Source organism: Balaenoptera ricei, chromosome 18 (assembly GCF_028023285.1).
Source record: "Balaenoptera ricei isolate mBalRic1 chromosome 18, mBalRic1.hap2, whole genome shotgun sequence".
Taxonomy (NCBI): Eukaryota; Metazoa; Chordata; class Mammalia; order Artiodactyla; family Balaenopteridae; genus Balaenoptera; species Balaenoptera ricei.
Window position 1 is genome coordinate 69,249,737 of NC_082656.1, and position 266,582 is coordinate 69,516,318.

General features: G+C 42.2%; 1 protein-coding gene, 1 non-coding gene and 1 pseudogene across 2 annotated transcripts; 1 reads left to right on the forward strand and 2 right to left on the reverse strand.

The window, feature by feature from the left end:
• Positions 1 to 19,038: 19,038 nt before the first annotated feature.
• Positions 19,039 to 19,477, reverse strand: LOC132352589 (large ribosomal subunit protein uL22m-like; annotated as a pseudogene).
• A 67,590-nt stretch (positions 19,478 to 87,067) lies between these two features.
• Positions 87,068 to 214,776, forward strand: LOC132352444 (ATP-binding cassette sub-family C member 4-like). Its single transcript, XM_059902907.1, is given in 29 exon segments — positions 87,068 to 87,109; positions 89,276 to 89,335; positions 89,869 to 89,970; positions 94,056 to 94,090; positions 94,092 to 94,239; positions 102,067 to 102,161; positions 102,389 to 102,489; positions 108,985 to 109,067; positions 112,674 to 112,697; positions 112,699 to 112,884; positions 114,229 to 114,369; positions 115,169 to 115,206; positions 115,496 to 115,590; positions 117,488 to 117,634; positions 132,018 to 132,041; positions 132,044 to 132,096; positions 146,354 to 146,516; positions 150,862 to 150,969; positions 151,300 to 151,329; positions 152,493 to 152,603; positions 153,521 to 153,621; positions 155,619 to 155,813; positions 161,825 to 161,974; positions 176,172 to 176,261; positions 179,690 to 179,862; positions 180,300 to 180,316; positions 180,319 to 180,404; positions 190,906 to 191,040; positions 214,283 to 214,776. Coding segments are annotated over 29 exon segments (2,754 nt in total). The 3' UTR covers positions 214,304 to 214,776.
• Positions 208,815 to 208,939, reverse strand: LOC132352805 (U6atac minor spliceosomal RNA). Its single transcript, XR_009498886.1, has one exon. It is a non-coding gene; the product is annotated as a U6atac minor spliceosomal RNA (small nuclear RNA).
• Positions 214,777 to 266,582: the final 51,806 nt, after the last annotated feature.

The window sequence follows — 266,582 nt, forward strand, 5'->3', positions numbered from 1 at the left end:
GCATTAATTTTGTATCCTGCAACTTTACCAAATTCATTGATTAGCTCTAGTAGTTTTCTGGTGGAATCTTTAGGATTCTCTATGTATAGTATCATGTCATCTGCAAACAGTGACAGTTCTACTTCTTCTTTTCCAATTTATATTCTTTTTATTTCTTTTTCTTTGATTGCAGTGGCTAGGACTTCCAAAACTGTGTTGCATAATAGTGACGAGAGTGGACATCCTTGTCTTGTTCCTGATCTTAGAGGAAATGCTTTCAGTTTTTCACCATTCAGAATGATGTTTGCTGTGGGTTTGTCATAGATGGCCTTTATTATGTTGAGGTAGGTTCCCTCTATGCCCACTTTCTGGAGAGTTTTTATTGTAAATTGGTGTTGAATTTTGTCAAAAGCTTTTTCTGAATCTATTGAGATGGTCATATGGTTTTTATACTTCAATTTGTTAATATGGTGTATCATACTGATTGATTTGCATATACTGAAGAATCCTTGCATCCCTGGGATAAATCCCACTTGATCATGGTGTATGATCCTTTTAATGTGTTGTTGGATTCTGTTTGCTAGTATTTTGTTGACGATTTTTGCATCTATATTCATCAGTGATATTGGTCTGTAATTTTCTTTTTTGTGGTATCTTTGTCTGGTTTTGGTATCAGGGCGATGGTGGCCTCATAGAATGAGTTTGAGAGTGTTCCTTCCTCTGCAATTTTTTGGAAGAGTTTGAGAAGGATGGGTGTTAGCTCTTCTCTAAATGTTTGATAGAATTCACCTGTGAAGCCATCTGGTCCTGGACTTTTGTTTGTTGGAAGATTTTTAATCACGGTTTCAATTTCATTACTTGTGATTGGTCTGTTCATATTTTCTGTTTCTTCCTGGTACAGTCTTGGAAGGCTATACCTTTCTAAGAATTTGTCCATTTCTTCCAGGTTGTCCATTTTATTGGCATACAGTTGCTTGTAGTAGTCTCTTAGGATGCTTTGTATTTCTGCAATGTCTGTTGTAACTTCTCCTTTTTCATGTCTAATTTTATTGATTTCTGTCCTCCCTCTCCCTCTTTTTCTTGATGAGTCTGGCTAAAGGTTTATCAAGTTTGTTTATCTTCTCAAAGAACGAGCTTTTAGTTTTATAGATCTTTGCTATTGTTTTCTTTGTTTCTGTTTCATTTATTTCTGCTCTGATCTTTATGATTTCTTTCCTTCTACTAACTATGGATTTTGTTTGTTCTTCTTTCTCTAGTTCCTTTATGTGCAAGGTTAGATTGTTTATTTGAGATTTTTCTTGTTTCTTGAGGTAAGATTGTATTGCTATAAACTTCCCTCTTAGAACTGCTTTTGCTGCATCCCATAGGTTTTGGATCATCGTGTTTTTGTTGTCATCTGTCTCTGGGTATTTTTTGATTTCCTCTTTGATTTCTTCAGTGATCTCTTGGTTGTTTAGTAACGTATTGTTTAGCCTCCATGTGTTTGTGGTTTTTACATTTTTTTCCCCTGTAATTGATTTCTAATCCCATAGTGTTGTGGTCAGAAAAGATGTTTGATATGATTCAATTTTCTTAAATTTACCGAGGCTTGATTTGTGACCCAAGATGTGATCTATCCTGGAGAACGTTCCATGTGCACTTGAGAAGAAAGTGTAATCTGCTGTTTTTGGATGGAATGTCCTATAAATATCAATTAAATCTGTCTGGTCTATTGTGTCATTTAAAGCTTGTGTTTCCTTGTTAATTTTCTGTTTGGATGATATGTCCATTGGTGTAAGTGAGATGTTAAAGTCCGCCACTAGTATTATGTTACTGTTGATTTCCTCTTTTATAGCTGTTAGCAGTTGCCTTATGTATTGAGGTGCTCCTATGTTGGGTGCATATATATTTATAATTATTATATTTTCTTCTTGGATTGACCTCTTGATCATTATGTAGTGTCCTTCATTGTCTCTTGTAACATTCTTTATTTTAAAGTCTATTTTATCTGATATGAGTATTGCTACTCCAGCTTTCTTTTGATTTCCATTTGCATGGAATATCTTTGTCCATCCCCTCACTTTCAGTCTGTATGTGTCCCTAGGTCTGAAGTGGGTCTCTTGTAGACAGCATATATATGGGTCTTGTTTTTGTATCCATTCAGTGAGCCTGTGTCTTTTGGTTGGAGCATTTAATCCATTCATGTTTAAGGTAATTATCGATATGTATGTTCCTATGACCATTTTCTTAATTGTCATGGGTTTGTTTTTGTAGGTCCTTTTCTTCTCTTGTGTTTCCCACTTAGAGACGTTCCTTTAGCATTTGTTGTAGAGCTGGTTTGGTGGTGCTGAATTCTCTTAGCTTTTGTTTGTCTGGAAAGCTTTTGCTTTTTTCGTCGAATCTGAATGAGATCCTTGCTGGCTAGAGTAATCTTGGTTGTAGCTTCTTCCCTTTTATCACTTTAAATATATCATGCCGGGGGCTTCCCTGGTGGCGCAGTGGTTGGGAGTCTGCCTGCCAATGCAGGGGACACGGGTTCAAGCCCTGGTCTGGGAGGATCCCACATGCCACGGAGCAACTGGGTCCGTGAGCCACAACTACTGAGCCTGCGCGTCTGGAGCCTGTGCTCCGCAACAAGAGAGGCCGCGGTAGTGAGAGGCCCGCGCACCGCGATGAAGAGTGGCCCCCGCTCGCCGCAACTAGAGAAAGCCCTGGCACAGAAACGAAGACCCAACACAGCCATAAATAAATAAATAAATAAATAAATTTTAAAAACCCATTTAAATATATCATGCCACTCCCTTCTGGCTTGTAGAGTTTCTGTTGAGAAATCAGCTGTTAACCTCATGGGAGTTCCCTTGTGTGTTATTTGTCGCCTTTCCCTTGTTGCTTTCAATAATTTTTCTTTGTGTTTAATTTTTGTGAATTTGATTACTGTGTGTCTTGGTGTGTTTCTCCTTGGGTTTATCCTGCCTGGGACTCTCTGCACTTCCTGGACTTGGGTGGCTATTTTCTTTTCCATGTTAGGGAATTTTTCAACTGTAATCTCTTCAAATATTTTCTCTGGTCCTTTCTCTCTCTCTTCTCCTTCTGGGACCCCTATAATGCGAATGTTGTTGCGTTTAATGTTGTCTCAGAGGTCTCTTAGGCTGTTTTCATTTCTTTTTATTCTTTTTTCTTTATTCTGTTCTGTGGCAGTGAATTCCACCATTCTCTTTTCCAGGTCACTTATCCGTTCTTCTGCCTCAGTTATTCTCCTATTGATTCCTTCTAGTGTATTTTTCATTTCAGTTATTTTACTGTTCATCTCTGTTTTTTCTTTAATTCTTCTAGGTGTTTGTTCTTTAATTCTTCTATGTTTTTGTTAAACATTTCTTGCATCTTCTCGATCTTTGCCTCCATTCTTTTTCCGAGGTCCTGGATCATCTTCACTATCATTATTCTGAATTCTTTTTCTGGAAGGTTGCCTATCTCCACTTCATTTAGTTGTTTTTCTGGGGGTTTATCTTGTTCCTTCGTCTGGTACAAAGTCCTCTGCCTTTTCATCTTGTCTATCTTTCTGTGAATGTGGTTTTTGTTCCACAGGCTGCAGGATTGTAGTTCTTGTTGCTTCTGCTGTCTACCCTCTGGTGGATGAGGCTATCTAAGAGGCTTGTGGAAGTTTCCTGATGGGAGGGACTGGTGGTGGGTAGAGCTGGGCATTGCTCTGGTGGGCAGAGCTCAGTAAAACTTTAATCTGCTTGTCTGCTGATGGGTGGGGCTGGGTTCCCTCCCTGTTGGTTGTTGGCCTGAGGCAACCCAACACTGGAGCCTACCGGGCTCTCTGGTGGGGCTAATGGTAGACTCTGGGAGGGCTAACACCAAGGAGTCCTTCCCGGAACTTCTGCTGCCAGTGTCCTTGTTCTCCCCGCCTCTGCAGGAGACCCTCCAACACTAGCAGGTGGGTCTGGCTCAGTCTCCTGTGGGGTCACTACTCCTTCCCCTGGGTCCCAATGCACACACTACTTTGTGTGTGCCCTCCAAGAGTGGAGTCTCTGTTTCCCCCAGTCCTGTCGAAGTCCTGTAATCAAATCCCACTAGCCTTCAAAGTCTGATTTTCTAGGAATTCCTCCTCCTGTTGCCAGATCCCCAGGTTGGGAAGCCTGACGTGGGGCTCAGAACCTTCACTCCAGTGGGTGGACTTCTGTGGTATAAGTGTTCTCCAGTCCATGAGTCACGCACCCAGCAGTTATGTGATTTGATTTTATTGTGATTGCGCCCCTCCTACCGTCTCATTGTGGCTTCTCCTTCGTCTTTGGATGTGGGGTATCTTTTTTGGTGATGTCCAGTGTCTTCCTGTCGATGATTGTTGAGCAGTTAGTTGTGATTCTGGTGCTCTCGCAAGAGGGAGTGAGCGCACATTCTTCTACTCCGCCATCTTGAACCAATCTCCTCTAGTGAATTCTTGAGGGATTCTCTCTGTGCAGCTCTGTAACCACCTTGGTCTCCCTGGTCCCTTGGCTCAATCTTCTTGACTCAGAGCCTCCTGTGGGCTCTGCCCAGGTGCCCACTTCCTGCACCCTGGCCTGGAAACTATTTCAGGACAGTAAGCTGAATCAGGTGTTGGCTCACCTCGTTGTTTTTCTGTGTCTCAGGGGTCACTGCCCTTCATTGTTTGATGCCCAGTGTCTTAAAGTTACACATATTTTTCTGATTTATTGTTGTTCTTCTTCTTTCAAGTGGAAGAATAAATCTAGTCCCTCTTATTTCATCTTGACTGGAAGCAGAAGTCTGTCAAAGTTATATTTTTGAAAGTTAAATTTCATTCAAAGGTAATTATAGGCAAAAATTAGATGAATCTTCCCCTGAACACTTTTCTTTTAAAGAACATTATTCACCAACACCCCTTTGTCTAATTTTAAAGTAATTTCTAGGATTGCTAGGATCTGGATAGAAATAGTTAAGCCAAAAGGTAAATTATATAGACATTTTCCCCAACTATGCATCTTTCTTATCATTTAGCAATGATTCCTAATCAAATATAAGGCTGCTCTTGGGGGCTCATTCTCCCTCTCCTAGAGTTTCAGAAGCAGAAAACCTTCCCCACTCCCACCCACCAGCCCCAGCCAGAAAGCACATGTGGTTGCATTTATTTATCAAAATATTCCAATCAGTCCAGGTAACATCACACAGAAATTGTGGGCAGAAGGAACCTTGACCAGGTCACCTGATGTTTCTCTTTTCATTTTCTCCCATCTCTAGCTACAAACACAAATCTGCTCAGTTGCGTTGCTTTGAGAATAAAATGTACAGGGATTTGAACTTAAAATATGTGTTCTTCCCCCAAATAATTAAATCATTACTCTGTAGTTTTTAAATGAATTGACACTGATCCCCTACCCGCTCACCTCAAAAGTTAATATTTAACATTTTTGTTGCTTCTGCCATTACAGGAGTTGTTATGGAAATTACCTGTGTATTGGTTTAGCAAATAGAAACCAGGTACATGAGGACCAACTGTGCAGTATTCATTGGAAACTAAATATAAAAGTAGGTGAGAATTGAGACTTGACTTTTCAAACAAAACACCTTGACTGGTTTGGTTTTAGTAATTCATTTAAGACTTGCTTTCTGCTAATTATTTACTATTTTGTGACTTCTTTTACTTAATTCGTTTTAATCTATAATTTCAGTTCTCTGAGATCAAAGGGATGACTAACAGGGTGAATGAATTCACCTCTTCCTGGTGCCTCGGGCATCACTGTGCTTTAAGGTTACAAGTCTAGGGAAGGAAATATTCCTGGTTGTTGTCATCAGAGCTTGAAATCCCATTGGGGTGACAGGATACGTTCATAGACAGATAAACATATATCAAGCACCAAAGGCTGGAAGAGACAGAAAGAGCAGGAGTAATTTACATGAAGGAGCCATCACCATGGCCTCCAGTTTAAGAAACAGATCATATAAGCCCTTCAGTATGATCTTCTTCATCCAGTCCAAGTACAAGCACAGTCACCCAAGTTTCATTTTTCCAACAAAACGCTTGAGTACCCACGTGCCTTATTCACAAAAAGTTCAGTGTTTCCTTCTCTCCTTGGATCATCTTCATATATGCTCCCCCACCCACTGTGTTTAAGAAACCTGGGTCTCACTCAGTCTTCCTCAGTGCAGATGGATGGTTTTGGAAATACATAGAGTCATGTTTTTCTGGACCAGATACTGACTGTTGCACTATTTGTTACCAGGAATGGATCACAAAAAAACAGACCCTCAAGATGGGAATCTGAGATTGGTCATCAAATTGATTGGGCTGGAATATAGTGACAACCCTATGGCCAATGAAAAATAGGACCCGGGTAGGGTATGGCATCAGTGGCAAAAGAGGTGTTTGAATTATGGTCTGTGACTGCCTTGGATGAAGTACTTCTCAAAGGCAAGGCTTTGGGACACTGAGTGGCTACTGCATTTAACGTTTCGTTGGGAATGATGGTGCAAGGATCGTGAGGTTGGATGACTACTCCTTACTGTACCAAAGAGCCTTAAATAAAGAAAATGACAAACTCAGGACTTTAAATACTCAATTTAAGGCCATCAGAGAACCCAAGAACTTCTATGATAGCCCTAGAATAATCACTGATCTCTTGTAGCCACAGAACTGATAGAGACCTACAGTTGGATGATTTGGTCTGAGGAATTACAAGAGAAACTGACTTAGCAGCCTCTCCAGTTTTCTGACATAAACCTTAGGGCATTAATTGAGAACTGGGACTCTGAGAACTGAAATGGGGACATTTGTGTGGATTTGAACAAATAAAATGATTTTGAAACACCAAAGGTCCCTAAGTCACCATTACAAGTGGATTCACTCTCTTCTCCGTGTCCAAGGAGACGAGACTCCTTTTCATGGTTGAAAACACCCTGTTAGGTTGGAGTGCTATTTTACAGGATAAGGTACATGCTTTGGGTCAGAAATTAATATTTCTCCCACAGTCAGACACTGGTCCAGGATATAACTGGTAGAAGTTGGAATAGCGCCTCTCAGTCTCACACCTGAAATTTGCTTCCCATTCCTGCATTTTTAATGTCTGAAGATTTAGTGGACTTTCTTTACTTCTGCGAGGAGAATGCGTCCACCGGGAGACACATCAGTGGTTCCAGGTAAACTGCTTCTCTTGCCACTGAATCAATATGCAGAGAAGCAGGTAAATTACTGACTGGAGTAATTGATTACAATTATAAGAGGATGTAGGGTTGCTACTACACGGTGGGGCAGGTAAGACTTAGTCAAACCAGGGACTCTCTGGAATGCCTCTTAATACCCTCAAGTCCAGTAATTAAGGTTAAAAGAATGACTGTATTCACCCAGCTAAGGATTCTGATCCTTCAGGAATGAAGATTTAGGTCACAATACCACATAAAGAATCCCAACCAGCTGACTTCCTGGCTGAAGTGAAAGGGAAGATGGAATGGGTAATAGGAAAAAATTATAAATATCAACTAAAGGCTCAGGGTCAGCTATAGAAATGAGGGCTACAGCAGCTAGGCATGTTTTCTACTTTGTTGTTATGTACATGTTATTTATGATGAACCTCGAGAACGTTATACTAAGTGAAATAAGCCAGTCACAAAAGGACAAATACCATATGATTACACTTATATGAGTTACCTAGAGGAGTCAAATTCAGAGAGAAAAAAAGTAGTTGCCAGGGGCTGGGGGAGCAGCGAATGGAGAGATATTGTTTAATGGGTACAGAGTTTCAGTCTGTGAAGATAAAGAAGTTCTGGAGATGGATGGTAGTGATGGTAGCACAACATTGTGAAAGTACTTAACTGCCATTGAAGTGTACCTTAAAAATGATTAAAATGGCAAATGTTACATTGTGTATATTTTACCATAGTTTCTTTAAAAAGCACAAGACTATTAGAGTTGTCAGATATAGGCTCAAATACGGGTAGAAGGGCATGTATGGAGTAGTCAAAGGGGGCAGAGCAAAATGAGCTTGGTCAACTTGTCTCCTACCCCTAAGTCCATCCTTCTTCTTCTTCTTCTTTTTTTTTTTTTTTTTAAGAAAAAAAAAATCCATGTTCTTTAATGTACAAAAAAGTATGAGTAGAACCAAAAGCAAATTAAACATTCTCACGTTTGTTTATACCACAATCTAGTTCTTTATATTACCTTTACTATTCAAACAACAGAAAGTAGGTGGCGATTTAGGGATTGGGAAAGAGGTAAAACCCCAAACAACATTTCTACTGTGTTTACTCTATGCTGTGTATACAGCCATCCTTTAATAGGCTCCTCTAGAGAGCTGGGGCTAGGATTCTGGAGACCACTTTTCCCAGAGTCCCTTGCTGGTTGGTTCCTGTTAGATTCTGTCAGCAGGAGGCACCAGAGGGAGACCTGAGGCCCGGGGAGGGAAAGGAGACTTCCTATGTTGCTTTCTGCCAGCATTCCTCCAGCTTCTGGCACCGTCTCCAGCAACAGCCCAAGCCCCCTCTCAGCGAGACTAGAAGCAGTGGCAGTTGGAGCCCCAGTGGAGCTGAGCTCCTTGGTGCCCCGTCCACACCTCCTGGTTTCCCAGAACTTGTCTCCTCGTGGTCTGAGCCCCTGTGGAGTCGGGCCTCTTCCTCAGGGGTCCACACAGCTGCTGAGGCCTTGCCTGAGCACCGGTTGAGTGGACATTCCCCTCAGGAGTCTGAACAGCACCTGTAGTGCCCTTCTCTCAAGCTTTAGTTCTGGTCACCCCACCTCTTCTCTTTTGTTTCCTCAACCCAAGGGATTTTATCTGCTTCCTGCAGTTGTTTGTTTCAGGGTTACCTCGGTATCTCCATTGTGCTCTCAGATTTCCAATACCTAGGTAGCCAGTTTTTTGTATTAAATCCTTTCTGTTTAAAGTACTAGTGTGGTTTCTCTTTTCCTGATTGGATCCTGATTTATACAAATCAAAACTAAGGGATTAGCAGAAGAAAGAGGGGAGAGAGAGGGAGGCAGGGAGGGAGAGAGAGGTTTAATAGAACCGTTGACCCTCCCCTATACCTGGCAGAAGCAACTTTAAAACCACCAGATAGAAAAACTCACAAACCATGTCACATGGAACTCCCACAGAGAAGATAATCTCCTTTGAAGGCCATTACAGTTTGAAGAATCTCAATTACCAGATTAAACAGCAGTTTAGAAATAGCTGAAAAGTGACTTAGTAAATTGGAAGAGAAATCTGAAACTATCCAGATTGTAGCACAGGGAAATGAAGAGATGAAATATATGAAAGCATGATTAAGAGAAACGAAAGTTGGGATGTATGAAACTAGAGGAGAACTGAGGCAGAACAGGTAAAAACGTCATTTTTGAAGAGAAAATTGTCCAGAATTGAAGAAAAAGTAGGAGCCTCCATCTCAAACAGGGCTTTAAAATGACAATAAAATATGTGTAGTGTTTTTTATTTATCCTATATATAACGTATGTATTATTTTATTACACTCATCAGTCATAAAAGAGATTTTCAGATTGGACAAGAAACACCATCTATGGGGAAGTTCCCTGGTGGTCCAGTGGTTAGGACTCTGAGCTCTTACTGCCAAGGGCCTGGGTTCGATTCCTGGTCTGGGAACTAAGATCCTGCAAGCCACATGGCATGGCAAAAAAAAGAAAAAAGAAAAAAAGAAATACCATCTATGCCATTTATAAGAAATCCACCTAAAACATAATGAAATCAGAGGTTTAAAGTGAAGGAAAATGATATACGAAGAAAACATTTCCCCCAACAAAGTTGCTATAACAATATTAAATGTTATGGACTGAATGTGTGTGTCCTTCCAACCCCAATTCATATGTCGAAGCCCTAAACCCCTGTGTGACTGTGTTTAGAGGTAGGGCCTTTAGGGAGGTAATCAAGGTTAGATGAGGTCATAAGGGTAGGGCCTTGATCCAGTAGGACTAGTAAGAAGAGAGAGAGAGTCCAGAGTTCTCTTGCTCTATTGCGCTCTCTCTCTCTCTCTCTCTCTGCAAGCACACACTAAGGAAATACCATGTGTGTACATAGCGAGAAGGCAGCCCTCTGAAAGCCAGAAAGAATATTCACTAGAAACCAACCATGCTGGCACCCTGATTTAGAACTTCCAGGCTCCAGGACCGTGAGAAAATTAATTTCTTATTTTTTAGCCACCCAATTTGTGTTTTGTTATGGCAGCCTGACCGGAGTAATACATTAATAGTAGATAAAATAGATCCTGTGGCAAACAAACAAACAAAAAACAAAAGAAAGAAAAGAAAAAAGACAAAATATTATTATGGATAAAGAGGATCAATATTATAGGATTTTAAAAAAATCACAGAAAGTCAGGAGGGGGAATTGGATGAAGGCAGTCGAAAGGTACAAACTTCCAGTTATAAGATACAGAAGTACTAAAGGTGTGATGTACGACATGATAAATATAATGAACACTGCTGTATGTTACATATGAAAGTTGTTAGGAGAGTAGGTCCTAAGAGTCTCATCACAAGGAAAAGATATCTTTTTCTTTTTCTTTAATTTTGTATTTATATGAGATGATGGCTATTCACTAAACTTATTGTGACAATCATTTCATGTAAATCAAATCATTATGCTGTACACCTTAAACTTATACAGTACTATATGTCAATTATATCTCAATAAAACTGAAAAATGAAACAAAATTACAGAAATTTAAAACAATCCTGAGTTTGTACACTGATGATTTAGCATCAATATATAAATCAAAAGTACATAGAATCAAAAGATCATTTGATAGGGACTTCCTTGGTGGTCCAGTGGTAAAGAATCCGCCTTACAGTACAGGGGACATGGGTTCAATCCCAGATCGGGTAACCAAGATCCCACATGCCGCGGGGCAACTAATCCCGCGTGTCACAACTACTGAGGTCGCGTGCCTCAACGTGAGAGCCCGTGTGCCGCAAACGATAGAGCCCACGCACCCTGGAGCCTGGACACCACAACTAGAGAGAGAAAACCCGGACGCCACAACTAGAGAGAAGCCTGCGCGCCGCAACAAAGAGCCCACATACCTCAACGAAGATCCCACGCGCCACAACTAAGACCCGATGCAGCCAAAATAAATTAAATAAATAAATAAATAAATAAATAATTTTTTTAAAAAAGATCATTTGATAAATCCACACATATAGAGATTTTCATACATGCTGCTTAGAAACTCCAGATCAAATACAAAATTAATATAAATGTAAAATTAGTAAGCTTGATCTCAAAGATGTATAGAACTCTGTCTAACAAATAGAGAATTATTAAGTATATATGAAATATTTTTATAAATGTATTAGGCCACAAAAGAATTAAAAGAATTGATATCATAGAGAAAACGCTTGTTGACCGTGATGCAGTAAAATTAAAAATAAATTGGAAAAAATTAACCCCAAAGAATATTTATTTTATATATTGGGAAACCAAAGCCGGTTGTTTGAAAAGGATAATAGCATAGGTAAAGGTCTGGCAAGGTTAGTCAAGGGAAAAAGCTGAGAAAGAGAAGGAAAAGAAATTTTAATTTAAGATTGAAAAAGGGTGTGTAAAAAAGTCAGAATACTATAAAGCAATTTAATGCAAATGAAAACCCATAATATATTTTAATAATACTTAATAAGTTCACTTCAACAATCCAAAGATAGTGTAATACCAGAAAATAATGTAATTTATCATATAACAGATATAGATAGAAAACCTACATGATATCAATAGATTATAAAATCATTTTATAACATTCAATATCAATGCACAATTAAGTCTCCCCACTCCACCCAGAAATGTAAACTACAATTAGAAGGGAAATCCCTTAGCCTAAAGGGAACCTAGAAGAAATCTATATCAAATACCATATTTTAGTGGTTAGAAATTAGAAAATGTCTCTTCAAAATCAGGAACCAGATAAGGATGCTCATTATCACAACTTCTATTGAGTATCTCTGTCTTTCTCCTGAATAGCACAAAGGCTTTAAAATTCTTTCATTCAGAGAGGGCATACCATTCCCTGAATACACTTATAAATATACTTTGAAAAGAAAAAAATGGATCCACAAGGAAAGTGTGGGATCCAAGAAGCAACAAAGATCCATCAAGTTATCCAACACTTTAGAAATGTCAGTGGGGACACAATTATATTGCGATTTTAAAGTTTAGGGAATTTATTCCACTCATTCTTTTTTATTCAGCAAACATTTGTTCATATCCTATCGTGGGAAGTAGGTGTTTAAACATTTTATTATGGAAATTTTCAAACATATCCAAAAGCAGAATAGTACAATGAACTTCAACAATTATTAATAATGAAACAAGCTTCAACAATTATTAACATGTTGTCCGTCTTTTCTCATTAAACTCTCCACTTTTGCTGCTTGCCTCCAGTATTTATCCCAACTCCCAGATGCATTTAATTTCACTGATAGATACTCCCATACACATCTCTAAGAGATAAAGACTTGAGAAAGATAAACACAATACCCTTATCCCATTTAATAATCACCTTAACATCATGTAATATGTATATGCTCAGTACTATGTGTCAAGAACATGTTGAGAGGACTTCCCTGGTGGTGCAGTGGTTAAGAATCCGCCTGCCAATGCAGGGGACCCGGGTTCGAGCCCTGGTCTGGAAAGATCCCACATGCCGTGGAGCAACTAAGCCCGTGTGCCACAACTGCTGAGCTTGTGCTCTAGAGCCCACGAGCCACAACTACTGGGCCCTCGTGCCACAACTACTGAAGCCCGCGCACCTACAGCCCATGCTCTGCAACAAGAGAAGCCACGGCAATGAGAAGCCCGTGCACAACAATGAAGAGTAGCCCCCCCTCGCTGCAACTAGAGGAAGCCCGCGAGCAACAACGAAGACCCAACGCAGCCATAAATAAATAAAAAATAAATTTATAAAAAAAAAAAAAGAACATGTTGAGAAACGTAGATGCCTGCTGAAACCTTTATACAGGATCTTGCTAGTTTTCTTTGGATCTGTCAGTCTTTATAAGCATATGCATTTAATTTGGCATTACATTCCTATATTTATTGAACCCAAGAGGTCATTCCAATGATCACTGCTTCCTTTTCTAAATCGCCACAAGCCATCGGTTTAATAATTCATTTTGGAATTTTACTTGACAGCAGTTTCTGGAATGATTCATTTCTTCCCTTTGAAATGCTGGATAAATAGCTTCAGTCTTCTTTTTTTTTGGAATAAAAATTTTTATTAGTATAGTTGCTGTGCAGTATTATAAGTTACAGGTATGCAATATAGTGATGCACAATTTTTAAAGGTTATACTCCATTTATAGTTTTTATAAAATATTGGCTATATTCTGTTGTACAGTATATCCTTATAGCTTTTTTTTTGAATTTTATTTTATTTATTTTTTTATACAGCACGTTCTTGTTAGTCATCCATTTTATACACATCAGTGTATACATGTCAATCCCAGTCTCCCAATTCATCCCACCACCACCCCGCCACGTCCCCCCCTTGGTGTCCACACGTTGGTTCTCTACATCTGTGTCTCTAATTAGCTCCAGTCTTATCTTGCTACCAGTCCTTTTCTTTTGTCGTTATTATGCAATAACCTAATCAGATAGCCTGCCACCTAACACCTGAGTCAGAAATTTAAAATGCTCTTGAGGAGAGGTCGGAACATACATGGAGAGGTGGGAGGGGCTGCAGCATGGAGGTCAGGGGCCCGCAAAGGTAACTTTTCCCCCCGTCACAGTGATGGGGGACCTGAGTCTGGCGAAAATGCTATGGTGTTTGCCTTTGCTGCATGTTACGTGCCCCACACCCTGGTTTAAAAGATGAGAGAAGAAGCCAATCAATACCTCAGACCCTCATGCCTTTTCCAGCCTCACCCCTCCCCTCCTTGTCCTTGTGTGTCAAGCCACTCAAATATCAAGGGCTAAGCTTTTAAACAACAGAGAAGTTAGCTTAAAGATTTCAGCTCTGAGACAGAACTCTGGGGAGACCCGGATGGATGCGAGGGCAAGTCCAAGGGCAGATACAAGGGCAGAGGGGAATAGAAGGGCGGAGATGGCGGGGGCAGGGCAGGGGGCGGAGCGGCCGAGGGGTCGGAGGACACTCATTCGTCTCATCCTCTTCCCCACCTCTCAGTCACGGGCTCACTCAGCAGTCAGGGGGCCGGTTACGGAGACACGACAAGCCTTCTCTCGGCCTCAGCCCTGCTCTTCTGGGGAAGGTGAGTGAAGTATGCGCTACATCTCCGTTTAAAAAGCATGGCCATAAGTGCGTGCGCAGCGATGCACCCCCTGAGGTTAGACACAGCCCCTGGCGAGGTCTGTAGGGAGACTCTCCTTTCTGCACTCTAGGTCTGGGAGGCATCTGCCGGCCTTGTCCTGACAGGTTCCCCTGTGAACTCTAGGCCAAGTTCTTAATTCATTTGATCCACTTCCCCAGGGAGCGCCCCTGTGTGGCTTTTTGTCTAATCTGAGTTTTCCAAGTGATGTCCCTATACCTTGCCAAACTTCCCAGAGCCAACTTGGACAAAGGCCAAAGAGGACTTCAATTAATCCCATCCTTTTCATGTCTGGGTTTATCGTTGAGATCAAGGCCTCTTTTCCATAGGGAAATTGGAAGCTCTCTTACTATGAATGAAAACAGAAGCGGCTGGTTAACAGCACCAGTTCTTAATTACCTGTTTGTCTCCTCTTGGCAAGCTTTCCTGACCTGAAAGAGGAAAAAAAAAAAAAAAAAGCTAGTGCTCTTAATAGCTTCTTTGAAATACATTTGTTGTTCTGTGCTGGTCTTCCTGGGCTTAGAGTCTGGCTTTGTGGGTCTCCTAGCCTCGAACTGGATAAACTCAGGACCAGGAGCTACCGGGACACAGAGGTGATTTGAGTGGACAGTCTGTAACTTGTTTTCTTCCTGCTATTTGGCATTTTCTCTGTCATGTATAAATCATCTGATCCAGGCTTTCTGGAGTGCCTCCAGAGATTTCTTTTCTTTTTAGGTATGGTAAAATTACATAAGATTTACCATCGAAACCATTTCTAAGTGTACAGTTCAGTTGTGTCAAGTACATTCACGTTGTTGTACGATCAGTCTCCAGAATGCTTTTCGTTTTGCAAAACTGAAACTCTGTACCCGTTAAAAAACAGCTTCTCATCCCTCTCCCCCCAGCCCCTGGTGACCACCGTTCTCTCTGTCTCAATGAATTTGACTACTCTACGTGCCTTGTGGAAGTGGAGTCACACACTAGTTGTCCTTTTGTGTCTGGCTTATTTCACTGAGCATAACGTCCTCAAGGTTCACTCATGTCGTAGCATGAGCTCCACAGATTTTCACATCATCCATCTGACTTTTTTTTTTTTAACATCTTTATTGGAGTATAATTGCTTTACAATGGTGTGTTAGTTTCTGCTTTATAACAAAGTGAATCAGTTATACATATACATATGTTCCCATATCTCTTCCCTCTTGCATCTCCCTCCCTCCCACCCTCCCTATCCCACCCCTCTAGGTGGTCACAAAGCACAGAGCTGATCTCCCTGTGCTATGCGGCTGCTTCCCACTAGCTATCTATTTTACGTTTGGTCCATGCCACTCTCTCACTTTGTCCCAGCTTATCCTTCCCCCTCCCCATATCCTCAAGTCCATTCTCTAGTAGGCCTGTGTCTTTATTCCCGTCTTACCCCTAGGTTCTTCATGACCTTTTTTTTTTTTTTTTCTTAGATTCCATATATATGTATTAGCATACGGTATTTGTTTTTCTCTTTCTGACTTACTTCACTCTGTATGACAGACTCTAGGTCCATCCACCTCACTACAAATAACTCCATTTCGTTTCTTTTTATGGCAGAGTAATATTCCATTGTATATATGTGCCACATCTTCTTTATCCAGTCATCCGATGATGGACATTTAGGTTGCTTCCATGTCCTGGCTATTGTAAATAGAGCTGCAATGAACATTTTGGTACATGACTCTTTTTGAATTATGGTTTTCTCAGGGTATATGCCCAGTAGTGGGATTGCTGGGTCATATGGTAGTTCTAACTTTAGTTTTTTAAGGAACCTCCATACTGTTCTCCATAGTGGCTGTATCAATTTACATTCCCACCAACAGTGCAAGAGTGTTCCCTTTTCTCCACACCCTCTCCAGCATTTATTGTTTCTAGATTTTTTTGATGATGGCCATTCTGACCGGTGTGAGATGATATCTCATTGTAGTTTTGATTTGCATTTCTCTAACGATTAATGATGTTGAGCATTCTTTCATGTGTTTGTTGGCAATCTGTATATCTTCTTTGGAGAAATGTGTATTTAGGTCTTCTGCCCATTTTTGGATTGGGTTGTTTGTTTTTTTGTTATTGAGCTGCATGATCTGCTTGTAAATCCATCCATCTGACTTTTTCTGAGCTTTTTCCTTTCCTCCACTTTCATACGACTGAGCTAACAACAGATAAATCTGTTCATTAAAAAAATTATTCTTTCAGGACTTCCCTGGTGGTCCAGTGGTTAAGACTCTGCGCTTCCATTGCAGGGGACACAGGTTTGATCCGTCAGGGAACTAAGAATCTGCCTGCCACATGGTGCAGCCAAAAAAAAAAAAATTATTCTTTTCAAGGAGGGAAGCAAGAGAATTGAAGATAAAAAGGTGTATTTGAAAGAGGAGAAGAAGAAGGCAGGTAGAGATGCTTTGAAAGCACTGCTGCAACAGCAGCATGGGAAGGAGTAGAAGCAGCAAAGCAGTAGAATTGGGGATGACAGGAGGGGACACTGGCCATCATGTGCCCAAGAAAACTCTGATGGGGAGTCTTCCTCATCACCTGCCCTGCCTCCAAGCACCTTGAAGAGTGGAATCCCTACCCCTTGATGCCACCGTGCCTCTAGGAAAATCTTTTGAACAACTGGATGAGAAATCAGTCAGGACTCAAATCCTGCAGTCACTCAGGCACAGCAGGACATGCCAGTGTCGTCTCCAAACTGCCCAGTACGTCCTCTGATGTGATCCAGTTCCTCATGCTCATTGCTCCAAATGTCCATTGAGTTCCCCGGGAACACCTGCTCTGTATCAGAGCAGGAACGCTCTGCAATCCCACCTCATCTCCCACCGAGCTCCCGCCTCCTGTCACTAACAGGCGCTTCCTCCGTAATCTTTTGCAGATTCCCTTTATTTTCACACACACCACTCATCTCAGATCCCAAGGTGGGTCCTGTACCCATTTTCCCCAGCCTTCCAGACCTTTCTCCTTTTCCTTCTTGCCAAATGATACCAACTCCCCTGATGCCCAGACCATGAGACCACCCCACCCTCTCCCCACCCGCCTTCTGCTTTCAAGCAACTTCCTACTCACTGCCCCCCAGTCACTTAAGGGGAACTCTTTCCACTCCACCTTCGACCAGCATTTACACTCTGGCCTCTTCTTTCCTGAACCGTCTCATCCGCAGGAACCTCTCCTCCACTCCATCCATCTCAGCCACCTGATCCCAATACCAAACCCTGCATCTTGTCATCACCAGAAAGTGCGCCGCCCCTGAAATCTCAGATGTAGACACCCGCTTCTCCAAATCCATCCCCTACCCTTCCCGCATATTAGCTGCAGGATGCCCAAGGGAACAACTCTTCAGCCTCAGGGAGACCCCTCCCCACGGATGCCATCCCCTCAGGTCCCAGCGTCCAGCCAGGATTCCACCGCCCAGAATTAAAATCACTCCCTGGGAAACACCTGCAACTTCCTCTCCTTCCCTCAGCTGTATCATCTGGAAACACCCAGTCCTAGAGAGTGGGAGCCCCACCTGCTGCAAGCCTGCCGCTGGGCATTCCCAAGGAATCACCCACCTGGGCAGACTGAACTTATTAGAGATGTAATCGCAAAGTTTAAATGGACTTTAAGGAGCAAGAATTTGTACTAATGGGGTCACTTTCCCACTCCCTAAAATAGCTACCTCAGGCCTTTTCTTCTCCCTTCAAGCCCTCAAACACACACACACACACACACACACACCCGCCTCCCCAGTCACGGTGTCTGCAATTCATTTTTTTTTTAAATAAATTTATTTATTTTTGGCTGTGTTGGGTCTTCGTTGCTGTGCACGGGCTTTCTCTAGTTGCGGCGGGCGGGGGCTACTCTTCGTTGAGGTGCATGGGCTTCTCATTGCGGTGGCTTCTCTTGTTGCGGAGCACGGGCTCTAGGCGAGTGGGCTTCAGTAGTTGTGTCACACGGGCTCAGTAGTTGTGGCTTACGGGCTTAGTTGCTCCACGGCATGTGGGATCTTCCCGGACCAGGGCTCGAACCCATGTCCCCTGCATTGGCAGGCGATTCTTAACCACTGCGCCACCAGGGAAGCCCTGTAATTCATTTTTTAAAACTTCAGTGTAATTAGTGTGCTCTTAGTTGTGTGCCTGTCAGTTTCAGCTTTCGTTCTAAGTACGGTTAGTAACACGTCATCTCGCCAGGTGGGCATGGGGAGCCCTGTGGGGTGAGGCGGACAGAGGGACGCATGCAGATACACAAGCATGTGGTCCGCTGGGAGGGGGCACAGCCTCAGGACCTCAAAGCCCCGCCAGAGCCATCACACCTGCCTTGCCCTGCTGATGTTTATGGTAGATCCACCCATCACCTGGGGGATTTTCACCCTTGGGCCTCCCCATCCTCTCTCTCTTCTCTCTCCTCTCTCCATGCATCCCTCTGTGTGGTCTTCCTACTGGTCAAAAGGTTTAGGAGAACCACAGAGGGCAGAGACTAAAGTCTTCACAGATAAATGACAGTGGCATCAGTTTCCTAGGCCTGCTTGACAATGTACGGAAAACTTGGATGGCTAGAGACAACAGAGATTTAGTTCCTCACAGTTGTGGAGGCTGCAAGTCTACAATCAAGGTGGCAGCAGGGCCCTGCTCCCCCTGAAGCCTCGTGGGGAGGCTCTCCCATTGCCTTGTCTAGTCTCTGGCAGCTCCGCCTTCCGTGGCTTGTAGACGCATCGTTCCGGTCCCTGCCTCCACTTCTTCCTGTGTGTCTTTTTTTTTTCAATGACAAATCATAAAAAGCATCTGTCTTTAATTTTTGTTGGTTTTAGGAAATAAATGGGAAAATATATACACTGTGGAGTCTTAATACGCCCATCATAGAGTGTGAATGATGGTCTGGTTGCGAAGCTTCTGGATATACTCTTTGGCGTGGGCAGCTGCTGTCTTCGGTGCCTCATCTGGAGGTAGAGGGCCTTCCACCAACTTCACAAAATAATAGCAAAAAACCTTTTCCATAATCCCAAAGCACCCTCTGTCGGGGTATCAGATGCGTTTCAGGTACTGGCCTCGCCCTGAGGTGGACTCAGCTATATATAAATTGGATCTGAATTCCACATTGTGGTTTCTCACTACCATATCTTGTGCTTCTAAGAGAACCTCTTTAATTATCTGGGCCCCTTTTTTGTCACTGAATTCCAGCTGAGCCAGAGCCTGGTCAATGGACATTCCTCGTATCAATTTTGCCAAATACCACATCTTGTCTTTGCTGTACTTTATTTGTCTTCGACAATGGTAGATTTCCCCAAAGCCAGCTTCCCCCTCAGATTCTGCATCCATAAGGCACCCAAATGATCCAGTATTGCCGCTGCCATCTTTCTCCCTCCTCTCCTTCCTGTGTGTCTTTACGTCGCCTTCCCTCTGTGCTTCTGTGTGTCCAAATTTCTCTTATAAGGACACCAGTCATTTTGGATGAGGCCCTCCACTCCAATTCCAATATGACCTCATCTTACCTTAACTAATTACATCTGCAACTACCTTGTTTCCCAACACCCGTCTCAGGTCACATTCTGAGGGTGTTTGGACTTGAACAATCTTTTTAGGAAACAAATTCAATCCATTACAAAGGTTGACATGCATTGCTCAGTGCCAGTGCTGTGTATTTGCTTATTCAGCTAAAGCCATGGAAAGCTACCAGAATGAATCCGACATTATCTTGAACGGGGTGGAGCTCAGTGTGAATCAAAAGAGCAGGATTTGGCAAAACTTCCCAGTAACTCTCTAGAGATCTGGACAATCTCTGTGGGGTTTCTTCTCATATCTACCACTTGGCTCAAACGTTCCTCACAGTTATGAGTGTGAAACCCAGGGGGAGAGTTACAGATCCATTGATCATCCAGATAAAGTAGGTAACAACATTATGGAACAATTAGACTCTGTGTCTTTTAGCAATTACTTGAGGACACCCCATAATGTAATTTGTGGAAGACATTCCATTGGGGTGTTATTATATGTTATCACGGAACTCCAGAAGAGTGGGATGAAAATGAGCTTCTCTTTCTTGAATCATGCCAGGCAAATCCACGTAGGAACTAGTCCTGTGAGCTGTACAGCTGGAGCAGGGTCCGCGGAGGCTCTGACTCCCCCAGGATGCCACCTGCACGTCCTCCCGCTAAGACTAGGGTCCCAGCCCAGCCCATACAAAGGCATCCACCCTGCTCATAGAGGATGCCACTTGCATGTCCTCCCGCTAAGACTAGGGTCCCAGCCCGTAGAGGATGCCAAAACCTCCAACTAATGGACATGGGCTTCTTTTCAAGGCATAAGCCTTCTTTAATGTCAGCTCATTAGAAAATGCTACCTTGTTTAGGGCAGTGGAAAGAAGACTGACATCGAAATATTTTGATTTTAAAAATGATGGATGTAAAGCCTCAGCTGTGACAGGCCGTCCTCTGAATGAAACTGATAAAGAGCTTAGCACATCCTAGATTTGTACTTTTTGGACACTTGTGAATACATATTTTTTAAGAAAGAAATTATCTTTTAAAAATAGTCTGTATCAACCTATACTAATCTGCAGTATTGTCAATTACTACCTGTGTTATACAACAGAAACCTTCTGTTTTTGTGTTTGGATAAAGGGTTACAGAACTCAAAACAAAAAGGCCCAGTCCAGGGGGTCCAGCATTCTATTAGAGAGGGCCATACTCCTAGGGTGGCCACTACAAGTCTTTTTTTTTTTTTTTTTTTTTTTTTTAATTAATTAATTTATTTTTTGGCTGCGTTGGGTCTTTGTTGCTGTGCGCAGGCTTTCCCTGGTTGCCGTGAGCGGGGACCACTCTGTTGCGGTGCGTGGGCTTCTCACTGCGGTGGCCTCTCCCGTTGCGGGGCACGGGCTCTAGGCATGCGGGCTTCAGTAGCTGTGGCACGGGGGCTCAGTAGTTGTGGCTCATGGGCTCTAGAGTGCAGGCTCAGTAGTTGTGGCGCACGGGCTTAGTTGCTCCGCGGCATGTGGGATCTTCCCAGGCCAGGGCTCGAACCCGTGTCCCCTACATTGGCAGGCGGATTTTTAACCACTGCGCCACCAGGGAAGCCCCACTACAAGTCTTGATATTGTCTCTTAGTCCAGAATTGACCATTTATTAATGTATCAGATGCCACAAATGGGTTTTTTTTTTTTTAATTTATTTTTGGCTTTGTTGGGTCTTCGTTGCTGCGTGCGGGCTTTCTCTAGTTGCGACAAGCAGGGGCCAGTCTTCGTTGCTGTGCACAGGCGTCCCACCGCAGTGGCCTCTCCCACTGCAGAGCATGGGCTCCAGGCACGTGGGCCTCAGCAGTTGTAGCACGTGGGCTCAGTAGTTGTGGCTTGCGGGCTCCAGAGCGCAGGCTCAGCAGCCGTGGCACACAGGCCCAGCTGCTCCGTGGCATGTGGGATCTTCCCAGACCAGGGCTCGAACCCGCGTCCCCTGCATTGGCAGGTGGACTCTCGACCACTGCGCCACCAGGGAAGCCCCACAAATGGGTTTTTATTTGCAAAACTATTGGCCTGTTAGGTTGAGTGATGGATGTTAGAAAGGGCCATTTCTCAGGGACATTAAAAGTATTTGATATGTGTGGACAAGGTAAAATAGCTTGAAAATACCACCCTCTCCACCACCTCAGACACCTATCCGCCTTACATGAGCATGGAAAATTATCCACTGAAGCCTCCAGCTTGCACCTCTTACAGATGGGGCTCGTGGCTTCCTGGGTCCAGGAAAATGGTTTAGGGAAATTTCTGACCACACGATATCAGAAAGAGGGCGCAGAATGTTGCTTTGGGAAAGTTGTCCAAGTGAATCCTTTATAGAGTGGGAAAAGTAGGTTGGAATTCCTGTGTATCAGTCAGCCTTAGCTGGCTTGTGTTTTGGTAACAAACAGTGCCCCGATTCTCAGGGGCTTCCAGCAACCAAAGCTGTTGGCATGTTGGCTGCGGGTCAGCTGAGGTCCTGCTCTGCATCTCCTTCATCCCACGAGCCTGAGGGAGGAACCCCTCTGTAGGATATACTGGTCTCAAGGCACAGGGCAGGGAACGATGGTGAGACCAAAGAAAGGATCTTAAAACCTCTACTTGGAAGTGACACACATCACTTCCACTCACCTTTCATTGGCCAAAGCAAACCACATGGCCAAGCCCGAGGTTGCTGGGTCGGTGGCAGGGAACATGGACACAAGCACAACCTACTAACCCACCAAGGCTGGAGAGCTGGGAGTGGGTCGGGCTTGCAGAACTGGTTGCATGAATGGTGTTGTGCCTTCTGTGCTGATAACTGTTGGCCTAATAAATATCTCTGGCTGAAGCTGGTTTTACTCTAACTTTGTAGTGGGGCTGTGGGGGGAGTGGATTCTTTGACAGCTCCCCTTATCTGGCAAAAGAGCCCAAGTTGTGCACAGCCCTCCCCCGACCCCCTGACAAAGGCACATGGCTCTCATTCCCTGTAGCCTTTTCAAAGCTTGGCTTCTGCAGTTTCCCCCAATCTCTCTGATGCATCATCAAATTCTTCCTTTTTACTGAATCATTCCCATCAGCACATAAACATGCAGACGTTTTTCTCATCTTCAAAACAAAAACATGGACCTTGAGGGCATTATGCTAAGTGAAAGAAGTCAGACAGAGAAAGACAAATATCATATGATTTCACTTATATGTGAATCTAAAAATCAAACAAACAGAAAAAAACAAGCTCATAGATGCTGAGAACAGGTTGGTGGTGCCTGAGGCGGGGATGGGGAGTGGGACTTGGGGGAAAGGAGTGAAGGTGGTCAAAAGGCACAGAGTTCCAGTTACAAGATAAGTAAGTCCTGGATGTAATGTACAGCATGTGACTATAGTTAACAATACTCTACTGTATACTTGAAAATTGTTAAGAGATTTGGTCTTGAAAGTTCTCATTATAAGAAAAAAAAATTGAAACTGTGTAGTGATGGATGTTATTTAACTAGGCTTACTGTGGTGATCATTTTGTAATATATACATACAGCAAATCATTATGTTGTATACCTTAAACTAATACAATGTTATATGTCAACTGTATTTCAACAAAAAGCAAAACAAACAAACAAAAAAACCCAAATTCTTTTAAACCCTCAGCCCCCTTCGGTTACTGCCTTTTGCCTGTTTCTTTTCCAAGAAAAACATCTTTAAAAAATTGTCTCCACTACTCTTTCTACTCCTTCAGTATTGAATCATTCACTAACCCGCCTCGGTCCGCCTGCACCTCCAGGATGCCACAAAACCCTTTGCAGAGATCACCAGGAACCTCCCTGTTCTGCGTCCAGTGGACATTTCCAGTTTGCATGCGTTGGCCTCTCCATGGCATCGGATGCCGCTGCCTGCAGGGTCCACTGAAACACTCTCTTCTCCTCACTTCCTCGACAGGACCCTCTCCCGGTTTCCCTTGTGTCTCTGCTCAGTCTCTCCTGAAGGGAGCCCTGAGGTCTCTTCTGAGCTCCACACACTGGTGCCCAGCTGATCATCTGACTGAGACGTGGCGCGGGCATTTTAGGCTTCTAAGGTCCACACCTGAGCTCTTGATCTCCCCTCCAAAACTCGCGCTCTGCCTTTTTCCTCATATCAGTAAGGGCGCTGCCACGCGGCCAGACGTGCGTTCCCAAACACTCTAATTGTTATGAGCTGCCTTCTCTCTCTCCCATCTCCTCCAGCCCGTTTCCAAGTCCAAACGTTTCTACCTACAATTTCGTGACTGTCTGTCTGCTGCCACCGTGCAACCTAGGCTGCCACCACCTTCTGCTTACGGAGTGACAGAAGCTTCTCAAGACAGGCTTGCTTCACTACCAGTGAGAGAGGATTTTGAAAACCCCAAGAGATTTGTTTTGGCCAGAATTTAAAGAGCTTACAGTAATATCATTATTTGGAATTTGTGATTTGAAGGAAGGAAGGATTAAATACAGTTGTGCTTTATTCAAGGATTCCCAGTTAAGCGCCTTTAAAAACATATTTTGAGCACATACACACACAGAGACACAGAGACACAGCTGGCTGTTACAGGTGTGGTTTTCATTGAACCAGCTCTGTAAGAGGGAGAATTCTGGGTGTGCTGGATTGGAAGGAGAGGAAGTAGTTCTGGGCTTTCCCAGGTGATCTGGGGGGTGCCCACACCTCCTCCAGCAGGGACCTTGGGGTTCTGGCTCCAGGTGGCCCTCAGGCCGCAGGGCAGACTCGAGAATGGAGGGCTTGTCATGCACCTGTGCCCTGACCTCCAGATGATTCTTGGACAAAACCCAGAGCACCCTCGGAGATGATAGCAAAGTGTGGGAGGAGATTTATTTTTCTTCCCATATAAATTAGTGTAATTTGATACCACTCTTCTACTGCCACCACCAGACGGACTAGAAAGTGTCTGGTACCCTAGTTGGCACTGTGGTATTTCTAATTGAATAAATAAGCATCTTTTTTTTTTTTTTTTACAGTATTTAATTTTTTAATTTTGTTATTTTTTAAAATTTTATTATTTTTTTTATACAGCAGGTTCTTATTAGTTACCTATTTTATACATATTAGTGTATACATGTCAATCCCAACCTCCCAATTCATCCCACCACTACCCACCTCCCGGCCGCTTTCCCCCCTTGACGTCCATACTTTTGTTCTCTACATCTGTGTCTCTATTTCTGCCCTGCAAACCGGTTCCTCTGTACCATTTTTTCTAGGTTCCACATATATGCGTTAATATACAGTATTTGTTTTTCTCTTTCTGACTTACTTCACTCTGTATGACAGTGTCTGGATCCATCCATGGCTCTACAAATAACCCAATTTTGTTCCTTTTTATGGCTGAGTAATATTCCATTGTATATATGTACCACATCGTCTTTATCCATTCGTCTGTTGATGGGCATTTAGGTTGCTTCCATGACCTGGCTATTGTAAACAGTGCTGCAATGAACATTGGGGTGCATGTGTCTTTTTGAATTATGGTTTTCTCAGGGTATATGCCCAGTAGTGGGATTGCTGGATCATATGGTAATTCTATTTTTAGTTTTTTAAGGAACCTCCATACTGTCCTCCATAGTGGCTGTATTAGTTTACATTCCCACCAACAGTGCAAGAGGGTTCCCTTTTCTCCACACCCTCTCCAGCATTTGTTGTCTGTAAATTTTCTGATGATGCCCATTCTAACTGGTGTGAGGTGATACCTCATTGTAGTTTTGATTTGCATTTCTCTAATAATTAGGGATGTTGAGCATAAATAAGCATCTTGAAATATAAACTTTGTTACCTTTTTATTTTTGAAGGAACCAAAAGTCTTTCCTAAACCACAGCTTTCATTCAAAATGAGTAACATAGCAGAATGTCAACCATTAGTTTTTCTTAGAAATCTCTATTTCTGCTCAATTATTCAATTGTTAATGGTGCACTAAAGTATTTAAAAATGAATTTTAAGGCGGGAAAGGGATCTATTAATGATCCATGCTATGAAAGCAATTGCGTCTTTGCTTTTATATATATATAGAAAGAAAAGGAAAAAAATCATTGTCATGCCAGGTATGACTCATGAACTTTCTTTTCATAGTTCCTTTCCTTCCTCTTCTTCAAAACAAATAAATCACTAAACCGATAACCCAAAACAACCCCCCTCGACAACTTATTCCTTTTAATAAAAGATTAATCAGTGGCATGTCGTTTGGGAAGAGGGGAGCAAAACCCAGTCTTCAGCAACCGTGGACTGTTCCTGGGGAATAAGCACCTCACCCTGGCGAGACTTTCCCAGCTGTGTTGCTGACAGATGGAACGAGAGAGAGAGGAGGGAGGCGAGGGGATACATTTCAGGGGCTTTATGAACGAGCTGAGCATAAATCTGTTCAATAGATTAGGCTTTCGTTTCCCCTTGCTGCAATATGAGAAATATTAGAGGTAACTGAGATAGAAGTCCTTTGTGTATGCGAAGTCTCATTGACGGTGTCGCCTCAACAAACATAATACAGTCTTGAATTTATACATGTTCCAGCCCCAGATGAGTGCTGTGTGCTTAGTGAGTTCCAGGTGCTGTGCTTGGTGGTCCACAGCATTATTCCATTTTTTTCCACCGAATGACCTCCCCTGAGCAGGGCCTCTCCCTTTCTCAATGAGAATCTAAAGCGAAGGTGCCACGGGGGAGCTGGGACTGGGAAGCAAGCTATTTGATCCTAAAGTCTACATTCCCCGCCTCTGCTCTGCACTGCCAACACGTCCTCGGCCTTCGCTCGCTTCCTCGGGTTCAGGCCCCCTCCGTGGGCCCCAACCCTGCAGAGCTGCGGGCACAGCGGCAACCATAGTGTCCTAATGGTGCATGGCGCCATCTGGTGGCCAAACTAGGCAACTGTAGGGATCCACACTACATCCACTGTATTTGGGAAGCATGACTGCTTTATTTGGGGTGACAGCAGAGCTCTCTAGCTGTTCTTTTCTTTTCTCTTTTTTTTCCCTTTTCTAACAGAATAACATTAACTCATATGCTCAAAGAAATTCATGTTCCCATTTTAACTGACTCATGGCAGGAACAGGAAGTGTTTATGTGGACAGAAATGGAAAAGGGGAGGATCGCAGGAGCAAAAATGGGTTACAAGGAGCATTTTATTTTATTTTTATTTTTTAATTTAATTAAATTAATTAATTTATTTATTTTTGGCTGCACTGGGTCTTCGTTGCTGCACATGGGCATTCTCTATTTGCGGCGAGTGGGGGCTACTCTTCGTTGCGGTGCACAGGCTTCTCATTGCGGTGGATTCTCTTGTTGTGGAGCACGGGCTCTAGGATCGTGGGTGTCAGTAGTTGCAGCACGCAGGCTCAGTAGTTGTGGCTCGCGGGCTCCAGAGTGCAGGCTCAGTAGCTGTGGCGCACGGGCTTAGTTGCTCCGCGGCATGTGGGATCTTCCCAGACCAGGGCTCGAACCCGGGTCCCCTGCATTGGCAGGTGAATTCTTAACCACTGCGCCACCAGGGAAGTCCCGGAGCATTTTATTATTAATGTAGTACTGACGCCTCTTTTTCTGGCATGATTCAAAGACAGAAGTACAAATGTGCAGAGGTATTGTGGTAGTAGCACTTTCAGAAGTATGTACCATACATCTACATATACAGACTTCTCTTTTACATTATACAATATATATATTCTCTCTTATGTATATACAATATATATATTCCCCACTTCCATAAATGTGAAATGTAAGCAGGACTAACAAAGCCCGTTACATGTTTACTCATCCTTACTTGTACATCTGCTAGTGTTCCCTGACTCCTCTGGAGAAGTTATGACCGATTTCCCTGCCTGGGTTCATTTTAGGACAATAAGAAGGTGATTTGTTTTGTCCAAACCTGTGCTACGTGACTGTGAATGTTGGGAATTTCTTTGACAGAGACCAAAGCCTGTCTCTCAAGTACTATACTATGCCTTTTCTATATTCTTTGGCAGTAGTCAGTTCTGCCTAGGAGACAAGAAATACAGGCAGAATGGATGAAACTCCTAAGTGTTACGTATAGATAGTAGGTAAGCAAGTAGCTTATGAAACATAAGCAAACCTAATAGGATATATTAGAGATAGCTAATAAGTAAGTTGATCATCTGAAAGCCATGCTAAAAATAAGCAGAATAAAAGGAATATACAATGGGACAAGCATTATTCTTCATAGATAGAAAGATGGAGAGACCAAGTCACCGTGCTTGCCCTAAGCTGGCAGCTGGTCATGCCCACGTCAACCACACATTGGCAATGCCCAGTATATGCCATCTGGTCCTGTATGTGCTCTGCCCGAGAAAAGTGAAGTAGAACGTTGAGCTGCTCAGGAGGCTAACTGGCAAGCTCCAGCTGTGGCCAGGTGTGCACACCTGAGTCTCTGATAGAGCAGGTGGTGTGTTGGCCCCCACGCCTGCTGTCTTTTGGGTCCGCTTGCTCAACACGCAATACTGGTCCTCACACCCATACTGCTAGGAGGAGATGCAGCCCAAAGAGGGAGGGAGAGAGCGAGAGAGAGAGAGAAGAGAGACAGGACATATGAAATTTGCATGATCTGGGATTCAGGCAGTGCGGTCCTTGTGTCCCCCTTACACCCCATCCTAAGCCTGTGCACCTTTTGGACCGTGAGTCTTCCTGATCCATGACCCCTGGGGTACCTCACCTCAGTGGTGCCCTTGGAGGCTAACATCGCATCCAGGTAATGCCTACATAACAAGTACAGGTAAGGGCTAAGCTGTTGAGAACCCAGAATTTCTATGTAGGAGGGGCTAAGGGACAACAATTTGTTGGAACAGAGGCCGGGGACTGTCTTAAAGTTGTATTTACATAGCAAACACTATTTAGAGTGATGGAGGTAAGTGGGGACACTTTAAACCATCAGTCACTGAGTGTAAAAACGTTTATCCTTGGGAGGCACACACAGACTGAAATCCACAGTGACCTCAAATGACGGCAGGTCCCCTGCTGAGAGCAGCTTGAGGTTGCGGGGGAAGGAGAGAAGCGAGGGGTGCTGATGATGGAGAAGCCACCAACGAGGAAGGGACGGGTAAGGAAAAGGTGGCCACAGCTGGGTGAGAAGCCCGGGCAAAGGCACCCAGCTGCCTATGTCACAACCTGGACTCCTAGGTGTGGGTCATGATACACATCTGGCAAGTTTTATAAAAGAAAGATGTTCTGAGCTTCCCAATTAGCCATTTAAAGTCTACATCTTCTTGGGGGGTGAGGTGGGATGAATTGGGAGACAGGGATTGACATATATACACTGTTGATACTATGTAGAAAATACATAACTAATGAGAACCTACTGTATGGCACAGGGAACTCTACTCAGTGCTCTGTGGTGACCTAAATGGGAAGGAAATCCAAAAAAGAGGGGATATATGTATAGGTATAGCTGATTCACTTTGCTGTACAGCAGAAACTAACACAATATTGTAAAGCAACTATACGCCAATAAAAATTTTTTAGAAATCTACATCTTCTCCCAGGTTAGTAAAAAATATGTTTCTCATCCCAAGGAGACATAGACGTCACTTGTGACACCCCTGCTACATAGCACATTCCGCAAGTTCCTGGGGGGCGCCTGCAGCGCTCACCCCGGACTCCACCGAGAGCCAGGTGCCCAGCATGCCATGAGCACCCCACGGGCACCTCCTGCCCTGCTCCTCTGGTTTCTACTGGAGAGGCCAAACATATTTTCCTGCAAGTGAGAGTTGATCCACACCGGTTAAAAATCCAGCCCTCCTGGCTCAGTCGTCAGTTGTGAAAAGTCCAGGGCACCAGAAAGCTGTTAGGCATTGTTTGCAGGAGAGAGGAACGTGCCGGGGAGCACGAGGAAGCCCTTTCAGGCCTTGGGGAAGGTGGGCTCACAGACCAGGCATCTGTTCTTGCCTGCCCGCACAGGTGCAGCTGGTCTGCACCTCAGACGTTTATCAGAGGAGAGGTTGCCTGGATTGCTCTGTGCTCCTCAGACCCTGGTGGCATCTCTGATCTACGAGCCAGATAGGGTCCCATTTGAAGAAGGTAGACATGAGGCTGCTTATACGATAGGACTGATTGGGGGTAGGTTGGGGAGGGGAGTTCGCAAACAGTGAGCAGTTATTGGGTATCAATTATGTGCCAAGCACCATGCTTGCTTTTCACATGCATTGATTAATGACACTCTAGGAGGGATCTTATCTGTCTTGTTCATAGCACACTGCACAAAGTAAGTACTCCATAAATATCTGCGGAATGAATAAATGAATCATCTCGACAACGGTGGAAAGTTTGTATTTTAATCCCCATTTTACAGAGTATTAATAGATTTGAAAACAAAACTAATCTGTGTTGTTGAAAGTTGGGAGACTGGTGGTTAATGATGTAGAAACCAGGGGAACGTGGTAGGAGTGCTCCTGTGTCCTGGTCACGTGGTGCTCAGTTTGTGAAAACTCAAACAGTACACTTAGGTTCACTTTCTAATAGTATATTATACTTTAATAAAAAGCTAAAAATTTCCTCCAAAAATTAAACAGGCATGGAATTACCATATGATCCAGCAATTCCACTTCTAGGAATATGCACCAAAGAACTGAAAGCAGGGACTCCAGCGGATATTTGTACACCCATGCTTATAGCAGCATTATTCACAGTGGCCAAAATATGAAAGCAACCCAAGTGTCCATCGACAGATGGGTGGATAAACAAAATGTGGTATATACATACAACACAATAGTTATTCAGCCTTAAAAAGGAAGGAAACTCGGACACAGGCTGCAACATGGATGAACCTTGAGGACATTATGTTGAGTGAAATAAGCCAGTCACAAAAGAACAACTATTGTATATTTCACTTAAATGAGGTCCTAGAGTAGTCTGATTCGAGGCAGAAAGTAGAAGGGTGGTGGCCAGGGGCTGAGGATGCGGGAGTTCTTGTTTAATGGGTGCAGAGTATCAGTTTGGGGAAGATGAAGAAATTCTGGAGATGGATGGTGGTGATGATTGCACCACAATGTGGAAGTACTCAATGACACAGATGGTGCGTTTAAAAATGTTCAAACGGGAAATTTTATGTTACCTATATTTTACCACGATTTTCTTCGAAAGCTAAAAATAAATAAACTTGCCTTAGATCACATCTGCTAGTAAGTGGGAGGCCAACCCAGCTTCACCTGGTTCCAAAGCCCTGCCCGTTCCTCACCACCACAAGACCCTGCACCTTAAAGTTAATGTCTGTCTCAGGCACCATTAATAGGAACAGAGGTTGACAAGGTCTAATCTGTCATTTCCTCCTCTTCACCCCAGCATGCCTGAGCCTCTTGCTCAGAGTCTGTTGCTGGACTTGGTTTGACAATGGGACCAGCCTCAAATGCCAACCCATCTCCAAATAAAATGGAATTATGTTTTTAAACTCTAGGTTGGGGACTTCTCTGGTGGCGCAGTGGTTAAGAATCCACCTGCCAATGCAGGGGACACGGGTTCGAGCCCTGGTCCGGGAAGAGTCCACATGCCGCGGAGCAACTAAGCCCGTGCGCCACAGCTACTGAGCCTGCACTCTGGAGCCCGCGAGCCACAACTACTGAGCCCGTGTGCCTAGAGCCCATGCTCCACAACAAAGAGAAGCCACCGCACTGAGAGGCCTGTGCACCGCGACGAAGAGTAGCCCCCGCTCGCCGCAACTAGAGAAAAGCCTGCGCACAGCAACGAAGACCCAACGCAGCCATAAATAACAAAAACAAAAACTCTACGTTGAGTTTGAATCACTACAAAATAATCAAGAAAAGGCAGTTCCAGCACCAAATGATGGTATGGTTATGAAATTATCATCAGAAATCCTGTCCAGAATTTACCGAAATCCAATTAATTCAGAAGGATTTGTGGAGAGAGGATGAGGTTTGACAAGTAATTTGGAGATGAGGGTTCATCTTGGAAGGAGCTGTCCAGCGGTACAAAATATTGAACTAGCGTAAACATTTGCCTTTAAGGATCTTTATCTTCCTAAAGAACTCAGAAAGTTTCTCAAGGGCAGTTAGGGAGGTTTTCTGTGAGGTAGCAAGCCGGCACCAGTGCAGGCCATAACTCACATTGTTTCTCCATCTGTCCCAGGAGGTGTAGACACGACAGAGGTTCTGGAGTAATCTCTCTAGGCTTCCATCCTATTGGGGTGAGTTGGGGAGTCTGCCTGAAGTTAGTAAGGCCCAGTGGCCATAAAGGAGGAAAGAGGTGTGGCCTATGCTTAAAAAAAATAGAAAAAGTTAATCACAGGCCCATGTAAAGAAACAAAGAATCAGACTGGGCCAGATAACTGACATCCATAAAGAAGAAGAATTTGGAAACAGATTTGGAGTTAGAAAGCAAATGCTCAGTACAAATGGGCAGGCCACTGATGGGATTAGAGCGAAGTTAGTCCCTGTTGGGGCCGCTTGGGATTCTCCCAGTGAGCACGTTATCCGTTCACAATAGCACGGTATGTTGTGTTTTAGACACTCTCCTGAATATGTGTTGTATTTCATAATAAAGAAACAGTGCAGGGACTTCCCTGGTGGCGCAGTGGTTAAGAATCTGCCTGCCAATGCAGGGGACACGGGTTCGAGCCCTGGTCTGGGAAGATCCCACATGCCGCGGAGCAACTAAGCCTGTGAGCCACAACTACTGAGCCTGCGCGTCTGGAGCCTGTGCTCCGCAACAAGAGAGGCCGCGATAGTGAGAGGCCCGCGCACCGCGATGAAGAGTGGCCCCCGCTTGCCACAACTAGAGAAAGCCCTCGCACAGAAACGAAGACCCAACACAGCCAAAAATAAATATAAATAAATAAATAAATTTATTAAAAAAAAAAAAAAAGAAACAGTGCATTGTATGAGCATAAGGATGGGGGTTGGGAGTGTTTAGGATTGTTTTGTGTAATCCTCCCTGCTGTGTTTGATCTTCTGCCGTTCAGTTAGGGGCTGAAGATGAGGCTGGCTACTGGTGTACTGTTCTGCCTCCTCTTAAGTTGCAGGGTGATTATGTTAATGATGTGGTTTGGGGATGGAAGATTGAGTGTCAGCTCAGCTCCGGGCACCCACCCACCCTCCCAGGATTCACAGGAGGAACGTACATAAAGGGTCTCCATCCTTTGCCTCCAGGGCAGGTTTGAGCAACATCAAACATCAAGAGAACCAGTGCAACTCACACTTGTCTGGACCTAGTAAAGGTACTTCCCTGACTTTATGGCAAACAAGAGTGCTGGGAACACGTGCTCCTATCTGTTTATTCGTCTTTTAGTAGAGAGTCATGAGTCTTTCCATCCTGGTAAAAGCCAAATCAAGCAATTTGATTTGCTGCTTGTGGTGGCAACTGACCAACTTCAAAGTAGGAAGAGCTGGGTGAAGACAATGTCTTTCTAGAAAATTCAGTTGAAATCTATAAATCTGAACTTTCTGGTTCTTCCTATGTGTGTAGTACCCTGCATCAGGTTATTTGTTGAATGAAATTGATGAATCATTCAACAGCACTTTTTTTTTGACCACCACAATCCTGGGTTGGGTTGCTGTGTTAATTTATCCCAGCAGTGATTGCTTTAGCAGACCTCTATTCAATTTACCACCTGTAATGAGTCCATTGTATTTGCTTTGAAAGCCACTGAAAAATGAGTGAGCTAAAGTGAAAACACATTTGGCAAGGGGATACATTTTATAATTTCCTACAGTAAAACTATAATCTTGTTTTGGGATTATATTAGTATAGCATCAGAAAAATAGAAAAATAGATGTGGGACAGCGCTACCTCCTGATTTACATGATTTTCAGTGACAAGTGTGCTTCTACTGCAGGGGCCGTGGGTTCGATCCCTGGTTGGGGAACTAAGATCCCGCATGCCGTGAGGAATGGCCAAAAAAATAGAAAAAACAAATAGAGTTATTGTTAATGACGAGTTTCTCTAAGGGAGACGTAGGAACATGGAAAACACCTCTTTACCTCCCCTTATCTGCCCTGTGTCAACATCTCACTATTTCTCACTCAGACTCCCTCACTCAAGATAGCTGATGGCTGTGAAATCCTGTGTAAAGGGTATAAGAGATCAATTTTTTCCTAAGTCCAAGCATAATCAAGAGAGTAACTTTTTTCTGGTAATTCAAGACCTAAAAATGAAAGCTTATGTCTAGAGGTTTACTTTCTTTCCTTGTGCCTGGTCCCCTTTATCTTACTGATGCCTAAAAACACTAAAATTTTATTACACTGTGATGTTGTGAAGAATTGATAAACTTACCCTAAAATGTATGTAGGAAGATAAAGTTCCACTCAGGGAGGACTCAAGGTTTATGTAGTTTTGAGGGCTCTCTTGAAGAAATTCAAAATTAGGTGTGAAAGTGAATATTTAGAATGAGAAAAGAAAGCACAGCAAAATACTGGAGTCATGGATACTTGGGTCCCTTTCTTGTAAGATCTTTTACCAGATGTGCTTACTTAGAAATGCTGGCTGATTGCAATCTGCCTTTCTTTCCCCACCTAGAACATTCTTTTTTTTTTTTTTTTTTTTTAATAAATTTATTTATTTTATTTTATTTTTGGCTGTGTTGTGTCTTCGTTGCTGCACGCGGGCTTTTCTCTGGATGCGGCGAGCAGGGGCTACTTTACATTGTGGTGCACAGGCTTCTCATTGCGGTGGCTTCTCTTGTTGCAGAGCACGGGCTCTAGCCGCGTGGGCTTCAGTCGTTGTGGCACACAGGCTCAGTAGTTGTGGCTCGCGGGCTCTAGAGCGCAGGCTCAGTAGTTGTGGCGCACGGGCTTAGTTGCTCCGTGGCATGTGGGATCTTCCCAGACCAGGGCTCGAACCTGTGTCTCCTGCATTGGCAGGCGGATTCTTACCAGCAGGGAAGCCCTCCCCAGCTAGAACATTCTGCAACCCCCAGCTACTCTCAGGAACCCCAGGGTGTGGGCAGATGAGGGGCTTTGATGCTTAAGCTTCCTTCTCTTCATGCCACATCCACCTCTGATCCATGAGTAGCAACATCAGCCTTTCAGAAGGAGGACAGGGACATGGGCCTGGGCCACCAAGGGGCCCTGTGGGGTTCAGAACTTGAGTTTCTTCACGGTGAAGACCTGGGAGCTGCACACCTGGGGAGAGTCCTGGTCCACACAGCCCTGGTTCTGCCCAGGTCCCGGAGAGCAACCCTGAGCTGGGGGGAGACAGACCCAGAAACACTGGAGAAGGAGCCCAGGACTTCAGCCTTTGAGGAAACAAATCTGCACAGGACTCTGCTCACCTCAGGAAAGCAGGGGGCTGCCCCACGTGGTCACGAAATGCAGTCGCCACTCCTGCCCTGGGGGACTGCCTGATGCTTCTGAGGACGTGGAAGCCTCTTTACACACAGTTCTCACTGTGCATTGTTCATGTTGCTATGATTTCCGATTTCTTCTCCCCCAACATTTTATTTTGAAATTTTCAACCAGAGAAGTTGAACATATAGTGCAAAGAACACGCAGGCACCTCACCCAGGGTCATCAGTTATCCACAACGTCTTGCCACCTTTGCTTTGTATATACATATTTTTCTGAACCATTTGATAGTAAGTTGCCTGCATTTTGACACTGTGACATTAGGTTAGAATCATTAGCTGTGCTCCGAGCAACACAGAAGAGTCCTAAAAGTACAGTGTCGACAAAAAGCAACGGAGTGAGATACAGTAACAGAACAATATATTTTATACACTACATGTTTATAAATCAATAAAACCTGCACATCAAACAGCCATGTACCTTTTTAAAAGAATACAGAACAAAAGAAGGCACAGTAAACACCAGAGGACAGCGGTTTGTTTATGGAAGAGAGGAAAATGGAAATGGAGACGAGGGACAAAAGGAATCAAACAAGAGAGCAGCTTCCCACAGTGCAAAGAGGCTGTTACGTTATAAACCGAGGTGTGTGATGAACCAGACCATCTGCACCTAAAATCAGAAATGAAAGCAAGAAAGAAACGGAAAAAACAGACAAGAAGATGGAAGGGAGAAGAGAGCGGGAAGGAGGGAGATAATAAATGAATTTATCCCAAATGAGGGGAATTCTGGAATTTCAGATTTCTGCAAATTCTTTTGTTTTACCTGCTCTCAATTCATATTTAGCTTCATTTGGAAAGTAGTTGTATGTGTTTAGGGGAAAGAACTCTCCTGAAAAAAAAAAAAGAATGATAAACCCCTTTCTTAGTACACTATATTTTTCTTCATCAAACTATGAGTCGAATTCTCAGAAAAGATATGCTTGGTTCTACATTTAAGATGGAAACCCAGGGAATTCCCTGGCGGTCCAGTGGTTAGGACTCCACACTCTCACTGCCACAGGTTGGAGTTCAATCCTTAGTCGGGGAACTGAAATCCCACAAGCCTTGCGGTGAGGCCAAGAAAACCCAGCAATTTAAAATGAAAAACCACTTATTTTCTTATATCATTCAAATCAAATTTTAAACTAGATTTTTTAAAACTTAAAGACATTAATATCTACCTCTTTTGGTCAATATCTTGATTTCAGGGTTTAATTAGAGCCCTGTCAAACATTCTTCCAAACATTTAATAACTAGCAATAAAAATTAAGTAAACAATTCTGTCTATAAGTAATTATTACTATCTTAGTTTGCCTGCCAGAATTTTATGCACTTTGATTTTTTTTCAGATGTAAATACAGGTTAAAGTCTCCTTTCTGACATAAAGATTCAGAGGATTAGAACATGAGAAAGAAAACCGAGAGAAACACCACCTGGGTGAGTCTGCAAATGTTTTGGGCATAAGCAGGTTCCTAGCTCACCTCCCCCCGGAAGGGAAACAAGAGGTGACTTCTCTGCAAGAATTCAGCTGAACTTTGATCACTATCTATTGTCAAAATTACTAAGAGATGCCAAATTTTATTGTTTTTGAGCTTTTGCAAAGCTTCCTGGAATTCAAAAGGCAAATGCAGATGAGGGTGGAGGGAAGAATCCATTGTAATTAATCATAGAAAAAAGGGGAAGAATTAAGTCTGCAAAGACTGAAACATTAGAAATAGCCAGTTTAAATCATGGAACACTCGCCTAGAAGGATGGCAGTGGGGTGCTGTGAGTGGAGCTGTAATTCCAGGTTTTCTTTGAAGGGGGGCGGAAATCTGTGAACCCTTCCAGGCTCATAAATTTTATTATATCACAAATACCTCCCTCCTAAGTGAGTGTGAAGATTATAACATAATACATGTAGAGCACAGTGAAAGTGCTAAATAAATGTCAGCTATTGTTATTATTATTCCCAGAAAGATGAGGATACTGAGATCAGGGTGACCAACCCTTTCCGTTTGCCCAGATAGTCTAGGTTTTAGCACTGAATGTCCTGTGTTCTGTGAATCCCCTCACCCCCAGGACACAAGTAGTTCCAGGTTTTCAGCTTCTGTTGGGGTCGAGGAGGGTGGAGGAAAGTGACTGAATTCCTGTTTTCCACAATCAAATGATAATCTCCTGTCAGAAGCCCAGTATTTCCTGTTTCTACCCTATCTTTCCCTCACACTGCCACCTGCCTGCAAAAAAGAAGGAACTTCTTGTCCTGGGAGACAAGTCAGCACATTGTCCTGAGGAGGGCGGCCTGAGACTCCATCTGGACTTGGTGTTCTCGGCATCACTCAGCAGCTGCCAGCAGAGGGCACACTCCAACCTACCCTGCTCACTGTATTCCCCTCCCCTGACCCACCTAGAGTTTCTGCCTCCTATGAAGTCTTAGTACATTGCTCTTCCAAGCTTAGATGTGTGCGTCCCTTTTCCTCTCCCTTTTTTCCCTCCCTTCCTTTCTTTCTCCTTTCTTCCTTCCTTCCCTACCTTCCTCTCTCCTTACTTCCTCTCTCCCTCCCTCCCTTCGTTTCCGTGAGTAAAGTTGCAAGGAACACAAGCTCACAATCACAAGTCACGAAGTGCACATTTTAACAAACCACTATGAATGACAGATTCAATAGGAAAAAATATAATCAATCCAACCTGCAAAAACTACAGCTATGAAGATAATCAGACACAGAATATAAAATAAGTATCTTTAATACTTAATAAAATAGAGCATTTGAATTATGACTAAAGAACAAGACATTAGAAAAAAAAGAAACAGAAAAATTTGAAAAAAATAAAATGGAACTTCTAGAGATTAAAAAAAAAAGGCATTTAGAAATTAGAGACTCTGGATGGGTTAACAGCAGATTATACATAGCTGAAGAAAAAAATTAATGTATCAGAACATACAGCTGAAAAAATCCCCAGAATGCAGCATGGAGAAATAAAGAGATAAAAAATGTTAAAGAGAGTTTGAGCCATAGGACAAACTAAAAAATAGTTCTTACCAGAGTTACGAAGGAGATATAGAAAGGATAGGGACAGAGGGTAATATCTTGAGAGGAAAGGAACTAATAGTTTTCCAAAACTGATAGAAGATATGAATTATCGGTTTCAAAAGTTTAGTAAATCCCAAAAAAGACTTAAAAAGAAATCTACATTTAGAAAATCAAAGTGAAACTGCCAAAACCAAAAACAATCTTAAAACCAGCCAAAGAGAAAACACAGATTAATTTACAAAGAAATGACAAATCAGACTCTTGATTTCTCAACAGCAATGATGGAAGCCAAATCAAAATGGAATTATACTTCAAAGTACTAAGTCAAAATAACTGTCTACTTATAAATACCCAGCAAAATTATCTACCAAAAGCAAGCATAGAGTAAGTATATTATCTGACACAAAAACTGAGAGAGGTAACTACCAACGGTCCCTCACTTCTGTTTCTAGAGAAACTTCTCAAGAATAGACTTTAAATGCAAGAAGGAAGAGATATGGGGATATATGTATATGTATAGCTGATTCACTTTGTTATACAGCAGAAACTAACACACCATTGTAAAGCAATTATACTCCAATAAAGATGTTAAAATAAAAAAAAGAACAGACTTTAGGAAGAAGAAAATAAACTCACAGGGAATGCTTGAGAAGCACAATGGAATAACAAGCACACACAAAAAAAGGTAAACAATGACAGCACACAGTAATAATAATACTTAGTGTGGAGTTAAGATTTGTGGAGATAAAAATCCAATTTGTGGGGCTAAAAACCAAACAACATAGAAATAAAGTAATAACATAGACCAGAAGAGGGGTTATTAATGTTAAACATTTTAAGGTCCTGTGTTATTCAGAAGGAGAGTAAAGACAATAATTTTATATATTAAATTAGATATGTATTAATATTTCTAGAGCAACCATTAAACAATACAAATAGTGTATAACTTCCAGTTTAATAGAATGGAAAAATTGAGGTGTGGAAAAAAACTCAACTCAAAAAATGCAAGAAAGAAGGAAAACTATATGTATATACAAGAAAAAATAAGAAATCATACGTTAGGGACTTCCCTGGTGGCGCAGTGATTAAGAATCCGCCTGACAGTGCAGGGGACACGGGTTCGATCCCTGGTCCGGGAAGATCCCACATGCCGCGGAGCAACTAAGCCTGTGTGCCACAACTACTGAGCCTGTGCTCTAGAGCCCGCGAGCCACAACTACTGAGCCCACGTGCCACAACTACTGCAGCCCGTGCGCCTAGAGCCCGTGCTCCACAACAAGAGAAGCCACCGCAATGAGAAGCCTGCGCACCACAACGAAGAGTAGCCCCCGCTCGCCGCAACTAGAGAAAAGCCCGCACGCAGCGACAAAAACCCAAGGCAGCCAAAAATTAAAAAAATAAATAAAAAATTTTTTAAAAAAAGAAATCATATGTTAGAGAAAATAGATGTTAGAATGAGTCCTAAGTTTAAGAATAAATCTGGCAAAAAAATGTAACAAGGCCTTTATGAATTAGAGTGTATAACTGAAAGACATTAAAGATGGGTTAAATGAAGAGACATATGATATTCATTGACAAGAAGACTCAATTTTATAACGTTCTCCACTTTCCTCTAACAAACATCCTAATAAGTATGTATGTGTGTAACTCCACTTATTCTAAAATATATAAGGCACAGCAAAAAGCTAAAAACAAAAAAGTCCAAGACATTCTTGAAAAAGAAGAGCAAGGTAAGTTCAGTAAAGATAGAAAAAATGAGTTTCCGTTTTTAAGAAATGAAATATAATAGATGGCAAACCATAAAACACACACAAAAAATCAATTCTGGATGATTTAAGAACTTAAATGTGAAGGCTAAAACTTTGAATCGGAGGGAATTCCCTGGCGCTCCAGTGGTTAGGACTTGGTGCTTTCAGTGCTAAGGGCGAGGTCATCAAGATCTCAAAAACACAAATCATTTAGGGGAAACTTGATAAATGTGACTACATTGAAATTAAGACTCTTTATCAAATGGCCCATAAAGACAAACCACAAACTAGAGGAAGCTACTTCCAACATAAATAACCAACAAAAGATTACTCTCCAGAATATTATAGAACTAAAGATAAATTTATTAAAAAATCAAGCATCTCAATGGATAAAAATGGGCAAAAACTACAAATGTCTTTGTAGACAAAAACACGAAGAGTCCATAAACACAAAAAGATGCTCAACCTCATTGATAATCAGAAAGTACAAAGCAGTAATCATAATGTGGTACCTTTACACCTATCAGACTGGATAAAAGAAAAAAAACAATTCTGAGAACACCACAATACCAAGTGTCATGAAATAGCGTGGTGGAGACACAGCCTCTGGCAGCGGGACTGTGTACTGGTGTGACTGCATACTCAGTAGAGCAATTAACATCATCTATAAAATAGAAGATGGGTATTTCCTACTTCCTAGCAATTCTCTTTCCAGGATTTACCTTGGAAAAGCACTTGCACCTATACTCAAGGAGAAACGTGTGAGAATGTTTATAGCTGCTGCAATTAGTGATACTAAGGGGTAGAGGGTGAGGGGGAAGCAACATACATATTCATCTCCAGGAAGACAGATAAATAAATTGTAGCATATTTAATAAAATACTATATTCAGCTATAGTGATTGATGAACAATAGCTATATTCCTGAACACAGATAAATCTCACAAACATAATGTGTGAAAAAATAGGTTACAGAAGGAAACCTAAACTATGATTCCACTTATATAAAGATTCAGAAGTACACAAGCGTAAAGCAATAGGTCGAGTAAACCTTAACCGTTACTATATAATTTGCACTTTGTAATATCTGGTCCCTGCATGGTTCATTAAGCTTCAGGCTAACAGAAAATTTAGCATTAACTGTGTGTCAGGAAAAAAATCTGCGAACTCAAAACCTTTAGAATCCGTCTACAAACTTTTAGTAAATATCCGGGTAGGAAGTTAGAAAGATCATCTTAGGCTACCTTTAAAATGCCATCGGTAAATCAGACTTTATCCTAAATTCTGGTCCTTCCTCAGGCCACCCGAGCATGAAGTACTGTCACCTACCCACATTAACTTGCTGCAACACTGGTCCAAGCGGGTTGTGTCAGCTGCATGCCTAGACCACCACAGCGATCTGTCTGGACAGTGTCCCTGGAGACGCCTGAGCAACATGTTCAGGGCACAGATCTCGGCTCTGGTGTTTGGCGTCGGGGGCTTTGGCGCTCTCGTCGCTGCCACCGCGTCCAATGAGTGGAAAGTAACTACCCGAGCATCCTCAGTGATAACGGCCACTTGGGTTTACCAGGGTCTGTGGATGAACTGCGCAGGTACCGCGTTGGGTTCTTTCCATGGCCGACCGCACTTTACTATCTTCAAAGTAGAAGGTAAATATAATAGCTTTGTTTGGGGTGGAAGTAAAATGTTGCTTTTCCCCTTACTGTGCTGAAGTGGCTGTGTACAGTTGGCTGTTAACTGAGTGCTTAATCCAAGTGCTAAGATTGGCCTAGGATGGATGGGGTCTTTTACATGGCAAAGGAAAGTTAGGAATAACTTTATGGATATTTTAGAAAAATACCTAATGCGAACAATAGACTCCAAAGGAAAGTGACTGGCTTCTTTTACAAACTAGTTTCAATTTGCCTTGCATCATGGAGGAATTATATACTATATTTGTACATATATTACATATACTTAACATATTTATACACACATGCTGTCAGCAGATCACACATTATTCTAAATTCCTGTATTTCTCAGGCCATCTGAGCATAAAATCCATACACACACATATGTGTATTCATATATATATATATATTCACAGTGATAGAAGCATGTGAGAAGATGGATAGTGTTGAGAGAGGAAGGAATTCTGCTTTTAGAGGAGTTTCCATATTTTTTTTAAAAAATCATATTTAGTGATAAAATAGCAGAGCAAGAAAATTTTAAAAAATATTTAGGTGAAAGAAAATGCCCATGATCTTTCCCTTTTTGTTACTTGGTTTTATTAAAAATATATATGTAGACAAGCTTTCAATGCTTTGCATGTTAGGAACTATTACAAGCATATGTATGTTAAAGAGGGAAAACATTTTAAAGGCATTTTCAGGGAATTCCCTGGCGGTCCAGTGGTTTGGACTCCGTGCTTTCACTGCTGAGGGCCCAGGTTCGATCCCTGGTTGGGGAACTAATATCCCACAAGAAAGGAAGGAAGGAAGGAGGGAAGGAGGAAAGAAAGACATTTTCAGTATAATCTATAAGAATATTGAATCATTATGTTGTACACCTGAAGCTAATATAATACTGTAAATCACCTATACTTCAAAAAAAAAAAAAGGGCATTTTCATACCTCAGCATACCTCCAGGGACACAATTATTGGCTATTGGCTTGTATGTCATTATAAGAATCACTATCTGTATCTGCTTTCTGCCTATTTGATTATTTTTACAAATCTGCCACAAGTTGTGGGTTTTAATACATTAAAAATTGCCCCTGGTATTTTATAATATATAGACTTTTCACAATCAAATTGCAAAACTGTACTTTGGCCCTAGTAAAGAAAATGAAATAAAATTTTAACTAGGAAGTTACTAAAGCATCATATTTTATGGGATTTTGTGTCAAGTATTCACGTTATTAGTCCACAGTGCATGCCAAAGGATGAAGAGAGGATATTTAGTTAAATCCAGGAGAGTCTAATGACAATCAAGGGAAGTGTTCAAGCTTGGACACCTCAGTTAGGCCTCCAAGTAACATGGACTTTCCTGAGCACCCATTAGAGGAATCAGTGCTAGTCTCTCTTTAGTCCCAGCTTCTAAACTTATTTTAGGATATTTCAAAATTCTCCTTCTACTACAGAAGGTTTCCCTAGGTGCAGGGAAAACTGTAAAAGGAGAAGAGTATTATGGGGACACGGTTGTCATTCCACAGACCTCTTGGCCCATTCCCACCTTGAGGCAGCAGGTAGAAGTTATGTCATGTGGCTAAGTGTATTTCTTTGTTCTCTACTGGGTTCATCCTTTAAAATATATATATATTTTTTCTTATTATCCTTCATTCTGTATTCCTTAATGAAGCCCAGGTATTGTGAAAAATAGGTGTTCGACCTTAGCTCCAAAGTAGATTTCTGTTAGGATTTCAACAGCTGCTTCCAAATACATCTTAGGAAACATGGAGTTAGAAATTTTGCTTCTAAATAGTGTTGGTGGTGGTCCAAATAATCTTCCACCCTTAAAACTTGACCCTTTTGATTTTGCTTCTCAACAGTAAAAATAACGTATTCTTTGTCTGCTGTGTACCCTGCACACGAGAGGTAATTTGGAAAACCTTGTTCACTGACAATGCTTCAATTAGAATTTGTAAAATTCATTTAACATAATCTCTCCACTTTCTTCATCCTGAATCCAAATCTTTATCAAAGATACAAGTTACTACAGAAATCTATATTCAACATCAGGAACACGGATTCATATTTCCAAAGGAAATGGACACTCACCAGTTTGTATGTCCTCATTCACACGGAGTCATTGCTGACGAGGCTGGTTGCTTTTCCTTTATTCCTGTTTGAAAACACAACAATGGGGTGTTGGGAAGCTTTCTATGCCAATAGGCTCTCAAACGTCACAATGATTCCAAATTGAGAAAAGAACTCACAAGCCAAAGAGGAACGAAAATGGTTATATCGCATTTTAAAATAATAAACGATTTAAGCCGACATTGTCAATTTGAGACACATCTTCTAGGTTTGGGCCAGATTAAGCCTCCTCTAAGAAAGAAAAACAGAAAACCTTTTTAAGCTGCCAGATTTTTTTTTCCTTGCTGGTTACATAACTTATTGTCAAAGTCATACTTTCTTGCTGCTAACCCTCTTAGACGCCCCAGTATAGCCATGGGTTTTTAGGAACTCATTTATATTAATAGAGACTACATCCTTTAATGATTTTATACAATCCACACCTCTTTGGACAAGGAGCATTTATGGCTATTGTGAAAAATACAGGCCCCCTTCAACTACAGTTCTGTGGAATAAATTTCAGAAGAACACCATAGGGACACTTGGAATTCAGTCCTCATTGTGGCCCGAAAGCTTCCTGACTCAATTTCAAAAGCACTTCACTGTCTTTAGATGCAATATCCACTCTAGGCTGTGTCTCTTGTTTTGTTGTGTTTTGTTTTTCTCTCTTCTCGATGTTAGTAGAGATGTTTTAACTGTGAAAGCAAAGCATCTCTCACAGGGAGAGCAGCAGTAATTTCTGACGGGAAAGGCTGGATCCAGAAGCATTGCTCCAAGGAGAGAGTAAAGCTGAATCATGGTCACTTTGAGGGCAGGGACCTGGTCTGTGATGTTCTCCTTGTGCTCCTGGTACACAGCAGGCTCTGGATACATATTTGCAAAATGACTGAATGAACAAAATAATGAGGAGACAGTTTGTGATGAGGACAAAATTGTATTCCTGGAGGAAGGCTGGGGTGTTGAGGAATGATTTAGGATGGGTACTCAGGCAGGAAAAAGGAAGATCGCTGGACTGCAATTCAGCAGACGGAGCTTCAAGTTCTGACTCTTTTATTAGCTAGTCTCAAGATCTTGACCTTGGTAATTAAACTCTCTGTGCCTCATTCATAAATTTCCTCCTCCATGAATTGGGATAGCTGGATGCCAGGAGTCCCTTAAGGTATGTTTCTACTTGAAGTTCTCTCAAGAGCTTTACAATCCTTGACCACCTCGAAGTAGAAGTTCACTACAGAATGATGGCTAAGGGACCTCCCCAGTGGTCCAGTGGTTAAGAATCTGCGCTTCCACTGCAGGGGGTGCAGGTTTGATCCCTGGTCAGGGCAAGTAAGATCCCAAGATCCCGCATCCGCATGCCATTCCGTGCGGCCAAAAAAAAAAAAAAAAAAAGATGGCCGTAAAAGGCTCCTCTAACATAATTGCTCCTGAGAATAGTCCTTTTTTCCCCTCCCGTTATCTATTATGTTGGCTGGCTTCCTGGTTCCTGACAGTATAGAATCTTCTCTGCATCTGAGTGGAGATAGGTCTGAATGATCTCAAACGACCTTATGACACTAGTAAAGGTTCAGGGTTTCAGTGGAATGAAGGTAAATACTACTCTGGAAGCTGGTGGTCACAGGATGCCAGCTGCCTGGAGGAGTGTGGACCTCTCCTCACCTGCCTATCGTTCACCTCTCTCCCCATCCCCTACCAGCCAGGCCATAAAGATAGGGGAAAGGAATGGCATTTGCTAAAGAAAAGGGGTTTCTGTGGGTGTTTATTCTCACATAGGGGATAGTTTGGAGCCATCTGATGTTATAACTTTAGATTTCTTCCTGGTTGAAATGTGTGCCTTAGTCCACAATTAAATAACAGTGAAAATTGGCTTGAGTAATTTAGATGCTTCAAAAATATTTTCAGAATAACACATTTGATAGATCTGTGTACGCTTGGAAGGCATTTACCTTTAATCTCAGGACAGGTGTCCATTTGCTAAGATTCTGAGTGCTTTCTGAGGCTTAATTTCATTAAATAAGCCTAAGGTTAATTTTAATTTAGTTTTATTTTCTTGCTGTGTTCCAAATGCATATAAAGTTATCTAAAAGCATGTAGAAAAACTCAAGTTCTGTCTTTGGCAGTTCTCACTCCAAAAGAAGTGTGAGAAACATTCAGTGTGTTCTTATCCCAACAAAAAAAATGGCATCGTTTTATGTTTACTGACACAATCAATGACTCAAGGTAGGTGAATTGTATTTTCGCAGTAGACTCTGGACAGGAGGAGCCACCAGAAAACTGTCTCTGTGCCAAGAGAACTGGACCCACGTGCTGAAACATGCCCACACCTTGTGGCGGTGAGGATGGTGCCAGAGCCAAGGCAGCCCACAAGTGGACTTGGTCCTAAGTCAGTCTGCTGCAGGGTGTTCAGAGGTCTTCAGGACAGCCTGTGTCCATCAATAGCTCCTCTCTTAGAGGCCAGGACCTTATCTTACTTATCCTGCTATCCTCAGCACCCACCATTACAGCTGGCTCCTAGCAGGCTCTCAATAAAGGTTTGTGGATTGAACAAATCAAAGAAGAAATCATGCACTGAGTTAAATCAGAGCATTTAATAGATGCATAGGGACTCTCCTCTCATGTCACCAAGCTCTGGCAAAAGGAGAAGCTCTAGGGAGGTGCTTAGGAGAAGAGCCATGAGTGTTTTGATTTTTTTTAAATAATTTATTTATTTATTTTTATTTTTGGCTGCATTGGGTCTTTGTTGCTGTGCGTGGGCTTTTCTCTAGTTGAGGCGAGCGGGGGCTACTCTTCTTTGTGGTGCGTGGGCTTCTCATTGCAGTGGCTTCTCTTGTTGCAGAGCACAGGCTCTAGGCGTGCAGGCTTCAGTAGTTGTGGCACTCGGGCTCAGTAGTTGTGGCATATGGACTTAGTTGCTCCGTGGCATGTGGGATCTTCCCGGACCAGGGATCGAACCCGTGTCCCCTGCATTGGCAGGCAGATTCTTAACCACTGTGCCACCAGGGAAGTCCACCATGAGCATTTTTTTATGATGAGATTCAAAAAGCACTTTTTGAAGAAGCAGGACGATTTAGAGCTTTGCTTCTTGAAGTGTGGTCCTCAGACCAGCAGCGTCTATATCACTTGGGAGCTTGCTAGACATGCAGACTCTCAGGCCCCACCACAGACCCATAGAGTCGGAATCTGCACTTTAACAACATCTCCAGGTGTCTCCCATGCACGTTAAAAGGTGAGAAATTCTGTTTAAAGCTTGGACTTCGAGTCTGATGGACTCACCATTTACTAAGGGTCTTAATCTCCCTGTGCTTCAATTTTCTTACCTGTGAAATGGTGATGAAATGAGATAACATAGGCAAAGTGCCTTATACAATGCCAGACACAGAGACGTGCACCATAAAGGGCAGCAGTCATTCCTGTGAATACAGATTTCAATGCCTGCAGAGCTCACATCTCAACAGTAGGAAGGTGACCGTTACGTCTGCTCCATCTATTTGTTTCCAGCCAGGACTGCAGTAGCTGCTTCCTGGAATCCAAAACCTAATAGAAGGATGACTCTGATGCCTTGCTGCCTGTCTTATGTCATATTTATAACAAAGCAAAGGCTATTGTGCTCATTGGACTACAGTTTGTGCTTACCCTACAGGTAAGGATTTGCTGTACCTCATAAGGCAAGACCACACTTTGTTTAGAAGTCAGTTTCTCACCACAGATGTGGGACCGTTCCTTGTGTCAATCACATGTTGCATCTGCTGAAATGGGGAGAAAAGGCCCCCTCTGGGCTCCATGGTAGGGGATAGAGCTTCACCTGACCTAGGACGTGTTCGTGTTCTGGACAGTCAAAAAAGGACAAAGGGGCTTCCCTGGTGGCGCAGTGGTTGAGAATCTGCCTGCCAATGCAGGGGACACGGTTCGAGCCCTGGTCTGGGAAGATCCCACATGCCGCAGAGCAACTAGGCCCGTGAGCCACAAGTACTGAGCCTGCGCGTCTGGAGCCTGTGCTCCGCAACAAGAGAGGCCGTGACAGTGAGAGGCCCGCGCACCGCGATGAAAAGTGGCCCCTGCTTGCCGCAACTAGAGAAAGCCCTCACACAGAAACGAAGACCCAACACAGCCAAAAATTAATTAATTAATTAATAATTTTAAAAAAATGTTAATATTAAAAAAAAAAAAAAAAAAGGGACAAAGGTTTCCAGGAGTATTCCTGGCCCTGAGAACTGGGAAAAACTTTGTGACAAACAGTTTAATATATTGATTTGAATCACATTTGCATTTTACAAAGTGCTTTCACATATATTATCATATTTATCCAAAAGATGGTATTCTGTAGTCCCCATTTTACAGACAAATTAACTGAGGCTCACAAGATAACATATTTATAACTTTGTATGGTCATCTATAGAACTTTTGGGGAAATGTTCAGCCTTTAGTACTAGCCCAAAACCTGTGTTTAAATCCCAGCTTGGCCATTGATTTTTCGTGTGACCTGGGATAAGTCACTTAAATTCATTTTGTTTCCCTTCCTTCCTTCCTTCCGTCTTTCCTTCCTTCCTTCCTTCCTTCCTTCCTTCCTCCCTCCCTCCCTCCCTCTTTCTCTCTTTCTCTCTTTCTCTCTTTCTTTCTCCCTGCAGCGTGGCTTGCAGGATCTTAAGTTCCCCGACCCTGGGTTGGAACCCCTGCCCCCTGCAGTGGAAGCGCAGAGTCCTAACCACTGGACCGCCAGGGAATTCCCTCCCTTTCTTATCTATAAGATGATAATGATGGTATCTAGTTACATACCAAAAGTCTGTAGGAAGATCAAGAAAAAGAATCCTATTACATGAAGTAGACTAGTATATGTTTTTAAATGTACCTGGACTTTGTTTTAATCAAGGATGGTAAGACACACAGACGTGAAACGCTGTCATGAAGGAAGAAGTTTTTACACTCACAGATCCCTAGAAGTAGGAGGCCTGGTTCCCCACACAGGACCCTGCTGGGAAGCACCAGAGTTGGTCAGAAGGCAGAAGGAGTGAGAGGAAAGCACCGGCGAGAGCCTTTATTGAGTTGTCTGGTACCCGGCCCTGGGTTGATTAAGGTGGAGGAATGTTGGTTTGAGGTGCCAAAGCTTGACAAAGGACGTCACTGGGGTGTGTGCTTTGGATTAGCTGATTTGCCTCTGCAAGCTGCACTTGTATGTCATTTCTAAGAATCTGCTGGCCCCGGGAGGGCCTTCTTCCCCTCTGCTCACCTGCCACACCCGAGGCCCTAGATGCCAGAGCATGGAGAATGCAGAAGATAAGAAAAGGCAGTGAGCGCAGTACAAATACGAGATCCTTTGGTGGTGTTTGCGTAGGGAGGTCAGGAAGGCTATCCCACCTCCCCTTTATGGCTTCTCACGCTTATCTGATTGTCAGTATTTGTCTTCTGGTGGTGAATATTTTGTGTAGAAAAGGCTCAGGCGTGTTTCTCACTGGGTCCACATGCGGCAAGCTGGCACTCCTGAGTCTCCTCTGCTGATTCCCTTACAGACTAACTCGCATCCTCAAGGCGATGAGCTGAAAGGACACCTGAGCAAAGAGCATACTGGGATCGGTAGTTTTTTTTTTTTTTTTAACATCTTTATTGGAGTATAATTGCTTTACAATGGTGTGTTAGTTTCTGCTTTATAACAAAGTGAATCAGTTATACATATACATATGTTCCCATATTCTTCCCTCTTGCATCTCCCTCCCTCCCACCCTCCCTATCCCACCCCTCTAGGTGGTCACAAAGCACAGAGCTGATCTCCCTGTGCTATGTGGTTGCTTCCCACTAGCTATCTATTTTACATTTGGTAGTGTATATATGTCCATGCCACTCTCTCACTTTGTCACAGCTTACCCTTCCCCCTCCCCATATCCTCAAGTCCATTCTCTAGTAGGTCTGTGTCTTTATTCCCGTCTTGCCACTAGCTTTTTCATGACCTTATTTTTTTTTTCTCCTTAGATTCCATATATATGTGTTAGCATACTGTATTTCTTTTTCTCTTTATGACTTACTTCACTCTGTATGACACACTCTAACTCCATCCACCTCACTACAAGTAACTCAATTTCGTTTCTTTTTATGGCTGAGTAATATTGCATTGTACATATGTGCCACATCTTCTTTATCCATTCATCCGATGATGGACACTTAGGTTGCTTCCATGTCCTGGCTATTGTAAATAGAGCTGCAATGAACATTTTGGTACATGACTCTTTTTGAATTATGGTTTTCTCAGGGTATATGCCCAGTAGTGGGATTGCTGGGTCGTATGGTAGTTCTATTTTTAGTTTTTTAAGGAACCTCCATACTGTTCTCCATAGTGGCTGTATCAATTTACATTCCCACCAACAGTGCAAGAGTGTTCCCTTTTCTCCACACCCTCTCCAGCACTTATTGTTTCTAGATTTTTTGATGATGGCCATTCTGACTGGTGTGAGATGATATCTCATTGTAGTTTTGATTTGCATTTCTCTAATGATTAATGATGTTGAGCATTCTTTCATGTGTTTGTTGGCAATCTGTATATCTTCTTTGGAGAAATGTCTATTTAGGTCTTCTGCCCATTTTTGGATTGGGTTGTTTGTTTTTTTGTTATTGAGCTGCATGAGCTACTTGTAAATTTTGGAGATTAATCCTTTGTCAGTTGCTTCATTTGCAAATATTTTCTCCCATTCTGAGGGTTGTCTTTTGGTCTTGTTTATGGTTTCCTTTGCCGTGCAAAAGCTTTTAAGTTTCATTAGGTCCCATTTGTTTATTTTTGTTTTTATTTCCATTTCTCTAGGGGCTGGGTCAAAAAGGATCTTGCTGTGATTTATGTCATAGAGTGTTCTGCCTATGTTTTCCTCTAAGAGTTTGATAGTGTCTGGCCTTACATTTAGGTCTTTAATCCATTTTGAGTTTATTTTTGTGTATGGTGTTAGGGAGTGTTCTAATTTCATACTTTTACAAATAGATGGAGAGATATACCATATTCTTGGATTGGAAGAATCAACATTGTGAAAATGACTCTACTACCCAAAGCAATCTACAGATTCAATGCAATCCCTATCAAACTACCACTGGCATTTTTCACAGAACTAGAACAAAAAATTTCACAATTTGTATGGAAACACAAAAGACCCCGAATAGCCAAAGCAATCTTGAGAACGAAAAATGGAGCTGGAGGAATCAGGCTGCCTGACTTCAGACTATACTACAAAGCTACAGTAATCAAGACAGTATGGTACTGGCACAAAAACAGAAATATAGATCAATGGAACAGGATAGAAAGCCCAGAGATAAACTCACGCACATATGGTCACCTTATCTTTGATAAAGGAGGCAAGCATATACAGTGGAGAAAAGACAGCCTCTTCAATAAGTGGTGCTGGGAAAGCTGGGATTGGTAGTTTTAAAACTTACTGCCGCTGTGCGTTTTTAAGTAATTCCAGAGTACTTCAGAAAGCAGTATTGCTCTTAGATAAAGCCAGGATAACTGATCTGATTTTCAGGAGAAAATTAAGAATTTTTTAATTCTTTAATTCTTTAATTCTTTCTTAAGAAAATTAAGAATTGATCTACAATTAAGCTTTGGCCAGATTTTTGTACTCATTACAGGAAAAACTGATGGCCCAAAATTAACAATTTGGTAAATGGCTATGATGCCATATTACAACTACAGAAGGAACCCTGTAAGTAGTTAATTCACTTATTCATTAATGAGTTCCTTTCATCAAAGCATTCATTAGATTCCCGACACAGAATATAGGTTCTGGGGGCTCAGTGAGGAAAGGACAGGGGCCTATCTCCGTGGATGTGCTGCTTAAGAGGGAGATGATCATTTAGCAAACGATTAGCCCAGAACGATAAGTGCTGTCTGAGGTTAAGTTCAGGGCATAGGCAGACTTCCCAGAAAAGCCAGTGCTTGAACTGTCTTGAAAGATGGGTAGAAGTTCAGCCAGGAGAAAGAAAGGGAGGGCGTTTCAGGTCACGGGACTCATCCTGCTCTACAACTTATTAACTGCGTGACTCCAAGCAAAATACTTAACATATGAGCTCCCCCATCTGTAAAATGGGAGTAATATTATCTACTTCAGAGGGTGGTGGTGAGGATGAAGTGAGTTAATTTGTGTAGAGCATTCAGAGCAGAGCCTGGCACATACGAGCAAAGACCTCAAAGCAGGAAGGAGCCAAGCGCCTCAGGGACCAGCGAGCACATTGGAAAGGCTGACACGTGGATGTGCAGGAGGTTAAGATGGGGGGCAGGTGCACATAGAGGGGAGCTTGCAAAGGGACCTGAAAACTCTATGAGGGGATTTTGACTTTGTCTTAGAGGAGCTGGAAAGCCATTGAAACATTTTGAGCAGAGAATACCTGATGGGACTTGCATTTCAGAAAGATCCTGCAGTATTTCATGTGAGAACCTGAACCTCATGTGAGGGCAACAGTGGGAACAGACAAGGAAGGTACTTAGAGGAAGAACTGATAAGACCGAGTAAGTCGGTGACTCATGAGGGATGCAGGGGTCACGGGTGCTCCGAGGTTCCTGTCCAGAGACTTGTGGGCAGTGGAAGGGGAAGCTGGCTACAGAGCAGGTCCCACCCTAAGTTCCATCCCTTCTCCCAGGACAGTATTTTCCAATACATACCAAGATCTCAAGCAGTCAGATTCTCGACTTAATGTTTGGCTTTAAAAATCAATTGGATAGAATGAAAGAGAATAGTTTGACTGAATTTAATTTAAAAAAAAACAAACTGTGCTTCTTAGATGTTTAGTAAAAAACAACAGGAAAAGGTAGCAGCCTTAAAGATTAAATGCAATCAGTGCCATTAATAGCATAAGAATGTCCAAATTAGGAGAGTAATAACCCCTCACTCCCGTATATTCCATAGTCAAATTGCATAGTGCTGGTCTTGGGCACCATATTTTAAGGAACGTGAATACAAACCACATTCACTGATGTGAGAGGAGGGTAACTAGGAAGATGGGAGGTCTTGAAATAAATGTACACGGGCAATTGTTTCACCTGGAAAAAAGGAAAAGAATATGGTGGGTAAGGGTGTGAGAGGGATGGAGGAATGGGAAGAAGATGAGTAGGACCACTGGGTAGATGTTACTAGGGAATCAGATTTAGAGGCTCTCTGAAGAAGAAATTCATATCAGAGTTGCCCAACAATGGAACAGGCTGTCCCACAAAGAACTGGTTGGAAATATCCAGAGGAGGCTGATGATCCTCTGCTAAAAGAGTGGTAGAAATAATTCCTGCACTGGCCAGGAAGACAGACTACGTAATCTCTAAAGTCACTTCCAGTTTGAGATCTGAGATTCTGTGAACATGTAAAAATAAAAAGAAATATTTAAACATCAATATTCCTGATTTGCATATCGACAGATAGTTTTGGACAACTTGTGGGCTCTGTGCTGATCACTTGGGAACAAAGCAGTAAAAAGACCTGTCTCTGCCCTGGAGATGTTCTCGGCCCAGAAGAGGACATTAGGATAATAATATCTTCTTTATGAAAAAGATTAAATGTGCTAATATATAAGTTCCCTATTATATTGTTGTTTTCTCCAACCCACAATTCTAGCCTTCAAGACTGTTTTGAATCCTGATTTGGTTATCTCTGTATTCACCAACCTCCCAGTTAACATCACGTAAAAGCCTTCAGCACACTCCCTGTGACCTCTGTGGAATTCCTCCTATAGAGGTAAAGACATCTTCCACCCAGTCGCACACTTGCCCCCAGATTCCCAAATCCAAGAGGATGCAGCACACATTTCTCCTCCTTGCTTTTCCCAAACTGCTGATCCCACACCTTGCCAGCTGCCAAATCCTGCAGAATTGCCTGCCCACCCTCCCATTCTCCGTGCGGGGAGGTCTGCCTTTTCTGTGGCTCAGCCTGTGGTTTACCTGGGCTCAGCCTCCCAGCTCTCCCTGCTGCACTAGATAGAGATCAAATATTAGAAAGACATTTTCTGCTCTTTGATTTGTTCTAATGAAAGCTATCCAGCACTGCCAGATCACACTTGCAAAACAGAGCTTCCTCCAGTTTAATTCTGGGCTTTTTAAATTTTTTTGGCTGCGCCGTGTCTTAGTTGTGCCACGTGTCTTAGTTGTGCCACGTGGGATCTTCGATCTTCGTTGCAGCCTGTGGGATCTTTAGTTGCGGCATGCGGGCTTCTTAGCTGTGGCATGCAAACTCTTAGTTGCGGCATGTGGGACCTAGTTCCCTAACCAGGGATCGAACCCGAGCCCCCTGCATTGGGAGTGTGGAGTCTTAGCCATTGGACCACCAGGGAAGTCCCTGATTCTGGGCTTTATTCAGCCCATTTAGAGAGCACTCCCTCCGAGCCAGGCACCACTTGACACATAATCTCGCCTACTCCCCAGAGTGGCCCTCTGCGTGGGTCGCTGTAACCAGGCCTGTTCTACAGGTGAAGTAACCAGCGCTTGGGGAAGTTTCATAACTTGCTCAATTTCTTGGCGAAGGTGGTGGCCATGGCAAGATTCATGCCAGACGGTGTGACTCCTGAATCCAAACACCTGATCGAAGGACTCCGCGGCCGCTTTCCAGCGAGAGGAATGCATCACAACAGTCCTGACTTGCCTTTCTCATCCCCCTGCTTCGATCAACCTGGACTTTGTGCTTAACCTTTTCCCTAGTCTGTGCCTCTGCTCACACCGTGTGGGGCAAATGCCTTTCTTCATCACCCTCATCTCTCTCCTCCTTCCAACTCCACCTCCACTGCCATGTCCCATGCAAAGCCTTTTCAACCTTCTAACCAGATAGGACCTTTGTCTCCATTGATCCCCCCCATAGTGCTTTGTACTTTTCTTTTTGTGATTTTGCTTTTTCTGGCTTGGATTGTGGTTACTTGTGTACTTGTCCTTTCCCACCACTAGGTTATAAGCCCTGTGAGGACAAGGATTGAACAATTTCTTCCTATCTCTTTCCCAGAAGATAAAATCCATAAAGTCCATGCTCTATAAGGCATACGTTGAATTAGTGAATTCTCTGTTGAGGTGAATGAATGGAAGCAAGGACGGGACCATAGGGCCTGGTTCACCATCCTTGGTGCCATCACTGAGTCTGTCTGGATGGTGACCAGGCCCGTGTTTCTCCTTCTTGTCCAGCAGCACAGCACGATCAAAGTTTCGAAGCATCCTAGTAAACTCATCAAAAGAGAAATTGTCTTATATGATGTTTCTTGCTCTTAGGGAATCATGCTGCCTCCTATTGGGAGCTTCTTGCTTTACTAAGAGCTATAAAACCATCCCTTTAATTATCCATTCTAGAATTTATCTGGAGTTTGCTATCAAGCATACCATTGGCAATTTCTGAAATGTACCCTTTTGAAATTTGGGGCATTTCCTTGACCCCTTCCCTTCTCTCTGGTCATTGCTTTCATTCTAAGATCACATCTGGTCCCTTCATTCAGATGTTAACATTATGAAAAATCTTAGGCACCATTTACAACGTTCCCTTTGGGCCTTAGAAAACAGGTTGTATTTGAAAGAGGCAACGGAGAAATCAGAATGTGATAAAAATGGCTCTGATTGTTCGGATTACTCTAACAGACTCCCTCTCTGAGGACTTTCTATCCTCTGCGTGGTTCTGGACTGAGTCCTTCTCTTGGTAATTAATGACTCTGAGATACAGATGTAGCTGTTGGTCTTGTCCATGAATCATCCAGCCATGCGTGGCCACAGCCAGCAGAAAAAGAGCTCTGCGTCTCCTCTTCCAATAGACTCTGAAGAGGAGCTGGATGGCATGGCCATTTCTGTGAGGGTTTACTTTCTGCATGTTATAAGCAACTGGGTAAAAAGGGCAGGGTGAACATAAAGTGCCATTCACTGCAAACAGACCGAATTACAAGCCATAACCTTCTCAAGATAACTTGGTACCACTCAGGTTATCTGTGTTACAAAACATGTCTGAGGATGATTGCTTTGATTAGTTGTTCTTTCACGGGTCTTACTTTATTTTAACTCAAATAGTTGAGATGAGGAGTGGAAATCATTTTCCAACAGTAAGTTATTTCCTTCCTGAATTTTTTTCCTGTCAGGATTTTCTCTTTGTTCCCTGTTCCCTGACCACACACACCCGACAACTCAACTGTGCTTCATTAGCTTCTTAAAATATTTGTTGCTATCTTTGATTGTTAACTTAATTGACAGATCTTTTCTTCCTATTTACAAATCTTGATTCTTCCCTTAATCAGCATGAATTTTTTTTAACCTTTCACCGTCTTATATCTTATACTTTTCATTTTATTCTTTTCTATGTGTGAAAGTTATGCTCTACACTACATCAGTCTATGGGAACAAATGCTATATCTTTACATTTCTGCCCCAGTTCAAATGGAATCCAGGCAGAAACTCCAGGCTTTTCCACGGGCCCCTGCCCTAAATATCTCCGAGCTTCCTGGCAATGCTTGTAATGATCTCATTTTGTACTTGCTATTGTCTCAGGGGAGAACTCAGGTTCTTCTCAATAGGGCTCAAGTCCCACCACCACCAGCACCACCACTGCTCCACCTCAAACTCCATCAGCCTTTCCTCTAAGTAAACACACAAGGAGAGTAAAAGCTATGCACGCTATGCAAACATATCTTCTAGAAAAGACTCCTAGGCATACCTCTCCCAACACCACCACTGTGCACAAGCTCCTCCCACCTAGAAACCCAGGGCCCTCATTTCTCCTCAAGGTCATATTCCACCACTGCTGGCCTCTGCGTCCACCCTGTCTCTTTCTCCCTCCCTCCCTATGTCAACTGCAGAGAGACACGTCCTAAGGGTCCCAAGACAGTGACAATTTCAATTCACCTTTGGGTAGGTGTTTCCCACAAATATACCCACAGTCAGGATGGCCAAGTCAGGATACGTTTTGGTGTTGGTGCCACATTGGACCAAGACCCTTGTCTTCCTCTCCAACAATTTACAAGTTTTTATTTATTTATTTATTTATTTATCATTTATTTATTTTTGGCTGCGTTGGGTCTTCGTTGCTGCGCACGGGCTTTCTCTAGTTGTGGCAAGCGGGGGCTACTCTTCATTGCGGTGCGTGGGCTTCTCATTGCAGTGGCTTCTCTTGTTGTGGAGCATGGGCTCTAGGCACACGGGCTTCAGTAGTTGTGACACATGGGCTCAGTAGTTGTGGCTCGTGGGCTCTAAAGCGCAGGCTCAGTAGTTGTGGCGCATGGGCTTAGTTGTTCCGTGGCATGTGGGATCTTCCTGGACCTGGGCTCGAGCCCGTGTCCCCTGCATTGGCCGGCGGATTCTTAACCACTGCGCCACAAGGAAAGCCCTCTCCAACAATTTAAAGAAGATTGATGTAGAGACCACATCACTGTTCAGGCTCCTCTCCCTCTCTCCCCACCCTTTTATGGGGTTGATGGTAAGGTGGGAAGGGAAGTGCTGTCCTTTCTACACTGTGACCTCATCTTAGAGGTTCAGTGGAGATGGTAGTAGAGCAGGTAGTGTGTGAGGATAATAGGATGGAAGGGGGTCTGGGGGACGATGTGAGGGTCGTAGTGCCTTTCAGAAAACTTGACTCTGTCGACTGAAAAAAATACACAACCTAAGAACTGAGAATTATATTTTATTTGGCGGACAAAACTGAGGACTTGGGAATTTCCTGGTGGTCCAGTAGTTAGGACTCCAAGCTTTCACTGCTGAGGGTGCGGGTTCAATCCCTGGTAAGGGAACTAAGATCCTGTAAGCCGTGCAGCACGGCCAAAACACTGAGGAATTAAGCCCAGGACACAGCCTCTCAGATAACTCTGGGAGACTGCTCTGAAGAGGTAACAGAGGAGCCAGGATATATAGGAGTTTTTGCAACAAAGAACAGGTAGTTGGAACATCAAAAGATTACTGTTAATAAAGAAAACCAGACATCTCAAGTATGTATGGGAAGATCAAGAGTCTGGGCTGACTGAAATCATTCCTTTGATATGCACCTCAGTTATCTGGGGCCAGTGTCCTGTGCTTTCTCTTCCTGAGAGTCCTCAGGATGCATCATTGGGGGCGGCTGCAGAGCTGACTCATTCATTCACCCTACAGATACTAATGGAGTCCCTCCATGTACTATTCATTGTTCAGCACTGGAGACAAAATAGAAAACAAGGCAAACAAAGTCCTTGCCTTCATGGAGCTTAGGTTTTAGTGGGAACAGGAGGAAATGAGGGGCTTTCAATGGACTGAATGTCTCCCCCAAATTCATACTTTGAAATTCTAACCCTCAATGTGATGGTTTTAGGAGATGGGGCCTTTGGGCAGTGATTAGTGCCTTTATAAAAGGGACCCCAGAGAGCTCTCTCCCTCTCTTTCCACCACGTGGGGACACAATGGGGGTTTGACAGTCTGCGAACCAGAAGAGGGTTCTCACCAGAACCTGACCATGCTGGCACCCTTTTCTCAGACTTCCAGCCTTCAGAACTGTGAGAAATACACTTCTGTTGTCTATAAGCTTCCCGCCCTGCCGAAGTCTGTGGTACTTTGTTACAGCAGCCCAAACTAGCTAAGACATAGGGGCTTGGGGAATAGCCCTCAAATGCCATACATGTCATAACTATCCTTTCTGGATGAATGTTCATCAGCCTCATCTCCCTAAACCTTTTCAGTAACACTCTATTATGGCATTTCTGTTGCTTTCCATACCTTCTTTCATTGAATTTTGAAGAACTACAGTTTGACCAACAAGGAGCCAAGGTTGGGGCATAGATGGATTAAATGGAAATTTTCTCAGTGTGTTTCAAAACTATAAGAATATTTGGTCCTACTTGTCAAGTAGTTTATTTATTTATTTATTTATTTGGCCTCATTGGGTCTTCGTTGCTGTGTGCGGGCTTTCTCTAGCTGCAGTGAGCGGGGACTACTCTTCGTTGCGGCGTGCGGGCTTCTCATTGCGGTGACTTCTCTTGTTGCGGAGCACGGGCTCTAGGTGTGGGGGCTTCAGTAGTTGTGGCTCTTGGGCTCTAGAGCACAGGGTCAGTAGTTGTGGCGCATGGGCTTAGTTGCTCTGTGGCATGTGCAATCTTCCCGGACCAGGGCTCGAACCCGTGTCCCCTGCCTTGGCAGGTGGATTCTTAACCACTGTGCCACCAGGGAAGTCCCTGTCAATTAGTTTTTGCTAAAGGTCATTCCTTCTAAAGCTACATAGACTCATGGCAATGCTCAAAGCAAAAACTGTGCCTGATATACTGTACTGAGGATTATTTTCTATAGCCAGTAAAATAGATTTTAAAAATTCTCTTCCTGTAGCCTACTGGCTAGGGGCCCTGGGATTCAATCCAACCAAAACACACACATCCTATCCAGTGGTGCAGTGTGATTTCGTTAGCCTTTTCCCTCACAGAATGTTCAAAGAAATTGTTCATGGTTATTTCTTTGTGAAGTTTTTGATTGGATTAAAAAACCAATATAAATTGAATTTAAACTGTCCAATGGCAATTTTTTTTTTTATTAAAAATAAAACAAATCCTAAACTCCTGGGGAACAGAACCAGTAGCTTATATTTCTCTCTCTATTGCACAGCACTTACCTAGCTCAGTGCCTGGTACAAATAAGAGCTCTGTAAGTTCATTTGTTGGATGAATGAATTTACTTATTCATGAATAAATTCTTTATTCATGAATGAACTTATTTATTCACTCATTACTTTTCTTCCTTTCCTTGCATTTTATCTGCAATTTTCTTTATTCTTTGGACTCAGTAATACTTTTCATATCATTTTCAATAAGAGAGCTGAATAAATGCATATTGACCTGACTTGAAAAGAGTAATGGAAACAGACAGAAAATCTTTAGCAATTGGACCCAAAACCTCCCAGTGAGTTGCAAATTAATCCAGTGAAATATTCTGGATGTTTTGGATGAGGGAATTCTATCCCAGACAGGTCACACTCTCTTACTAACCTTGGGTCTGGTTGAAGGAAGATTCCTCTAATCCAAAACATCCTGCGATTTTAATTTAATTACAAAACAACATGTTGTGCAAGTGAAGTTGGACTTCAAGATGACGTAGCAGAAAGTTCCTGCTTTGATAATGAAAACAGATGCCATCTAGAGCAATAAAAATGACTGCACCAGGCCAAGCGGTCAGAGACAGGTCCAAACAAGCTGGAATGGCTTTTATTTAACGTGATGTTAGGAGCAATATAATTCTGTGTCATTTGGGGTTAAACTTTAATTTCACAGTTTTTAAATATAAAACTACATTTGCTGTTTGCATACCAAGTAGACCGTCTAGCCATCTTTACTCTTTTTCCTTTCTTCTCGAAACATAACTTATTTTTATGTTCTGCCAACTCTTCTTTCTGACCTCTTACATCTGTCTGTTTGTTGTCCCCATAAAGATTCCAACTCTTTCCAACCTCTGCTCTCCTGTCCTGTCCCACTTTGCTCTAAGGAACTCCAAGAAGCAAAGGCAAAGCCCCTGCTCAAGAACATTGGAATATCCATCCACCCATCCATTCAACATCCATTAAGCATCTTCTGTGTGTAAGGCATTTTGCTTGGTTTGTGAGGGCAGATCAAAGAAAACCAAGTTATTGTTTCCATTCTTCAAGAGAGATTTAAACTTGAAGGGAAGATTGAAGCAGAAGGGGGAACAGGAGAAAGATGGAGCTGATACACATAAATACAAGACACGTAGAGGCCCTACCAGGTCGTAAATAGGTCCCAAACCAAACTCATCATGTTCCCCCACAAACCACTTCCTTTTCCAGCCCTCCTCGTGTGGTCATGGCTTCACAGTTGCTCCTCTGTCTTCAGGTAGCATTTTATTGTACCCATCTCACGTCCACCTCTATTGTTGTCATTGATGCATTTGCCCACTTCTCGAGGAGGACTCTACCTTAAACCTGGAATCTGATGGCAGATCCGATTCCTAGTCACCTCCTCATCTCTGGAGATGACTCCATTTTCCAGAGGGAAGGACACTTCTCAAGGCCTTGACTTATGCTAAAAACCACTTTACTTTTTTCCTTCACCATTGATCCCCATTTATTCTCATCTCCAAATTATTTGGCTTTTCTTGTTGTGGGGTTGAATCTCCAGAATTCTACCTAAGTGTTCCTTCCACTCTCCCACACTGTGCCTCAGTACCATCAGCATGACTGTTTTCCTGACCTAGTATAGCAATGGCTTATGAAGCCCAGAGTTCCCTTGGGGGATCTGCATTATTCTAGGGAAAAAAGAACTTTGAAATGAAACAACTTAAGCTTCCTAAACCAAATTCCTGAAGGCTACTCTGCTTTTTAAATCAAAACTAACTATTCCTACCTATCACAATGCAAATGCTTGAACTCTGTGTGCTCCTGTGAGATACAGAACAGCAGAAACTGCTCTTTAAAGAGCACTTTGCATGCAGTATTTAAGCTCTATTACTAGGTCAGCCTTTTTTATTTCCTCTCCACATCCTTGTAAAATGTTTACAAGCTTCCCAACATTTTCACACAGTCCAGAATACACCCAGACACCATGTATCCAAGCCTAGGATTCCTTGTGAGTTGGGGGAGGAAGCAAGGGATAGGGATGAAGGTAAAATGGAGAGATGTTAATAAAATGATCACCACTGACGGGAAAAGCTGTGAAAGATGTTGGAAGGGCAAGAGAGGATGTAGAATATCTCTTCAGTGGAATGCTGGATTATTATCTTTGCAGGGTTGTTTTATCCTATAGAGTTGAGCACCTTTGTTTTTCACTAGGCTATTTTACAACTCTGTTAAGGTAAAAGTTAACTTGTAGAAAACTAATAGTGATACAAATGATTCCTGTTCACAGCAGTGCAAACGATCCTGTTCATGGCAACTGAAAGGAATTTTGTCAGGGAGAGACTATAAAAACCAGTTGTAAAAGAGGCATGTACCACAATGTTCATTGCAGCTCTATTTACAATAGCCAGGACATGGAAGCAACCTAAGTGTCCATCGACAGATGAATGGATAAAGAAGATGTGGCACATATATACAATGGAATATTACTCAGCCATAAAAAGAAACAAAACTGAGTTATTTGTAGTGAGGTGGATGGACCTAGAGTCTGTCATACAGAGTGAAGTAAGTCAGAAGGAGAAAAACAAATACCGTATGCTAACACATATGTATGGAATCTTAAAAAAAAAAAAAATGGTCATGAAGAACCTAGGGGCAGGACGGGAATAAAGACGCAGACCTACTAGAGAATGGACTTGAGGACACAGGGAGGGGGAAGGGTAAGCTGTGACAAAGTGAGAGAGTGGCATGGACATATATACACTACCAAATGTAAAACCGATAGCTAGTAGGAAGCAGCTGCATAGCACAGGGATATCAGCTCAGTGCTTTGTGACCACCTAGAGGGGTGGGATAAGGAGGGTGAGAGGGAGGGAGATGCAAGAGGGAAGAGATTTGGGGATATATGTATATGTATAGCTGATTCACTTTGTTATAAAGCAGAAACTAACACACCATTGTAAAGCAATTATACTCCAATAAAGATACTAAAAGAAACAAAAAACAAAAACCAGTTGTAATATCTTACTGATTCCATCGTGAATTAATAATAGTTAATAATAAATAACTCACAGATTAATGATGACCATTTATTATTTGCATGAGAGTCATGATTTTACCTTTTTAAAAATTACCCTCTTAAAAAAAAATTACCCTCTAATGCTGCATCACTGGGTTGCTTTCAGATTACAATCCTTATTGTCACTTCTGCTTATTTTATTCATTCAGCCTGTAAGGAGAAGTGTCTAAGTTTATTAACACCGTAATTGATTTTCTTTGATCATTCTTTGAATATTTTTCAGAAGTAAATAACTTTCATAAAGGCAAAGGCTTTGGTGTCAAAGGAAACTAAGAGGCCCAGAATGAGTAGTCGGTAGCACCGAGGGCTGGAGATGGTTCTATCACATGCTCCCCTTTTGCACAGATGGTTGGGAGACACTCAGGGGATGGAAGGAAGGGAAAAGGAATCAGGGCCCGGTGACTGCTTGACAGAGGAGGGCGCTTTTAGGCCAGAACACACTACAGTGTTTGAGGCATTAAGTGCTCAGAAAAGCAGATGAAAAAGTTAAATGGTGGTCAAGTACCACTTTATTCTAAATAGAAGCTAAGTGTTAGCTAGAAAAAAAGAGGGGAAGAATTTATGAAGGGATGGGATATGGAAGCAACCAGAAATGGGGAAAAGATAAGCAACTCTAAGGATTCTGTGATGCTACAGTTCAGAGCTTTTAGCAGTTCAGTTCCTGCCAAGTATTTATCTGATTGGAAGGAAAAAGACCATCTATGGGTTCAGAGATACAAAAGAGAAGTACCTAATTTATGCTTGTTCCACTGATCAGAGATTATAAGCTGCTTGCGCAGGACTGAGGCCTCCACAACCTGTTTGTTTGGCTGGTTGGCGTTTCTGAAATGTTTTGAAAGTAAATACTTTTGGACAGGGTGTGCCCTCTGATGACAGGCCCCCTTCTCTCTGCAAGAGACCATAAGGCCTCCCTCAGTTGTTTTACCCACGGAAACATTTGAATTTGCACCCTCAACTAATAATTACATCTTTAAGCAGTTTTTGAAACCATTTACACAGATTTAATGATGTGACATTATTTATAGCATTTAGCCAGAGCCAAAGTAAGTTCAAGCTCTGCCCCTATATGAACAAAATCACCCTTTGGCAAGTTCCCAAAATATAGGCAGAGGACTTGCCCTGCAAAATCCTCTTTTTTGGCAACACCTGGCCAGTGCTGTCTTTTCTTCGTGTCATTTATGTGTTTACTTTAAATGCACAACTGCTAAAGTTGTCCAAATAAATTTCATTCTATGCCCAGTTATTCTTCAGTTTTCCAGGTTATTCAAGCAGCAAGTCTAGTCCTTAAACAAGAATATTAGTCCCTTTAACTTGTGATTATGAAGTCCTCTAGCCTGACATCAATCTATCTAAGAGGCAGACATAACAGTCCCAAGACAGACCCATGATTTACACCGCCTTGGATGTTGTTCATCATGATGAATACTTCCATGGCCCAGGCACTAAATACTTCATAGGTATTATTTTTTTAAAATTCTCATCTTATGGTGTTAGAATCCTAATTTCAGATATGAATAAAAGCTAAAAGAATTCTGAGGCTTAAAATTTAAATCACTGAGCTACTATAACACAGCTACTGTTAAATCTAAGTCTAAAGCACTTGCCCTAAATCTCCAAGCCATTCAAAGGCCCTTTAATTATGGTACCCACAAAAATACTCATGCCCATCTAGCAGGTGAATAATTATGCCTGTAGCAAAGAAGGAATACACACACCTACACTTTAAAAGTTTACACTATGTACTCCTCTTAGATCTTAGATAAATCATTTACGCTGTCATTGTTCATGATCAAGGTAGATTCAAGAAGACTCTTTCCAGGGACTTCCCTGGTGGTCCAGTGGTTAAGAATCTGCCTTCCAATGTAGGGGATGGAAGTTCAATCCCTGGCCGGGGAACTAAGATCCCACATGCTGCGGGGCAACTAAGCCTGCACGCTGCAGCTACTGAGCCTGTGTGCCACAACTACTGAGCCCGAGTGCGGCAACTAGAGAGAAGCCCAAACGCCGCAACGAAGATCCCACTGCCACAACTATGATCCTATGCAGCCGAAAAAAACAAAACAAAAACAAAAAAAGAAGACTTTTTCCAATAGATTCAAGAGAACATTTTTTCCCCAGTAGCACCCTTTAAATTTACTTTCTAGCCCTCAGTTGTTTCTTCACTATTGTTTGTCATCTGCTATGTTTAGAGACTTTCCAGAACAGGTGTTCTCAACCAGGGGTCCATGAACTTGGATTTTGTTGACTGCTTTTCCCACACCTACTGAGACTGATCATGTGATCATCCTTGTGTCCCTGAGATAAATCCCATTTAGTCATGTGTATAATTCTTTTTATTATTTTACTATTTTTTATTGTGGTAAAATATATATCACATAAAATTTGCCATGTTTAAGTGTATTATTCTTTTTACATGTTGCTGGATTTGATTTGCTTGTATTTTGTTGAGAAATTTTGTGTACATTGAATGCGAATATTGGTCTGTAGTTTTCTTTCTTGTGTGATGTCTTTGTCTGGTTTTGATATCAGAGCAATATTGACCTCATAAAATGGGTTTTTATTTTATTTTATTTTTTTAATATCTTTATTGGCGTATAATTGCTTTACAATGTTGTGTTAGTGGGTTTTTAAAAATTTTATTGAAGTATAGTTGATTTACAATGTGTTAATTTCTGCTTTACAGCAAAGTGACTCAGTTATACACATATATATTCTTTTTCATATTCTTTTCCATTATGGTTTATCACAGGATACTGAATATAGTTTCCTGTGCTATACAGTAAGGCCTTGTAGTTTATCTATTCTATATATAATAGTTTGCATCTGCTAATCCCAAACTCCTAATACTTCCCCCCACCCCCTCCCCTTGGCAACCACAAGTCTGTTCTCATGTCTGTGAGTCTGTTTCTGTTTTGTAGATATGTTCATTTGTGTCATATTTTAGATTCCACATGTAAGTGATATCATATGGTATTTGTCTTTTTCTTTCTGACTTACTTCACTTTATATGATAATCTCTAGGTCCATCCATGGTGCTGCAAGTGGCATTATAAAATGGGTTCTAAAGTGTTTCCTCTCTGGGAATTCCATGGCGGTCCAGTGGTTAGGGCTCTGTGCTTCCACGGCAGGGGGCACAGGTTCGATCCCTGGTTGGGGATAAAAGATCCCACACGCTGCCGTGTGGCAAAAAAAAAAAAGTATAGAAGTGTTTCCTCTCTTCTGTACTTTGGAAGAGTTTGTCTGACATGTAGGATGGAGTTTGATTATGGTGGGGTTTGTTTGTCAAAGTAGGGGGCACCTGCATTTTATCACAATGTGATGAGGAAATATTGACTCATATATAGAAAATGCATTTCAATAAAATTTAAAAAATCACTACAAGTAAATATGACAAAATAAACGAGTGCCCTCCTCATGAGATAGAGGAAGGAGTTAAAAATCATATAGTTTAGGAGGCAAATGAAAATATATTTGCAACAGACAAAAAAGGAATAGGTTTTGATTGGTGCCTTAAAAATATGTCAATGGAAAAGTAAGCATTTGAAAAAAACATGTACTTGTAAAAAATTTATAATGGAAATAATATATAAAAGTAGAGAAAATAGTATAATCAACCACCATGTTCTTATCTTCTATTCTTCAACAATTACCAACACATGACAACTTTTGTTTTTTTCTATACCCACTCTACTCCTCACCCTTACTCCTACCTCTGCTGAATTATTATTGTTTTTAATTCTTTTTAAAAAAATTAATTAATTAATTTATTTTTATTTTTGGCTGTGTTGGGTCTTCATTTCTGTGCGAGGGCTTTCTCTAGTTGCGGCAAGTGGGGGCCACTCTTCTTCGCGGTGCGCGGGCCTCTCACTGTCGCAGCCTCTCTTGTTGCAGAGCACAGGCTCCAGACGCGCAGGATCAGTAGTTGTGGCTCACGGGCCCAGTTGTTCCACGGCATGTGGGATCTTCCCAGACCAGGGCTCGAACCCGTGTCCCCTGCATTGGCAGGCAGACTCTCAACCACTGCGCCACCAGGGAAGCCCTATATGAATATTTTCTGTTATATTCGTTTGGTCCCCTGAAACTAAGCTCTAGGACAAGAATTTGAATGCAGTAGATTATTTTGGAAGTCGTCCCAGGAAACGCTGGTAATGGAGGGGGGAAGTGAGACAAGAAAGGGAATGAAGGCAGCAAAGGATTTATTATCAAGCATTTCCCCAGGATGGGCTACTGGAGCATAATCCTGCTGGGTAAGTAACTTTAGGAGACAGTGTGGAACACAAGCCTCACGGTTAACTTCTCTGAGGAGTGAGTGAGTTGGGGTATTTATACTCCTGTCTGTCTGTTGACTGAAGGCTGCTGGGGGAGGAGAGCAGAGAGAGACATTAAATTCCCTGGCACTCTGGGCCTGCCTTGAACTTGAGCAGAGCTGACTGTGGTGGCAGACAAAGCCCTCAGGCAGAGTTGCAGGAAGTCAGGCTGGTGTGAAATGGAAGGGGGCAGGGCTTATGGGCAGGCACTGGCAACTCTCACCCATGTCATTAAACACTGGCTATAGAACAGTCCACAGTGTGGAGGAGTGCCTTCTCAAGGGGTGTACTCCTGCACTTATTTCTTTTTCCATTTTCTGTTCCTCCTCACAGCAAAATTTCTCACAGGAGTTGTGCATAACCGCTGTCTCCACACCTTCACGCACTGTCCTCTGCTCAACACAGTTTTATAGGATTTCTCTGTCTCTGTCTGTCTTTAAAATACTGCTTTTTCTAAGTCAAAAACCTCCACTTTGCCAAATCCAGTTGTTACTCTTCTGTCTTCAGAAGCATAGGTTCCAGCTTTTCCTGCACTTCTGTGACTGCACATTTTCTCCCACCTCAGTCTCCTTGGGTGGGTCTCTACCTGTAAATGTTGGAGGGCCTCAGGGCTCCATCTCTGGTTTCTCTCTCCCTCTCTCTCTTTTTGGTTTGTTCCTATACATCTTATTTCTTTAATGAAAATTCGTAAATAACTCTAGGAAAATGTCAACACTTTATATAGTCTGTTTTGGATATATGTACATTTGAAAAATAAAATTGGGGGTATTTTTAACATTCTTGAAATATTTCATATTAAAAGAAGAAGGGAAATTTACTAATCATTTAGGAACACTTATAAAGCCATTAGCAAACCAAAACACCTTCTGATAACATTCACTTCTCCAGCTGTCATTCTTCAGGCAATTTCAGTCTCACAGAAGACAACTGAGACCAAGAGGCATCTAAGTTGCCAAAACTGTGTGTCCAGACTCATCATTATTATTCCTAGCAGAGACCCTCAGATCCTTACTTTAAAGCCTATTAAATCTTACTTAACAAGCCAATTTAAAAATAGTAAAAAGTAAAATATTATTAGAAAAGGAAAGAGAAGAAAAATATATAAAAAACAGACATGAAAGTTTTAAAAGATAAATGGTTGCTATTAAATGTATATAAGTAAATCCATAAACCCCTATACCTGTGTTTCATTAGGCCCTAAGGGTATTGTACCAAATGGCACAATACTACTTGCTGGTAATGATACCAAATAATTAATAATGTTTGTCATCATATTCTGCATACTCTAAGAATGGAGGGACATCAACAACACATTTTAGAAAAATGCCCATCAAAAAAGTCAATATTTTTTGTTTTAATACTGAAACATAACGGACTTCATTTCTATTGTCCATATTATAATAGAAGCCTTCACTCAAAGGTGTGACTCTAAGGATGGGAATTGCACACACAGTATAAGTTGTAAGCTCTGTGAGGGTAGGAAACATACATTTCATTTAGATGCAATTTGCTAATTTTATACCCATAGCTTCCCTAAGAGTGCAGTTGAAAATAGACTGTCTAGGGCTTCCCTGGTGGCGCAGTGGTTGAGAATCTGCCTGCCAATGCAGGAGACACGGGTTCGAGCCCTGGTCTGGGAGGATCCCACATGCCGCGGAGCAACTAGGCCTGTGAGCCACAACTACTGAGCCTGCGCGTCTGGAGCCTGTGCTCCGCAACAAGAGAGGCCGCGATAGTGAGAGGCCCGCGCACCGTGTTGAAGAGTGGCCCCCACTTGCCGCAACTAGAGGAAGCCCTCGCACAGAAACAAAGACCCAACACAGCCATAAAATAAAAATAAATAAATAAATAAAAACTAAAAAAAAAAATATATATATATATATAACAAAGTATGTACAATATCTATATGAAGAAAAAACTATAAAACTCTGATGAAAGAAATCAAAGAACTAAATAAATGGAAAGATATTTAAAAAAAAAAAGAAAATAGACTGTCTAGAAGGAGTGAAGGGAAGTCCCTTTTCAGAAAACAAAAAAGAATTCCAGAGTTCTTTATGTTCGGGAAGAGCATTTCAGCTTTTTAACCCCTGAATGTGATATAATATATCTATGATTATCCAAAACAGAGATTTAACATTAATATAATGCAATGCAAATTAATTTTATACATGTATTTCTTACCTCAAATTCTATTTCTCTTAGTTTAACTGAAGTCCCATTTAATAAACAGAAAAAAATTTTAAAGAAGAAAAAATGGACCCGCTGATGGTAATTTGCAAGGGATGGAAAGGAGGTTAATGGTGATCACTTTGGTAGTGTGTTATACATTATTTTTTAAAAATTGACAGGAGATAGGCTAAGTCTGGCCTTCTAATTTTCCTGACTGAGTTGGAGAAAGCTGTATCTCTATTGGATGATGTATAAGCCTGTGAAATTCTCTAAGGGATCAATGGGACAATTTATTAATATGAATCTCAGTCTCTAACTTAAAAAAAATCTCTTTATGTCCTCTCTTATAACACTTCACCTTTTGGATATATAATCTTCATCAATATCTTATTAGTATTTCATAGATTTTTCTTTTTCTTTTTTTTTGTAGTGGCAAGTACGGAGATTTCCCGTATCTGCCCTGTCCCCGCACTCCATAGCCTCCTCACTACCAGCATTCCTCCGCCAGAGTGATGCTTCTGCTACAACTGATGAATCCACACTGACACATCATAGCCACCTGAAGTCCATAGGTATTTTTTTTTAAATATTTTATTTATTTATTTATTTATTGGCTGCATCAGGTCTTAGTTGCGGCATGTGGGATCTTTCCTTGTGGTGCGTGCATTCTTGTTGCGGCATGCGGGCTTCTCTCTAGTTGTGGCACGTGGACTCAAGGGTGCACGGGCTCTGTAGTTTGTGGCACATGGACTCTTTCGTTGAGGCGCACGAGCTCAGTAGTAGTGGCGTGCGGGCTTAGTTGTCCCACAGCATGCGGCATCTTAGTTCCCCAACCAGTGATCAAACCCTCGTCCCCTGCATTGCAAGGTGGATTCTTTACCACTGGACCACCAGGGAGGTCCCCCGGAGTCCATAGTTTACGTTAGCGTTCACTCTTGGTGTTGTGCATTCTATGGTTCTGGACAAATGTATAATGACATTTCCATCACTATGGTATATCGTACAGAGTATTTTCATTGTCCTAAAAATCCTCTGTGCTCCACCAGTTCATCCCTCACTCCCACCTCCACCCTCTGGCAGCCACTGATCTTTTTATTGTCTCCATAGTTTTGCCTTTCTGTCATATAGTTAGAATGATAAAGTACGTAGCCTTTTCAGACTGGCTTCTTTCACTTAGTTATAAGCATTTAAGTCTCCTTCATGTTGTTTCATGTCTTGGTAGCTCATTTCTTTTTAGTGCTGAATAATACTCCACTGTCTGGATGAACCAGTTTATTTATCCATTCACCTACTGAAGGACGTCTTGGTTACTTCCAGGTTTTGGCAGTTATGAATAAAGCTTCCATAGATTCAAAAAAATTCCTTTCCTTCAAAATTAAGCATATAATCAACGAGTTTACTTCCAATATGCATCCAAACCAGACTGAAGAGTTACCTCCTTTGTTCTACTTCATACTCTCTCCATCTTTGCAGTAATTGCATTATTACTATTAGCATACTAATTTTTCCATCTTCTATTCATTTATTTTAAAGAATGTAGGAAAATGTAATAAAACACCAAAATGGATCTACAAACAAGTGCCATTATAATACAGACATGGTTGTTTTATGGAAACTGAACCAGTTGACTGATAGGCAGAGATGGATGGCAATGCTTGATAGTCAGTTGCTGGATGAAAGTCTAAATTTGAAATAAGAAAAGCGGTTTGAAGGGCAGCAGAGTAAAGGTTGCAGTCCTATAGGACACACAGATGTGTGCTAGAAATAGCCTGCCTGGCTATTTTGATTAATGAGTAAAGACTTAAGTTGACTGACTATTGAAAAATGATAAATGACACATACATACACACTAGTTGGTGAAAGGTGTGGAAACTTTGGTCTCAATTTAGAGAGAGTGGCATCTCTGACAGGATACAGGCAAGCTATACTACATAGTTTGATTCTGAACTTTGCATGGACACTTGACACGGCATTAAATGTATCCTTACAGATCAGCTCATTTTGAAGAGCTGGCACCTCAGGCTTTCTGACCGAAACTACTAGATTTGGGTCAAAGGCCAGTTGCTCTTTCCCAATTGCTTCTTATCCAAAGCTACTGCCTTATTGTGGGTCCTCCATCGGTAGACTGTGGTCAGTAGTAAAATACTGTCACCACACAAAATCCAAAGAAACCCACTGCAGGCAGTAAAGAAGCTACCACCTTATCTTGGTTCCTCTGTGTGGTAGACAGTGGTCAGTAGTAAAATGCCATCACCAGGCAGAATCCAGCAAAACCCACTGCAAAGTAAAAAAAGAATAATATCCTTAGCTACCAAAGCTCAGGAATAGTCAAATGTTAGGAATCCAGAAAGAACCTACAGTTGAGTCAATAAAAGGTATTAACCATCAGTGCAGTAAACATGGTTCAATGCACAAGTCAAGAAGCTGGCTGATCCTCAGTCCACAGGTGAGGTGACGTACAACATGTGGTTGCCATGAAAGAGAAATGAAGGAATGGGAATGGCAGGCAGAGTCTAACAGCCTGTTTGCTAAAATCCTCACAACTTCTCTGTTGCTTTTGTCACTACACTCTCAGGATACAGCTTTTGAAAGTTCTTCCATTCTGGCCACTGTCCAAAGCTTTCAATACCGTTTTATCTGTTCCTCTTGCAGAACTATTCCCTTCATCCTTCTTTGATGCTCTTCCTTACTTTATGTAGGTCTTTGTTTCTGACATTATTTTCCTTCTCAATGAAGAACTGCTTTTAACATTTTTTGCAAAGCAAGTCTACCGGCAACAAAGTCCCTCAATTTTTGTTTGTCTGAAAAAAATATTTCTCCTTCAGTTTTGAAAGATCATTTCACAAGGTACAGAATTCTAGGTTGGTGATTTTTTTTTTCTCTCAACACTTAAAAATTTTCACTCCACTCTCTTCTTGTTTGCATGATTTCTGAAGAGAAGTTGAATGCAATTCTTATCTTTATTCCTTCATAGCCAAAGTGTTTTTCTTTAATTTGAAAATAGTATACCTAGTTGTAGGGGTTGTTGTTTTTTTTGTTGTTTTTTTTTTAAATTTATTATTTATTTTTGGCTGTGTTGGGTCTTCGTTGCTGCATGCGGGCTTTCTCTAGTTGTGGCAAGCGGGAGCCACTCTTCATCACGGTGTGCGGGCCTCTCTTGTTGCGGAGCACAGGCTCCAGATGCGCAGGCTCAGTAGTTGTGGCTGATGGGCCCAGTCGCTCCGCGGCATGTGGGATCCCCCCAGACCAGGGCTCGAACCCGTGTCCCCTGCATTGGCAGGCAGACTCTCAACCACTGCGCCACCAGGGAAGCCCCTGTTTTTTTTTTTTTTGACATTAATTCTGCTTGGTGTTCTCTGAGCTTCCTGGACCTGTGGTTTGGCGTTTGACATTAATTGGGGGAAATTTTCAGTCATTATTGTTTTAAACATTTCTTTTATCCCTTTCTCTCTTTCTTCTCCTTCTGGAATTCTCATTACGCAGATGTGGAATCTTTTGTATTTGCTCCTCAGTCCCTGGATATTCTGGTTTTTCTAGCCTTCGTTCTCTTTGCTTTTTGGTTTTTGTGGATTCTATTGATATATCCTGTAGCTCAGCAACTCCTCCCTCATCTGTGGCCAGTCTGCTAATAAGCCCATCAGAGGCATTCTTCATTTCGGTTACAGCGCTTTTTATCTCTAGCGTTTCTGTTTGGTTCTTTCTAAGGATTTCCATCTCTCTGCTTACACTGCTCATCCGTTTTTGCATGCTGTCTACTTTATCCATTAGAGCCCTTGGTTTGTTAATCATAGTTGCATTTAAATTCCTGGTCTGATAATCCCAACATCCCTGCTGCATCTGGTTCTGATGCATGCTCTGTCTCTTCAAAAAAAAGTGGTTTTTTTTGGCTTTTGGTGTGCCTTGTAACTTTTGTTCGATATGCAGACACAATGTCCTGGGTTAATAAAGGAACTGCTGTAACAAAGCCTTAGTAATGAGGTGGTGAGGTGTGAGGGCAGGCATTTCCCACCATTAAGTCTCAATCCCCCAGTGAGCTTCTGCCTCTGGACCATGAACTTCACAAGTGTTTCTCATTTTTTTCTCCCCCCACCCCTTCCCTTATGTGGGACAGGACGGCTAGAGACAGCTGGAGCTGGGTATTTCTCTTCCCCCAGGTCAGTTAGGCTCAGCTAACAGCCCAGCAGGTTAGACTCTGGTTAACTAGTTTCCCCCAAGGGCAAGCCTTGTTAAGAGGACCGAGTCTTCTGGTCTATTTCAAATTGGCTACTTTCCCCTCCCCCAGCAGGAAGGCTGAGGGATTCTTCTCTGGTATTTTCTGTAGGATCCTGGTGGAGCTCCCGGAGGAAAATCGGAGGAAAATCTCACCGTGTTGTGAGTCCTCGCATGACGGGGTCCCCCTGGAGCTTCTAGCTCTCAGATGGTCACACTGAGCCTCCAGCAATTGTCACTTATAGCTGTGGTTTTCCTCCCCAGGCACAGGTCCCCCTGGTGCTTTTGCTCTGAGTCTCTGGTCCGGGAAGCCTCCATTTCCTCTATTCACTGGGGGGGCCTCCCCAGTCTCGGGGGTGGCAGTTTGCCTAGTGTCCTCCCATCTCTTCCAGATGCAACAGGTCTCTCTTGCCTTTAAAAAAAATCTACACTCACCCAAGTTATCTTATCCAATGCCATGGGTTTTTTTGTTTTCACTTTTTGGGGCATCTTTTTTTCTCCCAGATTTGGACAAGGCTGGCTCCTTCTTGGTTTCCCATTTCAGCTCAAGTTTCTTGACTGCCCAATTTAAATCGGGGCTTGCTGGCCATCTCCAACTACTCTCTTTTATTTCCTCTTGAGGAGATAAAACTTACATGCCTTTTTTTACCATTGATCCCCAGTTCTTAGAAGGGTGTCTGATGTATGATGGATGTTCAAAAAACACTTGTTTAAAAATGACTTATTTAATCATTCTGCTCTTGCTGAACTTAGAAGTTAGAATGTTTATAAATTCTATTATAATATTATAATAAGCACTGCTCTGATAAACATATGTGTACATAAATAAATTTGTACATATATGTGTCTATAATGACTCTTTCCCTTCATATTCTTATAGGTGGAAATCCTCTTGGGTCAAAGAGGATAAACATTTTTAAGGCTCTTAATAAATACTGCCAAATTGTTTTCTGAAAAGGCTATTCTAATTTGTATTTTACCAATAGTATATCACAGTGCCTATCACACTTTACCTTCTTTAGCATGGGGTATTCTGTTTTTAAACAAGCTTTATTTATTTTATTCTTTATAATATTTTTCTGTAATTTCCTGTTTACCTATTCTTTTTCTAGATTGTTAAGCCTAATGAAAGCAGGGATTTCATCTTATTAGGTATATCCTTTTCTGAGGACATCTTTATCAACTCTTAGCAGTTTCTGGACAACTCATCTCAATAATGGACTAGTTTTCCAAAAGACTGAAAACAACTCAAGCTTCCAGTATTATTATCATATCTTAAGGGATGACCAATAGACTATACTGACCCAAACTGGCTTTTTTGAGCAGTTTTGCTTAATTTTTTACACCAGCGGTTCTCTACAAAAGTGTCATCATGCAAATATGACTGAGGTCCGGTGGAAAGTGACACAAGTAATTCATTACTAATAACAAAGTTCTGAAATTTGAGGATGACTTCTATCCATGAATTAGATCACATTCAAGGTTATTTGTATAATAACATGAACCTTATTCATTTGCTTTCTTGAGTGGGAGAGACATTTTTGGTGCTAGAGCCTGTCCATTGGTTACAGCTGTGTTGTCCATAGAAATATAAAGTAAACCACATCTGTAATTTTAAATTTGTAGTAACCATGTTAAAAAGTAAAAAGAAACAAGTGAAATTAATGTTAGTAAGATATTTTAACACCAGTGTGTCTAAAATATTATCAACATGTAATCAACGTGGAAAATCATTAGTGAGACAAAAAAAGTTTTATACTGTCTTTGAAATCCATTGTGTATTTACACTTACAACATCTCAATTTGGACCAGACACATTTCAAGTCCCCAAAATCCTCACGTGGATAGTGCTACTGTGTTGCACAACCCAGGGTTCATAGTATTAGTTAGGACTTTCATGAATGCAAGGGAGTGAATATATTTTTCAGTAATTGGAAGGATGTTCCTGGTAGGTGTCTTAGTTTGGGGTCCCTGGTAGCAGACCCTGAGACAAGGATTTGAGTGGGAGTAGTTTATTTTGGAAGTGACCCCAAGAAAACACTTGTAGGGAGTGGAGAAGTGAGACAGAGAAAGGAAGGAAGCCAATAACAGTGTGTTAGCAAGCAAGTTACTGCTTAGGCAACTGGGCTCCTTCCTGCTGGGTAACCCTGGGAGACAATTATTCCAACTGATCGGGAAGGGGACTGGGGAACTTATCTACCAACTCCCCATCCATCTTTGGTTAGGGCTTGAATCCTGGGGTTTTGGCTTTTCTCACATATGGCCCCAGTGTGCTCCCACAGCCAGAAAACAGCCTTTAAGCAGAGAGTTGCAGATAAGCAGTGAGCTGCCTTAGACCTGGAAAAGTGTCTGGAGAATACGAGCTGGAAAGTGACAACTTCTGCTATAGCAGGTCACACAATCCAAGTAGGGATTCTATTAGCTTCGGGAACCCCAGAGAATTGATGCCACTAAGATGCTGCTTTGCACCACTCACCCTGTTCACTTGTGCATCCCTAACTCCTGGAACAGTTCTTGGCACACAGTAGGTGTTTAACTAAATAGTTGTTGATGTGATGACTTTCCTTTGGGTACCCGCTTTATTCTTTTAGGCCTCTCCACATAAATGGAACACATGACTACCAGCAGTTATGAGTTATATCCATGTAACTCCCTTCTCAGAAAGGAAACTGAGGTTTTTCCCTTTCTAGCTCCAGCCAAAACAAAAACAAAAACAAACATTCTCAAGGAAGAAAACCAGTTGGTCTGGTGTGGGCCATGAGGTTATCTCCGGGCCATACCCTTTTGATAGGGACATGGCATATTATGATTGGCTAGATTTGAGTTGGGTGCTGACTCCTGAGGTTACAGAGGTGGATATATTACTATAAGGTGAAGTGACAGAAATGGTCACCATATTCAGAACTGTGGATACCCACTGGAGTACGTTTAAATTGTGAATTCCATTTGTCCTGTGTCTTGGTAGAAAATGCTTGAGGTCCAGAACTGTCTTAGCTAAACCACATTTTGGTATTACTCTTAAACATACTGCAGATTTAACACTTGATGCTTTGACTATTTGACAGAGATACTGTAGATCATTTAATAATTTATAGTTTGCACAGCTGCACATTTGCATCATGTGTCCCTGAGGTTTGTCTGGGAATGAATCATCAAGCCCAACAAGATTGAATCTCTCCTAAGATGCTGTCTCATCATCCTGACTAGAGTCAATGGCTGGCTTCATTAACTCAACATAATATTTTCAATGTTCATCCATGTTGTAGAATGTGTCAGTATATCTATCTTGCCAAATACTATTCCATTGCAAGGAATACCACATTTTATTTATCCCGTCATCAGCTGATGTACACTTGGTTCCCCCTGCCCCCAACACACTTTTTGGCTTTTATGAATAGTGCTGCTATGACATTTGTATCTAGGTTTTCACATCGCCATATGTTTTCATTTATCTTGCATGGATAACTAGGAGTAGAATTGCTGGGTTATATGGTAACTTTGCGGCTGTACCATCTTACATTCCCGCCAGCAATGTATGAGGGTTCTAATTTCTCTACATACCCTCCAACACTTGTTACTGTCTTTTTAGTTACAGCAGTTTTTTTAAATTTTTGTTTATTTATTTTTGGCTGCATTGGGTCTTCATTGCTGCGCGCGGGCTTTCTCTAGTTGCGGCGAGCCGGGGCTGCTCTTCATTGTGGTGCACGGGCTTCTCATTGCCGTGGCTTCTTTTGTTGAGAAGGAGGGGCTCTGGGCGTGCGGGCTTCAGTAGTTGTGGTACGTGGGCTCAGTAGTTGTGGCACGTGGGCTCAGTAGTTGTGGCTTGCGGGCTCTAGAGCGCAGGCTCAGTAGTTGTGGCGCTGGAGCTTAGTTGCTCTGCGGCATGTGGGATCTTCCCAGACCAGGCTTCGATCCCGCATCCCCTGCATTGGCAGGCGGATTCTTAATCACTGGTGCCACCAGGGAAGTCCCCCAGGGGACATTTTTGAGTAGCAAAGGTGGGCAGAGCCTGAGCCTCCTCCCTGCACCTTCTGGGTGGGTGCGTGGGCTCAGGGCAAGCACTTTTGGCAGAGTTTGCAGCCAGGTAAGTGGGTGCCTGCGCGCTGGACCCGGTGTGCTGTGCGGTCCGCCTACCCGCCTCCATCAACTGCGCCTGCGCCCTTGCCGCACACCTGCCTGTGGCTCCTGGCAGCGTTTGCTCGGCCCCGCTTCATCCGGCAGCCCCGCACCTTGCGCGCAGGCTTCATCTCTGAGGCCTCAGACAGCTGCGCGTAGAGGGCGCTCCTCCCCTCCCCGCCCCCGCCCCTACGCGTTCCCGGAAGGCGGCGTGGCGGGGGGTAGACGCGGACGGAGGGGCCGCTGGCGCTCCACTCCAGGTTCCTGCGGAGCGGAGGCGCCCGGGGCCCCAGACGCCCCGCCAGCGCCGGCAAGATGCTGCCGGTGTACCCGGAGGTGCCGCCCAGCCCGCTGCAGGACGCGAACCCCTGGTCCCGCCTGTTCTTCTGGTGAGCGCCCCGCATGAGCTGCGACATCCCGCCGCCGGCGCCCTTTAGCGGGCAGAGCGTTGGGGCGCGGGAGCGCTCTTCGCCGCCGCTGGAGCCTCCCCACGCCGGCGGCGTGTTCCCCTCTGCGCCCGGGCGCGCGGGGCGGGCGGGAGCAGGCCCGGGGAGGGAGACCCCGCGACCTGGTGGCTGGGGCACAGGGTCTTCCTCCCCTGCCGCTAGTCGCCCCGCCAGCCTCCAGTGCCAGAGAGCAGGAGGAGGAGCGGGAGCAGGAGGCGGGGAGGCCGAGGCCCGAGGCGGCCCAGGGGGGTCACCACCCAGCGGGAGGAGGGACTGGAGTCCCCGCGCTCCACCGTTAGCCGGCGTCCCCCGTGCCGCGCAGGAATTCGCAGTTTTGAACTAAAGCTGTAGCCTGTTTACCCCAAAGCAATCAGCTTATTAGCCACCTCCTGTATCTAGTTAGCGCCCTGGACCGATGCCGTCTTCCAGTAATATCACCACCTCTTCCCATGTATCTTATGTGACAGCGCGTTCCAACTGTACCCGGCTCCCTCTGTCCTTGTGTCTATGACCATGTCTCTCTCTCCCTCCCTCTCTCCCTGTGTGTCTTTCACTGTATGTCCTGGTACCTAATCATGGCAAATTTCATGTTGGTGAAAAACACTTATTTTTTATTTAAGGATTAAAAAACACTTATTTTTTATTTAATATTTATTTTATTCTTGAAAACGTTTTGATTGGGACACACAGCCACTACTGGAGTGTGTATTTGACCAGCCCCTTTCCCTAGTTCGAATATTTCCACTTCCACCTTTGAGGACCACTCTGGGGATGGGGTCCCTGAAGCCTGTGGGGTCTTATCCATATCTTTAGCCTTTGGAGAAGCAGTGCATGGTCTTGATGCAGGTTGTCTGCCTAGGAATCATTTGGTCCTGAAACCACTGAAGGTTCCTTGAACTGGGGGGAAACACACAGATAAAAAACGGCTCAGAGAGGTGAAGCTCTTAACTAAAGTTTTCCATCTAGTAGCTGGGACTACTAACAAGATGGGCCTGAAACTTGGGGCTTTTTTTTTTTTTTTTTTTTGGTTATTTATTTGGCTGCATTGGGTCTTAGTTGCGGCACACGGGATCTTTCGTTGCAACGCGTGGGCTTCTCTCTAGGTGTGGTGTGTGGGCTCCAGAGCGCGTGGGCTCAGTAGTTGCAACGCACAGGCTTAGTTGTCCCGTGGCACGTGGGACCTTAGTTCCGCGACCAGGGATCGAACCCGCGTCCCCTGCATTGGAAGGCGGATTTTCTTTTTTTTTTTTGACTGCGTTAGGTCTTCATTGCTGTGCACGGGCTTTTCTCTCTAGTTGCAGCGAGCGGGGGCTACTCTTTGTTCTGGCTTCTGTTGTTGCAGAGCACAGGCTCTAGGCACGTGGGCTTCAGTAGTTGCAGCACTCGGGCTCAGTAGTTGCAGCATGTGGGCTCTAGAGCGCAGGCTCAGTAGTTGTGGTGCACGGGCTTAGTTGCTCCGCGGCATGTGGGATCTTCCCAGACCAGGCCTCGAGCCCGTGTCCCCTGCATTGGCAGGTGGATTCTTAACCACTGCGCCACCAGGGAAGTCCGAACCTTGGGGCTTTAATCACACTTGGGTGATTATTAGATCTTTTGTTTCTGGACCCTAACCCATTCATCTTTCCCACAAATTCTGATATTTTCTTTTTCTATGGGATGGGAGCTCCTATGCTTATTTTGATTGTGGTGTATTCAGTGTGTGTAGCCACATCTCTTGGCTATTTGATGGCCCTTAAGGCAAGAGGGGCCTAGAAGAAGGTGTATGGGTGTAGTTAATGTAAATAATAACAAAGTAGACACGTCTCCTTAACTTCAGGCAGGGCATGGAACTCTCCAAACACCTTCTGTTTGTGCATTTTCAAAATGTATGTGGATGGAAATGGGAAGGTTAAGACTTCTCATCGATTTTGGTAGGCACTCATTTCCAGTTTTCCTGCTGGAAGGAAAGGAGCTATTACCTCTTATTTTACACCTGAAGGCACTGAAGCAGAGAAGTTGAGTAAGTTGCCTACCATCACACAGCTAGTGAGTGGTGGAGTAGGATCCCAAATCAGGCAGTCTCGTTCTGGAATCTATGTTCCTTGTGTAGGTAACTGCTGTACTTGTCACCGAATTGGTCGCCTGGACTCATGCCGGGGTCCTAGCCCAGGCTAAGAATGCTTATCTTGGCTGGGACGGTTGTTTTTCCATTCGGATTCCCACAGCCAATAATTAAACCGATGGTGAGTCTGGAATAGCACAAGCTTTATTCAATGGCCAAAGAATGGAGTAGCAGGAACTTAGTTCGCAAATCAACTTCTCAACCCAGTTTGGGCTGAGGCACTGTATCTTTATAGGAGGGTCGAGGTAAAAGGGAGGGAATTGAGTCAAGAGAGGGAGGAATATTCATGACTTATCTGAAACAGGCTCTTGTAACAGGTGAAATAGCTCACCCATCCTCACATAGCTTGTAAATGACAGAACTAGGATTATGCCCAAAGCCGGGTTTCTTAACCATTGTTACATTATTGCCTTCTTAGTACCTTTGGTCATGTGGAATGTCTCATTAAATCTAGTTTTCATCATCTCCTCTTACTCTGAAGACCTTCAAAGTTTCCCTGTTTCCTGCAGAATCGAAATGTTAAACTCTGGGCTCCACTGGCCGCTCTATTTGTTTCCCAGCACATGACCCTCCACTCTTACGGGGGAGTGGGGAAGGGGGCTTGTCCCTGTGACCTGCCTCATTCATCCCCACTTTTGGGTCTTGGCTCACTCTGCTGGGCCCCCTGGGTTGCCTTCTCGTCTGTCCTTGATGTAAGCAAATGACGCTGAGCCCTCCGGCAGCCCCATGCCCCTCTCCCAGCACTTTCGTTCGTACTGACCTAGGGCTTCCATTTATGCGCACGGCCAGTCCCGCACCGCCCAGCATCATGTCAAGGGGGGTGATCCTCACTCCCCAGGAGTATTCTAAGGCCTTTCACAGCACACTGTACCTGGTAGTTCTTTAGCATAGTGCCTGGCCCATGTTGGACACGTCATGGGCATCAAATAAACACTGGATTGCCTGAAACAACAGGTGCAGGAAACAGCTGGGACCCCACGGAGGTCCAGGGTGACTCAACCTGTTCTAGATGCCAGAGAAATGCAGAGGGAGGGAGCAGATTGGAGTTAGGCATTCCTGGAACATCGGGCCTTGGCAGGGTCTCAACACAGGGGAGGTGGATCTTATCCAGAGGGGGAATAGATCTGAATCTTCCCCTTGTTCTGTGTGTTCATCTGTGTAACTCAAACCAGCCCTACTGGACTTGATACCGACCAGGGTTCTTGGCCTTCCCCAGTCAGTAGAAATTGACTTGAGGCCAGACAAGAAATTCAGGCCAGGCTTTACTGGGGCCCCTGAACTGGCTGCAGGAGGGAGCGAGAACAAGTGACAGGTTCCCTCGCTCGCCCGCCGAGGGGGGCTCATTCCTTATACTGGATGAGGGTGGGGTGTGTCCAGGGGTCAGACTGGACGGGTGGCTGAGGTGGTCTGCCCACCCCTTTGTGGTGTTGAGTGCAGGGGGGCATGCGCGGTGCCCTGCTTTTACTCCCGACACCCAGTTCTTTCGCTCCCAGCTCTTCAGGAATGGCAGTTGGGTTTTTTGTCTTTCTTTAATCTTTTGGTCCAGAATTTGCCCCAACTGTGCATGCACACAGTTATTTTTAGTCCCCTATGGTTTCTTTGTATTTTGTAGCTCGAGGAGAGGTGTGTCCCGGTGCAAGCTGCAGGCCTGTCTCAGACTTGGTGGACCTGCTCTCTAGAGAGAGGAACTGTGCCCTGCACAGCCTGGTGTTCATGTAGACTCTCCTGGCCTGGCTCCTGGGCTGGGCTCTTGGGCCTGGCAGGGATTTAGAAACACCTCAGTCTTACTTGGTTAACAACGTTAGTCTGACTGTCTTCCTGATCATCGTGAGATAAAAGAAGATTAAAACAATGAAGCTTTATGCTAAAATGCATTTCAAGTCTGAAGGTGGTCAGGAGAGAGGATTCCCTCCTCTTTGGAGTTGGTCAGTCTTTATTTTCTGAAGGCCTTTGTCTAATTGCATGAGGCCCACCCACATTACAGAGGATAATCTGCTTTACTCAGAGTCTACTGATTTCAACGTTGCTCTCATCTGAAAAATACTTTCACTGTAATACGTGTTTGAGCAAGTGTCTGGGGACTGGGTTTAGCCAGGTTGACATAAAATTAAACATCACACCCTCTTGAATCCCCATCTCTTCCTTTGAGCTCCTGGATGTGACTTCGTCCTCACTGAGCCATGTGTTTGTGGATCTCTTTCCCTCCCTGAACTCCAGACTTATCTAAAGGGCAGATACAGTGCCTCGTTCATCTTTATACTCCTCACAAATAGCAGGTGCTCAGAAAATGTGCAACTGGAGGAACCATCGAGCTCCATGATGTCTGGGTTCCTGCAAATGCCTAACCATTAAGCATGGTTTTAGTGGAAAAACTGGTAACTGATTCTTTGACGGATTATGTGATGCACCAAAGAGTGTAGCATGAAAGGAGTCCTACAGAAAGTTTTCAGGGAATTATGCTCAAATATTTGGGTGGATTTTATTTCTTTTCCTCAAAAATGCCTCTGAATTGTCTGAGTCTTGAAATTCCTTCTCATGTAGGTGTGTGCAGTAACATTAAAATTATGACCTGCTGAGAACTTGGGATTTTCTGGGGCTGACTTTGTCAGGCTGCTTTGTGTCCTGATGAATGAAGCATCTTTGATTTGGGCAAGAAACTTAAATTTTCCCTCATGTACATAAATTTTCCAGCAGGAAGGTGGTCTAGGAATTTAAACTTCTTTTGGCAGTAGTTGCTTTCAGTAAAGGTGGGACAAGTGGCCAAGAATGAGAGTGGTGAGAAGGGTTGGTGTTAGCGTGACAAACTCCTGCTTGGTGGGTTGAAGTAATCGTTGAAATATTATTTTCTTTTAGGTCTTAGATTCTGTATATGGTTTCTATAACCCTTTAAAAAATTTATTTCTCTAGTTCGTCAGAATCACCTGGAGTGCTTTTTAAAACTAAATGGTCACACCTTGGAGTTTCTGATTCACTAGGTCTTCTCTGGGGCTCAAGGTATCTATGTCTTTAGTAAATGCTCCTATATACCTGAAAATAGGCCACATTTGGGAAACGTTGCCCTAGTTGTAGAAAGAAACACACAAAGCCAAAATGTATTTTAGCAAATATGAAAGACGACCAGATCTTGTTATGACTAAAATCAGCTGAGAAGAAAAACTTGTCTTGGTTTATGCTAGACTTTATTGGGAACAAATTTGGAATTTATTCATCCATTCAATCACTTATTCCACAAAATCATTGAGTATCTACCTGATGCCTGGCAAGGTGCTAGATACATATGTACAATGGCAGATGGCAAATGCAGGGAAGTCCTTCCTGCTTAGAATTTGTTTCATCAAGTGGGGGGTTAATAAAGAATCAAGTAGTGAAACTCACTGTGGATGCGCGTTTGTGTGTCATCAGTCCTTGGAAGGAAAAGTCCAAGGGGCCATGAGGTGCTTTGGCAGAGACGCTGGTGTAATTTTGGAGGTCGTGCTTCCTGGGAAGGCTGAGGAAGTTACCTGGAGAATTACGTGGGGGAGGGGGGAGGAGGGGGGAGGCTGATTGCTCCGCATTTCCCTGGGGAGGGTGATGGGACACAGGCTTTTAGTGCACAAGAAGGGGACCCATGCATCTGAGGAAGCACAAATGTCTGAGGCTGCAGAGGAGAGGCTCTGGAGGCCTGAGCAGGGGACTATACAGGACCCTACAGGTAACATGAAAGTTTTTATCTCAGAGCTCACCCTGGCTGCAGCCTAAGGAAGGGGTCAGGGAGCTGGGGATTGGGATCCAGAGCGGAGGCAGGGAGACGTGTCAAGAGGCTAATGCAATCCAAGGACCACGTGGTGTGGTTTGGTTTAGTGTGAAATAGAGAGACTTGGCCAGATTTGAGAGCCACTCAGGTCAGGTCTTGAGTTGGGTATGAGGGGAGGGGAGAGGTGGATTGTGGGCTGTTTGGGGATTTTGGGCTGCAGAATCACCTGGAATCATTGATATATGGAATAGGGGAGGAGAGGAGCGTGAATTTAGTTTTGAATTCTGAAAGGCTTTTGAAATGCCTGGTGTTTGCTGTAAGACTCACACCGCTGGCAGGCCCTTGGCCTGATTCAGCCTCCTTTCCTGTTAGATGACAGGTCCTAGGCAATGAATACAATTAGCTGATTGGATGTTCACTTTTCTTCCTTTCCCTGCCTTTCACTTAGATGTGTTCATGCCCACTTAGAAGGTGAAGAGTTCAGCAGGAGTGGACGAAAAGGCCGGCCAAGTGGATTGACCAGGTAGTCAGAACAGGGCGTTGTTTGACCATAGGCGGGCTGGAATCGTGGCGGGCACGTAGAGCTTAGAACACGATGTTGTGTTAAAGCCCTGCCGCCCCACTGCCTTCTGCAGCCTGGGACTCAGCAGATTGGATGGGCCGTCTTCCAGGATTTCCAGTCAGGTCACCTTGGAGGTGGTACGATGGTCCATACCCTCGAGGCAAACCTACATGTTCATAGTGTTGTGTCTTCTTGTTTACACGTGCTTTTCAATGTCCTTTTCTTCATGTACAGAAAATGAATGATTTATTATGACCTTAGAGGGCCAAGAAGTCCCTCTATTTTTCTCTTAGGAAGGGGGACTGAAGTTCTTTTTTTTTTTTTTTTAATTTTTAAATTTATTTATTTATTATTTTTGGCTGTGTTGGGTCTTCGTTTCTGTGCGAGAGCTTTCTCTAGTTGTGGCGAGTGGGGTCCACTCTTCATCGCGGTGGGCGGGCCTCTCACTATCGTGGCTTCTCTTGTTGCGGAGCACAGGCTCCAGACACACAGGCTCAGTAGTTGTGGCTCACGGGCCTAGTTGCTCCGCGGCATGTGGGATCTTCCCAGACCAGGGCTCGAACCCGTGTCCCCTGCATTGGCAGGCAGATTCTCAACCACTGCGCCACCAGGAAAGCCCCGGGACTGAAATTCTTGGCCTTGAACAACTTCAACAGCACAACTCCAGATATCTTGTCTTAACTTCAGAGCACTGAAAATCCTCAGTGACTTTTACATCTGTAAAAGGTATCTCTGAGGTTATATTGTTCACAAAGCTGCTTAGGTTTTCCCCTACCAGCTACTCGGATGTCAACCTTTTTGGCTGCAGTTCTGACATTGATACTTTCCTGCAAGACCTGCTCTGGGTCTGCACTTCATGGCTCTAATGACAATTTACTTTCAGCGTTTTCATCAGCCTGAGTCCTGGAGAAAAATCTGGCCAGCACTTCTGGCACGTTTACAAGCTGGTCATGTGTTGGAGTCTCATTTAAGCCCTGGAAGACTGTGACTTCTTTACCTACTCAGACCTATTATTTGTGGACAGGTGCTCAATAGATGTAATTCCTCATTTAGGGAATACTTTTCTTTACTTACTTTTTTTTTTTTTTTGAAAGTGGGGAATTTCTGTTCTACCATGCACACACTGAATATTGAGTTTTTGTCTTGGTAACATGCTTAAGCTGAAATTGGAATTTGCTTCTGTCTAGACAAGATGTATAACATACGTATAACCTTCTGCTTGTTGCTCTGTTAGCTCAGACTATGTAAGGCTGTTGCCTTGCAGATAGTGGTTGGACGGATTTGAACCAGCCCTACAGTCTGTTCCTTCCTTTAGCTGATGCCCACGATGGACCGACTCTGTGCAAGGCTCAGTCTTAGTTGGAGTTGGGTCTGTGTAAGTGCGTGAATGATGTCGTGTCTGCCATCTTGGTGACTTTATATCCCTGTGGGGATTCAGAGCTGGGGAGCGCAGTGCCAGCCTGGAACATCTGAGCTGGTTCCCAGGAGGATTAGCATTTGAGATGGGCCTGGAAGGATGGGTGGGATTAGTACTCAGGGCGCCCAGGCAGAGGCCACGTGGGAGTATGGACTTAGGTGCTGTGGGTCACTGGAGGGTGTTAAGTGTGGTGGACACTCTCAGAGGTGCTGTAAAGAGGTCAGGAGGGAGTGGTGTTGGGGGAGGGTCGGTGGTATTGGGGAGGGCTGAGGAAGGAACCAGCAAAAAAAAAAAAAGTTGTATCAGTACTTCAAACGATTAATAGTATTGCCGTGGGCTTCCCTGGTGGCGCAGTGGTTGAGAATCTGCCTGCCAATGCAGGGGACACAGGTTCGAGCCCTGGTCTGGGAAGATCCCACATGCCGCGGAGCAACTAGGCCCGTGAGCCACAACTACTGAGCCTGCGCGTCTGGAGCCTGTGCTCCGCAACAAGAGAGGCCGCGACAGTGAGAGGCCCGCGCACCGCGATGAAGAGTGGCCCCCACTCACCACAACTAGAGAAAGCCCTCGCACAGAAACGAAGACCCAACACAGTCATAAATAAATAAATAAATAAAATAAAATAAAATAAAAAATAGTATTGCCGCAAAACCAGGCCCCTCTGTTCACCAGTGCCGAATAGAAACGCGGAGACACAGCTTTGGAGGAGTAGAAAGCAGTAGCTTTATTACTTTGCCAGGCAGAATGGGCCACAGCAGGCTAACACTCTCAAGACTGTGCCCCCCTTCCTGGGAAACAGGAAGGGGTCTTAGAGTTTCAGAGTGGAAAATAGGGCTGTAGAAAAGGATCGGGGCTGCTGTAGTCTTGGATTCTTCTTTCCTCCTGGAGACACTGAGATCATTAGGGCTGGCATCAGGTGGTTCTGGAACAGGTTCTGGTGGTCCTCGAGGTTATCTTTCTGTGACCTTCTTTCTGGAATGAAGAATGCTCACAAAGGAAAGGAAGGTTAGGGAGTGTTGTCTTGGAGAAGTAAATATCAGGTGCATAGTACAACTTTAGCTAGAGGGCAGTCATTTTCAGAGTGCAATGAAGCAAGAAAGAGAGGGGGAAAAAAACCTGTAGACCTGTTGAATGGGTGGAAAGAATAAGGGCTCACATAATGGGGGTGTCTCAACTAGTTTCTGCTACAGCAGTAGTAAGTGAGATTGTGAAATTATGTTGCTTCAAGAGGAAAGGAGAATTGGGAGAGGGATGAACTGCGGCAGCACAGGCGAGAGCTGGTACCCGGCTGACGATGGGAGGGGTGCTGTGGAGCGAGAACTCGGGCTGCAGTGGCTGAAAGCCTGCAGAGGAGTCCTCGGACCACCGTCCATCCTGCCTCCTGCTGGACACGGGCTCGCGGCGGGTAGGAGCAGCCGCGCCCGGTGTTCAGGTTCTCAGGGAGCCTGAGAGGAGGGAAAGAGTGGATCGCATCTCCCGCCAGCTGGTCTTTGAGAGAAATGCAAGGATCCCGTCTTCCTTTTCAAGTTCAGTTTTTACTTGTTCTTTGGAAGTAGAAGGTTGCAATCACATTTGTAGCTTTGTGGCATGATAGATGGGGACGTCAAGGACTTGAAGGGTGTTTATGATGTTGAGGGTAGTAGGTTACTATTCGTGTGTCGTTTTTATTTCTCAAACATCCTCACATGCTTGTTTCAGTTGCCCCCTGTGTTGCTTAGGACTCAGTTTGCCTGTGGGTCCTAGAATTACCCATGTTAAAGCTGTTTTCACAGATAGTTTGTTTTGCTCTCATTCAAGAATCCTTGTAAGGCTCTGTAAGTTTCCTGAGGCTGCCGTTACAAAGCATCACAAACCAGGTGGTTAAAACCACAGAAATTTATTGTTTCACAGTTCTGGAAGCTAGAAGTCTGAAATCAAGATGTCAGGAGGTTCAAGATCTCTCTGAATCCTGCAAGGGGTGAGAAATGGAATATTGCCTGCCATATCAGTAAACGAGGATGTCACACTCATCAGCGATTACAGCGCTCCAAAATGAGCTGGTGAGCCCTGAGGAAACTCAGGAAGGGAAAGAATACCTGCCGTCTAGCAGCCATCAGACTGCAGCCACTCCCCATGGGGAGCCCTGAGGAAACTCAGGATGAGAAAACACAGGACACTGGCCCCAGATAGCTGAGGTGCATATCAAGGGAATGATTTCGGTGAGCCCAGACTCTTGCGTCTTCCCATACATAGAAAAGCACTAAATTCCTTAACTTGGGATATCTGGTTTTCTTTAATTAACAGTAATCTTTTGTTCCTACTATTTGCCCTTTGTTGCAAAACTCCTATATATCCTAGCTTCTGCCTCGCCTCCTTGGAGCAGTTTTCTCGTAGTTACTTGAGATGCTGCCTCCTGGGCTTGAAGTCCTAAGAATACTGCAGAATAAAACATCACTGTCAACTTTTAGGTTGTGAATATATTTTTTTAGTCGATGGGGGAATCCTTCCTTGCCTCTATTAGCTTCTGGTGGTTGCAGGCAAACCTTGGCGTTCCTTGGCTTGTAACTGCCATCACTCCAACCTCTGTCTCCATCATCGTGTGGTTGTTTTCTGTCTGTGTGTCTGTCTCTGCATCTCTCATAAGGCCACCAGTGATATTGGATTCAGGGCCTGAAGCCGACTCTGGCCTCTGTATCCCGACACCGAATTAAATCTCGGAGACAGAGTTTTGGGTGAAGTAGAAAAGAATAGCTTTATTGCTTTGCCAGGCAAAGGGGGCCACAGTGGGCTAATGCCCTCAAAACTGTGTGTCTCAACCTGGAGGGGGTAGTGAGAAGTTTTATATTAATGGTTCAAAGAGGGCGTGATCAGCTGGTGGACATTCTTCTGATTGGTTGGTGGGGAGGTAAGTGGGAGCCAACATCATTGACCTTCTGGTTCCACCTGGTCTGGGGTCTATGTGCTTAACCATTAACTTCTCCCACCTCGTGTGGGTTTCAGTATCTGCAAAACAGCTCAAAGATATCTTTCTGTGTATCCCTGGACGGGGAACCACGACCCTGCCCGCAAGGCTGCACTATTGTTTCTCTTGACTGTTTCTCCTTGTCTCCCATCCCCTCCTTTCCCTAATTAACAACAGCTTGAACCTGCCTGTTGGAACTCAGGGAAGGTCATGAAGGCTGAATGAAGCCTATTTCCTGTAATCAAAGAAATGGGTGACTCAGAAAGGCTTTTGAGCCCAGGGGTCCTACAGGGTCCTGCTCAGTATCAGGCCCACCCTACTCCAGTGTGATCCCACCTTAATTGATGACATCTGCAACAACCCAGTTTCCAAATAAAGTCACGTTTTGAGGTAACTGTGGTTAGGACTTCAACATAGCTTTTTTGTGGGGATACCGTTCACCCCATAACAAGTTCCGTGGCTAGTATGATCCTCCAGGGTGTTAGGGACACAGACTCTTTCTCTCTTGTTGCTCCTCTGCATGTGGCCCTGACCCAGCTGGTGACCTCCAAGGCCCAGGCCGTGGGGTGGATGAAGGTCCCGGACGTTGTCACTTTCCACCGGCCTGGGTGTAGTCACGTGGCTACACCTGTCTGCTCGGGGGGCTGGAGAGAGAGGGCCTCCTTCCAGGCTGCCAGGTGCCAGCTAAAATCCGGGGTTTGGTACCTCAGAGGAACGAGAGCAGATTCTGAGAACAGCCAGCAGTCTCTGTCTGCCACACGTTCACAGTTCTTGGTGGGGGGGGAGTGGGCAGTGAGGGTGGTATTTCTCTACCACTGTAGCTTTTCTTGTTGAATTATGTCCAGCATTTGCAGGGCAAGAGGGAGTTTTCCTATATATGATTCTGTTAGTTCAGTAGTGGTTCGCAGGACTTGGTTTTATTCAGCTGAATTGCATTGAATAGCTGCTAAGGGGTGTGAAAATAATAAGTGGGAGATGCGGCCATTCCTGCTGTCGAGGAGAGAGGGCGTTGACTAAGGAGAAGAGACAAGTGATTGTGAATAGATGCTTGTAAACTATTTCTTAAGAGATAGAAACTTAATAAGAGCATTTCATTTTTAGAGCAATGACTTCAGTGATAGTTAATGACAAGCAGTGATATTGATTTAACACACATGAGGAGAAGACCAGAGTATACTTAAGTGCCCAGGAAAAGGTCACGACTCAAAACAGGCAGAGCCAGGGTTTTCGTTCAGAGTCTCTGCCATTTGTCTTGTGTTCCCAGCCTGTCCTGTGCCGCCTGATTCCTGAAGGCCTGGGAATGGCCTTCCTCTCTGTGTTCCTGGTATGTCGCATGGTGCTTGGTACATGGTGGGATTCAGGAAATATTTATGGAATCATTTCCTACCAACTCCGACTCCCCTGTTTGTTGTTAGTAACACAAAAGTAAAACAATAAAAATGTCCAGGTTTTAAATGTGTTGGAGTTTGGAGCCATATTTTCTCCTTAAGGAGGAACTAGTAAACCAGTATACTTGTTGAGAAAGTTACAACTTTTCTCATGGCCTGGAACTCTTTTATTTAATTATATATATATACACACACACATACAAACACACATACATATATAATATATATAATAAGCTATACATGTGTACTATGTGTACTATATGATTGTATATACTGTATGCTATAGTAATAGTATATATTATTCTATATATTATTTAGTATGTTCTGATGTGAACCAACATTTTAAATATAGTTGGCAAAATGATATATAAGCTGTATAAAGTTTTTTATTGCAGATTCCAGGAAAGCGATTATTTTTGTTTGTGTTTTATTCCTGCAGTTTAAACAATCAGTTTTTCCTTTTCTGTAGAATTTTCTGTTACTTGATGAGATATCACAGTGCAACCCTCAGCTGCCATCAGATGGTAAAACCATAGTGGACGTGCAAGATTTCACTGCTTTTTGGGATGAGGTAACAATTCTTCATTCTAAGATCTTGACTGCTAACAGACAACTGAAGACATAGATTTATTGGAGAATTTTCAGATTTTACACATGTTGTAAAGTATGACTTGCTCATTTACTGAAAGTATGTTATAAAAATTCTCAAAATCAGGAATAAGGTTTGCAACTACTGGAGATTAAGTATAAAATCAGCCTAAGACGTTTGACATGTTGCTCTCTATCTCATTTTCAGGAGAGCTTTCAAAGTACCAGCACATTTTGAACTTCAAGTACATACGTTTGTAATGTTAGACTTTATAGGATTGGACAGACAAAATGCTGCAGTATGGAGTGGGTTAACTAACAGGTACATGAACAGTTGTTACAGACCAGAGGCTTTGGGGGATCAGTGTACATTTTTTGCCTTGATGTTCTCAGGTCATCTTATTACATATGGAGTGAAGCCATGGATCTTCATACGGATCTTTACTCTGGGGCAGGGTGGAGGCTCCCCATCCTTAGCTTCTGGATGGTTCTGGCTACTTTGGTGGCAGCCAGGGACGGGGAGGCGACAGCAGGAGGGCATAGTGAGCACCAGTGATTCCCAGTTGCAGGGTTGCACTGTGCGGCAAGCTAACGGGGAGAACTGGTGATTTTCCAGCACTTGGTTTATTTATGACGTTCAGGCAAACAGAAGACACACAGGGTCCGCTCTCAAGAGGTTGTCAATACTGCACACCCTGTGCCGCCCCTCTACCGACGACTGAAACGCTCCCCCTGCCCCCTGGTTCCGTGGTCCTCTGTGCACGTGGGTTTACCTCCAGCGTGGTATTTCTCGTCGTAATGCACATTCATGGAAAGCATCATTAAAGTTCCATTATAAAGGCGACTCTTTGTGAACGCTAACACATACTTTGAATGACCCATTACCAGATTTCTTTTGTACCAAACTATGTAGCATTTTAAAATGAGCTGCTTTGTTCTTCTTTCAAGAACTTAGTAACATGTTCTCAGACTTCGGTGCAACTTGCGTTATGCTACAAGAACACCCTATTCTGTGGTCCTGGCCTTGCCTATGGAAGGATTCTGCTCCACGTTGGGGTCATTAGTAATTAGGACCTGTCAACTTAGGTCATGGGTGAGAGAGCCCTCGGAAGGGGAGGGGCACAGTCCTTGGAGGTTTTGGGGAGAAGCTGCTTCTGAAGGAAGGGCATGCTGGGTTGGGAGGCAGGAGATTGACATGAGCTCTGTAACCTGCTCCGCTATACAGCCAGGTGGGCAGGTGGGAGAGGTTTTCGGGGACCCAGGTCTCATTCATGAAATGGTGGGACTTGGTCTCAATCTTGAAGCTTTAAAATAAATGGTCCTGTGAGAGCCTCCAAATCTCCACGGGGCAGGGATTTCAAACGGTCTCTGCTACAGAGTGGGGCTCAGCTGATGATCAGATGATCATCCCTCAGATGGTCCTTGTTGAGTCAGTGTCGCCTGAGCCTGGCTAATCAGGAGACAGTCCCCGGTACCCCTGGGCTGTCGAGTGCTGCCCCCTTCTGGTCACGGCAGAGCGGTGCCCGATCCTGAAGCCTGAACAGGGAGGGAACTCGATGTCTGGCCCTGATAGACTGTGAGGGGCTGCAACGGGAAGCTGATGTTTGTATGTGGCTCATTGTTTTGTTGTCATAACTGAGTGAAAGGTAGTAAAATAGGAACCCTAGGTGTCAGGAAGAAAGGAATGGAGAAGCTTAAAAAATGTTTCTCATGTATTAAAATCTAGCCTCTTATTGATAGATTTGTAATACCTATAAAATCTGGGGCTAGTTTTTTTGGTGATAAAAAATAATTGTCATTTTTTTTAGTATGTGAATGTTTTATAATTAGTTTAGTTCTTTCCAGCAAAATTTTTCATTTTGAAGATTATCCAGACTCTGCCTTTTGATCTTTTGGGCATTTTACTAATCAAGTGTAACCACTCTTTTTTTTTTTAAACATTAGCAGTTACTGACAATTTTCTTAACACAGGCATACACTCTTAACGTCTCTCAGGAATACTACCTGTGATTGGCATGATGAGTACTTTGTCCTCCCTCGCGTTGGATTGTGTGCTGTCGCATGTATCTTCATGTTTTTTTGTTTTTCTTACAGTAGAAGTACTTTATTGCCCCTGTTTAGCCAGGACAGGTAATGCATGAAACATGTATAAATATGAGGCTTTATCACTCTGACCCATGATGTCATAATTAATTTTTTTAATAGAGTTTTTTAAATTAATTTATTCATTTATATTTGGCTGTGTTGGGTCTCCTGCATTGGCAGGCGGATTCTTAACCACTACGCCACCAAGGAAGTCCCCATAATTAATTTCTTTATTCCCCATTTTTTGTTGCTGTTGGTGTTAAATTAGAGCTCTCGTGAAATTAGAGCTTTGACCGTTATTTGTAAGAGTTAATTTACCCAGAGTGACTTTATCATATAAAGTGCCCCTTTTCGTGCTACGCATTACTGAGATTCATTCTTTTATTTATTTATTTATTTATTTATTTATTTATGGCTGTGTTGGGTCTTCATCTCTGTGCGAGGGCTTTCTCTAGTTGCGGCAAGCGGGGGCCACTCTTCATCGCGGCGCACGGGCCTCTCACTATTGTGGCTTCTCTTGTTGCGGAGCACAGGCTCCAGACGCGCAGACTCAGTAGTTGTGGCTCATGGGCCTAATTGCTCCGCGACATGTGGGATCCTCCCAGACCAGGGCTCGAACCCGTGTCCCCTGCATTGGCAGGCAGACTCTCAACCACTGCGCCACCAGGGAAGCCCCTGAGATTCATTCTTTATCAAATGAAAATGGAGCGATTAGTGGAGATTTCAAATTATTTATTAGTAAAGGGCCAGGCATGTATGCACTTATGCTGCCACCTTGTGGAGATTAATGAAATAGACAGTTAAAACCAAGGGTCATAATGAAAACTTACAAATGATTAAAAACCTCATACTGAATATTCTATTAAGTACATTATTTTAATAAGCTAATAAGCACGTTGTGTTTTCCTTCCTGGTGCTTCATGTTACACAGTTGGGAACTGCTTGTTGGGACTTTGGACGTCTCAGTGAAGGAAATGATTTATGTGACAGCTATTGTGGATGGATGGAGACAATGGGGACTTCTTTTTTGTCACAGTGGTCCCTCCAGGAAGTCTGGAGGTTGTAATGGCTCTTCTGGGAAGCTTTGAGCATTTCCTCATGTGACTTGACTTGGTCCCGTCAGTGCACGTGTAGTGAATGTGCAGCCATGTGCTGGAGCTAAAGATACAGACGTGAGCAAGACCCAGACGCCTCTGCCCTCCAGAGGCAACCAGGTTCTGGGGCAAGACAGATACACAGGCAGATTATCTCAGCCCAGTGTGGTGAGCGCTGTGATGGTGTGGACACAGACACGCCACGTCTGTGTGTTGCAAGAGATTTTAAGAACATGTGCACATGCACTTAGTCTCCTGTGTTCTGTACAACAAAATACAGAAATCTAAACGTGGGATGTGTACACAAGAGGGTGATGACTTCCTTTATGATGGACTTTTGCTCTTTGGACACAACTCACTTCAGAGTTCTTTTAATAATTTTGGATATATTCTTCACACACAGCTTTTTAAGAGCAAGTATTTGTCAAGTAAAGGATACCTGGATGCAAGAACAGCTGCGTTAAACATCAGATACATGAAATACACGTCCTGCTGGGCTGCTCTGCTAGTTAAGAATGTTAAACATTCTTAATTAGTCTTTGCTGAATATAGCACTTCATTTGGGCGAAACTCTTGGGCAGAGTAGATTGTTATACTATAAATAATCCTTATCAACCATTAGTTTACGTTGACCAATAGTGTTATTTTCCATTTTTTTTGTCCCGGCTGCCTTAATCCTATTCTAAACGAAAGGGTTTAGAATACTGTACTTAATCCTATTCCTTTAGAATAAGATTCTAAATGAAAGGGTTTAGAATCTTATTTTTTCGTTATTCTAAAGGAAAGGGTTCTATCGCTTATCAGGCGCCCAGGGTGGGGACAGTTGTTCTGCGGGTGTGTCCGTCCTGAGCGCTGCCTGTTCACGCCTGTGTGTTGCCATCTGTTTCAGTCGTCACTGTTGAGTGCTGTGCTGGGGAACTGCCCCCGAGCTGGTCAACGTGCACGGGAGGATCTCGTATGTTTCTCAGCAGCCCTGGGTGTTTTCAGGAGCTGTGAGGAGTAATATTTTATTTGGGAAGAAATATGAAAAAGAATGATATGAAAAAGTAATAAAGACATGTGCTTTGAAAAAGGTGAGTAATGACTTTTGAGTTATATATACTCGAATTTCAAATAATGAGAGCGTTGGTTTAAACTACAAGGTTTTTTAAAAGTTTCTTTCAAATTTCGAAAGATCTTTTAATATTGTTTAATACTTTAATCTCGTCTTCTGGGTAAATATGCACACATGTATGTCACTGTTTGAATCCTGATGTGATGGCAACAATCATAGAATGTCTTTTTTGGGGAGGGAGTTGTTTCACTTTGTGAAGTTTTATTCACTTTTAACTTCTCTTTTTAATGGGCAATTACAAAAATTTGTAAAAAATAGAGAGCACAGTGTAATGAATACTCACGAACCCATCCCTCAGCTTCAGCCAGGATCAGCTCGTGGCCGGTCTTGCTGCATCTCTACCCCTGCCCACTGCCAGCCCCACTCCCACCCCAAATTATTCTGAAGCAGATCCTAGACCTCAGATTAGTTCATCTGTAAACATTTCACTAGTTTTCTCTAAAAGATAGGAAAGCCTTTGGGAAAAAATCACCACGTTATTACACCTGAAAAGTAACCAAAATTTCTGAATATTGTCAACCTTCTAGTCAGCGTTTGCATGTTGTTAATCATCTCACTGAGAAATCTCATTCACTGGTGGTTTGAATTAGGCTCCACATAAGGTCTGCCCCCTGCGCTTGGTTGATGCCTCCTTCTTCCCTTTCAGCTGTAGGTTTCCCTCTCCACTTCATTTTTGACTTGTATTTTATTATTTAAGGAAAGCGGAACGCTTTAAAATTTCTTCTTAATATTGCATTGTTTCACTGGGGGAAAGGTCGTTTTCACAAATGGCATTGAGTTTCACAGACAATGGCAACTGAAACATTTAACTCTGTTGGCATTTAAATGAACTTAGTGAATGAATGATGAAAACTGAACTTATCTGATAGGATAATGTAATTTGGCAAAAAGAAAGACAAATGTAAATACTGATAAATACTATGTTACTCTCTTGGATTATAAAAATCAGTGAATAATAGCATTAAAGGGCTTCCCCGGGGTCTGTTCAGTGCATTCTGGACGTCCGACTGTCCTTTTATGCTGTGAGGAAAAGGCTGGGACAGGCTTTCAAGGGCGTGGTGTTGAGGCCTCCAAACCTGCCCGCTTTGTGAGGAAAGAGTAATTCTGCTTGAACAATGGCTTGAACATCATAGATTGCATCAGTTGATGTGGACAAAACAGAATCGCTTGCTCGTTTAATGGGCTTCTATTTCTTTCTCCCAGGTTATTGTTAATGGGAGATTGTGCATTTGCAGAAATGACATCAAGTTAGCAGTAATGAGCTAGATTTTTATTAAGTGGTATATATATTGTGGAAGAAAAGAAGGGGGAAAGCAAATGTATAACAGTGAGAACAGTAGCTGCCATTTATTCAGTCCATGTGCAAATCATTTTTCTATCTCTCACACACGCTCACGCGTGCACATAAAAAGTATATGTGTTATTAATTTTTTGTGAGTGTCCTCGATGTTACCATCCTCATTTTATAGTTGGTAAAACTGAGGCTTGGAGAGATGAAACAGCTTTCCTCAACATCTGCACCTCACGTTCAGTCTGTTCCTGCATGACTCTAGACTCCATGCTTTTCCACGGTGTCATGCTGCCTCTCAAATGAAGAAATTTAAAAGAAGGAACTTTTTAAAAAGCGGGTGGTGGATGAAGGTAAGGTTGAATGTGGAATAAGCAGATCTCAGACATTTCCTCTTTACCTTAATCACGTCCAGCTCCTGATTCCCAGATCATACTCCAGAGACGCAGGCCAGTGTGTGGGTGTTTCTTTCACGACCTCGCCTTTCTGGTGAAGCTCAGCCCTGTGTTTCTCCCCAGCATTTGAGCATCTCTGGAGAAAAGCAGGTGTTGAGATAGTGGCTGCCATTCAGCGTTTTCCCCGGGGGCTGAGGCTTTGCCCCAGCCCCGTGGGGTGATGGGACCAGTAACTCGGGCCGTGCTCTGGGGCTTCACCCACCCTCGGGTGTCCGTGCGGCACAGACTCTGGTGGGAAGGGGCCCCTGCGGGATTGGGCTGCACAGCGATCCTTCTGTACGCGATGTGAGGTTTATAAACACGGACTGCTCTCCTGGTCGGCTGCGTGGTCGGGACATAGAGTTGGGGCCCCTCGTGCCCATTCCCTCCTTGGCAGGAAGGGAGGCCCAGGGCGGAGAAGGAGCAGAGAGCGGAGTCCTGGCCCCGGCTTCGTCAGTTGCCTGCTGTCACTTTGGACACGTCCTGTTTCCTGCCTGGGCCTCTGACGTTTCTGCAGCAAAATGAGGGCGTTGGGTCAGAGGGTTTCCAAGAGGTTTTGCTGCTGCTCTGAAATGTTGTCTATGACTCTGATTAGCAAGGGGTCAGCAAGGTCTTTACGACACCTGGGAACCACTTAATGAGTAATGAGATCCTCTGCTTATCTCCTTCTGGAATCCCTGTGTCAGTGGATGGGCATAAGACAGTCACAGATAATATTGGTATTCTGGAATTATTTTGGCCTGTAGATACAGAGACTGCACGTGTAGTAGAAAAGCCTTGGCCTTTGGAGAGAAACAGTCTTGGGTGGTAACTCCAGGTATTTGTCTGTTTCCTCTCTTATTAAATGGGGGAGGTGTGGGATTACTGTAAAGGCTACAGGCAGTGCCTATAAAATGCAAATATGCCAGGTTTTTAGTAAATGGTAGCTATTGTTGCTATTATAGCCCTTTTCTCTACATCCATACATATGTACGTAGGTACATATAAATATAATAAAGGTTTCTCCTTACAGATCTCCTTACCTCCCACTTCCCCCAAATCCTGAGGGAAAAAACAGAAAAAAAGCAACATTTCTTGTATTACATATGTTAATAACAACATAGATGTATTATACTAGGTCTAATTAACATAATTACATATGTTAATAATATAAATGCATTATACTGTATCTAATTGAAGTAAACATTAAACTTCATAGAGCTGAAAACTTTTCTGTAACAAAATAGATAAGATGTAATCACATTTGGCAACATCGATTCAGGCTGATGACATCGACTCCAAGGCCCAGGAGTCAGAAGGCTCAGGGATTGAGTCTCAGTGTCTCTCTGTGTCTCAGGTGTGTGATTTTGGTTGATTGTCTGCACCTTACAAGCCTGTTTCTTCATCTGTAAAGTGGAGATAATAATACTGTCAACCTCATAAGGTTGTTTTGAGGATGAAATGCAGTAATGATTTTAAAGCACCTGATTGCTAAGGATGTAACAAGCACTCTATAAATGTTAGAGTGATTTTGAAAATAAATTAGCTATTAATTATAAGCTCAGCTAGTTTTTGGTAGAATCACATCCATAAAATGTGACATGTAAGAAGGAAGGTATCTGAGTATTTATCTTCCATTTTTTTTTTTTCTCTTCTCTGTGCGAGGGCTTTCTCCAGTTGCGGCGAGCAGGGGCCACTCTTCATCACGGTGCGCGGGCCTCTCACTATCGCGGCCTCTCGTTGCGGAGCACAGGCTCCAGATGTGCAGGCTCAGTAGTTGTGGCTCACGGGCCTAGTTGCTCCATGGCATGTAGGATCTTCCCAGACCAGGGCTCGAACCCGTGTCCCCTGCATTGGCAGGCAGATTCTCAACCACTGCGCCACGAGGGAAGCCCCTATCTTCCATTTTTGAGTTGATATTTATATAGGTGCTCTACACATAGTACATTATATAAATCAACAATAAAAATATTCTGTTACCATAACATAAGTAATATAGTATGTCACATTTGTCTGCATATTATCTTCAACCACTTGAAGGCTCTTAAAAACTTTCAGGCAATACATATTTAAAGGTATCGCAGTGATAAATTCTAATTTAATATTTTCTCACTAGATCGCTTGAATTTACAAACCCCTCTTGGGTGCCCACAAGCTTGTTCTTTTATTTCATATTTACCATATTCCGGCCAACTTGGATATTTTCAGATTGCCTTGACAGTCATAGAATAATAAGTTTATTGATACTTCCTTATCTAGGTATAGAGGCCTTCAAGTCTTGAATTATTTTAGTATTACCTTCATTTCAAATATACTGTTCAGTCACCACTTGGATAGCATGATGTGAAAGAGCAGGAGACTATGAACTGCCATGAGCTTGGTTCAGATTCCAACTCTTCTGGTTAAAAGCTGACAGTCCTCAGACCAACGGTGTAACCTCACTTAGTCTCAGTTTCCTCATCTGTGAAATGGGGCCAGTACTTACTGTGCAGCTTGTTGTGAGGATTAGAGATAATCAGTACCAGGGTTCAGAACAGTGCTTGGTGCACAGATCTTACCCTCCAGGAGCTGAGAGAAAGTCCTTCATGAAAGATGCAAACAAAGCCTTAGGAACCCAGCAGGAAAAGAGACGACTCCAGGATGGTTTCATGGAAGAGTGTGTTTGGGCTGAGCCTGGAAAGATGGGCAGGATATTGACAGGCTGTGAGAGGAGGGGCAATTCCAAATGGAAGAAAAACTGTGAAGAAAGGCAGGGGCCTCCTGCTGTTTGACTCTGGAACCCAGCCCTCCTCTGCCAGGACCTCACGTCCGTTCCTCGTCAACTATTTCCACAGTCTGCTCCGTGATGTTTCTACTGTAAGTCTCCACCATCGCTGAAGGGCCCTTGATGTGCTTCAGGACGGGTGGCATCAAACCAGTGTCGCCATTTCCTTGTGTTTCTTTAGTTTACGTACTGCTTTTCAGTGAAAATTGGTGAAATTTAACTGAAAGGTAACAATTCCTCCAGTGGGAGGAAGTGTAATATATGCTCAACTCAGGCTTTTCCCTTTAACCTAATCGGAAAATGGTGGCTGGGAAATTAGCCTGACTTGGATTTTACTTCAAATCCTTTGAAGTGGTTTTCTCATTTGGGGCTGGTCCATAAATAATTTGCAGAGTAAATAACACATTTCGAGTCCTGCTACCAGACTCAGAGAGCCTGTTTCTTATGTCTAACTGTGCTAAATGAAAGAGTGGATTTAAGTGCCTTTTCTAGAATGTGGTTAAGATTGCTGTGCTATAGCTTGGTGCAATTTTGAGAAGGAAACCAAAATGACATAAAATCAACGCATAAAATCTAAGTGGAACAGTTTGCAAGGACTGTCAACAGTGAAACGGAGGCTAAGTAACTGTGTGTGCACATGTGTGTGTGTGTTTAAGGCTGGAAACCTGTCTTAAAATGTCTCATTGTTTTTCGTGAAAACCAAAATCAAGAGATGGTATAAACTTTTGAGCCTAACAAAGAAATAATGTAAAATAATGATGAATTTTCATGACAGAGCAATTGCTGCCTTTCATTTGATGCAACCCAGTGAGGGTGCAGGGAACCTGTGTGTGCCTGTGTGTCTTTCTGGCTGTCAGGGAGGGTTATGATGGAGATAGTATTTCTCTTCTTCTTAGGGTCATGTGATTTCCCTGTTGTGATTCACACTGTGAATGGGGTCCCACTGTTGGTTTGATGAGAAAATAGGGATAAGTCACCAATAGCAAGTTACAATCAATTCATGTCCTTTTTCCACTTACAGAGGGTGTTCATACACTTCTTTTTTTTTTTTTAAACATCTTTATTGGAGTATTATTGCTTTACAATGTTGTGTTAGTTTCTGCTGTATAACAAAGTGAATCAGCTATATGTATACATATGTCCCCATACCCCTCCCTCTTGCGTCTCCCTCCCTATCCCACCCCTCTAGGTGGTCACAAAGCACCGAGCTGATCTCCCTGTGCTATGCGGCTGCTTCACACTAGCTATCTGTATTACATTTGGTAGTGTATATATTGTCAATACCACTCTCTCACTTTGTCCCACCTTACCCTTCCCCCTCCCCATGTCCTCAAGTCCAGGACAGGAATAAAGATGTAGAGAATGGACTTGAGGACATAACACTTCTTTTCATTCTCACAGCACACTTGAGTTTACTGACTCTTGTTTCTGCAGCACATTCTGTAGAAGAGGAAAATGAGACTTAGGGAGATCCAATGACTTGTTTATCATGGAGACCCCAGTGTGCCACTTGCTTTCTCCCCAAATTTGCTGAAGTAGAGACAAAGAAATGAGGGCTTCATCTGCAGAAAGATAGTGCTGTGTATCCTAGGTTGATGCCTGAGGAGTTTAGTAGATGACAAACTCCCCACAAACTCTGCTTGTCTATGCCACGTTCTGTCCAGTGATAATTATAGGCAATTTAAGTAAAGGTTTCTAATATAACACCGTATAACTTAAATCTGGTTGTTATCTTGTCATTTGGGGGATGTTCTTGTCATCTTTTCTTTTTTTCCCAGGTACTCTGATTTGTCTACTTACTTCTTAAATAATATTCAAATATAACTTTTGATAGATTCCCAGATCCTCAAGTCAAAACTTCATATCCTTCTTAAATTTGAGTTTTTCTTGCTTCCACGGACAGGCACCTACTTAGTCCAGCTGATCTGCTTGGTGTCCCTCGAGCACACTGTCTCCTTCGCTTTTGTGTTTCCTGCGCAGCCTGCTTTCTGCTCCCATTTCTTGTGTGGACCTTGTCTGTCGCTCTGTCTGTATGCCTTAAGTATCACTGTGAAGACAGAGGTCAGGTGTTATCCCTTCTCTGAAAGTGGGAAGCTGAGGCCGAGATCAGCAAGATGTCCAGTTTAAGACGCACTTATTCCTTGATAAGAAAAGTCCTGTGCCTTCACCAGCCTGGGACACCAGCCCTCATACTTGTGCCTCCAGCACAGACCTTCACACTTGCATATCCAGCTGCACTGTGACATCACCAGGAGGTCATCTCAGCTCGTCCGCAAGCGAAGTCCCCTAAGCCTGCATCCACCATCGTCCCCAGCTCTGTAAATGGAGACCCTGTGCTTCCCCTTCCTCACACCCCAAACAACAGTCGTCCTCCTCTCTTACCGCCTACACCCGTCCCATCAGCAGGCCTTACAGACTCCGCCTTCCACATGTGTGTGCAGTGTGTGACCCCGTCTCTCCGTTCTCACTTCTCCCACTCTGGTCCTGGCCACCGTCATCTCTCACCCAGGTTATTGCAGTGTCCTCCTAACTGGTATCCTCTCTCACCCTTCCCCCCTTACTGTCTGTTCTCCACAAAGAGGCAGGAGTGATTCCTTAAAAGCCTCCGACCATGTCAGTCCCCCCCATTCCCCTCCCCCTTTTACTGGGTGTGAAACCAGGGCTCCTCCTGCTCTGTCTCCGCCCTCATTCTCCTCGTTCTCAATCTGTTTCTGCTCTCCTGGCCTCCTTGCTTGTCCTGGGACACCTTGGACCTCTGCCCCGTAGCCTTTGTACTCGCTCCTTGCTCTGTGTGGAGCACCCTCTCCAGGTCTGCGTAAGCCCCTCCACCCTCCAGAAGATCTGCTCACACCCCCTCTGAGCAGAGCCCTTCCTGACCCTAGTATAGACTAACTTTCCCTCCTTTACTCTCTATCCCCCTAAGTTGGCTTCTTTTTTCTTCTAGTCCTTAGTACTTGCACTCATGTTAATTTTCCATATTGTCTGTCTCCCACCGTGGAAAGAAACTCTAGGGACTTTGTTTCCTTATGGCTGAATTCATTTGTGCCCAGAACAGTGCCTGGCATATAGTGGACCCTCAATAAGTATCTGTTAAAATGACCTAATGCATAAATGCTGTGAAAAACTACAGAATGTAAACAAATGAAGAACCCTGAGAGATGTTTTTGAAGATGTTTAAGGTTACGGTTTAGTCACTATGCAATGTACCCATTGCTTTTGATCAAATACTTGTATGAAGAACTAATGCTAAAAAGGTTAGGATGGCAGGAGGAGAACACATTTGAAATCTTTTTCTTTTTTCCCCTTTCTGTCTCCACGTAGGATTTAGAGGTTTTGGAGGATGGAGACCTAACTGTGATAGGAGACGGAGGAACCACGCTGAGCGGAGGGCAGAAAGCCCGGGTCAACCTCGCAAGGTAAATGGCGTTTCAGTTGCCATCCTGCCCCTCCCTCCTCTGCGGCTCCTAGTGGAAGTGAGCAGGCAGACCCCGCTCACCGGGTGGGCCCTGTGTGAAGCAGGGTCTTGGCCCTTTTCCATGGGCTCTTGGAATGAATAATGATTTGTTGGACACCGTCATGATTCAGAAATGGGATCTAGGAAGCTGGAAGTGTTCTTCTCCTGACATCTCTCTACGTTTTCTAGAGCTGTGTATCAGGATGCGGACATCTACCTCCTGGATGATCCGCTCAGTGCAGTAGATGCAGAAGTGAGCAGGCACTTGTTTGAACTGTGAGTTTGCTCCTGTTTCCTATCACTTCTGCTTTCCTAGGACCCTGTGGAGTTCAGGGAAGAGAGTTCAGGAAAGCGTTTGTGCTTCAGGAGACTCGGCTCATTCTGCCCTGGTGTCCCTCCCTCCCCTCCCTTCCCTCCACAGAAGATCCATCCTAGAGAAATTTTGCATCATGATGAGGCCAAGACAGGGAAATGCAGAAGGAGCTTGCAGTGTGTGGAGGTCAGGGAGTCCGTGCTGTAGGGAGCTGAGGAGCAGGTGGCAGATCTCCCCCTGCTGTTTGTGGCTGACGGCCACACGTTGTGGATGGACCCAGACCCCAGCCATAAGAAAGGCGCTGTACGTACGGCTTTTAAATCAGAGAGTGGGACTCGGTCACCTGGCACTTGGCTGCCCGTCCTTTTCCTCCATCATTTGTTTAAGGCCCGTCAGAAGCGAAGTTTCCAGTAGTGACATAGGGCTTCCGTGGAAAGGCCTTGTTGGTTTACGCTTATTATTCTGTCGGTTTGGAAATACTTAATACAGTCTAGAATTTAATAATGAGTTATTCCACATCTAAGTATGGCTTCAATCATTTAACCTTGCTTCATGCGTGCTTATTAGAATTAATACTTAGACCCACAGTGTACGGTTAACTTGAATTTGTAACTAGGTATCTAGAATCTGGCTGAAATCCTGACTTTCATTTTGAGTTTCTCGAATTTGTTGTCAGTGGCTCCTGTTTGGCCACTGAACCCCTGAAGCAGAACAGCTCTGATGCTTTTCTGTGTATAATGTGTCCTAACACACGCTGACTGAGGCCTCTTCTGGAGTCTAGACTGGCCTCTTTGAAAGCCTCGTGAATTTGCTTTTTCTGAAACGGCACCCACATCTACCCCACGGTTAGTTGCCTTGCTGTTGTTCACCTTGTTAAAGCCAACGAGCCCTTCCAGCTGCACTTACGAAAGCCCTACTGTGTGCACTGAGATCCATGCCCTTACAGATGTTGTTGCACAAAACCTCTTAGTTTACAAAGCAGAACAGTGAGCCAGGAGAGGGGAAGGACCCACACGGGGCAGAAAAAGGGAGACTAAGACGTTCAGCTCTCACTTCTGCCTCTAAGGAATCTGTCTCTATGGAGCTTGTTAAGACAGATGCCTGGGGAAAGTTCAGCAGAGTCACAGTTTAGAGCGTTTGGATATAGGATGGTAAATGCTAAATGGAAGTAGAAGTGGGCAGCTCTAGGCTTTCAGGTGAAGTTGGAAAGCTCCCTGTGCACTGGCCTTAGTGGGAAGTGGCCTGTGGGCCTGCAGGCTGGGCAGGGTTTGTGGAGGCTGAGAATAGGATTCAGTTCCTTTTGCTAAATAGGAAGATTAGAAGCAAAGGTGGACACTGAGAATAGGATTCAGCTTCTTTTGCTAAACGGGAAGAAGCAAGGCTATGAGAAGAACAGCAGGCACGTCCTTGCCTGGGGGATGCAGGTCGTACAGCAAAGAGAAGCTGTTTGGAAATTCTCGCCGTCAGTTCCTGTATTTGTTTGCTAGGGCTCTGTCTGTCCAGGCTGCTCTCACAGGAGACCGTAGACTGGGCAGCTTAGAAATAACAGAAATTTATGTCTCACGGTTCTGGAGGCTGGGAAAGTCCAAGGTCAGGGTGCTGGCAGACTTGGTGTCTGGTGAGGGCCTGATTCCTGTGTCTTCATATGGTGGAAGGGGTGAGGGAGCCGTGTGGGTCCCTTTTATAAGGGCACTAATCCCATTCATGAAGGCTCTACACTCATGACCTGTTCACCTCCCAACTGCCCCATCTCCAGTACCTTCACAGTGGGGATTAGGTTTAATGTGTATGAATTTTGAGGACACAACATTGTCTATAGCAGGCTGTCACAGATGGCGGGGTGGGGGGAGCTTAAACAATAGAAATTAGTTTTCTCACAGTTCTGGAAGCTGGAAGTCCAAGATCAAGGTGTGGGCAGGTTTGGTTTCTGCTGAGACCTCTCTCTTTGGCTTCTGATGGCATCCTCCTCACTGTGTCCTATCTTTTCCTCTGGTCTTTCCTCTGTTCACGTGCACCCCTGTGTCTCTGTCCTTATGTCTTAGTCTCTTCTTCTAAGGACACCAGTCAGATTGGATTAGCCCCACCCTAATTAAGAATAACAATTACCTCTTTAAGGGCCCTGACACCAAATTCTAAGGTACTGGCAGCTAAGGTGTCAACAGGTGAATCTGGGGAGACATGATTGATTTACAGCAGGTCCAGAATAGCGAAGTAGAGAGACCTCAGCAGAGTCAGCAGTGTGAGAGTGAGACCGGTGAGGGGCTCTGAGCTCTGGACACGAGGAGCTGGGATTCCACGTCCGCTACGCAGGGGTCGGGGGGCAGTTTCCACCAGAGTCAGTATGTACCTGTGCTGAGTGTTAAGGTGGTGAAAGAGCTCTGCAGATGGATGGTGGTGATGGCTGCACAACAATGTGAGTGTACTTAATGCCACTGAGGTATATGCTTAAAAATGGTTAAAATGGTAAACTTCACGTCACGTATATCTTAACACACACACAAAAAGTGCACAGTAGCATTGACTCTTTCAGAACACGAGAGAGCAGGGCAGCCGACACGTGGCATGGCCTCCAGCTCTCTGATCTGACTTGCCTTTCCCACCCTCTCCTGATCGTGACTTGATGCATTTTCCCTTAGAGAAGTGCCTTGTGTCTTGTCACGGGTCCAGTGGCAGGCACTAGTGCTGTGACAGAGGTTCCCACCCCCACCCTCCTGGGTCTTGAGTAGCACAGCCTCCCTGTTCCCAGCGCCCTGCCCGAATTCACAGATGTCTGTCACTCCGTCTTGTGTGCGTCTGCACAAGTTCTCCGTCACTCCGAGAACAGTTTCGGCTGGCCATTGCGTCCGTGTCACAGGGAGGAGAGAGGAAAGGTGTTCTGATCGCCACGGATCGGTGTGCTTATCACAGAAGCTCTTCCAAGCTCTTCTTCCAGCACAGGAGGTGTTTATAAAGTCCTTTCCAACCTTTTGGATTTAGTGACCTTGGATGTACGCTTCATAGGAGCAACCTTGTTCAGACTGTTGTTTGCTAATCAGAACCACATTTTTTTGGAAAACTTAGGGCAGGGAGCAGGAAGGCAGTTTAGGAAATCGCTCAGCAGCACCTGGAGAATGTTCTCAACGAGTTAGAAAATTGGATGGAACAGTATGCTATGAAAGATGGTGGTCGTGTCGAAGCTTAGTAAGGGGGAGTGTTTTGTATTAAAGTGAATCAGTCGCACCTCTACTTGCTGTTGACAGTTTCCATCAGTCATGAATATATATTGAAGGTTGCTAAGGTTTCTGAGTTTTCCAACTACACGTTGTAAACCTTAAGTGGATTCTATCACCTACAGAAAGTTAGAGCCTTAGGTGAACTGATGCAGTCTCACCTGTGTCCAGCTGTGGATCCCGTTTTGGTTCAGAGAACCCCACATCGCCAGACCCCCCGCCTCCTGCGTCATCAGTTCTTCGGGTCTGTCCTGATCAGATGCCCACGCTGCGTCTACACAGCTCGCCCTTCCTGCCCCAGCCCTTCACAGGCTCCCCTCATGTTCAGGCTGCAGCTCCAGGTCCTCAAACGGAGAACGAGCTTCTTTGCCATCTGCCCCCATCGGCCTTTCCAGCTGGTCCTCACACCCACTCGGCCGCGCTGGCTTTGTGACGGGCCCTTTCTCACACCTGTCTGTCTGTAGATACTGCTCCCTGTGTCCCAGAGCCCCTGCCTTTCCCTCCTGTTCCTTCAGGGGGAGCCTGTGCCCTTCTGTCTTCCCACAGGCCTCAGTGGGTTGCACTTGACCATGTATCAGTCCTCCCCACCCCCTAGAAGCTGTGAATGCAGGAAGGTTCGTTAGCCCAGCATGTTCTGTCCCAGGACCCTTGGACCCGCTGTACCTTTTTCCAGGATGTTTTCCCCCAGATAGTCTCAGGGCTCCCGTGTCACCCCCGTCTAAGACAGCGGCCCCCCTTGCTTTTCCTTCAGAGCACACATCACGGCCCGATAGTGCATTTTCTATACTTGTTTAGTGTGTCCTCCTGTACATGGTGCTGAGTAGTGTCTGCTTTCCTGACCTGCAGATGTCGGTCAAGTGCCTGGCACTTCAACAAACCTCTGCTGATTGAAGGAATGAAGGTGGGACTCTGTCTTCCTTATTTGTATCCCCTCTACTGTGGGGTGTGTCCCCTCTTAACACAGCCCTCATATGGGATTATATATAAGATTATAGCCCTTATATAGGATTATATATAGGATTATAGGATTAACACAGCCCTTATATAGGAATAACAGCTAAACAACTGGTTGCTGAATCAATCATTTTTATGCATGACTTGGAAATCTTTATTCTAAAAACTGGAAAAATAGAGTATTTCCTAGAGATTTGGATAAAGTGCATTATTTAGGAGAAATTTAAAGTCATCAACTGATGACTTCATTGTAATTATTTGTATTACCTCATCTGTGATGGAATGTTAGGAAGGAAACATTTTAGAATTTTTGGGTTGCTCCATCTTGGACACAGCAGCCCTTCAGATTGGATTAACATCCACCTTCAGGGACTGTCGGCAGGTAATTTTGAATTAAGGAGAAACAGTTCCATGAAAAGCTTTAGTACTAAGACTGAAGGCGGGTTTACTCAGTTAAGAGACTTAGGTACGAAAGCTGAACTAACACATGTCAACGGGAAGAGTGAATCCTTTTGGACATAATGGTGTATGTGTCTACATCCTGAGCTCTTGCTTCTGATCATAGACCCAGTGTCCAGCGTGTCCCCTTAGGACTTTTCTGTCCTGAATCCAGAGCCCATGACCGCACGTGGGTTAGGAGGGAGTGGAGGAGGGGGCTGACGTGTACTGAGCGGATTGGTGGTTTGATTCCTCAACATGTGGGTGAGTTGTCATTGGCCTTGTTTTGAGATGAAGACACTGAGGTTTAGTAGCTTGTCCGACGCTGTCCGGCTCGTGAGAGGGATTGAGCTGCAGTCTGCTGCCTCCAGACTCTGCATCTGGCTCACTCAGCAGGCTGAGCTGTGGCCCAGGTCCCTGAGATTTGCCCTGCGAGGGGCTCGGGCACCCAGAGTACACGCCTGGAGCCCTGCCCGTGGTCACCGGGGCCCCGGACCCGGCTACTCGCTTCCCTGGAGGGGTCGTCGACCCTTGTGGGATGAGCCCGGGGCTGAGTCCCTAGGGGTCTGCATTTAAAACGTGGAGCAGTCTGAGGGGTTACTGTAAACACACCCGTAAGGTTGGGTACGGAGGGTGTTCGTTGGGCTGCACCCCGCAGCCTGCAGGGCCTGTGCTTGCCCAGCTGAGACCTGAGAAAGAGCCCGGAGTCAGCGACAGAGACACGGATGGTTCAGTGGCCACGGCGAGCTTCCATGTCTGAAGCAAGGTCCTGGAGGGACACCCCACCATGTGTGGTGGACACGGCAGCAGTCTGGGCTCCTGGCGGGGAGGCGGGGGAGAGGGAGGATTACCGGTTACAGGGGAATGGACATCAGGCTGGCTCATCGGTTACCGTGGGAACCAGGGAAGGAGCACAGCCCTGGCCGCCCCTTTGGTAAGCATGGTGGAGCGTTCTGAGCTGAAGCTGGCACAGTCATTGGCTGGGGCCTGGGGCAAGTGTGTAGGAAGGTCAGTCACGTGATTGGGGCGTAGGTGAAGCAGGCCCTGGATGAGCAGGGATGGGCAGAGAGCACGAGAACAGCCGTCTCGGGTGGGCTGATCACACGGCGGTCTTGGCTATAGAGCATTGCTATGTCTTTGAGCTGTTGGATAATTTCCACTGTGATTTGTGCCGTTTGGATTCTGTTCTTTCATTTTCATATTTGGAAAGTGTTCAGTCCTAATGAAAAAGGATTTGCTTCCTGGGTGGGACTGGGAATGTTGTAGAGACTGACGGAGGCCACGCTAGCATTCATTTTCTATCTAATATTCTCTGGGAAGAAGTGTCTAGAAAATGCACTCTGGCAAAGGTTACCAAGAATCTATTAATTTTTTTGTTGTTAATATGTACATTATATGTCATAAATAATCAGAAAACTAAGAAAAATGTACCCATTTTTATATGACATAAATCCGTCTTCTCCTGTTCCCACAAGGTGATAAAATAGTGTTTTAGTTCAGTCAAGTTTTGGAATCTCAGTATTGCTCAATTGTTTTTCATTATGAAACCTGTAAATAATTGTTAAGCTGAGTTTTTGAAAGAAAAAAAAAAACTTAGCTGTTGGTGCCTCTTTCACTGGACTGCTTTTTAGAATTTTTTAGCAGAACTAGATTCAAGTTTGCTGCTGATGAATTTGAGGCCTAGTCGGAATCATTGACTTATATTTATATTTAATTTGTATTATTTATACTGGTATTTAAACTACACATCTTTGACTGCTGTGTTGTCTTTGTCTCATTATGTTTCCAAATATAGGTTTTCAGTTTGGAGCACCCCCATTAATGTGCTTTTGCATGCTGTACCTTTTACATTTGCGGGTGTATTCACCAAGCCTTGCACGAGAAGATCACAATCCTAGTGACTCATCAGTTGCAGTACCTAGAAGATGCAAGTCAGATTCTGGTATTGAAAGACGTAAGTAGTTTCTAGAAGCCTGTGGAACTTGCTAGCACTCAGGTGTGTTGAAGGCCACACCCCCCATCAGGTCACTCTCCTTGGGTTCATGGTAAACAGCCTTTTCTCCCTCAGTTTTATGCCCCCTTCTTCTCAGAGCTGGTATTCATGCCTTTGAGGATGAATCCGAAGACCTGTAGAAATGTCACTATCACACCCTAGGCCACATAAACCCTAAAGTATATGAAAGTGCTGCCGCAGAGTTACTGAATTATCACTGTTGTAGTGAAATTTATTGAGTGTAATGATGCTATTTTATTTAGAACTATTTGTTTTCCCTTTCCACAACTTAAGTCAAAGAGTATTAGTATTTGGAAATTAGAGATGCTAAGACCTGTTTGTATCCATGTGATTGTCATGCTTGGTTTGCCTGAAGAGCATCTTCCATTAACACCAGAAGGGAGGCGAGCACCCCCAGTCAGAGACGCCCACGCTGCTGGTGTAGCCAGTTGCTGGTCTCACTGCCCAGGCCTCTTTCTGTGCCCCACACCTGTGAGAGCCTGTGCGGCGGTAGGACAAGACCCTGCCTTCGTGGGGCTTCTGTTCTTATGGGGACAGATGTGATGAAAGAGAGAGGGGGTGGGACTGATATCCTGACTGCCTCTCTGGGGAGCTGGTGCCTCTCGGGGCCTGAGTGACATGAAGGTGAGGGCCACGAAGGCACCTGGGGGAGGGGGGTCCTAAGGAAGGAGCTGACCTGGCAGGTTGGAGGAATGGCAGGAAGGCCAGCGTGTCTGAGGAGAGTGAGCAGGGGACGTGGAGGGCGCTGGTCTCTGAGCAGCGGGCAGTGGGCCAGGAAGTGGGATGGAAGCCGTTGGTCGGTCCAGAGCAGAGGAGTGATGTGGTCTGAGGTGTGATTTAAAAGATTCCTCTGATGTTCACTGGAGGGCGACAGCAAGAGAAGTTAGAAGTCTTAGTACAGTTGAGAAGACAGAAGTGTGGGCTCAGGCTAGTGTATCAGTTTCTGGAGCTGCCATAACAAAGTACTGCAAACTGGGTGGCTTAAAGCAACAGAAATTTATCATGTCACTGTTCTGGAGGCTGCAAGTCCCAAATCAAGGTGCTGGCAGGGCCGTGCTCTCCCCGAAGGCTCTAGGGGAGAATCCTCCCTTCCAGCTTCTGATGTTCACTGGCTTTCCTTGTGGTTCCTTGGCTTACAGCTGCAGGACTGTAGTCTCTGCCTCTGATGTCACGTGGCCATTGTCCCCGTGTCTGTCTGAGTCTCTTCTCTTCTCATAAGGACATCAGTCATATTGGATTTAGGGCCACCCTACTCAATATGACCTCACCTTAACTTGATTACATCTGCAAAGACCCTGTTTCCAAATAAGGTCACCTTTACAGGTGTAACGTTTATAGCTTGAACGTATCTTTTTTTTGGAGGAGGGCACCATTCAACCCACAACTCCTAGCATGGTTAGGGGTGGATTGGAGATTAGTGAGAATTTTTCAGAGTTGGTGGTGGTTTGATGCTTCACTCCTTGGCTTGTTTGCCTCTGTGCCTCAGCACCTCCATCCTTAACCACCGTCTGTTCCAGTAGGCCCTTGGTAAACTTCCTGACTTATCAAATGAATTTCTGCTCCAAGTAGGATATTAAAATGCAAAACCTCTACCTCTCTAGAAGCAGTCAACTCTTCTCTACTCCTCCAGGAATGGGGGGCTCAGATCTCTCAAGCTTGAGAGCAGTTGATTTCATGCACAGAGGGGGTGATACTAGTGTATAAAACCCCAGCATTGGCACTATTATGAGCACAGAATCAGTGGGCAGGAGAATAACCTATTTAGCCAGTCCCTGGATGTTTTAGGGTCCCCTTATTACTTCTTTTGAGGACACTACCCTCAATTTTACTACTATCAGAACAACCATTTGTCCGCTGGTGAGCACCCTTGGATGAGTTGGGGTCCATCCTTACTGTTTGTCTGGTCTCTCAGAGCAGAGAGGGGATGACTGTCCCCTCGTCCCCTCAGAATGATCAGTGATTGGCTGCCGAGTAAAATTGCTGTCTTTGTACCATTAGTTGTTTCCTTGTGCATCTTACAGATACTAAGTGGAAAGTGATAATTTCATGAAATAAGGTGTATGAATTTTGCCTCCCAAGTGGAACAAGACACAGTGTATCATGAATAATTTTCTAATTCTGCAGTATCAGACAATGCCCAAAGGCTTCATTGGGCTTCTCCTAGGGGACCACCTCAGGGGATAGAATGAGAGGGGTACCAGCTAGGGTCGTGGGCCACCTTCTTTACCTGACCTGTCTTAATCAGACATACCCTACTTTAATTAGTTTTTCATCCTGGAATTTTGCCCAGTATTTTGTTTGCCACTGAGTGAATCAGCTGAGTCTTGTTTCATGGGGTCAGAAAATAGTGAAAACATCTGCACATTATTTTATATAACTTTGTAAGGGAGGGAAACTGTGCAATGATGTGTTACACATGTTCAAAGAAAATGATTTGATTGGCTGTAGCTTAAGCAGTTGCCTGATTTGGGGAAGCCTGGTTGGCTGCTTGTGATTGATTCTGGCTTAGGTTTTGGTTTGCTGGCACAGGCTGCCAAGGCATTAGAGCCACCCCGGTCTCATGACCTCCTTGTTTATTAGTTATTTCATCAGCTGAAATATTGAATTTTCAGTTGGGAACTTCCTGTGTTTGTGGGGCAGTTGTGAAGACCATGAAGATGCAGCTCGTGGGTTCTCTGTCCAGGGCTGGTTCCTACATTGCTCGTCTCAGTGGGGCACATGATACTATGACAATGGTCAGCGAAGATTTGATGAGTCACCCTTACCTATGCAGATGTGCTTGTGCCCACCTCTGGGTCAGTCTTAAGTTTCTTTTTTTTTTTTTTTTTTAATTTTTATTTATTTATTTATTTATTTTTGGCTGTGTTGGGTCTTCGTTTCTGTGCAAGGGCTTTCTCTAGTTGCGGCAAGTGGGGGCCACTCTTCATCGCGGTGCGCGGGCCTCTCACCGTCGCGCCCTCTCTTGTTGCGGAGCACAGGCTCCAGACGCGCAGGCTCAGTAGTTGTGGCTCACGGGCCTAGTTGCTCCGCGGCCATGTGGGATCTTCCCAGACCAGGGCTCGAACCCGTGTCCCCTGCATCGGCAGGCAGATTCTCAACCACTGCGCCACCAAGGAAGCCCAGTCTTAAGTTTCTTTCCTGGAATATCCTTCCCAATTGACTGTTTTTTTAAATCCTGCTTGTCACATGAGGCTTCTTTCAATTTCCATGTTGTCTAAACAGACCGTGTTGATAATATCACCAGCCTCTGTGCTTTTTGATTCCTGAAGTGCCCACGGTAGTTATGTCAGTAGCCTCCATTTCTAACACATGAGCACACATTTGTTTCCTATCCCCCAGTACCTAACGCAGGGCGTGGCAGAGATCAGAATGCTCAGTTCTTTTTCGAGTTGAATTGAAGTAGATTTGTCAATCAGAATTCCAAACCTAAGGATCATTTTCTTAGGAAAATCATAATTTAAGACCAGTTAACTTTTCTTGATTGGTATTTAGAATAGATTAGTATTATCAAATGCAAATGTATTCCTCTCAAATTCTTTATTTTAGGGCAAAATAGTGCAAAAGGGGACTTAACGCTACATTTCCGAAATCTGGGGTAGATTTTGAAGATATCCTTTTAAAGAAGGTGAATGAGCAGGCTGAACTATCTCCAGTTCCAGGAGCTCCCACTCTGAGGAATCAGACCTCTGAGTCTTCAGTTTGGTCTCAACCGTCTTCCACACCCTCGTTGCAAGATGCCGCTCCAAAGGACCAAGATGTGAGTTTCTCATCCTGCAAATGCCCTGGTCTGTCCACTCTTGGTGGACTCATGGACCTTCAGTCTGCTCTGCTCATGACATCTTTGTTTGTCCCAAAGTAGATCCTAAGTTTCCAAGGCCTTATTCCATGGAATTGGTAGAATTAAATTGCTCCCTGAATGGGGTTCTCCCTTGGGTGTAGGATGGAGAATCTTATGGAGATCAGTAGTGGGTGTACTGCTATGAATTTCTGGGTGTATGTGGCTCACACTGATATGAGAACTCTTCAGTTTACCATAGTTACATCCTACTTGCTCTGTTGGCTCCTGGCTTCCTTTATGCATCTAGAGGCGTAATGTTAAGACCTCCTTATATGGAGTCCTGCTGTGGCCCAAATTAAATCAGCTGCTTTCCTATGTGTTAACTGGCACTGTAGGTGACTCATGGTATTATTTTGCCCCCTTGTCAGATGTTCTGTGATAGGCCAGAGGTAGCCTGTGCAAAGGACCTGACATACAACAGACAGTTTGGAATTAGTTCCCATCTTCCTTTCTTACCATTCAAGACCAAGAACCACATCTTATCCACCTTCAATCCCAGTGGCCAGCATAGAGCCCAGGACATCCTTGGCTCCTGTGACTCTATAATGCATTTTAAGTCCTCCAGACAGAAATGCACTAGATCTCCCTTAAAAACATACACAGGTGTTCCTCGATATCCAAACCCTCACTATCCAAACCCAGGATCCTGGATGATTCTGACAAGTATTTAGATTAGTCCCTCACATTCCAAACTCAGGAATCACTCTCTGAAATTCAGGAACCAAGCAGATTCTGATCATATGCTGTTCCCCTGCTATCCAGACTCACATTACTCCAGCTCACCGTGTGAACTCAGTTTACTGTATCTGGCTAGTATTTTGAGCCCCGAGTATGTTTTATGTTTCCATCATTGAGTGACACAAATAATCTAGAGGGATACATTAGCTCCATATCATTTAGTGTATTATTTTGGAATAAGCTTCTGCATTTATACTTGAATCAGGTATGTTCTGTGTGTGCTGAGGCCCATGATCGATTTAAAGCAAAGCCACCCAACAGTGAATAACTTTGTGTAAATGATGTTTCCTTGTTTCTCATAGATTCCTAGGAGTAGGATGGCTGGGTCCAAGGGTGAATGCATACATGGTTTTGCTAGATACTTCCACATCCTTCTCTGTAGGAGACGGACCATCTTGCACTCCTACCAGCGTATGAGTTGTGTCTGTTTTTCCACAGCTTTGCAGTGGAGTGAATTGTTGAACTTCTAAAATTCGGGGTTCATTATTTAAAATTTTGTCTCTCACTGTCATTTTTGCCTCGCAGACTGAGAATATACAGGTTACACTAGCACTGGAGAGCTATTCGGAGGGAAGAGTTCACTTTAAGACCTACGTGAATTACTTCACATCTGATGCTCACTGGCTTATCATCATTTTCCTTATTCTAGTAAACATCGCAGCTCAGGTAAGTAAGGACATTTATTTTGGTTTGTGCCCTCAACTTGATATATATGTACTATTTATACTGTATTTATTTTATTATTATTTTTAATATGTATATTAAGAGATTTATTTCAAAGAATTGGCTCATGAGACTGTGGGATCTAGCTGGGTGAATATGAAATCAGTAAGGCAGGCCTGCAGGCTGATTCAGGCCGCTGACCCTGAAGTCTTGAGGCAGAATTTCTTCCTTTTCCAAGAATCCTCAGGTTTTCCTGTTAAGGCCTTTGACTGACTGGATGAGGCCCACCGCATTGTTGAGGGTGATCTCCTTTACTTAAGTTGACTGACTGTAGATGTGAAGCACATCTACAAAATACCTTCACAGCAATATCTAGCCGAGCGTTTGGTTGAATCACTGGACACTGGCCTGGCCAAGCTGACACAGAAAACTGACCGTCACAGTACCCGTCAAGCGTTTTTCCTTCAAAAAATCCCGACACTTACACTATTACTACTGCATTTTGCCGTCCACTTGGATTTGCGTTGAAATGCGGTATCTGTGGGGAGCAAAATAAGTGAGGCTTTCTGGTGTCACATGTGCATGATAGAGAGCTTTTAGGAAAGAAAGGATGTCTTTTAGAGATTTTACAATGTCACACGCCCTTCCCTGGCCTGCGGTTGTCTGGGACGTGGGGCTTGCCACTGACCTGAGCTGGAAGGACCGTCTCCGTTCTCTGGAACCTTTCCATCCATTCTAGTGAGTGGGGTTTTGAGGGGGTCAGTAATGTCAGTGTTTGAGTGATTGTTGTTTCCTGCTCCAGGTTGCCTACGTCCTTCAGGATTGGTGGCTTTCATACTGGTGAGTGATTCCTGGTCCGACCCAAAGTGCTGTAAAATCAACAAGAAGCCGCAGTTTCCCACAGAGTCAGGGGGGAGAGATGGGGCTTGTTCAGCCCCCTCTTCTGATCCTCACGTAGTTTCCCCTGCTATCATGATTCAAATTGAGTCTTTATAAGGTAGATGGACACTTGTGAGCTGGGAACCATTTTCCAGCATAAAACACATCTTCCAAATTGAGGGTTTTCTTTGGTTGTTATTTATCTAAATTCTATCCATAGCATAATATTTTTTTCTTCCCTGTTCCATAGGGTGAATGGACAGAGTACACTGTATGCCGTGGTGTATGGAAAAGGAAACCTAATTGTGGTCCCTGATCCTGACTGGTACTTTACAGTTTATTCAGGTAAAATCGAGTAATCTGGCCTATTATACAAGAGTCTGAGGTGCTTACAATGAGCCTCTGTGAGCAACTAGGGTTTCCAGGAGTAATTTAGTAATGTCTTAGCGGGTTAAGAGTCTGAGTTGCATTTACTCTGTGAATTAATTAGAATGATTATTTTTAAAATCTACTAGAACAAAGAGGTTGAATGAAGACTCTTAATTTGCTCTGTACTGGATTTTGGAAGTTAATCCAGGATTGCACATTCAGAAAATCAGCCACTAGAAGTATGTGGCTATTGTCTATTCTAGTAAGTTGCTTCAGCAAAATCTTATCTCATTAGATGGATGGGCAAGAGGATTAGAAACAGATCCCCACCGTGTGGTTCAGGTTGTTCCAATTCTGTCTGAAAAAAACCTGGCTTTTATTGAACTTGGATGAATCCTTTGGCAGCAGGGGCCCCCAAATAAAAGCATTATATCCTCACAGGTATGCAAAGCCCCCTTTCTCCATACTGCTCATCTCTTGGGCTTCACTAATTACTTAAGAGGGAAGCTAAGCAGGGAGAATTCCAGTGTCTGGGAATTAGGATTGCTTCTCTTTCTTACCTTGAAATTACAATGTTATCGTGTCCGCAACTGTGTGATTAATTTAGCATCTGGCTTGCTAGACTAATATTAACACGGCTCTCTGCTTTCAAAAGAGTGCTTAGAATATATGTAGTGTAACATACTTTTTAGAGGAAATACTCATCTAAAATATTAAATATTCCCATGGGAAACCCTCATACGAGCTTTCTGCGGAGATAGAGTGTGATATCTTTGTAAGAACCCACACATTGAAATTTGGTGTTTATTGTGTTGATCTCTTGCTAAGAAACCTAAATCCATTAGTTGTTTACCTTCTGAATTGGTGGACTATGGGAACTTAAAGGAAGAAGAAAGGGAATCTGTTATACATTCACATAGAATGATGGGCTAAGGCAAATGCATGTTGATGGAGTTCAGGAATTTGAGCAGCTTTCAGAGTTGAAATAAGTGATGTGTCAGCTGGAGGGGAGAAAAAATGTACTTGATGGAATATTTATTATAGAAGTTATGTCCACTCTATTTAGCATTGTCTGTTCAAGAGATGTTAGGAGGGATATTTTAATTTTTATATGCATAGCAGGTACTCATTTATGTTGTTAATAAAATATAAGTTTGAGTGATTATGTTCATTTCCGAATGATTTGCATTTCTATAAAACACTTAGAGATTAGTTGCTCACTTAGATTAATTATGTCATGTTAAAATACAATTTGTATTTTCTTGCAATTCAATTATTTAAGAGATTTTCTGCTTGCAACTTAATATGATGTTTTCATACTCTTTAAAGCTACTTGGGCATGGAATTAACTACTTTACGTGGAATTAAATTTCGATGTAAATTTACCATTTACAAGGAAATGGTAAATCATTTCTCCTGTTCCCTGTTAATTCATGATGGTACCAAAGCATTCCTCAATTTTAGATTATGGGACATGTTTTAATTAGTAAGATTTGAAATACGGAAAAAGGAAGATCAACTACTTTTTATAATTTTCTTTCTTCTGAGTTTTTATTAGAACTTGTAATTGAATTAGGAAAGCATAGAATGAAATTGTGGTTTACACATGATTTTTTTTTCCCATGTGGTTTCTGTTTAATGAGAGGAACATAGTGATTTTTATATTCTTCCTTATAAATGTATCTTGTGAATGTATTAAACACTTAAATAATCCATTATATATATAAATTTTTCTATATTCTATTTATGAATTTATATATAAATTATATTTATAAAATAAAATACATAATTTCTTTATAAACTGCCTGCCATGCTTTAGCATCATGGAAGGAAAGGCAGAGATCTTGTGCTGAATGATGTTTCTTTATTTCAGTTCTAACTGTGGGTACTGTCCTTTTCGGCATCACAAGATCTCTGTTGATATTCTGCGTTCTTGTTAATTCTTCACAAATTCGGCACAACAAAATGTTGGAGTCCATTTTGAGAGTTCCGGTATTGTTCTTTGATACAAATCCAATAGGTAAGTCGGACACCAAGTTTCTCAGCATATATGTCTTGTTACTGCATTTAGTGCCTGATTACATTTGATATTTGAAATTGGAGGAGATTCTTGGGAGAAAATCACTGTGCATGTTGTTCCATCTTGTACAAAAAGCTTTACTGATATTTTTTTCCTACCAGAGAAAATCTGAATATAAGATCATATAAGCTTTCGTTCCAATTTATGTGTGTGTGGAAAGATAAATGAACATTCACTTTGCAGAATGATTTAGGAATCCATTTTTTGTGTGGCGTATGAAACACCTTACATTCGATATAAATGTGTTTCAATGTTGTTGACGAGTTGCTAAAACGTTGGCTGTGTCACATAGTGTTAAGCTAGGTTGTCCCCTCAGAAGGAACTTCTTACAAAGAATCTCTACATGAGACAGGCTGTGTGTTTCTTTCTTTCATTTCCCATCGATTTCTGGGATCACAGTGCTCTGACATGTGCCTATAACTTTGAGGTTTACCTAAAATGGTAATGAGAGTGGTTCAAGATGGCAGAGTAGAAGGCCGTGCGCTTACTACTTCTTGTGAGCGCACTCTAATCACAACTAACTGCTGAACAGTCATCGACAGGAAGCCACTGGAACTCACCAAAAAAGATACCCCACATCCAAAGACAAAGGAGAAGCTGGAGTGAGACGGTAGGAGGGGCACAATCACAGTAAAATCAAATCCCATTACCGCTGGGTGGGCGACTCACAAACTGGAGAACAGTTATAACACAGAAGTCCACCCACTGGAGTGAAGGTTCTAAGCCCTACGTCAGGCTTCCCAACCTGGGGGTCCAGCTATGGGAGCAGGAATCCCCACAGAATCAGACTTTGAAGGCCAGTGGGATTTGATTGCAGGACATTGATGGGATTGGGGGAAACAGAGACTCCACACTTGGAGGGCACACACAAAGTAGTGTGCGCATGAGGACCCAGGGGGAAGGAGCAGTGACCCCATAGGAAACTGAACCAGACCTACCTGCTAGTGTTGGAGGGTCTCCTGCAGAGGCAGGGGGTGGCTGTGGCTCACCACGGGAACAAGGACACTGGCAGCAGAAGTTCTGGGAAGTACTGTTTGGTGAGAGCCCTCCTGGAGTCTGCCATTAGCCCCACCAAAGAGCCTGTAGTCTTCAGTGCTGGGTTGTCTCAGTCCAAACAGCCACCAGGGAGGGAACTCAGCCCTGCCAATCAGCAGACAAGCAGATTAAAGTTTTATTGAACTCTGCCCACCAGAGCAACACCCAGCTCTACCCACCACCAGTCCCTCCCATCAGGAAGCTTGCACAAGACTCTTAGATAGCCTCATCCACCAGAGGGCAGACAGCAGAAGCAAGAACTACAATCCTGCAGCCTACGGAATGAAAACCACAATCATAGAAATGTAGACAAAATGAAAAGGCAGACGACTATGTCCCAGATGAAGGAACAAGATAAAACCCCAGAGAACCAGCTAAATGAAGTGGAGATAGGCAACCTTCCAGAAAAAGAATTCAGAATAATGATAGTGAAGATGATCCAGGACCTCGGAAAAAGAATGGAGGCAACGATTGAGAAGATGCAAGAAATATTTAACAAAGACCTAGAAGAATTAAAGAACAGACAAACAGAGATGAACAATACAATAACTGAAATGAAAAATACACTAGAAGGAATCAGTAGTAGAATAACTGAGGCAGAAAGAACGGATAAGTGACCTGGAAGACAGAATGGTGGGAATCACTGCTGCAGAACAGAATAAAGAAAAGAGAAATGAAGGCAGCCTAAGAGACCTCTGGAACAACATTAAACACACCAACATTTGCATTATAGGGGTCCCAGAAGGAGAAGAGAGAGGGAAAGGACCTGAGAAAATATTCAAAGAGATTACAGTCAAAAACTTCCCTAACATGGGAAAGGAAATAGCCACCCAAGTCCAGGAAGCACAGAGAGTCCCAAGCAGGATAAACCCAAGCAGAAACATGCCGAGACACATAGTAATCAAACTGACAAAAATTAAAGACAAAAAAATTATTAAAAGCAACATGGGAAAAACGACAAATAACATACAAGGGAACTCCCGCAAGGTTAACAGCTGATTTCTCAGCAGAAACTCTGCAAGCCAGGAGGGAGTGGCATGATATATTTAAAGTGATGAAAGGGAAGAACCTCAACCAAGAATACTCTACCCAGCAAGGATCTCATTCAGATTCTATGGAGAAATCAAAAGTGTTACAAACAATCAAAAGCTAAGAGAACTCAGCACCACCAAACCAACTCTACAACAAATGCTAAAGGAACTTCTCTAAGTGGGAAACACAAGAGAAGAGAAGGACCTACAAAAACAAACCGCCCAAAATTAAGAAAATGGTAATAGAAACATGCATATTGGCAATTACCTTAAATGTGAATGGATTAACTGCTCCAACCAAAAGACAAAGACTGGCTGAATGGATACAAAAACAAGACCCGTATATATGCTGTCTACAAGAGACCCACTTCAGAACTAGGGACACATACAGACTGAAAGTGAGGGGATGGAAAAAGATATTCCATGCAAGTGGAAATCACTAGAAAGCTGGAGTAGCAATACTCATATCAGATAGCATAGACTTTAAAATAAAACATGTTACAAGAGACAAGGAAGGACCCTATATAATGATCAAGGAATCAATCCAAGAAGAAGATATAACAATTATAAATATATATGCACCCAACATAGGAGCTCCTCAATACATAAGGCAAATGCTAACAGCTATAAAAGAGGAAATCGACAGTAACACAATAATAGTGGGGACTTTAACACCTCACTTACACCAATGGACAGATCATCAAGATAGAAAATTAATAAACACAAGCTTTAAATGACACAATAGACCAGATAGATTTAATTGGTACTTATGGGATATTCCATCCAAAAACAGCAGATTACACTTTCTCAAGTGCACACGGAACATTCTCCAGGATAGATCACATCTTGGGTCACAAATCAAGCCTCAGTAAATTTAAGAAAATCGAAATCGTATTAAGCATCTTTTCTGACCACGATGCTATGAAATTAGAAATAAATTACAGGAAGAAGACCATAAAAAACGTGAACAAATGGAAGCTAAACAATATGCTACTAAATAACCAAGAGATCACTAAAGAAATTCAAGAGGAATTCAAAAAATACCTAGAGACAAATTACAATGAAAACACGATGATCCAAAACCTATGGGATGCAGCAAAAGCAGTTCTAAGAGGGGAGTTTATAGCAATACAATTCTACTGCAAGAAACATGAAAAATCTCAAATAAACAACCTAACCTTACACCTAAAGGAACTAGAGGAAGAAGAACAAACAAAACCCAAAGTGAATAGAAGGAAAGAAATCATAAAGATCAGAGCAGAAGTAAATGAAATAGAAACAAAGAAAACAATAACAAAGATCAATGAAACTAAAAGCTGGTTCTTTGAGACGATAAACAAAATTGATAAACCTTTAGCCAGACTCATCAAGAAAAAGAGGGAGAGGACTCAAATTGATAAAATTAGAAATGAAACAGGAGAAGTTACAACAGACACCACAGAAATACAAAGCATCATAAGAGACTACTACAGGCAACTCTATGCCAATAAAATGGACAACCTGGAAGAAATGGACAAATTCTTAGAAAGGTATAACCTTCCAAGACTGAACCAGGAAGAAATAGAAAATATGAACAGACCAATCACAAGTAATGAAATTGAAACTATGATTAAAAATCTTCCAACAAACAAAAGTCCAGGACCAGATGGCTTCACAGGTGAATTCTATCAAACATTTAGAGAAGAGCTAACACCCATCCTTCTCAAACTCTTCCAAAAAAGTTGCAGAGGAAGGAACACTCCCAAACTCATTCTACAAGGCCACCATCACCCTGATACCAAAACCAGACAAAGATACTACAAAAAAAGAAAATTACAGACCAATATCACTGATGAATATAGATGCAAAAATCCTCAACAAAATACTAGCAAACGGAATCCAACAACACATTAAAAGGATCATACACAATGATCAAGTGGGATTTATCCCAGGGATGCAAAGGTTCTTCAATATATGCAAATCAATCAATGTAATACACCATATTAACAAATTGAAGTATAAAAACCATATGATCATCTCAATAGATGCAGAAAAAGCTTTTGACAAAATTCAACACCCATTTATGATAAAAACTCTCCAGAAAGTGAGCATAGAGGGAACCTACCTCAACATAATAAAGGCCATATACGACAAACCTACAGCCAACATCATACTCAATGGGGAAAAGCTGAAAGCATTTTCTCTAAGATCAGGAACAAGACAAGGATGTCCACTCTCGCCACTATTATTCAACATAGTTTTGGAAATCCTAGCCACGGCAATCAGAGAAGAAAAAGAAACAAAAGGAGTACAAATTGGAAAAGAAGAAGTAAAATTATCACTGTTTGCAGTTGTCATGATACTATACATAGAAAGTCCTAAAGATGCCACCAGGAAACTACTAGAGCTAAACAATGAATTTGGTAAAGTTGTAGGATACAAAATTAATGCACAGAAATTTCTTGCATACCTATACACTAACAACGAAAGATCAGAAAGAAATTAAAGAAACAATCCCATTCACCATTGCAACAAAAAGAATAAAATACCTAGGAATAAACCTACCTAAGGAGGTAAAAGACCTGTACTCAGAAAACTATAAGACACTGATGAAAGAAATTAAAGATGATACCAACAGATGGAGAGATATACCATGTTCTTGGATTAGAAGAATCAGTATTGTGAAAATGACTATACTACCCAAAGCAATCTACAGATTCGATGCAATCCCTATCAAATTACCAATGGCATTTTTTACAGAACTAGAACAAAACATCTTAAAATTTATATGGAGACAAAAAAGACCCCATATAGCGAAAGCAATCTTGAGGGGAAAAAACAGAGCTGGAGAAATCAGACTCCCTGACTTCAGACTATACTACAAAGCTACAGTAGTCACGACAATATGGTACTGGCACAAAAACAGAAATATAGATCAATGCAACAGGATAGAAAGCCCAGAGATAAACCCATGCACCTATGGTCAACTAATCTATGACAGAGGAGGCAAGGATATACAATGGAGAAAATACAGTCACTTCAATAAGTGGTGCTGGGAAAATTGGACAGCTACATGTTAAAGAATGAAATTAGAACACTCCCTAACACCATATGCAAAAATAAACTCAGTATGGATTAGAGACCTAAATGTGAGACCTGACACTATAAAACTCTTATTACTTAGAAGAAAACATAGGAAGAACACTGACATAAATCACAGCAAGATCTTTTTTGACCCACCTCCTAGAATAATGGAAATAAAAGAAAAATAAACAAATGGGACCTAATGAAACTGAAAAGCTTTTTGCACAGCAAAGAAAGCTATAAACAAGACGAAAAAACAACCCTCAGAATGGGAGAAAATATTTGCAAACGAATCCACGGACAAAGGATTAATCTCCAAAATATATAAACAGCTCATGCAGCTCAATATCAAAACAACAAACAACCCAATCAAAAAATGGGAGGAAGACCTAAGTAGACATTTCTCCAAAGAAGACGTACAGATGGCCAAGAGGCACATGAAAAGCTGCTCAACATCACTAATTGTTAGAGAAATGCAAATCAAAACTACAATGAGGTATCACCTCACACTAGTTAGAATGGGCATCATCAGAAAATCTACAAACAACAAATGCTGGAGAGAGGGTGTGGAGAAAAGGGAACCCTCTTGCACTGTTGGTAAGAATGTAAATTGATACAGCCACTATGGAGAACAGTATTGAGGTTCCTTAAAAAACTAAAAATAGAATTACTATATGACCCAGCAATCCCACTACTGGGCATATACCCAGAGAAAACCGTAATTCAGAAAGACACATGCACCCCAATGTTCATTGCAGCACTATTTACAATAGCCAGGTCATGGAAGCAATCTAAGTGTCCATCAACAGACGAATGGATAAAGAAGATGTGGTACATGTATACAATGGAATATTACTCAGTCATAAAAAGGAATGAAATTGGGTCATTTGTGTGGATGGACCTAGAGACTGTTATACAGTGTGAAGCAAATCAGAAAGAGAGAAACAAATATCGTATATTAAAGCATATATGAGGAATCTAGAAAAATGATACAGATGAACCGGTTTGCAAGGCAGAAACAGAGACACAGATGTAGAGAACAAACGTATGGACACCAAGGGGTAAAGTGGGGGGCGAGGGGAGGGTGGGATGAATTGGGAGATTGGGATTGACACTAATATATATAAAATAGATAACTAATAAGAACCTGCTGTATAGCACAGGGAACTCCACTTCTCTGTATGGTAGAAACTAATACAACATTGTAAAACAACTATACCCCAATTAAAAAAAAAAGAATCTTTAGTGACTGTTTCCCATATGCCAAGCACTGTGCCAAGAGCGGCCTGAGAATTGATTGAGCAGCATCTTGGTCTGGGAGAAGCTCTGAATCCACAGAAGCAGAGAAGACATGGTGTGAAGTGCCTGCCATGCTAGGAGAAAAGGGTAAAGAGAACGTCTTCTGGAAGTTCATGGAATGAGTCTAGATTTGGAAGCTGCCTGGAGATGATAGGATTTGGACTCCACTTTCAGAGAAAAACAAGATATCATTGTGGAGGAAGCCGGCAACAGGAGCTTAGAATCAGGGCCTTTAAGTACGGGGTATCCTAAGGAATAGTATGATGTTAAATTCATTAAATTCATACATTCTGAAGTTAAAAAAATAAATAAATAAAATGGTAATAAAAAATTAATTAAGATATAAGATTGGTAAAATGTAAACATCCTCTTCAATAAAATTAACTCTATATAGTTTTACCGTGGACTTTTGGTGACATGTAAGAGGCTTTGTGGCATGTAGCAGGTGGATCTTCAGTAGGAAGTTTCTTGATCTGAGTGTCCCTCTAGGTTTCCCACTGGTTGCTTCCTCCACCCTGAGGCCTTCCACCTGTCTTGCTTCGGAAGGTAGCCTCCTGACCTGGGTTCCTATGAAGAGTTAGTTCATCAGCATACATGCCCACTCTGCTCAGTTGTTTAGACTCGTGATAAGGCCCAGAGTGGCTTTGTTTTTGCAGGTGATGATTGATAGCACCTGTCAAGGCAGGGATGTGGGCTGGAAGGAAGTTGGGAGTGGCCTTGGCCTGGCCATCAACTAGCTACGTGACCGAGGCCAAAGCAGATACATACTGCTGGGCAGGCGAATCTCAAGGCAGGATGTTGTCTGCCTTGGTTTAAAAGTATGGACTCTGGAGCCAACTGCCTGAGTTCAATCCTGGTTCTGGTTACTAATAGTGATAGCTGGTTATAGTTATGTTAATACTTAGTGCTAGTTACTTAAATTCTCTGTTTCTCGGTTTTCTTATCTGTAAAATGGGGATACTACTCACACCTACCTTATCTGTATCTTAATATTGTAGACATTAAGCAGGTTCATACAGTCACACTGCTTAGAACGTGGTCAGGGCCTAATGAATCTTCGTGACAGTGACCACGTGGTGTTTGGGAACTTCTTCACCTGTAAAATGGGAATCACTACTGCCCCTCCTGTTTCACAAGACTGTTGTGAGGATTAAATGAGGCTGTTGAGGGAAGCATCTTGTGTAGATTTACTCAGCGCATGTTGTTTAGTCCAGGCCCCGTAAACTGCAGAGGCCCACACAGATCTCGTCTTATAAAGCCGTGGAGAGAAAGTGATTGGAGGAGTACATGCTATTACAGCTATGAAGTCCCTCCACTTTGTCAGTTAATGTGAAAACTACAGTCATAAAGTTGGGAGCATTAAGTGGGACTGAATTTCTGTTATCACAGACTGAGTGCTCGTGACCAGTTAATCAGGCTCTTCATGTTCAAGACCTGTAGGCTTCTCCAGACGCTGATTTATTTATTATTCAAGGATTTGGGACCAAGTTTAAATCTTCGAGGTCACTAATCTTACAGCAGCCAGCACACCAGTGTTATCTTGCCTCCTTCTCCTGTATCTATTAGCGGGACTTCATTCCTTCAAGAAAATACAAGCCAAAATAAGTACTGCAAACATAGGCCTAGTTAGCCCAAAAGGTTTAGGGGTCATGAATTATTTACTCTTTAGTAAATAGATTAAATCTATTTAATCTACTCTTTAGTGGTTGGCTTTGGTTCTGGTATGTGATGTCGTGAAGAGAAAACCACATATGTTGGTTCTTTGGAAGCTGTGTTTCATGGAACCAGACTATCCAAGCTTCCAAGTTCTGTTGTCTGTCAATCAAGAAAGTGAAACTGTCAAACACCTAATACATTTCCCTGGGATTTAGTTGTATATTCAGGATGAATCTTGGCACTTATTTGGGTTAAATATTTGATACCTGATAGTTTTACCTTATAAACTACAGGCCCTTAAGAAGAGGAGTAATTGATCCATTTTAAAATATCAGTAGACATTTAAAAACTATTATTGGACCGGGAGTTGGGATGTAGGTGGAGATGTTGCTTAGTTGCCTAAAGGCCTCTTGCTGCTGAGTAGCAGAGGAGGACCAGAACTTGGTGGTGTTTCCACCACTGACAGTTTCCTAAATCCTGTTGCTCTTTCTATTTCATGACATTCTTTAGGCTGCCACCATATTGACGGCCTATTCTAGCAGCAAAGACTAAGAAAATGTGGCGCGCCCTGACTTCTGCAGCTCCCTCTCCTGCTCTCAGGCTCGTCTAAGCTGCATCAGTTTGTGTAAGACGAGGCAGGAAGTCCAGGCTGGCCCACCTGCCTTAGTGGCTTCCCTCATGCACGCAGGGATCCTCTTCAGCCCGGTGACCGTCTCCGGGTTCCACTGAACACCCTCTCCACTGGACCCATTTTGCCCCATCCCCTTGCACGGTACCTGGAAGGTTCAGGTATATTTTCTTTGCCCCTTTGGAGGGACTCCGCTCTTTTTTTCCATTGGCTGATTGGATGTAGATCCCTTTTCTCACCAGAACAAAGGATCTTTTATTGTCCTCCCTGCCCTGCCACATTCCACTGGACTGAGAGCCTGGCCTTGACCCAGGACTCTTGGATTCTGAATCTCTGCAATGGCCGATCCTAATCAAAAGAATTAGGTTCTAGAACCCTTAGTGAAGCTAGCTGTGGGTGCATATAAACAAGTTCACAATATCAAAGAGTTCACGAAACACATCTGTTCTTACTTACCCTCAAGGTCAGGTGTGGCCTGGTATGGGGTCTTTTTTGCTGGTGCCTAGCGCCACTTTGTGGTAAAGAATGGGGCTTGGGCTTCCCTGGTGGCGCAGTGGTTGAGAGTCTGCCTGCCAATGCAGGGGACATGGGTTCGAGCCCTGGTCTGGGAAGATCCCACATGCCGCGGAGCAACTAGGCCCGTGAGCCACAATTGCTGAGCCTGCGCGTCTGGAGCCTGTGCTCCGCAGGAGAGGCCGCGATAGTGAGAGGCCCGCGCACCGCGATGAAGAGTGACCCCCGCTTGCCACAACTAGAGAAAGCCCTCGCACAGAAAACGAAGACCCAACACAGCCAAAAATAAATAAAATAAATTTTAAAAAAAGACAATAGCAGTAGAAACAAGGTGATTAGAAGTATGTTAAAAAAAAAAAAAAAAGAATGGGGCTCATAAAGACACATACTACATCATGGCGAACCTCAAAAACATTACACTGAGTGAAAAAAGTCAGACCCAGAGACCACATTATTGTACGATTCCATTTCGATGTTATGTCCTGAAAAAGCAAATTTATAGAGAAAGAAAGTAGATTAGTGGTTGCCTGAGGCTGGGAGTGGGAGTCCTGTAAATGGCACAAGGGATCTTACTGTGGGCATAAAAATGTCTTAAAACTGATTTTTGGTGATGGTTGCATCACTCAGTAAAGTTTCAAAAATTCATTGAATTGTACACTTGAAATGGGCGAATTTTATGAGATGTAAAATATACCTCAATAAAAATATACCTCAGTATTTTATATGTAAATATACCTTTTTATTGTTGTTTAAAAAAAAAAAAATAAGGCCCAGATTAGACGTGGGAACTTGCAAGTTTTAAATTACAGTTTGGTTATAAGTAAGCTGAGGAGTCCTGGGTATGGGTCAGGTGTCAGAATTCTAGAGGTGACTGACTCCTGCTTAGATTGTAGACTCAGTTCTTAAAATATGATCATCCTGAATTTGTATTTTGACAAGAAGTTCGAATGTCATCTTTCGTGATACTCTGTCTTATGGACAAGATGGAAAACTGTGAGCCAGAGCAGTTAGGAGGACCCTGATTGGTTCCTGGATACCATGGACTTCAAGGGGGGTACCTCCCTCCTTCTCTCCTCTCTTCCCCCCCTCCCTCTTTTCCTCCCTCCCTCCTCCCTTTTACCTCCTTCTTCCTCCTGCCCCTCTTTCCCTGTCTTTCTCTTGCTCTCCCCTCCCTGCTTTACCTTTTTACACAATGTGCAGTTATTGTAGAAAGATCAGAATGTCCCCAAAAATTAAAATTGTACATAATACATTATAGACTTGTTTCAGACTTGTTCGGGTTGTTTTCTACTTCTGACTTGACAAATATGCCACATTCAACCTTTCGATGAACTTATTAACTCTTGGGGATATGTTCCTAGAAATGGAATTTTGGGGTCAGAAGGGATGCACTCTTAGAGTTGCTTATACATATTGCTCAGTTGTCCCCCAAAATCTACCTGTGCAGAGCAATGTGGATTTTCATTTTGCATGTGTCCAAAATGTGATCTGGCCTCCAGAATTTACTGTTACTGTTGGCTTCATGATTCACTATATCCTATGCAGGATAGGGGAGGTGGTGATACCCATTTACCCCAGTACCTGGGGTACTGATTTTAATCCTGAGCACAAAGCATTAACTGAGACTGGCCATCTGAGTCTGGTCAAGAGGCAGCGGCCAAGATAGGACACCATGCCTTATGAGGGATCATTGAGGAACCAAGGAGTAGTTGCTGGAAAGGATATGATTCACTTCCTTTGAGGAGTTGAAAGGCTGTCATATCAAAAGAAATTAGATTCACTTTGTGTGGTTACAAGGGCAGAAGAAGCGGCAGAGGTTGGATGTTCTAGGAAGGCAAGATTCGGTTTGATGTGAGAAATCCCTGTCTAACAGAACAGACTGAAAATAGATTGGGTTCCCGGTGTTCATGTGAATCCCCCTTCCCTCTACCTCCCTGGAGATACTCCAGCAGGGAGCACATGTCATTTGGATGAAGAGCCATGGCATGTGTGTGAAGGGAATTCATCGTAAGGATTTCATTTGGAGACTTTTGAGAAAACTTTAATACTATGAGGCCATGAACTTGAAATCACAGCTCTGTTTACAACAGCCTATCCCTAAGCCCGATGAAATACTCTGCAAATACCATTCATTCTCTTAATGTTTCTTAGTGCAAGGAAGTAGCTACTGAACTTTCTGATTTCACATTTTCTACACTCAGCTCATTGGTGAGCAAGACTTTAGTTTTTTGACCTGCTTTGACGTTCGGTTCCATTTTTGTAGTCATTGTGTGGGGAGATAGTTTTTCTCATTGTTTTTGTTTTCCTTGTATTTTACACTATTTGCCAAACCCTGGGTCTCTCAGACCTTAAGACTTGCACATCTGGTGAAAGGTAAAGGGGTAGTTTTCACTTACTGTTCATCCCTGAGTAGCCTTTTCATCTTAAGAAATTCCTGTACTGCTTTCAACACTTTCTAAGACAAATCATACTTGCAGTGTTTCTAAATCCTGCTATGTTAAAAAGTTGCATTTTTCCGTCAAAGAAATCACAAGCGTTTAAACTATGTCTTTTTTGACATGTATTTTCCTTATTTCTATATTGCTACTTTGGGAAGTTAAAAAAATGACTGGGAGGCCGTAAAATCCATAAGAATATGTGGAAAAACTGTCCATCTGATTTTAATATTTTTAAAGCAGAATTGATTAAATAACAGCCCAAGCTCTTGCCCCTCAAAGCATGATCTGGGAAACTGCCATCACCTGGCCACTTGGAAGAAATGCAGACTCTCTAGCTCCCCCCAACACTCCTGAATCAGAGTCTGCATTTTAACAAGTGGACCTTCCCACAGTACCTAGTAGACTTTCCCAGGTGACATGATGCTGCAGAACCTGGGGGGAATAGTCATTATCTCACCTTGGTGGTTGAGCACCTGTTAACTCACCTGGCATTGTGACTGGCTTCTTTCACCTGCACGAGCCCATTTAATCCTGAGAATCACCTTCTAAAGCAGGCATTCCTAGAGGCTCAGAAAATGTGTCCCTGGTCCTCCAAAGGTGTCACTAAAAGTCAGTTTCTGGAGTCTGTATTTCCTACACCTGAGACAGGAGAATTGAGGCCCGGCCTGTAACGGCCTGGCCTGGCCAAGGGCGAAAGCCTCCGATGTCTGCAGCTCCTGGGTTGGGCGCACCCTGTGCCTCCGGTGAGCCAGGCACCCTGTGGAGGGCGGTCCAGCCGGCCCAGCCCGGCAGTGGAACCTCAGCGCCCAGCCTCTGCTCATTCAGGGTCCAGCTGGGGCTTGGTGTGAAGGGCCTCGGGAGGAAGTCACCTCTGACAGAGGTCAAGAAGAGCACCTAGAGGTCCCACATCTCACCTGCAGGCTGGCTTCCTGGAGCCTTCATTACGAAAGAAATTCAGGGGCCTAGATAAACACATTTCTCAGGAGTTGCTACCCCAAAGTAGGCTGTATGTTTGTGTGTGTGTGTGTGTGTATGTGTGTGTGTGTGTCTTCGATTTCTTTAAATTTAATCATAAAACGACTTGTGTCGACTGAAAAAAAAAATGTACAGCCTAAAAGTTGAGAGTTATGCTTTATTCTGTGGACAAAACTGAGGACTTAAGCCCGGGACACGCCTCTGAGATAGCTCTGAGACGCTGCTCCGAAGAGGCAAGGCGGGGGGAGCCAGGGTACATAGGAGTTTTTGCAACAAAGACCAGGTGGTCAGCATATCAAAAGATGACTGTTAATAAAAGAAAACCAGACATCTCAAGGTAGGGAATTTAGTGCTTTTCTATGTATGGGAAGATGCAACCGTCTAGGCTCACCGAAATCATTCCTTTGATGTGCACGTCAGCTATCCGGGGCCAGTATCCTGTGTTTTCTCATCCTGAGCTTCCTCAGGGTGCACCATCGCGGGGTTGGCTGGAGTGCCTGACGGCTGCAGCATCCTTTGTTTACTTGATACGGCAGGCGGCACTTTTAGTTCACGCTAGATATTTATTAGAATTTATTTCTCATCTTCCAGTCCTGCAGCCTTTAGGATATACTGTTTTCGTGGATTCTGAGAAGGGAAATAAAATCAATGATGATCTTTAGTCACTAAGTAATATTTCTGTTTTCCTGCTTCCATCCCTCTGGTCTTCTTGGATGCTTAAGCATGAGTCTGTGTTTGTCACACCCAGTGCACCTCTGAAAATAACAGCTTATTACCCCGGTAGCAAACTCACAACTTGGAAATGGCAGGAATCCACAATTTCCCAAAATGTGAGGGCCTGTGAGCCATCTGGAGGGAAAAAATTAGAGAGAAGTTATAATTATGTTTATTTAAAAAGTATCACTTAGCAAAATTACTTTTGATAACTAAAGCAAAATTAGTGTGACAATTAGGATTAATTTAGGTATTGTGCAACTGTTTATTTGCTGACTTAGCACTTGGAATGAGTCTTAGATGGGATGGATCTAAAAGGAGGGAACATTCTCAAATCCACCAGCCCTTCCCGATACTGCCACAAGATTTTCCCCCCATTCTTTTTTTTTTTTTTTTTAATAAATTTATTTTATTTTTAGCTGCATTGGGTCTTCATTCCTTGCAGTCTTTCTCTGGTTGCGGCGAGCGGGGTCTACTCTTTGTTGTGGTGTGCGGGCTTCTCATTGCGGTGGCTTCTCTTGTTGCGGAGCACGGGCTCTAGGCGCGCGGGCTTCAGTAGTTGTGGCACGTGGGCTCAAGAACACAGCCTCGGTAGTTGTGCTGCACGGGCTTAGTTGCTCCGTGGCATGTGGGATCTTCCCAGACCAGGGCTCGAACCCGCGTCCCCTGCATCGGCAGGCGGATTCTTAACCACTGTGCCACCAGGGAAGCCCCTCCCCCCAGTCTTTTATAATAAAAACCAGGTTTCAATTTCGGCTCCCCACCCACTGCCATTTGGTGGCATTTTTGTTTCTCTTTAGATATCATTCTATTTTCTCTTTCTTTACCACTGACACTGGCTTATTTCATATGAATCTGTAATATATTACATACATATACTTTAAAAATATTGTTTTGATTTGTTCATGAATTGTTTCTCTTAAAGGGCCTGTCTGGGGAAATGAGTAATTTCTCATATCCTGTTCTTGCAGGAAGAATTTTGAATCGTTTCTCCAAAATATTGGGCATATGGATGACTTGCTGCCCCTGACATTTCTTGATTTCATCCAGGTAACGTAACGGTCATTTCAGAGTTCTCACAGCGCAAAGTGCCTGGTTTTCAAGGCCTTTTCACAGGGGCTGAGATGGGCCTTTCAGCCTGACTGTGTTATCTTAATTAAGTAAAAGGCCACATTTGTAAGAGAAAGGTGTGATTGTGATTGGGAGGCTGAGTTAACATGAGTGACACCTGCTGTAGGCGTGGCTACACAGTCACATCAAGGTGGGTTCGAAGCAGCGACATGCTTGGTAAGTGGTTCTCCCGCTGCCGTTCAGGTATCTGGCGTGGATTCCCTTTACTGTGAGCACATTTCACAACAGAGAAAAACAATCACCTCTCACGGAAAGATAGCCTAGATTAACTAAATTATGCATTGGATTAGCACAAAGGACAAATATTTACTGCACCAGTTTTTTTTTGGATAAAGCCAGGTGGGGTTACTTACAAAGAAAATAATAGTAATAATAAGGTGAAAATAATACTTGAGCAAGGACGATAGAGAGCAGTAATGGAAGATACAAAGATACGGGATCAAAGTCATCTTAGAAAATGTCTTTTTTTGTTTTTGTAGACAGCTTTTCTTTTCACATGTTGATTGCTCTGTCTTAAGGTGTCTTTAAAAAAAAAAAGACAGAAATACCCACAGGAATATCTTGTATCCAGCCTTTGTTTTGTCTTAAGGTGTCTTTTTTTAAAAAAAGACAGAAATACCCACAGGAATATCTTGTATCCAGCCTTTGTTTTGTCTGTGAACTTGAAGTTCTGAAGAATAACGTTGGGTCATCTCATTTCTCATCCTCTCATTCAGTATTGTTGCTCATGTGGGATGTTTTTTCTGTTATTGAATTTTGTCTACTTTACAGTGATCCAGGCTGTGGGGACTTTCTTCATTAATTAGTTAATTTTGGAAATGAAATGTATTTATCAGAAGCTGCACAGAGACATGCAGCAATGAATATCTCACTGCAAACAGCATAGCCTATGGGCAAAGGCTTCCACTGTTTACCAACGTGAACTAAGCTGAGACTCAGAGGCAGAGTACTTTTACTGCAAAGATGTTTGATGGGATACGTCTGATTTTTTTTTTTTCTCTTCTGCAAACTTATTTTATAAATATGTCCTGCTGGGTTAAGCCATGTGATTTATCCCCAGAAGCGATCTTTCACTATAACAGCGTCACGTTTTGACAGTGATTATTAATTACATTGAGATTTTGTGAAAGGTTCTGTTTCTTTGCTACTACAAGCAAGGCCAAGGTTAGGTTTCCAAAGCTGGCCGGCCCACTGTGTGCTGAGCCCATGCTTAGTTAACCATCATGATCAGAATCCGTCACATGTCTTTGTATGACGTATAGAGGGACAGGGAGAGATGCTACCTGATTTCAGATAAAACACGCGCAGTCGTGTGAGGAGAGAAAATTCTGGTCTCACTGATTTCCAGTCCCAGCTCTGCCACTTTTAGTTCAGTTATCTTGAAGTTTGGGACCTCCAGGTGGAGGCGTCCTGCAGGTCATTGGAAGTAAGAGTCTGGTGTTTTGAGAGAGAGACGTGGGATGAGCGTGGTGCCTGCGTATTCTTCACTGAGCAGGTAATAGCTGAATCTGTGACGATGGGTAAGATTGCCCAGAGAGAGTGAAGCATTTTTGGGGACCAAGATCAGAAACTTACGGAAGCCTCCATGTTCAGAGAGGAAGCAGAGAGAGGAGGGAAGCAGAGGAGACACACAATGAACAGCAAGGAAGAGAGGAGGAAATAGGTTGGGGAACCTAGGAAGGACGGGCCTGTTCAACGCAAAGGAGAAGTTAAGTCTGTGGAAAGTTGTCGGTTGATTTGGAATCAGGGCGTCTGGTGACCAGAAGAGCAGGTTTCAGGTGTGAGGAGGCCCCATTGCAAAGGGCTGAGAATGGAGGAGGCGTGGAGGAAGCTGAAGTGAAGGCAGGCTACTCCTGGAAGGAGTTTGACTGAAACAGGAGAGAGGCCCGTCCGGAATGTAGGGTCTGCGGAGGAGTTGCTGGTTGGGTGTTTGGTTTTGGGGTTGGGGGTGTGTGGTGGGTAATATTTTCCTCTGTCCCTCCTTCCCCTCAACAAACAGGGATTAGCGTTGAGGCCCTGAAGTCCAGGCGTGAGTCAGGCAGGAACCCTCCCCTCCAGGCCCCCAAGGGGAGGGAGACACCCAGAGATTCACCCCTTGCCGCCTTCGGAATCCTAACTGTGGCAGCGCCCTGGAGGAAGTCCTGGAGGGCTAACTGGGTGTGGGGCTGGAGGTAGTAAGGGAGTAAGAGCACAGGCTCTAGGCACGTGGGCTTCAGTAGTTGTGGCACTCAGGCTCAGTAGTTGTGGCTCACGGGCTCTAGAGCACAGGCTCAGTAGTTGTGGCGCACAGGCTTAGCTGCTCCGCGGCATGTGGGATCTTCCTGGACCAGGGCTCGAAGCCGTGTCCCCTGCATTGGCGGGCGGATTCTTAACCACTGCGCTACCAGGGAAGCCCAATCATGTTCATTTTTTTTTTTTTTTTTTACTACTTCTAAAGTGTTTATTCCATATACTTTTCCTCATCTGATTCCTTGTCATTCCCATAAATGAGATATCAGATATTTCATTTAATATTTTGTAATAGTGATGCCAAGTATGGCTGATGAAAACCCTGGATTCTGAGTAGTGGTCCACACTGCAGGACACACCATTCCCACAGGCAGTGTCATTCAGAGACCACATCCCAACAGAGGGGCGATCACGAGTTTGTACACCATCATGTACACTGACTCTTGCAGCTACCAGATATGTTGCCTCTCCAGTCACATTATAGTTGCTGGCCGAAGTGGAGTGTTTGCAATTCCACAGGAAGAAGGAAGGCGGCATAAAAAAAAAATTATGTAGTGTGACTCCACATGATAATCATTTATGATGTCAGCAGCTTTAAAGTGTGGTGGAGTGGGAGCCCCGCAGTCTCCCTTTCCAAGCTTGAATCCTAGCTCTCCCTCTTACTGTCTCTGCCCCACAAAGCCACACTCTCCTTATCTGTAAAATAAAGAAAATAATACCAAATTCCGTAAGGGTTGTTAGGAAAACAAAATGAAGTCCTTTTAATAAAATTCTTTGCATAACATCTAAGTGCACGTTGAGCACTAAATAATGGGTAGTTATTTTTTAAATACCACATGTAGGGACTTCCCTGGTGGTCCAGTGGCTAGGACTCCATCCTCCCAGTGCAGGGGGCCTGGGTTTGATCCCTGGTCGGGGAACTAGATCCCACATGCCTCAACTAAGAGTTTGCACGCCACAACTAAAAGATCCCACATGCTGCAACGAAGATCGACGATCCTGTGTGCCGCAACTAAGACCCTGTGCAGCCAAATAAATAAAAAATAAAAATTTTAAAATAAATAAACACCACATGTATTTTTAAGTCGGAGAAATAGTCTGATAATGGCATTCATTATGTTGCGTTAAAATTATTGTCACAGACAGTTTCCAGGCTCATAAATATCGCCTCGTGAGTTTGTATTACAGAGATTCTAGGTTTGTAATCCCTGAAGATTTTAATGGACACTTTCCCATGTAGACTCACAGAATAAAAATCAATTATTTTCAAGATAGACCATTGAGCACGAAATATTTCAAATTAATGTAGTTTTCATGCGATTTGCCAAAGTCCCAGATAACACTGAGTAAGGAATCTTAATTATCTACAGTTCTTGTCATTAAAATCATCACTTCCAAGAAGTCTTCCTATCAGTAAAATAAGTGAAGATGAAGGTAAGATGTGGAAGTCAGGTTTAGGCATTTTAATTTTGTTTAACAAAGTTTGGGAACTGCTCTGAGCGTGTGAAGTTGCACACAGCTGCCCTCAGCAAAATGCTGTAATTTATTGAGGAAAATTGAATTGCAAAACCTTTTTTCACCACACACCCCTCATTCAGGGAAAAAAAAAAAAAAATCAGCGGCTTGACTGAGCTTAAACAACTGACTTTTCATATCCTTTCATGGACACAAAGGGCTAATCCTGAGGCTACTTGAGCCACCAACGCTGGCAGTGGTGGGGACCACCATGGAACGTGTCATTCCCTCCTCACCACACACAAAACACATTGACTGCAGCTTTATGAAGTGAAAATGCCCAAGAAAAAGAAAATGTGAAGGAGGTGTTCTCAGTCATTTCTTTCCAGAGGGGGGAGCACAAAAGAACAAGCTGCTGCATCTGGATATTGAGAACAAAGCAAGCCTGGGACCAGGGCCTAATAGCTTGGGTCACTTGTTTTTATAGAAGCAAAGAGTGGAACTGCCTTTACTTGTCTCAGTACCACTGACCCTTGCATTTCATTGTGTAGAGATGTCAGGGAAAGTGTGTAGAAAGCATCTCAGCCTCTCTCACTGAACAATGACTTTGTCATTTTGAGGTTTCTGTGGTGTGTTGATCCCTTACCCACCCCTTCCCTCAAATCCCCATTGGAGATATTTATTTTACTATATATTTAATACTATTCCTTTATGAATAGTTTCTTCCAGTCTGTGGCTTGCCTTTTTACATCCTTAATGGAGATCAAGTTTCAATTTTGATGAAGTCTAACATGTACCCTATTGTTTCTTTTGTAGTTCATGTTTTTGTATCTTAAGAAATCTTTGTATCCTTAGGAGCATGAAGATATTGATACTTTCCTATTGTTCTACCTTTTTAGAAATTGATGCATCTTGCATTATTTTTTGTGTATGAAAGAGTAGTACATGGTTGAGGTTTATTTTTTATTCTAGCCACATTTGTTAAAAACACTTTTATGCACTGAATTGGCACCTTGGTTAAAAATCATTTGACTGTATTTGAGGACATCTGCATCTGTATACTTTATTTTGTTCCACCGACCTGTTTATCTATCCTTATACCAATATTGCAGTCTTGGTTATTATACATTTTAGTAAGACTTGAAATCCAGTAGTTCAAGTCTTCTAATTTTGTACTTCTTTGTCAAGCTTGTTTTGATCATTCTAGATTCTTTACTTTTCTGTGTAAATTTTAGAAGCCTTTTCAAGTTGTTTTTTCCTGCTGGAATTTTTATTAATATTTTCTTTTATCTATAGATCGATTTGAGGAGTCTGAGTCTTAACAATGTTGAATCTGCAATTATGAATATGGTATCTCTCTCCACTTATTTAGGGTTTCTTTAATTTTAGGAATGTTTTGTAATTTTTAGTATAGACATCTTACACTTCTTTGGTTTAACTTATTCCTGAATATTTGATGTTTTTTTCATTACATTATTGGATTGTTTTTAATACCATTTTCAACTGCTTATTGATAATTTATAGAAATACAGTTGATTTATTTGTGAATTCATTTTGCATTTCCTGGAGTTGGTGGTGGTGCTTTTAAAAATTCTGTAAGATTTTGTATATAAACAATCATGTCAGCTGTAAATAATGACAGTTTCACTTCTTCATTTCCAATATTTATTTTCCTTTCTAGACTTATTGTTGTGGCTAGAGTTTCCAGTACACCATGGAATAGAAGTGACATTCTTGTACTCTTAGGGCAAAGTCTTTCAATATTTTTTCATTATGAATGATCTGAACTGTGATTTTTTAGGTAGATATCTGTTATCAGATTGAAAACTTTTCCTTTAATTCCTCAATTGCCAAGAGTTTTACTTTTTTTTTTTTAAATCAAGAACAGGTGTTGAATTTGGACAAATATTTTTTCTACATCTCTTCAGATAATCATATGATTATTCACCTTTATTCTTTTAATGTGAATTATAGTGATTGGTATTTGAAGGTTAACCTTACATTCCTGGAATAAACTCCACTTGGTCATGATATAGTATCTTTTTTTTTAATGTATCATTGTATGTAATTTGTTAATGTTTTGTCAAGAATTTTTGTTTCTGTTGTTCATGAGAATATGGGTCTGTAATTTGCTTTTCTTGAACTATTTTGTCAGCTTTTGGTATCAGAATTATGCAGGCCTCAAAAAAGACATAGGAAATATTTCCATTTTGTGGTGGTCAGTTTTATGTGTCAGCTTGACCAGACTACATTCCCCAGTTATTCAGTCAAAAGGTAATCTAGGTGTTGTTGTGTAGGTATTTTGTAGATGTGATTAAAGTCCATAATCAGTTGATTTTAAGTAAGAACGATTATCCTGGGTAGTCTGGGTGGGCACAGTTCAGTCAGTTGGAAGGGCTTAGGAGCTAAGCCTTCCCTGAAGAAAAAGAAATTCTGCCTGTGGGTAATAGCCTCAGCTCCTGCACAAGAGTTCCAGCGTATCCTTTGTAACAGCCAGCCCTGTGAATTTTGGACTTACCTAGCCAAGTTTGATTGTGGAGTATTATCATTTTTATATTGTTAGATTCAGCTTATTGGTATGTTGTTTAATGTTCCTAAGACAGTTTGCTTTATAATTTTTCTTTCTTTTAATGTCTTTGTCTGGTTTTTACATCATAATGCTGTACTCAAATTTCCTGGAAGAGTTTGGTAAAAATTCTTTTGTACAATTTATTTGTGTAGCCCTCTTGGCCTAAAGTCTTTTCTGTGGATACAAATTCTTTTTTTGGGGGGGCCACACTGTGAAACTTGCAGGCTCTTAGTTCCCCGACCAGGGATTGAACCTGGCACCCCGGCAGTGAGAGCACCAAGTCCTAACCACTGAACTACCAGGGAATTCCCCTGGATTCAAATTCTTAATTCAATATGGAATTATTCAGATTTTCTGTGTCTTATGTCAGTCTTTGTATGTCATTTTCCAAGACATTTGTCCTTTGCATTAAAATTTAAAAATTATCAGCACAGTGTTTACTATATCATCTTATAATATCCATGGTATCTCTTGTGTTATCCTCTTTTAATTCAAATTAATGGTAAATTTCCCATTTTTTTTTTTCCCTTACATTTCATGGTGCTTTCAAAGAACCAAGCTTTGTATTTGTTGATTTTTCTGCTTAGAAGTTAGTTTTCTATTACATTCATGTCTACTTTTTTCTTATTTCCATTCTTCTACATACTTTAGTTTAATATGCTGGGTTTTGTTTTTTTAAATTATAAGATATATTTTAAATTCTTGACTTTTAGCTTTTTCTTTTTGTAAGACTTTATTTTTTGTTAGGGCATTTTTGCAGTTCACAACAAAATTACGAGGACGATATAGAGATTTCCCATGTATTCTCTGTAGCCTTTAAAAAAATGTTTAAACTGTAAATTTACCTCTAAGCACAGCTTTAGTTTGCAGCCCTCAAATTTTAATATTAGTAGATTTTCATTTTCTTTTGTCAAAATACTTTCTAATTTTATTGTAATTTTTGAACTAGGTGATATTTTCAAGTGTATTAGTGAGCTTCCAAACATTTATTAATTTTCTACTTACCTTTCTGTCACCGATTTCTAGTTAAATCCATGTAGGTTAGAATATGTTGTGTACAATTTCTGTCCCTTGAAGTTTGTTGATTCTTGCTTTAGTATAGCATACATGTAACTGAAAAGAATGTATTATGTAGTTATTTACTGCAGTATTATGTAGTTATTTACTGCAGTATTATATATTTCTTAATTAGGTCAAGTTTGTTCGTCATGTTTTCAAAATCTTCTATATCCCTCTTGATGTTTATCTGCTTGTTTTATCAGTTATTGAGGTGAGTTTAATTCTCCCACTGTGAGTATGGAATTGTCTATTTCTCCTGAGTTCTGTCAGATTTTCCTTTATATATTTTGAGCTATGTTATTAAAGGATGATATAAATTTAGACTTTAAAAAATATCTTCTGGATAAATCGACCCTTTATTCTTATGAAACGTTTTCCTTATTTCTAGGAATCCTTCCTAACTTCATGTTCATAGTAGTGTAGATAGGTACTCCAGCTTTCTTTTGGCTAGTGTTTTTATGGGGTACCTTTTTCAACGTTTCATCTCCACCTTCATGTGCTATTATTTTTAAGGTGTGCTTTTTTTTTTTTTTAAAGGAATTCCTTTATTTTTATTATTTATTTATTTATTTATTTATTTATTTATTTATTTATTTTTGGCTGTGTTGGGTCTTCGTTTCTGTGCAAGGGCTTTCTCTAGTTGCGGCAAACGGGGGCCACTCTTCATCGCGGTGCGCGGGCCTCTCACTATCGCGGCCTCTCTTGTTGCGGAGCACAGGCTCCAGACGCGCAGGCTCAGTAATTGTGGCTCACGGGCCTAGTTGCTCCGCGGCATGTGGGATCTTCCCAGACCAGAGCTCGAACCCGTGTCCCCTGCATTGGCAGGCACATTCTCAACCACTGCGCCACCAGGGAAGCCCAGGTGTGCTTTTAAAAAGCAGCAAATAAATGGTCTTCAGTCTTGAATTTTGTAATAAGCATGAACCCTGACAAAAGGTAGAAAGGAAACTATTGATCAATGAGATATGCTGAACACAAGGGAAGAAGTGCACTGTGTTTCCCCAGTGCTTTCTGTTGTGTTGATGAACAAACTGTAAACCAGACACCACCATTCACTCTTCAGCGGAGTTAGCTGTGACTCTCAGTTGGGAGCTAATTGAAGGATACACAGGTCTCAGAGCTGGTGTGGTTGTGAAAAGATCCAAGGCAGCCAAATGAGGGATGAAGGTGTGATTAGTGTATCCCAAGGAAAAGACAAGTTTAGAATAGCTTAGTCTTAGGGTTTGTGTAGATCTCATCATACAGATATGACACCCCAGTGTTCTGATTGAACAGAGTTAACCGAGGTGGGTGAGGTCAAAGGAAACAGAGGTGAGAAACGAGGGATCTGGGAACCAGAGCTGATCTCTGAACCTCCTGAGAGGTGCAAGGTACTGTATCAGCTTTACATGCAGACTCAGCACTAACCCTAGGTTGGCATTAAGTTTAGGAGCTTATATTTAGAAGCCTTCCATGTTTTTCCTTTTGCTTCTGTTTATACTGTAATTGAAGGGTAATGAGTATTGTAGGATAGGAGTTACGTTTTTATTTCTTAATTCTTTCAGAGTTTTGTGTAGTCTGTTCAGGATTTTACTGTCTGCACAAGAATCTTGTGTTAGCCAGCAGCACAATCTATGTGATAGCCATTCCATTGAAAGGTTATTTTTTAATCTCATATGTTTCCAGAATGAATAGGTAGAAGAGTCTCTCCTACACCCACATCAGTAAACAGCTTACTGATCAATAACTAGTTGTCATTTTTTTCCCTCTCTAAATCACAAGGAAATCTTGCCTTGTTTTCTTGCCAAAAGTTTATTGCACTTAAGTTATATCTTTTGCAAAATCAGTAATAGTTTAAGGAAATCTGGATGACTTGTACTTACCACAGCTTGAAACAGAATTCTTAAGAGTCTGACCGTAGAATTAAAAGCTTTGAAATTCTTTTGAGGAGTTAACAATCTTAATGATCCTGGTTTTATTTTTTAATACTGTGAACAAATAATAAAAGTAATGTCTACTGATTAAGTGGTTTTATGATTAAATACATATTTCACATTGTGCCTAATATAGATATCAGAGTGAGCAAGAGAGAATTAAATAAGAATAGAGAGTGAGCCAAAAGTATGGATGGCATATTTATTTGTATTAAATAAGAAGAATACATTGTTACTGATGTTTATAGAAAGGATGTTCTTTGACACAAGCTTCACAGAGACTATCAGGAACAGAATCCCTTGGAACTAAGTTTAAAGTAACGTGGGTAGATATCTAGGAATTCCCACAGGACTGTAAGCAATTTGGAAGTTAAATGCCAGGGAGGCAAATGGGGCCTTGTATTTCAAACTGTGCTTGTGAAAGGAATATGTTAAAATCTGCAATATTATAATACAGTGTTAATTCTATAGGTCGAGACTTTCTGGTGAAATTTTAATGTTTTTAACCACCATCCAAATACAGGTGTTACACATTTAAACTACTCAGCCTCATTTTGTGTCCTTGGCGTTTATGTATTTATTAAAATTAGATTGGGTGTTTTTTTTTTTTTCAAGTCATTTTGCTTTCTGGGCTTAGACCTCATCTTTCTTATGAAATTTTCTTTTTTCTTATTTAAAGAGTAATTCTTAAATCGACACGTTAGTGTGTTCTATAGGCGAGCACTTTTAAGACCTTTTAATGAACAGTCCGCTCTGTGAGCTGAGCAGGCTGTTATTCCCTAACTAGCTGGGAATCTAGGACTGCTCCCCTCATGGGAGAGAACAGATACAATCCCAAGAAACCCAACAAAAGTAGACAATGCAGACAGAAGGGAAAATATAATCCCAGTGAATTTCCTGGGATTCACTAGTGTACCAAATCTAGCTTTTGTACTTCCATTGATATCAACCCATGAATTCATGGTGCATGAAATAGAAAATATCAAATTGATCTTGTCTTTGGAATATATTGAATAATGTGGTTTGGTTTTATTGGTTCAGAAGTCCACCATGTTTTCCCTTAGTCTCCCATAAATGCTCAGTAGTTTCATAACAGTAAGTCTTCACCAAGAAAAAGGAAAACTTGAAACAGAGAGAAGATATGGAATAAGAAAACAAACATCTCAAAAAATGTTGACTTGCTGCCATATGCCTAAGGTTATCAATCTTTGGAAGACCTAGACTTGGGAAGAAAATACAGAGAGGACAGAAATTGTAGTAGGCATGAGGTTTATTGGTCATATTACTTTAAAAGTGCATCTTCAAACAAAATAGACCTCAGATACGTTTTTCGCTGTGACCAGAGAAAAGCCACAGTCCCTTTGGTACATGTGACATCATTACCACATCTAGGAAAAATAGCACCTGCTCTGATACATCTTTGGATAGTACTAAGCTGTTCTAATGGTTAGAATGAGCTGCCTCTTAAGGTCCAACTTCTGAGATTCATAAGATTCTTTGGGCCTGTAAGTCTATTAATACACCTCCTCTCTTCCCCCTGGCTGCTGGCACGCAAAGCATACTGAAGGGTGGTAATGATGGAGTTACACTTTATATTTGTTACATATGAACTGGTAAGCCCTTTGTATACATTATCTTATTTAATTCCAACCACCATCCTTTTATGTTGTTGGTATATCCCAGTTTTTACTAAGATTGAGAGTAGCCGTAGGGTCTTACCCTCCCTGTTAATATTCAAGAAGCTTAGCCCTAAACCCTATCTCAGTACAATACGTGGCTAATGGAATTTCCACTCCAGGTGTAGGTTGTCATTCTCTGCAAACTAAAGAAGTATTCTGAATTGTGAAAAATCACCATGTACTCTCAAGTGAAAGATTTCATCTAAGAAGTTTTTGTATTTGTTCATGTGGCTTCATAGACTTTGGATAAAATTTCCCAACTGGTGTGCTCCAAATGGGTTATAAGCATATCAACATAATGATTCCCCTTATTTCTTGGGGCATCAGGACTTGGGTCACTTGCTTCTAGGTCAACATGCTTCTTGCTGTGTACACATCATCATCTCTGTGCCATAGTGTGACAGAGGTACAGAAGCACTGGCCATGGTGAGGTGGGTCATTATATGGGCCTGAAATCCAATCAGATGGGGGGAATTGTGTGTGCAGCTTGGATTAGGCTCCTTGGAATTCCTGCGAATGTGGAAGGAGAAGTGAGATTGGCTTCAAGGAAGGGTTGTTTATCATGCACCAGAATCTTTCTTTTCCTTCTTCAGATGTTGACTTTTTGCTTAGATACTATTTTTGTCTTCTACCAACTTCTATAAAGAGTTTGAGACAGCTGGCAATAAAAGATTCACATCTATATGCATAGATACATATAAATGTAAACCCATACATTGTATTGTATACATATATATATTTTTATGAAAAATATATATTTTATATATTTTTATAATATCCAGTCTACAATGAGGATGGCTATAGTATGACCAACAAGTACAAATAAAACTCTTGGAGAAAGCCTCTTTGAATTGCTTCAGAATTTAGGGGCATGAAATCTGAAGGACCTAACCTAACTGGGGAGGCTCTGAGAGCAACAGTTACCAGTTTTAACAGGTACCCAAAGAAAGGTGTTGGCACAGCTCCCATGGAGCCCTTTGTTTTGATCGTACCTCTGCTTCCCAGGTAATCTGCCGGGCTGGGTTAGTCATAAAAGGCCCTCACCTGGGGAGAGCCAGATTATTGACACTGGTGAATGTTGTCCAATCAAATGATGTGAATCTGCTAAAAAACTGTAATTTGGATTTTTTCCTAATTGACATTTCAGCAGGTTTTTTTCCTGACAACCAACAATGGCAAGCCAAGTGACTTAAGGCTAGACATAGGAGCTGGAAGGACCCTCCCCGTGAGCACAAAGGGTGTAGCAGAGTGGGATGCATCAGTTAATCCGGTGGCTGTAAGAAATTGTTCAGCTGTAGGTATAATAGGAGAGAGGTCAGACAGCCCTGTTTTTCTCCACTTATGATTGGAATTGTTCCTTCAGAATTCCATTCCTCTTCACTCTGAGTTTTATACTGATACCACGACAGAGACTGGGAGAAACAGGAAAAGCACATGGGCCTACATCCAGATAATGCAATTTGGTTCACAAGGGCTCCTGGTCATAAAGTCACAGTTCTGGAAGCTTCCTCCTCCTTCCAGGCTCCTCCTGCCTGCAGCTGTGGCTCTGGGATTTCCTGAGTATGAACAGTTCCTGGCTTTCTCTAAGGAACACACTAACTTCCCGGGAATACTTAGGACAACTACTTACCTCCCAGCTTCATGTTTCTCAATCTGTAAATGGAAAGGACAGTTCTTACTGTTCTTATTCACAAGATGGTTGTGAGGATCCCCTGAGAAAACTGATTTGGAAGAGCTGTGAAACGATAACCTGCATCTCTGTGATACAGGCATTACCCCGCTAACCCGTCCCTCAGAGACGCGCGGGGCCAGCTGCCCTGGGTGACAAGGCGGGGAGGGGCCTGCGCCAGAGAGCGCAGGATGCAGGTGCTGGCGCTGAGAGGACACAGAACAACTGCTGTTAACTCGGACAAGCATCTCAACCTTCCCAGCCCAGCTCCTTTTTGGTCAAAATTTCCATCAAATGTGATTGCTACCTGCAAATTATTCATGCCACTCTTTCTGTTTGTTAAACCAGCCTGTGAAATTCAGTTGTCAGTCTCTTAGAATCCTCAAAAAAGTGTTCACATATTCTTCCCTGTGTTTCCCCAGCGCTCTGTGACTTGTACAGATCACCGTGGATCTGTATCCATCTGAGACTGTAAAATTCAGAGGCCTTGGTTCAGGCTATGTGATTCTGCACGTCTCTCCCACCCCACCCCGCTTTCACAGCAGGCAGATGCTAAGTGCTGATTGCATTCCTGTCGCCTGAAGCTGTACACCATGATATCATACTTCTCCTGATAAAGATGGATGCTTAAATCAGCATCCTTCAGTGCCTTGGGTTTCTATTCTGTCTGCTGTCTTTTTAAGCCAAGATCATTTCCTGAGATAAAATCACCTTACGGGATTAGATGAAGATTAAGTGAATGTTCATGGGACTCTTAGCACAGGGCCTTGCTTACAGTAAACACCTGGTAAATGGCATCTGCTGTTGTTATAATCATTAGCCTTTGAAATGGACATTTTAAATACTTAGCATAATGATAGAAAGTTGGGAGCAAGCTTAAATATGTCATAATGGCTCGTAACCTGGGCTCTCCAGCTCCGTGACTTGTGCTTTGCCGTCTTGATCAAGTTGCTTTTCCTCTCCCTGTGCCTCAGTGTCTCCATCTGTAAGGTGAGATAATACTATTACTCGATAGGGCTATTGTGAGGATCAACTAAGTTAATACACGTGAAGTATTAAATGTACAGCCCTGTACACATTCAGCACTCAGTAAATACTAACTATGGTTAGAAAACCAAGAAAGAAAGAGGAATTCCTACTTCCAAAGGTCAACATTTGAATTTTTTTATACTTTTCTGGACCCTGAATTTGTAATTAACCACTTCTTTATCCCTACAGGTATAGATGAAGCTTCTCAATTCCTCATCTGTGATACTTGCTTGCTCATCTCTCTAGTAACACCTACTGACTCATGAGAGTTTGGGATTCAAGTCCTACTCTGAGTCTCAAATATTCTCATCTGTGAAGAATAGTAATGCCTGCCTCATAGGACTACTGAGTGTATCACAAGAGCTAATACCTAGCAAGTTCTTATAGTGTTTGACACATGCAGTAAGTAAATATGAGGACCACCTATAATTTTATTTCTTTGGATGGGAAAGCATTCCCTACCATTCCAACAAGTCTTTCAAGGAAAGGAATGTAATCCTAACAAAACAGCCAAGTTTATCTTTGAAAAGAATCCTTGACAAGGAGACCTCTGTGTCTCTTTTTGCTATTTTAGACATTTCTCCTTGTGATGGGTGTGATGGTGCACGCTGCAGGCGTGATGGTGGCTGTGATTCCTTGGACTGTGATACCCCTGGTTCCCCTTGGCATCATTTTCTTTGTTCTTCGGCAATATTTCTTAGAGACGTCAGGAGCTGTCAAACGCCTGGAATGTGCAAGTGAGTACCCGGGGCTCTCGGGTTGGGATGGCAACTCGGGCTGGCTTCCATTTATGCTGTAATGAACCAGACCCCTGAAGTTCTGCAGACTCTGTCTTCTGGAATTTCGCACTAAGTTAACATTAGGTAATTGGATATTATGGCCACTGTGAGTCCGTGTGGCCCTTAAGGCAAATGGAGCTGGTGGCGGGTCAGCTGCAGCTTGGCATTTTAGCACAAGGAGGACGAAATGTGAGCACCATGAGGCCAGGGACCGTTTCTGTCTTGTTCATGACATACTTCCTCACGTAGAGGAGCCACTCGGTAAACATTTTTCTAAAAAACAGACATTTCATCACGTTGGAACTAATGAAGAAGGAAAATAGGGGATTTTTCTTCTCCCAAAGTTACTAGAAGTGATGAGGAAAGGAAAAGATTAGGAAAAGGAAAGGAGACATCAGGAAACGTATGTCAGAAGTAATATATATATATTTTTTTAAATTGGGTTATTTATTTATTTTTTTTTAATAGCTACTTTATTTATTTATTTTTGGCTGTGTTGGGTCTTCGGTTCGTGCGAGGGCTTTCTCTAGTTACGGCAAGTGGGGGCCACTTTTCATCGCGGTGCGCGGGCCTCTCACTATCGCGGCCCCTCCCGTTGCGGGGCACAGGCTCCAGACGCGCAGGCTCAGTAGTTGTGGCTCACGGGCCCAGCTGCTCCGTGGCATGTGGGATCTTCCCAGACCAGGGCTCGAACCCGTGTCCCCTTCATTGGCAGGCAGATTCTCAACCACTGCGCCACCAGGGAAGCCCCGGAAGTAATATATTTGAAAAATACATTCTTTCTCATGTTCAAAGATGGCAACTAAGTTGCACTTGTTAAATGCTTTGAAAAGGTAAGTGCTGTTATTTTCAGGTGTGCATGTGTCATCACCAGTGTTTGGTGTGATACCACCCTGTTTGTGGTCCCCCTTCCCCAAAGCTGTTCATATAAATGGCTGCTGAAAATAATCCCCTTAGAAGGACACAGGAGGGGGAATCCGTTGAGTACACATTTAGTTTATTACGCCAATCAACTTCCTAGTTTTAGAATAATGGGAAACACATTTTATGATTAATTATTCTATTCTGCAGGTAATCAGAGAGGATGAAATAATTCAGAGCTTGTCTCACTATTAATGCACAAACATATTTCGTTAATATTAAAACAAAAAATTATAAGGAAAGTAGAATTGTTATATATTTTTTAAAAAGGTATAAGGACAGTAGCCAAAAAGTAAGGAAGGAAGCTGTTTACATCAGAAATCCCAACCATATAGGTAGTTATTGCAAATTAATACCAACTTAACTTTCTAGAAACCAAGCCAAGAAGGGAAGCATATTGATCCCAAGGTTCTTCGTATCTACTAAGTGGAAAAAAAAATCTAAATTCATCAAGACAAAGGAGTTTTTTTGTTGTGGTATTTGTATGTTTTTTTTAAAGTAATAAATTCTTAAGAGGCATTTATCCTAAGTGTTTACGTAAAGGAAAGTGGGCATCAGTTTCATAAAAGCTGTGGAAAAAAGTTTCAGTCATCAAAAGAACCAGCTAAAGCCCCGTGAGGTCTGGTTTTGTGAGGTGTTTGAATGGACCGTGGAGCGCTAGAGTCCAGGTGTGTGCGCTGTTCTGCCCGTGTGACTTGGTAGGATGGTAGGACCTGGGGAAGCAGGAGAGGAAGTGATGAGCTCCATCTGGTCTTCTGTGTGCGCGAGGCTTCAGATGTTTTATGATTTGAGGCCACTCATGAAACGGAGTCATTCAGCAGTCTTGTTGCAAAGCAGACGTGGTACGTTCAAAGAGGAGTTGCTCCAGAAGGAATGCTTGACAGAGAATATTGCCTGGGGCGAGGGCCACCTCCCATCCATATGAAAGTGGAGAGACGGGCACCTCCTGAGGCTTTTTTAAAGAATCAGTGCAGGAATTTTTCAGTGTGTGTTATGGGGGTTTTGAAAACTTGGGCACAGCTCCTGTGGGGTATTTGTGTTTCGGCACCCTAGTAGGCTGTGACAGTGTTAGACCGTAAGTTCAGTCCGTATACTCCCTCCCCCACTCCCCCAGATAACTAAATGTGGTGGTCAGTTCATTAGAACTGTTTATGTTTTCTCTCTAGATAGTGGGTCTCTGTCATAAATAATAACACTGCTGTTTTCTCTATACAGTAAATGGTAGTATGTCTTAAGGCCACTGCTAGAGCCACTAGCAAAAAGAAGGACGGCTGATTGCTGTGGCCAGACGACATAAACCTGCTTCATTTTTGTGCTCTGAAGAACTACTAAAGTCCTGAGGTTTATTTTCAGATCCTACTGCCTAGCTGCCTCTGGAAGCTTAGGTTAACTTTTGTCATCTTAATGACAAATCCGCAGCTGATTATAATGGGGTTTTTTTTGCATATTTTTGCAAAAGCGAGCATAGCAGTGGTCAGTCAGGGAGCAGTACATAAAACCAGGATGAAGTTTGGCTGCCTTTCTCTAGCCAACTTTATTCATTTGGCAGTGCCTGAATGATGAAGCCATATCCAAGGTCACAGACTCACACTGTCCCTGACAACAGCAGGTTATAGCCTAGTTCACGGTGGGGAATGAAAATCGTAAGGGTCCTCCCTGCCCAGCAGGCTGAAACCCACCTGTTCCCTGATGTGCAGAAGCCAGACCCTGGTGCTCGTGTTCAGTGTGCTCTTAGAGAAGATGGCAGGAAATGAATGGCCAGTCATGTGACACCAGGCCCCAAACCCACATGACGTCACTCAAAAGAGAATGGACACTAAGGCCACGGTCAGATTCTAAAAGAGCGATGTGAGTGTCACATGCAGAGTGACCTCCAGAAGCCTCAAGCATCCAGCAGGCAGTTAATAAAAACATCCATCAGGTTCATGGAGTGGAGTCAAGACTATTCAGAGACGCCTCGGCTGCCGGGTCCTGTGGGCACAAGGGCAGTGCGATACCCAGGCTCGGTGACCTGCAGAGGGGCTCTTGACGCAGGTTCAGGGAGAGCCCCAGGAGGCAGGGCGACGGCAGACTGTCCGCTCACCTTCTTCTCTCCCCCGTGCCCTGTGCCTGGCACTGTTCCAGTCTGGGGGGCATGCCGATTGTATCCCAGCCCTGACGTTACTAAGCTAAGGTGGAGACGACACGGAGATGCTCATCAAAATGCAGTGTGCTGAGGACTCTCACAGAGAATTAACTTTAAAAATGCTGCTGACTCAAAAATTAGTGGACAGTAGTTACTCAGCCGTGAAAAAGAATGAAATATTGCCATTTGCAGCAAAACGGTTGGACCTAGAGAATATTATTCTTTTTTTTTTTTTTAATTTTTTATTTTTGGCTGTGTTGGGTCTTCGTTTCTGTGCGAGGGCTTTCTCTAGTTGCGGCAAGCGGGGGCCACTCTTCATTACGGTGCGCGGGCCTCTCACTATCGCGGCCTCTCTTGTTGCGGAGCACAGGGTCCAGACGCGCAGGCTCAGTAGTTGTGGCTCACGGGCCCAGTTGCTCCGCGGCATGTGGGATCTCCCCCAGACCAGGGCTCGATCCCATGTCCGCTGCATTAGCAGGCAGGTTCTCAACCACTGCGCCACCAGGGAAGCCCGAGAATATTATTCTTAGTAAAGTAAGTCAGAGAAGGGCAGTATAAATACTATATGATATCACTTATATGTGGAATCTAAAAAATAATACAAATGACTATATATACAAAACAGAAACAGACTCAGAGACAGAAAACAAACTTACGGTTACCAAAGCGGGCAGGGAGGGAGGGAGGAACAAATTAGGAGTATGGGATTAACAGATAAAGTAGGTAAGCAACAAGGATTTACTGTATAGCACAGGGAATTCTATTCAGTAACTTGTAATAACCTATAATGGAACATAATCAGAAAAAAACTGAATCACTATGCTATATACCTGAAACTAACACATTATTGCAAATCAACGATACTTCATTAAGTTTTTAAAAAATTAGTGAACAGTTTCCAACTGGAGGGATATCAGGGAAGAATTTGGAGGGAAGCGTGTTTGAGGAGGACCTTGATGAATGAGCTAGTAGAGAATTTCTGTATCTAAATCTAGCTGTGATTTGAATCTGGTCAAAGCTAGGTTCAGAGAGAATCTTCGTTTCCAGGTCATTAAAGTGCAGCTTGGTGTGAGCAGGTGTGAGCAGGTGTGAGCTTGAGGCTTCATGCGGAGGACCCTCTACAGAAGCGACATCATCCCTCTTCTCCCAGGAAGCCCTTTGGCAGGATGTGCAACCACAGAGCACGAGAGGCAGTTGGTCTCCTTGCATCCAGCCTCCCTAACTTTCTCTGTTGTTTGTCTGTCTCTGCTTCCCCAGCTCGGAGCCTAGTGTTTTCCCACTTAGCATCTTCTCTCCGGGGACTCTGGACCATCCGGGCAAACAATGCTGAACAGAAGTTTCAGGAAGGGCTTCCCTGGTGGCGCAGTGGTTGAGAATCCGCCTGCCAATGCAGGGGACACGGGTTCGAGCCCTGGTCTGGGAAGATCCCACGTGCCGCGGAGCAACTGGGCCCGTGAGCCACAATTACTGAGCCTGCGCGTCTGGAGCCTGTGCTCCGCAACAAGAGAGGCCGTGATAGTGAGAGGCCCGCGCACCGCGATGAAGAGTGGCCCCCGCTTGCCACAACTAGAGAAAGCCCTCGCACAGAAATGAAGACCCAACACAGCCAAAAATAAATAAATAAATAAACAAAGTAAACAATGCGTTTAAAAAAAAATACATTAAAAAAAAAAAAAAAAAAGAAGTTTCAGGAAGTGTTTGACACACACCAGGACTTGCATTCAGGTCTGTAAGTTTCTGGAAATGATTTCAAAGGATGGGAGGTGCTGCTTTCTGAGGCTTGAGTCCTTGTCAGGTGGTCTCGCTGGCCCACACCTCTCTCTCTGCCTCCCCACGTCCTCCTCCCCACCCCTTCCTCTCAGCCTCCCCTCTGTGCTCCTCTCTTCCCGTCACACCCCCTGCTTTTCTCCCCTCACTGGCTTATGTTGTCCTTCCATCACTGTGACCTGTGGCTTTCTGTCCCTTTAGGGCAGGAGTCAGCAAACTTTTTTTTGCAAAGAGCCAGAGGGTAATATTTTAGGCTTTGTTTGCGATACTGTCTCTGTTGTAACTTTTCAACTTCCCTGTTTTAGCACAAAGACAGACAAAGATAATACATCAGCAAATGGCCATGGCTGTGTTCCAATAAAACTTTATTTTCAGAACAGGTGGTGGGCCGTTTTTGGCCCCCAGGCTGTAGTTTGCCGACTCTCTTTTCACAGCATGAAGGGCAGCAGATGTGATTGAGGAAAATAATTTCCTGATTTGCCGCCCACTTGATGTGTATTATTCTTTGTATCAGTGAAGTTTTTTCTAGGTAGAAATTTCAGAATTTCCTCTAAGTCTATAAAATCCTGGCTCAGTTATCCAGTCTTTTTTGTATTTTGAAGATAAAGTGGCATTTTGAAAGCCACATGCAGATCCTGTTAGCTGGTGGTCGTTTAGATACTGGCTCGTAAGAATAAACGCTACGCAGGGCCCCGCAGTAAGTGCAGAAGGTGCTGGAAGCAGAGTGCGAGCTGAGCTCTCTGCTACTGGAGAAAAGGGAACAGTTGACATGTGAGAGGATAAGCCTCACTTTGACGCCCACCACTGCAGGAAATGTACCGATGAGACCATTTTTCCATGTTCTTTATTATGATTGTATTTCTGTTTATAACCTGTGGGTTGAATTTTTCAGTGCATGCTTCCCACAAAGCCCCTGGACTGATTCCTATGTGTACCATATGTTGTCTTCTGTCAAAACCTAGCTTTCTGGAGTGTTCAGGCTCCTTGGGTGTGGAGCTTTGCTGTCCTACCTTGTGTAAAATCTTGTGTAGCTCAACTGAGCAAAATGCTGTCCCTCATTAGAAGCAGCTAACATGGTTTTTCTACTTATTTATTATGCTTATTACGGTTCACAAATCCAGAGGCTTGGTTACTGCTTTTGACTACGTCCCGATGGCTGGCCATGCGTCTGGATGCCATCTGTGCCATCCTTGTCACTGTTGTTGCCTTTGTGTCCCTGATTCTGGCAGAAAGTAAGTACAGATGTGAACGTTTGTGGTATGCCTACAGTTTATAGCTTTGTTTACAGTTATTAAATTAGACTCTTGCCATCTTGTCTAATATACACTGTTTGGTTCTAATAAATTATAGCATTTATAGCGTGTGATTCCACAGTGTGGTCCACGTGAAGTCATTTGTGTCTTGATGAGACCTTTTATCTTTTTTTTTCTTTCTCTGAACGGGTGGAGGTCTTCGCAACTGCAGCAAGCCGACCTTCTGAACATTCCAGGTAGTGTCCTATAGTTGGGAAGAGAGAACCAAGTTTACCATTAAGCTTTTTGTTCAGCTGAGCACTTTAGGTTTTAGCTTTAGGGCTACTCAGATCTCTTAGTTGTGGGTATTGAGGTGAGAAAGATTCCCTGTAGGAAAGGACAGTATCCTCTGCTGTGTGGGTACCAGACGAGCAGGTATTGGCCTGCGTGCCATGAACTCACCATCCCTAACTACTCCATAGTAACAACACTGAATAAGAAACAGTGAGAGTGGTATTTTAGATTTAAAAGCACTGGCTCTTAAAACCCATTGCCTTGTTTTTCGTGGTTTCACCTGCAGCTACATTGGACATAGTAAGTGAAATTACATAATGATTCTTGAAACCGTAATGACGAAAGTCTGAATGATGACATTATTCCTCACCTATATAATACTGTAAAATGTATGTCAGTCCTGTTGGGATTAATAAACACATCTAACAGTCTTTCTAAATTTATAGTGGGGTTTTTTTTCACTGTATTATGGTCTCAATCAACAGATAGTAAAAGTATGAGTAATACTATCATTGTATGAAATGATTTAAATATGTAAAGGGGTCCTGGTAAAGTGACAGGAGGAGCTGAGCAAGGGGTTGAGAATGAGACTGACTTTGTTCCCCTTCTTCTTCTTCATTTAGCTTTGGATGCTGGGCGGGTTGGCCTGGCACTGTCTCTCGCCCTCACGCTCATGGGGATGATCCAGTGGTGCATCAGGCAAAGCGTCAAAGTTGAGAATATGGTGATGTTTATCTTATCTTATCGTTCTTAGCTTTGTCAAGTCTCCTTGCCATTAAATGGCATAAAAGCAATTCTTATGTAAAATAGTAAAACTGTTATTTTTACGTCATAGTTAAGAGATTTTTTTATATCCTCTTCTATCTGTTTAAAGTTAATGTAAAATAAAATATATACATCTTTTTCTCAGTCTTATGTGTGCCATATCAGCAGATTTTATATTCATCATAAGCTGTCTTCAAATATAATAAATGTCTCTGTAAGAGGGAGGTTCTGAAATCCTGGAGAGAATATAAGCTAATTTCTTAGGGGTTTGTTTATTTTTGTTTCTTAATGGGTAATTCCTCATTTTTGGTAAAAGAAGAATTCAGTATTTTGAGGTTTGTTTATTTAATTAATAGGTTCCTCTGTCCCCCATTTTAGCACTTGATCTTGTATGTGTTGAACACCTGAATTTGCTGGTGTCCCTTTTTTCTGGTAGGATAAGCCCCCTCTCAGAATGAGCTATCAAAGGTGTCAAATTAAAGTTGTTTAAAAGACCTCAGTCGATATGTAAATTATACTCTCTTTTGAATATTAGCATCTTCTCCTAAAGGGAGAGAAACAGTAGAAACAAAATCTTTCCATTTCTTTCTTCTAATAGAGTAGAAAGTGATTAATTATTATTATTATTATTTTTTTAAATGAATAGCCCAGTTTGCTTTTTTTTTTTTAAAGAAATTCACGTTCTTTTATTTATTTATTTATTTATTTATGACTGTGTTGAGTCTTCGTTTCTGTGCAAGGGCTTTCTCTAGTTGCGGCAAGTGGGGACCACTCTTCATCGCGGTGCGCGGGCCTCTCACCATCGCGGCCTCTCTTGTTGCGGAGCACAGGCTCCAGACGCGCAGGCTCGGTAATTGTGGCTCACGGGCCCAGTTGCTCCGTGGCATGTGGGATCTTCCCAGACCAGGGCTCGAACCCGTGTGCCCTGCATTGGCAGGCAGATTCTCAACCACTGCGCCACCAGAGAAGCCCATGATTAATTATTAAAGTGAGGTGTGGTGACCATCCAGTCCTGCTCGTCTATAACCAATGGCCCTTCTGTAGCAACACATTACTGACGGGCGTCCATCAGTATTCTTTTCTTTAACAAAATTCTTTTGCTTTTTATTCAGGTGTGAAAAGTGGATCAATAAAATCTTTGCCTTCATTTCTCTAATTCTTTAATTTTAATACAGTGTTGAAGGAAGTAGCTGTAAAGGACAGTGTTACAGGGCCATAAACAAGTTTGCAAATCATCAAAGGCTTCATCAAACTCCTACTTCTGTCCTTTGTGTTTGCTAAGACCTGAGATATTCTTTTTTTTTTTTTTTTTAACATCTTTATTGAAGTATAATTGCCTTACAATGGTGTGTTAGCTTCTGCTTTATAACAAAGTGAATCAGTTATACATATACAATATGTTCCCATTTCTCTTCCCTCTTGCATCTCCCTCCCTTCCACCCTCCCCATCCCACCCCTCTAGGTGGTCACAAAGCACCAAGCTGATCTCCCTGTGCTATGCGGCTGCTTCCCACTTGCTATCTATTTTACATTTGGTAGTGTATATATGTCCATGACACTCTCTTACCCTGTCACATCTCACCCCACCCCCTCCCCATATCCTCAAGTCCATTCTCTAGTAGGTCTGTGTCTTTATTCCCGTCTTGCCACTAGGTTCTTCATGGCCTTTTTTTTTTTTTTTTCCTTAGATTCCGTATATATGTGTTAGCATACTGTATTTGTTTTTCTCTTTCTGACTTACTTCACTCTGTATGACAGACTCTATCTCCATCCACCTCATTACAAATACCTCCATTTCATTTCTTTTTATGGCTGAGTAATATTCCATTGTATATATTCTTAACCATAGAAACGCAGATGTAAAGATATAAAAGCAGAATGCTTCATTTACAATCTCTGAACATCCATGAACGAGACCTTCCCTTCGTAACTCATGTGATGTCATATGTGTTGCAGATGATTTCAGTAGAAAGAGTGATTGAATATACAGACCTTGAGAGAGAAGCACCCTGGAAATACTTCTTTCATCATCTACCACCAGCCTGGCCCCATGAAGGAAAGATTTTCTTTCAAAATATTAACTTAAGGTACAGCTTGGATGGGCCTCTGGTATTGAAGGACCTGACAACAGTCATTAACTCAAGAGAAAAGGTTTGTTTAAGCCATTTGCCTCTTTAAAATCCAGCTTAAGATTTAGCACTGCATCTGCTGTTGGTTTCCTCGTCAGTGTGGCAGGGGGACTCTTTGTTCCTCTTGGATGCAGATTAGATCAGTGACATTGTAGGTGAATCTTTCTTGGAAACCGACCATGGAATGGGGATCCCAGCATTTCTTTCCCTGTGTGGTGAGCTGCCTCATGGTGGTTGGTGGGTCCTGGAGCTTCTTAGAAATGCAGAATCTCAGGCCCACCCAGACTTCTTGACTCAGAATCACATTTAAACAAGACCTCCCAGTAAAGTCGTTTCTCTCCCATAGGCAATTTTTGATGACTGATAACCTGTGATTTCCAAGAAATGTCCTTTGACAGTTTGCAATTGAGCTCATGAATCACCTAACCCCTCTTGTGTCTTAGCATGCGGCTCTAGAAAGTTTTGTGCCACTTACCCTACAAATTTACATACTTTTATATTCTGCAAATCGTGCCTTTACATTATAATCTAATTCTGTGTAATTCCAGTGCATTTATTTGCATCTTTTCAGTGGAGTCTGTCTTCATCACAGGCAGTTTTCATCCTGCTGTCTGGCCTTCCCCACACCAGCCTCCTGGGGGCACTATAGGTATTTCACCACAGGCTCGGCCCTGCCTGGGCCCGGAGTCAGAGACAGCCCAGTGTAGCAGTGTATGTGCAGCTCTTCCACCACCTGACGGGATCAAAAATTACTCTTGCTGCCCGAAGCAGGGCACTGGGTCTGTCTGGCCTGTTTCCCAGGCACCGTGTGCCCACTTAGCTGCAGGTTTCTCTCCCAGCCCAGCTGTGGGTGCCAGTTCTTCCTGCTGACAGCCAGCCCACCTGAGCTCAGGTACCTGTGTTCATGTCATGCTTTAACTGTCTGGCATAGGATCTATATGGTAGACCTGTTCTTTTAACTGCAGCTACACCTCTCCCCGCTTTCTCTTCTAGCTACATAGAGGGGCATAATAAGCTGCCAGGCCATCCAGGTGATAAGGAGGCCATCAGCAGAATGGAAAAGAGGCCGATGCAAGTGTATTTGAGTCCCGTCCTGTGACTTACGGGCTCCATGATTTCAGGCAGACTAATTAATCTTACCAAGTCTCAATCTTTTCTTTTGCAAAATGGAAGTGATAGGACCTAACCTCTAGGGTTGTTGAACAACTTAAACAAGATAAGACACTTAAAGCACCCAGCATGGAGACCAGCATAGAGTAAATGCCTGGACAAAGATTGTTGTCATTTTCATAGTGTGTAAAATGACCGTAACCACTTATACTGTATCAGTTGTCTGCCGCATGAAAATGTGAGGTTGGCCATTTGCAATTGTATTTATGGCGGTAGGATCCACCTGCCATGTCTTTTTTCTGTCCAACTTATCATATACCTAAATACTATGGTAATCAATTTTCCATAAATTTCTCCAGCTTGAGTTAAAAATCTCAACTCCCTACATAATGCCTCTTTGTCTCAGGACACCACAGGTAATACAAATAATACAAGGCAAATCCAATACAGATCGTACTGTCAACACATACAGTCCAGTTGAAAAAATAAGGAAAAGGCCATATTAGCTTTGTAAGATAGAAGGAGGTCATCATTTTTATGGAACTTTAGAAAAAGATGGTATCATGTCTATTAGGGTTGAGAGAAGTCCACAGGAGGGGTCAGGGAGAGCATTTCTGAGGAATTAGGCCGGTGAGGCAGACTTAGTGATATATGGTTAGGGTTTCAGCATGTGGAAGGCATTCTGGGAGGTGGGACCAGCATGAGCAAAGGCACGATGCCCTGATTCAGTGAATGAAGAACTAGGCACCTGCAGAGCATTCAGGGAAAAGAACTGCTAGGTGTATAGCACACATTTTCACGTTCAGCCGTCACAACTACCTAGTAACCCCAAGGAAGCTGCCTCGTGGAGATGGAGGATGGAGAGGTAAGCGGGGACAGTTTTGTAGCGGAGACTTCCCGGGGTGGAGTGAAGGGCACAGAGCCACCTTCGGGAGTTTAATCTGAGAAGTGGGTGCGCGTGGACCAGAGTGGGCAGATGCGGAAGGCAGGGAGCCAGTAGCTGCTGGGCCTCCGGCAAGACATCAGGGAAAGTGATTCCACTTTTTGGAATCAAACTGATGTCAATTAAAACAAAGTTATAACACCTAGGTTTGCGAATGTGCACCTAGGTTTACGAGTGGGAGTAGAAAATGGTATCCGGAATTCCTTGGCAGTCCAGTGGTGAAGACCCAGCACTTTCACTGCTGTGGGCCCGGGTTCAATCCCTGTATGGTTAGCTAAGATCCCCCAAGCCATGCAGCACGGCCAAAAAAAGGAAAACAAAATATTATCATATGTCTGGAGGGTAGGTTGGCGCTACTTAACGGCTTCCTCTGAAAGTGTTCATACCTGTTTCTTATCAGTTGCACACCTAAGAATTTATCTTAAGGAAATAATGAAGGTTGTTTGCAAAGATTTAGCTTCAATGATATTTAACAGAGTTGTTTATAATAGCAAAATATTGGAGACCATCTACCTATCCGGAAATTGGGGGTTTGTTAAATAAATGATCACACATACTGTAATATTATGTAGCCATTAAAATAAATACTTTTATGAAATACTGAATGAAAGCAGATTACAACAGTATGTTCATGTTAATCCCATTCTGTTTAAGTATATAAGAACATCAACATACAAGTCTAGAAAGTAAAAACATCAACATCTTAAGAATGGTGTTTCATCAGAGTGCTGGGGTGTAGCTAGAATTTACTTTTCAAATTCATTTGCACTGATTATGATTAAGGAAAGAGTTTCAAAGGAAAGAGACTCAGTGAGGGATTGAGTCATGAAACATTGCAGGAGTAGAATCTGCAGGGCTTGGCACCATGCTGGACTTAGGGAAAGCTGGAAGTAAGGTGGACATTGTGAGCCCCTGAGCCTGAGAAAGAAGTAATGAGAGTAAAGAGGGGAAGTCAGAGGAAGCAGCTGTTTTGTGTGGGACATTGGGTGTTGATCATGTTGAGTTTGACGTATGAAGAGAGATCCAGGTGCAAATGTCTCACAAGTTGGTGTGTTAGTCAGAGGCCAGCTCTGGCCTGTTTGAGAAAATAGAATGGGTATGTCACAAAACACTGAAATAAGACTGTCTCCAAGTGTCTTTGGTATTAGGAATGTAAACTTACTGATACTGGTGACACTCTCCACGGGCAATTGGAAAAACCCATTGGTGTCCTGGGAAAGACTTCCAGAGTGTATTTTGATAACTGAATGGTAGAAATAGCCAGAGCAGATTTTCTCTGAGTTGCCTTTTTCTTAGGCACTCACAGTCCTGTGGTTGTGAGCAGCCCTCGGTGCCCCTGCATATCTCTGCCATTTACCAAGAGTCTACAAATGTTCCCGTTTGCACAGATGGATCAGTTTCAGTAGAGCTGATAGTATGGGAACATATGCACATTCTCACAGACACAGTTCTTGCCTGTGTCCTGATGTGTGTTGGTTTACATATGAGAACACCCAGAAATACAGGCATACCTGGTTTTATTGTGCTTCACAGATCATGCATTTTTTACAAATTGAACATTTGTGGCAACCTTGCATCAAGCAAGTCCATTGGCCCCATTTTTCTTAACAGCCTTTGTTCACTCCCTGTCTCTCTGTCACATTTTGGTAATTCTTACAATATGCCAAATCTTTTCAATATTATTATATCTGTTATGGTGATCTGTGGTCAGCATTCTTTAATGTTACTACAACCCAATGAAGTCTCAGATGATGGTTAGCACTTTTTTTAGCAATAAAGTATTTGAAAATTAAGGTATGTACATTGTTTTTCAGATATAATGCTATTGTACACTTAGTAGGCTACAGTATAGTGTAAGCACAACTTTTATATGTACAGAGAAACAAAAAAATTCTTATGACTTGCTTTATTTGGTGATATTCACATTATTGTGGTCGTCTGGAACCAAATCCACAGTATGTTCAAGGTCTGCCTGTACACAGAACACATGAGTCATATATATATACACGCACTAGGGCCTGCCTATATGCAGAGAATGGCCCATCTATATTACATATATTAAGGTTTAACATAAGGTATAAAATGGCTACAAAATAATAAAATTAGCTAAACTCACTTTTCTTACATTTAATCTCTATAGAGATAAATTCTTTTTTGAAATGCTATGATTGATTTTACAGACAAAAATTCGAAACTTTGGAGGCATTCAAATGAGAAAATATGAAAAGTTCCCAGCATTCTGATTACATGCTCAGAAAGACTTAGTTCTTCTCTGTTTAAAGCCATGAGTTTTAAAAATTTGCTGAATAAATTTACAAATGATTGAAAGCATGTCTTACACCCCACATCGATTCCAAATTTCTGAATAGAAATGAAATCATCTCTTGGGAAGCTCCCACCACAGAGTTGGGCAAGCTTATTGATAAAAAAGGCCAATTTCTGTATAGTACATATTTGGATGCACACATTTAAAAGCCAGTTTTTACAGTATAGTTTTATTCCTGACCAGCATTTTACCTGCATTATATTGATTCCTTAATCTTATTCTTAATGCACTTAATTTCTCTCTACTTTGGCTTTAATAACTGGACTGAAACTTGCATGTATCTTTCCAAGGAGCAATTGTAAGTATTAAGTTGTTTATAAAACGCCTTTTGAACTGCTCAGAGGAAAGGTCCCATGTAAGTAGCAAATGTTGTTTGTGTTGTTGTTGATCTCATTATGTGTATTTTGTCTGCTGGCTACTGTCTTTTACAGCACTGAGACCTGCATTTTATAATTTTAAGATGTTTCCTTTCAAGACAGGGTATAATTAAGATATTTAACATCAGGAAGTGATTTAGTTTCTCTACCAAAGAATAATTCCTCTTAAATAATAGATCCCTGAGAAAATGAGTACTTGTTTGTGTATAACACTTCTTACTTGACTTGTTGACATCTCTGTAAAATTACCCACATGATTCTCAAGGTCAAAATGCCTAGACAGTAGGAATAAAGCTAATTTAAAAGTGAACTTCTTATGGGCCACTTAGGATGGGGTCCCCAACCCCCGGGCCGCAGACTGGTACCACTCGCAGCCTGTTGGGAGCCGGGCCGCACAGCAGGAGGTGAGCAGCGGGTGAGCAAGTGAGGCTTCATCTGCTGCTCCCCATCGCTCCCCATCGCTCGCTCGGACTACCTACCGCCTGAACCATCCCCCACCCCTCCAACCCTGCCTGTCCGTGGAGAAATTGTCTTCCACGAAACCAGCCCCTGGTGCCAAAAAGGGTGTGGACTGCTGACTTAGGAGACTGCTAGCTTTTTTTTTTTTTTTTTTTTTTTTAGTTTTATATATATATATATATATATATATATATATATATATTTTAACATCGTTATTAGAGTATAATGGCTTTACAATGGTGTGTCAGTTTCTGCTTTATAACAAAGTGAATCAGCCATACGTATACATATATCCCCATATCTCCTCCCTCTTTTGTCTCCCTCCCTCCCACCCTCCCTATCCCACCCCTCTAGGTGGTCACAAAGCACCGAGCTGATCTCCCTGTGCTATGCGGCTGCTTCCCACTACCTATCTATTTTACGTTTGGTAGTGTATATATGTCCATGCCAGAGACTGCTAGCTTTTCACTGCCAGTAGATTGATTCTGTTATTTTTAACTCTTTTTGGGACCAGGGGGTCTCAACCAGGGGACATTTGTCAATATCTGATATTTTTGGTTGCCAAAATGTGGGAGATGCTTCTGGTATCTAGTGGGTAGAGTCCATGGCTACTGCTAAACATCCTACAGTAATACACAGGACAGGCCCCTGACCCCCCAACAATGAATTATCTAGCCTGTAATGTCAACAGTGCCATGGTTGAGAAACTTACAGACTACTCTTTATATAGAACGTTAAAAATTCATCTTCAACAGCCAGGGTTTCTCCTAGGTTTGTTACATATTGTTAATTCTTAATCCCGATGGATCTCTTTACAGGTTGGCATTGTGGGAAGAACAGGAGCTGGAACAAGTTCCCTCATCGCTGCCCTTTTTAGACTGTTAGAACCTGAAATTTCCATCGATGGGATCTTGACAACCGTAATTGGATTTCACCATTTAAGGAAGAAAATGTCAGTTGTACCTCAGGTATGCACATCAGAACATTCTCACATGTTCTTTTTATAAGGCACCTAAGTTTAATTGCTTTTAAGTTGATTAGTTTTCTCAAATTGCATGAAAGTGTCGATCCGTTTTCCCCCAATAGAGCATATTTTTAGCAGCAGGTGTTTTCAGCATATACTTTCAGCAGATACCAGGGTTGGTTTGTTTGTTCTTTCATTTGTTTTGTGTGCATGTGATTTAATAACTGACCCAGACAGATTTCTGGACTCATACGTCCTCAGGTGCCACATTTTTATCCACTGATAACCACATAATACTGAGAACAAAACGATAAATGATTAGTTTAGCACTGGAGAGGTTCCTATAGAGAAACACGAATTTTAAGTGTCTTAAAGATGGAATTTTGCTGTAGGAAATAAAGCTATTTTTCAAAGGTGATTATCTCCCTGGAAGGCTTGGTGAAACTGTGGAGCTTTGAGAATTACAGGGTGTATTGATGGTCTGGGGAACCTTTTAGAATTCAACCCTTAATAAATGATTAACCAGGCAGGCAGTACAGAATAATGAGGAAGAGCACAGGCCACGGAATCCCATCTCTGTGCTCTTCAGTCTTCTCCCCCTTACAAGGCAGCTGACAGGACCAACTCATCGAGCCGCTGTGAGGACTAAATAAGTCAGTGCATGTGGAGTGCTTCCCAGAGACCCTATACACAGTTGCTGTGACGGTGGAGCGTTGAACTGACCTTCTCTTCCTGGGCTCTGCTTCTGTTCTCTTTTGTTCTGCTTCTTAAAGATGTATGACTTTCAGGGATTGTTTTAGAGACTGGATTATATGCACAGGAGAAGCTCCTGCCATTCCTTATGGTTCACCCACCCCACAAAATTCAGTGAATATTTGTTGAGTAATTACTATCCTACAGGTATATACCCAAGGGCAACATAGGCCCTGTGCCTTCATCTTCTATCCTGCCCTCTGCTTTGACAGCCTTGCTGATTTTGTTTTTTAATTTTGAGTGTTTCTTCTTTTTTAATTCTCTACAATTATCTGGCCATCAAGGGAAGCTCAGAAAAACACCCTCTTGAGATGAGAAACACAAAGAGGGGACGACACAAAAAGATCCAGGCAAATGTTCATCCAGAAATGTGGGTATAATGAGCTCTGTAATGCCTGTTTATTAGGAAGCATATAGAACATGGCACCCAAAGGAAGGAGAACGTGGACTTGTGTCTTATGACTGAGTACAGCTGTTGCTACCTACCCCTGGCCTCTAAAATACCTGGAATTACTCTAAGTATTTTTGAAATCAAGATATTCCTTTCAGGCCACAGTGAGATGCCACTTCACACCCCTTAAGATGTCTACTATAAAAAAAAAAGAAAATAACAAGTGTTGACTAGGATGTAGAGAAATTACAGTCCTCGTGCATTGCTGGTAGGAGTGTAAAATGGTGCAGCCACTGTGGAAAACAAGATGGAGTTTCCTCAAAAAAGTTAAAAATCGAATTATTATATGATCCAGTAATTCTGCATAAGGTTATAAACCCAAAAGAATTGAAACAGGGTCTTGAAGAGCTCTCTGTACAAGCATGTTCATAGCAGCATTATTCTCAATTGCAAAAAGGTGGAGGCACCCAAGGGTGCATCAACAGATGAATGGATAAACAAAATGTGGTACATATATATATACAATGCAATACTATTCAGCCTTATAAAAGAAGGAAATTCAGACACATGCTACAACACAGATGAACCTTGAGAACATTATGCGAAGTGAAATAAGCCAGTTGCAAAGGACAAATACGGTATGATTCTACTAATATGAGGTACCTAGAGTAGTCAGTTCATGGAGACAAGAAGTAGAATGGTGGCTGCCAGGAGCTGCCAGGATGGAGAAGTGGGGAGTTTTTGTTTAATGGGTACCGAGTTTCATTTTTGCAAGATGAAAGGAGTTCTGTGGCTGGATGGTGGTGATGGCTGTACAACAATATGAATGTATTTAATACCACTGAACTGTACACTCAAAAATGGTTAAAGTGGTAAATTTTATGTGTGTTTTACTACAATTAAAAAGAAATTTTTTAAGACATCCCTTTCAGGAAAAATGGGAAGAACTTTTCAGTACATATAATCCCTGTATTTAAAGATTTCCTCTGGCTATTAGATTCATGACTTAGTGATTACAGTAGAAAATAAATGAGTTTAGATTCCCAAGTTTTAAGTTTTGATTGTACCCATTTCTGAAATGGCCAAATGAGACTATTTAGTAGAAATAATGGGCATGTCTCTAAAGTCCTTTCATATTCTCGGATGAAAGGATCTGGAAGCGTGCCCTGCATTATCTTTAATGTTTCTTAATAAGAAAAGGCTGTATGTTTGTGTACGTAAAGAACTCTATAAATAAAGAAAGGTTGGATGATTCTTGGCTCTGCCGAAAATGTCTGGAAGCACATCTGAGCAAAGACTAAACATACCTTGACATCACCAGGTTTTGGTTCTGTTCCATCAGTTTCCAGCCTACTTTTGAGCATGCTCTGTGTACACACTCCAGAGAGTGTGTTTATAGAACAGCGCTAAGCTTTGTATCCATGTAGATAATGATCACCAACCACTGTAAACACAGAACCTTTATTTTCCACTTTTTATGTGTTTGTCTCCAGGGTGCAGTGTTGGTTGATTAGAGAGAGAGAATCTGTAGACACTGTGCAATGTGTAAAGGTCCCAGGAAATCATTCAGGAGGCATCCAGGGATAGAATGTTTAAGAGCGTAGACTGAGTGTCAGTATGACCTACATCTTTATTCCTGTTCTGCCTCATACGAGTGTGTGACCTTGATGAAGTCACTTGGCTTCCAAGCTTCAGAGTCCTCCTCATTCTTAAACCAGGTATAGGAACTACTGCCACACAGATTTGCTGTGAAGATGTAAGTGGGTGTGAAAACATTTGTGGCCCATGCCTGGTTCTTGGGAACACTCAGTCGATAGGAGCTATCATTGTTCTTAAGGATCAGGGCACTAAACTTTTAGGTATTATTTCTACTGATATAAAAAGAGTAACACATTTTGGACTGACTTTGCTCTTTAATTTCTGTTAATGTTTTTGTGATCCTTGGTGATTTTCTTTATATTTATTCCTTATAATAAAAACCAAATTGTTTCCATCAGGATTGCAGCCTATATGGAAATTCAAATATGGATAACACTATGAAAAGTTGTATTCTCCAAATAACTCATACATGCTAAAGAGTATAAACATAAACCTATGTTTTTTTAATATACAAAATTATCATTTCTAAAAAAAAAAAACCAAATTGTTTATATAAATTTAAAGAGTAAAGAAAAAACAACAACAACACAGGAGTTTTGGGGAAAAGCATTAACAGAGAAATGTATCTAATTATTTTCTACCAAGAACAAGAAGAGAGAATATCACTTTTTTATATTCTTTTGATTTCTGGCTCCCCTCCCACCAGGTTCTTTCCTGACTACCACCCTGTACCCACCTGTACTTTCCAGTTCCCCACCAAGACCTCCGGCATTTTTTTCTCATCCCTCCCCACATTCTCGACTATATTCTTCCTCTCCTTGAAGAGAGGGCCTGTGTCTCTCATTTCTGTTGCTCTAGTGCTTGTTGCAGGCCCTGACAAGTTACACAAGTATTAATAATAATTCCTAACAATCGCAGAATCCTTAACATGTTTTAGCCTCTTTTCCCACCATCTGCCACTTAATCCTCACAATTCTCTCGTCATCCTTATCTGACAGATTTAAAACCCAAGGCATTGTGAGCTTACCCCACTTACCAAGTAAGCGGCAGAGCCAGGATTCAAATTGTGGGTGTGTGTGTGTTTGGTTTTTTTTAATTGAAGTATAGTTGATTTACAGTGTTTCAGGTGTATAGCAAAGTGATTTTATATTATATATATAAAAGTTATATATATGTAAATTTTTCAGATTCTTTTATAATATAGGTTACTGCAAGATATTGAATATAGTTCCCTTTGCTACAAAGCAGGACCATGTTTATCTGTTTTATATATAGTAGTGTATATTTGTTAATCCCAAATTCCTAATTTATCCCTCCCCATCACTTTCCCCTTTGGTAACCATTAGTTTGTTTTCTGTGTCTGTAAGTCTATTTCTGTTTTGTAATTAAGTTTATTTCTATCATTTTTTTAGATTCTACATATAAGGGATATGTGATATTTGTCTTTCTCTGTCTGACTTACTTCACTTAGTATGACAATCTCTAGCTCCATCTGTGTTGCTGCAAATGGCATTATTTCATTCTTTTTTATGGCTGAGTAATATTCCAGTGTGTGTGTGTGTGTGTGTGTGTGTGTGTGTGTGTGTATTGTTTCTATGTCTTTGCTATTGTAAGTAGTGCTGCTATGGACATTGGGGTGCATGTATCTTTTTGAATTAGGGTTTTCATCTTTTCCGGATATATGACCAGGAATGGAATTTCTGGATCATATGTTAACTCTTCTTTCAGTTTTTTAGGGAACCTCCATACTGTTTTCCATAATAGCTGCACCAATTTACATTACCACCAATGGTGTAGGAGGGCCCCCTTTTCTCCACACCCTCTCCACCATTTATTTTTTGTAGACTTTTTAATGATGGACATTCTGACTGGTGTGAGGTGATACCTCATTGTAATTTTGATTTGCATTTCTCTAATAATTTGTGACACTGAGCATCTTTTCATGTGCCTGTTGGCCATCTGTATGTCTTCTTTGGAGAAATGTCTGTTTAGATCTTATGCCTATTTTTTGATTGGGTTGTTTGGTTTTTTGATATTGAGCTGTATAAGTTGTTGTATATACAGAAATCTGTTGCATTTCTATACACTAACAACAAACTATCAGAAAGAAATTACGGAAACAATCCCATTTACCATTGCATCAAAAAAGAAAAAAAAGAAAACCTAGGAATAAACCTACTTAAGGAGTCAAAAGACCTGTACTCCAAAAACTATTAAGATTCTGATGAAAAAAATGGAAGACAACACAGATGGAAATATGTACTGTGTTCTTGGATTGGAAGAGTCAATATTGTTAAAATGACCATACTACCAGAGCATTCTACAGATTTAATGCAATCCCTATCAAATTACCAACGGCATTTTTCACAGAACTAGAACAAAAATTTTTTTAATTTGTATGGAAACAGAAAAGACCCTGAATAGTCAAAACAACCTTGAGAAAGAAGAAGGAAGCTGGAGGAATCACACTCCCTGACTTGAGGCTACACTAAAAAGCTACAGTAATGAAAACAGTATGGTACTGGCACAAAAATCATACCCATAGATCAATGGAACAGAACAGAAAGCCCAGAAATAAAACGACACACTTATGGTCAGTTAATCTAAGACAAAGGAGGCAAGAATATACAATGGAGAAAAGACAGTCTCTTCAATAAGCGGTGCTGGGAAACCTGGACAGCTACACATAAAAGAATGAAATTAGAACATTCTCTAACACCATACACAAAAATAAACTCAAAATGAATTAAAGACTATTAAACACCTAGAGGAAAACATAGGCAGAACACTCTTTGACATAATTCGCAGCAATATTTTCTTGGATCTGTCTCTTAGAGTAATGGAAACAAGAACAAAAATAAACAAATGGGACCTAACTAAACTTAAAGTCTTTTGCACAGCAAGGGAAACCATGAACAAAATGAAAAGACAACCTACGGAATGGGAAAAAATATTTGCAAATGATGCAACCCACAAGGGATTAATTTCCAAAATATACAAACAGGATTCAAATTTAATTTACGGAGATTTCTGACTCCATAACCTGAGAAGCTAACCACTCTGCTAATGACTTCAATGCACTGTTGACCGCTGACACAATAGAACTGCTTCTTATCATGATTTCAAGTGTATGTGCACGTGCGCACACACAGAGAGGAACAAAAATTTCACAAAACAATATTACTCTTGCTCTGTACTCTGATATTTTCTATTTTATCAGTTCTATTCTAGTTCATATAAAAGACAAAATGATGGTCATGAGGTACAAAATTGACATCATGATCCATTGGTTGCACCTGCAGTTTGACAAACACCACCCCTCACTGTCCCCCTGTTGGGCTGGGCTCCTGGTCCATGTCAGCATCACAGCAGGAGCTTCATTGTTGTTCCAGATTCTCATAGCAGCCCCACAGGGTTAGCCCTGTTTCCTAGTTAGGGAACTGAGTCTTGAGGAGATTAATAACTTACCCTGAGTCAAATAGCAGTAGAATCAGAATTTAAAACTGTCTGACTCCAAATTTATTTTTTTTCAATAAATGTTTGTTGAACTTAATGATGTTCTCATCAGATATTTTCCCCATTTTTCCTACCACCCCATTCAAAATGATTCTCCAAACCATAACAAAAGTGAGTAAGTATAGAGCAAAGGTGGAAGATACTACTCCTAATGCTATGTCCCTCATTTGGAGAGTATCAGTTTAGAAATGTGTTATTCACTTATATGTCATGGGCTAATAAGTGTCAGGAGAAGATACTCAAACTCTTACCCTCTAGAGCCAAGAGCACTTTCTCTTTACAATGTCTAGCTGGCTGCAGAGGTGGAGAAAGTCTGGTCGTTTGGTTACTTGAAGTTACTTATCTAAGTGCAGAAAGCTTACATCCCTCTTCTCCTAAAATGAGTAGGAAGCAGTGTTGCATGTGTCTCAACACCCTGATTTAGGGAACCTAAGAAACTGCGAGCAAACTGCAGAGGGGGAGCCCAGTGCTGTTTCTTTGAGTTGCCCCGCTTAGGTGGGCCAGGCCCCCATCATCTTCCCTGGCTCCCTGTGATCCTGGGAGTAGCAGCGAGCTTCCAGGATGTTCTCTCTCCCAGGCTTATCACCGTCACTGTTGACCGCCCCCCCCCATGAGCATGTCGGAATTGGGGGAGATGTTATAGCAGCAAAGACCTGCATAGGAACCAGAGGCAGGGGAGTGGTGACAATCAGTCTTGGAGGTCTGAGGGGAACTTTCAAAAACAAGTACTGTATTTGTAAGAATGAACTCCTCAAACTGTGTTTAAAATTTCAGGAATAAGCAAAAAATGGAAGCACTTCCTAGGTTATTTCCTTAAACAAAACAGGTAGATGAAATGTATGCAGCATTTGTGCTCACCATCTGAAGTAATTAAGTATGTTCCCCAGAAAGAACACCAAGGTGAGATTATATTCAGGGAGTAGCTTGCTAATCTGAAAGGATCTGGAAAAATGGATTTCAGAACTTCTTTGGATGATCCTTTACACCTAGAGGCCCTTGTCCTCTTGGCACAGAGAAAATGTTTTCAGTTGAAGAGGGCTTCCATGCAAATTCAGTATTTATGATTGCAGCCCAAGGGTTGACACAGATCAGCAGCCATCATCTTTATCATGATTAAACAGATTGATGTTTTGTATTTAATAGGCTTTATTTTAAATCAAAGCAAAAGCTAAGTATTTTTTTAAATAGCCCACTCTGCTCTTTCGGTGTTTTACATTCCCTGAGTTTTCTTCAGTAGGTTAAAGAAGGTGAACTACAGCTGTCTCTTTAAGACTTCTCCCTGGTTACCTGGTTTTATTTCCCTTTTTTTCTTGTTGCGAACAAAACTGAAAGACAGAAGAGGCGGATGTGCTGTTACTAGTAAAGAAATACAACTGGATTCTAGCCTAATGCAGTCGGCCCTTTGTCTCTGACACTGTGAAGTCTGCATTAAATCCCTTGGAACTGCCCCTGGAGCCCCTGAAAGAGAACTTAATGGGACTTAAATTCTTTTTCCTTTGTTGGCAAAGAGTCTTCTTTTCTTCTGAGTATGGATGATGATCAGTTCATTCAGAGGCTACACGATTTAAAAAAGGAGAGCAAGAGGGAAACCAAGATTTAAAGTGATTTCAGATGATTCCCTCATTCTTGAAACAGGTACACTAGTTGACCCTTCAATAAGGTCCTCCAATTAGAAATGAGAACATACCTCTTAGGAAACAGCAGCAGTAGCTGCTTTTGATGATAGATTTTAATAGAGGGCAGTTTCCCAGTTTGGGACTGAAATAGGGCAAACTGTTGTGTATTATCTGCGTAATTTGTAACCACTTGTACTGCTTTTACCTTGATCCCAAGTTGTTTTAAGCTTAGAAGGTTAGTGGGTAGGGTTTCTTTTTAAGATAATGAGGGTCTTGTCTTCCAGCAGAGTACGCAAAAGATCCAGTAAGACTACAGTTTTCAGTCTTGCAGTTGTGTTGAGGGATGATCAATTTACTACATTAAATGCTGTAATTTAGAGTGGCCATTTTGGGGTCACATTCCTAATATGAACTTGTGTTATGTTAGTAACAAAGGAAAAAATTACTACTGAATATGGCACAAAGGATTAAATTAGAGAAGTGTAAACTTTAAACCATGATGAAAACAGTTTTGAAGCTAGTGCTCCATTTAAAATATTACATTGAATAAGAGTATTGGTTTTCCTGACTCTGCTGTGCCAGCTAACTCTTATTAAATGAGGTTTAATTGTGTACCTTCAGAAAAAAAATATACATGGGCCAGTAAATTTAGTGTATATTTACATGAAGTTTGTGTGTCCTACCATAAATCGCTACACTGAAGTGTTCTGCCTGCACTTATTATAAGATTAATTTAGTAACTTCATTGCTTAGAGGTGGGTAATTTAAATAATCATATCTATCAGAAATGATCATTAATTTGCCCTTATCTGCTCTTGCAGTATGTGTCTACTGTGAGCACTTTTATTACCTTTTGAAGATAATATAAGGGTCTCTTATTTGGCAAGTGATGAAGGTAGAATGAGTAGAAACCAAAATGAACACCATGCATAAAATACATTGGCATATTTAAACGGACATTTTTCAAAAATCGCCTGCTGGCTTTAAAGAAAAGTATAGCTTCTATCAGTTGATGTTATAATAAATCATTCTTTTTTTTTTTAATTGAAGTATAGTTGATTTACAAAATTGTGTTAATTTCTGCTGTACAGCAAAGTGATTCAGTCACACACACAAACACACACACACACACACATTCTTTTTTATATTCTTTTCCATTATGGTTTATCACAGGATATTGAATATAGTTCCCTGTGCTATACAGTAGCACCTTGTTGTTTATCCATTCTATATATAATAGTTTGCATCTGCTAACCCCAAGCTCCCAATCCATCCATCCCCCATCCCACCTCCCCCTTGGCAACTGCAAGTCTGTTCTCTATATCTCTGAGTCTGTTTCTGTTTCAGATAAGTTCATTTGTGTCATATTTTAGATTCCACATATAAGTGATATCATGTGGTATTTATCTTTCTCTTTCTGACTTACTTCACTTAGTATGGTAATCTCTAGGTCCATCCATGTTGCTGCAAATGGCATTATTTCATTCTTTTTTATGACTGAGTAGTATTCCATTGTATATATGTACCACATCTTTTTTTTTTTCAGAAATTTATTTATTTTTAACATCTTTATTGGAGTATAATTGCTTTACAATGGTGTGTTAGTTTCTGCTGTATAACAAAGTGAATCAGCTTTACGTATACATATATCCCCATATCTGCTCCCTCTTGAGTCTCCCTCCCACCCTCCCTATCCCACCCGCAGGTGGTCACAAAGCACCGAGCTGATCTCTGTGCTATGCAGCTGCTTCCCACTAGCTATCTATTTTACATTTTATGTACCACATCTTTATCCATTCATCTGTCAATGGACATTTAGGTTGTTTGCATGTCTTGGCTATTGTAAATAGTGCTGCTATGAACATAGGGGGTGCATGTATCTTTTTCAATAATAGTTTTGTCTGGATATATGCCCAGAAGTGGAATTGGAACCTCCATACTGTTTTCCACAGTGGCTGCACCAACTTACATTCCTAACAGTGTAGGAGGGTTCCCTTTTCTCCACACCCTTTTCAGCATTTGTTGTTTGTAGGCTTTTCAATGATGGCCATTCTGACTGGTGTGGGGTGGTACTTCTTTGTAGTTTTGCTTTGCATTTCTCTAATATTTAGCGATGTTGAGCATCTTTTCATGTGCCTGTTGGTCATCTGTATGTCCTCTTTGGAAAAATGTCTATTTAGGTCTTCTGCCCAGCTTACAATTGGGTTGTTTGTTTTTTTGTTGTTGAGTAGTATGAGCTGTTTGTATATTTTGAAAATTAAGCCATTGTCAGTCTCATCATTTGCAAATATTTTCTCCCAGTACATAGGTTGCCTTTTTGTTTTATGGTTTTCTTTGGTGTACAAAAGCTTGTAACTTTGATTAGTCCTATTTGTTTATTTTTGCTTTTATTTCTATTGCCTTGGGAGACTAACCTAAAAAAACATTGGTACGATTTGTGTCAGAGACTGTTTTGCCTGTCTTCTCTTCTAGGAGCTTTATGGTGTCATGTCTTATGATTAAGTCTTTAAGCCATTTTGAGTTTACTTTTGTGTATGGTGTGAGGGTGTGTTCTAACTTCACTGATTTACATGCACTGTCCAACTTTCCCAACACCACTTGCTAAAGAGACTGTCTTTTCTCCATTGTATAGTTTTGCCTCCTTCATCAAAGATCAGTTGACTGTAGGTGTGTGGGTTTATTTCTGGGCTCTCTATTCTGTTCCATTTATCCATAGTCTGTTTTTAATGCCAATACCATGCCATTTTGATTACTGTAGCTTTGTAGTATTGTCTGAAGTCTGGGAGGGCTATGCCTCCTGCTTTGTTCTTTTTCCTCAGGATTGCTTTGGCAATTCTGGGTCTTCTATGGTTCCATATAAATTTTAGGAGTATTGGTTCTAGTTCTGTGAAAAATGTCACGGGTAATTTGATAACAATTGCCTTAAATCTGTGGATTGCTTTGGGTAGTATAGTCATTTTAACAATATTAATTCTTCCAATCCAAGAGCTTGGGATAGCTTTCCATTTCCTTGAATCATCTTCAGTTCCCTTTATTAATGTTTTCTAGTTGTCAGCATAAAAGTCTTTCACCTCCTTCATCAGGTTTATTCTTAAGTATTTTAATTTTTTTTGATATGATTTTAAAAGCGATTGTTTTTTTACATTCCCTTTCTGATATTTCACTGTTAGTGTAAAGAAATGCAACCAATTTCTGTATGTTAATCATGTGTCCTGCTACCTTGCTGAATTCATTTATCAGTTCTAGTAGTTTTTGTGTGGAGTCTTTAGGGTTTTCTATATATAGTATCACGTCTTCTATATATAATGACAGCTTTACCACTTCTCTTCCAATTTAGATACCTTTAATTTCCTTTTCCTGTCTGATTCCTGTCTAAAAAATCATTATATTTTCATTCAACTTTTCATTGAAATTTTACTGATTTTGAAATACATATTTGGCATATCATAACAAAGAGAAGTATTCTTATTTACTAAACTATGTTCTTCCATCAAATACTGCTAAATAAACACGTGAAATTGCCCAATATGTCCTTTTAGACTGACAGTATAGACTTAAGTGAGGACCCTTATTGCAGTGGGAAATCGTTAAACTTATTTTTTTTTCTTTTTATGACAATCAGAAGTGGTTTGATGATAATTAGCAGAACCTCCTTAAGGCCTAAAGAGTGTCTGAGGGCTCTGATTAAAGCTCAGAATGAAGCAGCTGCAGGCATTGGTCGGGGGCTCAGAAGTGAGGGACTCCTCTTTCTGCAGAGAATGCCACTTTCGTCCCCCAGTCGTTGGCGAGCTTCATCCCCTTTGAGGAGTTTCCTAAAGAGAAGGTGAGGGAGGTGACAATAGAGAGAGGCTTTGATTATGAAATAGGTGATTGAACTTTAAGTGGGTATCCCTGTTCTCTTGAGCCACAAAAACAACCCTTCCCAAACGTGCTGATACTGTGAGCCCATTCATTGCTCAAGAAAGTCTATCTTTTAAAAACAAAGAGAGGTTTTTTTTGTGGATTAGCTCAGGTAACGCCTCTATAGAGTGTACTTTGAAAACCAGGTGGACAGGTCAAACCTTAGACCTCTTACAGGAAGTAAATTTGCTCTATGAGAGGGGCCTGAAGGAAAAAATTGTGATGGGCAAAGAAACATTCTTGTCATTATTATAAGCAAAGAGACCCTGTCTCACTTCTCCCAGTTGGGCTCAAAGCTGGTTCATAACCTGGCCTCTTTCAGGCCCTTTATCTCCTGAAACACCAGTCCTTGAAGAGACCCTCATTTGGGCCCCAGAGTAGAATCCTGCCCATGGTTTAGAGCATTGGGGGGAAGGTGAAGGAGAGTCAGAGGAGAGGGAGGAATATTGGGGACCAGCCTCCCCTTGACCGGCCACGTCATTCGTGTAAACCTCATGGAAACAGCTAAAGGAAGAGAAATCGCTTGCATCTTAGAATCCTAGAGGTAATAATTACAAGGAATAAAAAGTTTTTATAAAAATCTAAGTAAAATGATGGTTATTCCCCTGACAAGGAATTCTTACCTTTGCTTACATGGTTGCTTAATCTTTGATCCTAAATTTGAGAGTTTTAAGGGAGACCTTAAATTTGGCTCCAGGGATTTTTCAGTTCAATTCAATAATCATTTTGAAATGTCATATGACCAGTGATTTTCAGTGCTTTGGAGGCATACTGTCCACTTAATCAACTCTGTGCAAATAAAGCTCCCTTTATAATGTCTTTTTAATTTTGGATTTTGCTCAGGGATACATCTTTTTTGGTGGCACACCATGTGTCTTCTGCATCCATTTCTCTCACCAGACTTAAAACTAAGACAATAGGGAAAGAAGGTACAGGAGGCTCTCTGAGTGTCATTCTTCATGGGCAGAGAAAATAAATGTCTGCCTTCTTCATCTTTCTTCTCAGGCTTTTGTGAAGTGAGGAGGAATAGTCCAGCCCCAAGACCAGGCAGGATTTGAGGCTGGTGATTCCGAGCAGTTCCCGGGCACTTGTGGAAGAGTCAGATCTCCTTTTGTTCCCACATGTGTGCATCACATTGTTCTATCCCCTTCACTGAAAGGAGCCAATTGGGCTCTTCTCTGCTGTCCATATTCTTGTGCCCTGGCTTACTAGAGCCTTCCAGAAGAAAACTTAAATGACCTGCATAAGCTTATGTACAAGATTCTCTCTTGAAACCCAGAAAGGCATATATTTCCAGAGTAATTTCCTTGTGGTTCCTCTCAAAGCAGATGAATAGGAAGAGCTTTTTATTTTTATTTATTTATTTATTTATTTGAATATTTATTTATTTATTTTTGGCTGTGTTGGATCTTTGTTTCTGTGCGAGGGCTTTCTCCAGTTGCGGCAAGCGGGTGCCACTCTTCATCACGGTGTGCGGGCCTCTCACTATCGCAGCCTCTCCTATTACGGAGCACAGGCTCCAGACGCGTGGGCTCAGTAGCTGTGGCTCACGGGTCCAGTTGCTCCGCGGCATATGGGATATTCCCAGACCAGAGCTTGAACCCGTGTCCCCTGCATTGGCAGGCAGATTCTCAACCACTGTGCCACCAGGGAAGCCCCAGGAAGAGCTTTTTAAATTAAAACAATTTTATTATGGCTCATGTCACAATGGGTTTCAGGTTATCCTGCCCTTGCAGTTTGTAATGATGTTCTGTGAGGCCTGTAATCTTGATGCACAGGTGAGATAACGTGGGCATCAGCTGATGCAGAATCAGAGGCAGTCTCTTCATGAACAGAGGTGCCACGGGCCCCAGTAGTTGACATTCTCTTTGAACATATGGAGATGTCACACATGTGGAGAGATTCCCCATCCCAGAAGGCTGTTGTACCAATGGAGAAAATATCCTAGTTCATTCTTCAGTGCCAATGTGCAAAAATTTAACAATTTTGCTTTGAGGCACAAACCTCAACTAATCATGCTGTTGGTATTTCCCAGTATCACACCAGGATTGACAATCAATTTATCTAGCTCTCTTGATGTAAAGTTCCTCAAATTAGTATATCCTCATTTTTTTTCTGAGCAGATATTACCAGGAAGGTATTTTTTAAAAATCAAATCTTCCTTTCTCTTCTTCAACTTCTTCTTAAGATGACACATTTCCACACTTTCTTGTTAGTGTTCAATCATCCAGAAGATATTTTGGAGCATACTTTGTACAGTGGAAAATTAATTTGGAGATACTATTTTGTAAAAAAGCATTTGCAACCTTATTAATGATTATAGGGAATTTTGGTGGTTTGTTTTGTATTTTAATTCTGTTCTGTAAGCATTCAAACATGATGAAAAGAGTTTAAGGTAATAACATTCTCTATTTTGGGGTATTTAGGAACCAGTTTTATTCACTGGAACAATGAGGAAAAATCTGGATCCCTTTAATGAGCATACGGATGAGGAACTGTGGAATGCCTTAGAAGAGGTAATTTATTAAATGTAATTAACTTGTTAGCATCAGTATATGTGTGTGTACATTTATAGCAGCGCAGGTAATTAAGGGGAGTTTATCAGTTTAACTGACTTTATTTAGCTCCAAGGAGAACATTGATGACATGGGTACATGTGTAAATTAAAACATGTATATTAATGGTGTTGAAAACCAACAAGATAATGCCTCATGCTTTCATTTTAGCTTTTCCCTAGAACCCAGAGCAGCTAGGTACATTATCTTGTCCTTTAGTAGACCACTAAACCAGAAGTTATGAGTTCAAATTCTACTAAGTGACCTAGAGAATTAGTTACCTTAATTACCTTGCAATGTTCATTTTATTCCTCTGGTCTTAGGGAATATCAACTAAGTGGAGACAATAGTAGTTTTTCATTATTAACTGAACGATAAATGAGATCATACCAACAAAATGCTATGAAGTTTCATAAGAAAGTGTCTATAAAGGTAAGTTATATAATTGGAATGTGATGATAGTTATTTATTGGCGATCACGTCCTTTTAATGCCGCAGCATGAATGCAGGTAAGAGAACCCTGGAGCTTTTGCTCAGTTTTTATATGGATCGGTTCATTTCTAGAGGATTTTCTGTTATTTGTGTCATGTTTCCCTTTGGCCCACATCTTTGAATTTCCTCACCTTTGCGTGAAAAGGATTTTGACTTGTTAAAGTTGCTGTTGGTTTGTATATTTTGATACAAATTATTTTGTGTATTGGTCCTAGTTTTGCAAATTGATTCTACTAATGGCAGAAACTGTATCTATCTAGACTTCTAAACCATAAACAGACTTCTAATTTCTCATAGGACCTAGCTCAGTCTTATCTTTTTAAAAAGTAAGCACTTAATAAATAGGTACTAAATGTTTGATTGATCTCATTTCAGAGAAGTGTGGCTTATTTCTTTAAAAAAAAATTTTTTTTTTACACATATCCAAATGACTGTTCACATTGTTGTTTTGAATTGGCGTGTTTGTCATTTAGTGTCACCCTTCCAGGGAAGCTCTGAAATCTGTAATATATAGATGAGCTTTGACTGTGAGCAAGCAGATTTGGAGGCCTGACAATTTCCTGCCAGGAATTCTGGTTTCTGAAGGCATGTCGGCACTGAGTCTTTACAAACTACCCCTCTTTCCAGCAACTGTGGGGATTTTATTTTCCTAAATCAGGCTGATTGCTTCACCTTCTCCTACTTGAGAAGCAGTGGACCTCTGATTTCATTTAAGCTTGTGAGTCTTTCTACAGCAAAATTCTAGAAGAGAAGAGGTGGGTAGAGCAGTTAACCATTAAATACAAAGAAAGAAGGATGATCCACTGCTCTTGAACTCACAGAACAGATTTAATGGTGAAACTGTGACATCTTAAAAAAAAAAAACTGGAAGTACTGGTAAATTATTTTCCTATTTGTTTCCCAGCTCGAGATCTCTCTTAACAGAGTCTCAGGTAGTAAAATTACTCTAGAATTTTGGACAGAGAGGAAATGTTAATTGGGAGACAAATCCTGTAAAAAACTATCTTAGAACTTGGCCCTAACTTATACTTAATTCATCTGTAGGAGCCAAAATTTAGATAAAATTTAGTGGCCTCTCAATTCTAAAAATGATGAGGTGGTGGAAGTGGTAGACAACACTGAGATCTACCTTTATTTAAACTACATTTGGAACTTTCTGTAAAAAGAAATAAACATGAGTTTGTTTCACACAGTGAAGTGTGTGGTTTCCATGTATTGCTTCTGCAATTAACCCTGTTACTTTACTGATATGTCTTAGAGTGAGAAATCATCCCATCATTCTGTTTCTCTAGGAATTGTTTGTTTATGACTTTTTTTTTTTTAATTAATTAATTTATTTGGCTGTGTTGGGTCTTCATTTCTGTGCGAGGGCTTTCTCTAGTTGCGGCAAGCGGGGGCCACTCTTCATCGCGGTGCGCGGGCCTCTCACTATCGCGGCCTCTCTTGTTGCGGAGCACAGGCTCCAGACGCGCAGGCTCAGTAGTTGTGGCTCACGGGCCCAGTTGCTCCGCGGCATGTGGGATCTTCCCAGACCAGGGCTCGAACCCATGTCCCCTGCATTGGCAGGCAGATTCTCAACCACTGCGCCACCAGGGAAGCCCTCTTTATGACTTTTTAAAATAAAACCTACCACATCTTTTACTGAAAAACATACAAATGTCATAAAGAAATAATTCCCAGAGAAACAGAATGATGGGATGATTTCTCACTCTAAGACGTACCACTAAAGCAATGAGGTCAATTTTTTTTTTTTTAAATGAGGTCAGTTTTTAAGTGAACTAAAAACCCCAGTCATTGGTTAATAAATGATGCCAAACTGGACATGTGAACCCAAACTCACAGAGTTGGCCTGCAAGTGAGTGAAAGGGCACCACTATGTTTTCCTCTTTAAGAACTTCAATTAAAAGAAAAAGATGCTTTAAAAAAATTTTTTTTTGGTCCTGTTAGTTCTGTCTCCTCCTTCTCCCTTGGTGGAGATGGACATTCAGAAGGGAGACATTCCTAATGATGGTGCCTGTCTCATCTTGGTTACTTTTCAAAATATGCTGAAATATGTTTTTCTTATACTGAAGAATAGCCAGCTGACTGTAAACTGAAGAAAGTTCATCAGAAATTGGTGCCAATTAGGGCACCTAAAAAGCAAGGGCAGCTCTACAAATATAGCATAAGTAATGACTGAAGAAGATGAAGAACTTTATCACTCAAAGGTTAAAAGAGCACAGTAGATAAAACTCTGGAAATGAATCATCGATGTGTTGCTTCTGTTAAAAAACAAAAACAAAACAGCTTAGATACTGGAATTTACAATTGAGAGTGCTATGTCATGTCAAAACTGTGAAGAAATCACCCAGTTATGTTATGTTCTACGTTGATACGTTGATCCTCTGTTAGGACACAAGTATGTCTCATCATACTGAAAACCAAGATAGAGAAATCTGGGTATCAGCGGCCTGTGCATCAGGAACCACGTGATTCAGTCCTGGCTTTGGCGACAGGTCACATTTCCATTTCTCTGGGCCTTGTATTTAGGTGAGCAGGCTTTCCTTTTACTTCATTTACTGCTGGCTCTGCTCTACTAAAAGCTCTTCCCCATCTGCTGATTGCATTTCACTCTCTCTTTCCAGCCCACACCAGCCTTTCTTTTTGAAAAGTAAGAAGGTTCCATAAAATGTGGAAACCATCTGACATCTGTGTTAACTTTCTGTGAGGGGCGTTGGCACCTGGTTGGTAGATACAGTACATGCAGTAGGTTACTTTGAAAATGTTTAAGATGATAGAAATACGGTGCCTTATAAGTTCAGTTTATTTATATATTTATATTTATTTTTTAAATGTCTAAGAGGATTGTCTACTTCAGTAGCAGTTTGTTTAGGAAAATGTTCTTTCTGTATCCACAGGTACAATTTAAAGAAGCCATCAAAGGTGTTCCCGGTAAAATGGATACTGAATTAGCAGAATCAGGATCGAACTTCAGTGCTGGACAGAGACAACTGGTGTGTCTTGCTAGGGCTATTCTCAGGAAAAATCAGATACTGATTATTGACAAAGCCACATCAAATGTGGACCCAAGGTATGGAGCTGAGGTCCATGAAACCTGGTATCCAAAATTTAAATGTTGTAAATGGAAAACATTTAGTGATGCTGAGAAATGTTTCTAAGTGTTCTCTTTGCCTGAAAGATATCTCTTGTTAACATTAATTCCAGAAAACAAAAGAAGAAACCAAAACATGTTATATAGTGTTAATGTTGTTATTAGGTATCCTGTGAGAGCTAGATTCCTAAATCCAGCTCCTGATACTTTCAAGCAATTTTGAGGGAAGACTATTTTCCATTGTTTTATGAAAAATAGTAAATTTCCAAGACTTTTTATACTTAGTTTTTTAGGAACAAGATTATGTCTTAAAGTATTGATTTTTTAAAACATTATAAAAATATGTGATTTTTTTTAAAGTCTTAAGTCTGCTATTTCTGTCTTTACTGAACTAAATTCAACTTCTTTGTTTCCAGAACTGATGAGTTAATACAAAAAAAATCCATGAGAAATTTGTTCAGTGCACTGTGCTAACAATCACAAACAGACTGCCCACCATTATTGACAGTGACAGGATAATGGTAAGACCTTCACCTGTGGAATTTCAGTTGTTTCCATTTATGTTCAATTTTTCAACACATCCTTCCTTGTAAAACTTGATAGGAAGGAACCTCCAATAATTTAATTTTCTCTTAGTTTCTCCTCTCATTCCTGACAATAACTCAAGTACTTAACTATACTTTCAGAATGTGCTATTAAATAATATATCCAGTAATTTCATATTTTCATATTAACACATTATTGACTGGGGGATTTTTGCAGAAACTAATGCCTGTGGCCAGCGATTTGTTATGTAAGTGAATACTGAAATGTCTCTGGTCAATAATATTCAGGTAACAAAAGACATATTATATGTCTCTGGTCAATAATGAGTTAAAAGTTTATTAAATTGTCATTTTTTTAAGATGGCCAACCATGAAAATATTCCAAACCCAAGTTATGGCTTCATATTTCAGAGAGGTAGAAGATGGTCATCTTGGCTGTGTCACAATTGTTTCAGCATTTTTGGATTCCCTTAATCAAAAAATTAGCCTTTCATTTAGACTGCCACGAGGTTGGCTAAGGTTGCAGAATTTCTCAGCTGTTGCTGTCAGAGGGGAGTCCATGAGAAGAAAGGGCCTAGTGAGAAAAACAAACTATTTCAACAGAAAGGATTTAATATAGGAAATTTGTTACACAGGAATTGGAGGGCTAGAAAAATGAAACACTGGGGTACTAATTTTAGGAAGCAGCTACTGTGTCCTAGGACAGATCTCCAGAACTAAGAACTCAGAAGAGAGGCTCTAAAGAGTCAGTGCTCAGACCTCCAAGGAGAAGTCACTGCCTAGTTGCTGGCCGTATTTGTGAGGGAGCACAATGAGGCTAGTTCTCCATGTGCTAATAGAAGCTGGGAGCTGGAGTCAGGTCCCACTGCTGAGATGCTGCTGCAGGAGCAGCAGAAACCAGCTAGACCATTAGCTCTGATTCCCACCTTCAGTCTCCCTCTAGTGCCCCCTACTGACAAAACCGAACAAAGGCCAGCTGGCCAAAGGTCTTCTGAAATGTGATTTGCAGAGACCCAGCCTTTGCATCACAGATGAGAGTACAGAAAGAAAAGTGGATCAGGGGCTGAGATACTGCATACAAACAACTAGTAAGTCTCACACAGTAAATCTGGACTTTGCACACAAAGCTTGGGCCTCTGGATATCTGTCTAGTATCTTCCTTCCAGGTTTGATTGGCTTTTTCTTCCTTAGTAATTTAATATTTCCTTCCTTAGCTTTATTTCCTTCCTTCCTCCCTCTATTGCTTTTCTCTCTCATTTTCATCTTCTCTCTTTCTTTGTTCTTTCCCTGCTGAGTTTCAATAAATGTTAGGGTGTGGCTTTATAAAATGATAAGGGAATCATCCCTCAAAGGAAAAACCTTTGGCTGCATATAATCTCAAGGAATGCAGGGTATTTTAAGGTTAACCTGTAGCCTGTGACAGTGAGCTGATTTCACTAATCTTATGGATGGTAACTGTTGTCAGGAGACACCACAGTGTCCAGTGATGCTGATTAGTAATGAAATAGGTAAAGAACGCCTGCATATGATGCATAAGAGGCAACAGGTGCAGTTAACCAGTGAATTTGATGGTCCATAAAAAACAGGTAATAATCAGTAATACCCAGACTTCCTTATGTTTAATGATAATGGTACTATCTCTCTTGACTTCATAGGCAGTTTCTGGAATATCACCTCCCATCCTACTTCACATTCACTGTCAGACGGGATCATCAGTGGGGGCGCTGAGTAGATAGCGGACTGTCAGCACTGAAGCAGTGCCTTTAGCCTCACTCCCCTGAGCTGGACGTGCACAGGAGTGAGCTCTGGGGAGGCAGACGACAGGAGTGGGGCATCCCCAACCAAAGGGATGCTCTAGGCTCCAAGCATTGTGTCTGGTCATCTGGACTAGAACATCACAGTAGGAAGCAGGCCTCTCCTGCAGACTTTCATGAGGGATCAGGTAACATTCCAAGGTTGTAGGACAGTGACTCTTAGATTCCAGAAACGTTTAGCATCAGGCATCCTTAGTCCCTCATTTTGTGTTCCTTTTTTTTTTTTTTTTAATATTTATTTACTTGGTTGCACCAGGTCTTAGTTGCGGCAGGCAGGCTCCTTAGTTGTGGCATGCAGACTCTTAGTTGCAGCATGCATGTGGGATCTAGTTCCCTGACCAGGGATCGAATCCGGGCCCCCTGCATTGGGAGCACGAAGTCTTAACCACTGTGCGCCATCAGGGAAGTCCCTCTCATTTTGTGGTCTTGAATGCTAATTGGAAAAGTAACATTTTAGTTCTACTTTTTACCTGTCACTTTCTTGTTCTTACCTCTCAGCATTGCAGCATTGTATTTCTCAGACTATCCCCAAAAGTGTCCTTCTTCCACAATAAACGAATGATGCTGTGAAATCTACCTGTTTCAAGCCCCTTGTCAGGCTTTAGAGGCAGCAGCAGAAAGATGGCTTGATCTCTAGCTCAGTTAGGGGTCCATTCAAATAAATTCTTTTCTCCTAAATGTACCCTGGAGTTTTATTTTTGTTTTTTGGTATCGCAGTCACCTTGCAATGTATGATCGGTTAGGGAAACAGTAAGGGAGGACAAAATTTGGCAGACGTGTCAGCTCTTCAGTCCTAAGTCTTATCCATCAGCACTTGATCCACAGGTGTGAACGTCCATAGATGTGAATCAATCAACTTTGTTGCCGTTATCAAAATATGTCCATTTGTTTAATGCTTTACTTACCAGTATCTTCTGGTAAATTTCTATAACCTCAGATTTTTCTCTCTTGGTCAGTGTCTTTGAACAAACCTTTAACATGGTTTTACAAAGCAGTTTACATCTTGGCCCCTCCCCACCTTTCTAGTTTTGTCCTTCTCTGCTCTCCGTCTTTCCTTTACAGGTAAAACCACATTGATGGTCTTTCAGTTCTCCAAATGCAGTGTTCACTCTCTCTTACAGTTGTGCCCTTTCTCGACTGTTGGTGGCTTAGACTAAGGTGCTAGCAGTGGAAATGGTGAGATGGTTGGATTTGGGGTGGATTACAAAGTGGAACCAAGTGGACTGTGTGATGGATCGAACGTGGGATCTGAGGGAAGAGAGAGGAGCTGATACTGGTTTCTGGGTGTTGAGACTGACCATCTGGGTGAATGGTGAAGACGGAGGGAGAAGGGAAATGCAAGGGTTCTCTTTGGAGCCTGTCACCTTTGCGATGACCGACGTTTTTCATGGTGGACCTTGTCCTTCACTGTGGAGCTGCCCTTCCCACTCCTGTGTTGGGAGACCTTCGGTTTAGGGCTCCCTGGCCAAGATTTCATCAATGATAACACGGGGAGGTCCCACCAGGAGATGTAAACTTGGCCACTTGTTTATATCCTGGTCCGAGCTGGTTGCGGTCGCTGACTCCTTTGGTAGGAATGGCAGGATTAGACCTCAGAGGACCCAAGAGACATTCATCCCCTAGCTTCAGAGCTGGGGAATTGTCTTCTGTGCTCCATCCACCCCAGATGTAAACCTTGTATTTTGTTCTAGAGCTTCTGATTATCAGTTGGCTTTCAATTCAACAAAAACACCAATAATGTTCTTTCTCAAAACTTTGATTTTTGAGGCAATTTTTTTTCTTGCTTGCTTTAGAAATAAAGGCATACCTTTTTCTATTGCACTACACAGATACTGGGTTTTTTTTTTTTTTCTTTTTTTACAAATTGAAGGTTTGTCACATCTCTGTGTGGAGCAAGTCTATCAGTGCCATTTTTCCAACAATATTGCTCACTCCGTGTCTTTGTCACATTTTGGTAATTGTCACAGTATTTCAAACTTTTTCACCATCACTACATCTGTTATGGTGATCTGTGATCTTTGCTGTTACTACTATGACTTGCTAAAGACTCTGATGATGGTTAGTATTTTTTAGCAATAAATTATTTTTAAATTAAGGTCTGTACATTGTGTTTTTCCAAACATAATGCTATTGCACACTTGATAGGCTGCAGTATAGTGTAAACATAACTTCTATATGCCCTGGGAAATCAGGAAATTCATGTGACTCACTTTATTGCGATACTCACTTCATTCTGGTGTTCTGGAACTGAACCTGCAGTATCTCCGAGGGAAGCCTGTACCTCTTTCCTTTGTGGAAAGCAAGTGATTGTCTGTTCTGAAAGCTTTGTTTTTTCTTTTTAAAGTAATGACAGATTCCAGAAACCCAATCCAGAATATCAAACCATACTCTCAGGGATTGGGCCTGTATTTTTTTTTTTAACATCTTTATTGGAGTATAATTGCTCTACAATGGTGTGTTAGTTTCTGCTGTATAACAAAGTGAATCAGCTGTACATATACATGTATCCCCATCTCTTCCCTCTTGCGTCTCCCTCCCTCCCACCCTCCCTATCCCACCCCTCTAGGTGGTCACAAAACACCAAGCTGATCTCCCTGTGCTATGCAGCTGCTTCCCACTAGCTATCGATTTTACATTTAGTAGTGTATATATGTCCATGCCACTCTCTCAGTTTGTCCCAGCTTACCCTTCCCCCTCCCCATGTCCTCAAGTCCATTCTCTAGTAGGTCTGCGTCCTTATTCCCATCCTGCCCCTAGGTTCTTCATAACTTTTTTTTTTTTTTTTTAGATTCCATATATATGTGTTAGCATACAGTGAGTTTATTTTTGTGTATGGTGTCAGGGAGTGTTCTAATTTCATACTTTTACATGTATCTGTCTAATTTTCCCAGCACCACTTATTGAAGAGGCTGTCTTTTCTCCATTGTATATTCTTGCCTCCTTTATCAAAGATAAGGTGACCATATGTGCATGGGTTTATCTCTGGGCTTTCTAGCCTGTACCATTGATCTATATTTCTGATTTTGTACAAGTACCATGATATCTTGATTACTGTAGCTTTGTAGTATAGTCTGAAGTCAGGGAGCCTGATTGTTCCAGCTCCGGTTTTCTTTCTCAAGATTGCTTTGGCTATTCGGGGTCTTTTGTGTTTCCATACAAATTGTAAAATTTTTTGTTCTAATTCTGTGAAGAATGCCATTGGTAATTTGATAGGGATTGCATTGAATCTGTAGATTGCTTTGGGTAGTATAGTCATTTTCACAACACTGATTCTTCTAATCCAAGAACATGGTATATTTCTCCATCTGCTTCTGTCATGTTTGATTTCTTTCATCAGTGTTTTATAGTTTTCTCAGTACAGGTCTTTTGCCTCCTTAGGTAGGTCTCTTCCTAGGTATTTTATTCTTTTTGTTGTGATGGTGAATGGGATTGTTTCCTTAACTTCTCTTTCTGATCTTTCGTTGTTAGTGTATAGGAATGCAAGAGATTTCTATGCATTAATTTTGTATGCTTCAGCCTTACCAAATTCATTGATTAGTCCTAGTATCTTTCTGGTGACATCTTTAGGATTTTCTGTGTATAGTATCATGTCATCTGCAAACAGTGACAGTTTTACTTCTTCTTTTCCAATTTGTTCCTTTTCTTTTTCTTTGATTGCCATGGCTAGGACTTCCAAAACTATGTTGAGTAAGAGTGGCGAGAGTGGACATCCCTGTCTTCTTCCTGATCTTAGTGGAAATGCTTTCATTTTTTCACCATTGAGAATGATGTTTGCTGTGGGTTTGTCATATATGGCCTTTATTATGTTGAAGTAGGTTCCCTCTATGCCCATGTTCTGGAGAGTTTTTTTCATAAATGGGTGTTGAATTTTGTCAAAAGCTTTTTCTGCATCTGTCAAGATGATCTTGTTTTTTATTCCTTAATTTGTTAATATGGTGTAGCACATTGATTTGCATATATTAAAGAATCCTTGCATCCCTGGGATAAATCCCACTTGATCATGGTGTATGATCCTTTTAATGTGTTGTTGGATTCTGTTTGCTGGTATTTTGTTGAGGATTTTTGCATCTATGTTCATCAGGGATATTGGTCTGTAATTTTCTTTTTTCTGTGATATCTTCATCTGGTTTTGGTATCAGGGTGATGGTGGCCTCATAGAACGAATTTGGGTGTGTTCCTCCCTCTGCCATTTTTTGGAAGAGTTTGCGCAGGATAGGTGTTAGCTCTTTCTAAATGTTTGATAGAATTTGCCTGTGAAGCTGTCCGGTCCTGGACTTTTGTTTGTTGGAAGATTTTTAATTACAATTTCAATTTCATTACTTGTGATAGGTCTGTTTATATTTTCTAATTATTCCTGGTTCAGTCCTGGAAAATTGTACCTTTGCAAGAATTTGTCCATTCCTTCTAGGTTGGCATATAGTTGCTCGTAGTAGTCTCTTATGATCCTTTGTATTTCTGAGGTGTCAGTTGCAATTTCTCCTTTTTCATTTCTAATTTTATTGATGTGCCCTCTCCCTTTCTTTCTTGATGAGTCTGGCTAAAGGTTTATCAGTTTTGTTTATCTTCTCAAAGAACCAGCTCTTAGTTTTATTGATCTTTGCTATTGTTTCCTTCATTTCTTTTTCATTTATTTCTGCTCTGATCTTTATGATTTCTTTCCTTCTACTGACTTTGGGTTTTGTTTGTTCTTCTTTTTCTAGTTGCTTTACGTGTAAGGTTAGGTTTATTTCACATTTTTCTTGTTTCTTGAGGTGAGATTGAATTGCTATAAACGTCCCTCTTAGACCTGCTTTTGTGGCATCCCATAGGTTTTGGGTCGTTGTGTTTTCATTGTCATTTGTTTCTATTTTTTTTTTTCTCTTTGATTTCTTCAGTGATCTCTTTGTTTTTTAGTACCACACAGTTTAGCCTCCATGTATTTGTGTTTTTTTAGTTTTTTTTCCCTGTAATTCATTTCTAATCTTATAGCGTTGTGGTCGCAAAAGATGCTTGATACGATTTCAGTTTTCTTAAATTTTCTGAGGCTTGATTTGTGACCCAAGATGTCATCTATCCTGGAAAATGTTCCATGTGCACTTGAGAAGAAAGTGTATGCTGCCACTTTTGAGTGGAATGTCCTATAAATATCAATTAAATCTATCTGGTCTGTTGTGTCATTTAAACCTTGTATTTCCTTATTTATTTTCTGTTTGGATGATCTGTCCATTGATATAAGTGAGGTGTTAAAGTCCCTTACTATCGTTGTGTTACTGTTGATTTCCCCTTTTATGGTTGTTAGCATTTCCCTTATGTATCGAGGTGCTCCCATGTTGGGTGCATATTTACAGTTGTTACATCTTCTTCTTTGATTGATCCCTTGATCATTATGTAGTGTCCTTCCTTGTCTCTTGTAACAGTCTTTATTTTAAAGTCTATTTTATCTGATATGAGTGTCGCTACTCCAGCTTTCTTTTGATTTCCATGTGCATGGAGTATTTTTTTCCATCCCCTCACTTTCAGTCTGTATGTGTCCCTAGGTCTGAAGTGGGTCTCTTGTAGACAGCACATATATGGGCCTTGTTTTTGTATCCATTCAGCCAGTCTGTGTCTTTTGGTTGAGGCATTTAATCCATTTACATTTAAGGTAATTATCGATATGTATGTTCCTGTAGCCATTTTCATAATTATTTTAGTTTTTTGTGGTTTTTTTTTTGTGTGTGTGGGGGGGGTCTTTTTCTTCTCTTGTGTTTCCCGCCTAGAGGAGTTCCTTTAGCATTTGTTGTAAAGCTGGTTTGGTGGTGCTGAATTGTCTTAGCTTTTGCTTGTCTGTAAAGCTTTTGATTTCTTGGTCGAATCTGAATGAGATCCTTGCTGGGTAGAGTAATCTTGGTTGTAGGTTTTTCTCTTTCATCACTTTAAGTATATCCTGCCACTCCCTTCTGGCTGCAGAGTTCCTGCTGAAAAATAAGCTGATAACCTTATGGGGATTCCCTTGTATGTTATTTTTGCTCTTCCCTTGATGCTTTTAGTATTTTTTCTTTGAATTTAATTTTTGTTTGTTTGATTAATATGCATCTTGGTGTGTTTCTCCTAGGGTTTATCCTGTATGGGACTCTGAGATTCCTGGGTGGCTCTTTCCTTTCCCATGTTAGGGACGTTTTCGACTATAATCTCTTCGAATATTTTCTGAGACCCTCTCTTTTTCTCTTCTTCTTCTGGGACCCCTATAATTCAAATGTTGGTGTGTTAAGTGTTGTCCCAGAGGTCTCTGAGATTGTCTTCAACTGTTTTCATTCTTTTTTCTTTATTCTGCTCTGCGGTAGTTGTTTCCACTATTTTATTTTCCAGGTCACTTATCCATTCTTCTGCCTCATTTATTCTGCTATTGATTCCTTCTAGAGAATTTTAAATTTCATTTATTGTGTTGTTCATCATTGTTTGTTTGCTCTTCAGTTCTTCTAGGTCCTTGTTAAACGTTTCTTGTATTTTCTCCATTTTATTTCCAAGATTTTGGATCATCTTTACTATCATCACTGAATTCTTTTTCAGGTAGGTTGCCTATTTCCTCTTCATTTATTTGGTCTTATAGGTTTTTACCTTGCTCCTTCATCTGTAACATATTTTTTTGTCATCTTTTTTTTTTTTTTGATGGGTGGGACTATCTTCCTGTCTTACTGGTTGTTTGGCTTGAGGCTTCCAGCACTGGAGTTTGTAGGCCAGTCGTTCAAGGGTTGCTCCCATCCCCAGAGTCTGGTAGGTGCCCTAGTTGTGGGGAGATGTGAACTCTGCATCCCCCTACTCCACCATCTTGACCACTTTTCTGCCCTTAGGAGACTTAATAAATGTTTCCAATTAAATGACATGGGATGGAATTAACTGCAGTACTAGATATGGAAGAACAACCTGTGTCCTGTTCAGAGTTGCTGCATATTCTCTTAAGATACAGTTACTCTACATGAAGAACTAAGTACCACTTAACATCAGAACTATCTTTATAGCTATGTCATTTGGGCCAATTGTTTCAGATTCTTTTTTCCCCTCTAAAACCATTATGCAAAGCCACTAATAAGTAGAAAGGCAGAGTTAAGACCCCCTTCCTCTCCCTTTTAATTTTCAACTAGGGACATATCAATGTGCACAAAAGGGCTGAATGGCAGACAGCTGAAGAGAGAAAGAAAAAGAAGCAAAGAAAGATAACTTGTGAAAAAAGATTCAGATCCTCGGCAGTTCAAGTTGGGCTGTCCCTGGGCACTGTGCAGGCTGTGAGCATTAGAATTTGAAGCTCAATTTCTTACTTGCTTCTTTAGTCTTAGTCAAAGAAAAAATTGGAGTTCTAGGGATTTCTTCTGTGCAGAGAAATTCTGCTAATGCTGCTTATGTAGCAGCTCTTTTTGCCAGCCTTTCACTCTCAGAATAATAAACTACAATCAAAGCCAAGTTGACGAAGCATCTTAACCTCTCAGACAAGGGATTCTGCCCCTCTTAGCAACTAACATAATCCAGGACCCTGTCGACTGAAAAAGAAAAAAAAAGCACAACCTGGAAGTTGAGAGTTACATTTTATGTGGTGGACATTGTGAAGGCTTAGGGACAAAGCATCTCATAACAGTGAGAAATGGTTCTGAAGAGGCAAGGGGATGAGCCAGGATATGTAAGAGTTTTTGCAACAAAAGACCAGGTAGTCAGAACATTAAAAGATTACTGTTAATCAAAGAAAACCAGACATCCCAAGTTAATGAATTTAGTGCTTTTCTATACATGGGAAGATGCAAAGTCTGGGCTCATTGAAATCATTCCTTTGATGTGCACCTCAGCTATCTGAGGCCAGTATCCTGTGTTTTTCTCATCCTGAGTCTCCTCAGGGCGCACTGTTGGGGGTGGCTGCACACATTCTGGTTCCATCCTGAGTTCCCTCAGGGCTTATTGTCAGGGCAGCTGTAATGTGGTGGCTTGATGGCTGCAACATCCTTTGTTCACTGATATGACAGGCAATTTCTTAGTTCACAACCCTAAAGAAATTCTGGAGGCATTTACTTTTTTCCCAAATACTACTGAGATTCTATCAAACCAACTTAACAGTTAATTTGCTGTCAGGTCACTTCCATCTGGTTTGTATGACATCAACCTGACTTTAGATAGAGTTTGATTTTCTTAAATCAAGAAATTTCCCAACTCTGTGTTTCTGTATAAATAGCCCTTAAAGCTCAAGAGTCTGAGAGGTAAAAGCACTAACTAATGATAACCACCCCAAATGCCCTTGGCAGAATATGAAATGCCAGACTGCTGAGTGCTCTACTTGATGCACTGGGGTGACCTAAATGGGGGGGAAATCCAAAAGGGAGGGGATATATGTATATGTATGGCTGATTCATTTTGCTGTGCAGTGGAAGCTAACACAACATTGTAAAGCAACTGTACTCCAATAAAAATTAATTTAAAGAAATCATAGTCTAAAACTCATTTTTCTTCCTTTCCTATAACATTATAGTAATAAAAGGTCAGGTTAGGCCTTTATCTGCCTAGTAAAACAAGTTAATCAAACCATTAAAACACCAGCCAGGCCTACCACCCAAACAGATTTTCTCTATTCTTCCCCTTCTGTTCCTTTACAAAATATTGTCTGAGTTATAATACTTTATTGTGAAACATTGTGTGCAATGGGTTTTTTTTCTGCTGATCAACAGGTTTTAGATTCAGGGAGACTGGAAGAATACGATAAGCCATATGATTTGCTGCAAGATAGAGACGGCCTATTTTACAAGATGGTGCAACAACTGGGCAAGGACGAGGCTGCTGCCCTCATTGAAACAGGAGAACAGGTAAGCCTGCCGCAGGGAGTTGTGATTAAAGTTCGTCTCCAGGATTTACTCTTCACACGATCTCCACCAGGGGTCTGGTGATAAGCACTCTGTGCTCTTTTCAATTATAAGCCTCCAGAGACAAAGCTTCATGACTGGGTCTTAACAACACACTGCAAGTTGAAGGTGGGTCTGCTGAGCATCTGCAGAAGCGGTGAGGGTGGGGTGCAGGATGTGCACATGCACGTGTGCCTGAGAGATTTTGGATTGGACTTTCCACATGTTTGGACTTCATGGGTTCAGATTCCCATAGAGCACAGAACACTCTCATTTTGCAGACCCTCTACATTACATTCTGATTGGTGCTCAGCACATTGTGATACGAGTGCTGTCAAGGAACATCCAGGAAGTTTGAGGGGAAAAACATCTGGAATGTTTCTGGCCTAGGGAGATCTACCAGGGAAAGGTGTAGGTCACTTCTGTTTTCTAACTTTCTAGGAGTAAAGAAAACTCCTACATGATACTGTCACTTTCTCCCTAACTATTTGTTGTTTAGAATTAGGTCCAGTTGCCCCCTTATGCTTCCTCTACCTTCTAGAAGATGAAATTGTCATCAGGACAAATCAAGAATTCACAGTACCCTAACACTGTAGTCTGAATGGTGCTTGAAGGTTTACAAAGTATTTTCACAGAGATGAGATGTGTGAAAGCACTAAGCACTGTACATGGCGTGAGAAAGGTGCTTGATGAGTAACATTTGGGTCACGTACCTTTCTAACAATGGTCAGGTGGTAGTATCTCCTACAGATGTGATAACTGAGGTCTGGTTTAAGGGTTAGCCATTGTCATGCAGCTGCCTGTAATTCTTTCTGGAACAAGGTGGGAGTGGGGTTGATGGAAGGATGGAGGGAGGGAGGGAGGGGAGGTCTGGTCTTCTTGCCCACTGAGATGCGTGGCTCACGTGGGAAGAGGTTTCTGACTGTATATGATAAGTCTTCCCATCAAAACTTTATCTCTGGGCATTAAATTATGGGTGCATTTTTCCTCATTTATACTTTTCTGCATTTCTGCATAAAATTACTTGTATAATATTTAATCTATCACTTAAAGAAAACATGTCCCAGTATCTAAGTACTTCTTTAGAAAGGTTTATCTAAAATGTAGCCTAAGTTCCCTCTGTCACTGTTTAATCTCATTCCTCCTCCTTAGAAATGAAGAACAGTACCTTCCACTGTTCATAGAGTAGGAAATGGCCCAGGGTCACAGAGCTGGCTGGAGAATGGGCAGAGTTGGAGTTCATATCTAGGTTTAGGGATGATGAAGTGTGTGTTCTGAACTTTTCATAAGTACTTATATTGTATGCAAACGTACAGAAGCTGCCCTTGGAGCCCTATATTTTTTTATGCCTGAAATTCACAGAGCACTTTCATTTACTAGAGTGAGACCTTCCTTCTGAAGATCTGAAAATAATTTGAGATTCCCTGTATAACCTAGTCACAAAATGGCCAGGAATCTCCCAAACCCTTTTGGTCTTTTGACCTTAGGCATTTCACATCAAAGAGAGATGTCCCCACCTATGTGTCAAAGTCTTCATTTAAAAAGTCTCATAAGATAATAGGGTTCAACATCCTCATTTTACAGGTAAGGAAACTAAGGCCCCCTTAGAAGGAAGGTGGTCTTCTATATATAACTAGTGTTAAGCTAGCTTGCAGCAGATACACAATTTGAAATCTGTTCTTTCAGTATATGTTTTAAATCAACTGTAACATAAATACAAAAGCAGGGATAGGTCATAGAATTAGAAATCTTGTGATTCCTGGTCTAGTAATCCTGCACCTACTTTAAACAAGATTAGTGTTAAGTTACATTTGTGTAGTTCTTTATAATTTATTTTACATACTTCTCGCATGTATGATTGCACTTAATCCTCATCACGGTCCTTTTTTATCCCCCGTCATGGATGAGGAGACTGGGTCCAGGGCTCACCTAAGGTCACAGGTCCAGGGAGCGCAGGGGGTGAATTGGTGGGGGAGGCTGAGCTCCACCCTAGGTACTCTGCTCTGTGTCGAGCCTGAGAACGCTGCTCCTTTCATGTGGTAGCCAAGGAGGGGCCAGTCACCCAAGTTCACAGGGTGGCAGAACATCACTCTTGGATTTCAGTCCTGCCACTGGCTCAGGTCACCTCTACAGAAAGACATAAGGAAATACGTATCTTGATTCCCATCCTAGTTGAATATCCTCTTGACATTATTTCTACATATGCTCAGTCCTCTTAGGAGAACAACCTGTCAGATTGTCAACTTTTTAAACGTGCAGGCATCAGATATCAATGCGTTGTTCAGAGTTGTAACACAGGGAGGACTAGCCTAAGGCAACAAGCTTTTCACTCTAACAGAACAGAATTCATTCATTTGAAAAGAAAACATCTGGGGAGAGGTGCTTCCAAGTCACGTTTTCTTGACCACATAGTTGCTTCTCTGAAAACGCTGGTGCAGGCAAGCTGAATCACTGTCTGATTGACCCTTTTAGATGATCCATGAAATTGTAGAGAAAGTACTTTTTAGATACATAAAGCTGAATGGTGCGTTGGTTTGCTGGGGCTGCCATACGAGGACCACGTAGTATGCGACTTAAACAATAGACATTTATTTCCTCACAGCTCTGGAGGTTGGAAGTCTGAAGTTAAAGTGTTGGTAGGGTTGTTTTCCTCTGAGGCCTCTCTCCTTGGCTTGGAGATGCTGTCTTCTCTGTGTCTTTGCATGGTCATCCCTCTGTGTGCCTGTGTCCTAATCTCTTTTTATAAGGACACCAGTCAGATTAGGGCCCACCTATATGACTTCATTTTAACTTATTCGCCTCTTTAAAGATCCTGTCTCTAAATACAGTCACGTTCTGAGGTACTGGGGATTAGGACTTCAACATATAAAATAGAAGGTGACAGGACTCAGCCCATAACAAAGGATGAATGCCTGTCATTCACTTTCTTCTGCGATGAAGCAGACATGATTGAGGTTCTTTGGAAGTTTCTTTGTTCCCAGTGTGTAACAGAGGTGTCATTCTATCTACTCATGACATCACTAGATACAACCCAAAAGTTATGAAATCCTAATATCCTAGGAGCCTGGACCAGTTTGAATAGGTGCAGGAGGCACTTAGCAGCCGTGTGGCCTTGTGTCCCCCAAGGTCTCTGAGCCTCAGGGTCCTCACCTGTATGCAGTGCAGGGATTACAGCGCTGCCCGGCTTCTTCACACTTATTCCAGGGATCAGATGAGATAGCAGATGCCTAAGTGCTTTGAGAATATAGAGCGTTTTACAGTATAAAATAGGATCATTTTTTAAAAGGCTATAGATTAAACCCTTCCCTCCCAATAATAATAAAAAAATGCATCCACAGTTCTTTTAAGTAGCTTTAGAGATTCTAAATAATTCAAATGTATTATTTTTAATAATCAGTTTTTAAACAAATGATACATCTAATGCTACAAAATTCAAAAACTTTACTTTTTTTTAATCTTTGTACATTTTTTATTTCATACATTTGTCATGTTTAAGAGAATTTGGCATATTAGAATAGTGAGTACAATTTAAAATATCTAGTTACTAATTTACACTTGTGATCTTAAGATGAAAAGTATAAAAATATTTTATAACTTATACACTATATTTATGAGTCTACATTATTAGAGTTGGGGGTTTTTTTATCTTTATTAGAGTATAATTGCTTTACAATGTGTTTTCTGCTGTATAACAAAGTGAATCAGCTATATGTATACATATATCCCCATATCTCCTCCCTCTTGCGTCTCCCTCTAACCCTCCCTATGCCACCCCTCTAGGTGGTCACAAAGCACTGAGCTGATCTCCCCGTGTGATGCAGCTGCTTCCCACTAGCTAGCTATTTTACATTTGGTAGTGTATATATGTCCATGCCACTCTTACTTCGTCCCAGCTTACCCTTCCCCCTCCCCGTGTCCTCAAGTCCATTCTCTACATCTGTGTCTTTATTCCTGTCCTGCCCCTAGGTTCATCAGAACCACTTTTTTTTTTTAGATTCCATTTTTTTTTTTATTAGCTTCTGCTTTATAACAAAGTTAATCAGTTATACATATACAATATGTTCCCATATCTCTTCCCTCTTGCATCTCCCTCCCTCCCACCCTCCCCATCCCACCCCTCTAGGTGGTCACAAAGCACCGAGCTGATCTCCCTGTGCTATGCGGCTGCTTCCCACTAGCTATCTATTTTACATTTGGTAGTGTATATATGTCCATGACACTCTCTCACCCTGTCACATCTCACCCCACTCCCTCCCCATATCCTCAAGTCCATTCTCTAGTAGGTCTGTGTCTTTATTCCCGTCTTGCCACTAGGTTCTTCATGGCTTTTTTTTCCCTTAGATTCCGTATATATGTGTTAGCATACTGTATTTGTTTTTCTCTTTCTGACTTACTTCACTCTGTATGACAGACTCTAACTCCATCCACCTCATTACAAATACCTCCATTTCATTTCTTTTTATGGCTGAGTAATATTCCATTGTATATATGTGCCACATCTTCTTTATCCATTCATCTGTCGATGGACATTTAGGTTGCTTCCATGTCCTGGCTATTGTAAATAGAGCTGCAATGAACATTTTGGTACATGACTCTTTTTGAACTATGGTTTTCTCAGGGTATATGCCCAGTAGTGGGATTGCTGGGTCGTATGGTAGTTCTATTTGTAGTTTTTTAAGGAACCTCCATACTGTTCTCCATAGTGGCTGTATCAATTTACATTCCCACCAACAGTGCAAGAGGGTTCCCTTTCCTCCACACCCTCTCCAGCATTTATTGTTTCTAGATTTTTTGATGATGGCCATTCTGACCGGTGTGAGATGATATCTCATTGTAGTTTTCATTTGCATTTCTCTAATGATTAATGATGTTGAGCATTCTTTCATGTGTCTGTAGGCCATCTGTATATCTTCTTTGGAGAAATGTCTATTTAGGTCTTCTGCCCATTTTTGGATTGGGTTGTTCATTTTTTTGTTATTGAGCTGCATGAGCTGCTTGTAAATCCTGGAGATTAATCCTTTGTCAGTTGCTTCATTTGCAAATATTTTCTCCCATTCTGATGGTTGTCTTTTGGTCTTGTTTACGGTTTCCTTTGCTGTGCAAAAGCTTTTAAGTTTCATTAGGTCCCATTTGTTTATTTGTGTTCTTATTTCCATTTCTCTGGGAGCTGGGTCAAAAAGAATCTTGCTGTGATGTATGTCATAGAGTGTTCTGCCTATGTTTTCCTCTAAGAGTTTGATAGTGTCTGGTCTTACACTTAGGTCTTTAATCCATTTGGAGTTTATTTTTGTGCATGGTGTCAGGGAGTGTTCTAATTTCATACTTTTACATGTATCTGTCCAATTTTCCCAGCACCACTTATTGAAGAGGCTGTCTTTTCTCCACTGTATATGCTTGCCTCCTTTATCAAAGATAAGGTGACCATATGTGCGTGGGTTTATCTCTGGGCTTTCTATCCTGTTCCATTGATCTATATTTCTGTTTTTGTGCCAGTACCAAACTGTCTTGATTACTGTAGCTTTGTAATATAGTCTGAAGTCAGGGAGCCTGATTCCCCCAGCTCCATTTTTCGTTCTCAAGATTGCTTTGGCTATTCGGGGTCTTTTGTGTTTCCATACAAATTGTGAAATTTTTTGTTCTAGTTCTGTGAAAAATGCCAGTGGTAGTTTGATAGGGATTGCATTGAATCTGTAGATTGCTTTGGGTAGTAGAGTCATTTTCACAATGTTGATTCTTCCAATCCAGGAACATGGTATATCTTTCCATCTATTTGTATCATCTTTAATTTCTTTCATCAGTGTCTTATACTTTTCTGCATACAGGTCTTTTGTCTCCTTAGGTAGGTTTATTCCTAGATATTTTATTCTTTTTGTTGCAATGGTAAACGGGAGTGTTTTCTTAATTTCACTTTCAGATTCTTCGTCATTAGTGTATAGAAATGCAAGAGATTTCTGTGCATTAATTTTGTATCCTGCTACTTTACCAAATTCATCGATTAGCTCTAGGAGTTTTCTGGTAGCATCTTTAGGATTCTCTATGTATAGTATCATGTCATCTGCAAACAGTGACAGCTTTACTTCTTCTTTTCCGATTTGCATTCCTTTTATTTCTTTGTCTTCTCTGATTGCTGTGGCTAACACTTCCAAAACTATGTTGAATAATAGTGGTGAGAGTGGGCAACCTTGTCTTGTTCCTGATCTTAGTGGAAATGGTTTCAGTTTTTCACCATTGAGGACAATGTTGGCTGTGGGTTTGTCATATATGGCCTTTATTATGTTGAGGAAAGTTCCCTCTATGCCTACTTTCTGCAGGGCTTTTATCATAAATGGGTGATGAATTTTGTCGAAAGCTTTCTCTGCATCTATTGAGATGATCATATGGTTTTTCTCCTTCAATTTGTTAATATGGTGTATCACATTGATTGATTTACGTATATTGAAGAATCCTTGCATTCCTGGGATAAACCCCACTTGATCATGGTGTATGATCCTTTTAATGTGCTGTTGGATTCTGTTTGCTAGTATTTTGTTGAGGATTTTTGCATCTATGTTCATCAGTGATATTGGCCTGTAGTTTTCTTTCTTTGGGACATCTTTGTCTGGTTTTGGTATCAGGGTGATGGTGGCCTCATAGAATGAGTTTGGGAGTGTTCCTCCCTCTGCTATATTTTGGAAGAGTTTGAGCAGGATAGGTGTTAGCTCTTCTCTAAATGTTTGATAGAATTCACCTGTGAAGCCATCTGGTCCTGGGCTTTTGTTTGTTGGAAGGTTTTTAATCACAGTTTCAATTTCAGTGCTTGTGATTGGTCTGTTCATATTTTCTATTTCTTCCTGGTTCAGTCTCGGCAGTTTGTGCATTTCTAAGAATCTGTCCATTTCTTCCAGGTTGTCCATTTTATTGGCGTAGAGTTGCTTGTAGTAATCTCTCATGATCTTTTGTATTTCTGCAGTGTCAGTGGTTACTTCTCCTTTTTCATTTCTAATTCTATTGATTTGAGTCTTCTCCCTTTTTCTTTTGATGAGTCTGGCTAATGGTTTCTCAATTTTGTTTATCTTCTCAAAGAACCAGCTTTTAGTTTTATTGATTTTTGCTATTGTTTCCTTCATTTCTTTTTCATTTATTTCTGACCTGATCTTTATGATTTCTTTCCTTCTGCTAGCTTTGGGGTTTTTTTGTTCTTCTTTCTCTAATTGCTTTAGGTGCAAGGTTAGGTTGTTTATTCGAGATGTTTCCTGTTTCTTGAGGTAGGCTTGTATTGCTATAAACTTCCCTCTTAGCACTGCTTTTGCTGCGTCCCATAGGTTTTGGGTCGTCGTATCTCCATTGTCATTTGTTTCTAGGTATTTTTTGATTTCCCCTTTGATTTCTTCAGTGATCACATCGTTATTAAGTAGTGTATTGTGTAGCCTCCATGTGTTTGTATTTTTTACAGATCTTTTCCTGTAGTTGATATCTAGTCTCATAGCGTTGTGGTCGGAAAAGATACTTGATACGATTTCAGTTTTCTTAAATTTACCAAGGCTTGATTTGTGACCCAAGATATGATCTATCCTGGAGAATGTTCCATGCGCACTTGAGAAAAATGTGTATTCTGTTGTTTTTGGGTGGAATGTCCTATAAATATCAATTAAGTCCATCTTGTTTAATGTATCATTTAAAGCTTGTGTTTCCTTATTTATTTTCATTTTGGATGATCTGTCCATTGGTGAAAGTGGGGTGTTAAAGTCCCCTACTATGATTGTGTTGCTGTCGATTTCCCCTTTTATGGCTGTTAGTATTTGCCTTATGTATTGAGGTGCTCCTATGTTGGGTGCATAAATATTTACAATTGTTATACCTTCCTCTTGGATCGATCCCTTGATCATTATATAGTGTCCTTCTTTGTCTCTTATAATATTCTTTATTTTAAAGTCTATTTTGTCTGATATGAGAATTGCTACTCCAGCTTTCTTTTGATTTCCATTTGCATGGAATATCTTTTTCCATCCCCTCACTTTCAGTCTGTATGTGTCTCTAGGTCTGAAGTGGGTCTCTTGTAGACAGCATATATATGGGTCTTGTTTTTGTATCCATTCAGCCAGTCTGTGTCTTTTGGTGGGAGCATTTAACCCATTTACATTCAAGGTAATTATCGATATGTATGTTCCCATTCCCATTTTCTTAAATGTTTTGGGTTTGTTATTGTAGGTGTTTTCCTTCTCTTGTGTTTCTTGCCTAGAGAAGTTCCTTTAGCATTTGTTGTAAAGCTGGTTTGGTGGTGCTGAACTCTCTCAGCTTTTGCTTGTCTGTAAAGGTTTTAATTTCTCCATCACATCTGAATGAGATCCTTGCTGGGTAGAGTAACCTTGGTTGTAGGTTTTTCTCCTTCATCACTTTAAGTATATCCTGCCACTCCCTTCTGGCTTGCAGAGTTTCTGCTGAAAGATCAGATGTTAACCTTATGGGGATTCCCTTGTGTGTTATTTGTTGTTTTTCCCTTGCTGCTTTTAATATGTTTTCTTTATATTTAATTTTTGACAGTTTGATTAATATGTGTCTTGGCGTGTTTCTCCTTGGGTTTATCCTGTATGGGACTCTCTGTGCTTCCTGGACTTGATTAACTATTTCCTTTCCCATATTAGGGAAGTTTTCAACTATAATCTCTTCAAATATTTTCTCAGTCCCTTTCTTTTTCTCTTCTTCTTCTGGGACCCCTACAATTCGAATGTTGGTGCGTTTAATGTTGTCCCAGAGGTCTCTGAGACTGTCCTCAGTTCTTTTCATTCTTTTTTCTTTATCCTGCTCTGCAGTAGTTATTTCCACCATTTTATCTTCCAGGTCACTTATCCTTTCTTCTGCCTCAGTTATTCTGCCACTGATCCCATCTAGAGTATTTTTAATTTCATTTATTGTGTTTTTCATCGTTGCTTGGTTCCTCTTTAGTTCTTCTACGTCCTTGTTAAATGTTTCTTGCATTTTGTCTATTCTATTTCCAAGATTTTGGATCATCCTTACTATCATTATTCTGAATTCTTTTTCAGGTAGACTACCTATTTCCTCTTCATTTGTTAGGTCTGGTGTGTTTTGACCCTGCTCCTTCATCTGCTGTGTGTTTTTCTGTCGTCTCATTTTGCTTATCTTACTGTGTTTGGGGTCTCCTTTTCACAGGCTGCAGGTTCGTAGTTCCCGTTGTTTTTGGTATCTGTCCCCAGTGGGTAAGGTTGGTTCAGTGGGTTGTGTAGGCTTCCTGGTGGAGGGGACTATTGCCTGTGTTCTGGTGGATGAGGTTGAATCTTGTCTTTCTGGTGGGCACGTCTACGTCTGGTGGTGTGTTTTGGGGTGTCTGTGGCCTTATGATTTTAGGCAGCCTCCCTGCTAATGGATGGGGCTGTGTTCCTGTCTTGCTAGTTGTTTGGCATAGGGTGTCCAGCCCTGTAGCTTGCTGGTCGTTGAGTGAAGCTGGGTCTTGATGTTGAGATGGAGATCTCTGAGAGATTTTTGCCGTTTGGTATTACGTGGAGCTGGGAGGTCTCTTGTGGACCAGTGTCCTGAAGTTGGCTCTCCCACCTCGAGGCACGGCCGTGATGCCTGGCTGGAGCACCAAGAGCCTTTCGTCCACACAGCTCAGAGTAAAAGGGAGAAAAAATAGAAAGAAAGAAAGAAAGAGGCTATAATATAGTGAAGTAAAATAAAGCTATTATAAAGCAAAGCTATACAGACAAAATCTCACCCAGAAGCATATACATATACACTCACAAAAAAAGGAAAAGGGGAAAAATTAATATATCCTGCTCCCAAAGTCCACCTCCTGAATTTGGGATGATTCGTTGTCTATTCAGGTATTCAACAGATGCAGGCACATCAAGTTGTTTGTGGCGTTTTAATCCACTGCTCCTGAGGCTGCTGGGAGAGATTTCCCCTTCTCTTCTCTGTTCGCACAGCTCCTGGGGTTCAGCTTTGGATTTGGACCCGCCTCTGCATGTAGGTCGCCTGAGGGCGTCTGTTCCCCGCCCAGACAGGACGGGGTTAAAGGAGCAGTTGCTTCGGGGGCTCTGGCTCACTCAGGTGGGGGGAGGGAGCGGTACGGAGGAGGCGGGGCGAGCCTGCGGCGTCAGAGGCTTCGTGACGTTGCAGCAGCCTGAGGCGCGCCGTGTGTTCTCCCGGGGAAGTTGTCCCCGGATCACGGGAGCCTGGCAGTGGCGGGCTGCACCGGCTCCCGGGAGGGGCGGTGTGGAGAGTGACCTGGGCTCGCACACAGGCTTCTTGGTGGCGGCAGCAGCAGCCTTAGCGTTTCCTACCAGTCTCTGGGATCCGCGCTGATGGCCACGGCTCGCGCCCGTCTCTGGGGTCCGCGCTGTTAGCCGGGGCTCGCGCCCGCCTCTGGAGTTCGTCTAGGCGGCGCTCTGAATCCCCTCTCCTTGCGCGCCGCGAAACAAAGAGGCAAGAAAAAGTCTCTTGCCTCTTCGGCAGCTGCAGACCTCCTCTCCAGCTCCCTCCCTGCTCGCCGCGGCACGCCAACCCCTTCAGGCTGTGTTCACGCCGCCAACCCCAGTCCTCTCCCTGCGATCCGACCAAAGCCCGCACCTCAGCTCCCAGCCCCGCCTGCCCCAGCGGGTGAGCAGACAAGCCTCTCGGGCTGGTGAGCGCTGCTCGGCGCTGAGCCTCTGTGCGGGAATCTCTCCGTTTTTCCCTCTGCGCCCCTGTTGCTGTGGGATCCGCGCTGATAGCCGCGCGGCTCGCACCCGTCTCTGGATTTCGTTTAGGCAGCGCTCTGAATCCCCTCTCCTTGCGCGCCGCGAAACAAAGAGGCAAGAAAAAGTCTCTTGCCTCTTCGGCAGCTGCAGACTTTTTCCCAGACTCCCTCCCGTCTAGCACCAAAGCCCGAGCTTCAGCTCCCAGCCCCTGCCCGCCCCGGCGAGTGAGCAGACAAGCCTCTCGGGCTGGTGAGTGCTGGTTGGCGCCGAGCCTCTGTGCGGTAGTCTCTCCGCTTTGCCCTCCGCACCCCTGTGGCTGCGCTCTCCTCCGCGGCTCCGAAGCTTCCCCCCTCTGCCACCCGCAGTCTCTGCCCGCAAAGGGGCTTCCTAGTGCCTGGAAACCTTTCCTCCTTCACGGCTCCCTCCCACTGGCGCAGGTCCCGTCCCTATTCTTTTGTCTCCGTTATTTCTTTTTTCTTTTACCCTACCCAAGTACGTGGCGATTTTCTTGCCTTTTGGGAGGTCTGATGTCTTCTGCCAGCATTCAGTGGGTGTTCTGTAGGAGCAGTTCCACGTGTAGATGTACTTCTACGGTATCTGTGGGAAGGAAGGTGATCTCCGCATCTTACTCTTCCGCCATCTTGCCCCTCCCTAGATTCCATTTTTATGTAAAAACTTTACTTTTTTAAATAGGTTTTTAAAATTTATGAATAAGTCACTCTGAGATCCTGTCATCACACAGCTCCTCCCCCAGCACAATTGTTGACTGTTCTGTTGACATGTTCTGTGCATCAGTAAGAACTTGTGCATACGTGGCCTTCCTTGTTTTTAAGCGCAAATGATAGCTGTTCCTTGCTTTTTTCATTTAATGTTATATCTCAGATTATATTCATATAGTTACCTCATTCTTTTTAATGGCTACATAGTATTTATGCTCTCTCCATTCCCTACTCCTCATTTTCCCTTCTAATGAACTGTTACAGTTTTATGTTTTTTTCCCCCAAAGAAGGAACTCTCACATTCACTTACTACTTGTATTCTTTTTGATTATTTATCACTTTCTGTGTTTTATCTTTAATCATTCCTTCCTTCGGTTTATTTTGTTGTTTCTTCTTACTTCTTGAATACATTTGTTTTCTTTCTTATTTATTAATATAAATATTTTAAGGCTGTGAACTTTTCTCTGAATACTGTTCTAGCTATATCCCATAGGTTCTGGTGTGTAGTGCTTTCATCATAGTTACGTTTTTATTTATAGATTCTGCGATTTTGGTTGTCATTTTCTCTTTGGCCTAAGAATTATTTGAGAAAGAGATCTTTAAAATTTCCTGTGGATAGAGGATTTTTTTATGTTTTCTATTTTACTCATTTCATTGCCTTATGATAAAAAAAAAAAAAGTTCTCTGTACCATTTCCACCCAGAAAGAGTGTTTAATAATACTTTAAGTTCTAGTATATAGGTAATTTTTGTGAATGTTCTTTGGGCATTTAAAAAGATGGACTATTGGCTATTGAAGGTATAGAGTTTAATTTTTAATTATAGTGATTTTATTAATTACATTATTTAGGTTTTCTCTATTCTTATTTATTTTGATCCATTTGATGTGACTTGGACCTAGAGAAGTGAATTAGTCTCATACTGTACCAAGTTTCATTTTATAGTTCTTATAATTTTTGTTTTGATAATTTCAGTGCTATAATTTTTCAGTCCCTAGATATTCATGACTTAGGTTTTCACTATGAATTACATTTTCTACTACTTTAAAGTACCTTTCTTTTTTTGTTTTGTTTTAAATTTTATTGGAGTATAGTTGATTTACAATGCTGTATTACTTTCAGGTGCACAGCAAAGTGATTCAGTTATACATATACATATATTCATTCTTTTTCAGATTCTTCTCTCATATAGGTTATCACAGAATATTGAGTAGATTTCCCTGTGCTATTCAGTAGGTCCTTGTTGGTTATCTATTGGGTTGGCCAAAACGTTCATTCAGTTTTTTCCATAAGTCAGCTCTAGTAGTGCTTAGTTGTCTTTAACTTCATTCAAAACAATTTTGTTAGATTGTGACAGCTGTCATATCAGTGTGTATTTAAAAAAATAACTTAAAATTGGTGAATTTTTGTGTAGCCATTTTAATATTGAAGATGGGAGAAAAAAGCAACATTTTCGGCATATTATGCTTTATTATTTCAAGAAAGGTAAAAGCACAATTGAAATGCAAAAAAAGATTTGTGCAGTGTATGGAGAAGGTGCTGTGACTGATTGAATGTGTCAAAAGTGGTTTGCAAAGTTTCGTGCTGGAGATTTCTCGCTGGACAATGCTCCACGGTTGGGTAGACCAGTTGAAGTTGACAGCGATCAAATCAAGACATTAATTGAGAACAATCAATGTTATACCATGCAGGAGATAGATGACATACTCAAATATCCAAATCAAGCACTGAAAATCATTTGCACCAGCTTGGTTATGTTAATCGCTTTGATGTTTAGTTTCCACATAAATTAAGCACAAAAAACTTTCTTGACCATGTTTCCACATGCGATTCTCTACTGAAACTAATGAAAAGGTTCCGTTTTAAAACAAATTGTGACGGGCGATGAGAAGTGGATACTGTACAGTAATGTGGAATGGAAGAGATTGCGGGGCAGCTGAAATGAACCACCACCAACCACACCAAAGGCACCGGTGGTCTTCATCCAAAGAAGGTGATGTTGTGTATATGGTGGGATTGGAAGGGAGTCCTCTATTATGAGCTCCTTCCGAAATCCAACGATTAATTCCAACAAGTTCAGCTGATGCCAAACTCTTGGCTCTCTGTTCACCAATGCCAAAAAGAAATACGAACAGTTTTAGCAGAACGAGAAAAAGTAGCTTTTATTCTTTACCAGGCAAAGAGAGGATACAGCAGGCTACCACCTCAAGAACTCAGCTCCCCCATCCCTGGGGAATAGGGAAAGGTTTTATAGGCCAAGACTCCATGGTCTGGGGTAGGTGATAAGGCTCAAACTAATGAAGGTCTTGCATTTCCTTCTTCTGCAAATTTATGGCCAAAAGCTGGCATCAGGTGGCTCAGCAACCAGGTCCCGTGTCCCTGAAGTTATCAGCCATGACCTTGTTTTTGAAATGCAGAGTGCTACAAGGGAGTGTAGGGGGAGAAGAATGCTAGGTGCAGAGTATAATTCATATGGAGTCACAGAGTAATTGGCTTTGTTTAGCTCTGTGAAGGACAAGTCTAGCTACAAGTGTTTGTTAGTAGTAACAGCTAAAGAATAACCAAGACTGCTTAACTCTTGCAGGCCTGTTTGGCTGCTATGTGCCTAAGGCCATTTACTCATTTCTGGTTTTGCTGCAACACTGCGCCCAATGAGACCAACTGAAAGCAGCACTCGACGAAAAGCATCTGGAATTAGTCAACAGAAAATGCATAATCTTCCATCAGGATAATGCAAGACTGCATGTTTTTTTGATGACCAGGTGAAAACCATTACAGCTTGGCTGGGAAGTTCTGATTCATCTGCTATATTCACCAGACATTGCACCTTCAGATTTCCATTTATTTCGGTCTTTACAAAATTCTCGTAATGGAAAAAGTTTCAGTTCCCTGGAAGTCTATAAAAGGTACCTGGAACAGTTCTTTCCTCAAACAGACAAAAAGTTTTGGGAAGATGGAATTATGAAGTTGCCTGAAAAAAGGCAGAAAGTAGTGGAACAAAACGGTGAATACATTGTTCAATAAAGTTCTTGGAGAAAATGAAAAATGTCTTATTTTTACTTAAAAACTGAAGGAATTTTTTTGGCCAACCCAAAATTTTACATGTAGTAGTGAGCGTATGTTAATCCCAAACTCCTGATTTATCCCTCCTCCCCCGTTTCCCCTTTGGTAACCAACAGTTTGTTTTCTATGTCTGTGAGTCTATTTATGTATTGTAAATAACTTCATTTGTATCATTTTTTAAAGATTCTACATATAAGTGATATCACAGGATATTTGTCTTTCTCTGTCTGACTTACTTCACTTAGTATGATAACCTCTAGGTCCACACATGTTGCTGTAGATGGCATTATTTCATTCTTTTTTATGGCTGAGTAATATTCCATTGTATATATATGCCGTGTCTTCTTTATCCATTCACCTGTCAAAGGACATTTAGGTTGCTTCCACGTGTTGGCTATTGTAAATAGTGCTGCAATGAACATTGGGGTGTATGTATCCTTTTGAACCATGGTTTTCTCCAAATATATGCCCAGGAATGGGATTCCTGGATAATATGGTAGTTCTATTTTTAGTTTTTTAAGGAACTTCCATACTGTTCCCCATAGTGGTTGTACCAATTTACATTCCCACCAGTAGTGTAGTAGGGTTCCCTTTTCCTCCACACCCTTGCCAGCATTTATTGTTTTAGGCTTTCTGATGACAGCCACTCTGACCAGTGTGAGGTGATACCTCATTGTAGTTTTGATTTGCATTTCTCTGATAATTAGTGATGTTGAGCATCTTTTCACATGCTTTATGGTCATCTGTATGTCTTCTTTGGAGAAATGTCTATTTAGGTCTTCTGCCCACTTTTGATTGGGTTGTTTGGGTTTTTTTTCTTTTTTTGATACTGAGCTATATGAATTGTTTATTTTGGAAATTAATACCTTGTTGGTCATCACATCATTTGCAAATATTTTCTCCCAGTCTGTAGGTTGTCTTTTCATTTTGTTTATTGTTTCCTTTGCTGTGCAAAGCTTTTAAGTTTAATTAGGTCCCATGTGCATATTTTTGTTTTTATTTTCATTACTCTAGCGAGTGGATCAAAAAAGACATTTCTGCAATTTATGTCAGAGTTCTGCCTATGTTTTCCTCTAAGAGTTTTATAGGCTTACATTTTTTTGTGTTTATGGTGTTTGAGAATGCTCTAATTTCATTATCTTACATGTAGCTGTCCAGTTTTCCCAGTGCCACTTAATTAAAGAGACTGTCTTTTCTCCATTGTACAGTCTTGCCTCCTTTCTCATAGGTTAATTGACAAAACTATAGGTGTGTGGATTTATTTCCAGGCTTTCTATCCTGTTCCATTGATCTATATTTCTGTTTGTGCACCAGTACCATACTGTTTTGATGACTGTAGCTTTGTAGTATAGTCTGAAGTCAGGGCACATGATTCCTCCAGCTCCATTTTTCTTTCTCAGGATTGCTTTGGCTATTCAGGGTCTTCTGTGTTTCCATACAAATTAAAAATTGTTTTGGTTCTAGTTCTGTGAAAAATATCATTGGTGATTTGATAGGGATTGCACTGAATCTGTAGATTGCCTTGGGTAGTATAGTCATGTTGACAATATTGATTCTTCCAATCCAAGAATATGGTATATCTTTCCATCTGTTTGTGTCAACTTCGATTTTTTTCATCAGCGTCTTATAGTTTACAGAGTACAAGTCTTTTGTCTCCTTAGGTAGGTTTATTCCTAGGTATTTTATTCTTTTTGATGCAATGGTAATGGGGTTGTTTCCTTAATTTCTCTTTCTGATCTTTTGTTGTTAGTATATAGGAATGCAATACATTTCTGTGTGTTACTTTAGTATCCTGCGTTAAGGAATTCATTGATGTGTTCTAGTAGTTTTCTGGTGGCATCTTTAGGATTTTGTATGTATAGTATTATGTCATCTGCAAACAGTGCCAGTTTTACTTCTTTCCAATTTGGATTCCTTTTCTTTCTTTTTCTTCTCTGATTGCCATGGTTAGGACTTCCAAAACTATGTTGAATAAAAGTGGTGAGAGTGGACATCCTTGTCTTGTCCTGATCTTAGAGGGAATGCTTTCAGCTTTTTACCATTGAGTATGTTGTTAGCTGTGGGTTTGTCATATATGGCCTTTATTATGTTAAGGCAGTTTCCTTCTCTGCCTACTTTCTGGAGAGTTTTTATCATAAATGGGTGTTGAATTTTGTCAAAAGCTTTTTCTGCATCTCTTGAGATGATCATATGGTTCTTATTCCTCAGTTTGTTAATGTGGTGTATCACACTGATTGATTTGCGAATACTGAAGAATCCTTGCATCCCTGGGATAAATCCCACTTGATCATGGTGTATGATCCTTTTAATGTGTTGTTGGATTCTGTTGGCTAGTATTTTGTTGAGGATTTTTGCATCAATGTTCATCAGAGATATAGCCTGTAATTTTCTTTTTTTGTGGTATTCTTTGTCTGGTTTTGGAATCAGGGTGGTGGTGGCCTCATAGAATGAATTTGGCAGTGTTCCTCCCTCTGCAATTTTTTGGAAGAGTTTCAGAAAGACAGGTGTTAACTCTTCTCTAAATGTTTGATATAATTCTCTTGTGAAGCCATCTGGTCCTGGACTTTTTGTTTGAAGTTTTTAAATCACTGCTTCAATTTAGTACTTGTGATTGGTCTGTTCATATTTTCTGTTTCTTCCTGGTTCAGTCTTGGAAGGTTGTACCTTTCTGAGAATTTGTCCATTTCTTCCAGGTTGTCCATTTTATTGGCATATAGTTGCTTGTAGTAGTCTCTTATGATCCTTTGTATTTCTGTGGTGTCAGTTGTAACTTCTTTTTCATTTCTAATTTTATTGATTTGAGCCCGCTCCCTTTTTTTTCTTGATGAGTCTGGCTAAAGGTTTTTCAGTTTTATCTTTTCAAAGAACCAGCTTTTACTTTCATTGGTCTTTTCTGGTTTTCTTTGTCTCTATTTCATTTATTTCTGCTCTGATCTTTATGATTTCTTTCTACTAATTTGGGTTTTGTTTGTTCTTCTTTCTCTAGTTGCTTTAGGTGTAAGGTTAGGTTGTTTATTTGAGATTTTTCAAATAAACTTCCCTCTTCAAACTGCATTTGCTGCATCCCATAGGTTTTGGCTTGTTGTGTTTTCATTTTCATTTTTCTCTAGGTATTTTTTGATTTCCTCCTTGATTTCTTCAGTGATCCATTGGTTGTTTAGTAACATATTGTTTAGCCTCCACGTTTGTGTTTTATACATTTTTTTTTCTGTAATTGATTTCTAATCTCATAGTGTTGTGATCAGAAAGGATGCTGGCTATGATTTCAGTTTTCTTAAATTTACCAAAAAATGATGGTTAGATGCCCTGAAGCAGGTGGCAATGCCTTAACCATTTGCTGTTGTCAGGCCCAAGAACCTCTTCCATCCTTGTCAAGGGGAGTGCTAACCTTCTCTTCTTTCATACAATGCTAAAGTGCCTTTCTTTGATTCATTTAATGTTTCTGGCCCTGAATCCAACCTGGTTCAAAACTGAAATTTTAAGTCCCCAGTTTTCATTTGCCTGATATGTCTTTGATTGTCTTTTGATATCAGATTGTAGATGTGTCTCCTGCAATGGCAAGTATTATAGTTAGGTTTAGCTCTGAGATTTAATCTTAGCCCTTAGGGGTATGTTTTATCTTAGTTCTGTTATGCTTTCAGTTTTTAGTATTCTTTTTTTTAAAAACCTTTTATTTTGTAGTCTGTAATTTTTGGATTTTTGTTATTTTGTGTGTTGCTTTAATTTCTTACAGGAACACTTTATTTCCTTATTATTGACTCCACATTATAAACACTGACATGTTTCCCTTTTCTCCATTCTACCAACAAATTTTAGTTGTTTATATGGTTCTTCTACTGTTTACCTTCAAATCTTTAAAAATACTTAAACCTCTATTATTTTACTTACCTGTGTTAAATGATACTTTTTGCATCTCTAGTTGACTAAAGTTTGTTCTTTGTATACTGTTTTTAAAAGTTTGGGTTGTGAGTCCTTAGTGGGCCTGTGAAATCCATTTAGTCAGTCATGACCAGCATGTTTTAAGAAATGAAATAGAAAAGAATGGAATGGATGAAGAATAGCAATGTATCTTTCCTAGTAATAGTAAATATTTCATTAAATTCTTTTCAGGATAGATGAATATAGGATAGATAGATATAGACAGTATATCCTTTTCAGGATAGATATATCCTAAATATATCCTTTTCAGGATAGATAAATATAGACAGTGAATCTGTACTGGTACTCAATGTGAATTTAAATGTATTTACTACTGTGGGCAGCAGTACAAATAAAAGTTTGAAAACAAGGCTCTATATCATCTTAAAGAGGGTGCATTGAAGTTAGAATCCCTGACTTATTGTAAATATAGTTAACCCTTGAATAGTACAGGTTTGAACTGCACAGGTTAACTTGTATTCACTTTTTTAAAAATTTGTACTGCAGTACTACATGATCCACAGTTGGTTCGATCTGTAGATATGGAGGGTGACTGCAGTGTTATATACAGACTGTCCAGAGGATCAGCGCCCTAACCTCTATGTTGCTCAAGGGTTAACTGTATGAAATATTTACCTCCTGTATCTCTAATTTGATAAAACTTGATCTTCTTTCCTGGATTCTTAAAAGATTCTTTCTTATTTTGAAGGTCATTAGTTTTTCCTAGGACATCATGCACTCTTGATCTCTAGATTCAAGTCTTTTATTTCTGAGCATTTGCTTGAATTACATCTTTGAATTTATTTGATTAGACTCTTCTCTTTAGCTATCTATAATGTGTATGTTGCTGTCCTTTGTCTATTTTATAAAGCTATTATCTCCTTAATCCTTTTAAATTTTTCATTAATTTACAGTTATTTGCCTTGCTTTCTCAATCCTATCCTCCATGTCTCATGTTGTTTTTTCAGCAGTGACTAATCTTCATGCTGCCTTTTAGAATGATCATTTCTTTTCATTTTTCTCTTCCATTTCACTTTCGGCCTCTGTCAACTCATGTTTCATCATTGTTGCTGTGCCATGTTTTCCTGTACTCTTGGATGTCCACAGGTTGATTGTTCTACTACATTTTGTTTGAATGTATTGTGTTATATTTTTTTACAATTTTCATCTTTTCAGTATTTTTTCATCCATCGTATGCTCATCTTATTCCTTGTCTTCATTTTTGTGTATTTTACAGATCCTATACTACTTTTTTATTACTGTTATTCCTACTACTCACCTTTGAATTGAGTTTTTTTTAGACCATATATCTGTGGGATAGTTGTGGCTAGGGCATCATTTGAGGCTAAAGGGAAGTCTCTGTGCTTAACACAGAAGTTCCACATGGCCTAGAGAGAAAAAATAAGCGAGTGAGAGAGAAATCAAGAACACATATTCATTTAAGCCTGTATTCCTCCCTAGCCTGCAGAGATGGGCAGTCAATGGTGCTTGCATTTCAAAATCTCTCTTCTCCTAGGACCTCACCAATATACATGCTTCGGGCAAAGATACTGATTCTATATGATTCTTCACTGGCATTTGCCCCTTAGTTGGAGAGCTGTGTTCTCCCATGATGCTGAGATCTGTTCCCCTTACATACCATCTCTGTCATGCCACAGCCCACTGGATCCAGTTGCTTAATGTAGCCTGTCCAGTAGCCTGTCCAGATATTTTGTCACTTGGAATTTCAAATGACTCCTGATTTCATCAAAGATTGGGCTTATTTTTTATCTCCCAATATCCTTGCTGTTTAGGGTGATTTCTGAAAGGATAAGGGAAAAGAATATTCATTATTCCGTTAAGTTAAAAGCAAAAATCCTTTCTAACTCTACAGCACTCTTTTACTTTGGTAATATACCTGCCAGTATGTACACAAAGTTAGACCTGCTTTCAAGACGAGGAGTTTGAGGGTTACTGGGATTGAACTAGGGCCATGCAGTTCAGGGAGAATGAACGTACAGTCTTGAGCCAGAATTCTACATATATTGAAGCACTGCTTGCTGGCTTTTAGCCACGCAGGTGAGCTTTTATTGCTCTGTTGCTCTTAGATCTAAGTTCATGATGGTGGTTTTATTTACAAGCTGGAGTTTAAGTACTAGACTATTTTAATCTACATTGGAGGAACTATAATGAACCACGCCCAAGAGAAGAAGGGGAAGAGGGCCAAGAAACCCACCACTCACTGGTCTCATGTTCTGCTTACCATGAATTGAATATTTTTGGCGTTATCTCTTTTAATCTTCACAACCATTCTGAGCTGGCATTATTATCCCTCAGATGGAGAAACTGAGGCAGAAGAACCTAGGTAACTTCTCAAAGTCACAGGTTAGAAAGTAATTTTTTAACCACCTTTCTGCCACCCAGGTTACCATGTTCACTGAGCTAAATGTGTCTCAACTGGGCTTCTTTGAAGATAAAACTACAGGATTCACTAAAGGGCCTCTGAGATGTTCTGTTTTCATCATTCAATCTGACTGATGCTGCTACTTTCTGTGGACTAAGGGGCCACATCTCTGAGCAGCATCATAATCACACCCAACACTTAGCTCAGCATGTTTTAAACCTGCAGTTTGTGGCCATCACTTAGTTCCTATGAGGTAGGTCATTGTCTCATTTCACAAATGTGGTAGCCAGTGTGGAGAAAGCTTAAGTGATTTTTCCAGGGTCAGCAGTGGTTCCAGGAGAGAGAGGTGAGATTGGGCCTCTCCATTCAGGCTCAGCCCATCCACAAGGACTCTGCTAACAAGCGTTCAGTCATCTCAACTCTCTTCATAACCCACCCTATGAAAAAGATGCCTTCTTTCATTTCCGCTGTCAGCCAGAGTGTAGTCTATACCATGAGAAAGAGAAGGGTCAAATCAAGGCTTTTATACACAGAAAGCTTATTTTCAGTATTCAGTTTCAATTATTGCAGACCATGAAGCAAAGGCCATTTTGGTTAAAAGGTGCTAGTAATAACATTTTCTGGGCTCCCCTGGTGGCGCAGTGGTTACGAGTCCACCTGCCAATGCAGGGGACACGGGTTCAAGCCCTGGTCTGGGAAGATCCCACATGCCGCAGAGCAACTAAGCCCATGCGCCACAACTACTGAGCCTGCGCTCTAGAGCCCGTGAGCCACAACTGCTGAGCCTATGTGCCACAACTACTGAAGCCCGTGCACCTAGAGCCCGTGCTCCATAACAAGAGAAGCCACCGCAATAAGAAGCCCACGCACTGTAACGAAGAGTAGCCCCCGCTCACCGCAACTAGAGAAAGCCTGCACGCAGCAACGAAGACCCAACACAGCCAAAAATAAATTAATTAAAAAATTTTTTTTCTTTTAAAAAATTGCATTGAGAAGAGTTATGGGGAAAGGAACCAGGTGATTTTGGGAGGACCATCAAGCAGTAGAAAGTTAAAAGTATTTCCATTTGTTTTTTGGCTGTTTTTAGTTTCACCAAGAGAGTACATAATAGATAACCACACAAAATATGGCTAGCTTTAAAAAATGGAGGAGAGAGATCATATGCAATTAGCCTACCCCCAAAGGCCTTATTTTTTAAAATTCTTGCATTATAATGGAAATAGCCTCAGATTTCACCGAGTGGGGTCCACGCATTCTTGGAGAACTTCTTATTTTTCTCCTTAAGGGACATTTTAATATAGCATTTCATATTCAGTGCTGTTTGGAGGCGGGTAGCAAGTATGCAAGCAACAAGAGAAGAAGAAAGTACACTTGATATGAAGGTAGGTGTCTCAGTGCTTTTCTATTTCATGTGTGATGTCCATTATCTCTCGTGATAACTTTGTTGACAGCACCCACAAATGTATTTGGTCCCAGGTTTTTATAAAATAGATCCGTAATCCTATGTTTAGGCGACTCAGATACTGACAATAGTCAGCCTCAGATAGATGGTACATTTTCTGTTATAAAAGACTCAAACAAAACATTTCACATTCTTCTTTGGGGGAAAAAAAATGACATTTGAAGTTCTTTTTCAAAGAAATACATTTTGAGATAACAGCTCACAAACCTTGACATTATTTCATTTTGTTCTGCACATCTGTCAAGGAACTGAGATACAATACAGCTACTAAAAACTGATGATTGTGGAACAGAGAAACTTGGCAGCATTTCATTTCCTTTATGTTCTGATTATACATTTATCAAAAAACCTTTATTTCTTCCAGTTCAGCTAGAAATTGGTAGAATTCAAGAACTCAAAGGCCTGGCAAAGACCTGTCCTATTATTTGGTATCATTTCTTTTTCAAAGTTGCTTGGTTGAGTCTTTGTTAAAGCTTTTGATTCTCTTTTCATTCCTGTGACCCACCATACACAGATCACATTTCTATAGGCCCTATAACTGCTTTGCTGCAGTTAAATTAAATGCCAGCATATTTCATACATATATGCCAGTGTTTCAATGCTTGTCAGTCCGAGTTTATAAAATATAGGGATGACAACCTGATATTAACATCCAAATCTGGTGTGCTCATTTTATGTGTGAAAATGAGAAACCCTTTTCAGACACTAGATTTCCCAGCCTCTCTGTCACCCTGTTTTTAATATATCTCCAGGTTTTCAGTAAAATGATTCTGCTTATCAATTTAATATAGTGATAAAACATATCTGTGAATCAGAATGTTAATGGGGCTACTTCCTCCATAGAATAAATACATCCCTGGTTTTTTAAATTGTGGCTCCAGTAGTGATATAATTTGCTTCACATAAGGAAGTGGACCTAGAAATGCATTGCCTTAGGGAGGAGGACTTTAAAACTTTTAAACATGTTGTTTTTGTCTTTTTTCCCCTCAGGGGCACTTCAAAATGAAATAGACAGATATTACTCACAGTGACCATCTGGTTATGAACGCTTCCAATGGACAGCCCTCAGCCTTAACAATTTTTGAGTCAGCACCGTGATTCTACCATGAGGTCAAGTCTATTCCGAAGGCATTTCTCCAATAGCTTTTGCACTACATAAGCTATACTGTATTTTCTTTACACCAGCAACAAATATTTACACATACAAGATGTTCGTTTATTTGGATTATTTTCTCCAACTTCACCCAACGATTCTAAGCTCTTACAAAAGGATTATTTTTATTATGTTATACTATTTTTTTCTTATCCAGATCAGATGTACAGGCCACCAATAAAAGCTGTCTCTCAGTTTTTGTGCCTTGAGAGACTCCAGAGACAAAGCGCACATTTTCTAAGGTGCAAGACAAAGTTGTCACAGATGTTTCTTACTGTTCCCCAAATTATATACCCCTGTCCAATTATATCAAGGATTCTATTTAGTTGAAGTGTGTGTGTGAAGTTGCCATTTTGTCTCACCACTTCCTTTAACAGAACTGGGTTCCATACCCAAAGACCTCTGGTTAAAATAGTAAGAGAAAACTAATAGGAAAAACAAAAAATATACCTTAGTTTAAGTGACATTATATGAAAGAGAGGCATCCCCTCTCCAGAAAAAAAAAATATAGGGTTAAAATACAGAAGGACAGTATTATATGCTCTAAAAGAGAAGGGAGAGAAAATATACTTTTTCAAAATAGGAGCCCTTCTAGGAGATTTCATAATGAAGGACAGATGTGTGATCAATTGTCTTTTAGACTGAAGATCTTATTTTTTAATTTTTTTCATTGTGGTAAAATATATATAACATAAAATTTGCCATATAGCCATTTTTAAACATACAATTCAATGTCATTAATCACATCTACAGTGTTGTGCAACCATCAATGTCTGGTTAATTTTTGGTAATTATTTTAGGACTATTCAGTTATTTCTATAGAGTCATTTTTGGTACATTTTATTTCTCTAGGAGTGGATCTCCTGTGAGTTTTGAACTTGATTGACATAAAGTTATTCACAATATCTTATATGTTTGCTTTTTATGGCTTGATTGATCCTTTCTGGTTTTTTAAACATTTTCTAGTTCATTACATTATTCTTTCTTTCCTTCAACTTTTCATTTATTTTGAGATTTTTTTGGTCAATTCTTAAACTGGAAACTTAATTTTCAACTTAATTCTTTTTCTAATATAAGTACATAAAGTGTACTTTTGTTTCCTAAGACCCACCTTAGCTGCAACCTACAAATTTTGGTGCTTAGCACTGATCAATACCCATAGTATTAGGTATTTTCTAATTTCTAATTTAACTCAATTATATCTTTTACCCATGAGTTATTCATAAGTATAATGTTCTCTAAATTTCAAATGCTAATGTATTTTTTCTATTAGATTGAACCATGTGGAACTGCTAACAGTCAACCTTTTTTTTTTAAACTTATAATGGCAGTTTCATACGGTTCAACATAATAGTTTTCTTTTGTTATTAATAGATAATTTCATTTTGGTCAGAAAACATTAGATTGAGGATTTTAAACCAAAGGTAACCACATTCACCCACAAAGTCCTTGTTTCCACCATTTTGTATTTTATTTATTTGGTGATTCTAAAATGTTATATGTGTAACCAGTAATTTTCAAATAAAAATCCTCCCCAAGTCCTGGAATGTTTTCTGATACATGCTGCAAGTTGGTTCTCTGGGATACACACCCAGATGGAGTTTAGTGTTGGGATGTTTATTAGGGGTGCCCTTGGGATCAATACTTGCAGAAGCGAGAGGGAAGAAACAAAATAGGGCAGAGGGAGAAATCAAGCTGGAACACTGGCCAGATGACCTTAGCTGACCCCATGGGGGCTCTGGAATGAAGACGGCCCTTCAGGGTTTCCTGACATGTCCAATGGCCAGGCCTTTATACCTCCACTTTGATGGGTCACTGCATACAGGCTGCCCCCAGAGGAGCTGATGGCTAAAGACTGCCCACTAGCAGCACTTCCAGCAGCTGGGGCAACAAGTCCTTGAAGGGAGGTCTGGATAGCACCTCTCCATGCCCCCCATGGCATGTGTCACAACTCCAGAGGTAGATAATTAGAATGTACTGTGGCAGAAAACTCTTGGTGACTGACATTTAAGTCAGAATGACTAAGTGATCCTCCTCAATACCCTGTGGTCTAAAAAAGGAGAAGGTCCATGTAGGGGAGACAGCCTCATTCTCTAGGGTCAGCCCAGTTTTCACCTCTTCTAGGAAGCCACCGTAAGATCAACCCTCATCCTAGGTAACTCATATTTCTGTAATACCCTGACCGCCTCTCACTTGTTAAACTGAACCATACTTGGTTAGTGTCCTGTTGTTGCTATCTTGAAATAATTTCTAAACAATGGACCCTGCTTTTTCCATTTTGCCCTGGGCCCTTTAAAATATGTAGCCTGCCCTGACTATAAGTATTTGTAGGTGGTCTGTTTTCTCACTGTTAGTTCCCTGTTCACAAGAAAAGAAAGAATGTTTATGGAATAGGCAAGGCCAGACTGTATATAGTTTAAAGGGGGGATCAGGTCTTGAAATAAACCCACACACTACTCATGGTCAATTAATCTAGGACAAAGAATATAGGCAAAAATATACAATGGGGAAAAGGCATTTTCTTCAATAAGTGGTGCTGGGAAATCTGGACAGCTACATGTAAAAGAATGAAATTAGAACATTCTCTAACACCACATACAAAAATAAACTCAAAATGGATTAAAGACCTAAACGTAAGGCCAGACACTATAAAACTCTTAAAGGAAAACATAAGCAGCACTCTGACATAAATTGCAGCAATGTCTTTTTTGATCTACCTCCTAGAGTAATGAAAATAAAACCAAAAATATGCAAATGGGACCTAATTAAACTTAAAAGCTTTTGCACAGCAAAGGAAACAATAAACAAAATGAAAGAAAACCTATGGACTGGGAGAACATATTTGCAAATGATGTTTTGACCAACAAAGTATTTACTTCCAAAATATACAAACAGCTCATATAGCTCAGTATCAAAAAACACAACCCAATCAAAAAATGGGCAGAAGACCTAAATAGACATTTCTCCAAAAAAGACATACATTGGCCAACAGGCACATGAAAAGAAGCTCAACATCACTATTAGAGAAATGCAAATCAAAACTACAGTGAGGTATCACCTCACACCAGTCAGAAAGGCCATGATCAAAAAGTCTACAAATAATAAATGCTGGAGAGGGTGTGGAGAAAAGAGAACCCTCCTATACTGTTGGTGGGAATGTAAATTGGTACAGCCAGTATGGAAAACAGTATGGAGGTTCCTTAAAAAACTAAAAATAGAGTTACCATATGATCCAGCAATACACTCCTGGGCATATATCCGGAAAAGACGGAAACTCTAATTCGAAAAGATACATGCACCCCAATGTTCATAGCAACACTATTTACAATAGCCAAGACATGGGAACAACCTAAATGTCCATCGATAGATGAACGGATAAAGAAGATGTGGTATATATATACAATGGATTACTCAGCCATAAAAAAGAATGAAATAATGCCATTTGCAGCAACATGGATGGAGCCAGAGATCATACTAAGTGAAGTAAGTCAGGCAGGGAAAGACAAATACCATATGATATCACTTATATGTGGAATCTAAACTATGATGCAAGTGAACTTATTTACAAAACAAGCAGACTCACAGATATAGAAAAGAAACTTAGGGTTACCAAAGGGGAAAGTGGGGGAGAGATAAATTAGGAGTTTGGGATTAACAGATACACACTACTATATATAAAATAGATAAACAGCAAGGACCTACTGTATAGCACAGGGAACTGTACTCAGTATCTTGTAATAACCTATAATGGAAAAGAATCTGAAAAAAAATATATATATGCATAACTGAATCTTTGCTATATACCTGAAACTAACACAACATTGTTAATCAACTATACTTCAATTAAAAAAAAAAAGATACTAAGTCCTTCTTCAAAAAAAATAAAGGGATCAGATCCTGCCAACAAAAGTGCATGTGATAATACCTAGTGAGTTCACCTGGCCGCCACTCCTCACTTGCACTCTGTAGGTGGGTTCCCGAGCTGTCTTCCCTCATGTTACCCACAGGCACTCAGGATAGCCATGGCTGTATGTGTGTTTACATACAGGTAATATTCCAAGACTCTGGGCACTGCAAGGAAGCAACAGTACCTAGCACTCTTCACCTTTATCAATGGCCTTATACCTACCATGAAAAATTATAACCCATTAGATAACAGGGACTTCCCTGGTGGCACAGTGGTTAAGAATCCGCCTGCCAATGCAGGGGACACGGGTTCGAGCCCTGGTCCAGGAAGATCCCACATGCCGCGGAGCAACTAAGCCCATGAGCCACAACTACTGAGCCTGCACTATAGAGCCTGCAAGCCACAACTACTGAACCCGCATGCCACAACTCCTGAAGCCTGCGTGCCTGGAGTCCATGCTCTGCAACAAGAGAAGCCACCGCAGTGAGAAGCCTGCGCACCACAACAAAGAGTAGCCCCCGCTCACCACAACTAGAGAAAGCCTGTGCACAGCAACGAAGACCCAACACAGCCAAAATTAATTAGAAAAAAAATTTAATTAAAAAAATAACAAAAGAATCCATGAATTTTAGTATTACTGCTCCATAAACAGGAGAGAAGGGAAATATCTTGTATAATTAAATGCAAAGAAATACAGAAGGAACAATGGAGGCAGAAAACTATCCAATGAAGAAAAAACTAGTGGGTGAAACTTTGATGTGGGGCACAATATTGACATAATATCAAATTATCTCTCTGCAAATTACTTATTAATTATAAAAGGAAAAAACAACTGTACAGAGGATCGCCCCCAAAACCTATTCAAATCCATTATGCATTATTTAAATGATGTAATATGCAGAGGTATCCCAAATATTAACACCATTTTACTGATTTTACAGGGTAAGGAAATTTCCAAGGCTAGACAATAACCACCCATGAAGGTAGAGATCACTATCCTCTTATTTATTGTGTCATTCCCAGAATAATAAAGATACAGAGGAGACACTCAAGAATCTTTTGCTGAATAACTGAATGCCTATGAATTATTAAAGAAGCCATAAGAGAGACTGAGCTTCAGACTTTGCTAACCCTGGTAGGTTGGCACCTCTAAAGCACCCCAGTCCAGGAGTCAGAAGACTGGATTCTAGTCCCAGCAGTGGTACTGAGGCCCCAGGGCCTCAACTGTCCCCCCATCTCCTTCTCCACTCCAGTTCAGCATCTCCATGACCCTTAATATCTCTAGGTCTCAATTTACTTCTAAAACAAAAGTATACATCTGTGAGCTTTACCAATAAACAGGTTTGAAAAGTGTTGGGCCATGTATCTTACAGTTATTTCCTACAGAGAACACTCAGGGAATTAACAATGGGACTTACCCTTAAAGGCCCTCTTTAAAATTCTGCTTGTACGGGAAAGATGCTCAAAATCAATAATCGTTAGGGAAATGCAAATCAAAACCACAATGAGACACCACTTCACACATATTAGGAGGGCTACTATGGGAGAAAAAAAGGAGAAAAGAAAGTTTGGCAAGGATGTGGAGAAACTGGAACCCTTGCACACTGATGGTGGGGGATGTAAAATGGTGTAGTCACAAAGGTCAGAAACTGTATGATTCTACTTACATGAAGGTACTCAGAGCAGTCAAATTCAGAGAGAAACAGAGTGGCACTGTGGTTGCCAGGGGCGGGAAGGAAGGAGAGTGGGGAGTTAGTGTTTAATGATACACTAAGGCAGGATGAAAAGAGTTCTGGAAATTGATTGCACAATGATGTGAATGTATATAACACTGGACCAAATGCTTAAAAATAGTTCAGATGGTAAATTTTATGTTGTGTGCATTTCACCACTATTTTTTTTAATTAAATGAGAAAAAAAAATTCCACTCGATGTGCCCCAGGTGGAAACCTTCCTGTGTTAGAGTCTAGACTTTGCCACTTTCTGGTTGTTACGACCTTGGACTAGCCACGTAACGTCTCAGTATTGGCCTCTGGCAAACAGGGAGAACACGTGGAGATGACACCTCCCAAGGCTGCTGAGGGATCACTGAGAGGATCAGTGACGCTCTAAACAGGACAAAGTTGCACCGACAAAGAGCAGCCTTTGCCGCGACAGCGCTCTTGAGTAACCCCATGCGGGCCCAGCAGAAAGCCTCTGACAACTGTGACAGATGAAGTCACAACAATAGTAGAGCCTGTTGGGAAGAAGACAGACTCTTGTTTCCCGGCAAAGACTCAGCCAGTGAAAAACTCTCTCTTCTACAGCCCTCCCAACTTGCTTTTGCTATGTATAAGAGTTCTTCTCCCCGTGCCCTTTGGGGACTCGCACGTTGACTCCATGGCTGCAGACCCTGAATTGCCATTCTCTGCTGATCCCGAATAAACCCATTTTCCCGGAGAAATACCTGACAGTCTATTTGTTTCAGGTCAACCAAAGGAAGGGATTGTTTAACAAGATCTGGGGACCCCGGAAGACTCAGAAAGGCAAATTATCCACGTGACACATCTGAGTGGACACTAGTTGACACCTCTCAGGCTGACCAGATGCAGGACTATAAAGACCCAAAAAACCAGGAATAAACTACAGGAGATAAACTTAAATTTGTTACACTGTTTATTTTGTCATAAAGACACAGTAGTAAATTATAATACACCTTCAGGCTGTTCTACATTTGCTTGGGGCTGTAGTTAAGGTATAAAATTACCAAAACTCATCAAACTAAATGGTTAGGAAAGGGGAACAGGTCAAGGCCAGAGAAAATGCCCTTGAAAGCTCACCCAGTCTCCATCTACATCATTTGGATTTCTGACTGTTAACCAAGAACAAGATTAATACAGGTGGTATTCTGAAAATGGGGCAAAGAATCCTAGTTTGAAATTAAACATTTCTATGCACTCATGATCACTAGTTACAGAGGGCCTAACGGGACCAACCTCTCTAAACCATCACAGCACTCAGCCAGTTTGCATTCCCCCTCATGGCATCATCTTTCTGAGACAAGAGTCTCCAGAGAGTCTGTCTGGACACCAGTGGCAGTTTCCACAGCTGCACTCCCTTTGCAAGGGGACAGTTCACTGATTGAGGTGTGGCTAGCATCGGGAGAGCCAGGATTTAACCATCAGTGATGGGCCAAGTGCATCTGGCCCAAGACACTGTTCAACCCTCATCTCTTGGGACAGGTCCTGCACTAACCCCCCCCAACCTGCTGGCCTCTGAGATGAGGGTGGGAGAGAAGTGCAGAGCACACCCCAGAGGCCTGCAGTGCAGGACAGTGGGGACATAACCAAGGAGAGTCTCAGCAGACTGGACAATCTAGTACCCAGCTGGACACAGTTATAAACTGTGCCCCTTACTTTCAATGACGGGGGAAAGGAAGAATTAGTCAATAATCCATGATGGGGAATGGGATGTTTCGGAAAAAACGAGGCCTAGCTTATATCAAATACTAAAAGAAATTCTAGCTGCCTTTATTGTTAGATAAGGAATGATAAAAGAACTACAATAAAGTGCTTACGGAGATTTAGATGATGCTGGGATCTTAAAAAAGACACAGTACAAAAGCAACAGGAGAAAAAAAAGCTCAATATAATTAATGATATATAATTTAAAACCTCTAAACTAAATTACAATACAAATGAAAATCTGGCAAAATATTATAAGCACTATTGCAAGTTACTTCAAAAATATAAATGCCTCATAGGAAAAAATCCATTAAGAGACAATTCAAAAATGACAAATAGATGGTCAATATACACAAAAACTGCCATCTCTATAAATTAAATAAATTCAAATTAAAACTGTCTGATACTATTTTAGACTTCAGACTGAGAAAAAATGTAATTCAGGTACTCAAAGTTGACAATGAAATAAGCACACAAACAGCTATTAATAGGGCAAATCTGTCCAAACCTGATGGAAAACAATTTGGCCTTTCACCAGTTAGTCTACTTCTAGGAATACAGAAAAAGGAAAAATGCACCAAAGTACATGGTCATGGATATGCATCACATCATAATTAGAAATAAACTGTGTTAAACAAAAATGAAAGACTGCATAAATTGCAATACATGTTTCAAAGATTATGTAATGCCCATAAATAAATGTAAACCACAAAAAATTAAGAAGGATTCAGGATTCAAAATTGTTTAGTTTTATAGAAAAGATGTGGCTGTGTGCAGATGTGCATAAAGATTTCTAGGGGAAAGACTAAGAAACAACCAAAATATCAGCAAGTGTACTTGGCTAATAGAAAGAAATCCTTATTCCTTTCTTCTTCTTCTATAGTTTTAAATTTCTTACAGAAATAGAAAAATATATATTCTTTCCTAAAGTTCACAATTACCACTAGCCATAATGTATGACTCCTCTTAGACCTTAAGTCCAAACTGAGCTGTGAAAACACTAAAACCCCAGTGAAGTTGAAATGGAGCAGGACCCCTATGGTCCTTGCCTCCCATGTCCTCAGCCTGCCTTTTGTCTGTGGAAAAACTTTAGCCAAAGAATAAGTTTAATCAGAGAAGTGAGAAAATACAGAAGCAGAGGAAAACAGTCAACCAGGACAAAACAACAGTAGTTTAGTCAGTAAGCAAATTCAAGGGCCTTTAGTGCCTCCTCAAGGGCTACAGATCATATTCTGAGCCATAACTTGCGAGCTGTGTTATAGATACTGACAGCCCCACCAGGTGGAAGAGGTTAACTACATGATGACCAGGCTGTAGCCATGACGTAAGCTGCCACAATTCCGAGAACTGGCCTCGAGGAAATGGGAACAAACTGACCCTGGGACGAAGATTAACTGTACTTAAAACAATCAAGATGATGCTGGTCAGACCACCAGTGACCAATTTCAAGATGACCATCAGAGCTGACTGTGCTGTTTCTGCATGCAGCCCTCTCCGTCTGTCTATGAAAGCTCTTGCCCACTGAATGTCGGGTGCGGAGGGGGGAGTCGGCCTTTGAACAGGCATCTGCCCTCCCCCCCAACCCCCATGACAGCATCCAAAATAAACCAAACTTTCCTTTCCACCAACCTTGCCTCTTTATTGGTTTCTGAGCAGCGAGTAGCCCGACCCCACTTTCGGTTACAAGGTCATTCGTATAAAAGTAAGCTAGTTACTGGCATCATTTACAAGTTTAGAAAACTGATGAAATTTGAGAAGAGCAAATACCCAATAAAAAGATGAAAACTCAGTTTTTCTCTACAAAATGGGCCTCGTCTCTGGGCAGCACTTGCTGGCTGGGCTCATTTCAGCTTTCCCGGGGCAGCGAGAGGGGGACACAAGGAAATCACTAAGGTACCTCAGACTTTACAGACAGACGGTAATCATGGTCAACATCTAACCCCTTTTTAAAAATTAATAGTGAAATAACAATGCCGATGGGAGGAGTGGCTTGAAGCAGCGGCCAGCCTCAACCTTCCATCAGAATCACCTGGAGCACTTGTTTAAACGCCATCCCCAGAGTTTCTAATTTTACAAAATTGGCTTAGAATGGGTGCGGGGCAATTGCACTTCTAACAAGCTCCCGGGTGATGAGGACGCTGCAGGTCTGAGCGCCGTACTTTGAGAGCAGCCACCCTAAAGCTTGGTAACAGAGATGTTTCACTTGCATCATCTCCAACAGCATGAACTTTAAGCACTTCCCTTGAGAAACTCCTGTCTACAAAGACAAAGGTGTGTTTGGTGGAATCGCCTTTTCCCTGCATTTAAGAACAAGTATCCAAATCGAAGCAGCGCAGTACAGCAGTTACATACAGGGTGAACAGGGGCTCGGGAGCCAGCCCGCCTGGTTCGGGGTCCTGCTCCACCACTCACTAGCTGTGTGATGGTAGGAAACTTGACCTCTGCTTCAGTGCCTTCAGCTCCTTCCCCTCCAGAGGGAAAACTGGAGATGGGTGACTACCCAAATCAGTGAGAAGTCTTCACCTTCCCATTTCCATGCATACACACTTTGAAAATCCACAAACAGAAGAAGCTTGAAGTGTTCCTTGCCCTGCCTGAAGTTAAGGAGATGTTTGCCCACTTTGCTATTATTTACGTTAACCACCCCCATAATTCCTTCTAGGCCCCTCTCTCCTTAAGGGCCACCAAATGACCAAGAGATGTAGCTACACACACTGAATACACCACAATCAAAACAAGCATAGGAGCTCCCACCCCCTGGGGATCCCGTAGGCTGTCCCATAATAAAAGGAAATATCAGAATTTGGGAAAGATGAATGGGTTAGGGTCCAGTAACAAAAGATCTAATAATCACCCAAGTTTAATTACAGTCCAACTAGTTAGTAGTTCCAGCTACTAGATGGAAAACTTTAGTTAAAAGCTTCACCTCTCTGAGCCATTTTCCATCTGCAGGTTTCCTCCCAGCTTAGGGACCTGTCAGTTTCAGGACCCTAGGACTCCTGGGCAGGACCACCTGCATCAAGACCATGCACTGCTTCTCTGAAGGCTAATGATCTGGATAAGACCCCACAGGCTCCAGGGACCCCATCCCCTGAGTGGTCCTCAAAGGTGGAAGTGAAATATTAACAATAAGGAAAGGGCTGGTCAAACATAATACACACTCCAGTCGTGGCTGTGAGTCCCAGGCAAATGCAAAACGTGTTCAACAACAGTGTCCCCGTTCATTAAATACCAAAGGGTGTTTTTCACCCACAGGAAATTTGCTACCACTAGGTACCAGGACATACAGTGAGAGACGCACATGGAGAGAGGAAGGCAGAGAGAGACGTGGTCATAGACACAAGGACAGAAGGAGCCGGGTGGAGGTGGAATGCAGCTGCCACATAAGGAAGATGGGAAAAGGTGGGGACATTGGAAGATGGCAACGGTCCAGAGCGCTAATTAGATAAAGGAAGCTGTTCGTAATCTGCTTGCTTGGGGGGGCGGGGGGGAAGGGTGCAGTTTTAGTTCAGAACTGCGAATTCCTGAGCAGTACTGAGGAAGCGGGATAAGGGTGGAGTGCGCGGGTCCAGTCCGTTCTCCCACTGGGCGGTGACTCCTCCTGGGCAGCCTCGGCTCTCTACTTCCCCGCCTCCTGCTCGCCCTGCTCCCGGACGCTGCAGGCTGGCGGGACGGCAAAGCAGGGAGACCGGTGCCCCAGCCACCAGGTCTCCGGGTCCCCCTCCCCGGCCCTGCTCCCGCCCGCCCAGCGTTCCCGGGCGCAGGCGGAGACCAAGCGGCCGGCGTGGGGAAGCCCCACCGACAGCAAAAAGCCGTCCTCGGCCCGCCAAAGGCGCGGGCGGCGTCAGGCACTGGGCCCCCAGCGGCGGGATGTTGCAGCTCAGGCGCGGCGCGCACCGTAAGAACGCGCGGGAGCAGAGGTTCGCCTCCTGCAGCGGGCTGGCCGGCACCGCCCGGGACACTGGCTGCATCTTGCCAGCCAGGGCGGCCGCGGGCCGGGGACGCGCTACTCCAGCTGCGGTGCCACTCCCGCTGCTCCTGGAGGCGCCGGCGGGGATGCTGGAGACCTGGCCGCCTCGCTGGTCCGCTGGGCGGGAGCCCAAGAACCACCTGCTTCTGGGAGGGGAGCGCCCACGGCCCACCGGTCCCTGCCTCCCGGGGTCGCCTCGGGGGCGTCCGCTACGCGCCGCTGCCTCGGCTGCTGGGAGCCGGGTGCGGGGCGGCGGGACGAAGGGGCGGCCAGGCGGAATCTGCCGGGAGCCACAGGGAGGTACGAGGCGAGGGGCCAGAGCAGTTGATGGAGGCGGGTAAGCCAACTGCGCAGCACAGCGGGTCGGCACCCAAACGCCCACTTACTCGCACCTGGCTGCGAACTCTACCGAAGTGCTTGCTCTGAGCCCAGGCACCGACCCAGAAGGTGCAGAGAGAGAGGCGCAGGCTCTGCCCGCCTCTGCTGCGCTGAAACACCCCGTCTTCAGGGAAGACCAGGAGAAAGATGGCACAAGGCATTAGCAGCCCACCCTCATCAGGACCAAACAAGGGTGCGTGGCAGGTTCTCCAGCTGCAACCAAGCAGGACCCTGTGGGGCCTTCCAGGGACAGACCCTCCCCCCTTATGTCCTCTGCCTGTCTCTTGTTTGCAGAAAAGCTTTAGTCTCCCAGGCCTCCCCTGAGTTACAAAAGGCTGGCTCAGAAATTAACCACTGAAAGAATGTGAACATGTAATAACAAAAAAAATTTAAACAGTAGGTCAGCCATGTTACAGTCACAGAACCTTTAGTTCCTCCCCAAAGGACATAGATAGCGTCTGGCACACATTCCTCAGCTGTTTGGCAGATACTAAAACCTCTTCCAGATGGAAGAAGTTAACTGCATGATGACCATGAGCAGGTAGCCTCCAGACCTGCTGGAGCCTAAGGACTGATGCTGATAAGCCCTGTGCCACCACTGCGTTAACTCACGGTCAACCAATCAGAGAACAGTGCACGAGCTGACTGCTGTACTGTGGAAGAAGCATGTCGCCTGCCCTATCAGTAAGCTAAGAATATTGGGGCGCTTGTCAAGCCCTCAGCCACTGCAGCCACCCCCAAGTGTGCACCCTGAGGGGATTCAGGATGGAGAAAAAGAGTATACTGGCCCTAGATAGTTAATGTGCATGTCAAAGGAATGATTTCAGTAAGCCCAGACTCTTGCATCTTCACATACTTAGGAAAGCGCTAGGGAATTCCCTGGCGGTCCAGCGTTAAGGCTCTGCACTTTCACTGGTTTTCACTGGCACAGGTTCAATCCCACAAGCCTCACAGAACGGCCAAAAAAAAAAAAAAAGTGATAAATTCATTAACTTCAGATGTCTGGTTTTCTTTAATTAACAGTAATCTTTTGATGCTCTGACTCACGGGTTTTTGTTGCAAAAACTCCTATATATCCTGCCTCCTCCGTTACCTCTTGGGAGCAGACCCTTGGAGCTGTCTCTGAGCTACAGGGTTTAAGTCCTCAGCAAGTCGGCTGAATAAAAGATAATTCTCAGGTTAGTACCCTGGACTCTCTCCCCCACCTCGCCTTTAAAAATCCTCCCCTGGAATCCATCAAGGAAGATAAACCTTTCTCTGCTCAGAACTTGGACATTTCGGTTTATCTGGCATCACTGTGCCTTGGGTATGGGAACTTGCGTTTGACAACACAACCTGAGGCCAATACAAAGCAGGATTTAGCCCAGATTATGTTTGTACAGCTACAAAGACTTAAAGAAAGGTAGAAGAAGATTAGAGGAGCTCAGATGATTTTGGAAGATGAATGCATGCTGTCACTGGGAACAGCCTTTTGGCATCTCACATGTTACATTGTGCGAGGGACCTCTGTAAGCTTTTTGCTGCCCTTGAAGATTGGGAAAGGGGAATACTGGGAGAGAGAGACTGCTGTACGATTTCTTTCATCGTGTGCTCAGAGCCTAGATAAATAACAGTGGCACATGTTACAGAAAACAGGTCATGCGCATTTCTGGGGACCTTACTTCCATTTTAACTCTAATAATGCCCTATTCAAGAAGGTATTATTGGGTTTCCTTGGTGGCGCAGTGGTTAGGAATCCGCCTGCCAATGCAGGGGACACGGGTTCGAGCCCTGGTCTGGGAAGATCCCACATGCCGTGGAGCAACTAAGCCCGTGCGCCACAACTACTGAGCCTGCGCTCTAGAGCCCGCGAGCCACAACTACTGAGCCCACATGCCACAACTACTGAAGCCCACGCGCCTAGAGCCCGTGCTCTGCAACAAGAGAAGCCACCGCAATGAGAAGCCTGTGCACCACAAAGAGTAGTAGCTCCCACTCGCCACAACTAGAGAAAAGCCCCCGTGCAGAAGCAAAGACCCAACACAGCCAAAAAAAAAAGCCTTAATGTGTTCAAACATAAGATAAGAATGGCAAAATGTTGATAATTTTCAATTGATAGGCATGATGGGGGTTTATTATACTACTGTTTTTTTTTTTTTTTTTTTGGCTACACCACGCAGCATGTGGGAGCACGTGGGATCTTAGTACCCTGACCAGGGATTGAACCCGGGCCACGGCAATGAAAGCGCCGAATTCTAACCACTATACCACCAGGGAACTCCCTGAAAATTGTAATTTCAATTACCTACTTTCTGGTGTTAGCTCTTTCTCAGATAATGCAATCTACAACCTACATAATCAGTCCTCACCTGACTTAGAGCTCTCTTTGACATTCCCTACATTTTGCAGCCCTGCAAACTCTCAGCTACTAGTTCTACCTCAAAGATGAAGAGATTTCTTGCTAAAGTTGGAAGTGTAGTGACTTCCTTTGTCAGGCTTCCCCAGACTGTTCTCTCCAGTCCCCACAACTATCTCAGGACCATAATTAGCTGTCTCCAAACTGCCAAATACACTCAGTCCCTTCAGCTTCTGTCTTTTTTTTTTTTTTTTAATTAATTTATTTATTTATATTTATTTTTGGCTGTGTTGGGTCTTCGTTTCTGTGCAAGGGCTTTCTCTAGTTGCGACGAGCGGGCGCCACTCTTCATCGCGGTGCGCGGGCCTCTCACTGTCGCGGACTCTCCTGTTGCTGAGCACAGGCTCCAGAAGCGCAGGCTCAGTAGTTGTGGCTCATGGGCCCAGTTGCTCCGCGGCATGTGGGATCTCCCCAGACCAGGGCTCGAACCCGTGTCTCCTGCATTGGCAGGCAGACTCTCAACCACTGCGCCACCAGGGAAGCCCCTGCTGTCTTTTTTTAAACTAAGATCTTTTGAAACTTCTCAGCATTCTTTTCTGAACGTTAACTAATAAAGTATTTAAAAGACATATTGAAAAATCAGTGTTAAATTGTACAGAGAAGACTGGGTATGAAGCCAGGGGACCAGCGATCTAGATGCTTCACTTATTACCTAAATTTCTCAGGTCTAAAATGGGAAATCCCCACTCTCCCTACTTCCTACAGTGTTATTTTGAGCCTTAGAATTTGTGAATGCACTTTGTAAAAACCTAAAACCTAAGGCAACATACAAATAAAAGGTTTGGGCTTGTTTTCTTTTTTCATTTTCATTCATTGAACAGATGTTTAGGGAATGCCTTCTAGGTGCACGACCACTAGGCCAGGCACAGAGCTTACAAACATGGGGGAGATGTCGTAAGACCTCTTTCTGCACTTGTTTACTGACCTTAAATGGTTCAACACTATAACTAAACAGACAATAACAAGTGTTCAAGAGGATGTGGAGAAATTGGAACCCTCATACATTGCTGGTGGGAATGTAAGATGGTACAGCTGCAAAGTTACCATATAACCCAGCAATTCTACTCCTAGTTATCTACCCAAGGTAAATGAAAACGTATATCCACATGAAAACTTAGATACAAATGTCATAGCAGCACTATTCATAAAAACAAAAAAGTGTCCTGGGGGTGGGGGAAACCAAGTGTACATCAGCTGATGAATGGAAAAATAAAATGTGGGATTACATGCAAGGGAACACTGTTTGGCAAGATAGACATACTGATGCATGCTATGACATGATCCTTTTGAATGGAATTCAGAATGCCAAGGGCCTTTCAATAATTGAAAAAGCAATTACTTCAGGTCCCTGCCCTGGCCCTCCCAGATTCAGCTAAACCTTAGGACCTTTACATTCATGAGAGAAGGGGAATCACCCTTGGGGTATTAGCTCAAGACTGGGACCCCTTACTCAGTGGTTGCTTATTTCTCTAAACAATTAGATCAAACTGCTAAGGGATGGCCTCCTTGCCTACGGGCAGCAGCAGCTACTACAGCTCTGCTAAAGGAGGCTGAAAAGTTAACGTTTGGTCAGCCAGTCACTCTATGGACCCCACGTCAGGTTCAGGCTTTAGTAAGTTCTAAGGGAACAGAATGGCTATCCCCTGAAGGTCAAGTTCAGGCTATGCTTTTAGATAACCCAGTGGTTACCATAAAAACCTGTCACACACTAAATCTGGCTACCCTGTTACCCACAGAAACAGGGCCTCTAGAGCCTGATTGTATAGAAACCACAGACATGATCTATGCCAGTCGCCCGACCTAGGAAGTGAGCCTCTCCCAAACACAGAAGAGGAATGGTTCACAGATGGGAGCAGCTTCATAAGAGAGGGAAAAAGGCTGGTGGGACCCACAGTGACCTCCCAGACCCAAGTCACAGAGGCACGAAGCCTAACCCCAGGGACTTCAGCCCAAAAGGTGAGCTGATAGCACTCACCTGAGCACTGGAGCTCGGGACAGGGAAGATCTTAAATGTTTACACAGACTCCCGGTATGCATAGCCCATCCTACACACACACGGGGCTATTCGCAAAGAAAGGGGTATGCTTCCTGCAGAGAATAAGCAGGTAAAACATGGCTGAAACATACTGAGACTCCCAGAAGCAGCTCATCTTCTGGAAAAAGTGGCAGTGATTCACTGTAGGGGTCATCAAACAGGGAATATGGAGATTATAAAGGGAAACAACAAGCGGAAGCAACCACCAAAAGGGGGCCCTAGAACCAGTAACTTGGTAATTACCCTCATACCTAAGAGGCCAGATCCATCCAACTACTCCCCAGTCTATACAAAGGAAGCAGCAAAGCCCAGAAATGGGGCTTCAATATGTAACCAAGCAAGACCCTACGGAGCCTTCCAGGATAGACCCCCGCCCTCCTCTCCATGTCCTCTGCCTGCCTCTTGTCTGTGGAAAACCTTTAGTCTCCCAGGCCTCCCTTGAGTCACAAAAGGCTGGCTCAAGAATTAAAGATTGAAAGACTGTGAACTGTAGTTAAAAAAAAAAAAAAAAAGAAAGAAAGAAATTTAAACAATAGATCAGCCGTATAGCAGTCACAGAATCATTAGTTCCTCCCTGAAGGACATAAATTACACTGTCTGATGCACATCCCTGAGTTGTTTTCAGATACTAGAACCCCCACCAGATGGAAGAAATTAATTGCATGATGACCATGAGCACATGGCACCCAGACCACCTGGGGCCAGAGAATTGATGTTAACCCCCGTGACACCCCCCGTTACCTCACCATCAACCAGAGGATTGTGCACCAGCTGATCATGTACCCTGCGAATCTCTCCCTCACCTTGCCTTTAAAAACCCTTCCCTGAATAAAGATGCAGACGTAGAAAATGGACTTGAGGACACGGGGAGGGGGAAGGGTAAGATGTGACAGGGTGAGAGACTGGCATGGATATATATACACTACCAAATGTAAAACAGATAGCTAGTGGGAAGCAGCCGCATAGCACAGGGAGATCAGCTCGGTGCTTTGTGACCACCTAGAGGGGTGGGATAGGGAGGGTGGGAGGGAGACACAAGAGGGAGGAGATATGGGGATATATGTATATGTATAGCTGATTCACTTTATTATAAAGCGGAAACTAACACACCACTGTAAAGCAATTATACTCCAATAAAGATGTTAAAATAAAAATAAAAATAAAAACCCTTCCCTGAAATCCATTGGGGAATTCCAGTTTTTTGAGCATTAGCCGCTTGTACTCCTTATTTGGCACCTGCAGTAAATGCTACACTTTTCTTCATCACAACTTGGTGTCAGTAAATTGGCTTTATTGTGAGAGGGCAAGCTGACCCTAATTCAGTTTGGTAATGGAGATCTAGGAGGCCTTGGGGGGCTAGTTAATGAGCATGAGCAATACTTCTTTCCCCAAACTGCAGTTTGTCAAGCCATCAGATAGTCTCATCAAGGAACTCACTACAGGTGGGGAGATCTACATAACTGGTTAGTTGAGCTCATGGTAACTCCCGGCATAAAAAGTATAGTCAGTCTGATAGTTGAGACGCGCACCATCTGCACAATGAACATCCCCAACGCCAGACCCCCCAGAGGCCCCCAGATAAAGCCCATTCAGACCAGAGGGACATATTCTGGAGAAGAATGGCAGATTGATCTCACTGTCATGCCGAAAGCATAGGGCAACTTCAGGTATCTCTAGGTGCTAGTGGGCACGTGTTCAGGGTGGGTAGAAGGGTTCCCCACTAGAACTGAAACAGCAGCCAAAGTGGCTAAACTGTCACTAAAAGAGATAATCCCCAGGTTTGGGCTCCCAGGATCCTTACAAAGTGATAATGGCCCAGCATTCCTGTCTCAAGTGACAAAGGGGATAACAAGTGCCCTGGGCATCAAATGGACTTTTCACTAAGCCTGGAAACCCCAATCATCAGGGAAAGTAGAGAGATCCAATCAGACCTTAGAAGGAACCTTAGTCAAGCTATGCCAGGAGACTCAAAAAATTTGGATTAAATTACTCCCAATTGAGCTGCTCCACATTCGGTTAGCCCCAAGGGATAATTTAAAGTCAAGTGCAGTTGAGCTCACCTTCACTAAACCCACTCTCCAAGCGCAGGAGCCTCCTTGAAATGGAACGGCTCGAGTGCGCCCTCCAGGTAGGAGACACCGTGGTAACGAGATGCTGCCCGCACCCTCCGACCTGCCCTCCACCCCTTCCAGCCAGAGGACCAGGTGTATCTGAAAACCTGGAAAACCTGCAGCCCCACAAGTCCAGCGATTCCTAAGAGGAACGGTCCCCACTTGGTGATACTAAGCACCCATCCGCCCGGAAGCTGCAGGGCGTCACTCCACGGGGACATGACACTCGCGTGAAGGGGGCCCCGGAGCCCCAACCTCCAGAGGGACAACCCGGGGAAACGGACCCCCCTGATTACTCGTGCGAACCCCTCTCTGACCTGAAGCTTCTCTTCCAAAAAAAACCAAAAGTGTGTCCCAAAAGAGGAGACGACTAATTGTAGGAATCAACCGTGCTCAGAGGGGAGCTAGTGACCTCGGCCGGGGGAACCATATACAACACTGTCATCATAAAAAAGGTAACAGCCACCCTGGCGACAGCGGCCAACGAGACCGGCCTGGACTTCCAGATGTGACAAAAGTCCGCCGACTCACTGGCCGGTATGGTCCCGGGGGACCGAGTTGCCCCGGATCATCCTTAGCTTCCCCGGGGAGGAGGGGGGAGGGGGTCTGTGCACCGGGCAGCACGTGGAGCTGTTTTCACGCGGATGCACGCGGCCTAATTGGAGGAGGCGCGGACAGACCACTGGGAAGGCCGCTTGGCCGCAGAAACCAGGCCGCCTGACCTGGTGAACACACCTGGAGCCGGGGAAACGCCGGCCACCCTCGCGCCGCTGGGGCTGTGCCTTTCCTGGGCCCCTTAATGACCCTCAGGATCTATAAAACTCCAGACGGCGGTCACTCACAGACACAACAGTTAGGGCTGGGGCCCCGGGGGCCACCAAACACGGCTACAGGCGGCGGGAGAAGTCCTGCTCCTCCCCCGGGGCCTAGCGACCCCACACTCAGCAGGAAGCAGCTCCAGGAGCCGGACCTGCGCCCCTCCGCGCCCCTCAGGAACGAGGCGCAGGACGGAAGCCAGAGGAGGGACGTGTCACCGGCAAAGCCCATCAACAAGTCCCGGGGAGGAAACACAGAATCTGGGTCGTAAAATAAAATCTCACCTTTTTTCTCTCCCTTTGTGCTTAGTCGAGTTTCACTTGCTCCCAGGGCGCCCCGTGCAGAGGCCTCGCAGCCGACCCTTCGGACCGGAGTCCGCCGTGCAAGATGGCCGCACCGGCGTCTCACTCGGCGGGCCGTGTGCAGAGCCGCTGCGCCCGGCACTGCGAGCTGGAGCCGCGAGCAGCGTAACTGAGCCCGTCTCGCGAGAGCCCCGCCCCCTCCCCGCCGACAGAAACCCGGAAACGCAGCCCTGCTGGTTTTGGGCAGCGAACGTGTGCTCTAGACCACGAGCTCCTATCTCTCCATGATCTAATCAAAGAATAAAGCTCTCCTCTCCTTCCGAACCAAACTAAGTCTCATTCTGTTGGTGCGAGCAACACGGGGCGGAAGGACTCCTGTTGGGGTCTGACTCGGGAGGGTCAGTACTAGAACCGGAAGCAATCAAACCCTCTTCTGCCCAGTAACGGTGTATTGACACCTCCTAGAGACCTAGATAAGGGGGAAGCGCTGGACTAGCTAAGAAAATTATTGGTTTCTTAAATGTTAGTGTAGTCTGCATTGTTTCCTTGAAAAGTGATTATTTACTCTTGGAAACTTGTGCCTCCCCTCCTGATAGAAGCCAGGTGAGGTTTATAGACCTTCTTGTTCTATCAGGTCAGAGGCTTAAAGAAACAGACACTCAGGAACCTCTCAGAGGTGGGATTCTGGAAGGAAATGCGTTGTCCGGGAGACCCAGGCTCACACGAGACCCAGGAGCCAGCAGCATCAAGTGTTTTCTCCTTCAGACGTCCCACCCTACTGACCTGAGCTCCAGTAAACGCCCCTGTCACTCTAAACGGAGTGATTTAGACTTGAGACTTGGCGACTGGCCAGGGGAATGGAGCCTGACGCAGGTGATGAGACCCTCCTGGGGATGAGGTTTTCCTATGAGGACGGGTCTCCTGAAGGTGATGGGTAGAGATTCACGTGAAGAGAGTTGAACAAGGGCCCTCAATAAAAATCCAGGGGCGAGAGGAACGGTGTGGACCCTGGGGAGTTCCCACGAAGGGACCTTTCTGCAAAAGGCCCAGTTCTTTAAGTGATTTCCCTTTTAGAATCTGGGAAAAGACAAGTTGTCAAAAACTTTAGCCATTTCCCTTCTGCACTGAAATAAATACCCTTTTGAATTTATTCCAGCTCTTGAGTTAAGTGAATTAGAATATCCCTGCCCAGTGCAGTGCTGCAGTTCTAGGGAGGCTGATGGGACGGGGTGGTGAGATGGGAAAGGGGACCCAGTCTCCTCTCCTCCACTCACTGACCTGCTGGGGAGAGAGCATCATCCTGTCAAGTGGACCGTGACCCAGAAGCTCAGGTCTTGAGCGACAGTCCCGTGAAGGGTGACAGAGCCAGGAGGTGAGGGGAAAATTCCGCACGATATCAGGGAGCTCTTCTTAGTGCACAGCTCAAGAACGCCAGTGAGAATGAATCTGCTGTCTATCACTACATAACCCACCTGAGACATAAGTGGCTTAAAACAGTGGTCATTCATTCACTAACTTTATACAGTTGTGAGGGCCAATTAGGCAATGTTGTTGCTGGCCTCCCTGGGCTCACTCACAGGCCCAGCTGGGGGCTCAGCTGGCGCTGGGTGTCCAAGACGGGCCTCACTTCCATTGCAGGCCTGAGCTGGGATGGCTGGAAGAGCTGGGATGGGCTGGTTTCTCTCTGCTCGTGGCCTTTCATCTCAGGCTGCTTACAGCTTGGTGGTCAGGGAGGGAGTCTGATGGAGTAACCTCTGAGCTGAAGTCTCCTAAAGGATTAGAAGGCAGCAGTGACTCGGCCAAAGGGGGAGAGGCTGGTAAGAGGGAGGGAAATGATTTATAAGAGGGAATAACATGTGCCAAGATGCTGGGAGGGAGGAGGAAGTATGATGCTTTCTAGAAAAATAGGAATAAAGTTAGTCTGGTTACTGCACAGAATACAAGAAAAGAGGGAGGGTGGCTGTCAGGTCATGCGGGTTCAAGGAGCTGAGGATTTTTTTTTTTTTTTGGTTAATCTTCATACTAAGAATAATGAGAAACAATTGAAAGATTTTAAGCAATGGAGTGATATGATCCAATTTACTCTTTAAAGAAAGAGCATGGTTATGTATTCAAGGCATTGCAGGGGGACTTGAAGCAGGCTTTCTCAACGTCAGAACAGTTGACATTTTAAACTAGATAATTCTTTGCTGGTGGGGAGATCCTGTACATTGCAGGATGTGTAGCATCATCCCTGACCTCTACCCACTAGATGCCAGTAGTCACCGCCCCCCTTAGTTGTGACAACCAAAGCTGTGTCCAGACATTGCCAGATGTCCTCTGGGGGAGCTGATTCCTGGTTGAGAACCACTGGGCTGGAGTGAATGCGGGGCTTCCCTGCTCACTATGACTGTCTTCCAGGAGAGAAATACTCATCACCTGGGCTTGAGTGGTGGAGGTGGAGCTGAAATAAGCAGATTCAGTTCGAGAGACCAGGAAATGAACTCACCAGTATTTGGGTGGACAGAGCCATCAGGACCGTCAGTCTTCAATCCTCTCTCCACTTCCCTCCTTCAACATTCTACCCGCTCTGAAAAAAGAATCTGGTCTTGTTTGTGTTGGGAAATATTGGTAGTCAGATGGCAAAAGGATAACAAGATATAAAGTTCATTTTCACTCCTTTGTCGTTTGTTGTTGCAAGGCTCGTGCAGGGTCAAAGTCTAATCAAGGAAATGACTGAAGATCAGCAAGGCAGGGCATTTCCAGGCTAGTTTTTGAATGAGGGGAATCTAGGGATTTGAAGAGCAAACCCTGAGAAGTGAGGGCAGTGGAGAGAGGGCTCTGGAATGAACCTGCATGAGTTACTGGCAGCAAAACTTAGCAGTGAGGGCTGCAATTGTCCGATGTCCCGGCCATCAGCCCACCTGTCTGCAGAGGCCAGCTTGTTCTTTCTTATTGTAATTGTGCCCTCCTTCCCTTGGTTTTTACACAAAGACTAATAATTCTCTATCCCGTGCCTGCCAGTAAGGAAGGATTGTGAGGAATGGTGAGTTCCCAACTCTAAAATACTTGGAATTCATCGGATAAAAGATCCTGCCCTTATTTCTCTACCTATAGAGTGCAGTTTTCTGTAGGAGAAGAAAGGTTGTGTTTTCTGCTCATATAAAGAAAAAATAGAAACCAAAACCCCTTTCAAATCAAGGTATTTTTCTTGAGTCAAAAGCACCTCCTGAGCCTCCAGCCAAGTCCATGAAAAGGCTTTGTTAGATGATCTAAAGCTGCCAGGGTTCATAAAGGTCATCATATCATTCACACTGAGCTTGAGAAGTCTGTCCTTTCTCTGCTTCTCACATGCAGGGGAAATTGAATGAGAAATTTTCATGTCATTTCTACCCTACCCACACTCTTTTCTTTCTGACTTAATGAATATAGTCACCCAGAAGATAATCAGTCATGTTATGGTCTATTTTACTGTAAAAGTGTCATTATTAAATTCATAGTAATGTAATCACATAATATTTAAGAGAATATGAATAACAAAGTCAATTCTTTTCTTCATGGTCAGAAGGCTGGTGCCTTTCCATCCACCTCCCAATATTTCTACTGGACGAAGGTGACCATGAATCATCACCACAAACCACAGAGCCAGCAGCCAGAACACAGTCCTACCCACTCTCACTTAGAAGTGAGCAGAACACTCTTTTAGATCCCCATTAACAAGTATAGAAGGGATGGCAGAAATTTTAAAAATTACCTTGTGGTAAACATCACAGTAATAATAGTTGCAGGTAAGAATAATGCTAAAATTAATAGGCAAAAATATGAGAAACAGGATATTGGCATAGACTCAAAATATATCCCCACAAAACCCCTAGTAAGTTGAAAGGGAAATAGTAAATTCACAGTGGAGAAACCTGTGATTGAGTTAATATCACCAATGCTGAAACATACCTACATCATGTATCTCCTACTATGATGTCAGCTTGACTGGCTACAGAGTGCCCAGATTCACCATTGTTTCTGGGTGAGTCTGTGAGGAGGATTAGCGTTTGCATCAGTGGACTCTGTAAAGTAGACTGCCCTCCCCATTATGAGCGGGCATCATCCAACCTGCTCAGGGCCTGAATAGAAGCAGCGCAGAAGACAGAGGAATTCACTCCTTTTTTTGCTCTCTCACTGCTGGAGGTGACATCCAATCTCATCTTCTCCTGCCCTTGAACTGGGATTTACACCGTCAGCTCCCTTGGTTCTCAGGCTTTCAGACTTGAACTGAATTACACCACTGGCTTTCCTGGGTCTCCAGTTTTCAGGGGGGGGCAGATTATGGGACTTCTTAATCAATTCCTCATAATAAATCTCATATATATATGAAAAAAGGAAGGTTGGGGAGCTGGGATTGGGAAGCAAGCTATTTGATTTCAACGTCTACTTTCCCCACCTCTGCTCTGCACCGTCTCCACGTCCTCAGCCTTCACTCACTTCCTCAGGTTTGTCATGTTGTTTTTGTCCCTTTTCAGGGTCGCCACCCCTCCATGGTCCCCAAGCCGGCACAGCAGCCTGCACCGTAGTAGCCGTAGCGTCTTACTGGTGCATGGCGCCATCTCGTGGCCAAACTAGGCAACTGTCGAAATCAACATCACATCCACTGTATTTGGGCCACATGACTGCTTTATTTGGGGTGACAACAGAGTCTCTAGCTGTTTTCTCTTCTCGTCTCTACTCTTCTTTAAACGGAGTAACATTAAGTCCCATATGCTCAAAGAAATTCATGTTCCTATTTTAACTCACTCCTGGCAGGAGCAAGAAGTGCACGTGTTAATAGAAATGGAAATAGGGAGGATTGCAGGAGCAAGAAGGGGTTTCAAAGAGCATTTTATTATGAACGCAGTACTGATGGCTCTTCTTCCAGCTTGATTCAAAGAGAGAAGTACAAACGTGCATGAGGTGGGGACCTCCCTGGTGGTCCGGTGGTAAAGAATCCACCTTCCAATGCAGGGGACACGGGTTCCATCCCTGGTGGGCGAACTAAGATCCCACATGCCGCTGGGCAACTAAGCCCACGCCGCCACAACTACTGAGCTCGCATGTCTCAGCGAGAGAGCCCACGCACCACAACTAGAGAGAAGCCCGCGAGGTGCAACGAAAGATCCCACACGCCTCAATGAAGATCCCACGTGCTGCAACTAAGACCTGACACAGCCCAAAAAATAAAGAAAATAAAGAAATTAATTAAAAAAAAACACGCATGAGGTATTCTGATAGTTACACTGTTCAGAAGTACTTAGCATTGTGGAAACAGATCTCTCTCTCCGTATATGTATATATATTCCCCACTTCAATAAATGTGAAATATAAGACATTACTATCAAAGCTCATTACCCATTTACTCATCCTTACATATATATCTGAGAGTGTTCCATGACTCCTCTGGGGAAATTATGACTGACTTTCCCTGCCTAGGTTGATTTCAGGACAATATGAAGGTGCTTTGTTTTCCCCAAACCTCTGCTACATGACTGTGAGTGCTGGGAATTCCTTTGATAGAAACCAAAGCTTGCCTCCCTCTCAAGTACTTTTGCTGTGTTCTTTGGCAATAATCAATTCTGCTGTAGAAGATAAGAAAAACAGGCAGAACAGATGAAACGCCTAAGTGTTAAGTATAGATAGTAGGTAAGCAAGTAGTCTATGAAATATAAGCAAACCTAATAAGATATATTAAATATAGCTAATAAGTAAGTTATCATCTGAAAGGCATGCAAAAGATAAGTATAATAAAAGGAATATGTAATGGGACAAACAATATTCTTCATAGATAGAAAGATGGAGAGACCAAGTCACCGTGCTTGCCCTAAGCTGGCAGCTGGTCATGCCCACGTCAACCACACATTGGCAATGCCCAGTATATGCCATCTGGTCCTGTATGTGCTCTGCCCGAGAAAAGTGAAGTAGAACGTTGAGCTGCTCAGGAGGCTAACTGGCAAGCTCCAGCTGTGGCCAGGTGTGCACACCTGAGTCTCTGATAGAGCAGGTGGTGTGTTGGCCCCCACGCCTGCTGTCTTTTGGGTCCACTTGCTCAACACGCAATACTGGTCCTCACACCCATACTGCTAGGAGGAGATGCAGCCCAAAGAGGGAGGGAGAGAGTGAGAGAGAGAGAGAAGAGAGACAGGACATACGAAATTTGTATGATCTGGAATTCAGGCAGTGCGGTCCTTGTGTCCCCACTTACACCCCATCCTAAGCCTGTGCACCTTTTGGACCGTGAGTCTTTCTGATCCATGACGGCTGGGGTACCTCACCTCAGTGGTGCCCTTGGAGGCTAACATCGCATCCAAGTAATTCCTACATAACAAGTACAGGTAAGGGCTAAGCTGTTGAGAACCCAGAACTTCTATGTAGGAGGGGCTAAGGGACAACAATTTGTTGGAACAGAGGCCGGGGACTGTCTTAAAGTTGTATTTACATAGCAAACACTGTTTAGAGTGATGGAGGTAAGTGGGGGCACTTTAAACCATCAGTCACTGAGTTTAAAAACGTTTATCCTTGGGAGGCACACACAGACTGAAATCCACACTGACCTCAAATGACGGCAGGTCGCCTGCTGAGAGCAGCTTGGGTTTGGGGGGTAAAAAGACAAAGGAGGGGTTGCTGATGATGGGGGAAGCCACCAACGAGGAAGAGACGGGTAAGGAAAAGGTGGCCACAGCTGGGCTGGAAAAACCTGGGAGCTGCACACTTGGGGAGAGTCCTGGTCTACACAGCCCTAGTTCTGCCCAGGCCCTAGAGAGCAACCCTGAGTGTGGAGGAGACAGACCTGGAGACACCAGACAAAGAAGCCAGGACTCCAGCCTCCCAGGAGAGTAAATCTGCACGGGACTCTGCTCACCTCAGGGAAGCAGGGGGCTGCCCCACGTGGTCGTGAAATGCAGTCGCCACTCCTGCCCTGGGAGACTGCCTGATGCTTCTGAGGACGTGGAAGCCTCTTTACACACAGTTCTCACTGTGCATTGTTCATGTTGCTATGATTTCCGATTTCTTCTCCCCCAACATTTTATTTTGAAATTTTTCAACCAGAGAAGTTGAACATATAGTGCAAAGAACACGCAGGCACCTCACGCAGGGTCATCAGTTATCCACAACGTCTTGCCACCTTTGCTTTGTATATACCTATTTTTCTGAACCATTTGATAGTAAGTTGCCTGCATTTTGACACTGTGACATTAAGTTAGAATCATCACATGTGCTCTGAGCAACACAGAAGAGTCTTAAAAGTACAGTGTCAACAAAAAGCAACAGAGTGAGATACAGTAACAGAACAATATATTTTATACACTACATTTTTATAAATCAGTAAAGCCTGCACATCAAACAGCCATGTACCTTTTTAAAAGAATACAGAACAAAAGAAGGCACAGTAAACACCAGAGGACAGTGGTTTGTTTATGGAAGAGAGGAAAATGGAAGTGGAGACGAGCGACAAAAGGAATCAAACAAGAGAGCAGCTTCCCACGGTGCAAAGAGGCTGTTACGTTATATACCGAGGTGTGTGATGAACCCGACTATCTGCACCTAAAATCAGAAATGAAAGCAAGAAAGAAACGGAAAAAACAGACAAGAAGATGGAAGGAAGAAGAGAGAGGGAGGGAGGGAAATAATAAATGAATTTATCCCAAATGAGGGGAATCCTGGAATATCAGATTTCTGCAAATTTTGCTGTGCTACCTAATCTCGACTCATATCTAGTTTCATTTAGAAAGTAGTTGTATGTTTTTAGGGGAAAGAGCTCTCCTTAAAAAAAAAAAAAAAAAAAAAAAAAAGACTGCCTGATAAACCTCTTTCTTAGTACGTTATATTGTATTTTTCTTCTTCACACTATGAGAATTCCCAGAAAAGATATGCCCGGCTCTACATTGAAGATGAAAACCAGCAATTCAAAATGAAAAACCACTTATTTTCTTATATCATTCAAATGAAATTTTAACCAAGATTCCTTAAAACTTAGAAACATTAATATTCACCTCTTTTGGTCAATATCTTGATTCCAGGGCTTAATTAGAATGTTGTCAAACATTCTTCCAAACGTGTAATAACTAGCAATAAAAATTAGATAAACAATTCTGTCTATAAGTAGTTATTAGTCTCTTATTTTCCTGCCAGAATTTTATGCATTTTGATTTTTTTCAGATGTAAATACATATTTAAGTCTCCTTTCTGACATAAAGAGTCAGAGGATTAGAATATGAGAATGAAAATCGAGAGAAACACTGGGCGAGTCTGCAAATGTTTTGGGCATAAACACTTTCCTAGTTCACCTCTCCCTGGGGGGGGAAAAAGAAGAGGTGACTTCTCTGGAAGAATTCAGCCAAATTTTGTTCACTATTTCACTGTCAAAATTACCAAGAGACACCAAATCTTAAATGTTTTTGATCTTTTGCAAAGCTTCCTGGAATTCAAAAAACAATTGCAGATGGGGGCGGAGGGAAGAATCCATTGTAATTAATCATAGAAAAAAGGGGGAGAATTAAGTTTGCAAAGACAGTAACATTAAAAATAGCCAGTTTAAATCATGGAACACTCGACTAGAGGGATGGCAGTGGACTATTGTGAGTAGAGCTGCATGTACAGGGTTTTCTTTGGTGGGGGGAGAGGGCAGAATCTGTGAACTCTTCCAGGCGAATAAATTTTATTATATCACAAATAATTCCCTCCTAAGTTGGTGTGAAGATTATGACATAAGACATGTAGAACACAGAAAAAAGTGCTAAATAAATATCACCTATTGTTGTATTTTATTCCCAGAAAAATGAGGATACTGAGATCAGACTGACCAACCCTTTTGATTTGCCCAGATGGTCTAGGTTTTAGCACGGAATGTCCTGTGTCCTGTGAATTCCCTCACCCCCGAATTCACAAATAGCTCCAAGTTTTCAGCTTTTATTGGTATTGGGGAGGGTGGAGGAAAGTGACTAAATTCCTATTTTCCACAATCAAATGATAATCTCCTGTCAGAGGCCCAGCATTTCCTGTTTCTACCTTATCTTCCCCTCACACTGCCACCTGCCTGCAAAAAAGAAGGAACTTCTTGTCCTGGGAGACAAGTCAGCACATTGCCCTGAAGAGGGCGGCCTAAGGCTCCATCTGGATTTGGTGTTCTCTGCACCACTCAGCAGCTACCAGCAGAGGGCACACTCCAACCTACCTTGCTCACTGTCTGTATCCCCTCCCCTGACCCACCTAGAATTTTTGCCTCCTATGAAGTCTTAGTACATTGCTCTTTCAGGTTAAGATGTGTGCATCCTTTTTCCTCTCCCTTCCTTCCCTCCCTCCTTCCTCCCTCTCTGCTTCCCTCCCTTTCATTTCCATGAATAAAGTTGCAAGGAATATGAGCTCACAATCACAAATCACAAGTTTTAAGCCACCATGAGTAAGAGAGTCAAACTTTTAGGAATTATAGGAAAAAACATAATCAATCCAACCTTCAAAAACTACAGATATGAGAATAATGAGATACAGAATATAAAATAAGCATCTTTAATACTTAAAAAATAAAATATGGAGACCTTCAAGATGGTGGAGGAGTAAGACGTGGAGATCATTTTCCTCCCCACAAATACATCAGAAATACACCTACATGTGGAACAACTCCTACAGAACACCTACTGAATGCTGGCAGAAGACCTCAGACTTCCCAAAAGGCAAGAAACTCCCCCACGTACCTGGGTAGGGCAAAAGAAAAAAGAAAAAACAGAGACGAAAGAATAGGGACAGGACCTGCCCCTCAGGGAGGGAGCTGTGAAGGAGGAAAAGTTTCCACACACTAGGAAGCCCCTTCACTGGCAGAGACGGGGGGTGGCACGGGGGAAGCTTCAGAGCCACCGAGGAGAGCGCAGCCACAGGGGTGCGGAGGGCAGAGTGGAGAGATTCCCGCACAGAGGATCGGTGCTGACCAGCACTCACCAGCCCGAGAGGCTTGTCTGCTCACCCGCTGGGGTGGGCGGGGGGCTGGGAGCTGAGGCTCAGGCTTCGGAGGTCAGACCCCAGGGAGAGGACTGGGGTTGGCTGCGTGAACACAGCCTGAAGGGGGCTAGTGCGCCACAGCTAGCTGGGAGGGAGTCCGGGAAAAAGTCTGCAGCTGCCGAAGAGGCAAGAGACCATTGTTTCGGGGTGCACGAGGAGAGGGGATTTGGAGCACCGCCTAAATGAGCTCCAGAGATGGGCACGAGCTGCGGCTATCAGCGCGGACCCCAGAGATGGGCATGAAACGCTAAGGCTGCTACTGCAGCCACCAAGAAGCCTGTGTGCGAGCACAGGTCACTCTCCACACCGCCCCTCCCGGGAGCCTGCGCAGCCCGCCACTGCCAGGCTTCCACAATCCAGGGACAACTTCCCCGGGAGAACACACGGCGCGCCTCAGGCTGTTGCAACGTCACACTGGCCTCTGCCACCGCAGGCTCACCCTGCATCCGTACCCCTCCCTCCCCTGGCTTGAGTGAGCCAGAGCCCCCTAATCAGCTGTTACTTTAACCTAGTCCTGTCTGCGTGGGGAACAGATGCCCTCAGGTGACCTACATGAAGAGGCAGGACCAAATACAAAGCTGAATCCCAGGAGCTGTGCGAACAAAGAAAAGAAAGGGAAATTTCTCCCAGCAGCCTCAGGAGCAGCGGATTAAATCTCTACAATCAACTTGATGTACCCTGCAACTGTGGAATACCTGAATAGACAACAAAGCATCCCAAAACTGAGGCGGTGGGCTTTGGGAGCAACTGTAGACTTGGGGTTTCCTTTCTGCATCTAATTTGTTTCTGGTTTTATGTTTATCTTAGTTTAGTATTTAGAGTTTATTATCACTGGTAGATTTGTTTATAGATTTGGTTGCTCTGTTCCTTTTTCTTTTTATATATATATATATATATATATTTTTTTTTTTTTTTGTGAGTGTGTGTATGTATGCTTCTTTGTGTGGGTTTGTCTACATAGCTTTGCTTTTACAATTTGTCCTAGGGTTCTGTCTGTCCATTTATTTTTTTTTAATTATACTTTTTAGCACTTGTTATCATTGGTGGATTTGTTTTTTGGTTTGGTTGCTCTCTTCTTTCTTTCTTTTATTACTTAAAAATTCTTATTTTTAACAATTTTTTTATTTTAATAACTTCCTTTTCTTTCTTTCTTTCTTTCTTTCTTTCTTTCTTTCTTTCTTTCTTTCTTTCTTTCTTTCTTTCTCCCTTTTCTTCTGAGCCATGTGGCTGACAGGGTCTTCGTGCTCCAGCCAGCTGTCAGGCCTGTGCCTCTGAGGTGGGAGGGCCAAGTTCAGGACACTGGTCCACCAGAGACCTCCCAGCTCCGCGTAATATCAAACAGCAAAAGCTCTCCCAGAGATCTCCATCTCAACACTAAGACCCAGCTCCACTCAACGACCAGCAAGCTCCAGTGCTGGATACCCTATGACAAACAACTAGCAAGAGAGGAACACAACCCCACCCATTAGCAGAGAGACTGCCTAAAATCATAATAAGTTCACAGACACCCCAAAACACACCACTGGACGTGGTCCTACCCATCAGAAAGACAAGATCCAGCCTCATCCACCAGAACACAGGCACCAGTCCCCTCTACCAGGAAGCCCACACAACCCACTGAACCAACCTTAGCCACTGGGGGCAGACACCAAAAACAACAGGAACTACAAACCCACAGCCTGCAAAAAGGAGACCCCAAACACAGTAAGTTAAGCAAAATGAGAAGACAGAGAAACACACAGCAGATGAAGGAGCAAGGCAAAACCCCACCAGACCAAACAAATGAAGAGGAAATAGGCAGTCTACCTGAAAAAGAATTCAGAGTAATGATAGTAAAGATGATCCAAAACCTTGGAAATAAAATGGAGAAAATACAAGAAACGTTTAACAAGGACGTAGAAGAACTGAAGAGCAAACAAACAATGATGAACAACACAATAAGTGAAATTAAAAATTCTCTAGAAGGAATCAATAGCAGAATAAATGAGGCAGAAGAATGGATAAGTGACCTGGAAAATAAAATAGTGGAAATAACTACCGCAGAGCAGAATAAAGAAAAAAGAATGAAAAGAATTGAGGACAGTCGCAGAGACCTCTGGGACAACATTAAACACACCAAACTTTCGAATTATAGGGGTCCCAGAAGAAGAAGAGAAAAAGAAAGGGACTGAGAAAATATTTGAAGAGATTATATAGTTGAAAACTTCCCTAATATGGGAAAGGAAATAGTCAATCAAGTCCAGGAAGCACAGAGAGTCCCATACAGGATAAATCCAAGGATAAACACACCAAGATGCATATTAATCAAACTATCAAAAATTAAATACAGAGAAAAAATATTAAAAGCAGCAAGGGAAAAACAACAAATAACATACAAGGGAATCCCCATAAGGTTAACAACTGATCTATCAGCAGAAACTCTGCAAGCCAGAAGGGAGTGGCAGGACATATTTAAAACGATGAAAGGGGAAAACCTACAATCAAGATTACTCTACCCAGCAAGGATCTCATTCAGATTTGACAGAGAAATTAAAACCTTTACAGACAAGCAAAAGCTAAGACAATTCAGCACCACCAAACCAGCTTTACAACAAATGCTAAAGGAATTTCTCTAGGCAGGAAACACAAGAGAAGGAAAAGACCTACAATAACAGACCCAAAACAATTAAGAAAATGGTAATAGGAACATACATATCAATAATTACCTTAAATGTAAATGGATTAAATGCTCCAACCAAAAGACATAGACTGGCTGAATGGATACAAACACAAGACCCATATATGTTGTCTACAAGAGACCCACTTCAGACCTAGGGACACATACAGACTGAAAGTGAGGGGATGGAAAAAGATATTCCATGTAAATGGCAATCAAAAGAAAGCTGGAGTAACAATTCTCATATCAGACAAAATAGACTAAAATAAAGACTATTACAAGAGACAAAGAAGGACACTACATAATGATCAAGGGAGCAATCCAAGAAGAAGATATAACAACTGTAAATATTTATGCACCAAACATAGAAGCACCTCAATACATAAGGCAAATGCTAACAGCCATAAAAGTGGAAATCAACAGTAACACAATCATAGTAGGGGACTTTAACACCCCACTTTCACCAATGGACAGATCATCCAAAATGAAAATAAATAAGGAAACACAAGCTTTAAATGATACATTAAACAAGATGGACTTAATTGATATTTATAGGACATTCCATCCAAAAACAACAGAATACACTTTCTTCTCAAGTGCTCAAGGAACATTCTCCAGGATAGATCATATCTTGGGTCACAAATCAAGCCTTGATAAATTTAAGAAAATTGAAATTGTATCAAGTATCTTTTCCTACCACAACGCTATGAGACTAGATATCAATTACAGGAAAAAATCTGTAAAAAGTACAAACACATGGAGGTTAAACAATACACTACTTAATAACCAAGAGATCACTGAAGAAATCAAAGAGGAAATCAAAAAATACCTAGAAATAAATGACAATGAAAACACGATGACCCAAAACCTATGGGATGCAGCAAAAGCAGTTCTAAGAGGGAAGTTTATAGCAAAATAATCCTACCTCAAGAAACAAGAAACATCTCAAGTAAACAACCTAACCTTGCACCTAAAGCAATTAGAGAAAGAAGAACAGAAAAATCCCAAAGTTAGCAGAAGGAAAGCAATCATAAAGATCAGATCAGAAATAAATGAAAAAGAAATGAAGAAGACAATAGCAAAGATCAATAAAACTAAAAGCTGGTTCTTTCAGAAGATAAATAAAATTGATAAACCATTAGCCAGACTCATCAAGAAAAAAAGGGAGAAGACTCAAATCAATAGAATTAGAAATGAAAAAGGAGAAGGAACAACTGACACTGCAGAAATACAAATGATCATGAGAGATTATTACTACAAGCAACTATATGCCAATAAAATGGACAACCTGGAAGAAGTGGACAAATTCTTAGAAAAGCACAACCTTCTGAGACTGAACCAGGAAGAAATAGAAAATATAAACAGACCAATCACAAGCACTGAAATTGAAACTGGGTTTAAAAATCTTCCAGCAAACAAAAGCCCAGGACCAGATGGCTTCACAGGCAAATTCTATCGAACATTTAGAGAAGAGCTAACACCTATCCTTCTCAAACACTTCCAAAATATAGCAGAGGGAGGAACATTCTGAAACTCATTCTACAAGGCCACCATCACCCTGATACCAAAACCAGACAAAGATGTCACAAAGAAAGAAAACTACAGGCCAATATCACTGATGAGCATAGATGCAAAAATCCTCAACAAAATACTAGCAAACAGAATCCAACAGGACATTAAAAGGATCATACACCATGATCAAGTGCGGTTTATCCCAGGAATGCAAGGATTCTTCAATATACGCAAATCAATCAATGTGATACACCACATTAACAAATTGAAGGAGAAAAACCATATGATCATCTCAATAGATGCAGAAAAAGCTTTTGAGAAAATTCAACACCCATTTATGATAAAAATCCTCCAGAAAGTAGGCATAGGGGGAACTTACCTCAACATAATAAAGGCTATATATGACAAACCCACAGCCAACATCGTCCTCAGTGGTGAAAAACTGAAACCATTTCCTCTAAGATCAGGAACAAGACAAGGTTGCCCACTCTCACCACTATTATTCAACATAGTTTTGGAAGTTTTGGCCACAGCAATCAGAGAAGAAAAAGAAATAAAAGGAATTCAAATTGGAAAAGAAGTAAAGCTGTCACTGTTTGCAGATGACATGATACCATACATAGAGAATCCTGAAGATGCTACCAGGAAACTACTAGAGCTAATCAATGAATTTGGTAAAGTAGCAGGATACAAAATTAGTGCTCAGAAGTCTCTTGCATTCCTATACACTAATGATGAAAAATCTGAAAGAGAAATTAAGGAAACACTCCCATTTACCACTGCAGCAAAAACAATAAAATACCTAGGAATAAACCTACCTAAGGAGACAGAAGACCTGTATGCAGAAAACTATAAGACACTGATGAAAGAAATTAAAGATGATACAAACAGATGGAGAGATATACTATGTTCTTGGATTGGAAGAATCAACGCTGTGAAAATGACTATACTACCCAAAGCAATCTACAGATTCAATCCTTATCAAACTACCAATGGCATTTTTCACAGAACTAGAACAAAAAATTTCACAATTTGTATGGAAACACAAAAGACCCCAAATAGCCAAAGCAATCTTGAGAAAGAAAAACAGAGCTGGAGGAATCAGGCTCCCAGACTTCAGACTATACTACAAAGCTACAGTAATGAAGACAGTATGGGACTGGCACAAAAACAGAAATATAGATCAATGGAACAGGATAGAAAGCTCAGAGGTAAACCCATGCACATATGGTCACCTTATTTTTGATAAAGGAGGCAAGAATATACCATGGAGAAAAGATAGCCTCTTCAATAAGTGGTGCTGGGAAAACTGGACAGCTACATGTAAAAGAATGAAATTAGAACACTCCTTAACACCATACACAAAAATAAACTCAAAATGGATTAAACACCTAAATGTAAGGCCAGACACTATAAAACTCTTAGAGGAAAACATAGGCAGAACACTCTTTGACATAAATCACAGCAAGATCCTTTTTGACCCAGCTCCTAGAGAAATGGAAATAAAACCAAAAATAAACAAATGGTACCTAATGAAACTTAAAAGCTTTTGCACAGCAAAGGAAACCATAAACAAGACCAAAAGACAACCATCAGAATGGGAGAAAATATTTGCAAACAAAGCAACTGACAAAGGATTAATCTCCAAAATTTATAAGCAGCTCATGCAGCTCAATATCAAAAAAACAAAAAACCTAATCCAAAAATGGGCAGAAGACCTAAATAGACATTTCTCCAAAGAAGATATACAGATTGCCAACAAACACATGAAAGGATGCTCAACATCATTAATTATTAGAGAAATGCAAATCAAAACTACAATGACGTACCACCTCACACCAGTCAGAATGGCCATCATCAAAAAATCTACAAACAATAAGTGCTGGAGAGGGTGTGGAGAAAAGGCAACCCTCTTGCACTGTTGGTGGGAATGTAAATTGATACAGCCGCTATGGAGAACAGTATGGAGGTTCCTTAAAAGACTAAAAATAGAACTACCATATGACCCAGCAATCCCACTACTGGGCATATACCCTGAGCAAACCATAATTCAAAAAGAGTCATGTACCAAAATGTTCATTGCAGCTCTATCTACAATAGCCAGGACATGGAAGCAACCTAAGTGTCCATCATCGGATGAATGAATAAAGATGTGGCACATATATACAACGGAATATTACTCAGCCATAAAAAGAAATGAAATTGAGTTATTTGTAGTGAGGTGGATGGACCTAGAGACTGTCATACAGAGTGAAGTCAGTCAGAAAGAGAAAAACAAATGCCGTATGCTAACACATATGTATGGAATCTAAGGAAAAAAAAAAAGGTCATGAAGAACCTAGGGGCAGGACAGGAATAAAGACACAGACCTACTAGAGGATGGACTTGAGGACACGGGGAGGGGTAAGGGTAAGCTGGGACAAAGTGAGAGAGTGGCATGGACATATATACACTACCAGACATAAAATAGATAGCTAGTGGGAGGCAGCCGCATAGCACAGGGAGATCAGCTCGGTGCTTTGTGACCACCTAGAAGGGTGGGATAGGGAGGGTGGGAGGGAGGGAGATGAAAGATGGAAGAGATATGGGAACATATGTATATATATAACTGATTCACTTTGTTATAAAGCAGAAACTAACACACCATTGTAAAGCAATTATACTCCAATAAAGATGTTAAAAAAAAAATAATGACACGAAAAAGAATTGGTCTAGAAGTCAAGAAAAGAAAAAAAAAAGAAACAAAATTAAGTTATTTGTAGTGAGATGGATGGACATAGAGTCTGTCATACAGAGTGAAGTAAGTCAGATTAGCGTTTGCATCAGTGGACTCTGTAAAGTAGACTGCCCTCCCCATTATGAGCGGGCATCATCCAACCTGCTCAGGGCCTGAATAGAAGCAGCGCAGAAGACAGAGGAATTCACTCCTTTTTTTGCTCTCTCACTGCTGGAGGTGACATCCAATCTCATCTTCTCCTGCCCTTGAACTGGGATTTACACCGTCAGCTCCCTTGGTTCTCAGGCTTTCAGACTTGAACTGAATTACACCACTGGCTTTCCTGGGTCTCCAGTTTTCAGGGGGGGGCAGATTATGGGACTTCTTAATCAATTCCTCATAATAAATCTCATATATATATGAAAAAAGGAAGGTTGGGGAGCTGGGATTGGGAAGCAAGCTATTTGATTTCAACGTCTACTTTCCCCACCTCTGCTCTGCACCGTCTCCACGTCCTCAGCCTTCACTCACTTCCTCAGGTTTGTCATGTTGTTTTTGTCCCTTTTCAGGGTCGCCACCCCTCCATGGTCCCCAAGCCGGCACAGCAGCCTGCACCGTAGTAGCCGTAGCGTCTTACTGGTGCATGGCGCCATCTCGTGGCCAAACTAGGCAACTGTCGAAATCAACATCACATCCACTGTATTTGGGCCACATGACTGCTTTATTTGGGGTGACAACAGAGTCTCTAGCTGTTTTCTCTTCTCGTCTCTACTCTTCTTTAAACGGAGTAACATTAAGTCCCATATGCTCAAAGAAATTCATGTTCCTATTTTAACTCACTCCTGGCAGGAGCAAGAAGTGCACGTGTTAATAGAAATGGAAATAGGGAGGATTGCAGGAGCAAGAAGGGGTTTCAAAGAGCATTTTATTATGAACGCAGTACTGATGGCTCTTCTTCCAGCTTGATTCAAAGAGAGAAGTACAAACGTGCATGAGGTGGGGACCTCCCTGGTGGTCCGGTGGTAAAGAATCCACCTTCCAATGCAGGGGACACGGGTTCCATCCCTGGTGGGCGAACTAAGATCCCACATGCCGCTGGGCAACTAAGCCCACGCCGCCACAACTACTGAGCTCGCATGTCTCAGCGAGAGAGCCCACGCACCACAACTAGAGAGAAGCCCGCGAGGTGCAACGAAAGATCCCACACGCCTCAATGAAGATCCCACGTGCTGCAACTAAGACCTGACACAGCCCAAAAAATAAAGAAAATAAAGAAATTAATTAAAAAAAAACACGCATGAGGTATTCTGATAGTTACACTGTTCAGAAGTACTTAGCATTGTGGAAACAGATCTCTCTCTCCGTATATGTATATATATTCCCCACTTCAATAAATGTGAAATATAAGACATTACTATCAAAGCTCATTACCCATTTACTCATCCTTACATATATATCTGAGAGTGTTCCATGACTCCTCTGGGGAAATTATGACTGACTTTCCCTGCCTAGGTTGATTTCAGGACAATATGAAGGTGCTTTGTTTTCCCCAAACCTCTGCTACATGACTGTGAGTGCTGGGAATTCCTTTGATAGAAACCAAAGCTTGCCTCCCTCTCAAGTACTTTTGCTGTGTTCTTTGGCAATAATCAATTCTGCTGTAGAAGATAAGAAAAACAGGCAGAACAGATGAAACGCCTAAGTGTTAAGTATAGATAGTAGGTAAGCAAGTAGTCTATGAAATATAAGCAAACCTAATAAGATATATTAAATATAGCTAATAAGTAAGTTATCATCTGAAAGGCATGCAAAAGATAAGTATAATAAAAGGAATATGTAATGGGACAAACAATATTCTTCATAGATAGAAAGATGGAGAGACCAAGTCACCGTGCTTGCCCTAAGCTGGCAGCTGGTCATGCCCACGTCAACCACACATTGGCAATGCCCAGTATATGCCATCTGGTCCTGTATGTGCTCTGCCCGAGAAAAGTGAAGTAGAACGTTGAGCTGCTCAGGAGGCTAACTGGCAAGCTCCAGCTGTGGCCAGGTGTGCACACCTGAGTCTCTGATAGAGCAGGTGGTGTGTTGGCCCCCACGCCTGCTGTCTTTTGGGTCCACTTGCTCAACACGCAATACTGGTCCTCACACCCATACTGCTAGGAGGAGATGCAGCCCAAAGAGGGAGGGAGAGAGTGAGAGAGAGAGAGAAGAGAGACAGGACATACGAAATTTGTATGATCTGGAATTCAGGCAGTGCGGTCCTTGTGTCCCCACTTACACCCCATCCTAAGCCTGTGCACCTTTTGGACCGTGAGTCTTTCTGATCCATGACGGCTGGGGTACCTCACCTCAGTGGTGCCCTTGGAGGCTAACATCGCATCCAAGTAATTCCTACATAACAAGTACAGGTAAGGGCTAAGCTGTTGAGAACCCAGAACTTCTATGTAGGAGGGGCTAAGGGACAACAATTTGTTGGAACAGAGGCCGGGGACTGTCTTAAAGTTGTATTTACATAGCAAACACTGTTTAGAGTGATGGAGGTAAGTGGGGGCACTTTAAACCATCAGTCACTGAGTTTAAAAACGTTTATCCTTGGGAGGCACACACAGACTGAAATCCACACTGACCTCAAATGACGGCAGGTCGCCTGCTGAGAGCAGCTTGGGTTTGGGGGGTAAAAAGACAAAGGAGGGGTTGCTGATGATGGGGGAAGCCACCAACGAGGAAGAGACGGGTAAGGAAAAGGTGGCCACAGCTGGGCTGGAAAAACCTGGGAGCTGCACACTTGGGGAGAGTCCTGGTCTACACAGCCCTAGTTCTGCCCAGGCCCTAGAGAGCAACCCTGAGTGTGGAGGAGACAGACCTGGAGACACCAGACAAAGAAGCCAGGACTCCAGCCTCCCAGGAGAGTAAATCTGCACGGGACTCTGCTCACCTCAGGGAAGCAGGGGGCTGCCCCACGTGGTCGTGAAATGCAGTCGCCACTCCTGCCCTGGGAGACTGCCTGATGCTTCTGAGGACGTGGAAGCCTCTTTACACACAGTTCTCACTGTGCATTGTTCATGTTGCTATGATTTCCGATTTCTTCTCCCCCAACATTTTATTTTGAAATTTTTCAACCAGAGAAGTTGAACATATAGTGCAAAGAACACGCAGGCACCTCACGCAGGGTCATCAGTTATCCACAACGTCTTGCCACCTTTGCTTTGTATATACCTATTTTTCTGAACCATTTGATAGTAAGTTGCCTGCATTTTGACACTGTGACATTAAGTTAGAATCATCACATGTGCTCTGAGCAACACAGAAGAGTCTTAAAAGTACAGTGTCAACAAAAAGCAACAGAGTGAGATACAGTAACAGAACAATATATTTTATACACTACATTTTTATAAATCAGTAAAGCCTGCACATCAAACAGCCATGTACCTTTTTAAAAGAATACAGAACAAAAGAAGGCACAGTAAACACCAGAGGACAGTGGTTTGTTTATGGAAGAGAGGAAAATGGAAGTGGAGACGAGCGACAAAAGGAATCAAACAAGAGAGCAGCTTCCCACGGTGCAAAGAGGCTGTTACGTTATATACCGAGGTGTGTGATGAACCCGACTATCTGCACCTAAAATCAGAAATGAAAGCAAGAAAGAAACGGAAAAAACAGACAAGAAGATGGAAGGAAGAAGAGAGAGGGAGGGAGGGAAATAATAAATGAATTTATCCCAAATGAGGGGAATCCTGGAATATCAGATTTCTGCAAATTTTGCTGTGCTACCTAATCTCGACTCATATCTAGTTTCATTTAGAAAGTAGTTGTATGTTTTTAGGGGAAAGAGCTCTCCTTAAAAAAAAAAAAAAAAAAAAAAAAAAGACTGCCTGATAAACCTCTTTCTTAGTACGTTATATTGTATTTTTCTTCTTCACACTATGAGAATTCCCAGAAAAGATATGCCCGGCTCTACATTGAAGATGAAAACCAGCAATTCAAAATGAAAAACCACTTATTTTCTTATATCATTCAAATGAAATTTTAACCAAGATTCCTTAAAACTTAGAAACATTAATATTCACCTCTTTTGGTCAATATCTTGATTCCAGGGCTTAATTAGAATGTTGTCAAACATTCTTCCAAACGTGTAATAACTAGCAATAAAAATTAGATAAACAATTCTGTCTATAAGTAGTTATTAGTCTCTTATTTTCCTGCCAGAATTTTATGCATTTTGATTTTTTTCAGATGTAAATACATATTTAAGTCTCCTTTCTGACATAAAGAGTCAGAGGATTAGAATATGAGAATGAAAATCGAGAGAAACACTGGGCGAGTCTGCAAATGTTTTGGGCATAAACACTTTCCTAGTTCACCTCTCCCTGGGGGGGGAAAAAGAAGAGGTGACTTCTCTGGAAGAATTCAGCCAAATTTTGTTCACTATTTCACTGTCAAAATTACCAAGAGACACCAAATCTTAAATGTTTTTGATCTTTTGCAAAGCTTCCTGGAATTCAAAAAACAATTGCAGATGGGGGCGGAGGGAAGAATCCATTGTAATTAATCATAGAAAAAAGGGGGAGAATTAAGTTTGCAAAGACAGTAACATTAAAAATAGCCAGTTTAAATCATGGAACACTCGACTAGAGGGATGGCAGTGGACTATTGTGAGTAGAGCTGCATGTACAGGGTTTTCTTTGGTGGGGGGAGAGGGCAGAATCTGTGAACTCTTCCAGGCGAATAAATTTTATTATATCACAAATAATTCCCTCCTAAGTTGGTGTGAAGATTATGACATAAGACATGTAGAACACAGAAAAAAGTGCTAAATAAATATCACCTATTGTTGTATTTTATTCCCAGAAAAATGAGGATACTGAGATCAGACTGACCAACCCTTTTGATTTGCCCAGATGGTCTAGGTTTTAGCACGGAATGTCCTGTGTCCTGTGAATTCCCTCACCCCCGAATTCACAAATAGCTCCAAGTTTTCAGCTTTTATTGGTATTGGGGAGGGTGGAGGAAAGTGACTAAATTCCTATTTTCCACAATCAAATGATAATCTCCTGTCAGAGGCCCAGCATTTCCTGTTTCTACCTTATCTTCCCCTCACACTGCCACCTGCCTGCAAAAAAGAAGGAACTTCTTGTCCTGGGAGACAAGTCAGCACATTGCCCTGAAGAGGGCGGCCTAAGGCTCCATCTGGATTTGGTGTTCTCTGCACCACTCAGCAGCTACCAGCAGAGGGCACACTCCAACCTACCTTGCTCACTGTCTGTATCCCCTCCCCTGACCCACCTAGAATTTTTGCCTCCTATGAAGTCTTAGTACATTGCTCTTTCAGGTTAAGATGTGTGCATCCTTTTTCCTCTCCCTTCCTTCCCTCCCTCCTTCCTCCCTCTCTGCTTCCCTCCCTTTCATTTCCATGAATAAAGTTGCAAGGAATATGAGCTCACAATCACAAATCACAAGTTTTAAGCCACCATGAGTAAGAGAGTCAAACTTTTAGGAATTATAGGAAAAAACATAATCAATCCAACCTTCAAAAACTACAGATATGAGAATAATGAGATACAGAATATAAAATAAGCATCTTTAATACTTAAAAAATAAAATATGGAGACCTTCAAGATGGTGGAGGAGTAAGACGTGGAGATCATTTTCCTCCCCACAAATACATCAGAAATACACCTACATGTGGAACAACTCCTACAGAACACCTACTGAATGCTGGCAGAAGACCTCAGACTTCCCAAAAGGCAAGAAACTCCCCCACGTACCTGGGTAGGGCAAAAGAAAAAAGAAAAAACAGAGACGAAAGAATAGGGACAGGACCTGCCCCTCAGGGAGGGAGCTGTGAAGGAGGAAAAGTTTCCACACACTAGGAAGCCCCTTCACTGGCAGAGACGGGGGGTGGCACGGGGGAAGCTTCAGAGCCACCGAGGAGAGCGCAGCCACAGGGGTGCGGAGGGCAGAGTGGAGAGATTCCCGCACAGAGGATCGGTGCTGACCAGCACTCACCAGCCCGAGAGGCTTGTCTGCTCACCCGCTGGGGTGGGCGGGGGGCTGGGAGCTGAGGCTCAGGCTTCGGAGGTCAGACCCCAGGGAGAGGACTGGGGTTGGCTGCGTGAACACAGCCTGAAGGGGGCTAGTGCGCCACAGCTAGCTGGGAGGGAGTCCGGGAAAAAGTCTGCAGCTGCCGAAGAGGCAAGAGACCATTGTTTCGGGGTGCACGAGGAGAGGGGATTTGGAGCACCGCCTAAATGAGCTCCAGAGATGGGCACGAGCTGCGGCTATCAGCGCGGACCCCAGAGATGGGCATGAAACGCTAAGGCTGCTACTGCAGCCACCAAGAAGCCTGTGTGCGAGCACAGGTCACTCTCCACACCGCCCCTCCCGGGAGCCTGCGCAGCCCGCCACTGCCAGGCTTCCACAATCCAGGGACAACTTCCCCGGGAGAACACACGGCGCGCCTCAGGCTGTTGCAACGTCACACTGGCCTCTGCCACCGCAGGCTCACCCTGCATCCGTACCCCTCCCTCCCCTGGCTTGAGTGAGCCAGAGCCCCCTAATCAGCTGTTACTTTAACCTAGTCCTGTCTGCGTGGGGAACAGATGCCCTCAGGTGACCTACATGAAGAGGCAGGACCAAATACAAAGCTGAATCCCAGGAGCTGTGCGAACAAAGAAAAGAAAGGGAAATTTCTCCCAGCAGCCTCAGGAGCAGCGGATTAAATCTCTACAATCAACTTGATGTACCCTGCAACTGTGGAATACCTGAATAGACAACAAAGCATCCCAAAACTGAGGCGGTGGGCTTTGGGAGCAACTGTAGACTTGGGGTTTCCTTTCTGCATCTAATTTGTTTCTGGTTTTATGTTTATCTTAGTTTAGTATTTAGAGTTTATTATCACTGGTAGATTTGTTTATAGATTTGGTTGCTCTGTTCCTTTTTCTTTTTATATATATATATATATATATATTTTTTTTTTTTTTTGTGAGTGTGTGTATGTATGCTTCTTTGTGTGGGTTTGTCTACATAGCTTTGCTTTTACAATTTGTCCTAGGGTTCTGTCTGTCCATTTATTTTTTTTTAATTATACTTTTTAGCACTTGTTATCATTGGTGGATTTGTTTTTTGGTTTGGTTGCTCTCTTCTTTCTTTCTTTTATTACTTAAAAATTCTTATTTTTAACAATTTTTTTATTTTAATAACTTCCTTTTCTTTCTTTCTTTCTTTCTTTCTTTCTTTCTTTCTTTCTTTCTTTCTTTCTTTCTTTCTTTCTCCCTTTTCTTCTGAGCCATGTGGCTGACAGGGTCTTCGTGCTCCAGCCAGCTGTCAGGCCTGTGCCTCTGAGGTGGGAGGGCCAAGTTCAGGACACTGGTCCACCAGAGACCTCCCAGCTCCGCGTAATATCAAACAGCAAAAGCTCTCCCAGAGATCTCCATCTCAACACTAAGACCCAGCTCCACTCAACGACCAGCAAGCTCCAGTGCTGGATACCCTATGACAAACAACTAGCAAGAGAGGAACACAACCCCACCCATTAGCAGAGAGACTGCCTAAAATCATAATAAGTTCACAGACACCCCAAAACACACCACTGGACGTGGTCCTACCCATCAGAAAGACAAGATCCAGCCTCATCCACCAGAACACAGGCACCAGTCCCCTCTACCAGGAAGCCCACACAACCCACTGAACCAACCTTAGCCACTGGGGGCAGACACCAAAAACAACAGGAACTACAAACCCACAGCCTGCAAAAAGGAGACCCCAAACACAGTAAGTTAAGCAAAATGAGAAGACAGAGAAACACACAGCAGATGAAGGAGCAAGGCAAAACCCCACCAGACCAAACAAATGAAGAGGAAATAGGCAGTCTACCTGAAAAAGAATTCAGAGTAATGATAGTAAAGATGATCCAAAACCTTGGAAATAAAATGGAGAAAATACAAGAAACGTTTAACAAGGACGTAGAAGAACTGAAGAGCAAACAAACAATGATGAACAACACAATAAGTGAAATTAAAAATTCTCTAGAAGGAATCAATAGCAGAATAAATGAGGCAGAAGAATGGATAAGTGACCTGGAAAATAAAATAGTGGAAATAACTACCGCAGAGCAGAATAAAGAAAAAAGAATGAAAAGAATTGAGGACAGTCGCAGAGACCTCTGGGACAACATTAAACACACCAAACTTTCGAATTATAGGGGTCCCAGAAGAAGAAGAGAAAAAGAAAGGGACTGAGAAAATATTTGAAGAGATTATATAGTTGAAAACTTCCCTAATATGGGAAAGGAAATAGTCAATCAAGTCCAGGAAGCACAGAGAGTCCCATACAGGATAAATCCAAGGATAAACACACCAAGATGCATATTAATCAAACTATCAAAAATTAAATACAGAGAAAAAATATTAAAAGCAGCAAGGGAAAAACAACAAATAACATACAAGGGAATCCCCATAAGGTTAACAACTGATCTATCAGCAGAAACTCTGCAAGCCAGAAGGGAGTGGCAGGACATATTTAAAACGATGAAAGGGGAAAACCTACAATCAAGATTACTCTACCCAGCAAGGATCTCATTCAGATTTGACAGAGAAATTAAAACCTTTACAGACAAGCAAAAGCTAAGACAATTCAGCACCACCAAACCAGCTTTACAACAAATGCTAAAGGAATTTCTCTAGGCAGGAAACACAAGAGAAGGAAAAGACCTACAATAACAGACCCAAAACAATTAAGAAAATGGTAATAGGAACATACATATCAATAATTACCTTAAATGTAAATGGATTAAATGCTCCAACCAAAAGACATAGACTGGCTGAATGGATACAAACACAAGACCCATATATGTTGTCTACAAGAGACCCACTTCAGACCTAGGGACACATACAGACTGAAAGTGAGGGGATGGAAAAAGATATTCCATGTAAATGGCAATCAAAAGAAAGCTGGAGTAACAATTCTCATATCAGACAAAATAGACTAAAATAAAGACTATTACAAGAGACAAAGAAGGACACTACATAATGATCAAGGGAGCAATCCAAGAAGAAGATATAACAACTGTAAATATTTATGCACCAAACATAGAAGCACCTCAATACATAAGGCAAATGCTAACAGCCATAAAAGTGGAAATCAACAGTAACACAATCATAGTAGGGGACTTTAACACCCCACTTTCACCAATGGACAGATCATCCAAAATGAAAATAAATAAGGAAACACAAGCTTTAAATGATACATTAAACAAGATGGACTTAATTGATATTTATAGGACATTCCATCCAAAAACAACAGAATACACTTTCTTCTCAAGTGCTCAAGGAACATTCTCCAGGATAGATCATATCTTGGGTCACAAATCAAGCCTTGATAAATTTAAGAAAATTGAAATTGTATCAAGTATCTTTTCCTACCACAACGCTATGAGACTAGATATCAATTACAGGAAAAAATCTGTAAAAAGTACAAACACATGGAGGTTAAACAATACACTACTTAATAACCAAGAGATCACTGAAGAAATCAAAGAGGAAATCAAAAAATACCTAGAAATAAATGACAATGAAAACACGATGACCCAAAACCTATGGGATGCAGCAAAAGCAGTTCTAAGAGGGAAGTTTATAGCAAAATAATCCTACCTCAAGAAACAAGAAACATCTCAAGTAAACAACCTAACCTTGCACCTAAAGCAATTAGAGAAAGAAGAACAGAAAAATCCCAAAGTTAGCAGAAGGAAAGCAATCATAAAGATCAGATCAGAAATAAATGAAAAAGAAATGAAGAAGACAATAGCAAAGATCAATAAAACTAAAAGCTGGTTCTTTCAGAAGATAAATAAAATTGATAAACCATTAGCCAGACTCATCAAGAAAAAAAGGGAGAAGACTCAAATCAATAGAATTAGAAATGAAAAAGGAGAAGGAACAACTGACACTGCAGAAATACAAATGATCATGAGAGATTATTACTACAAGCAACTATATGCCAATAAAATGGACAACCTGGAAGAAGTGGACAAATTCTTAGAAAAGCACAACCTTCTGAGACTGAACCAGGAAGAAATAGAAAATATAAACAGACCAATCACAAGCACTGAAATTGAAACTGGGTTTAAAAATCTTCCAGCAAACAAAAGCCCAGGACCAGATGGCTTCACAGGCAAATTCTATCGAACATTTAGAGAAGAGCTAACACCTATCCTTCTCAAACACTTCCAAAATATAGCAGAGGGAGGAACATTCTGAAACTCATTCTACAAGGCCACCATCACCCTGATACCAAAACCAGACAAAGATGTCACAAAGAAAGAAAACTACAGGCCAATATCACTGATGAGCATAGATGCAAAAATCCTCAACAAAATACTAGCAAACAGAATCCAACAGGACATTAAAAGGATCATACACCATGATCAAGTGCGGTTTATCCCAGGAATGCAAGGATTCTTCAATATACGCAAATCAATCAATGTGATACACCACATTAACAAATTGAAGGAGAAAAACCATATGATCATCTCAATAGATGCAGAAAAAGCTTTTGAGAAAATTCAACACCCATTTATGATAAAAATCCTCCAGAAAGTAGGCATAGGGGGAACTTACCTCAACATAATAAAGGCTATATATGACAAACCCACAGCCAACATCGTCCTCAGTGGTGAAAAACTGAAACCATTTCCTCTAAGATCAGGAACAAGACAAGGTTGCCCACTCTCACCACTATTATTCAACATAGTTTTGGAAGTTTTGGCCACAGCAATCAGAGAAGAAAAAGAAATAAAAGGAATTCAAATTGGAAAAGAAGTAAAGCTGTCACTGTTTGCAGATGACATGATACCATACATAGAGAATCCTGAAGATGCTACCAGGAAACTACTAGAGCTAATCAATGAATTTGGTAAAGTAGCAGGATACAAAATTAGTGCTCAGAAGTCTCTTGCATTCCTATACACTAATGATGAAAAATCTGAAAGAGAAATTAAGGAAACACTCCCATTTACCACTGCAGCAAAAACAATAAAATACCTAGGAATAAACCTACCTAAGGAGACAGAAGACCTGTATGCAGAAAACTATAAGACACTGATGAAAGAAATTAAAGATGATACAAACAGATGGAGAGATATACTATGTTCTTGGATTGGAAGAATCAACGCTGTGAAAATGACTATACTACCCAAAGCAATCTACAGATTCAATCCTTATCAAACTACCAATGGCATTTTTCACAGAACTAGAACAAAAAATTTCACAATTTGTATGGAAACACAAAAGACCCCAAATAGCCAAAGCAATCTTGAGAAAGAAAAACAGAGCTGGAGGAATCAGGCTCCCAGACTTCAGACTATACTACAAAGCTACAGTAATGAAGACAGTATGGGACTGGCACAAAAACAGAAATATAGATCAATGGAACAGGATAGAAAGCTCAGAGGTAAACCCATGCACATATGGTCACCTTATTTTTGATAAAGGAGGCAAGAATATACCATGGAGAAAAGATAGCCTCTTCAATAAGTGGTGCTGGGAAAACTGGACAGCTACATGTAAAAGAATGAAATTAGAACACTCCTTAACACCATACACAAAAATAAACTCAAAATGGATTAAACACCTAAATGTAAGGCCAGACACTATAAAACTCTTAGAGGAAAACATAGGCAGAACACTCTTTGACATAAATCACAGCAAGATCCTTTTTGACCCAGCTCCTAGAGAAATGGAAATAAAACCAAAAATAAACAAATGGTACCTAATGAAACTTAAAAGCTTTTGCACAGCAAAGGAAACCATAAACAAGACCAAAAGACAACCATCAGAATGGGAGAAAATATTTGCAAACAAAGCAACTGACAAAGGATTAATCTCCAAAATTTATAAGCAGCTCATGCAGCTCAATATCAAAAAAACAAAAAACCTAATCCAAAAATGGGCAGAAGACCTAAATAGACATTTCTCCAAAGAAGATATACAGATTGCCAACAAACACATGAAAGGATGCTCAACATCATTAATTATTAGAGAAATGCAAATCAAAACTACAATGACGTACCACCTCACACCAGTCAGAATGGCCATCATCAAAAAATCTACAAACAATAAGTGCTGGAGAGGGTGTGGAGAAAAGGCAACCCTCTTGCACTGTTGGTGGGAATGTAAATTGATACAGCCGCTATGGAGAACAGTATGGAGGTTCCTTAAAAGACTAAAAATAGAACTACCATATGACCCAGCAATCCCACTACTGGGCATATACCCTGAGCAAACCATAATTCAAAAAGAGTCATGTACCAAAATGTTCATTGCAGCTCTATCTACAATAGCCAGGACATGGAAGCAACCTAAGTGTCCATCATCGGATGAATGAATAAAGATGTGGCACATATATACAACGGAATATTACTCAGCCATAAAAAGAAATGAAATTGAGTTATTTGTAGTGAGGTGGATGGACCTAGAGACTGTCATACAGAGTGAAGTCAGTCAGAAAGAGAAAAACAAATGCCGTATGCTAACACATATGTATGGAATCTAAGGAAAAAAAAAAAGGTCATGAAGAACCTAGGGGCAGGACAGGAATAAAGACACAGACCTACTAGAGGATGGACTTGAGGACACGGGGAGGGGTAAGGGTAAGCTGGGACAAAGTGAGAGAGTGGCATGGACATATATACACTACCAGACATAAAATAGATAGCTAGTGGGAGGCAGCCGCATAGCACAGGGAGATCAGCTCGGTGCTTTGTGACCACCTAGAAGGGTGGGATAGGGAGGGTGGGAGGGAGGGAGATGAAAGATGGAAGAGATATGGGAACATATGTATATATATAACTGATTCACTTTGTTATAAAGCAGAAACTAACACACCATTGTAAAGCAATTATACTCCAATAAAGATGTTAAAAAAAAAATAATGACACGAAAAAGAATTGGTCTAGAAGTCAAGAAAAGAAAAAAAAAAGAAACAAAATTAAGTTATTTGTAGTGAGATGGATGGACATAGAGTCTGTCATACAGAGTGAAGTAAGTCAGATTAGCGTTTGCATCAGTGGACTCTGTAAAGTAGACTGCCCTCCCCATTATGAGCGGGCATCATCCAACCTGCTCAGGGCCTGAATAGAAGCAGCGCAGAAGACAGAGGAATTCACTCCTTTTTTTGCTCTCTCACTGCTGGAGGTGACATCCAATCTCATCTTCTCCTGCCCTTGAACTGGGATTTACACCGTCAGCTCCCTTGGTTCTCAGGCTTTCAGACTTGAACTGAATTACACCACTGGCTTTCCTGGGTCTCCAGTTTTCAGGGGGGGGCAGATTATGGGACTTCTTAATCAATTCCTCATAATAAATCTCATATATATATGAAAAAAGGAAGGTTGGGGAGCTGGGATTGGGAAGCAAGCTATTTGATTTCAACGTCTACTTTCCCCACCTCTGCTCTGCACCGTCTCCACGTCCTCAGCCTTCACTCACTTCCTCAGGTTTGTCATGTTGTTTTTGTCCCTTTTCAGGGTCGCCACCCCTCCATGGTCCCCAAGCCGGCACAGCAGCCTGCACCGTAGTAGCCGTAGCGTCTTACTGGTGCATGGCGCCATCTCGTGGCCAAACTAGGCAACTGTCGAAATCAACATCACATCCACTGTATTTGGGCCACATGACTGCTTTATTTGGGGTGACAACAGAGTCTCTAGCTGTTTTCTCTTCTCGTCTCTACTCTTCTTTAAACGGAGTAACATTAAGTCCCATATGCTCAAAGAAATTCATGTTCCTATTTTAACTCACTCCTGGCAGGAGCAAGAAGTGCACGTGTTAATAGAAATGGAAATAGGGAGGATTGCAGGAGCAAGAAGGGGTTTCAAAGAGCATTTTATTATGAACGCAGTACTGATGGCTCTTCTTCCAGCTTGATTCAAAGAGAGAAGTACAAACGTGCATGAGGTGGGGACCTCCCTGGTGGTCCGGTGGTAAAGAATCCACCTTCCAATGCAGGGGACACGGGTTCCATCCCTGGTGGGCGAACTAAGATCCCACATGCCGCTGGGCAACTAAGCCCACGCCGCCACAACTACTGAGCTCGCATGTCTCAGCGAGAGAGCCCACGCACCACAACTAGAGAGAAGCCCGCGAGGTGCAACGAAAGATCCCACACGCCTCAATGAAGATCCCACGTGCTGCAACTAAGACCTGACACAGCCCAAAAAATAAAGAAAATAAAGAAATTAATTAAAAAAAAACACGCATGAGGTATTCTGATAGTTACACTGTTCAGAAGTACTTAGCATTGTGGAAACAGATCTCTCTCTCCGTATATGTATATATATTCCCCACTTCAATAAATGTGAAATATAAGACATTACTATCAAAGCTCATTACCCATTTACTCATCCTTACATATATATCTGAGAGTGTTCCATGACTCCTCTGGGGAAATTATGACTGACTTTCCCTGCCTAGGTTGATTTCAGGACAATATGAAGGTGCTTTGTTTTCCCCAAACCTCTGCTACATGACTGTGAGTGCTGGGAATTCCTTTGATAGAAACCAAAGCTTGCCTCCCTCTCAAGTACTTTTGCTGTGTTCTTTGGCAATAATCAATTCTGCTGTAGAAGATAAGAAAAACAGGCAGAACAGATGAAACGCCTAAGTGTTAAGTATAGATAGTAGGTAAGCAAGTAGTCTATGAAATATAAGCAAACCTAATAAGATATATTAAATATAGCTAATAAGTAAGTTATCATCTGAAAGGCATGCAAAAGATAAGTATAATAAAAGGAATATGTAATGGGACAAACAATATTCTTCATAGATAGAAAGATGGAGAGACCAAGTCACCGTGCTTGCCCTAAGCTGGCAGCTGGTCATGCCCACGTCAACCACACATTGGCAATGCCCAGTATATGCCATCTGGTCCTGTATGTGCTCTGCCCGAGAAAAGTGAAGTAGAACGTTGAGCTGCTCAGGAGGCTAACTGGCAAGCTCCAGCTGTGGCCAGGTGTGCACACCTGAGTCTCTGATAGAGCAGGTGGTGTGTTGGCCCCCACGCCTGCTGTCTTTTGGGTCCACTTGCTCAACACGCAATACTGGTCCTCACACCCATACTGCTAGGAGGAGATGCAGCCCAAAGAGGGAGGGAGAGAGTGAGAGAGAGAGAGAAGAGAGACAGGACATACGAAATTTGTATGATCTGGAATTCAGGCAGTGCGGTCCTTGTGTCCCCACTTACACCCCATCCTAAGCCTGTGCACCTTTTGGACCGTGAGTCTTTCTGATCCATGACGGCTGGGGTACCTCACCTCAGTGGTGCCCTTGGAGGCTAACATCGCATCCAAGTAATTCCTACATAACAAGTACAGGTAAGGGCTAAGCTGTTGAGAACCCAGAACTTCTATGTAGGAGGGGCTAAGGGACAACAATTTGTTGGAACAGAGGCCGGGGACTGTCTTAAAGTTGTATTTACATAGCAAACACTGTTTAGAGTGATGGAGGTAAGTGGGGGCACTTTAAACCATCAGTCACTGAGTTTAAAAACGTTTATCCTTGGGAGGCACACACAGACTGAAATCCACACTGACCTCAAATGACGGCAGGTCGCCTGCTGAGAGCAGCTTGGGTTTGGGGGGTAAAAAGACAAAGGAGGGGTTGCTGATGATGGGGGAAGCCACCAACGAGGAAGAGACGGGTAAGGAAAAGGTGGCCACAGCTGGGCTGGAAAAACCTGGGAGCTGCACACTTGGGGAGAGTCCTGGTCTACACAGCCCTAGTTCTGCCCAGGCCCTAGAGAGCAACCCTGAGTGTGGAGGAGACAGACCTGGAGACACCAGACAAAGAAGCCAGGACTCCAGCCTCCCAGGAGAGTAAATCTGCACGGGACTCTGCTCACCTCAGGGAA